General features: G+C 43.9%; 1 protein-coding gene across 1 annotated transcript; it reads right to left on the bottom strand.

The window, feature by feature from the left end:
- Positions 1-86,002: 86,002 nt before the first annotated feature.
- On the bottom strand, positions 86,003-280,233 carry LOC126417168 (polypeptide N-acetylgalactosaminyltransferase 2). The gene is made up of 12 exons (XM_050085066.1): positions 280,167-280,233; positions 279,896-280,085; positions 177,244-177,342; positions 136,476-136,543; positions 131,680-131,745; positions 129,871-129,992; positions 116,174-116,349; positions 112,449-112,552; positions 102,012-102,231; positions 96,174-96,384; positions 92,810-92,926; positions 86,003-89,359 (listed from the first exon to the last, which is right to left on the bottom strand). Exons 1-12 carry the CDS (start codon positions 280,231-280,233, stop codon positions 89,204-89,206), a joined length of 1,596 nt encoding a protein of 531 aa, XP_049941023.1. The 3' UTR covers positions 86,003-89,203.
- Positions 280,234-288,358: the final 8,125 nt, after the last annotated feature.

The following is a 288,358-nucleotide window of genomic DNA, read 5'->3' as shown; positions in this document are numbered from 1 at the left end:
TTAATGCTGGGGGACGCCATTCTGAACAAGAACAACTTTTGTAAATATAGCAGCTTGTGAAGGTAAATGTAACTGATTACTGTAGACATAGAATTTCCGGTTTCTTTGACATCAAGTTATTTACGCCTTTACTAGTCTATCAACAGAGAAAATTACTTGAGGGTATTTGGGAGTATTCAGAGGGATTTCTGTATATCATGATCAAGGATGCCAGTCATCCATAAATTGGTAGTGACTCTGCTTGACGTTAACTTATAATAATGTGAGTAGAAAGAAATAATTTATTCATTCCACTTGGCTACCTAAAACTCTCCGAGATTGTGGCTTTGTCATCAACTAATTCAAACTGAGAATAACTGCAGCAGCCGTAACAGCAACGTTTAAACTGCAGCTAACATGATTTTTTCCATAATCAGTTGCCATCATACAACCTAGTGGCTGTGGACTGCCCTAGCAATATTGCTATGCAGGAAAATTAAAGAGTGATTAAAAAGAATGGTTACGCTGTATAGGTTCAGTTTTTTATTTCTAAAACGTGGAAATTTAGAAGCCGGACACTCATAAAAGTCGCAAATTCCGCTAGAATATGCGGGAGAGTTGCCATACCAGATTAGTGGGCGAGGGAAGGTAAAGGGGTGCTGGTGGTAAGTTCCTAAGGGACAAAACTGTTGAGGTCATCGATCCCTAGGCTTACACGCTATTTAATCTAACTTCAACTAACTTACGCGAAGGACAACAGACACACGCTTGCCCTAGGGAGGATTCGAACCTCCGACGGGGCGAGCCACGAGAACCATGGCACGGCGCCTAAGACGGTGCGGCTACCGCGCGCGGCAGGTAAGGGGTAAAATGTGGCGATGTTGCATGATGTCAAAGTGAAGAAAAGGTTACTGAAATCTGTCAAGCACGAAGGTTGTCCTGGCACTGGGAAGAGTATTCTAATGACACAGATGAAGTATTTCGTCTCACTTTCGAATCTATACATCAAAGAAGCAATGACAGAAATAAAAGGAAGTTTCGAGAGTGGAATTTAAATTCAGAGTGAAAGGATATCAATGATAAGATTCGTTGTTAACGTTATTATTCTCAGTAAAAGTGAGGAAGAACTGCAGGCTCCTCTGAACAGAATAAACATTCTGCTGAACACAATATACGGATTGAAATAAATGAAAGAACGTCGATAGTATTAAGAAGTAAATTGGGTGTAACGTACAAGACGAAGTGATTTAATCACGGTATCTTGGAACGAAACAGCACATGACGGTCGAACTAAAGGGGATATAAGAATTAGACTAAAACAGGTAAAGATTTCATTTCCCGCCGAAAGAAGTCTCCTAATATAAAACATAGACCTTATTTGGAGACACATCTATGAATTTGCCACTCGACCGCAGGACTGTTCAGAAGTTTATAATGGACTTCAGGAACTGGAGTACGAAAAAGCGTAATGGATTGACTGTGGAGAGGGGAGAGGGAGCAAGGCAAGTAACGTGGGTTAATGGAGATAAGGGGAGAATGAAAAAGTGAGAGGGTGAGGCGAAAAGGTGAATTGGGTAGGGTGGTGAGAGAAAAATTCGGAAAACAGGAAATTCTAAAATATTAAGCTACAGTGTCCCTTGAGTAAGACCCAAATTATTGACATTGTCAACAGGATATATAATGAAAAATGGCTCTGAGCACTATGGGACTCAACTGTTGTGGTCATAAGTCCCCTAGAACTTAGAATTACTTAAACCTAACTAACCTAAGGACATCACACACATCCATGCCCGAGGCAGGATTCGAACCTGCGACCGTAGCGGTCGTGCGGTTCCAGACTGAAGCGCCTCTAACCGCTCGGCCATTCCGGCCGGCCGGATATATAATGGAAAAACTATGTATAAGTATTTACCAAGGATTGCAGAAAGTTTCTTTGCGATTGTTTTCAAAGAGATTCGACTTTTGTAAAAGCAATAAATAAGTCTCTCTCAGTATCTGAATAATTTGTATCCGTTTAGCGTGTTTCTGTGTTTTTCGTTTTAACCAGCAATCTCAATCTTTGGTTGTACCTAAACAGCTAGCTGTTGTGTTCGTGCGATAATCTGTTTACAAAAATAAAGATTATAAAAATTTAGGACCTGTTAATACGTGCAGCGCAATCATTCCTGCACAAAATTGCACGGGAAAGACATGTAACCACCTGCTCAACTGTAATTTCCTTATTTTACCGAATCAAGTAGCTTGATCCGACTTTTCCCCCAGAGTGACAGAAATTATGACAGCAAGCGAATGAATCAGAGAGTGGTATCGTCCTCTTACTTTCAATTCCGCCCGATCAGGCTCGCGATTAAGGAAAGGCGAAGTTGAAGTTAATGGAGGGCGGAGGAAACGCAGCGGGAAGGAAGATCGCAGAGCTGACGGAAGGGCTGCGGCGTCGCACCGCGAGGCCAATAACGATCGGCCCTTTCAATCCGCCGCCATAAAAGTTAAACAGAGCTGATGGGCAGGGAAGGTGGCGGGGGCGGAGAGCCGAGGAGAGCTCGGCAAACACAATAAGGGCCGAGAAGGGCCGCGCCGCGCCAGGCCGCCACGGCCCTAGGGACCTCGCACTGGAGCTGAGGCTGGGACGCTGAGCGGTCCAACAAGGGCCAGCGCAGACTGCGGCTGCCCGGGGCCTCGCAATGGACCACAGGCCGTGCTGTCGTCGGAGGGCTGGGTAGTGTCCATGTGGCGAGCGATACTGAAACTCTGTTCCGTTGATGAGATCTGAGAGGGCATGAGGAATTGCGCTATTAAGCGCAGAGGAGAGGTAGATTGGTGGAAAGAGTACATTAAACGTCCCTATGATTGGAAGTAACTGTCTGTTGACATGACTGTAGAGGAAAGGGGAGCCAATACGAAAGACATACGGGATCCGGTAGTAGAGTTCTACAGAGCACTGGTACATGTAACGCCGGAAATGCATGTTACCTGAAGAAATGACATTTCTGTGTCTTTATATATTGCAATTGTTTTACAATTTGTATATATAGTGTTACAAAAGGGTACGGCCAAACTTTCAGGAAACATTCCTACACACAAATATAGAAAAGATCTTATGTGGACATGTGTCCGCAAACGCTTAATTTCCATGTTAGAGCTCATTTTAGTTTCATCATTATGTACTGTACTTCCTCGATTCACCGCCAGTTAGCCCAATTAAGGAAGGTAATGTTGACTTCGGTGCTCGGGTTGACATGCGACTTATTGCTCAAGCACTTCAGTACGTAGCATCAACAGGTTAGTGTTCATCACGATCGTGGTTTTGCAGTCAGCGCAATGTTTACAAATGCGGAGTTGGCAGATGCCCATTTGATGTATGGATTAGCACGGGGCAATAGCCGTGGCGCGATACGTTTGTATCGAGACAGATTTCCAGAACGAAGGTGTCCCGACAGGAAGACGTTCGAAGCAATTGATCGGCGTCTTAGGGAGCACGGAACATTCCAGCCTATGACTCGCGACCGGGGAATACCTAGAAAGACGAGGACATCTGCAATGGACATGGCAATTCTTCGTGCAGTTGACGATAACCCTAATGTCAGCGTCAGAGAAGTTGCTGCTGTACAAGGTAACGTTGACCACGTCACTGTATGGAGAGTGCTACGGGAGAACCAGTTGTTTCCGTACCATGTACAGCGTGTGCAGGCACTATCAGCAGCTCATTGGCCTCCACGGGTACACTTCTGCGAATGGTTCATCCAACAATGTGTCAATCCTCATTTCAGTTCAAATGTTCTCTTTACGGATGAGGCTTCATTCCAACGTGATCAAATTGTAAATTTTCACAATCAACATGTGTGGGCTGACGAGAATCCGCACGCAATTGTGCAATCACGTCATCAACGCAGATTTTCTGTGAACGTTTGGGCAGGCATTGTTGGTGATGTCTTGATTGGGCCCCATGTTCTTCCACCTACGCTCAATGGAGCACGTTATCATGATTTCATACGGGATAATCTACCTGCGCTGCTAGAACATGTGCCTTTACATGTACGACACAACATGTGGTTCACGCACGATGGAGCTCCTGCACATTTCAGTCGAAGTGTTCGTACGCTTCTCAACAACAGATTCGGTGACCGATGGATTGGTAGAGGCGGACCAATTCCATGGCCTCCACGCTCTCCTGACCTCAACCCTCTTGACTTTCATTTATGCGGGCATTTGAAAGCTCTTGTCTACGCAACCCCGGTACCAAACGTAGAGACTCTTCGTGCTCGTATTGTGGATGGCTGTGATACAATACACAATTCTCCAGGGCTGCATCAGTGTGTTTCCATTCCATGATTAATGTGATTTGAAGAGAAGTAATAAAATGAGCTCTAAAATGGAAAGTAAGCGTTTCCGGATACATGTCCACATAACATATTTTCTTTCTTTGTGTGTGAGGAATGTTTCCTGAACGTTTGGCCGTACCTTTTTGTAGCACCCTGTATATATATAATTGGTTTGTTTTGTAAATATTATTTGTATTTTTTACATTGGGACTTACCTAGGGAAGACTATGCTATCGAACGATTACATCGATAGGTCGTGTGGAGAACCAAAAGTGTTTAGGATCTTGGGTAGTGTTAACTCTGCAGCGTGGAGCGCGGGCAGAGCGGAGTGTGGCTGGAGTAGGGCGGTGGAGAAGGTGTGTTGAGTGACGCTCCCGCGAGTTGCCGCGCTTTAGGGGTTTGGCAGCATGTAATGGCGCTCGACTTGCTATGATAGTTTCTGGCACGGTGTCGCGGACGGGTAACATTAGCTGGCACACATGAAGAGCCCGTTTCGCCTGGTGACCGTGTCGAGAACAAGGTGCGCCAACATCCAGCTTCTGCAACATCGACGGCCGACAATAAGTGATTGTCGCCACCTCCTCGATCGACGACTTCAAACCTTCAGTCAACCAACAAGAAAGACTGAAAGCACGTAAAGTTTTAGAACTGTATGGCAGACCTCAGCTTTTCAAACTGTTCCATTTGCATCGCTAAAATACAGCAACTTGGCAGAAACCTTTGTTGCTCATTGTCCCAATTGCATTACCAAGCAGGGTCCCTTCCTTTTCCGAAATGAACCCTAGTGTCGTTGAAATTCAAACGCCAGCTTTAAAGTAATATCATTCCATTTCACTGCTTTAAATTTCAAAGTTCAGTTAAAGTATTCACAGCTGGCTATAATAATCAAACAGAAGTATATTTAGATTACACAAGCACAAATTCAGAGTGCGAGTTTTGTTACCATATTTTAGCTTACTGTGACTGCAGCTCAGCTTGGTACGTACTAAATTTTACTAGTGTTAATTGTTCAGAATCATTTAATTCAAGTTCAAAGTTAAATCTCTTATTTCTAAACTACGTTGATTCTAGTTGCTTTTGAGATTATTGTTGCGGTAGCCCAAGACTAACCTCATTTTATTTAATTTCGTAGTGCCTCAGAAACAAAGTTCAGCCACTAAATTAACTTTCAATTTTCCGGTTTTATTAATTTTTTTGCTAAACATACAGTTCTCACACAACACATGTCAACCTTCAGTTACCACGCTTTTAGTGCTAATTATATGTGCATTAACTTTTTTTTCAGTTATTGTAGTAGTTTTCCATAGGACTGGCGACCGTAATTTTCCCCAAATCTCAAATATCTAATTAACGCAAGTTAATTGTTAACGTAATGACCACACATTTACTTTCTTTATTACCTTTACCCTTTTTCAAAAGCAATTTCCACCAGTTTCATTTGCAGTTTTCCTTTCATTTAGATGTAACCCTTCCTCCTTCTTTACCGACAGATTAGCTTCGGTGACAATTGCTTTTCACAAATTTCCATTGGGTACACGCGGTTTAATTTTTCACTCTCATTAAGGTCGATAAGTGAGGGGGAGGTTACAAACATTTGAGATCAAATTAGGCCGAAGGGATAGATGGCATTCCTTCCAATTTTCTAAAGTGATTACGGAGAGGCCAAACCAAACGATTATTCAATGTGTTGTGTAGAATCTAAGAGAGTGGCGACATGCCATGAGACTTTCGGAAAATATCAGCCACACAGTCATGGAGATAAATGTAGGTAAGTGCGAAAACCATGGCACAATCAGCTTAACAGCTCACGTATCCAAATTGCTAATAAAAAAAATATACAGAAGATTGAAAATAAACTGAGTACCTGTTAGCTGATTATCATATAACAAGAAAAGTCACTAAACAGGCAGTTCTGACCTTTCGACTGATAATAACAGCAAGAGAAATGAGTTCCTCGTCCAGGTCTAGAACGCCTACTAACCGCTGCTTATTCAAGAAGCTTCCAGTTGGCATCACGATGCTGCGTGCACCCCGTAGCAGTCATTCCAACGTCCCAACAAGGACCAACAATTGGCAGTACTGGGAATCAAACGCGAATCGTTCACATGACAGCCATCTACGCTGACAACTCAGCGAGGGAGGTGGATCGCTGAAGAAAAGTTAGACCTAAGAAAGATGTATAGTAATTGCTCGAGACAAACGGACAAACAGAATGGAGCCTTGCATCTCAAAACGATTAGAGAAGTAAAAAAGGACATATGCAAAGGAAAACTGAAATCTTGGTGGATAAATGCTAAGACGTCGATTGATGCATGGTACGCGCTGAAGTGGCTGCAGCACGGAATATAGTTGCAGAGCTGAGGGAAGAGTAAAAGAAAGAGGAAAGCTGCCAGTTGTCCATACGATAAAGTAGTGTGACAAGCATCTTAAAAGCCTGATAACAGAATAAGGGACAGAGTACAAGGAAATAAAGTGGGGAATGTGAGATAACCAGGATGGTGAAATGGTAGAGAAAATAACTACCAAAGAGCTACAGAACGCACCTACACGAGTGAGAATGGGTAAATCAGCAAGGTCTGGAAATTTACCAATAGTTAGCTATGGGCTGTATATCTAAGAACGTTATTTAGTAAATGTGCATAGTATGGGGAGAAAATTCCAGCCGGAAGAAATTTTCCATATCTAAGCTCCATACACAGAAAAGGAACAAAGAAAGCCTGTATAAATTATCGTGGTATGTCATCTGTCCAATTAGTAGGCTGTACGCGAGGATTTTAAAATCAAGAATGGAGAAGATTATAACTGGTTTGGAAGAACAAAGTGGCATTCTAAGACTTAAGAACAACTAAGAATCTTTTATAGGAGTTGTCGACCTGGGAAAAGGGTTCGGCAATGTAAAACGGTGTAAGATGTTCGATATTGGGAGAAAAATAGGAGGGAGCACAAGAACCAGGAGGGAGCAGTGACAATGGACTAACAAGGAGCAAGTGATTGGTATGAAAAGGGTGTTACACAGGGATGCATTCTCTTTCTTCTGCTGCTCCATCCGTATATCGAAGAAGCAACGATGAAAATAGAAGGTACGTTCAGAAGTGGAATTAAAATTGAGGGTGAGAAGATGTCATAGAGAATATTCGCTGATAACATTACTGAGCTCCATGACAGTGCGGAATAACTGCAGAATCTGTGTGTGGATCGAACAGCCTAATAGTCATAGAATATGGACGGAAAGTAAACCGCAGAAAGAGGAGAGTAATGAGGAGTAGCTGAAGTGATATTTAGAACTTACTATCAAAATTAGGGATGATGAAGTAGACGAATTTATGAAATACTGTTACCTTGCAAGCAAAATAAAACATGACGGACTAAGCAACTAGGATATGAAAGCAAATTAGCAAAGGGAAAGAGGTCGTTCTTGGCTAAAATAATTCTCATCGGATTTCTTCATTTGAGGAAGAAGTTTCTGAAAATGTGCGAGCGAGCGCAACTTTGTACGGAAGCGGAGCATGAAATTTGGAAAAACCATAACAGATGACAATCGAAGTGTTTGAGAAACGCTGCTGTAGAAGGATGCTGAAAATTACGTGTAACGATATCTTTCTGCAGAGCTGGCGAGAGGAAGAACATGTGGAAAATATTGGCGGGAAGATGGGACAATATAATGAGACATTTGTTAAGAGTTCAAGGCATAATTCCCACTGTTCGGAAGGAGCCAGAAGAGAGTAAAACCAAGTAGGGAAAGATAGAAACTGGAAAATATCCAACGAATAGTTGACGTTGGTTGTAAGTGCCATCGTAAGACGAAGAGACTGGAGCAGGAGAGGGGTTCTTGGTAAGCCGCAGCAGACCTATCAGAAAGATGATGACCCAAAATAAACTCTGCTGTTACTATTAATACCATCAATACTTTTAAAACTATTATTATTATTAGCAGAAGTAGTAGCAGTAGTACGAGTAGTATCACTATCCTCATTATCATTTGTTCTCAGTACTGTTCTTCAAACTCGCTTTAATTGTATTCAAATCGTTTTTTCACTGTTCTTAACACCGTTATTATAACTGTGTACAATACTGTAATTATCACTATTTACGTAAACCGTTCCGGGTGGGAAGGAGCTCCGGTCCCCGGCACGAATCCGCCTGGCGGATTAGTGTCGACGTCCGGTGAGCCAGCCAGTCCGTGGAAGGTTTTTAGGCGGTTTTCCATCTGCCTCGGCAAATGCGGGCTGGTTCCCCTTATTCCGCCTCAGCTACACAATGTTGGCGATTGCTGCACAAACAAGTTTTCCACGTACTCGTACACCACCATTACTCTACCACGCAAACGTAGGGGTTACACTCGTCTGGTGTGACGTTCCCTGGGGGTCCACCAGGGGCCGAACCGCACAATAACCCTGGGTTCGGTGTGGGGCGGCGGAGGGGTGAAATGGACTGCGATAGTTGTCGTGGGATTGCGGACCACTGCGGCTGCGGCGGGGACAGAGCCTCCCCGTCGTTTCTAGGTCCCCGGTTAACATAACATAACATACGTAAACCGTGGTGTAAAAATTAGTTGTATGCATAAAACTCTTTGATGGGCTGTGGAGCGTAATCAGAGCGGTTTAAATCCAATGCTGGGAAAAGAAATTAGTGCAGCTGGAAAGACGATGCCGATTTTAATCGGATGACGGCATATGCCAGCTGGGGACAGAAGATGCACTGTTAATGGTTTCAACGTCGTCCGCCGACCGATAACGTACTGGCATAGCTATCAGAGTGCCATCTGTGCTTAGGCTTTAAGAGAGAATCCTCAGTCAGAAGGCTCTGTGTGGTGCAAACGTGTGCAAAAAGCAGGCAACCATATCACAGATATGCACCCGTGATTCCTACAACCAACTGAGCGAATTTGAAAGGAGTAAAATTGTGGCCATTTGGAAAATTGGCAAACAAGGTAGTATCAGTGATCACATGAACATTCTCACACCTGTAGACGAAATTCTGGACGTTCACACAGCACAGATGCCCACCAGGATCGTCAAATTGTATGGGCAGCAGAGACAAATCGTAGAGCTACTACTGCACAGTCAATATGTGTCAATACGAACTGCTGCAAACCTGTTATTAGCAGTGAGGTAAGGACACCTCTAACCAGCCTTTCACTCATACCACATCATCGACGTGTACGGGGCGACTGGTGTCGTCAGAGGACCACTTGGAACATTGAATGGCGCGCCGTGGTCTTCAGCGACAAAAGCAGATTCTGCCTGTACGCAAGTGATGGTCGTTTACACGTACGACCGTAGGCCTTGTGAGTACTGTCTCATAGAGTACATTCATCCAAGACACACTGGCCTTACGGTCTGGGCTGCGAATAAGCTACAGTTCTCATGTACTTGGTGTTTTTGGAGGGAAAATTAAAGAGCGCTTGGTATGTGCAGACTACTGTTAGCCCCTTTCTCTTGCCGTTCCTGCAACAGGAAAGTGATGTGTTGTACCACAAGGATAATGCTCGCCGACACATTGCCCGTGAAACGCAACGTGCTCTGCAGGACGTGTAGAAACTTCCCTGGCCAACACGATCTCCTTGTTTCCAATCGAGCACGTATCAGATATGACGGGACGAGAAATGACTTGTGCAACAGCTTGAGTGATTGATCTGTAAATGTAAATCATTTCATGTACTGCAACTGCACTGTTGCAACAACAAACCTTGACTGAGCGAAAATCTTTAGAAGGGTGTACTAATTTTTTTTTTCGACTGCGTAAATATCAATTTTTTTCCAGCACTAATGGACGCAACCTATTACTACTGTAGGATTCAGAGCACACTGGATGGCCGGTGATTTGTGGATGCATTGGGTGAAACGTATGTAGCACTGATATCACACGTCCACAACAACTACGTGTAAATTGAATCGGACACTAGAGTATGCTGCTGTCATCACATCTGTAGAGGAGATGTCACGCGCCCCGTAGTTGGACCAATGTGATCGTAACAGTCAGGGTTATTTCGTCTCCCTCATATTGAGCCAGTTTTTACAAATTATGCGTCACATACTAGAGTACTGCTCAGATCGAACTTCAAAGGGGCAGGTAGCTGATACGAGGATAGCTTTAAAATTTTAATTATCGCATACAAATAATTAAGATGAGATAATGACATGCTGATAACGTTAGGCCGTCTATACACTTTCACTCTGCATTGTGACATATTTTTTCTCGATACATGATGTGGCTGAGACGTTGGGTACACAACACACATCTTGTCTGTTTAGGATAAGTCGAATTTCGAAGATCACCTCGTCGTCATTCTGGGAACGCCAGTTACTCAAAGATTTCCTCATCCGATGTAAAGGAAACAGGGTTTTGGCTGCCGTGTTAGGATGTTACTGGGGTTCGCAGCAAAATTAGGCCGTCTATAAATTTTCACCCTGCGTTGCAACATATTTTTCTCGATAGATGATGTGGCGGAGACCTCGGATGCACAACACACATTTTGTCTGTTTAGGACAAGTTGAATTTCGAAGATTACATAGTCGTCATTCTGGGAACGCCAGTCACGCAGCGATTTCCATCCGAGGTAAAGGAAATAGGGTAATGGGTAACATGTCAGGATGTTACTGGGGTTTGAAGCAAAATTTCACAGCCCAAAGACGCAGCAGCTGTGACTACCTCCCGGGCAGAATCAGCTGGGTCATTGTCGTGGTACAATACCAGCCCGTCATACAGCCACACACGACGGAGTGGTGAAGCTGGGGCAACTGTAGCGCAAGGCGGCCTACATTCAGGCGTTCGTTGATACGCGGTTACTCCGCATCCTCGTAATGGACCATCGAACATACGGCCTGACAATTGCGACATTGGCAAATCATATTCAATACCTCCGTCGCATGCAACATTATCCTGTCACACGTCGCTCACACGGCTAATAATTTCACTATGCTTGCTGCATCCTTCTCCTGCATTGGAAACATCCGAACCAGGATTCCACTCGAAACTACACCACTCGATAGCCGTTCGTAGCATGGAAATATCCTCTCTCTCTCTCTTTCTATTGCATGTCCACACCACTCAAAATTACAGTTGCGGAAAAAAATTTCGGCTCTTTCTAACTTTCCAGTGGAAATCGTACGTATCTTACCCCTCAATTTGCTAGAATTGTTTCACTGTTTGTTGAAGGACATTTTTTCTTCTAATGAGGGGTCACAATCATTCACAGTTGTACTATAAAGATAGACACCTTGTATTTTCTAAATTATGATACCTGTAGGTCTACAACAAAGACCATTCGGTGCTTTGACAAGCACTAAAATAACTGTTCTGTATTAGGTTTGTAAGTAGGCTGTTTAGGTTTTTTTATTGGTAACGCCACGTAGCGCTCTGTATGAAAATCACTGGCTGTGCTGTGTGCAGTCGGTGGCTAGTTTGCATTGTTGTCTGCCATTGTAGTGTTGGGCAGCTGGATGTTAACAGCGCGTAGCGTGGCACAGTTGGAGGTGAGCCGCCAGCAGTGGTGGATGTGGCGGAGTTTTGAAATTTGTAAGACTGGATGTCATGAACTGCTATGTATATTATGATTTTTCAACACTATTAAGGTAAATACATTGTTTGTTCTCTATTAAAATCTTTCATTTGCTAACTATGCCTATCTGTAGTTAGTGCCTTCCGTAGTTTGAATCTTTTATTTAGCTGGCAGTAGTGGCGCTCGCTGTATTGCAGTAGTTTGAGTAACGAAGATTTTTGTGAGGTAAGTGATTCATGAAAGGATTCTTTTGTAGGGACTATTGAAAGTCAGACTGCGTTGCGCTACAAATATTGTGTGTCAGTTTAAGCACAGTCATGTATAAATTGTTCAAAGGGGATGTTTCATATGTCGACCCTTAGCCGAGGATACCTCACTGGAATCTTCTGATTTTTTCTTGTAGTTTGTGTAATTAGTGTAGCTTGTGTTTATTGCTAGCGCGTAATTGTAGAGAGAATCTCCTTTGCAGTTGCAGTCTTTCGCTGTTGTACAGTAAAACAGTTGTGGCATGCATGTAGATTTGCACCAAGTATTTCGCAGCTGCACTTGCAATTAACTAGATATTATTTTCAGCGCTATGTTATTGTGTTCTCTTATTTTTGCTCTTCAAATTGTGCTTTTCTGTGTTATCGTGTCAAATATTGTGACAATAATGGCGTGTGAAAAACGTAACACTAGGCTCCAAAGTATACTGAGAAATAATAGTGACGACGAGCGTAGCTTACCAGCACCACTGTGTAATGAATTAACAGACATTCAAAGTAGTAATTTGGTAATTGTGCATAGGAAAATGGAGCGGGCGGCAAATAATGGTGTAGACAGTGAAACAATTAGTGAACAGGGAAGCATTATCGATCGATCGGTCGGCAACAGCTCGCCTCAGGAATCGGGAATGACAGAACACAATATTGCAAATACTATTGACTGAGGTTTTGGGTTCTCACCGTTTTCTCAAATGAGTCAAGACACATTTTCCGCTTGTTAAAATGTGAATGTTGCCGGTGCAAATTCACTGCCGAAAAGCACTCAGGAACACGTTTCAGACACCAGTGCATTGTTATTACAATTAATGCAACAAATGGGACAAAAGCTTCAAAAGTTAGACACAATGGAACAAAATCAGAGACAAACACAGCAAAAGCTTCAAAAGTTAGACACAATGGAACAAAATCTTCGGAAGTTAGACACCACGCTTGAACAAACACGTGAAGATTTAACTACTGAGTTACATAACATTGAATCGAAATGTCAAAAAGTCTGTAATGACGTAAAAACACAAATTTTTGAGCATTTTCAACCTATTTTTTCGTGGCATGAAAATGCATTACAGAATCGCGAAGCAACCATAAAAGAACTGCAAACTATTGTTCATAAAATCATGAGACCTTGCAAGCTAAAACTGACTAAGTTGCATCTAACGATTCAGTTACGCAACTTGTAAAAACTCATGAAAACTTAAAGGACACAGTAGATAGTCTGAAAATTGGTTCAGAAAGACACATGGAGGAAATTAGTTCATTATTAGAGAAAGTAGTCGAACTTTCGGATCAGCTAAATAATTTATCTACAAAGATAGATGATGAGCTGAATGACACAAGACCAGTAGCCTTCACTGACACTGAAGAGTATGAACAAATTAGAAAAATTAAAATTAAATCAATACACAGTACAAAAGAGAAATCCGGGAAGTACAAGATCAGTTGGCACAATTAATACAAGAATTACATATTTCAGAGGACACTCGCGCTCCAGTACGGGAAGAGGGACTTAGAAATACGGAAAAAGCCACAAAATAATAACACTGGGCGTTTCGAAAATTATGAAAGAAATTGGCAATGTGCACCGAATTTTGAGATGCAACCGCCGACACGACGTAACAATGACCGATATGTGACTCGCCGACACGATGATTTTGACTATAAGCTGTTCTTTACTACACGTAAATTCAAAATATTTAAGAATTCTGGCAACGGCATTCATCCACAAGCGTGGCTCCATCAATTCTCTCATTGTTTTCCTCCCAACTGGTCATTAGAGCACAGATTAGAATTTATGTGTGGCTACTTAGAGAATGAACCAGCTGTAAGAATGCGATCGGTCATTCACGATTGCCACAGTGAAAGAGAATTTTATCATGCGTTCCTCCCAGCATATTGGTCTCAAGTTACACAAGACCGAGTAGAACATAGGATCATAATGATGAAACATTTCGAACAATCTGAATTCTCCAGTCTTGTCAAATATTTCGAAGACATGTTACATAAGAATCAAGATCTTTCAAACCCATACAGCCCCTCAGAACTCATCCGCATTTGCTTAATCAAATTGCCTGAACATTTACGACATATTATTTTGGCAGGACGTTGCAAAGACGACATTGAAGCTTTTCAGGGACTCTTACAAGAATTAGAAATTGACACTGATAATCGCGGGACGCGAAAACAGGAGCACAATTACAGGTCACATCCGTCACAATTCCGCGATGACAGAAATAATAACTGGACACGACAAGGCTATTCTTACAACGCAAATCGTGACCAAAATAGACACCACCCGTATGACAACCGTTGGCAGAGTAAAAATAATTACAGAGAAAGATTGCATTTGCATAGTAATGACTATCACAGAGACTACTATTGAAACAGACAATATGGGAACCAAAACAATTATTATCACGTGAGACAGAATAACTTCAGACGCAACGGTCAACCGTGCAGTGATAATTCAGGGAGAAATTCTCCACCATTTAACCGACAAGAAAGAAACTACAGGAACTACCGACATGACGACAGACGATATGATCATAACGACAGACCTGAATTTCATCAGAACTGGCGGGATTCAAACAGAGCAGGGCACTCTCGACAAGATGAATTTGTAGCAGTTAGCTCTCCAAATCCCAACAACGACGCGCGCCAACAAAGAGACAGACAATGACTTGCACAGCAGGCAGCCACGTGCGCCGGCTAGCTCAGAGAAAAATAACATAGACGCTAACCTTGAGAAAAATTTTAGCATTCCTTACCGACGTACACCACATGATAATTGCGTTGAAGTTGAAACTCTGCGTACTAGGAAGAGTAAAGGTTTACACCACATTTCACATGTAAAACCGTTTATTGAGAGATAATCTGCTTTTCAAGTTAGCCTTTGTCATAAAATTTTTCACTTCACATTTCTAGTATGCTTTGTCAGACTTAAGAAACTGTTAACATGCAACAATGTTTGAAGTTAAATATCCAGTCAAGAACCAAGAAAACATATTTAAACAGAAATTACGAATGCATTGTTATGGTGAACAGACGACACAGTGTTATTGTGTGTGTACATTCTCGCTTGTTAGTTGCACGATTACGTAATGACTATAACACGTACATAGTTAGAACGTATACTGGTACTGCTAATGAGAATTTAATGCAACATTTTGGTTTACTTGAAAATACATTCTGGATTTAAAGTACTTTCTGAGAGATACCAGATGACACAGTGGTTAGTTTATGTGACAGCTACACGATTTTATCACGACGCTACTAATGAGTGACAATTTACAATGTTGCTTTTGCGGTGTTTCTGTTTTATGTATGCACAGTTTTATGTATTATTCTGAAAAGTAAAACATGTTTTAGTAGTAACTTTTGTGGTATAGCTACAAGGAGACAGCCTTTTCCGTAGCACAACAATACGTTACAGCACAGTACTTTCTTCATCACAACAATAAGCGTAATAACTAAGGTATCTATACGCAAAGCATTTCAATTTCGTTTAGCATGAGGTAAGTACATTGACTTCTGCAGAACTTAGCTTTCGGAGGACGATAACTACGAGACTTCCACAGAGATTATCTTACAACATGACGCACAGTTTAGCGCTACAGTACACGTATTTGAGTGATTAATTTTGTACTTAAAACATTTATTTTTAAAGATATTTGAAGTACAATGATACAAAGGTTTTCCGTGATACATTTCATTCCATTGCTGTAATCTGTAACACCTGAGGGTATAATTACATTAATCCTCAGGGGGGTACATGCTTACTTTGTGTACCGTGTGTTTGGTAAGCACAAGGAGCCCTAGCTAATATGGTATTTGCTTATGCAACTTTACACAATGGTACCATGTTTCTCTAACACATAAATTACACAGCTATCTGATCATTTAACTGAGAGAGACAAACATTTTTTTTTACTGCATCAGTGACAGGTGTTTACGTAATTACACAGTTGGATAACTTCACACATATGAAACTGTATTTTGTCTGTACTTTGTGAACTGTTCATATTTTTTCGGAACCATTGTGATAATATGAGAGCTTAGAATGATGTATTTGGTAAGGGATCATGATTTTTGATGTACGTTTGGGGTAGATGACTTTATTGAAGGTCTTGAAATTATTGAAAGAAGCTGCGACGATTCTGAGATGTGATTGATCTGTTATGATGTTATTATTGCGATGACGTTGTGTATTATGCTGTTGAGATACGTTTATGATCACTAAGCTGAGAATTGTACTTTAAAGAGTTATGAAATGTGTGTACATGCGTGAATGTATCACAATGCCGCCGAAAATTTTTTGACTCTGTTATATTGATACGATTTTGTTTCTACAGATTTGTAACGCAAATTCTTGACCTGTGAAATATTTTTATATGAGACTGTCACTGCTGTCGTAAATATTTCGGTAATGCATCTTGGGCACTCATCTGCGTGACAATCACCTGGAAAGAAGCCATTAGTGTGTGCCTTTCAGAGGCACAGGTGGAGAAAAAAAAAAAGAGGCCATTATCCTCGCTATTGACATTTCTTTGTAGAAAGCATCGCAAATACGACACGCTCAAACTTGAAAACATACACTCCTAGAAATGGAAAAAAGAACACATTGACACCGGTGTGTTAGACCCACCATACTTGCTCCGGACACTGCGAGAGGGCTGTACAAGCAATGATCACACGCACGGCACAGCGGACACACCAGGAACCGCGGTGTTGGCCGTCGAATGGCGCTAGCTGCGCAGCATTTGTGCACCGCCACCGTCAGTGTCAGCCAGTTTGCCGTGGCATACGGAGCTCCATCGCAGTCTTTAACACTGGTAGCATGCTGCGACAGTGTGGACGTGAACCGTATGTGCAGTTGACGGACTTTGAGCGAGGGCGTATAGTGGGCATGCGGGAGGCCGGGTGGACGTACCGCCGAATTGCTCAACACGTGGGGCGTGAGGTCTCCACAGTACATCGATGTTGTCGCCAGTGGTCGGCGGAAGGTGCACGTGCCCGTCGACCTGGGACCGGACCGCAGCGACGCACGGATGCACGCCAAGACCGTAGGATCCTACGCAGTGCCGTAGGGGACTGCACCGCCACTTCCCAGCAAATTAGGGACACTGTTGCTCCTGGGGTATCGGCGAGGACCATTCGCAACCGTCCCCATGAAGCTGGGCAACGGTCCCGCACACTGTTAGGCCGTCTTCCGCTCACGCCCTAACATCGTGCAGCCCGCCTCCAGTGGTGTCGTGACAGGCGTGAATGGAGGGACGAATGGAAACGTGTCGTCTTCAGCAATGAGAGTCGCTTCTGCCTTGGTGCCAATGATGGTCGTATGCGTGTTTGGCGCCGTGCAGGTGAGCGCCACAATCAGGACTGCATACGACCGAGGCACACAGGGCCAACACCCGGCATCATGGTGTGGGGAGCGATCTCCTACACTGGCCGTACACCACTGGTGATCGTCGAGGGGACACTGAATAGTGCACGGTACATCCAAACCGTCATCGAACCCATCGTTCTACCATTCCTAGACCGGCAAGGGAACTTGCTGTTCCAACAGGACAATGCACGTCCGCATGTATCCCGTGCCACCCAACGTGCTCTAGAAGGTGTAAGTCAACTACCCTGGCCAGCAAGATCTCCGGATCTGTCCCCCATTGAGCATGTTTGGGACTGGATGAAGCGTCGTCTCACGCGGTCTGCACGTCCAGCACGAACGCTGGTCCAACTGAGGCGCCAGGTGGAAATGGCATGGCAAGCCGTTCCACAGGACTACATCCAGCATCTCTACGATCGTCTCCATGGGAGAATAGCAGCCTGCATTGCTGCGAAAGGTGGATATACACTGTACTTGTGCCGACATTGTGCATGCTCTGTTGCCTGTGTCTATGTGCCTGTGGTTCTGTCAGTGTGATCATGTGATGTATCTGACCCCAGGAATGTGTCAATAAAGTTTCCCCTTCCTGGGACAATGAATTCACGGTGTTCTTATTTCAATTTCCAGGAGTGTATGATTATAGTGTGGAGCTCTTAATTTATGATATTTACTAAAATGCCTAATGAAATGATGAGAAACATTTTACATCTATTGTCTATCTAGTTGAGAGTTTGCTCATTTTGTTTAATATCAAGTTTCTAGCTGCAGCAGCATTGGTTAAAATAAAATTTAATAGATATACTAATATCACTATTTTCTGTCTACAGACACAGTAAAGAATAATTTTATGATGTCCTTTCGTAGAAAAGAGAGCACAAATAGACATTTCCCTTCACAGGAATTGCAAAAATAATTTTTTAACAGGTTGGTAACTTATCTGCTAGAGTAAATCAAGGTGATGCATCACTCTAGTGTTAAGATGTAACATAGGTATTAAACATGGCCATCTTTACTGTAATATTTTTTCTACTTGAGCTTTGTCATGCTTAGATATAAGTTATTGCATTTGCTGCTGCTCTTTGCCAGGCATAATGTTACTGAATTTGACTTTGTATTACTCTGTTAAGCCAGTTTTACTACTGATTTATTTTTATTGTTTGCTGCACATTGCCTTATATTAGTTGTAATATTGCAATTGCTTTGCTATTTTCTATAATGCTACTTGTTTCGCCAATTTCCATTTTTTTTTTTGTCATTGCTGTTTGTATTAATTGTTTTGAGCTGCTGCATTGCCTCATCCCTTAGTTTATGCATCTGAGCTCAGTAGATTTAAGTTAGCTTAAGAGGGGGTAGAATATATAAGAAACTAACTATGATGAATTGGAAGAAATGCATTGAGAGGCTATAAGAAAATGGTTTGGCCATAAAAGTAGTGCACAGTGCAGAAAAATTATTTTTTAAAGAGGATGTGAACAGAATACAGAAATCATGCTTGGATAGGATTTTTTTTGGCTGGAGCAAATGTTGAAATAAGGGGAAAGATCTACAAAACGAAGTTTTGGGTTGGACTGCAGTACCAAATGTCACACTGAAAACGAACCCTCTCTTTCCTTTTGTATTATTCTGCTATGTGTTTATGTACCCTAGTGTATTTGTCTTTTTCCTGTCTTTAAGTGTTTAGCTAATAGGATTTATGTTGTAGAATTTTTCTGATAATATGTTATTTACCTAGTAAAGATACTTAGACATTATTTATTCTGTTTTGGTTTAATGCTCACGTGTGAAGTTGATGTTTCAAAACTTATTCTGATCTTTTATGTACGTACTTATGTCATAATTCTTGTAACACTGATGTACATGTTTATTTCTATTCTTTTCTAAAGCCTGCATTACCACAAATGTTATCTGTATTGTTATGTTCTTTAATGATGTATTTTGCACCTTTGTTATTGTATTCTTATGTTATAAAATTGTAATTGACACCAGTTCATCAAATTAAGTAACTTGTAAGTTACATTTCACTGCACACGTTTCTGTTGGTCATAGTATATGGACAATATGTGAGAAGTAGGGACTGTTAGTGTTTGCACGTGTGTTGATAATTCAGCAAGGGATTGGATAACAGCATTGCTGGTTCTAAGGACATTCCAAAAAGTTTTGTGAGTACACAAGTGGTGGTTTATGGACTTGCTATATTGTCCGCAAGAATTGTAGAATTTTAGAACATGTTTTTTGCTCGCGTATCATGTCATTTCTGGAAACCCAGAATCTACTATGTAGGAATCAACATGGATTCCGGAAACAGCGATCGTGTGAGACCCAACTCGCCTTATTTGTTCATGAGACCCAGAAAATATTAGATACAGGCTCCCAGGTAGATGCTATTTTTCTTGACTTCCGGAAGGCGTTCGATACAGTTCCGCACTGTCGCCTGATAAACAAAGTAAGAGCCTACGGAATATCAGACCAGCTGTGTGGCTGGATTGAAGAGTTTTTAGCAAACAGAACACAGCATGTTGTTATCAATGGAGAGACGTCTACAACCACTAAAGTAACCTCTGGCGTGCCACAGGGGAGTGTTATGGGACCATTGCTTTTCACAATATATATAAATGACTTAGTAGATAGTGTCGGAAGTTCCATGCGGCTTTTCGCGGATGATGCTGTAGTATACAGAGAAGTTGCAGCATTAGAAAATTGTAGCGAAATGCAGGAAGATCTGCAGCGGATAGGCATTTGGTGCAGGGAGTGGCAACTGACCCTTAACATAGACAAATGTAATGTATTGCGAATACATAGAAAGAAGGATCCTTTATTGTATGATTATATGATAGCGGAACAAACACTGGTAGCAGTTACTTCTGTAAAATATCTGGGAGTATGCGTGCGGAACGATTTGAAGTGGAATGATCATATAAAATTAATTGTTGGTAAGGCGGGTACCAGGTTGAGATTCATTGGGAGAGTGCTTAGAAAATGTAGTCCATCAACAAAGGAGGTGGCTTACAAAACACTCGTTCGACCTATACTTGAGTATTGCTCATCAGTGTGGGATCCGTACCAGATCGGTCTGACGGAGGAGATAGAGAAGATCCAAAGAAGAGCGGTGCGTTTCGTCACAGGGTTATTTGGTAACCGTGATAGCGTTACGGAGATGTTTAATAAACTCAAGTGGCAGACTCTGCAAGAGAGGCGCTCTACATCGCGGTGTAGCTTGCTCGCCAGGTTTCGAGAGGGTGCGTTTCTGGATGAGGTATCGAATATATTGCTTCCCCCTACTTATACCTCCCGAGGAGATCACGAATGTAAAATTAGAGAGCTTAGAGCGCGCACGGAGGCTTTCAGACAGTCGTTCTTCCCGCGAACCATACGCGACTGGAACAGGAAAGGGAGGTAATGACAGTGGCAAGTAAAGTGCCCTCCGCCACACGCCGTTGGGTGGCTTGCGGAGTATCAATGTAGATGTAGATGTAGACTCTTTGATGGTGATTGTGCACCTGCACAGTCGCAACACATGGTCGCTGGCCGTCTCTACAAGGACTACAGTGGGTCTGCATTTTTGATGGCCCACCAATACCATTATCTCTACAAGGACTATAGTGGGTCTGCATCTTTGATGGCCCACCAATACCGTAATCTCCACCAGGACTACAGTGGGTCTACTCTGTGGTGACCTACCTACCAATATTCTTCAAAACTTCGACTGACACTGTGGTGGGTTTGCTCTGTTGTGGCCCATTACCTGTCTGCATGTCGAGAGTCAACACTGTCTTTCCGTTGGAAGGACAACACTACTTCTTCATGACTGCATGGAAATCCACTACTTCTGTGTGCATTTTCTTTTACTGCTCAGACTTTGAGAAAAACACTGCTATTTTACTGTGATGAACGATCAGAATTGTCTTTATGGACCGTGAGAAAATTTTATCTTTTGACCAACATTGTATCAATAAGTGTGTGCATATGATTTCTTTTTTAACAAATATGTATTGGCCAGTGCCCAAAACAATTTGTAAAATTTTTTGTCGGGAGCATCGGGGCTATGTAAGTAGGCTGTTTAGGTTTTTCTATTGGTAACGCCATGTAGCGCTCTGTATGAAAATCACTGGCTGTGATGTGTGCAGTCTGTGGCTAGTTTGCATTGTTGTCTGCTATTGTAGTGTTGGGCAGCTGGATGTTAACAGCGCGTAGCGTTGCGCAGTTGGAGGTGAGCCGCCAGCAGTGGTGGATGTGGGGAGATAAATGGCGGAGTTTTGAAATTTGTAAGACTGGATGTCATGAACTGCTATGTATATTATGATTTTTCAACACTATTAAGGTAAATACATTGTTTGTTCTCTATTAAAATCTTTCATTTGCTAACTATGCCTATCAGTAGTTAGTGCCTTCCATAGTTTGAATCTTTTACTTAGCTGGCAGTACTGGCGCTCGCTGAATTGCAGTAGTTTGAGTAACGAAGATTTTTGTGAGGTAAGTGATTCATGAAAGGTATAGGTTAATGTTAGTCAGGGCCATTCTTTTGTAGGGACTATTGAAAGTCAGACTTCGTTGCGCTAAAAATACTGTGTGTCAGTTTAAGCACAGTCATGTATAAATTGTTCAAAGGGGACGTTTCAGGTTGATCAAATCACGACAGGTCTAAAACAATACCTTCAGCACTTTGAATTACATGGCTGTTATATAACAGTAAATCAACATCTTCCATACGACGCTGGTCTAGTAACAGTAGAGCAAGCTCAATGTTGTCTGGGAAGTATCTCAGTTCTTCCCAGTTTAGAAACAAAACATCCAGAGCCTCGTTCACTGTAAACAATAGGTTTAGGTTGCCAGGGTGCATTAGTATTACGTTCAAAAATGTCAAACAATTTACTTGTAATGCTGAATGTTAATAGCCATAGTACATGTCTCGACTCTTAGGTTCTGTAGCATACTTACATATATGTGAGATAACTCAGTAATTTGATTCCTTACATACAGCAGTGAGTCAGTCACTGAAAACGTGTCATCAGTCCGCAATCTGCAAATATACTGTATGTATTGATTTTTCGTTAACTGTGGTTATTTCTATGTCAGTGGCTCACTCGAACGCACACGTGCGCAAGTGACGAATCCTGGTAGGGTCACGGCCTTACGCCCTCAAACATAGGAACGCTCCGTTCATAATGTAAATTATGGTCTGTCTTCTGCTGATTATGTATCGATCCCCTACATGCCATGGTGAACATAAGCTAATAACTGCAAAGACGCATACAAAAAGTCATTCTTCGCACTCCTCATCCCTCACTGGAATTACATAAAAGCAGCTTAATATGTGTATTTTCACACCATAAAATCCGCAATTCTTTAAGGAATCGAACTATTATGTGTAAAAGAACTTCTAAAGCCTGACTACTAATGAATTTATATCTTAAAAATTAACTGTAGTTATGTAATCAAGAAAAAGTTAAGAAAACATTTTAAATTATGCTTAAAGTTTGTTGGAATTTGCTAAGTGCTCTCATTCTCAAATACTGGATGAAGGAAGTCCGAGCATTTGCGCGCCATCGATTACGTTACGGTTTGTGTTATCTTATTTGTTAAACGTTTAACGTAAGACTATACGTCTTAGGGAGTAGGTCATGACAACATTTTAAATTCCATCAATAATGACCCGAAATATTTAAAATCAGATTTTTGTTACTACATGAAGCCGTTACAAAAAAATGGCTCTGCGCACTATGGGACTTAACATCTGTGGTCGTCAGTCCCCTAGAACTTAGAACTAATTAAACCTAACTAACCTAAGGACATCACACACATCCATGCCCGAGGCAGGATTCGAACCTGCGACCGTAGCAGTCACGCGGTTCCGGACTGCGCGCCTAGAACCGCTAGACCACCGCGGCCGGCGAAGCCGTTACACATGCACTCTAACACTACATATGGGTGCGATGCTCCTGGTTCCAGGATAGCCGTTTAGTAACACGTTTGTTGGAAGTTCATCCAACTTTTTTTTTAAATGCTATTTTAATTTGTTACTTAGCTAGCCTTACACAAATTTAAAAAAGTCATCATATTTATTGAAGGCAAACATTTACTGTCACAAGAACTTATTTTATTAATATTGTCTCTTAACTTTCTTTGCAACATAAAAAACACAGTTGAATAACACACCTCCAGAAAAAAGTTTAACATAATGTAGAATCATAAGGACTTGAAGTACGATTTACTTCGTTTTGAAAACAGGCGAAAATGTATAATCTTCACTAATTTCTAGGGTCTTTTTTCCACTAAATTATTTCATAAATTTGACCACACGTGTCTGTAGAAGGAGAATATTCTCTCAGTGAATGCAATGATGTCAGGGCAAGAAATAGGGCACTAATAAAGTAGTTGTAAAAATGCGTTAGTGTTTTGAATAAATTAATAACAGGAATATAAACTGGGCTGAGAAACATCCCAAAAAACCAACAAAGATCATAAAAACTCAGTTTCATTCAGAGCGTTGGCTTTTTCAATAACTGTTTTTCTCAGCCCTGTTTAGTAATACGGACTCTATCTAGGGTCGCGGAGCAGATGCACATTCACAGCCTGTAAGCAGGCTGAAGGAAGCAAGCTCCCATTAGACTGTTACTTACCGGCCTCCTCTTTCCATCCGTGGCAGAGAACGCAGTAGGGTCGTAGCGTGGAAAGCGCTCCACTGTGCTGACGTCACAGCCCGCCTCGGCCAGCGGCGTCGCGTTGGCCTTTTTGTGGGGTTGCCGCCGCTGGCACTGGCTGCGGAACTCACGGCGCCCACCACCTGCGTGTTTACGTGTGTGTGTGCGTGTGTCTGTGTGTGTGCGTGTGCGTGCCACGACGTCGGCAGAATTGGTGCTGACTGCTGGCCGGTCCCCTGCTGCGGGCACGCTGCTCTATCACGCGCCGTGACTACGCATTCCCAGAGGCTAAACGCTGCTGCACCGCCCGAATCGCACCGTCACGAGTCTTTAATTCACTTACCCTTTCGTTTTTCTGCTACAATTGTTCGTTAGAGCGAGAAAAACGTGAGGCTGGTATCTGACTTTGTCTCCCTTTTCTTTGTATGGCATAGAAAAGGCACACGTACACTGCACATCACAGGTATCGCCCACAGAGAATTGAGTGAGCTGTTCGTCTAAATATTTCGCTAAGATCGAAAATTTAACATACACCTCTTTTTCCTGTTTTTACACACACTAACAACAATGATGTACAAATATGATTTCTAGAAACTTAAACTAAAATACATAAAAGGAGAAAACTTCTTTTCTTAGGTGGGCCTAACTATCACGATGTCACGTGACTATTGGAGAAATGTATGTTGGCGACAAATTCTGTTCTATGCATCTAAATACCCATTCCACATACACTGACAAACCGAAACATTATGTTCTCCTGCTTAATAGTGTGGTGGTAGATGCATACACAGTAAAGACACAAACACAACAGCAAGATCTGACACTGGCTCATAATATAAGAGGTATAACACGTAAAATAGATAAACAAGATAATTAAAGGAAAAGCAGACATATCACGTGATTGTTCCATGTATCTAAACTGCACTTTAAATATGACAATTAAATAAAGTAAAGGAAAACGACTCTTGTAAACAATGACAAGTCGTTAATCAAAGGAATACGCCATATGGGGAGGGGAGACTCGAAGTTCCGAAGCTCCCCTCCCGCCTGTGGCACTGGTTAAGGGAAACAGTGTCATGCACACAAACATACAACATAAGAGCACAAATACCTGTAGAAGATGGTCTAGAGATAGCAAAACAAATAGTGCAATGGGTATGCACTACATAAGTGCTTAAAATATGTATTAAATAGAACTAATTCTTAGACAGCAGAAACGATTAGACACAGAGTCATTCTTAATGTATTTCATTTAGTAATATAAGAAGACTCCCGCCCGGTTAGCCGTGCGGTCTGACGCGCTGCTTTCCGGGCGAGATGGCATGCACGAATCCGGCCAGCAGATTAGCGTCGAGGTCCGATGTGCCGGCCAGTCTGTAGATGGTTTTAACTCGGTTTTCCATCTGCCTCTACAAATGGGGGCTGGTTCCCCTTATTCTGACTCAGTTACACGATATCAGCAATTGCAGCACAAACACTTTCTCCACGTATGCGTACACCATAATTACTCTGCCACGCAAACATTGGGTTACACTCATCTGGTGTGAGACGTTCCGGGGAGAGCGGGGGGGGGGGGGGGGGGGTGTCCACTGGGGCCAAACCGCACGATAAACTTGGGTTCGGTGTGGGAGGCGGCGGTGCGGTGAGTGAACTGCAGCAGCCTGTTGTGAGGTTGTGACCCACTGAGGGATATGGCGGGGACGAAGCCTCTCTTTCGTTTCTAGGTCCCCAGTTCTATACAATACAATACAACATAAGAAGACACAATTTGCCATGTAGTTTCAGGTGGGGTAGGCTCGATATTTCTGCCTCTCACCTGAAACAACAACAACCAAACCATAATTTATATGTTATATTTCGTTTCAATAGTAAAACAAAGTCTGTAGATGACCCTTTCTTATCTTTCTATTACTTTATTCTAAATCATTAACATTTATTATTTTAACATTCCATTTTCCTACAGCTAATTTCATTTTTTTGTAAGTTCAAAATTTACCCTGTGGGGACTATATAAAATGATTGAAAATGTATGCAAAGTTTTTAGTGTTCTAACAACATTTATTTTTCAAAAGAAAAAAAAACAGACATAAATTATACTAAACAAGTTATTGATTGAATACCATAAACAGCTCACAGGTGGTTTAAGACCACAATGGACAAAGATCTTGCGTGGCAGAAGTGAGTCAAGTACTCTGGCTCTAAAAATGTGGACAACGCAATCTGAATTCATCTGATGCAGAGCAACTTTGATTGTTCAAATCTACGGAAGTTTCTCTATATAAGTGCAGCTGAGAGCAAGTGGCGATTGAGATCTGTACGCCCTGACAAGGCCAGAGCGCCAGTATGTTACCCTGTTTGCTTCGTGCAGCGATGTAACTTGCAGCTGGCGAGATGTGTGCGGCGGAGGCGAGACATGAGGCGGCACCTGTAAATCGATTGCAGCCACGAAAAAAATGCAAAATCTCACGTCTATCAATCAGGCAGGCGGGTCGCAATTTACTCTCTACCAGGGCGCTGAAATCACGGTAGATTTCAGGGCGCGACATACCTGTTTGCTGGTGTACCAAGGACCAATTTGGCTCACTTATACGACAGAGACTGCAAGGATACCAAACATCAAGGCTGGTAAACCAAAAACGAATAAGTGTGCCCTCATCAAATAAGTAGTCTGAGATGTTTGAAGTCACAATGTCGGCATAGTAACAACTTCACCACAGGTTCCCCAGTCCAAACTATCCGCAAGCAAAGTCAGTCTTAGGACAGGTACCAAGTACCAACCACACATGCCAGAGCGTTGACCAGAAGTCTTCTTACCAGACCAAAGTCCAGCACCCGAGTGCTTCGCACCTCTTCCGAAAAAAAAAAAAAAAAAACGTTTTCCCACAAAGTTCAAAAACGATACTGTCTTCACGCTATCTTGAGCCAATCATAGGGCTCTACAAGTGCTAAATCTCCCCTCCCACATGACAGAAATAACTTCTGTCGAACCTGGGTCTCTGGAAAAAAAAACAATTATTGGCTTTTTTAAGTTTTCATGGAGGGGAAAGATGTTTTTCTCTGAAGTAGCATCACTTACCATGGCAACAAGCGAACAGATACAGTCTGAAGGATCTTTATCTAAATCGCCTATGCCTTGTAGCTTGTTAGTCCTAGCTATGAGGTGTAATAAAGATTCTATCTGTAAACATTTCTCAGGTGTCTGAGTTTCTTGTACAACCAAGGCGGACTATGGAAGTGGGTCACAGGCCTATCTGCAGTATTGGTGTACATGAAAACTTGTGAATTTTTATTATGCGTGGCTCTGCACACAATGCCCAGTTTATGATTCCACTGTGCAGATGCATCCCTTCAGTCCATCACCCCCAGCCCAGCCTTCAGCTGGAGCCAATGTAGGTATAGTGGCATTGTTCTGATGGAGACCTGTCTTGATGTCGGGCTGCTCTGACTGCCCTGTACAGCTGTGGACCTATCCGGCAAGATTTACTGAAGGATGGATTCGCCACCAGTTGCTTTCAACTCCAAACTTGCCATTTCTATGAGCTAAGGACCATAAAAATACCTCATGCTTTTAGCGCCCTACCAGGCTCCATCAAAGTCTGCTCAGGCCATTAATTTCTAGAGTCTCGCTCAATGTGCATCAGGTTGTAATAAACTCTTTAAAAATTTTCCATATACGAAAAATAGGTGAGAGAGTAACTTTTCCTCTGTCAAAGTCATTTTATTAGTCTTGTTTTTATTGATCAAAACAAATTTTATTGGTAACGTGGAACAATATATTATTACCCTAAAATTTTAAAATGTACTTTTCAAAATATCAGGAGGCAGGTTTTTAAAATATGGAGCAAACAAAATTAAATGAATGATCCACGTTTGGAACGCAGTACTGCAACGATTGTGTTTGGCGTGATTCGACACACATTCATACTTCTCATCTTATCTGCAATATAGAAAGCCTTGTATATCAGGCCGTCGTCCATGACATACAATGATCAGTTAAAACAAAAAAGAGACTGATGAATAAAAGTAAGGAAACAGTTTATTATTTCAAAAGTAATCATCAAAACTATTAACACATTTATCCCATTGTGAGACAAGACGGCCAGTGCCTTGTTGGCGAAATATTTGCCGTTGTCTGTGGAAGCAAAAATTGTACCCAGGCGTGTACCTGTTCATCCGAATATCTTTCAGGGCTCCAAAAATACGAAAATCGCATGAGAAGAGATTGCGGCTTAATAATGTGCAAGGGTTAACTAGCGAAATTCTGGAGCCTACCTGAAACAATCTTGGCAACAAGTGGGTGGGCCCACGTGTAACTAGGCACGATTCAAACAACGAAACCACAACCTGAATTGGAAGACACGCACTCCCCAAAGACACGCACTCCCCAATAGCGGCAGCCCGTTTCTTCGTCAAATTTACATTTCATACTATTACAGCTAGTTTAATAATCAAGTTAGTTTATTCTTCATATTTCTTTTTGCTAAGTATTATTTAAGGAATCAATTTTTGGGAAGATTAGAGAAATAGATCATTTACAGAATTCAAAAGCGTTTTATGAGAACTACAAGTGCATGCTGAAAAGTAACGCTTCAGAATCTTTATTTGAAAATTCTAAAATCTTTTTAAGTATAACAAACGTTATTAACATTTTACATCTTTATTCTTCATGTCTGCATACTTATCTCTCAACATCATGATCTTGACAGCTAACACATTTCTCTCAACGAGAGAAGATTTTCTTGATACCGGCATTATAGAATGTTTCACTTCGTTAACGGAGCCACAACCTCACCTCTGCTTGCATCACTGCATCACTATCAAAGTGAAGTCCTCGAAGAAGTTATGTTTTGGAAACAGATGAAATCGCATGGGGTCAAGTGAGGACAGTATGGAGGATGACTGATGACAGTGAACACGAGGCGTCCGATTGTTGCAGATGTTGCAGCGCTCGTGTGTCGTCTGGCGTTGTCATGCTGAAGAAGAGGGCGCTCCATGTGTGGGCGAACTCTTAGAACTGGAAATTCGATTACGGCGCGTTGTTTCTCACGCACTGACATTTGTTACACTCCGCTATGCTACACGCTACACTTCGCAGCCTTTTACCGGTGAGATCTGAATTCAAGTAGACATGAAGAATAAAGACATAGGATGATAATTACGTAATTTTTATTTAAAAATCACTAACAGTTTCCACGTAAAAAATTCGGAGGTGGTACTTTTCAGCACGCTCTCGTGCACGGAGTGTTAATGCTAGAACACCCAGTAGTGGAATCTGATTCCAATCCCCCCTCTGGCATGGATGTGTGTGACGTCCTTAGGTTAGTTAGGTTTAAGTAGTTCTAAATCTAGGGGACTGATGACCTCAGATGTTAAGTCCCACAGTGCTCAGATCCATTTGAAGGAGTTTCCTGTTAGCCAATTCTTTCTGCTTTATCAAAGAGTATCTTCGTGTAAATCCTTAAAACCAAAATATTAGCTTGAAATACGTATAAAGCACATCAACTCTGTCCTCTGATAATTTTGCACTAATTAAAATAAGATCTTCTCTACTTTTATCCCCTAGAGATTTTTTGTTGTTGTTGTAGAAAACATGGAATCTTTCTTGTAACATAATATAAATGAGCTTTTAGCTCAACACCATCTTTGAAATATTTCATGAAACGTAAGTACGGCAGATATAGGTTTCAACCACGAGCAAGTTCTTGTCACTCAGCTATGTAACCTTGCTGGTAGTAGACAGCGGTAAAAGTGCATCAATAGCAGATATTTGGCGGAAGCTTACCAATAAGGATGTATGGTTCAAATACTATCAATACTGTCAAACCGCAGGCAATGCTGATGACTCCAATACCCGAATTATCAGAAAGAGAGCGATCTCTATATCAGTGTAAATAAGCTTCCAGAATATGCGTTTTTTGGCCCAGATCGAAACATATTCTGATTACTAGTTTCAGCAAAGTTATGTTGCCATCTTCTGATCATCGGATACGTGAATTATAAAACCCCTACGTGCGGCACATTGTCATCTGGCCAGATAACTTTGATGAAACCAGTAATAAGGATATTTTTGAGTTACCGATCTTCTGATTGGTTTGATGTGTCCCGCCACGAATTCCTCTTCATTTATGAGTAGCACTTGCAACCTACGACCTCAATTATTTGCCGAAAGTATTCCAAATGGTTCAAATGGCCCTGAGCACTGTGGGACTTAACATCTGAGCAGTCCCCTAGAACTTAGAACTACTTAAACCTAACTAACCTAAGGACATCACACACATCCATGCCCGAGGCAGGATTCGAGCCTGCGACCGTAGCGGTCGCGCGGTTCCAGACTGAAGCGCCTAGAGCCACTCGACCACTCCGGTCGGCGAAAGTATTCCAATCTCTGTCTTCCTCTACAGGTTGTGTATCGTCTCGATCTGAGCAAAGAGACTCATATTTTGGGAGCTTTTGTTCACAACGCTGATGTCATTTCATTATAAAAACAGAATCAGATGTAATTCTGGAGAACTCATTGTGACGTCCCTGCGCTCTCGTGTAGATCCTGAAAGTAACTTAAAGGAATGTAACAGTATTTGCGTCACAGCCGTGGGACGCTTTGTCGGACTGACCAGAAACAGTATTGCCTTTATTGCTTTGGAAGCGTAAAGCTGGTTCTCTGCTCCGTTGCTCCACGATAGTCACGTGACAGCGCCGCCATCGGTAAACAACAAACAACGCGAGTGGACGCACGCTTTCCGGTTCGATGCATGGCCAATCGTGCACATTTCGGCGCCCCTTCAGATTGCGCTCAATCGACTTCGATGGGATAGTGCGTATTGTGTGTTTACCGCAAACGCCCGCAATAGGAGCCGATCAAACGGCCCCCTGTGAATACGAGTATGTCAGCCCGGCGCGCAATCAGCCCCCCGCTTCATTAGGGGGCCACCGGAATACGGTTCTCCTAACTGCACTCCTGATGAACACAGAGCTCGTTGGTCCGGCCTTTTTGTCCGCCTAAAACAGACTATGGTACTCGCCCCGCTCAGTAAAGCTGACATCTCACTTTCAGTCTCCCTCTCTCTCTCTCTCTCTCTCTCTCTCTCACACACACACACACACACACACACACTAGCCCTTAATTAAGGGACCGGCTCGAAGACAATTGTGTCATCGCGTTTGTCACTCTGGAAAACGAAGTGGTTGCCGAGGCCACAGGAAGGGAACACTTCGCAGCGCTTGTACCACGGACGCATATTCATGACCAAGCATACACGGTTCTTATAGATGCACACACTGAAGCTGGTAATCAAGATGCTTTAAGAGCGTGGTCCGTTTGAAAACTTAACATCAGATATTTAGGCGATTATCTCTCTTTTGTGGAAAGACACTCATTTATCTGTTCAAGAGCGGAAAGTATGAACCACCAATGAGGATGAATCGTATTGTACACTCAGACGTTTTGCAGCACATGTTCAAGTGCACTTACTACGTAACTTGTTAATCAGGTCTGGCATCGTGCCTTTTGCGTAGATTTTTCACGGATGTAAAATGACTTTTCAAATAATTTTCCCATAGGTGTAGATCGCATACATTATTTGACTTCATGACCGGTTTCAGCCTTTGATGGCCATCATCAGAACTAACCACTATTGCATCTGGAAGTACCTGCAGCCAGTTAGTACATACGTATATCTTTAAGAACAAATAAAAAGCATGCATTGTGATATTTGTGGATGTGTTTATTACGGATACATAACACCAGCGGAAAAATGCTCCTGTTGAAAAAGACTCTGTCTGAAAAGTGGTGTTCCCGCTACCTCATTGCACTTTTCCTCAGCACCTTTAAAAATGCTCCAAAAAGTTTTTGCATGTGAACACATGCCTTTTCTTTTTAACATGCAACTCTGTCACTCCCACAAGCTAGTCCATCGCCGTAAGTCACTCCCAGTTGCCCATTCTCACTCACTCATTCAGCATTACTCATTGTCATTATGCCTTAAGCCTGTCTGTCACTGTCTCCTGTTTCCTTCTCACAGCTCCTTCGTTCTGTTCTTCTACTATTGTCGTCTCTCGCTGTCACTGTTCCCCTCTTGTTGCTACTATTTCATTACCTCCCACTGCTGCTGCCTATTCTCACAATTACTATCTCCTCCTCGCTGCCATTGTCATAGAGTCTGTCTCTCAGTATCACTGACTCTCAACCACTTCCGCTTCCTCCGCCACGTAATTCCTCTCCCTCTGGCACTGTCTCCTTCACTCTTTTCGTAGAATTGTTGTGTCACTTAACTAGAGTCCGCTGCCACGACGTCCCTCTTTTTCTCTCACGCTGCCATTCTCTCCTTCACTCTTTCATCACCACAACAACAGTCTACTGTCTTCCATTATTTATTACTTTTCTGTCTCTCTCCCACTGCAGCTGTCTGCTTCTGTCTCAGCCTAAAACAGCGCGAGTATGTTCGCAACTTTCGAAAAAATTTTTAAACGTGCAGAGGAAAGAAGAATTGGGCAGCTGGTAACTCACTATATTAGCCTTTCTTGTGTTCCTATAGCAGCATTTTTCCACTGGTTACCTTCTTTTTCCCGTTGCAGCAGGACATGTCACTTACATTAATTTACTTATGTTAAACTAAAATAACGCAAAACCAATTTCACAGCTCAGCCCGGAGTTTACGCGCACATAAATGTTGCATGTTCGCCAGTGCTGCAATAGAGCCCTTCTAATGATAACGGAAACTTTGCAACAAATTACTCGTGCGTATTTTACGTGTACAGGTAGTGTAACTTTGAAAGTCTGCATCTCTGAAACAGATTGACATGTCAATAAAATTTTCAACGCTGTTCCACATTGGGATTTTACGAGTATATGGTAAAAATTTCAGCCAATCACAGCGCATAGCCTTTTCGCAATCGGCGACTCCGTTTTGCTACTCAAAATCATGTTTTTCAAGTTTTCTGCGGGACAATGGAATGGTGCCTCCAAAAACTCCTTAGAGAGCACCATACAACACGTTTAATGTAAAAAGAACCAGCTTTTGCTCCATTTCCCAAAGCTGGAAGAAGTGTGTAATATTCTTTGATCCTGTTCTCTAGGATAGCTACTGTAAGACGTTCCTTCTGTTGGATATACAAATGGTCCCCAGCACAGGGGCTACTCAAAACATTTGACATAGTACCCGAGATATTAGCCACGGAAGAAACCTGCTTTTATGCGTGGCGTTTTGGAACATATTAGGTAGTGCATGCGTACTGATATGAATTATTATGACGGATACGAAAAGTCCAAACCGTCTTAAGAGAAAAATCTGATGCCATCTGGACTATTAAATAATTACAATGCAGAAATCTTTCCGTGTTACTATCACATTACTTCTAATATACTTCTTATCACAAATATCTTTGTTAGTTCAAACGCTAGTCTCATGATTTTCTTTTTGTGGGGGAGAGGGCGAGAGAAAAAGTATTTTTTGTACGAGAGATCGATAGACGTTCTAGATGAACTGAGTGCCCGTTTGGCTGGCGCTGTAGCCATCGCTCGTGACACCTGATTGTCAGACAATTACTACTGGAATCCCTTTCGGAATCACTATAGGAGTTTCTGAAATTAGCCATCACATATCGACAGATAAAAACGGAGCCTGACTTGAATTCATCATAGTCAGCCGGTTTCACGAAATATTTATAAATTACATGCACAAACCTTCCTCTTGGATCAGTCTGTCAACTAGTGAAAACTGTATCAGAATCCTCAGAGCAGTTCATGAGCTCAATCTGAACTCAGAATCCGTGCCAGGGAATATGTGACGTTTGTAAAGTTAATCCAGTTTTAGTGGTGTGCAAGTACATACTGGTAATTTACTGACTACTGTACAACACTGACGCTTAATATTTTTAAAAAATCAGCAGTTATTTATCGACCTTGTCATGCTGACAGTGAAACAAGTTTAAATTTAAAAAGAATTACATTTGTTGCTTGAAGCTTTCCCGACGGACTAGTTATAAATATGGTTCTCAGGACGAGACGTCGGATGTCGTTGTCAAACATACACAATATTTCGTCGGCGCAACAGACTGACTCCTGAGGTGCGACCAACTCGGTTCTGAGACTGTTTTTTTTTTCTTTATTGTTACTGCTTCCCCTCTCACCCCTTATTGGCGGGAGGGAGCGCGGTGGATTGTCAGCGGTGCAATCAACCCGCCCTTCAGCCAATGAGAAGAAGCTTCAAACGAGATAAAACGGAATACTGAACAGAAAGGTAAGATATTTACGATGAATTAAAAAAAAAACACTTTAAAGTTGAGAATAAAATGGAAGTTTTTACGTAGAAGAAATAGGACTTCCTTCGCCGTTAGTTAAAAGCAAGTGTGATAAAAGTTAAACAACAAAACCACAATAAGATTGCATATAAAAACATTTTAAACAATATTAAAGACGTTGATGCAGACCACTGATGTTCAAAAGAAGCACTTCACTAGCACTAAAGCTAAAAGGACCTTATCTGGGGTAGGCCGTCTGTTCTTGAAGGGGAAAGGTTGGTTGTTAAGGAGGGTAGAAGGGAGGTGGTATATGGATGGAGGACTGGTGCAAATGTGTCGATGGGATAGGAGTGGCTGTTGGTGTATAAGAGGGGCTGGAGTTGAGGCCTATTAGTGAGGCTAAAATTTTATGAGGACAAAGTGCTAGAAAAAGAAGGGTGGAAGAGAAAGAAGTGGGGTAGAGAAAATATGGAGTAGTGAGGGCGATCCCTGACGACGTAGAACGGGTGGGGTGGATTTTAAGTTGGTAGTAGGGGTAAATGTTGGGATAATGTTCATTATCTGGCAGGGGAGACGGTTGAAGTTCCTTTTGGAGAGTGTTTTGAAAGCGTGTATGTGTACGGTTGGTGATTTGTGCGGATGTGCTGGTAGAACAGTGGCAGCATAGTAGAGTCGGAAAGTAAAGAGGAAACTATAGGATTATTCGAGTCGATTTGCTGTTGGTGTAAGTCGTTCGGAGGTGTTCAATGTGAATATGAAGAGGTGGAAATTTGATGAGTTGGTAAAGGATCCATATGGGGGAAGGTAGTCGGACACGGAAGGTGCCGCAGAGTACATGGCGTTCAAGGATCTGATGGGACTTTCAGAGCTCAGGGAGGGTAGGGCAGATATCCATGTACCATTTCCTAGCAAAGCGGACCGTGCAATTTGCGTCCAATAATACGGCAGGAAGCAACAGGGCCATAATTACCACACACACACACACACACACACACACACACACACACAGCTTGTGTTAAACAATGTTTATTAACTTGTACAATTTAAATACAATAAAGTCGATCAGTTTAACAAGCACAACAAAACTTTTTCTTAAGTACCTGCTGAAATCTGCATACCAAATGCATAAAACATTAAGAACCCAGATAACCCTGACGTCCTTCTGGAAGGACGACGTCACTCACTGTTGAAATTATTTATTTCTGCAAATAACTCATTGTTGCAACGGACTGTGACGCATTGTTATATGAAGTAGGCAGAGTCAGTTGCGCGCTGCGAAGGTCAGTTTGACGCTGTCGTTCATAGTGAGTTAGAAACTGTGTCTTGAAAATAGGGCCGATTTTACCATGGACGAACTGACTGCCCTTGTCATCGATGGGTATGTATATTTTCTTTCATACTGCGTCAATAATTCTGAAACTTGTCATATAATATCTTAAAGAATTAACCTATATTATTTATGGGTTCATATTACGATTGAAACTTTTCGTCAGTTGTAATTCAATAATGTTTTCAACCGTCTTTCCAGAAGGGAGTCAGGGTAATATGTTGCCATTTTGCATTCACGGAAAACGATGTACACTGATGGAACTTTTGGACCAAAAAAATGGTTCAAATGGCTCTGAACACTAAACTGCTGAGGTCATCAGTCGCCTAGAACTTATAACTACTTAAACCTGACTAACCTAAGGACATCACACACATCCATGCCTGACCTAGGATTCGAAACTGCGACCGTAGCGGTCCCTCGGTTCCAGACTGTAGAGACTAGAACCGTTTCCAGGGAACAAAAGAAAAGGATTAGCGTGCCTCAACTAACTTACTACACTTCTACAATACTCATATGGGAGGCATAGATCGAGCTGACCAAAATGTATCCCCATATAGATGCTATATAAGAGAGGAAAAAGTGGTATTTCCCGATCATTGCATATTTTATAGATATTGCAGAGCAAAATGCCTGGGATCTTTACAAGCACAACGAAGAACCCATAGATCATCTGACATTTCTTCGTCGAATTGTCACTGCAACTCTTGAAAGTAACGAAAGAGTCACTACCAGCAGAGGACGTCCTAGTAAGAGGGCAAAACTAGATTCTAGATTTGATGGAAGAGAACATTATGTTGCTGAATTAACAACGTACGAGATAACAAAAATGAAGAAGCAGCTGATATGTCTAAATTGCCACAAAAAAACTACTACTATGTGCGTAAAATGTAACGAACCACTTCATGTTTGTCGCTACTTTGTCTTATCATACTAGTGCATAAAATATGTCTATAGGTTATTTTCTTTGTTTTTTGTATATATTATCTGTTTTAGCCCATAATTCAAATTTATTTATGTTTATTTGAAAGTATAAAAACCAAAACAAGTTAATTGTGCAATGTCATATACTTTAAAAACATGTTCCCTTATTGTCCTGACGTCCTTCTGGAAGGACGCCCATTTTTTGGAAATACTAAATAAAAATAAATACTCAAAATTGTCTTTACTTTCTTCATTACAACCTTGTGAATGAATGTAGATAAGATATAAATCAATTTTAAAAAACAAATAATTCAGGACTATCTGGGTTAAGAAATTTTCTGTTGATGTAAATACTTAAAACAAACAAAACTTTATAAAGTGTGAACCCGCAAAACTCTCCTGTACAATGATTTTCCTTTTCAATATAAACTCATACCATGAGATAATGCACACAAGTAACAATAAGACAATTTCTTGAACGCTCGGCACTGAAGACACCGGGCACACGCACTTATGACTAAATAACAGTCCAGCTCATGCCAGTACAGTTGTTGTTGTGGTGGTCTTCAATCCAGAGACTGGTTTGATGCAGCTCTCCATGTTACTCTATCCTGTGCAAGCTTCTTCATCTCCCAGTACCTACTGCAACCTACATCAAAAATGGTTCAAATGGCTTTGAGCGCTATGGGACTTAACTTCTGAGGTCATCAGTCCCCTAGAACTTACAACTACTTAAATATAACTAACCTAAGGCCATCAAACACATCCATGCCCGAGGCAGGATTCGAACCTGCGACTCTAGCGGTGACGCCGTTCCAAACTGTAGCGCAACTTACATCCTTCTGAATCTGTTTAGTGTATTCATTTCTTGATCTCCCTCTACGATTTTTACCCTCCACGCTGCCCTCCAATACTAAGTTGGTGATCCCTTGATGCCTCAGAATATGTCCTAACAACTGATCCCTACTAGTCAAGTTGTGCCACAAATTTCTCCTCTCCCCAATTCTATTCAATACCTCCTCATTAGTTACGTGATCTACCCATCTAACATTCAGCAGTCTTCTGTAGCACCACATTTCGAAAGCTTCTATTTTCTTCTTGTCTAAACTATTTATCGTCCACGTTTCACTTCCATACTTTGCTACACTCCATACAAATACTTTCAGAAACGACTTCCTGACACTTAAATGTATACTCGATGTTAACAAATTTCTCTTCTTCAGAAACGCTTTCCTTGCCATTGCCAGTCTACATTTTATATCCTCTCTACTTCGACCATCATGAGTTAATTTGCTCCCCAAATAGCAAAACTGATTTACTACTTTAAGCGTCTCATTTCCTAATCTAATTCCCTCAGCATCACCCGACTTAATTCGACTACATTCCATTATCCTCGTTTTCCTTTTGTTGATGTTCATCTTATATCCTCCTTTCAAGACACTGTCCATTCCGTTCAGCTGCTCTTCCAGATCCTTTGCTGTCTCTGATAGAATTACAATATCATCGGCGAACCTCAAAGTCTTAATTTCTTCTCCATGGATTTCAATTCCAACTCCGATATTTTCTTTTGTTTCTTTTGCTGCTTGTTCAATATATAGTTTGAATGACATCGTGGATAGGCTTCAACTCTATCTCACTCCCTTCCCAACTACCATTTCCCTTTCATGCCCCTCGACTCTTACAACTGCCATCTGGTTTCTGTACAAATTGTAAATAGCCTTTCGCTCCCTGTATTTTACCCCTGCCACCTTCAGAATTTGAAACAGGGTATTCCAGTGAACATTGTCAAAAGCTTTTTCTACGTCTACAAATGCTAGAAACGTAGGTTTGCCTTTCCTTAATCTATTTTCTAAGCTAAGTCGTAGGGTCAGTATTGCCTCACGTGTTCCAACATATCTACGGAATCCAAACTGATCTTCCACGAGGTCGGCTTCTACCAGTTTTTCTATTCGTCTGTAAGGAATTCGTGTAAGTATTTTGCAGCCGTGGCTTATTAAACTGACAGTTTGGTAATTTTCACATCTGTCAACCCCTACTTTCTTTGGGATTAGAATTATTATATTCTTCTTGATGTCCGAGGGTATTTCGCCTGTCTCATACATCTTGCTCACCAGATGGTAGAGTTTTGTCAGGGCTGGCTCTCCCAAGGCTATCAGTAGTTATAATGGAATGCTGTCTATTCCCGTGGCCTTGTTTCGACTCAGGTCTTTCAGTGCTCTGTCAAACTCTTCGCGCAGTATCATATCTCCTATTTCATCTTCATCTACATCCTCTTCCATTTCCATAATATTGTCCTCAGGGAACATCGCCCTTGTATCGACCCTCTATATACTCTTTCCACCTTTGTGCTTTCCCTTCTTTGCTTAGAACTGGGTTTCCATCTGAGCTCTAGATATTCGTGCAAGTGGTTCTCTTTTCTCCAAAGGTCTCTTTCATTTTCCTGTAGGCAGTATCTATCTTACTCCTAGTGAGATAAGCCTCTACATCCTTACATTTGTCCTCTAGCCATCCCTGCTTAGCCATTTTGTACTACCTGTCTATCTCATTTTTGAGACGCTTGTATTCCTTTCTGCCTGCTTCATTTACTGCATTTTTATATTTCCTCCTATCATCAATTAAATTCAATATTTCTTCTGTTACCCAAGGATTTCTACTAGCCCTCGTCTTTTTACCTACTTGTTCCTCTGCTGCCTTCACTACTTCATCTCTCACAGCTACCCATTCTTCTTCTATTGTATTTCTTTCCCCTGCTCCCTAATGCTCTCCCTGTAACTCTCTACAACCTCTGGCTCTTTCAATTTATCCATATCCCATCTCCTCAAATTCCCACCTTTTTGCAGTTTCTTCAGTTTTAATCTACAGTTCATAACCAATAAATTGTGGTCATAGTCCACATCTGCCCCTGGAAATGTCTTACAGTTTAAAACCTGGTTCCTAAATCTCTGTCTTACCATTATATAATCTATCTGAAACCTGTCAGTATCTCCAGGCTTCTTCCATGTATACAATCTTCTTTTATGATCCTTGAACCGTTATCTACGAGGGTCGGTCAAAAAGTAATGCCTCCCATTTTTTTTCTACTTAAAGAAATTAAGTTAAGTGAAAAATTTGAATTTGGCGCCATTCCTCAAACCTTCTTCTGCAATCCACTGCAGTAGTAACTTTCTGTGTCAACAGGTGGCAGCACAGCAGAAGTTTGTAAGATGGCCGACATCGATGTTCGTTTGAGACAGCGTTGTGTGATTGAATTCTTGAATGCAGAAGGTGAAACGCCCATACGCATTCATGAAAGACTGAAGAAGGTGTATGGTGTTGTGACAGTGGATGTCAGCACTGTTAGACGATGGGTTCGTCGTTGTAAGGAAGCTGAAGGGCAAACACCGTTGACTGACGAAAAGCGGAGCGGCAGGCCGGTGAGTGCAGTGACTCCACACAACATTCAGCAAGTTGATGACATCATTCGTGGTGACCGTCGGGTGACTGCAGATGAAGTGTGTCGCATTATTTCTCTTAGTAAAGGCAGTGTGATCACGATTATTAAACAATTGGGGTACTCAAAAGTTTGTGCACGGTGGGTTCCAAGAATGTTAACCGATCAGAATAAAGAGGCAAGGAAAACAATAGCCTCCCAACACTTGCAGCGCTTCCGTTTGGAGGGAGATGAGTTTCTGAAAAAAATTGTGACCGGGGACGAAACATGGGTGCATTTTTTTGAACCCGAATCAAAGAGGCAGTCAATGGAGTGGCGTCACACAAGCTCGCCGAGGAAGAAAAAATTCAAAACTGTGCGATCGGCAGGGAAAGTTATGGCAACAGTTTTCTGGGATACAGAGGGTGTGATTCTGGTTGATTTTTTGGAGCAGGGATGCACAATAAATTCTGTTCAATACGTCACAACCCTCAACAAACTTAAAGCACGTCTTCAGCGAGTTCGCCCAACAAAATCAATGGCAGATGTTCTTCTTTTGCATGACAATGCAAGACCACACACCAGTCGTCACACCTCTGACGAGATTGTCAAAATTGGATGGGAAGTTTTGCCTCATCCCCCATACAGCCCTGACCTGGCACCATCAGACTTCCATCTGTTCGGGCCACTAAAAGAAGCTCATCGTGGGATTCATTTTGAAGATGAGGAGGCCGTCAAAACATCCGTGCGTCAATGGCTTAGGAAGCAGAGCTGTGATTTTTACCGTGCTGGGATACATGCCCTTGTTCAAAGATGGACCAAAACTGTAGAGATGGGCGGAGATTACATTGAAAAATGACAAAATGATCCTCAATGTTGTGGTTTTCAACCTATGTAATTGCATTTAAATTTCCTGACAACTAAACGTAGAAAAAAAAATAGGAGGCATTACTTTTTGACTGACCCTCGTATGATTAAGTTATGTTCTGTGCAAAAGTCTACCAGGCGGCTTCCTCTTTCATTCCTCACCCCAATTCCATATTCACCAACTACGTTTCCTTCTCTTCCTTTTCCTACTATCGAATTCTACTCACCCATGACTATTAAATTTTCGTCTCCCTCACTATCTGAATAATTTCTTTTATCTCATTATACATTTCATCAATCTCTTCATCATCTGCGGAGCTAGTCGGCATATAAATGTGTACTAGTGTGGTAGGCGTGGGCTTCGTATCTATCTTGGCCACAATAATACGTTCACTATGCTGTTTGTAGTAGCTTACCCGCACTCCTATTTTTTTATTCACTATTAAACCTACTCCTGCATTACCCCTATTTGATTTTGTATTTATAACCCTGTATTCACCTGACCAAAAGTCTTGTTCCTCCTGCCACCGAACTTCACTAATTCCCACTATATCTAACTTTAACCTATCCATTTTCCTTTTTAAATTTTCTTACCTACCTGCCTGATTAAGGGATCTGACATTCCACGCACCGACCTGTAGAACGCCAGCTATCTTTCTGCTGATAACAACGTCCTCCGGAGTAGTCACCGCCCGGAGATCCGAATGGGTATCTATCTTACCTCCAGAATATTTTACCCAAGACGACGCCATCATCATTTAACCATACAGTAAAGCTGCATGCCCTCGAGAAATATTATGGCTGTAGTTTCCCCTTGCTTTCAGCCGTTCGCAGTACCCGCACAGCAAGACCGTTTTGGTTAGTGTTACAAGGCCAGATCAGTCAATCATCCGGACTGTTGCCCCTGCAACTACTGAAAAGGCTGCTGCCCCTCTTCAGGAACCATACGTTTGTCTGTCCTCTCAACAGATACCCCTCCATTGTGGTTGCAGTTGCGGTACGGCTACCTGTATCGTTGAGGCACGCAAGCCTCCCCACCAACGGCAAGGTCCATGGTTCATGGGGGGGGGGGGGGGGGTCAGTACAGATAGTCGTTAATTAAATAACATACAATTAATCAAAAAAACAGCGCCTCGGCATCTAAACATAACCTGAGAAGGTACGCAATGAAAGTCTTCTTTCACAGTCAGTATCAAGATACCAATATGATAAAAAGGGTTCGTAGAGGAATACAGAATTAATAAGGCGAAGCTTCCAGCAACCTGATCGGGCACTAATTACAGAGTGACCCAGTTTTGCAAGTTTAAATTTATATTTAGAGCGAAACGTGCATCCGCCGAAGGCGGTGGAGGAACGAGCTACAGAGCTTAAGAACCTGACAGAGCCAGGAACAAAGAGCACAGCAATACTCAACTTCAGAACGAGATCTAGACAGATGGCCAGCAACGTGGAGCCCGGTCTAACAAATCACAGCTCCACTGGCAACGGCCAAGTCGTCAAGCCCCAGTGCCACGCCCCACCTTACCGGACGAAATACACTGCTCTGCACACAACTGAAACATAAATCAACTACAACAGCACACTTGCGATTGCACATTGAAATTGCATAAAATAATAAAACAATAACATTGAAACAGGAAGGCTCCTCAATTTTTTTAACTCAACCCTTAAAAATTCATTTAAACACTGCAATACATACGTAAATAAGATTGTTCCCTGAAACGTAATAGCAACAGCTGAGTATTACCTTAAACGGGCAAGAGCCCACCAGAACTACACTTTCATGGAATAGTATTTCGTTACTCGTTAATTAAGTGCAAATTTGGGTTCAGAACCACCAATGCTGCCACAATTTTAGATATACCATCACTCAATAACGAGTAGGTCACCGGGTTTCCTTACGTCTGGCTGCAGATCTGTCATCAAGTGGTAGGAAACAAAGATGGGAAGCCCAAGATCCGTTATCACCTCACATGTGACATAACTTTGATATATCGAACACGTCACTGAAGACAACATTAGTTAACCATTAACAACATATATGAGCACACAAGTGCACCCGTTTAAACTGAACACACGACCATATGCCCAGGCGAACGGTTAATGCCAGGCGTCGCTCCGGCAAGCTCTTCTTCTCAACATGCACTGCGTGGCGAGAAAGGTCAAACACCACGCCTCGTGCCGGAACCCAAACCTTTCCGCCGTCTCCGGCCGCAGCACTCCAGTAATACCACGCGCAGTGAGCATGCGCACCAAGTAAGGGCCAGTCTCCCAACCGTGCTGTAACCGCAACCGACAGACCACAGAGTGAGAGCCGCTGCCTCGACGCTGCAGACTTAAGTAGCCGAACCCTCGGTGAACAACCGTCTCGCGACCGACCAAAGCGAAATCGATGGCAAAGGTGACAAGAAATGGGTACAGGCGCCAGCCGCTCGACACATCACAAAAGATGGGGCGGATCAAGGTTTTGTAGATATGGAGGACAGTGTAGGGTGTAAAATCCAAGGTCGCACTGTTAGTATTAATGGTTTCAGTAGTTTTAGTCTATTGTGCCCTTCCATTGGATGTTCAGCAGATTAGGCTTACACGTTAGCCGTTGGTCGATAGTTAATCCAAGAAATTCTAGTGTGTTGGTGAACAGGACAGGACGATCGTAAATGGTGAGGTAAAAGACATGGAGACGGAAGGTCCTATGCCAGCCGGGGTGGCCGAGCGGTTCTAGGCGCCACAGTCTGGAACCGCGCGACCGCTACGGTCGCAGGTTCGAATCCTGCCTCGGGCATGGATGTGTGTGATGTCCTTAGGTTAGTTAGCTTTAAGTAGTTCTAAGTTCTAGGGGACTGATGACCTCAGAAGTTACGTCCCATAGTGCTCATAGGCATTTGAACCATTTGGAAGGTCCTATAATTATTGCTTGAGTTTTGGAAGGATTGATCTTCAGAACCCACTGCTAACATCAGGAGGTAAAGTGGTCAAGTTGGGGTCAAGGTACCTTTGGGATTTCTGGAGTATAAGATAAAAGAAAAGAAATCGGTGTCATCAGCATACTGCAGAAGGTGGACAGGTGGAGGTGGTTTGGATGTATCAGTAGTGCAAAGCAGAGAAAGGAGATAAGAGAGGACGGAGCCCTGGGGCACATCTGCGGTGGGATGGAAGGTACGGGAACTGGTATTGTTAAGCATGGACGATTTGAGAAGAAGGATCAGTAACGCTGACACAATCAACAGGAAGTGCGTAGATCTGGATTTTGAAGAGGAGACCGGTATGCTATACACGGTCGTAGGCGTTCTCCAGGTCGGGGGAGAGGAAGATAGCGGATTACGGCTCTGATGACAGTCAGAGAAGAAAATGTGTAAGCATGAACGCTCCAAATTCTGTGACAAATAGCGCGGATATGATGATCGGTAGCGAGAAAGACAGCTACACCACATCTCGGGCGATAAACCTAAAGCTATGACACACACTCAGGGGCTGTCAATCAACCCGCGTGCTGCCGTCGGCCGTCCCGGCGCCCTCTGTCGGGAGCCAGCGTTGGCCTGTGTGCATCCTCACCATTGCCTTCCATCTATGCCACCATCGCAGCTTCATCCCTTGTACGACCAACAGTTCTTCTTTGTGGTCACTGTGATTTTAAAGTGACCAGCGCTGGATCCTAAGATGTGCTGAGTTCGTATCACCTGTCACTGTTCAGCAGATTAGTCGAGCAACGAATTTCCACTGCTTCTTTAATAAGGCTGTCCCATTTCGAAGACATCCCCCTCAACAACTGACTCCCATGGCAGGTTCTTCCACAATTTAGTGACACAAAAGTGCTCCTTTCAAATGTCACTGTTTCGGAAATATGTTTAAAACGTATTGTTTCGTTTTACCTTTTATCATTACTGTTTTTAACCACCAGAGCAAGAAGTCATCTATCCTATATCTAAAAACTTTCGTTTTATTTTCCACCCTTAAAAAACTTTCAATTCAATGTAAATATCTCCTCGTCTGTTTCTTATCTCTTCGTCTAATTTAATCTTTCATCGTCACTTCGGTGAAGAGCGGGTTACATGTACCGCCTACCGCTGACAGCTACCAGGCGATGGAGGCAGGGGGGTGAGGGAGGGAGAATGAAACACAAAAAACGAGAACGTCGACGACTAAATTTTGGTGTTTTTGTGTTCCAGTTTGTATTTCAATTAGCTTACATCATAATAGGGCAGAGATTCCGAAATAAGACGCTGAGTTGTAAGGAGTATCCAGGAGCAGACACAGATTCAGACCACAATTTATTAATGACGAAGAGTAAGCTGACGTTTAAGAGACTAATCAAGATGAATAAATACGCAAATAATTGGGATACGAAAATATCGAGGAATTAAGAGATACGTTCGAATTTCTCTGAGGCTGTAGATACTGCGATAACGAATAGCTCAGTGAGCTGTGGAGTTGAAGAGTAATGGACAGCTCTAAAAGGGACAATCACAGACGTTGGAAAGAAGAAATAAAGGCACAAAGAATGTAACGGCGAAGAAACCATTGGTAACAGCAGAAACACTTCAGATGATCAATAAAAGAAGTACAAAAACATTCAGTGTAGTCCAGGGATTTTTTTTTCCGGTCATCAGTCACCTGACTGGTTTGATGCTACCCGCCACGAAAACCCCTCCTTTGTAAACCTCTTCGTCTCAGAGTAACAAGTGCATCCTACGACCTCAATTATTTCCTGGATGTATTCCAAGCTCTGTCTTCCTGAACAGTTTTTGCTCTCTAGAGCTCCCTCTAGTATTATGGAAGTCATTCCTCGATGTCTTTACCGATGTTCCATCATCCTGTCCCTTCTTCTGGTCAGTGTTTTCCACGTATTCCTTTCCTCTCCGACACTGCGCAGAACCTCCTCATTCCTTACTTTATCAGTCCACCTAATTTTCAACATTCATCTGCAGCACCACATCTCAAATGCTTCAATTCTCTTCTGTTCCAGTTTTCCCGAAGTCCATAATTTCAGGGATCCAAACGTAAATTCTCAGATATTTCTTCCTCAAGTTAAGGCATATATTTGATACCAGTAGACTTCACTTGGCCAGGAATGCACTTTTTCCTCGTGGTACTCTGCTTCTAATGCTTTCCTTGCTTCGTTGGTCATTCGTTATTTTGCTGTCTAGGTAGTAAAACTCCTTAACTTTATCTATTTCGTCACCATCAATCCCGAAGTTAAGTTTCTCGCTGTTCTCATTTCTGCAACTTCTCATTACTTTGGTATTTCTTCGATTTACTCTCAATCCATAATCTGTACGCATTAGACTGTTCATTCCATTCAGCGGATCACGTAGTACTTCATCACTTTTACTCAGGATAGCAATGTCATCGGCGAATCGTTTCAGTGATATCTTTTCACCTTCCCACTCATGATCCATTCTTTTATTTCCATCATTGCTTCTTCGAAGTATAAATTCACCAGTACGAGTGAAAGACCACATCCCTGTCTTGTTCTTGTTGTGGTCTTCAGTCCTGAGACTGGTTTGATGCAGCTCTCCATGCTACTCTACCCTGTGCAAGCTTCTTCATCTCCCAGTGCCTACTGCAGCCTACATCCTTCTGAATCTGCTTGGTGTATTCATCTCTTAGTCTCCCTCTACGATTTTTACCCTACACGCTGCCCTCCAGTACTAAATTGGTGATCCCTCGATGTCTCAAAACATGTCTTACCAACCGATCCCATCTTCTAGTCAAGTTGTGGCACAAGCTCCTCTTCTACCCAATTCTATTCAATACCTCCTCATTAGTTATGTGATCTGCCCATCTAATCTTCAGCATTCTTCTGTAGTAGCACATTTCGAAAGCTCCTATCCTCTTCCTGTGTAAACTATTTATCGACCACGTTTCACTTCCATACATGGCTACACTCCATACAAATATTTTCAGAAACCACTTCCTGACATTTAAATCTATACTCGATGTTAACAAATTTTTCTTCTTCAGAAACGCTTTCCTTGCCATTGCCAGTCAACATTTTATATCCTCTCTACTTCGACCATCATCAGTTATTTTGCTCCCCAAATAGAAAAACTCTGTTACTACTTTAAGCGTCACATTTCCTAATCTAATTCCCTCAGCATCACCTGACTTAATTCGACTACATTCCATTATCCTCGTTTTGCTTTTGTTGATGTTCATTTTATACCCTCCTTTCAAGACACTGTCCATTCCCTTCAACTGCTCTTCCAAGTCCTTTGCTGTCTCTGACAGAATTACAATGTCATCGGCGAACCTCCAAGTTTTTATTTCTTCTCCATGGACTATAATACCTACTCCAAACTTTTCTTTTGTTTCCTTTATTGCTTGCTCAATATACAGATTGAATAACATTGGGGATAGGCCACAACTCTGTCTCACTCCCTTCCCCACCACTGCTTCCCTTTCGTGCCCCTCGACTCTTATAACTGCCATCTGGTTTCTGTACAAATTGTAAATAGCCTTTCGCTCCCTGTATTTTACCCACGCCATCTTCATAATTTGAAAGAAAGTATTCCAAGCAACATTGTCAAAAGCTTTCTCTAAGCCTACAAATGCAAGAAACGTAGGTTTGCCTTTCCTTAATTTTTCTTCTAAGATAAGTCGTAGCGTCAGCATTGCCTCACGTGTTAAAACATTTCTACGGAATCCAAACTGATCTTCCCCGAGGTCGGCTTCTATCAGTTTTTCCATTCGTCTGTAAAGAATTCGCGTTAGTATTTTGTAGCTGTGACTTATTAAACTGATAGTTCGGTAATTTTCACATCTGTGTGCACCTGCTTTCTTTGGGATTTGAATTATTATATTCTTCTTGAAGTCTGAGGGTATTTCGCCTGTCTCACACATCTTGCTCACCAGATGGTAGAGTTTTGTCAGGACTGGCTCTCCCAACGCTGTCAGTAGTTCTAATGGAATGTCGTCTACTCCGGGGTCTTGTTTCGACTCTGGCCTTTCAGTGCTCTGTCAAACTCTTCACGCAGTACCATATCTCCCATTTCATCTTCATCTACATCTTCTTCCATTTCCATAATATTGTCCTCAAGTACGTCGCCCTTGTATTGACCCTCTATATACTGTTTCCACCTTTCTGCTTTCCCTTCTTTGCTTAGAACTGGGTTTCCATCAAAGCTCTTGATTTCCATGCAAGTGGTTCTCCTTTCACCAAAGGTCTCTTTAATTTTCCTGTAGGCAGTATCTATCTTACCCGTAGTGAGATAAGCATCTACATCCTTACATTTGCCCTCTAGCTATCCTTGCTTAGCCATTTTGCACTTCCTGTCGATTTCATTTTTGAGACGTTTGTATTCCTTTTGCCTGCTTCGTTTACTGCATTTTTATATTTTCTCCTTTCATCAATTAAATTCAATATTTCTTCTGTTACCCAAGGGATTCTACTAGACCTCGTGTTTTTACCTATTTGATCCTATGCTCCCTTCACTATTTCATCCCTCAAAGCTACCCATTCTTCTTCTACTGTATTTCCTTCGCTCATTCCTGTCAATTGTTCCCTTATGCTCTCCCTGAATCTCTGTACAACCTCTGGTTCTTTCAGTTTATCCAGGTCCCATCTCCTTAAATTCCCACCTTTTTGCAGTTTCTTCAGTTTTGATCTACAGTTCATAACCAATAGATTGTGGTCAGAGTCCACATCTGCCCCTGGAAATGTCTTACAATTTAAAACCTGGTTCCTAAATCTCATACCATTATATAATCTATCTGATACCTTTTGGTATCTCAGGGTTCTTTCATGATTCTTAAACCAAGTGTTAGCTATGATTAAGTTGTGCTCTGCGCAAAATTATACCAGGCGGCTTCCTCTTTCATTTCTTAGCCCCAATCCATATTCACCTTCTTTGTTTCCTTCTCTCCCTTTTCCTACTCTTGAATTCCAGTCACCCATGACTATTAAATTTTCGTCTCCCTTCACACCTGAATAATTTCTTTTATCTCATCATAAATTTCATCAATTTCTTCGTCCTCTGCAGAGCTAATTGGCATATAAAATTGTACTACTGTAGCAGGCGTGGGCTTCGTGTCTATCTTTGCCACTATAATGAGTACACCATGCTGTTTGTAGTAGCTTACCCGTACTCCTATTTTTTTATTCATTATTAAACCTACTACTGCATTACCCCCATTTGATTTTGTATTTATAACCCTGTATTCACCTGACCAAAAATCTTGTTCCTCCTGCCACCGAACTTCACTAATTCCCACTATACCTAACTTTAACCTATCCATTTCCCTTTTTAAATTTTCTAACCTACCTGCCCGATTAAGAGATTTGACATTCCACGCTCGGATCCGTAGAACGCCAGTTTTCTTTCTCCTGATAACGACGTCCTCTTGAGTAGTCCCCGCCCGGAGATCCGAACGGGGGTCTATTTTACCTCCGGAATATTTTACCCAAGAGGACGCCATCATCATTTAATCATACAGTAAAGCTGCATGCCCTCGAGAAAAATTACGGCTGTAGTTTCCCCTTGCTTTCAGCCGTTCACACTACCAGAACAGCAAGGCCATTTTGGTTAGTGTTACAAGACCAGATCAGTCTATCATCCAGACTGTTGCCCCTGCAACAACTGAAAAGGCTGCTGCCCCTCTTCAGGAACCACACGTTTGTCTGGCCTCTCAACAGATACCCCTCCATTGTGGTTGCACCTACGGTACGGCTACCTGTATCGTTGAGGCACGCAAGCCTCCCCACCAACGGCAAGGTCCATGGTTCATGGTCCCTGTCTTACACCCTTTTTAATCCGCACCCGATTGGCTCTTGTCATATTGTGTATTAAACATCTCACCCTATAGCTTACTTTCGTTTTTCTCAGAATTTCGAACATCCTGCACTGTTTTACACTGTCGAACGCTTTTCCGATGTCGACAAATACACTACTAGACATTAAAATTGCTACACCAACAAGAAATGCAGATGATAAACGGGTATTCATTAGACAAATATATTATACTAGAACTGACATGTGATTACATTTTCATGCAATTTGGGTGCATAGATCCTGAGAAATCAGTACCCAGAACAACCACCTCTGGCCATAATAACGGCCTTGATACGCCTGGGCATTGAGTCAAACAGAGCTTGGATGGTGTGTACAGGTACAGCTGCCCATGCAGCTTCAACACGATAGAACAGTTAATCAAGAGCAGTGACTGGTGTATTGTGACGAGCAAGTTGTTCGGCCACCATTGACCAGACATTTTCAATTGGTGAGAGATCTGGAGAATGTTCTGGCCAGGGCAGCAGCCGAACATTTTCTGTTTCCAGAAAGGCCCGTACAGGACCTGCAACATGCGGTAGTGCATTATCCTGCTGAAATGTAGAGTTTCGCAAGGATCGAATGAAGGGTAGAGCCACGGGTCGTAACATATCTGAAATGTAACGTCCACTGTTCAAAGTGCCGTCAATGCGAACAAGAGGTGACTGAGACGTGTAACCAATGGCACCACATACCATCACGCCAGGTGATACGCCAGTATGGCGATGACGAATACACGCTTCCAATGTGCGTTCACCGCGATGGCGCCAAACACGGATGCGACCATCATAATGTTGTAAGCAGAACCTGGATTCATCCGAAATAATGACGTTTTGCCATTGATGCACCCAGGTTCGTCTTTGAGTACACCATCATGAGCGCTCCTGTCTCTGATGCAGCGTCAAGGGTAACCGCAGCCATGGTCTCCGAGCTGACAGTCCATGCTGCTGCAAACGTCGTCGAACTGTTCGTGCAGATGGTTGTTGTCTTGCAAACGTCCCCATCTGTTGACTCAAGGATCGAGACGTGGCTGCACGATCCGTTACAGCCATGCGCATAAGATGCCTGTCATCTCGACTGCTAGTGATACGAGGCCTTTGGGATCCAGCACGGCGTTCCGTAGTACCCTCCTGAACCCACCGATTCCATATTCTGCTAACAGTCATTGGATCTCGACCAACGCGAGCAGCACTGTCGCGATACGATAAACCGCAGTCGCGATATGGTACCTTTATCAAAGTCGGAAACAAGATGGTACGCGTTTCTCCTCCTTACACGAGGCATCACAACAACGTTTCACCAGGCAACGCCGGTCAGCTGTGTGTCAGAAATCGGTTGGAAACTTTCCTCATGTCAGCACGTTGTAGGTGTCGCCACCGGCGCCAACCCTGTGCGAATGCTCTGAAAAGCTAATCATGTGCATATCACAGCATCTTCTTCCTGCCGGTTAAATTTCGCATCTGTAGCACGTCATCTTCGTGGCGTAGCAATTTTAATGGTCAGTAGTGTAATATGAAAGTGTCTTCATTATTCTTTATTCCTGCTTCCACTATCACCCGCAACGTCAGAGTTGCCTTTCTAGTGCCTTTACCTTTCCTAAAGCCAAACTGATCGTCATATAACACATCCTCAATTTTCTTTTCCATTTTTCTATATATTATTGTTGTCAGAAACTTTGATAGATGACTGTTAAGCTGATTGTGAGATAATTCTCGCATTTGTCAATGATGTTTTTCCGAAAGTCACTTGGTATGTCGCCAGACTCATACATTCTACACATCAACGTGTACAGCCGAATTGTTGCCACTTCCCTGAATGCTTTTAGAAATTCTTATGGAATTTTATCTGTCCCTTCTGCCTTATTTGGTCTTATGTTCTGCAAAGCTCTTTTAAATTCGGTTCTTATACTTGATCCCCTTCTCTTCTGAATCGACTCCTGTATCTTCTTCTATGACATCAGACAAATCTTCCCCCTCATAGAGGTCTTCAATGTACTTTTTCCACCTATCCGCTCTGTACTTAACAGTGGAATTCCCGCTGCACTCTTTAATGTTACCACTCTCGCATTTAATTTGAGCGAAGGCTGTTTTGTCTTTCCTATACGCTGAGTGAGCCCTCCTGATAAAAAGTTCTTTTTCGATTTCTTCACATTTTTCATGCAGCCATTTCCTCTTAGTTTACCTAACGACTAAATTCCGCCCGTACAGGCCACGAAAACCCAACAGTACCAACCGGCGGCCGCGTCATACGTATGTAACGCGAAATGTCTACATGAAAAATGGGGAGAAATCGAAAGGACTAATTCATCATACAGAAAAGTCAAAACAAGCTTCGATGAAATTAAAAGCTAGGATGGTAACATTAAGAATGCAACAGGAATTCCACTGTTAAACGCAGAGGAGAGAGCGGATGGCTGAAAAGTGTACATTTAAGCCTCAATGAGGGGGAAGATGTGATATCTACATCTACATGGATACTCTGCAAATCACATTTAAGTACCTGGCAGAGGGTTCATCGAACCACCTTCACAATTCTCTATTATTCCAATCTCGTATAGCGCCCGGAAAGAATGTACACCTATATCTTTCCGTACGAGCTCTGATTTCCCTTATTTTATCGTGATGATCGTTCCTCCCTATGTAGGTCGGTGGTAACAAAATAGTTTCGCATTCGGAGGAGAAAGTTGGTGATTGGAATTTCATGAGAAGATTCCGTCGCAACGAAAAAGTCTTTCTTTTAATGATTTCCAGCCTAAATCTTGTATCATTTCTGTGACACTCTCTCCCATATTTCGCGATAATACAAAACGTACTGCCTTTCTTTGAATTTTTTCGATGTACTCCGTCAGTCCTGTCTGGTAAGGATCCCACACCGCGCAGCAGTATTCTAAAAGAGGACGGACAAGCGTAGTGTAGGCAATGTCCTTAGTAGATCTGTTACATTTTATAAGTGTGCTGCCAATAAATCGACAGGAGTCGACACAGAAGAGGTAGGGGATCCAGTATTACAATCAGAATTTAAGAGCGCGTTGGAGGACTTAAAATAAGGCAGAAGAGATACATAAAATTCCACAATTCCACCAGAATTTCTAAAATCATTGGAGGAAGTGGCAACGAAACGATTATTCACGTGGGTGCGTAGAACGTACGAATCTGACGATATACCTTCTGACTTTCGAAAAATGTCATCCCCACAATTCCGAAGGCAGCAAGAGCTAACAAGTGCAAGAATTGTGGCACAGTCTGCTTAACAACTCATTCATCAAAGTTACTTACAAGAAGCATATACCGAAAAATGGAAAAGTAAATTGAGGATTTGTTAGATGACGATCAGTTTGGCCTTAGGAAAGGTAAAGGCACTAGAGAGGCAATGCTGAAGTTGCGGTTGATAACGGAAGGTAGACTGAAGAAAAGTATTTGTTGACCTTGAAAAAGCATTCGACAATGTATAATGGTGCTAGTTGTTCAAAATTCTGAGGAAAACAGAAAAGAGATCCCAGAGCTGGTAATAAGAATGGAAGACCAAGAACGAAATGCTCGGATTAAAAAGGGTGTAAGACAGGGATGTAGTCTTTCACCGCTACTGTTGACCTTATATATCGAAGATCCAGTGAGGGAAATAGAGGAAAGTTTCAAATTGGAATTAAAATTCAAGGTGAAAGGATATCAATGATACGATTCGCTGATAACATTGCTTTACTCAGTGAAAGGGCAGAAGAATTACAGGACCTGCTGAGTAGAATGACCAATCTAATGAGTAAAGAATAATGACTCAGAGTAAATCGAAGAAAGTCGAAAGTAATGGGAAGTAGCAGAAATGATAACAGCGAGAAACGTATCAGGATTGATGGTCACAAAGTAGATGAAGTTAAGAATTCTCCAACGTAGGCACCAAAATAACCTGTGAAGGACGGAGCATGGAGGACATCAAAGGCACAGTATTGCCAGTAAAAATGGCATTCCTCGCCAAGAGAAATCTACTATCATCAAACATAGGCCTTAATTTGAAGAAGTGGTTCCTGAAAATGTTCGATTGGAGCGCAGCAATGTATTGCAGTTCAAAAAATGGTTGAAATGGCTCTGAGCACTATGGGACTTAACTTCTAAGGTCATCAGTCCCCTAGAACTTAGAACTACTTAAACCTAACTAACCTAAGGACATCACACACATCCATGCCGAGGCAGGATTCGAACCAGCGACCGGAGCGGTCGCGCGGTTCCAGACTCTAGCGCCTAGAACGACTCGGGCACCCCCCCCCCCCCTTGGCTGTATTGTAGTAAAACATGGGTTGTGGAAAAAACGGAACAGAGGAGAATCGAAGCATTTGAGCTGTGGTGCTACAGACGAATGTTTGAAAAGTAGGTGGATCTATTAAGGTAAGGAATGAGGAGGTTCTGAACAGAATCAAAGAGGAAATGAATATATGGAAAAAGTGACATGATGAAAGAACAGCATGATAGGACATCTGTTGAGACGTCAGGTAATGGCTTCGATGGTATTAGAGGGGAGAAAGACAGAGACTGGAATAGATCCAGCAAATAACTGAGAACGTGAGGACGTAGGTTGCAAATGCTACTCTGAGATGAAGAGATTGGCACAGGAAAGGAATCAGTGGTGGGCCGTATGCCGTATCAAGTCAGTCAGATGATTGCTGACCAAAACGAAACAAAAAGACACTGTTTTGACGCAGCAGATTTCGCTGCCTGCTGATCCAGACATGTGTGCCGTCGATGTTAACGCATAGACGCATCTCCACGGTGCGAAATGTTTTTCTAATGTACGAAGTCCCGCAGCTACAGGGAATCCTTTAGACAGCATGAGGCTTTCTTAAAACAAGATCATCTTTCTCTGTGCCTAAAGAGTTCTGAGTTTCGTTGGCGGACGAAAGACTAATTCTCCAGTAATCTTCCTGTTTTATAATAAACACCGCCGACGTATGGTATGAAGACTATTCAGCGTTCGGTATTCACCTTGTTCCAGATCCTAACTTTGTCCAACACGCGGCAGACGTAAGGCACAACGGATCTCAAGTTCAGAATATCCATTTTTTTAAAATATGGCACCAAAGTGTTGTAGCTCATCGGATAAGATGTTTGAATCAGAATGGCTCGTGCTCTGTGGACCAACATACTAAGCAGCCACTTCGTTGTGTCGGATGGTGACGGTGGCCTGAAAGTCCTCCCTTCTCTGCATCAACACGGCCAGGAACGATAGCTCACCTTCTCCATCTCTGTCGTAAACTTCAAGTTCGGATGAAAAAAAAAAATAGCGTGTGGGAGGCCTCTTTCCTAGAAACTTTCCATAGAAGGACTCGTCAGAGTGGGTAACAAGGGACTATCCATTGCGACTCCGTCAGCCCGCCCAAAGTAATTCCACTGAATAAAAAGTAAGACGAGGTGGGCACGTGCTTAAACAAAATTAGGGATTCATCGTGCGTTGCCCCCAGCTGGAAGAAAGTGAGGAACAAAGAGGAATGGTCGTCTTGCCATACATCGTCGGTGTTTCTTCGAAATAGGAAGATTGTTGGAGAAACGTAAAGTTAAATGCGTCTTTCGTCCGCCATCGAAACTCAAAGCTCTTTTGGACTCAGTGAAAGATGATCTTGCTTGAAGAACGCCTAGTGCCTATAAGATCCCGTGTAGCTGAGGGACCTCCTCCATTGGACAAACATGTCGCACCGTGGAGGACAGATGCGTCGAACATCTGAACCAGCTAGCGAAACCTTCAGTGGCCGAGCATTTTGATGTTTTTTTACTCCTACAGGACACAGTTTGGAATACAAAATCACCAAAATTCTCTCGTCGACGTCTTCGTCATTAAAGAAGCAGTGTAAATTCGTAGCTCGACTGATCTACTGAACAAGGACACAGGATACAATTCAGCACAGAATGGGATCCAGCACTGGCCGTTGTTAAAATCACAGCGACAGCAAAGAAGAATGACGTTGCGGTGGCGACGTAAATATTTTGATGACAACGACGAGGACGGAAACACGCCAGTGCGGAAACGTATTTCGGCAGGTGGCTCCTGACGAAGCAACCTGCGACCGACGCAGTCGAGTAGACAACTCAGCCACTGAACGAGAGGAGGAAAACAAAAAAGAACTAATGCGAGCTTTTACCGATTTAAATAAACAATTTGATGCGGTAAATGAAAAATTTGAAGTGGTAAATGCAAAATTTGACACAGTAAAAACTGAAATAACTACCGACTTGAAAGCTGATCTGAATTTCCAATTGGGTGAGGTCAAGTCGGAAATAAGTGGGCAAATCGAAGCAGAAAATTCTGAAATCCGTAAACAGATTGAGGCTGAGATCAATCAGGTATCTAGTAAATTTGATGCAGCACTAGGAGCTGCCAAGGGTGAAATTAATGGTTCAAATGGATCTGAGCACTATGGGACTCAACTGCTGAGGTCATTAGTCCCCTAGAACTTAGAACTAGTTAAACCTAACTAACCTAAGAGCATCACAAACATCCATTCCCGAGGCAGGATTCGAACCAGCGACCGTAGCGGTCTTGCGGTTTCAGACTGCAGCGCCTTTAACCGCACGGCCACTTCGGCCGGCGGTGAAATTAATGCCACGGTAGAAGCATACCATAATGAAACTGTAGCATTAAAGGGTAATTGTGATACAATGTCAAAGGAGGTCAGCGCCGTGAAACTGGTTGTCACTAATATGGGAAATGAGATAGATGATTTGACGAATCAAGTAGAATCACTTGACATAGAGGATCAGGTAAAAATTACGTAAAGGCTCACGCCGAAGCGTTATCCGACCACTACACAGAGTGGATAAAACCCAAAGAGCATCTAATAGAAAAAAAAGGTAAAGACAGAACTGAAGGAAGTAGTAAGGGAAGTTACTTATCATCTTTTGGTGGAACCAGGAAAATCGGGAGACACCGTGTTATCTGAGCTAGGACAGATAAGGCGAAATTTGGCACAAGACCTTCTTCAATGGAAGCAGCAGGTGATTGAAGAGGTGCAGACACTAAAGAACAAAGTGGAAAGTCCCTCACATCCGATGGGTAGCGAATGGAATCACTCCCCCATACCGAAATGACAATAGGTAAATTCATTACAGCCCTCCACTTGATCACACGTCGTATCACAGTCCGACAGACACAGTGCATAATCACACTGAAGTGAACAGCCCACCAACACTCATAACCCAAATGCAGAAAGAAAGTGTACTGAAACATAAAACATTTCCAACCTTTCACCCGCAAAAACGTGACATACACCCGATCGTATTTTTGCGAAACGTCTCTGGAGTATTTCCGAACAGTTGGACAGACAAGCAAAGAATACAGTTAGTAACGGGGTATATAACAGGATATGCCGCCTTATGGGGAGTAGGAATGAGAGACAAGTGCAGGACCTATAATGAATTCGAGCGGATGTTTTTGAACAAATTTTGGAGTGATGGTGTTCAGCAGTGCTTAAGAAAAGAAGTGTTCAATGCCGAAATGTTCAATTCGAAACACGGCAGTCTCAGAAGATGTTTCGAAAAATATTTAGCAAAAATTAAATTCTGGGACTCGCCAATTACAAATAAAGACGCGATCATGATTTTGAAAACTAAATTGCCCATCTCTATAAGGGAGAAAGTAGTTAATGTTTCCGAGGACGATACCGAAGCATTTCATTCCATATTGGAATCACTGGATTTGATTCGCGAAGACGCGGTAGCAAATGTTGGTAGCGCTCCGAATGAAGTGAGCAGGCGAAACAGTGGAGGTTACGCGGTCAACAATAGCAGTGAGGGAAGAGCGGGCGGTAGCGACGCCTACTACCAACCGTCCAGCGCTACAAAAATCAACAGGTGTCGTACGGAAATGGACAGTTTCGACCGAAGGATAATAATAAATTACGGTACAATCCAATGGATAGTACACAACGGCCTCAGTACGGAAACTCAACACACAATTATCCACGAAATCAATACGAAAACAAACCACCACAGCAAGGAAATTATTAGAGCGGACCAGCCTTTAACAGGACGCGTGAGTGGAAATCACATAAATGGCGTGGGACAAGTGGAGGACAACAAGATTTTGCTAATAATGACAACACAATACACTACATGGCCCAGAATACATTTCGACCTCCGACAAATACAAATTTTTCCGGTCACTCAAATGATTATGCAGGAAATCCGAAGCCGAAAAAGCAAAGGACTACACAAATCTATTACGTTCAAAGTGGGTCGTACACGGGACAAGATCCTTGTCCACCACCCTTCGTGCCACAGTCACAACACCAACACGAGACAGAGGAGACTTTAATGGCGATATCCGATAGGGAGAACCACCAGAATCAGGCAAACTAGAAACAGTATTTTTTAGCCTCCACAAGAAGCTGACACCAAAATCAGGCAGGCGTTGTTTTCACTCATAACGTATGCAAACCTCTGTAAGAAAGCATTTGACATAAAGGTAAATAAGGTTATTGAATATAGAGAAGGTGAGAGAATCTTATTAAGGACTCATTTTAAACCATTAAAGCTATGAAAGAAAAATCGTAAGTGGCAGCGCGTTTGTGAAGGCCCATATGTTATTGTCAGGAAGCCACACACAGGAATTTACTTGCTAACCGACCTCGTGACTGGAAGGATTAAAGGTCTGTTCCACCATAGTAACTTAAGAAAATTCCACAATGGTAAAACAAGAAATTTACAAGTATTAGTACTACGAGGCAATTACAAAGCATCATCAGAGAACAAGGTAAGTCGTCGACGTCGAATGATAACTCAAGAAAAACGACAAGCCAGCAGTTAATAAGTCTGGTGGTCATCATACAGTGCTGACTGTATGAGGAAAGTTTGTACCGATCTGTTAACTGAATATAGGTAAAGGAAAATGTCAAAGAGAAAATTTTGTACCAGTTTTAAGTTAGTATACAAGTATATGATGCATTCTCGTGTGGTAATCAGCCCCCGAGATGTATAAATCAAAGAGGAAGGAGTGATCAGTGTCCTTCTCTCAGGTCTTACAATGAAGGATTTTTTTTGGAAACTAAAGTTTCTCGGAGGAAAAGTTGTAGTTCTGTGCAAAAAAAGGGTCATAACTTTTCGAGACTAGAATCAAAGAATAACAGAGGATATCGCAATGAGAGCGACATATTACCTAAAAAAGAGTAAATTATAATATGCTAAAGAATATGTGTAAGATCCAATGCTTAGAAGAAGTAATGTATATGGAAAACTTCATTAGGAACAGAGTTTTAAGGTCTATGGCAGATAAGTAACGCTGACGGAAACTCGAAGGTGTAGCAAGTAAAAGAAGGGGTAGAGATAACACTATATTATAAGTTCCATGGAAATGCTGTACTTAAGAAATCCCAGCCGCAAGACTAAATTTTGCGATTAATAACAGGAGTCCGCAATGCTTTAAAGAGTGATGCCGCAAAAAAAAAAAAAAATAATAATAAATAAATTAATAAAATAAAATAAAATGAATGGTTGACAGCTTCTTGTAAAAGACTACAGAGTCAAGTAACCAAGTAAATAATTGGTCAAAGAAGCATAAATGAATCAATTATATTTTCTAAGTGAATGACACGCAAAAAGCAACTGCATCAGCATAAGCGCTCGCATATAAATGTTTCTTGTTTAGTATGATAATTTTTATAATGTCCAGATTATTTAAATGCTGATTTTTGTGTTTCTTTATAAAATATTATACAAAATACCGACCCCTGATAATCCTTCAAACATCCTATTCCAAGGATCACCTCGTAGATGTTTACTTGTACTGTATGGGCGAAGCAACTCATATCAAAAGCGTGTATGTTCGCGACGAGATCAGTTAAATTTTGCTTGCTGAAGCAAGCCACTGGTTTGGCATGCAATTGAATTTGTTGTCTTTGTAACACGTGAGTAGTCCGTCATCGCCGGTATATTTTTAAGAGAATAGTATTTAGCATGGAAAAGGAGACAGTCTCTCTGTCTGGAGGCTCTCCTCACTTTAAATGGTTCAAATGGCTCTGAGCACTATGCGACTTAACTTCCGAGGTCATCAGTCGCCTAGAACTTAGAACTAATTAAACCTAACTAACCTAAAGACATCACACACATCCATCCCCGAGGCAGGATTCGAACCTGCGACCGTAGCGGCCGCTCGGCTCCAGACTGTAGCGCCTAGAACCGCACGGCCACTTCGGCCGGCTCAATTTAAATAACACAGTAAACACAAGTTAATTGACACATAAATGAAAAGGGTAATAAAAAGAGGCGTGTTCTCAAAGAAGAATTCTATTAGTTCGTCTTTGAGACAATAAAAAAATGTAATAAGAATTAGACGGTAAGAATAAATGAAACTCGTAGCTGAGTTTATAAGAGGAGATTGAAAAATAGTCTTAAGTGGAAGACGTAAATTTTAACTGGTAAGCAAGAGAGAGCCATAAAGAAAATGATCGACAGCAGTTCTGGACCGGACGTGAATATTAGATTAAGAATATATATGTATATATAAACAAAATGTGTAAATATTATTAGTGAAGGTATCTTGTTATCCTTCTGTGAAAGTGTTATTTTTGCAAAGAGAAAGTGAGATGAAGGACGACGTTTAGTTCACGAACGCCTATCAAAGTGAAAGTGAAAATTTGTGCGTCGAAAAGCGAGTCTGTGTCACGACTCTTTATACCACACCTTGTGTGGATCAGTTTTATTTTTAACGTGTGCAACGGTCAGTGAAGAAGTATCGTTCGCCATGCAGCCCTCGCAAGCCAGCAGAATAACTTCTTTTCACTTACCTGTGAGTCCTTTACGGACAGTTGACGACTGGTACGACGAGATGACTTCGTGCAGGCTTCCTCGATGGAGCAACAGCAGCAATCTTCAAAGAACGTGCTTTAAAGGCAGCGCGTTATCGGCGGACAACACAACACACGCCCAATCTACGATTGCGCGCGCCATACTGGCCGGTGTTGGTCTGTCAACATTGCCGCGCAGCGGCGTATGACGAAATAATGGATATTTGAAACTTTAATGGCCGGGTCCGCGTGGCTCGCTCCGGCAATGATTAACACTTCATACTACTTTGAAGGACATTGTTCTATATGTACATAGCAAACATCATATTTTAGAGATTGAAAGAGAACGATTTGTATTAAGCAAATAATAATATGGTCACGACTAGAATAAATTTCGGTCACGGTCAGAACGAGGTTTATATTTCACTTAACCGCTGTCATAAACAAAAGCAGAAATCAGTGCGAAATGAAAGAAAGAAAGAAATGATCCTGACCCATCCTGAACCCATTGTAATTAAACCGATAATTTTCAGTAATACTAACGCAGAGTATTCTCTATTTATGTTCCACATTCTATGAGTTGAAGAAGAATGGCAAATTCCATTCAGTGAAGTGGTAGAAAAGGGACTCCCATCGTGAGCGATTCTTGATAAACAATTCGACGGCACAGTGTGATCCACGAACCAACGTACAATGTGTGTAAAATAAGAAAGAATATTACGATGAAATAAACACGAGCCTGTCGAGCTTGTAGAGACATTGAAAATTCGGAAATCGTGTGAAAGAATAATGAAAATGTCATGTTAATTTCATAGTTTGTAGCATTTTAGAATTATATAGGTACTTTTATGTGCACGTATTTTTTTCTCTGCGACGATGCTTGTGATCTCCACTTAATGTATATAGCTCTTTATTGTGAATAGTAATATTTTCCATGTTATTGTAGATGTTAAGAAACCCAGTGACCAAAACACAGATGCAGATGAACTGCACAAAGACAATTTTTACTGATGATCGTAACAATGAATGTTTTCTCTAGTATGGTAACTTTATGAAACGTCAAGTGTATAGTACTATATGACTACTCAATTTCAGCAATAGACATGTATTAAAAGCCACTATTATTACGAGTGACATGAAGACGGAAGTAATACCTCCGGTATTCCTCCCCTCCTCATGGGATGCAGTGTAATATTAGTATCTGTTTCGATAGCTTAAATAAACTTACATTCGATAATCTAAACATGCAGGTTCATAAAACCCATCTGTGTAAAAATATCTTAGATCGTCGCTGAGCAGCGACCACCTGATATTTCAAAGAATATCTTACGCGCCACGGCGCGGAATACGAATTGTTCACAAATTGTATCGAAAGAGATATTTTGTGTTTCATATTTTTTGACAGCTGAAGAATTGTAATCCTCTTCTGTTAACATAGTCGTGATATTTTTTAAAGACGGCGGACGTGTATATGGCATGGTCCGCAATCACTAATTACTTATTATAAAATATTACTATTGTTCAGTGCTATGTAATAATTTATGTGTGCATCTAAGATGAAATATCGAAGATGTTAAAGGACTTTATTTAAGGAAACAGCCAGAAAGATAGAAAATTGAAACTGTACGGAACCTATTGTTAGCAATACTGACTAAGGTAATTAAATAAGTTATTGTGCTCCAAATGCAGTAGTGCCTGCTTATTACTTAAAGTATTTCTATGCAATCCATCTCCTACTAATAACAACAGAAATAACGGTGGTTTTATAGTTTTCATACAGCTACCAGGGACCGACTGCATGTCGGCAAAAGTCGTAGTTAAGGCATAAGGCACATTGCTATTTATATTGTTTGTGATTTAAATCCAATTTCTTTTAATGTGTGGTGTAGTATAGCAAAGAAAATTTCCAGCTCTGTCTGGTCCCTAGGGTTTCTCTGTTCGTAGTTGCTATGTCTCATATTCAGTCGTGATGGTTGGTTGGTTTGGGGGATTAAAGGGACCAGACTGCCATGGTCATCGGTCCCTTCAGTCGTGATCGAACATGATCACGACACAAATAAATTAAGTGGCAATGCGAACTCTGTTCTTGATCTTGAGAAAGATACGCGCTCTGCAAACGATTTCAGGTGACATAAAATATGACATACAGTACTTAAGTTTTTTGAAAAGTCTTTGCTCTTCCCGCCATGAAGTGGTGCAGAAATCACAACAGATTTCTGAATCTTCACAAGAGAATAATAATTTGATCAAAATATAAATATTTTATTTAAAAAAGAAATACACCAGAGCACTACTCACGGTCTCGTCTATAAAAGTCTGCACATGGTGGAGTAGAAAACGACGCAACTCGACAACGATAGCAAAATGGAGTTCACGAGCATTCTCTGCTGTAAACTGAATAAATGAAACTGAAATCATGACGTAGTCTATGTCGAAGGCAGGGCACTTTTTGTAGACCAATATGCCGTAGTAATTGGATTTTCAGGCGCTGATATTTCACCTTGTTAATTTCCAAGTAATTTTTATTGTGTTAAGGTTGTAACTTGTATGTGTAGTCACTTTCGCAATAAGTTGATATTACCTACGTCCTAGACACTCTCGTTTGTAGCCTAATTTGGGCAGATTATCGTTCTCTTCTGACGCGTATTGGCAGGGTAGTTCTGACAGCGGACGACTTGTTCCTGTTTCCTGGGCCTAGAACAGAGACGTGTTTTCTTTCTGCTGCGGCGACACTTCCGTCGTCGCACAACCTCTAGGTTGGCCCGCAGCCAGGCGTTTCTACCAGACCCCTTGTGTTGGCTCAAGCGTTTCATGTCTGCAGTGGTGGACTGTCAACAGTTAATTCCGCAACTCTCAATCTATTCAATATTGTGAACACAAAAAAGCACATAAGCTTTGAAGCGTATTCTGCAAGTCCATAGTTCCTTGTCTTTATATTTTCTCCTTAACTACTTCTTTAAACCTTGCACTCTTTTCGCTAGTTCTGGAGTGTGTTAAGTTTTAAAGCCCTTTACTTATGAGCCTGAGGGTTTCCTTTTTATCCACAGCCATTAGCTAACTCTATTCATTGTGAGACTTGCCTGCTCGTTGCCTGTTTTAAAGGTAGTTTTTTTTGTTGTTGTTAATGAACGGATCGTGCTTGAACCGTGATTTATTTCCAAAGAATATTCTTAAAAATTTATTGTATTTACTAGCGATTCATTAAGAACATTAACACATTTAATCACACTATGTAAGAATGGAAGTAGTTGCCAGGGAGTAACTGATGAAATCATAACCAAATTCCTTTTAACAAATGGGAATTTTATTCTCTTTTATAGTGCCTAAAAGCATTTTTTAAAAGCAACAGATTTAAAATTATAATCAGAAAGCACCCGCTAAATATGAAAGTTACAATTTATTCAGAGGCAGAAAGAAACAAGTTTTGACTGTACGAGCTTTCGGACAGAGAACCTTGCCGCTCCCTTTTGACACGGCCGTAGTTACGACCGCTCACAACAGCCTCTGAAAGACTACACTGGTGCAAATCTGCAACACACCAGATAACTATAAACTAAGAGTTTTAACAATTTACACAAGCACACAAACTAGGCACCCCCCGTAGGAGGGATGGAAATGGTACAAAACACTAACAATTAAAATATTAACCTTGCCACCGAAGGTGCATCTTGATTTTAACTTCTAAGAAAAGTCTTATGGTGAAAGGGTGGCAACTTTATATACTAAAATGATCATTTAAATAAAAGCTCATGAAATGCAATCTTATATAAAATTCTACAAGGTTGTCCAAACAATAGTTAAGATGCTCTACAGTACACAGATACCGCCTCTCCAGATCACAGACAATAATATCAAAGTTTCCAAAGATCAAAAGATATTTAAGGTATAAAGCCGTTACACTGCAAGCAATAAATTCGTTAACACACCAAATCCGACAAACATGACAGAGGCAGCTACTAACGTGCGGTAGATTGTTAGGGAGATTACCGAACAACACGAACCACAGGTTGCTCTATACCGCCCCTACTCCACAAGGGTAAAACGGACCACCCAATTTATAAACATCCACCTTCCCGCGGGTGGGCAAACAGAGAAGAATGGTGGGACGACCAAAAAGCAAAACGGCTGGTGAGCTCACCAAGAAAACAAGTAGAATTTAATAAGAGTAAATCAAACAACATATCACCAATCACTTTACTTCTAATAAACTGCAATTTCTCGAGAAGACCTGGCGCAGCACCCCCAAATCGCTCTCCCGAACCGTCCGCTGCCAGCCGCTTCAACGGACGCAGGAAGGCGCGCCGATCTCCCGTCTCACGGCGTCGCAGCTCGCACCGGCCAGACTGATGTCGTGGGTTGACTCCTGCTGCTCTCGTGTCGACCGCGAAGTCACTACCCCTCGCTATACGCCGCGGCCCACTGGACTCACATGGCGATCTCACATGCGCCGACGCTCAAGACGGACAAGTCATCTTGTGTCTCAGTGCGCGACCGACCAACGGATCGATCCAACCGCCAACGACCATTGCCTGAGCAAACTCGAGCAGACTGGCGGCCTAACGCACAGACTCAGATGCAGGAACTAAGCCCCGACCAGGCGACAACTCGCTAATTTCTCTTACTGACGGAGTGGAAAGACTCTCATTTTGCCGGCTTTAAAGGTTGATCCGAGCGACAGGTATACTAGCACTTCGAACGACAGACAGACACTAACTGCCTAACAAATGCGGACGAGAGACAGACTAGTAAGCTGGGGACGAGAGACTGACCCAGACTGACCGACTGAAGAGCTCATAGCGCCCCTTAAATGCACGTGAACAGGCGACCTTTCCCCTTTCCCACCAGAGGGAGACACCAAAGCTGCGATTGCCACAGCGGCGCCACCGCCAGAAACGGAGGGCGACTGCTTCACACTACGCGCTGCGGCGCGCTCTTCAAAACAGCAATTTTTACCACGGTCAGTGCTCAAGTTCTTTAAATTACTTTGAGCATTGTTATTCAATTTATGACAAGGTTTTAACTTGTAATCATAATAATTGTTGCTAAATAATTAAGTGTATTCCATGAAATGACAAATGATGAAATATGTGGGTCCAACTTCCATGTGTTTTTCCTTAAAATTATCCCAACGTTTGTTGTGAGGAATCAGTATCAACAGTTCCGCGAAGCCCAGTACAAGAGGCACCAGAACGAGTGCAGAAGAACTACACTACTGTCTCAAACGACGCGTTGATGAGATAGACGATGAACAGATACCAAGCGACTGCGCCACCAGAAGCGTCGCGCAGAAACTTCAAAAAAACAGAAGGAGCAGCAGCGACTGAAAGATAAGAAACTAACCACCTAAAACCATCTTTGGTACCACCGGTGACCATTTATCAAAGACAGGATTACCTTGACCTCAACAAGGTGCTCAGCTTGCTCAGCCACAGCGGCCTGAAGGCCATTTATCAGCAGGACAGAATGAAATATCATTTCGAAACATTCGCAGGCCAGCAACAAGCCATGTCCTTTTTCGCAGGTCACGACATCCATTTTTTCACTCACCAATCTCGGGAAGACAAAGAGCTCAAAGTTTTCATTAATCGACTATCACAACAGATTCCTCAGACAGAAGTGCTCAAAGCTCTACGTAAAAAAGGCTTAGCGTCATCGATGTACATCGGTACTATAATGAAGACCAGGAAACAATGAAACTCGTCCCGGAATCAGTTTAGTGCATTCGAGTACCGAAGGGAAAGGACAAACCTAAGATCTGAAGTGTCTCCTCTACACGAGAGTCCGTGTAGAAACCTACGACTCGAAGGACGGTCCAGCCCAGTGCAAACGGTGTGAACAAACGGCCAGTTACTGCTACCTCCTACGGAGATGTGTCCCTGTGGTGGCCATTATAAATCAGAGGACTGACAAGTACCAAAAAATAGAGAAACCTAAATGCTCCAGTTGCGGAAAGGACCATCTCGCGACCTTCCACGGCTGCGAAACATACCAAACGCTTCTGAGAAAGTATAAAGTGAAGAACAGATATCAGCTACCATGACAGAAGACCTATGTCATCAAAAATACCAGGTAGGAAGAGCAACACGACAACGTATAGCGACAAGCCTCGAAAGTGGCCGAAACGGTATCATCTGACCTGCCTACACAAGTGACAACAGCAGCTCTGCCCGACTCGCGCCCACGTCTTCTACCACTCTCCAGAGAACTAGCGAACTTCACCGAGGAACCCATCACACCGGCCATCACGGATGTGCCTCACTGCATCAAAAGCCGAAAAAATGGCTCTGAGCCTATGCGACTTAATTTCGGAGGTCATCAGTCGCCTAGAACTTAGAACTAATTAAACCTAACTAACCTAAGGGCAGAACACACATCCATGCCCGAGGCAGGATTCGAACCTGCGACCGTAGCGGTCGCTCGGCTCCAGACTGTAGCGCCTAGAACCGCACGGCCACCACGGCTGGCCTCAAAAGCCGACCGTCATTCTCTGACTGGTAGTGAATCTTATCAAAGCATTCGTTTGGCTGTAGAATGGACAATGGGCGCCCTTGAACGGCTCTCAAGTTACACATATGGAACGAAAATTGTGTCAAAACGAAGAAGATAGAACTAATTGACTTCCTGACGTGTCACGGCATTAATTTCCAGCTCATTTCGGAGACGTGTCTCAAAGAGTCGACACGGTTCCGCATATGGAACATGCACGTGTACCGTAAGACCGGGTCGGTCATAGAAGGACTGGGATTGTCATTCTAGTCAAAAAAATAATTCATCACGAGGAACATCTTCCACGGCTACGGCAACTGGAAGCTACGGCGGTCACCATCTCCACCGCCCAGGAAGCATCACGTTCGTTACTGTATACCTCAGTCCAGACAAGCACTTCTTACCTGAAGACAGTTTCGACAGGGTCCTGCTGGGAGGCTACCTCAACAGCAAGCACACTGTTTGCTTGAAACGCGAGGAAAACGAATACAAAATGTAAAAAATTATTTGGTCTAGATGAGAAACTGTACATTACTGTGGTCAGTCCGTGGGGCCCTACGAGAATGCCACATTTTGTCCACCAGCAAGCAGACATTGATATACCGGTTCTCAAGAATATCAACGTCAACTTCCAACTCCAGGGGATCAATGACTTATCATTAGATCGCAAGACGGTAACAGTAATACTGGATGGGGGCACACGTCCCACTGCCGCCACATAACAAAAGGCAGACCGAGTGGCTACAGTTTCAGCATTTTCTGTACGAAAATGTTCGGCCTAAGTGAGATTTCCGATCGAGGGCCGCCATCGACGCAGCGGTGCAGATGTCAACAGCCCAAATACAAACCCTGAAACGCCGGTCAAAAACACGAATTTTTCAACCAGCTGCCAACTTTGAGGCATTCCTCCCACGTCTTTAAACCATCAAAACACAATGGATCTGCTTCCAGAGACGATGGATCCAATTTATGGATCATGAGGATAGAAGACAGATGTACCAACTGAAGAGGGAAATTTACAAATGTCGTAGAACGGCGTCAGGAAGTCTGGGAAACCAAGATGTCAGACTTCTTGCTATGAACGCGTGACAAGTGGTAAGTGGTGACGAAACTGCGTCTCCAAAAGACACCAAAACAAGCAGGACGTGGCGCAGATGGTTTGATATACGACCCACTGGCACAAGCGGAATTATATGCCGATGCATGTCAGCAGTAGATGACAACTCCACCTCCACCGGAACAAGATGACGAAGTGCTTCGCTACTAGGAGCAGAACCAGACAGCATGATCTTCCAGATTGTACCAACGTAATTCCAGCCACAGTTTGCCACTCCGGCGTAAATTAAACAACTTACCCGTAAAACGGCCAACATCTCGCCGGGACACGACTTCGTCACCAAGACTTGAAACATCTTCTCAGGAAGCCGCTGACCCTAATCAGAAGAACTGTCAACAGTTGTCTTCACCATAGATAGTTCCCAGAGGCGTGGAAGACGGCGAGGGTGCCGCTGCCGAAAACTGGGGAGTATCTCTTGCTTCCGAACGGTTAGCACCCAATCAGTCTCCTACCAACGCTGACGCGGCTCCTCGAACGGGTATTATGCAAGAGACTACAAGACAATTTGGTACGGGATAATGTACTCCGACTGGAACATTTCACATTCCAAAGTAAACTCTCCGTCGAACGTCAACTCATGTGGATTACCAAAGCTGTACAAGACAACTTTAATAAACGATATTCGACAGTTAAAGTGATCTTGGACCTATCGAAAGCCTCCGATAAGGTATGACGTGAGATTTAATTGTCAAGCTGCTCCAAACCACCACCATAAAAGACTGCTACGTGAAACTACTTGACAGCTGCCAAGAAACCAGTCCACGCCGGTATCCACAGGGATCTGTAGTCTCGCCAGCACTTTTCATCGCCTACATCAACGGCATACTCGCAGTATCACATGTGTCAGTTAGCCTCTACGCTGACGATAGAGCGTTTTTAACAAGAGACGGATAATTAGATCAAGAGATTGTGAGACTTTAGCGACAGCTGGATCTTATGGAGCGATGGGCACAACTACACAAGAGTACCATCAACCCGGATAAAACAGTGGCCATTATTTTCACAAGACGCAGACCGGTTATCCGTACGAGGCTCCAAATCGGAAACGAACCTATGCCTTGGTCCCGGTGGGAAAATACCTGGGCGTTTACCTGGGCACGAAACAAATCTTCACCCATGAAGTCGCAGATAAGAAGAGAGCCAAACTAAGACTGTTGACACCTCTCATCACCTTCAAGAGGAAGGACCTGAATGTTTCCACGATGATGAAACAATAACGGGCCACAGTGGAGCCCACACTGCTCTACAGGGCGACTTCCTGGGACGCAACTTGCGAAACCAATTTCAGATAGCTCCAAGTCTTACAAAACAGATGTTTCCGACGGAGCACACTGGAGGATGAGCACAACGGAACTCCACGATGCACTGCACGAGAAGTACCTGCGCCAAAAACTGCGAAAAAAGTCCCGAAAGCTGTTTGACGAGATCAGCTCCCTACGTCACACCGCTCATCAGTTAGTGACAGGGGGCACAATTCTTCCCCGACGACAGCATAAATGTGAACTTCGACTATCGATCCTAGCAGACGATGGCCGTTCGCCGGCAGGACACAAAATAACCTCAATTCAAGTACGACTCACAGTAAAAGAAAGCCCACCTATGTCTACCAAACGCCAGTAAATACAGAGCAATAAATGAAATCTGAGACCTCTCTCCTACCTAAAACACACGTAGCAAAATCGCCAAAGATGGAACTTCACAAACTGAGTAAGTCTATAACACGTTGGCCCACCTCTCGTCCTTATGCAAGAAGTTATTCGGTATGGCGTCGATTGATGTTGGATGTCCTCCTGAGGGATTTCATGCCAAATTCTGTCCAGTTAGTTAAATTGTCAATATCCGAAATGGTTACTTGGCCCTGCCCGTAATGTTTCAAATGTTCTAAATTAGGGAGAGATACGGCGCCCTTAATGGCCATCGTAGGGATTGACCGGCAGGAAGACATGGCGTAGAAACTCTCACTGTATGCTGGGGGGCATTATCTTGCTCAAATGAAAGCCCAGGATGGCTTGCCAAGAAGGACAACAAAACTTGCCGTACAATATCGTTCATGCACCGCTGTGGTGTAAGGGTGATGCAGATGACAACCAGCAGGGCCCTCCTTGAAATGAAATGGTACCCCAAACCACCAATCCCAATTTTGGGGTCGTATGGCGGGCGACAGTTAGGTTGGTATCCCAACGCTGTTGGGGCGTCTCCAGACACGTCTTCGCTGGTCATCATGGTTCATTTCTAAGCGGTACTCATCACTGAATTCCAGTCAATGCCCGACTCCCCTGCAAACGGGCTTGTAGGCGCGGAGAGGTCAATAGCAATCAGCGGAAGGGGCACCGTGAGCTCAGCAGCTGCCAACTGTGGAACCTCTATTAAAGGTCCTTTTGGTCACTGAAGCACCGGTTGCACGTCGGATTGATGATGATGATGATGAATCCGGGACTCTGAGTGTCTCTCTGATGATTGCTTGGTCCTCACGTTCTGCCGTCTCTCTAGATCCAACAGCCTTCTTCTTGACGCTGTTCGACCAATGTTCATTCATTCCGGCCTACATTCTTGACTAGTGACATAGGTCGCATCCAAATGTCTAGCGATTCGCCGATTATTCCCATCGGTTTCTTTGAACCCAACTACACGTCCCCTCTCGAATGCTTGCATCTGCTTATATTGTTCACGCTCTAGTCTGCAAGGCGTAGTTACTGTCGAACTGAGTACACGGAATGAAATTCGCAAAAATTTTATTCCCTGTTACTGATACGTTCCCTGTTGACTATCCTTGTCAGCTGCTCGGTGAATCTGCGTTGCAGCATCACAAGTACCAGGTGATCAAAAAGTCAGTATGAATTTGAAAAATGAATACATCACGGAATAAAGTAGATAAAGAGGTACAAATTGACACACATCCTTGGAATGACATGGGATTTTATTAGAACCAAAAAAATACAAACGTTCAAAATATGTCCGACAGATGGCGCTTCATCTGATCAGAATAGCAATAATTAGCAAAACAATGAAACTTCCTGGCAAATTAAAACTGTGTGCCGGACCGAGACTCGAACTCGGGACCTTGCCTTTCGCGGGCAAGTGCTCTACCACCTGAGCTACCGAAGCACGACTCACAGCCCGTCCTCACAGCTTTACTTCGGCCAGTACCTCGTCTCCTACCTTCCACGGGACGTGGTCGGGGCGTGAGTCGTTTTTGGGTAGCTCAGGAAGTTTCATATCAGCGCACACTCCGCTGCTGAGTGAAAATCTCATTCTGGAAACATCCCACAGGCTGTGGCTAAGCCATGTCTCCGCAGTATCCTTTCTTTCAGGAGTGCTAGTTCTGCAAGTTTCGCAGGAGAGCTTCTGTAAAGTTTGCAAGGTAGGAGACAAGGTACTGGCAGAAGTAAAACTGTGAGGACGGGGACTGAGTCGTGCTTGGGTAGCTCAGGTGGTAGAGCACTTGCCCGCCAAAGGCAAAGGTCCCGAGTTCGAGTCTCGGTCCGGCACACAGTTTTAATCTGCCAGAAAGTTTCATATCAACGCACACTCCGCTGCAGAGTGAAAATCTCATTCTGAATCTCATTCTGGTAGCATAACAATGTAAGACAAAGCAAAGATGATGTTCTTTACAGGAAATGCTCAATATGTCCACCATCATTCCTCACCAATAGCTGTCGTCGAGGAATAATGTTGTGAACAGCACTGTAAAGAAGATTCTGAGTTATGGTGAGGCATTGACGTCGGATGTTGTCTTTCAGCAACCCTAGAGATGTCGGTCGATCACGATACACTTGCGACTTCAGGATCCTAAAGGCAATCATCGCACGGACTGAGGTCTGGGGATCTGGGAGGCCAAGCATGACGAAAGTGGCGGCTGAGCACACGATCATCACCAAACGACGCGCGCAAGAGATCTTTCACGCGTCTAACAATATGGGGTGTTTTTTTTTTGTTCTAATAAAACCCCATGTCATTCCAAGCATCTGTGTCAATTTTTACCTCTCTATCTACATTATTTCGTGGTTTATTAAGTTTTCAAATTTATACTGACTTTTTGATCACCCGGTAGATCCAATGGCCGCCAATGTTTACAGTTTTGCAGTTTCCGTCGATACCTGTATGAATTTCAATTTGCATTACTTCTTCGTGGTGAGACAAAAAATGTACATTACCTTGTTTTGGTTCAAATGGTTCAAATGGCTCTGAGCACTATGGGACTCAACTGCTGAGGTCATAAGTCCCCTAGAACTTAGAACTACTTAAACCTAACTAACCTAAGGACAACACACACATCCATGCCCGATGCAGGATTCGAACCTGGGACCGTAGCGGTAGCGCGGTTCCAGACTGTAGCGCCAGAAACGCTCGGCCACCAGCGGCCGGCTACCTTGTTTTGAAGAAACGGTTAATTTAACAATTAGTTTCCTAGTCATCAGTATGCTGATATTTTAGTTTGTATCCTCTAGTTTTTATGTTTGACGAGTTGTTCTTCTGGACTTCACTTCCCCTTATGACTTTCGTTCAAAAATGGTTCAAATGGCTCTGAGCACTATGGGACTTAACATCTATGGTCATCAGTCCCCTAGAACTTAGAACTACTTAAACCTAACTAACCTAAGGACATCACACAATACCCAGCTATCACGAGGCAGAAAAAATCCCTGACCCCGCCGGGAATCGAACCTGGGTATGACTTTCGTTCCTGATTCGAAGAAAAACTACACGATCTCTCACAGATGTTTTTACACAGCCTGAGTGTTTCATGTGACATCAACGGATTACACTCGGAAAGTTACAAGAAATACGACATGCATCGTGAAGGGCCTTGCTGGCAAAACTCAGAAAACCTTTCAGAATCATTCACAAAAACACACTATTTTTTTCAGTACACACCTCCCGTAATGTAACCATGCGAAACTTGTGTGCATAGAGAAGAGTATCGAAGTCTTCCTTCCTGCATACCACCGGCGAATGCAATAGGAATGTTGGAATTGGTTAGAGCAGAATTTAGCGTGCCCTTGGCGAAGAGCTGACTAGAGCGGAGAATAATGCCGGTACGTCACAAAGGAAATCTGAAAAGGGAAATGCAAAAGCTCAATCTAGACATAGTAGCGGTCAGTGAAGTAGAAAGAAAAGAGGACAAAGTTTCCTGGCCAGATGAATGTCAGGTTATGTCAACAGCAGCGTAAAGTGATATAATGGGAGTAGCATTCGTTATGAACAGAAAAGAAGGGTAGAGAGCTTGTTACTGTAAACAGTTCAGTGATAGGATTGTTCACATCAGAATCGAACGCCGATGCCGCAAGCAGGAGCTAAAAGGATAGAAAAAGAATATGAGGATATTTAACGGGTAATTCAGTGCGTAAAGACAGATGAAAATCTAATTGTGATGGGGGACTAGAATACGGTTGTAGGGGAAGCAGCAGAAGAAATGGTTGTTGGAGAATATGGGCTTGGTACTAGAAATGAGAGAGGAGGAAACTAATTATATTACGAAATAAATTTCCGTTAGTAATAGAGAGTACTCTATACAAGAATGATAAGAGGAGGAAGTACACCTGGAAAAATCGGGAGATACGTGAAGACGTCAGTTAGATTAAATCATGGTCAGACAGGGATTCCGAAATCATATATGGGTTGTCACGCGTACCCAAGAGCAAATATAGATTCAGATCACAATTTAGTGATGATGAAGAGTAGGCTGAAGTTTGAGAGCTTAGGCAGGAAGGGTCAATACGTAAAGAAGTGGGATATGGAATGAGGAGATACGCTTGAAGTTCTCTAATGATAATGATAATCCGATAAGGAACAGCTCAGTTGCAGAGGAATGGACGATCGATCAAGAAAGGAAGTACAAAAATGCTAAGGAGCATTCAGAAATACAGAAATACGAGTACCTTAGGTGTGGAATAAACAGGAGGTGCGGGGAAGCTAAGGTGAAATGGCTGCATGAAAAATGCGAAGAAACAGATAAACAAATGATTGTCGGAAGGACTAATTCAGCATACAGAAAAGTCAAAACAGCCTTCGATTAAATTAAAACCAAGGGTGGTAACATTAAGAGTGCAATGGGAATTCCACTGTTCAATGCAGAGCAGAGACCGGATAGGCGGAAATAGTGCACTGAAGGCATCTTGTGAGGGGCAAGACTTGTCTGATGTGGTAGAAAAAGAAACAAGAGTCGATACAGAAGAGATAGGGGATCCAGTATTAGAATCAGAATTTAAAAGAGCTTTGAAAGACTTAAGATAAAATAAGGCAGAAAGGATAGCTAAAGTTCCATCAGAATTTCGAAACTCATGGGGGCAAGAGGGAACATAAGAAAAATTCACGTTGATGTGTATAATGTAGATTTCGCAAAAATATCATCCACACAATCCCGAGATTGCAAAAGCTAACAAGTGTGAGAATTATAGCACAATTAGCTTAACAGTTCACACATTCATGTTGTTGACAAGAATAATGTACAGAAGAATGTAAAGAAAACTGAGGATGTGTTACATGACAATCAATTTGGCTTTAGGAAAGGTAAAGGCACCAGAGAGGCAGTTCTGACGTTGCGTTTTATAATGGGGGCAAGACTAAAAAAAATAAAGGCATGTGTGTAAGATTTGTCAGTCTCGAAAAAGCGTTCGATAAAGTCAAATGGTCCAAGATCTTCGAAAGTCTGAGGAAGAGATGTGTGATATACAACATGCGCACGGGCCAAGAGGGAATAACAGGAGGGGAAGACCAAGAACGAAGTGCTCGGATTAAAAAGGGGAAAACATCTAAGGAACACTGACGGAAATGAGAAAAAAAGGTTGATGAGTGAAATTTAAATTCGAGGGGAAAGGATATCAATGATAAGATTCGCTTATGACATTGCTATCCTCAGTGGGAGTGAAGAAGAATTACAGGATCTGTTGAACGGAATGAAGAATCTAATGAGTACAGAATACGGATTGAGAGTAAATCGAAGAAAGACGAAAGTAATGAAAAGTATCAGAAATGAGAACACCAAGAAAATTAACATCGGTATTGATGATCACAAAGCAGATGAAGTGAAGGAATTCTAACACCCTGGCAGCAAAATAACTCATAACGGACGGAGCAAGAAGGACGTCAAAAGCAGACTAGCATTTCCAAAAAGGGCATTCTCGGCCAAGAGAACTCTACTAGTATCAGACATAAATCTTGAGTAAGAAATTTCTGAGAATGTACGTTTGGAGCGACGAGTATATGAATAGTATCTTTTCTGTGTATATAAGATGCAACGAAGTTCATCAGTTTGTTGAAAAGTTTCTCGTTAAACTCAGTTAGTATTTTAGTATGGCCGTGTGTACAACGCCTTCCAAGTCACTTTTTCGCCCACCACCGCTTCCTGTTACTTTTCTGCTTTGTAGCGCGTAGTGGTTGCAATTGCAATGCTACGAGTTCTAAATCATCGGGCGCCGACATGTTTGCTAAGAAGGCAGAGTTCTAATTAACGCGTTACAGGCACAAAGATCCGCAGTAGTACTGTACTGTTTTCGGTCCCCCATTTTCGTGCAACATATTGACACAATGTTAGAGCCCAATAACTACGGGAAGTCTGAGGGCCCATTTAGAACACTCGAAACGCTCGAGTTGTGAGTTCTATACATAATTGCTGTACAGCAATTTCAGAAGGTCTTATATAAAACACGATGCAGTTATTTAATACCCACACGGAAGAGAAAGCGCAAAAATAGAAGTCGGTAAACTTACGAAGTACAAAAACAGCTCGCTCTCCGAAATCCGGTTCATAATGTCGCACGCAGATATTCATAAGATCCAGATCATCTGAACGGATGGGTTGCTGAGATTAAATCTTCTCGCCTTTATGAGCTTCGAGTGCAGGACTGTTGCCAGCGTATCTGCGAGTTAACGCTAGAACGAGTTTGTACTGGCTCCGCCGTGTCCGGGCGGAACTCCCCGCAATCTTGCCGAATTGGCGGCAGTCGGCCTCTTAACCCCTGCGAGCCGGCTCTCCCTTCCGGCAATTACGCCAACTGGGCGAAGGGGTGGAGGCGAAAGGGAGGAGGGTAGCTACTCTCTCTCCCTCTCTCTCTCTCTCTCTCCATCTCCACAAGTGTCCACTGGCTGCTGCTGGTGTAGCAGCTGAGGTTTAAGTCTCCGTTGCCGAGACGTTGTTATCTCTCGCAAGAAGCAGCCATGGGGAGCTGCAACAGTACCACGTTCCATTCCAGTGCTGAAACCCCTGCTTATGTAGATGTGTTCACCGCTTGTGCCACATATATAGATCGTAATATGCATCACATAAAACATAGCACACATTACACACATGCTCTGAATGTGTCAATAATTTTCCATTTTAGTGTTCTGTACCTCACGCGGTAGAAACGAAATCCTTGTGGGATCACTTTGTTGTCCGTCTGTTAAGACCCCTTTTCTCTCATGAACGAGAGGAAGTATCGAGTTGAAATTTAGGTCACAAACCGAGGTCTACAGCTCCTTGGCGGTGAGCAAAATTTAAGCTTGTAAGTCAGTGCTATCAATTAGATACTCCCAAACTCTCTCATCAAAACCTATAGAGTACTTCCCACTGACGTATCATCACAAAATTTGTCAAGAAGCAAGGTTTTCCGAAAATTGTTGATTTATAATTATATCAGACATTATTTTACCATTTATTGTCCGTCTGCTCGTCTGTTAAGGACCCTTTTTCTCAGAAATGGATAGAGGTATGAAACTGAAATTTATGTCAAATACTGTCTGCGGGCCATTGGCAGCGTAAGTAATTTAAGGCTCCAAGTCAACGCATCAAAAGATACGCTCATTTACGCTACATATTCTGATACTCGCAAAATCAGTAGTCATCAAAACCTATAGACGAACTTCGAGTGGTATTCGGAAAATAAGGTCCGATCGAGCGCGAAATAGAAACCGTAGTGGAAATCTGATGAAGCCTTGTACATTTGAATTAGGCAGTGTCTCTAGTATGCCCCTCGATGGCCAACGTGTTCGGTGTGGAGGCGACGTAACGCATATTCCATAAATTGTTTGTTTGAACACACTGACATTAAACTACATTTTGAGCGCAACATGAAGGATGGAAACACAGACCATCTGCTGCTAATGTTTTGGATGGGCAACCGAATGTCATTGTTAGGAGAGCGGCTTGCTGTTCTCCGCTCGATTATTGGTTTCAAAAATGTTCAAAAAATGTTCAAATGTGTGTGAAATCTTATGGGACTTAACTGCGAAGGTCATCAGTCCCTAAGCTTACACACTACTTAACCTAAATTATCCTAGGGACAAACACACACACCCATGCCCGAGGGAGGACTCGAACCTCCGCCGGGACCAGCCGCACAGTCCATGAGATTATTGGTTTATGGATGGATACCAGATGGTGTGGCACGAAAGTGTGCTCTAATAATTGTGGCAGATAGCATTTGAGGTCGAGCAGTATTTAGGGATTCATTTGTTATGACAGCTGTGTTGGAAATGTGATGTGTGCAATGAACATTCAGTCAATGGAGAAATATACTTTTCTTTTTCCGAGTGAAACACACCAAGAATAATGCTCCACTTCCTGGATTCACTGTATTCCATGCCAGCGTCTCTTCAGAAACTTGCTGAGACAATGCGTCAGAGGCTTATGTGTATTACTAGAGCTGCATATTTGAATGATGCAATGCTTCAGCTTGTGTCAAAGAAGGGAGTCTTTCTTTACGGATACCTGTATTCAAAGGAGAGACTCTACGAAACCATAATGCCTGACATAATCACATTCTTCAGTAAACTCACAGGCACTGCCATAACGGATATGGAGTATGGATAGGAAGTGAACATGAGTCATGAGTTCTACATTTCTTATTTTAGGGAAATTTGCTATATTGTACATGGACATCGATGTACGGCTGCTCGCAGACATTTTTTAGAAGTTCTGGAGTGTGTGCAAGGACACATACGTTCTGGACCCTGAGTTCTGTTGTACCACGCCAGGTCTCTTGTGGGACTCAGTGTTAACAAAGACCTGTCGATATCGAACTGTTGAGCGATGTTGACATGTTCCTCTTTTCCGGATGCAGGGTTCACACGGGCTTTGTCAGCAAGTGCACAGGTAAACAAGGCAAATAACACATAAATGAATGGACTACAGGCCGACTTACGATTCAAGTTATATCCTTTACTCGGAATTAAATACCGTCCGCTCTGACGGAATGTTACGTGATACCACGTACTTATACGGTTGTGACTATTACAGTGCCATTTATCACAAAGCGAAAAAAGTGATCCAACTAAAACATTCATATTTCTTTACGTACTACACGAATGTGTAATAAAAAATGGGGGTTCCTATTTTAAAAAAAACGCAGTTGACATCCGCTTGATCTATGGCAGCGCCACCTAGCGGGCCAACCATTGCGCCATCAGGTTTCCCCCTTCGAGCTAGACAAGTTTCGTTCTTTGTAGTTTTTTCGTTTGACGCTTATTTCGTGAGATATTTGGCCCGGTCACTATCAATGGACCACCCTGTGTACTGGGTTCCATTACTCAGGAAGTCACTCACATGCCTGGGAACCTATTCCACATGCTCGTATCTTCGCTAACAGTCTCCACTGTGACACCGTGTCAAATGCTTTCCGGAAATCTCTTCTCCGTTCATCATAGCAACATACCTGATTTTTACGCTCTTGGAAGTAGGTCCTATTTATGTATTAGCTATCTTATTGCCAAGTTACGTTAAATGAAACTGTAAGGTATTTTATATATTAACAGCCATCAACGTTTTTCTTATCACGCCTTAGCTATGTAGTTTTTATTGCACAAATCGTCTATAGTCACAGGTCACTGCACTGCTGACTGCCACGCTGTTAACACACATTATGAAAATGGTTGAGGCTGCTTCCTGCTCCGTAGCGAAACACACGTGTTGAACGCGGTTGAAAAGTGCCGAGAAACAGGTTGTTCTTAAAGTTTTTAATAGATTCACAGAAAAAACAGCTTTGAAGTTTTTTGACTATTTGATACAGTTAAAAAGCACGTTCACATGAGGTGTACAGCGGAATCGGTAGCGTCGTACATTGGCGACCTGCTATAGTTCGTGGAGCGATGGGTCGGAACTCGCCTTCATCATCCTTTTTTTTCGTTCAATTTGAAATACCTGCATCTCATAACTGTAAAATTCATCATCATTTCTATGAATAATTCCCGTCTTCTTGTATCTAATTACGTATTGCACGTGAAGTTCCTGTTTTCATTTCGAATATCAATTCTTAATTACCGATATCTTATGAAAGATTGTTAATAAAGGTTGCTTAAATTAAGAAAACAGAGCAGTTTAACTTTTGGGAGAGAAAAAATGCTCCGAGCAAGGTGGTATAGTAGTTAGCACACGGGAATCGCATTCGGGAGGACGACGGTTCAAACCCGTCTTCGGGCATCCTGATTCAGGTTTTCCGTGATTTCCCTAAATCGCTTCAGGCAAATGCCGGGATGGTTCCCTTGAAAGGGCACGGGTGACTTCATTCCCTAAATCCAATGGGACCGATGTCCTCGCTGTTTCGTCACCTTCCCCAAATCAACCAACCAACAAAAATGAAAAAAAAAAACAGATACTTTTTATTTGGAATATTTCCATTGTAGTCTCACACGAACCAGAGTGATAAGTCTTTTAGAAACATGAGAAACAATCATTTTCACAGCATCGAGTACACCATACAAATGCTACAGTTTTACTTTTGCCACTGTACGGTTACAATATGAACCCTACAGATCTGATCTGGAGCCAAGTTAAGGGACTTGTCGCGAGAAGTAACGAGACTGTTAAGCTGATAGACGTACTGCAACTAATGCACACAGCTTTTTCACGTATCACTGCCTAACGCAGGCGGGATATAGAACGGAAAGTCATAAAAGAAGAGTAGAAAATGCGCCGCCTGCGTGGCTTGGTGAACTCTGTCGTTGATCGACTCGTATAAACGTGGCAGATGACAGTCCTAGAACTGAAATATATTTCTCGGATTCGGATAAGGAAGGAGCTAAGAGATTCCAAGACGACTGACTGTAATTAATACCTTCAGTGGCTTCAGTAGCATGAAACGGAAAGTTGCTACTCACCATACAGAGGAGATGCTGAGTCGCAGATAGGCACACCAAAAAGACTGTGGCAAATAAAGCTTTCAACCAGTAAGGACTTTTCCTGACAGATTAAAACTGCGTGCCAGACCGAGACTCGACCTCGGGACCTTTGCCTATTGCGGGCAAGTGCTCTACCATCTGAGCTACCCAAGCACGACTCACGCCCCGTCCTCACAGCTTTAGTTCCGCCTGTACCTCGTCTCCTACCTTCCAAACTTTACAGAAGCTCTCCTGCGAACCATGCAGGACTAGCACTCCTGAAAGAAAGGATATTGCGGGGACATGGCTTAGCCACAGCCTAGGGGATCTTTCCAGAATGAGATTTTCCCTCTGCAGCGGAGTGTGCGCTGATATGAAACTTCCTGGCAGATTAAAACTGTGTGCCGGACCGAGACTCGAACTCGGGACCTCTGCCTATCGCGGGCAAGTGTTCTACCAACTGAGCTACCCAAGCACGACTCACGCCCCGTCCTCACAGCCTTACTTCCGCCAGTACCTCGTCTCCTACCTTCCAAAGACTTCTTCAAAAGTAGACCTTCATTTACTAAGGCTGCAGTAGGTGGCATGAATTATCCTTCGCTTCCTGCCTGTTATCGCTGGCGCCGAGTCCTGATAACACGCCTGAGTGTGTGGAGTTGGGAGTGTCTGGGTACGCCCCACGAGGGAAACATGGACAGTTGTTGACTCATCGGCTGTATGGGCCATTGGCTCTATTTGTGTGGAGACTAAGCCATGGTGCTTTCATTTCACCTTTTCTTCCTTCATCATTTCTTAGCGCCACTTTAGGTGGCATGAATTAGCTTCCTGCGTGTTATCGTTGGCGCCAGTTCTTGAAAACACACCGGAGTCTGTGGAGTTGGGAGTTTCTGGGTATGTGGCGAGAGTTCAACATGGACAGTGGTTGACCCGTTCGCTGTATGTGCCGTTGGCTCTATTTGTGAGGAGACTAAGCCGTGGTGCTTTCATTTCACCTTTTCTTCCTCCATCATTTGCTAGCGCCGTGCTAGGTGGCATCAGTTATCCTTAGCTTCCTGCGCGCTATCGCTGGCGCCAAGTCTGGAGAACACACCGGAGTGTGTGGAGTTGGGAGTGTCTAGGTAAGTGGCGAGAGGATAGTGGTTGATCCGTCTGCTGTTTCGGCCTTTGGCTCTATCTGTGTGGAGACTAAGCCTTGGCACGTTCATTTCATCTTTTCTACCCCTTAATTTGCTAGTGTCGCACTAGGTGGCATGAATTATCCTTAGCTTCCTGCGCCTTATCGCTGGCGCCGAATCTCGAAAACACTTTAGAGTGTGTGGGAATATCCCAGGACCCCATGCTCAGGAAGCGAGGATGCGACTCCGAGACCACAAGCTGCAGACTGGCGTGTGTGGAGTTGGGAGTGTCTGGATACATCGTGAGAAGGAAACACGGACAATGGTTGACCCATCAGCTGTATGGGCCATTGGCTCCATTTGTGTGGGGACTAAGCCGTGGTGCTTTCATTTCATCTCTTCTTCCCCCTTCATTTGGTAGCGCCACAGTAGGTGGCATGAATTATCCTTGGCTTCCAGCGTGTTATCGCTGGTGCCAAGTCATGAAAACACACTGTGGAGTTGGGAGTGTTCTCGGTACGTCGTGAGGGGGCAACACAAACAGTGATTGACCCATTGGCTGTATGGGTTTTTGGCTCCATTTGTGTGGAGACTAATGAGTTATGATTGTACTGTTAGTGGTTGCATCGAAGCTTTCACCGCGCCCTTCAGTGTGCTTCAGCTGAATTGTTTTCCTTTATGTCAGTGTTGTGCGCTTTTGGATGCTGGTGTTTTGCATTGAGCAGAAATTACGGAATAACGACTTCTTGATGTAGCACTGGTTGGTATCGCTCAAACTGTGGTATACCCGCCACTGTGACTCTCACTTTATGGATCTCAAAAAAAAAATTTTTTATCTGTTACAATTATTGTTAAACACAAGTGGTCTGTTTGAGTTTCATCCACTTGATTGTTGTGCTTGTTCCACATGTGTAATGGTGGCTGCATGCCATTAAAGGTGCTACTTGATCTCCTGCTTTACTTGTTCATGACACAAGCCATCTGGTACTTCAAATCTGATGGCTTTCAAAGCAGTGTTATTTTCTGTGAACCATCAGGCCATTCTTTCTAGCCCTAGTGTTTAATGAAATTGGGTATGACGTGCTCTTAAATTTCTTATAAGCTCTGCGGTAAATCTAGTTTATTAAGTGGTGGTTTTTAACACATTGGGATATTTTCTTGGGTTTATTATTTAGTCTTTCAATTATTTCAAATAAATTCGTCAAACTAATGCATGCTGTTCAAATTATGTTTCAGATAATTCTGAAATTTTTAAGTGGTGTAGAAGAGAGTTTTACTTGTAAATGATTTCAGTTTAGTAGAATCAAGTCTCTGGCTGTGTAGCCTATGCAACCTATTGACTGTTTTTCTGTTTGAAGTAACTTTCTGAGGTTAATTATTTATCCCTATTCAGTCGATTTATTTTGGGGGAGTCATTTATTATGTCATCATTTTAACATTTTATGCTGTTAAGCGGATTTTCTCTGTGCAATTTTGAGAAACATTACTGTTTGATTATTACTGCAGATTTGGTTTTATGCCATTAAGCTATAAAGCCTTGGACGAATTATACTTTCTTAACTTGTATTTTTTAGCTCATGTTTCACCTTAGTGATATTTGCTAACAGCTGATAGTTCTTCAAGTTGTGGATCTGCTGTTTGGGGTGGCACTTGGTCATGGGAACCAGTTGCTTAGTGAGTTGTTCACACTAGGCAGTGCATTTGTCAAATTTGTTTAGCCTACACTATTACTTACAAGATCTTATGTTTATATTTTTGGCCAAATATCTAACATTTCTCCTGTAATGGGTAATATTATACAGTTTGATAAACCTTCAGATTTTCTAAATCACATTATTCTATCCCGCACTTATTGTGCTAATATTTGAAAACTCTGAGCTTAGTTTCTCTAGTCATCAATGTTTGAGATGTTTTTCTAATTATTTTGCCATCACTTCCGTATTGTATTCATTCCAACCATGTACTAGGAAATCTTGCTAGATCGTAATTGCTGGCCCTTAACATTCATGGTTGGTCTGTTCTGAAAATTAAAGGCATGGACTTGTGATTTGGTACTTAATAATCTCAGCTGCAGGTGTTCCTTTTATAGGTTAGTTTGATTAATACTGAAGTCAAGGCAATTTTTTTAAAATTATTTTAAAAGCTGTAATGGCAATTTGTTCTTAAAACTTTGGGAGAGTAATTCCTTTGATTATTCCAATGCCAAATTGCATTAATTAAGAAATATCTTACCTCAGTATACAGCAATATGATATTTATTGCTGATTTCTTGCCTGTGGCTTGGGACCCTTGATCAGTGCTTTAAACTGGTTATTAGTAAAAAGTGTGTGTGTGTGTGTGTGTGTGTGTGTTTGTTTGTTTGTTTGTTTGTCTGTCTGTGTGTGTGTGTGTTTGTTCGGGTTTCTCATTCTTTGTCATGGTTAATATTTTATTCAGTTTGTTAGTGTAATGTATTCTGTAAATAAACATGAACTTTCAAAAGAAAAATGTTGCAATCATTGTGGGTCCATCTTTCCATTTGTCCTTTCCCTTTCCCATCTTATGTAAGTGATTTCACCCATGTGTATCTGAAGTTTTAAAAAAGTATCATTTAATAAGTTGTAGTAAATTAGTCAAATACTTCTTGTCATTTTTAGAAACGTTTCCTCTCATTTCCCATTTTCATATTACTACAGAACTAATGTTTATTAAATAAGGAAGGATATGAACAGTTTGAATAATTTGACATAAGTCAGATTGTCATCGACAATGCACCAATGTAGAGATGTGTGTTTGTAGTTAATCGTCAGTTCCCTTGCCTTCTGGGTGGCAGTGAGGCTGTGTATTGGCATGAGTTTGTGAGCAACTCAGACCAACTACAGATTTGCACATCACACACTTAAAGCATTTGTTTGATAATTGAGGACTTTTTTGGACATAGATTGTACATCATTGACTGTTTTGGTTTTGTTATTTTCACCAATGGCAGAGTCATGAAGAAAATAACTGGTATCTTTTGTGAAATTTCAACTATATCACCCAGTAGCCTACCCAAGCCCAAATATCCAAGCACTGTATGCTAGCATCCATTTCATCCATAAGTACTGTATCAAGATGAGATACCTTGATTATCACTGTGCTGAAACTAACTTCTCTGGACAGAGACGCTAGAACAGTGCAAGTTACATAATCTTAGAATGTTTTCCAATGCATTAAGATCCAGTTGCATCCTCCTCATGGACTACAGTCCCAGTAGAAACATCACCAGTGTAATGGATATAGTAGTATCATTTATATGGAAAAGTTTGCTTGTAATCACAGCCAAAAGATATATGAGAAGCTATGGCAACACATTGTATGCTGATAATTGAATTGCTTTCAGCAGGTTGCAGAATGTTGTTGCTTCTACTGAATCTTGATCTCTTTTCATCTGCCCTGTTTCATCAATGTGATAATGTATAGCAGCAAAGCCCAAAGCTTGGATTACTCTGCTGTCTTCCTCATGGAAGTAAGTCTTCATCCAGCTGTGGAACAGAGCATCCATTATCATTCATGAGGCTGCACATAAAAAAATTATATCAGCTATGAAACAGTCAAGCATTCTAATGTCAAATGCACATTTGTCATACTTAACCATGTCATTATACCAACATATCGCCACCAAGGATAAAATGGGTTGATCATCAGGTTATCTTTTGATAATATTGCTCCATTATCTAACAAAATTCATTCTTACTGTGACCTACGAGCTTCAGCTTCTCCGTAGAAAAATTTGATTAGTAATTCAAAAAGTAATTATTATTCAACTAAGTTATTGTATTATCTGATTTCGTTGTTTTCGTGCAAACAATCTGACCTTGACAGACTGTAAAAGTATTTCAGTTGCACCCTGTGCTCTGGTTCTTTAGTACACTGTGCTCACATTGGTTGCCTGAAGCTGTAACATTTAATTTTCAAGATGGTGTAGATATATTTTTGCCAAATCAGTATGAGATCCACAAGGAAAGTAGTGGTAATTTCACTTTAACACACAAAACACCTGATTCATTCACAAATGGAACACTTAGAGTAACTCTTTATATGCCTGGTTCATTAATCATTCATAACAAGTTGATCCTGAGGTTTTTACAGATACCGTCTCTCTCCAAACATGTCTGTGCTCAAAAATTCCACCAATTCTGAGAAGCTTTCCAACAAGTAAGTAATTGCTCTGTCTTTGTAGTAAATTTTTTATGTTTTCTATTTAACCAAGTTGTAACATATTTCATACAACCTAGAAATAGCCTAGTATACATGTGTTTCATACATTCCAGCTAGTTTATCAGTGAAACATGGCACCTGCCACAAATTTTATTCATGACAGATTGTGTGCATGTGATCAGTTTCATGGCTGATGTAATTATTCAATGGATTTGGTATGAAATGACACCAGTTGGACTTATTGAAGCTAGCTTCAAAGGTTTTTGTGCCTTGTGATGAAAACACCAGTCACATGTTTCTGCACCAGATTTATCCCTGTTAGACCAAGATATTCTTGCAGCTCTGTAAACAAGCTAAGGTACTTCTCATTTTCACCAGTACTGCACCAGTAAGACAGTACTTGGCAGAGTTAAGACACTGGAAAGCATTTTATCTGTACACCTCTACTCATTGTTGTTGTCATTTTTTTATGGGATCTGTGATCCTGACAAGTGTTCAGTAAGATCTGAGAGAGATTTATGTGAGAATACTCCATCTCTTACCACTGTGTTTTCCTTCTGCCATACAAATCATGCCAAAAAATACTTAAAATGGAGTACAAAAAAAAATATTTCAAAATATTATGTTCAGGAAATATGCAAGTACTTCATTCTTACAGTAATTTGGTGCTCATCTTGAAACACAATATTATTTCAACGTATTTATTCCAGTATTCACAGGTTCACAGGACTTTATGCCTGACACTACGTTTCTATATTTTAAAATATTCCATTTTTGACATAAAATTACTTGATATCAAGGCTTCCTGGAAAGGAAATCAAATTCAACAACTGCTGCTCATTCATTCTTGTTATAGGAAGATTTATCACACAACCTTATTAAATTTCAACATTATTAATCTTCATTCTTAGCTTAAACAAGAATATAAAGGCATTTTAACACAATCATTTAAAAATAGGACATCTTATGTTTGCAACAATGCTGATTGTTGTCAAGTTGATTACCATATCAATGAAATATTAAAATTATCTATGATACACTTAGTTTCAAACATCATTGGATTACAATTTAAATGAACTTCTTAGGTCGAAACATTACTAAAGACAAACCACTCAATTATTGAGTATTTACATTAAAAATTAAGAGTAAGTCTAATAGTCAAATGTTGACCAATAGCAATGTATATTACAAAAATCTCCTGTGAGGATTAACTCTAACTATAAAGATTTACATCACTGTTATCAAATTTTGCAATGAGTACAAATGTGAAGATCTGAAGAAAGCCACAAAAAAGACCAGTAGGGATAACATGAGTATTATGAAATCGATACTTCCAAATTTTGTTTAATATACTGAAGAAGATCTTGATTTTCCATTTTGTTTTATATATATACAGATGCTGATGCAGATATCAGGCATACCAAGGGAAGATTGAGGATGTACTTTTTTCAAATGTGAATTATTTTTCTAAATTCTACAAAGTATTATGTCATCTATTTTGTTGTAACTTATTTCATATCATTTGTTTACAATTTTCGCATTGCACTCCACAAATTCTTGGATAAACAAAGTTATGTAGTCGCTCTCTGGCATCAGTTATGTCAATAAAGCATAACTTACACCAGTATATTTTTAGACTAATGGTAGCACAACTGATAAAACTTTCCATTGAACTGCTTTCAATCTGAATATATAATAAAAAAGTGTGTTAGTCTTGTCACTGGAACTTATGAATTTTAGTATAAGGTTAACTCTCACAACACATACCAAATATTGTCCTAGAACAGCTTCAATAATTATTGAAATTAAAATGAACAACTTTACTATGCTCTCTCTCTCTCTCTCTCTCTCTCTCTCTCACACACACACACACACACACACACACACACGTGTATGTGCATGTGACTCAAACCATATGACTCAAACCATACCTATAATACTGCCACAAAAGTCTAATACAGCTCACTGTACCACATCTCTAATTCCTTTGTGCCATTACAGTACAACTTGATACAATCATACAATAAACTAATAACATGAAGTGGTCAATACGAAATTCATTCCATAAGTAATATGTAGGCTGCAAATAATGATCCTTTACAAAATAAATTTCGGTTTTCAACCATTTTCATAACTGCACTATGGACTTATGAAAATTTCTGCATGCTGTTGTGTTTTAGTCATGCATCATAAAGAATATATCTGTTGACTATTGTATGTGTCTATTGACTGGAATAAAGTTGGCAATATTGATGAAAATGGTTAGTTGATTACATGACTGTGGTTTAATACTATGACTTTTGATATATCCAAAACATATGTTCTGAAATTAATGCATCAATTTATATAGCAAAATAAGGAAGTTTTTAATTACTACTTGGAAAAAAAACTTCATGTGACAGTACCAAAAGAGATTTCTCCCCTGAGTAAGGAAATGCAAGGTGAACTGCATTGAAAAAAATGTGTAAAAGAATTACAACAGTTTAATCTTTCTTGGTAGATGCAGAGTTCTATTAAATACAGCACAGTATGAACAAACATGACACCATAGCAGAAACATTTAAAACAATTTATTAACTGTGAAAATTGTAACTATCAAAACTAGGCCACTGAAAGATAAAAAAAAATTATCACAGCTTTCCCCTCACACAAGATCGTTTGAAAGGCACTACAAGTAAATCTAATTTTTTCAGCAAGGAAGGCTCTCAAAATTTAGCATATTTTGAAGTGTTTATTGATCTGTGCTAGATGCACTGATGGATGAAAATATAAAGGTGTTAAAATTTTGTTACAATATCTTAAAAGTGCTTTACATTTTACAGTCACTTAGGTGAAACTCCTGTGCACAAATATGGCACTCCATAGTGCACTGAAGTCACTGTTAATCCATCACAAGGCCAGTACCAGTAAAAGGATCAGGTCACTTCCTTAACAGACTCACATAAATGAGAGATTCAGAACATAGTGTGTGCATGCACTGGGGTAAAGTTGTAGTGTACATGTACAGAGAGCACTGCAGCCACTAGAAAATTTCTGGTGTATTCAATCTGGAAGACAAGACTGTAGTGGACACAATATAAAAAGCATGCGCCCTCACTGAAAGTACAGGACTAGTCCAGTGTAGTGGGTAGTAAACTACAAGTATGAAGTAACATGCTTATTTAAAAATGGAGGAGCAATTCCTTAAAAAACATTCCAGCATCGAATGCCACTGCTAGCTTTTCCACCATGACCCTGTACATCTTCAGAGACTGACAGTTCAAAACTCCTACGTGTTCTGGGCAGGTGCAACCCCACTGCTTCGACAACAGGGCCCACCTTTATTGCGTTCATTTTGCTGCTGAAGCAGGTATGGAGCAAATGCAAAACACCCTTCATGCTTTCTGTGTTCCATACACAAATACATTTCTGCGGCACTGCCACGCACATTTTCCCCTCATTCACATACACATTATGTCATAAAAAGCCCAACTGTCTTTCCACTAAAGCGTCCAGTGGCAGTGTTCCTCCTGCAACCTCATAAAACGTGAGTTGCAACCGAGATCGTTGTCAGAGTCACTGAACACCAGACCCATCACTGGTAACTGGAGACACGGAGCTTATTTTGCAGCAATGAAAAGTGCTGTGTGCCGGTCCGTGAGCAACGGGAAGAGTCACGCACACATGACACGTGTCCCCACTGACGCGAGAGCATCACGGGCCTGCAGTGGACGAGTTCCCGCCAGTGGTGGTGTCTGCACGGTAGGAGGACGACGACAGGTTGGAACTGCCAGTCACAGAGGCAGTGGAGGCGATGGAGGCAGCGGCGGCGTCCTCCTGGTAGTCGGCGAGTCGCAGTGGGCCCCTGGCGACCCCCGGGGGTGGCCGTCATCACAGCCTCTTGACGGAGAGCCGCCACTGCTGCGAGGGTGCACGGGAGTCGCAGCGTTCGACGGTGAGGCCGCGGGACGTGTGGTCCCTCGAGTCCAGGCACAGGCTGAGCCGCGCGTGCTTGATCAGGCCCGGGTTGTCCACTTGGTGCCAACGCTGCAACAACAACACCGCAAGGTCAGCATCGCGCTGTATCCAACACTCGCCGGATCGATGCACCAGTATTAAGGGGCTGGACCTCATTGAAAACTTCTAAGAAACTTCGTAAAGCCAAGATCGCATAAATAAGGGGTGTTGCAAAAAGAATGTCCTGATTATTGACAGTAATAATTACGAAGTATGGGACGTGCCGGGAAGGAAATGGGTGTCCTTTGAATTGGCGTGGCCTAGAGTTTCAGCTAATTACCGTTAGATGTTGTCTGCCAGAAGTAAGATGGGGTCCGCTCGAGAGAAGGCGTTCTGTGTGCTGCAGTTTGCTAAGAATGAGTCAGTGATTTCGGTGATGCGTGATTTTCGTCGGCGTTCTGGCACTGATCCGCTTGCACCCAGTACATCTGTCAATGGCATCGGCAATCTGACGACACAGGATGCTTGTGCAAAGGTAACAGTCCAGGTTGACCTCGCACTTCTGATAACACAGTGGAAAGAATTCGGCGAACGTTTGAGTGGAGTCCACGAGAGCCTACTCGCCGTGCAAGCAGAGAACTGACAATGCCTCATACGACTATCAGTGTTAAGACATCGTTTGGTCTATGAACCATACAAAATGCAATTAGTGCAAGTTCTTTGGGCTGGTGATAAAAGGAAACGGTTTGACTTCAACAATGACATGGAAGACGATACGTTATTATCACTGTTAATTTTCAAATGGTTCAAATGGCTCTGAGCACTATGGGACTCAACTGCTGTGGTCATAAGTCCCCTAGAACTTAGAACTACTTAAACCTAACTAACCTAAGGACAGCACACAACACCCAGCCATCACGAGGCAGAGAAAATCCCTGACCCCGCCGGGAATCGAACCCGGGAACCCGGGCGTGGGAAGCGAGAACGCTACCGCACGACCACGAGATGCGGGCTGTTAATTTTCAGTTATGAAGCAATATTTCATGTTAGCGGTAAAATAAACTGATATAGCGTGTACCTGTGGTGACTTCAGAACCGTCATGGTGTTACTGAGTACGAAAGAGACTCATCTTCATTGAACGCGTCTTGTGCCATTTCTCGAGAAAAGTGTATGGTCCCTTCTGTTGTGAAGACTACACAGTGAGTGGAATGAGCTATCTGCAAATGGTGGACAATTAGCTTTTCCACAACTTCAGGAGGACTCCAGTGAATTAATTTTCCAACAGGATGGAGCTCCACCACACTGGCGCAGCACGTACGTCAGTTTTTCAGCGATACTCTGCCTCAGCGCTGAATAGGGCACAGCCCTGCATTCTTGGCCACCAAGATCGCCTGGTATTATGCGATTCTTCTTGTGAGGATATGTGAAGGAAAAGTGTTCGTCTCTCCTTTACCTCGAGACACAGAAGACGTGAAGAACACAATAACAGCCGCCATAACACCTCTAGAAGCAGATATATTGTGTAAAGCTTATGACAAATTTAGCTACTGTCTAGATGTTGTTCGTGTTGCTGCTAGCGGACACATCAAGCATTTGTAATAGCATATCTATATTTATGGCTATTTTGTGGTGCATGTAGTATGTTTTGACCAATAAATACGGAGTTTTGAAATCAGGTCATTCTTTTTGAAACGCCTTGTATTTCTTTATTTTCAACGACCGGTTTCAACATACTTTGCTGTCATCTACAGGTCTTCAAAAATTTTGTTGCAACATGTATTCTTTGTGATTAGGAACGTCATGTCAACTTGTTATGTCGGTGGATAAAATGTAGCACATTATACAAAGATTTGTCACATACAAAACTTTTACAATCAAAACTCACCCTGTACACACGGCCATATGTAGCGCTCATAGAGATTCTTACGTCATAAAAATCACAGTATACAATAAAACGCACAGTGTCACATCTTTTTACGTTAGCCTGACATGTTCCATCCATTTATGATTCACATTGGACAGCATATTTGGTACTTTTTTCTTCTCTGACAAATCTTTGCATAATGTGCTACATTTTTGCAGACCTAAAGGTAACAGCAAAGTCTATCGAAACCAATAGTTGAAAATAAGGAACTATATATTCGCTCTTGGCTTTACGAAGTATTTTACCAAGTAAGACAGATCGCTCCTTCACATTTCTTCTTTTTTTCCCTTAAAATGTTTTCTGGGATGTCTACTTTATGTTGTGTTCATCTGAACTTCGCCAGAAATTGCGTTATCAAGTTACCAGCCATGAAGAAGGAAGTTTTCGATACCGTACGTCCAGCGTATGAAGAGTTGAGCCACAGAGGCTTGCTAGAACTGTGACCGAGAACCAACATTCAAAATGCTAACGGATGTTTTGACGCTTGCCTCTGGTCGATGTATCTGAAAACCATTCCCGAGTGCGGAAAAAATAGCTGGCACCGCGGCTAATGTGGCAGCATGTAGTTTCAATGACAGCCTACAGGGATAGTGGAAATTAAGAAAGTGCTCGAACGTGACAATCGGCCAGCCTGTTACAACGTCTGCAGAAAATCTGACAAAAAGCGTATCGAGCGAGCTGAACAGCAGATTACAGAGCTGCCAAGCTACCCGCAGGTCACCCACGGCCACGAATAAGATGGAGGAGGACCACCTCCTGGATCTGGAAGGATCGCTGTATGGGACAGGGATATTACTGAGCCTTTCTGGTCTGCTTCGGAAAGAAAGGTGTGTGATCGCTGTCTATTTCCATTACCGTTAACTGAACGTGTCACTATTTTGCAGGAAGAATTATATAAGATTTCATACTAACCATTCCGAGACGACTGGAAGCTCTTTTGAGTGCCTAAACCGTATTCGGTGTGGCGACGTATTCTTGGTGTTCCCATATTTCTGTTCTACCACTTATGAAGACTAGATCCAAAGTTAGATATCTGGTAAGGGCTGATGTGTCACCTGAGAAACGGGCTATGTTACTTTTCAGTGACGATCCCCACAGCATCAGTGAAGATGTGCTGTCCTCATACGCCATACACATCTTCATCTGGCTAATTGATTTCAGCAGCATGTTCCCCTACCACAAGGGCACTGCAAGTAGAGTGCGCACTTAATGTTCCAGGCCAGCGGATGGGAAGAGTCAGGCCCTTACATGTGCAGCACATTCCCCACGCATCATGCATGTAATTCTTCTAATGTATTGCCATCAAGGTTTGCGTTTTCCCACCAACGTTCTCCATTGCCAAGAACTCAGCGATTGAATAATGACGTCATCAACATCATCAATTCAGAGATCCTGTAGCGGATTTCGTTGAAATGCGTACATATTGAATATTCCTCACGAAATCTAAGTAACTGAAGATGTTAGTGGTTAAAGAAATTTATAAGGCTACAAATAGTGCTCACGATGGCTGGAAAAGTGATTTGACATGCATCATACTTCGCGGGATACGCCGACGGAAACGTGTGACAACCATCTTTTTGGCGTGCTGTGTTGCGCTGAGCGTCAGAGGACTCACCTGCGTGTCCAGGTCGTCGCACACCTTCATGAGCAGCGGCGCGCCCCGCTTGTAGTCCGACAGCGTGAGGCACACGTCGTAGTGTTTGAGGTAGCCCTCGTTCGTCAACGACCACTCCTGTAACAAATAGTAGTAACGCTTAGGAAGTTTTCGGTACGCTTTAAATACACAGTTAATAGTGTAAGGTGGTTGGAAAATATTCACACGACGTTCCATTCTTCACGAGCAATGGATCCTTATGTAATACAGCTGCTTCTCTTCTGCTGAAATTTTTATAATTGGTCCTATGGCATGCCTTATTCGCTAGTTCCCGCGCAATAAGGTTGACAGCTTTTGCTCCGTAAGACCATACCTGATTTTTTGGTCTCTCCTATATGATAAATGATTATACGATAAATGCAAACAGCAAAATTTACGAAAAAGGTAAGTGCAGTACGCTAAAGAGTGTTACCCTCCCAAGCGGCTACGTCAGTTGATATCTCAAATGGTTTCTGTGACGATCGTCAAATGGCAACGAGAAAAAAATCACTGGCTCACAAATGAAGAAGATGCGACATCCAAGGTTTGTTTTCCCGTGTTAGAAGAAAATGAAGTCCACGTTCTAAATTCTCTTCTCTTCCTGAAAAGTGTGTGTGTGTGTTTTATTATTTAATTAGCGGAGTACCCGGTGTTGCCGGGATATGTATTCATTGGAATCTATTAGTCCATCTCTTTCTCTTCCCTCCCTCCGTCCATTTCCTCCTGCCCCAATGGCCTCACATTCAGGAGGACGACGGTTCAAACCCGCGTCCGGCCATCCTCGTTAAGGTTTTCCGTGATTTCGCTAAATAACTTAAGGCAAATGTCGAGATGTTTCATTTTGACAGGCACGGCCAACTTACATCCCTAATCCGATGGGACCGATGATGCCGCTGTTCAGTCCCTCCCCCAAATCAACCCACCAACCTCCTTCCCCTCCACCTTTATCTGTCCCCTCTGCCTTTCTCTCTACAATTTCTTTTTTTCTCTCCACCTCCTCTTCTTCCCTCTCCATTTCCTGCTTCCCCTCTCTCTGTCCAATTCGTCCTCTCGTATATGGGTCTCTTCCGTCCTCCTCTCAATATCTTCATCTCCTCCTCCCCCACACTTCTATGTCCACCACCCACACTCCAATAGAAGGTTGGTGGTTCTTACCCCCACAGTATTCCATACCAGACAAAGCAACATGCATATAAAAATCGATTTAGATCGATCCAGTGTTTAGGAGGAGATTCGCGCTCACAGGTTCACTCGTGTAGGCACACGTCACATATATTTAACATATTTCACCTATAGCGAATTTCGGCCCAGCAATTTCGTTTGCACGCAGCTCGGTGTTTATGACGTCTTATCTCCTGAACAACACGTCGTAGAATGATATAATTTTCAGGTGCACTGAATGGCGTATATCGTGGATACTGTCTCCAAAATGCATCGTGAATAGAGTTAGAAGTAAAAAATTAATGAGTTAAAACGTCTTGCCTGATGCGGCAGTTTTGTTTGAAGCAGTAGGCGACAAACTTTGTTTCCTGTCATTATTTTATGGCGGAGGGGTAGGGAGGGGGGATGTCAGAGAGGAAAAGTTTTAAAGATTTGAAATCATATGTAAAGTGACTAAATGCTCTCCATCTGAAATAATGGATGAATAATGTTGAGGTATTTCCGCATTGTGTGCAACTCTCTTCGTCACCTGCACCCCTTTGAGACGTGAGTGATTCTCACCTGCCCAGAGTTTCTTTCCGGTCTGTACGGGATACGTGTGCCAAGTCTTCGTAACATTGATCCTGTAGTTTAGGACAAGATTTGAACGAACATAGGTACATATCTACGTTTATTTTTGCAATGTGGATGGACTGAACTTCAGCTGTTTTCTGTGCCAACCTCATTATCTCAGTTATACCCGAGGTCCTCAGTTATTTCTTGCATAAATTCCAAACTCTGTCTACCACTAAAATTTTTGCTGTGCACGACATACTCTGTCCCATATAGGCCATTCCCTATTTATCAACACGTCCCGGTTTCCTGTCCCTTCTTATAGTCTTATCCACAGATTCATTTCCTTGTCGGTTCTGTAGACAGTATTCTCGGTACTTATCCATTTAATTTACAACAGACTTCTCTCCCTGTTTCCACTTCCATACATACTCAAAAATTTCTTCCCCACAGTAGGGCCTATCTTTCATGCCAGCGAACTTCTTTTCCCGAGGAGTACCCTCCTTCCCTGTGTTGCTATGCTTCTTATACCCTTCTTGATTCGTCATTCGTGAGTCATTTTGCTTCATAGGTAACAGAATTCCTTCACCTCGTCTATTACGTGATCCTCAGTATTGATGTTAAGTTTATAGACCAATTCCTTTCCTTCGGGCAGCAGTGCCTGTGGTTGGAAACGCTCCCCATGCACTTGAAAAAACGCTGCTAGCCATACCAAACTCCTGGGCTACACTCGTCGCATTTCCTGCTTCTTCCATTACCCGATGATTCTTCCCCGTGTGAAGTCACCCATGTGTTATCTCCGGACCATTTTGTAACAAAGAACACCATCAAAGTGCATCGTAACTGCTCGCTGGTTGAGACACGCCGTATTTTCTGCCTCGCATTGTGAGGCCACCCCAATTTGAGGCTATAGTCGCGTTGACCTCACGTAATGCCCAGATTTCTGGGAGACCACTGGCAAATTACTCCTCCAATTTCATTCGTTTCCACCGACTAGTTAATTTATTATGTTACTTTATCTCTCTCATTATCAAGATTGCAGGGCAGTGTACGTGCCATATCCACAGCCCCTGGTAAAATAAAGTCTTCCGCTATGGTGTGAGATTTCTTGTTCTTTGCTACACGGTAGGCAACTTCGTAAGAGTGAAGAAAAGCCCATATAGAAATCGCGCTTGTTAAATGAAAGTATTTCTTTTTAACTTGCGAGAAAAGTAATCACGCGTTTTGTTTATCAAACTACCGCGACTTTACTCAAAATGTCGTTTCAATTCATTGCGTAATCAACCTCACTCCATTTCCCATTCCCCCTTCACTCATCCCTACATCCAATATTGACCGCACTTCCAGAACATTTCGGATCAGACTGCAGCAATTCCAGCAGTCCAGCTTCAATCCGCCTCCAGCAACTTGCTGACCAGGGTCCAAAAGTGCCAGGAGATGAATGGTGGTCACTTTCCACATCTGCTACGTTAGTACTGTATTGCCTTTCCTCTGCTGGAACTCTCCGGGCCACTTTTATTTGCCCCGCCCTGTATAAGGCTGAGAAGCTCCTGGGAGTAGTGAGGAGCTATCTGAAAACCCCAGGTCTAGGTTCGCCTGCAGTTAGGCTTTCCCGCCACGCGGCAGCGCTCACCTGGTTGCCGCCCGAGTTGTGGCAGGCGTAGAGGCCGGCGCCGTCGTCGAGCACGTGTCCCAGCGTGTCGAGGCAGAGGGCGCCCTGCTGCAGGCTGCTGCGCGAAGCGGGCGAGGAGCCGGGCAGGCGCAGCTGCGGGTACACGTGCTGCAGGTACCACTTGAAGGGCCGGCACTGCAGGCGCTGCCGCAGCTCCAGCCGGTCGTCCACGCTGCAACACCGACACCCCACCCCTCAGCGAGGCTCAAACAGCGCTGTTGGCTCTAATTAAAGTGCAGCTACTCACTGTGGTCCAGTGTAGGCTGCAATTATCGCATGACAGCGAAATCTGATAGGTATTCTAAAGCATTAATGCAGATCCCGTTTATCCTGGAAACAAATTCGTTCGGGTTTTGGCCACCAGCTATCAATGCAAGAAAGATAGAGGTGTTTCAATACGTAATGGATTAGGAAAGAGGTGTGGGCAGAAAAGATCAAGCAAGTGAAAAAGACATAACGTTTATTTTATTATTGGAAATGAGCGTTTGGCGTCATTGGCCGGGAGGCCCCTCGCGGGGCAGGTCCGGCCGCCATATCGCAGGTCTTATTACAGTCGGCGCCACATTGGGCGACCTGCACGCCGGATGGGGATGAAATGATGATGAACACAACACAACACCCAGTCCCTGAGCGGAGAAAATCTCCGACCCAGCCGGGAATCGAACCCGGGCCCAGAGGACGGCAATCCGTCACGCTGACCACTCAGCTACTGGGGCGGACATTTTATTATTAACCGTCACTTACACAATTCGTGCCATACGAGCACTGGAGATGTCGACGACACGCTGTACAGCGCCAGCATATTATCTTCAAATCCATGTTGGCAAAAGGAAAGAAAGAGGAGATAAAATAAAAATTACGTAAGTGTAACATTACAGATAATATCATCGAATGTACCACAAATAATATCAAAACATCACGAACTCACCATACCTGGCGCCACAACGCGCAATTTGTCAACAGGAGAAAAATTGTATTGTGGATCATGTGATATATGCACAAGTCATAAGCCAGTACGTTGATACAATATAGGACATTCTTGCATAGCAAAATAAAAATAGTTAATTAAATTTTAAAAAATTCCGTTACAGTAATAAATTTCAGAATGTAAGACGTATTATAAAGTAAAAGATAAAATATTAGATACAGGAAACAATGTCACGGGAAGTTGTATATTATATATTTTTGTTATTTACTCTGAAAGTGTTTCCTGCACTTGTATTTTATCTTTTACCCTATATAACGTCTTACATACTGAAACGTATTACCTCAACGCATTTTTTTAAATTTTTAATCTCTAAATTATTTTTATTTTATTATGGAATAACCTCCATTGTACTGTATCAGTGTACCGACTTACGACTTGCGGACATATCATGTGTCTCGTCGTACATTCCTTTCTGTACTGCATGCTCTCTACTTTTTGGTTTATTTTACGTCATTGCCGGACGGAGTGGCCAAGCGATTCTAGGCGCTTCAGTCTGGAACCGCGCGACCGCTACGATCGCAGGTTCGAATCCTGCCTCGGGCATGGATGTGTGTGATGTCCTTAGGTTAGTTAGGTTTAAGTAGTTCTAAGTTCTAGGGGACTGATGACCTCCGATGTTAAGTCCCATAGCGCTCAGAGCCATCTGAACCATTTTTTTACGTCATTCGCAACACTGTTGGCAAACTGCACCTTGTGGCGCCAGGTATGTGTTGCTTCATGAAATTTTGATGTCATTTGTGGTATCTATGATGGTATAGTTTGCAATGTTACAGTTATATAGTTTTTATATTGTCGCCTCACTTTTCCTTTTCCCGACTTAGATTTGATGACGATCTGCTGAGCGATCGAAACCGGTAATCATTAGTAACGGAGACAGTGATCCAGACAGTGTTCAATCATTCATACACTATAGTAATTGAGATCACGGTTTTGAGACTTGGTATCAATTATTATCTACTTCGGTATGCTTCTTCGTATTGGTTATCCGTAGCAACTGAAAATTAATACATTTTTCCTGATAACAGAGATTTGCAGCAGCGCTATATTTACTCCTAAGAACAGATATAACAACAGCATAAGCTAGTGCTTTCTTGCAAGCTCAGTGAGACTTTCTCCCGTTATCTATTGCTGAGCTCCCATTCTCCCGTAACTGTGTCTTCTATTACGGTTGCTTTAACCGCCTGGCCATCCGGACGCGCTTCACGGTCGACCCAAATTCTCGACATGTCACGCGCAATTACTGCCCGCGTCCATTAGCGAGGACGGGTCCAGGTACGTCCGACCCCTGCTAAGAGTATTGGGGCTATAAGCAAAAGCAAATCGTACAAGCAAAACGAGGATAATGGAATGTAGTTGAATTAAATCAGGCGATGGTTAGGGAATTAGATAAGGAAATAAGAAGCTTAAAGTAGCAGAAGAGTTTTGCTATTTGGGCGGAAAAATAACTGCTGATGGTCTAAGTAGAGGAGGTATAAAACGTAGACTGGTGGTGGCAAGGAAAGCGTTTCTGAAGAAGAGAAATTTATTAATATCGAGTATAGACTTGACGGTCAGAAAGTCTTTTCTGAAAGTATTTATATGGAGTGTAGCATGTATGGAAGTGAAACATGGACGATAAACAGTTGCAGACAAGAAGGAAATAGAAACTTTTGAAATGTGGTGTTACAGAAGAATGCTGAAGATTAAACTGGTAGACCACATAACTAATGATGAGGTACTGAACAGAATTGCAGAGAAGAGGAATTTATGGGAAAACTTGACTAGAAAAAGGGATAGGTTGGTAGGACACGTTCTGAGGCATCAATCGATCACCAGTTTAGTATTGGTGGGAAGCGTGGAGGATAAAAAACGTAGAGGGAGACCAAGAGAGGAATACACTAACCAGATTCAGAAGGTTGTAGGTTGCAGTAGTTACTCGGAGATGAAGAAGCTTGCACAGGATAGAGTAGCATGGAGAGCTGCATCAAATCAGTCTTTGGACTGAAGACCATAGCAGCTAATGGATGGGGCGCTACGTGCCCGTTACAGGTTGGGAATTCGGAACGGTAGTGCAGCGTGTCCGGATTGCCCAGGTCTTCAAGACAACCGTTCTAGAGAAGCGGAGTATCCGTATTCGAGTCCCAGTCCGGCACAAATTTTCAACCTTTACCATCTATTTGTTTCATTGCCTTTAGGCACCTTGAGTCCTGTTTCTCGTAATACTATTTTAGATTTCCATCTCCACTTGCTTGCTGCATATTGCGTTACCCGTTCAGTGTCCACATACATTCATCTATGTTTTCCTCGCCTGCTTGTGGTAAGATTTCAGTCGAAGGGACTGTAAAATATTTACATGGGTGTACATTATGACCCATTCCTAAAGCTTAAAGAGCAATACAACACCAGCCAGCGAAATACGGAGACGAGCGACATCCAGATCGAATCTGCGTACAGGACTAATGCCCATTGGTCTGGTATATTGGCCGGTTGGAGTGTGGTTTTAAGCGGTTTTCCACACTGTTTACACAAATGCTGGGCTGGTCAGCGTCAGAAACTACATAAAAAATCAAACTGCCGTAACACACAGAGTGTACTTCATACGATTCACAGACATATACAGCACATGACTTACTTGCCTTAGATAAAAAATGGAAATTTTTGCCTTAGGTTAACTGACGACAGTGGTAGCTGGGAGCGTATCCAGCAACAAAATTAAGGAATACAGGGTGGTCCATTGATAGTGACCGGGCCAAATAACTCACGAAATAAGCATCAAACGAAAAAACTACAAAGTCCGAAACTTGTCTAGCTTGAAGGGGGAAACCAGATGGCGCTATGGTTGGCCCGCTAGATGGCGCTGCCATAGGTAAAAAGGATATCAACTGCGTTTTTTAAAGTAGGAACCCCCATTTTTATTACATATTCGTCTAGTATGTAAATAAATATGAATGTCATGGTTGGACCACTTTTTTCGCTTTGTGATAGATGGCGCTGTAATAATCACAAACGCATAATTACGTGGTATCACGTAACATCCCCCCAGTGCCGACGGTATTTGCTTCGTGATACATTACCCGTGTTAAAATGGACCGTTTACAAATTGAGGAAAAGGTCGATATCGTGTTGATGTATGGCTATTGTGATCAAAATGCCCAACGGGCGTGTGCTATGTATGCTGCTAGGTATCCTGGACGACATGATCCAAGTTTCAGGACCGTTCCCCGGATAGTTACGTTATTTAAGGATACAGGAAGTGTTCAGCCACACGTGAAACGTCAACCACGACCTGCAACAAATGATGATCCCCAAGTAGGTGTTTCAGCTGCTGTCGCGGCTAATCCGCACATCAGTAGCAGACAAACTGCGCGAGAATCGGGAATCTCAAAAACGTCGGTGTTGAGAATGCTACAGCAACACCACGATTGGACGCGTACCATATTTCTATGCACCAGGAATTGCATGGCAACGACTTTGAACGTCGTGTACAGTTCGCCACTGGGAACAAGAGAAATTACGTGACGATGACAGATATTTTGCACGCGTTATATTTAGCAACGAAGCGTCATTCACCAACAGCGGTAACGTAAACCGGCATAATACGCACTATTGGGCAACGGAAAATCCACGATGGCTGCGACTAATGGAACATCAGCGATCTTGGCTGGTTAATGCATGGTGCGGCATTATGGGAGGATGGCTAATTGGCCACCATTTCATCGATGGCAATCTAAATGGTGCAATGTATGCTGATTTCCTACGTAGTGTTCTACAGACGTTACTACAAGATGTTTCAATGCATGACAGAATGGCGATGTACTTCCAACATGATGGATGTCCGCACATAGCTCGCGTGCGGTTGAAGCGGTATTGAACAGTATATTTAATGACAGGTGGATTCGTCGTCGAAGCACCATACCATGGTCCGCACGTTCACCGGATTTGACGTCCCCGGATTTCATTCTGTGGGGAAGGTTGAAGGATATTTGCCATCGTGATCCGTCGACAACCCCTTAACACAAGCGTTAGCGCATTGTCAATGCATGTGCGAACATTACGGAAGGCGAACTACTCGCTGTTGAAAGGAATATCGTTACACTTATTGCCAAATGCAGTGAGGTTGACGGACATCATTCTGAGCATTTATTGCATTAATGTGGTATTTGCAGGTAATCACGCTGTAACAGCATGCGTTCTCAGAAATGATAAGTTCACAAAGGTACATGTATCACATTGGAACAACCGAAATAAAATGTACCTACGTTACGTATTTTAATTTAAAAAACCTACCTGTTACCAATCGTTCGTCCAAAATTGTGAGCCATATGTTTGTGACTATTACAGCGCCATCTATCACAAAGCGAAAAAAGTGGTCCAACTAAAACATTCATATTTCTTTACGTACTACACGAATATGAAATAAAAAATGGGGGTTCCTATTTAAAAAAAAACGCAGTTGATATACGTTTGACCTATGGCAGCGGCATCTAGCAGGCCAACCATAGCGCCATCTTGTTTCCCCCTTCAAGCTAGACAAGTTTCGTTCTTTGTAGCTTTTTCGTTTGACGTTTATTTCGTGAGATATGTGGCCCGGTCACGACAATGGACCACGATGTATTTCCCGATGGCTGAGTGGACTCCGCTACGGTGGGATACACGCCAGGGAAGAGAGACAAGGACGGACGGCATAGCTTCGGTAATGTGCAACCTATTCCTTTCATATCCCTTCCTCGCCCTACTACGATCAAATAGTTTCCATAACGATGTGAACGCTACAGCAGTAGCCAGTGGGCACGAGGCAGCCTCTCGGCCGGCGCCGGCGCCGCGCTACTCACTTTCCGTAGGGGATGTTCTTGGCGAGCGGCACGGCGCTGTAGTAGTACTCCTTGAACTCGTCCATCCAGACCTCGGCGGCGCGACGCGTGTTCCTGGCGAAGACGTTGCCGCTGCCGCCGGGGAAGCTGTAGGGGTGGCGCTTGCGGAACACGTGGCCCACGCGGCTGCACGGGATGATCTCCAGGCTGCCGCCGCACTGCCACACGCGGAACGAGATCTCTGCAACACGGCACACACGCGGCGCTTCACACACACACCCTCTGCACCCCACAACTGTTAGTGGCTGGAGCATGATAAGTCACCCGATGGAACACCAGTAGGGCCGGCCGCTGTGGCCGAGCGGTTCTAGCCGCTTCTGTCCGGAACCGCACTGCTGCTACGGTCGCAGGTTCGAATCCTGCTTCGGGCATGGATGTGTGTGATGTCCTTAGGTTAGTTAGGTTTAAGTAATTCTACGTCTAGAGGACTAATGACCTCAGATGTTAAGTCCCATAGTGCTTAGAGCCATTTGAACCATTTTGAACACCACTACAGGCTCCAATCACATTTTGAGCCAAGTGGTATTCTATATTAGTGTTACTATGCAGGAGAACGCGATGGTAGTAGTTGCAGTAGTCGTATGCCAGTGGTTACAGGCAGATGGTTAAAGTGTAGGTAGAATTCTGGTGCACAGCAGAAAGAACCAGCAATCCTACAAAGTGAGATGGAACAAGTCTGACGCTATTACGGGATCGCCAAAAGACTCTGGGCGAATTACAACTTACTTTTTCAGCCGTTTTCCGGATGTCATTCCGTGACTTGGGCACCTAATCCTAATTTGTCCCTCAAGAGAGTAAAATACGAACAGATACTGGTAAATAGCTGGCACCAGAATGAGAGACAGACCAGGGAGTAAGGCAACACTGTACTCGTCACCAATACTGTTCAACATCTACATCGGTTACGTAGCTCTAGATATAAGAATGGGGCATGTGAACTTCTAACTACGATGCTTTTTACGACGATTAATTAATTACACACGTCAGGGAAGACAATTTACAAATAGCGGTACATAGATTAAACACTATAATCCTAAATTATAATCTCAGAACAAAAACAAAAACAATGGGCTCTTTAGAAAAATACCACATAAGATCTACGATAATTATCAATAACACAATAAAAGAACAAGTGTCCACTTCCAGTATCTAGCACATGACATAACTTTTGTAGAAGATACGGATACAAATAAGAATAATAGCGTATATCAACACTTACGTGGCACGATAAGAAAAACATGAAAGGGTAAGTCCAGATGAGAAACCCAAATGAAATATTATATAATTATGCTGTACCATCATTACTATAAGTATCCGAGAGTTGGACATGAAGATCAAAAGACGTAAGATAGCTCGAAACGTCTGTAATCTGTAGTTCTTCAGATCAGTCGAAGGCTCATAAAATAGGAAATGAAAATATATGAAAATAATTTGGAGTAAAGCTATTTTCTCGTAAATCTTTTATTGAACTCAATTAAGAATAACAAGATTTCACAAATGTCGATGCATGTGCAAAACATATTGTTTCGTTATCCTTCACTTAGTATAGTAATTAACTGTAAAGTAATCCAACAAATGCGAGATTTGAACGAGCATGTATTGCGAACGCCCCATCAGAGAATTCGACGACAAGCGGCAGGCTACTAAACTACTGGAAGAAGGGTTGTGGGAAGACCGAAGGCGAAATGGTGAGCCCAGAACAGACCATAAGGCGTAATGCCAAATTATCACAACAACAAGAAGACACCCTCGTACAGTTCTTCGAAATTTATCGGTATCGTTTTGTTTCATCTTTTATACCGGTAAAGCAACTAAAATATGCACTCCTTTTACCTCGTGAAAGGCTCAAGATATCTAAAAGAGGTTTTCCCTAAATTATAATAGGCAGTGAGGGGCATATAATTATTTTTTTTGTGTGTTGGTAATACTGCTGTCTGTTCTAAAACGGAAACACTAAACAGGAGGTTTTTTCTAATACAATGCGATACTCTTTTTAGCGGCATTCTAACAATGTTGGGCGTTAATATTGAGATGACAGCCCCGCCTGGAGTAGTTTGCACCGCAACAGCAGGTGTCTGATGCCTTGCCTCTTGCCTTTTAACACCAGCACATTTTCCGGATACCTTTGTGCAAGGGAGACCCCTAATGCCCTTACACAAGGACAGCATCATTTACCAAAAACCTCGATATCATGAATCGTTAGCAAACAAATGGGGTAAAAATCCCACGTGCGTATGTCACTATCAAGGTATATGCATAGGCGCACATTATGTGAATGAATCATTCACATCGCTGAAAGTGTCAGTCCTCGAATGCTACAAAATGTGTAGCTTCTTGATGAATAACAGCCTCGTATTCTATTAGAAATGATTACCGGTTTCGGCTTTACAGCCATCATCAGGTCTAAAATATTTATCAGTCTTACGTAGACGCATAATCATTACATGTGCTACACTTTTAGATTTGATAATTACTGTGAAACCAAAACCGGTATTCAGCTGTAGTAGAATACGTCTATTACGTGATCAGTCTAAGTAATTTTGTAATCAAATCCGACGGATCCTTGCTAGGTGCAAAAGGCCTCATTTCGTGAGACAGAGTACCTTTCGGCCGACCTGAGTGGCCGAGCGGTTCTAGGCGCTACATTTTGGAACCGCGCGACCTCTGCGGTCGCAGGTTCGAATCCTGCCTCGGGCATGGATGTGTGTGATGTCCTTAGGTTAGTTAGGTTTAAGAAGTTCTAAGTTCTAGGGGACTGATGACCAAAGAAGTTAAGTCCCATAGTGCCCAGAGCATTTGAACCGTTTTTGAAGAGTACCGTTCGCAGAGTTTCCGTATCGCCAGCTGTAACGGTCACGCTCTAAGAGAAGATTAAACAGAGTACTTGTTGTCCAGGAAGAAATTTCTACGTGTTGAAAATTTTTTAAGGTGCCCACCCAGCAACGGATTTTCTTCGAGACAGAGAAAGTCAATCTAGGTAAATGATATAACTGGCATCATCTACACGACAGGAATAATGAAACGAGCGAGTATCGAAAATTTTACGGAAATGGCCGAGTATATTAACTGTTTAACGAAGCCAGCTGTTTACATACCAGTTATATTGTACAAAATTAGAGCAGTCGAGGTTTGTCAGGGAAATTAAGACATATAGGGAACATATTCCTGGACGTGAGCCAGATGTTGAGCTATTGTAATCTTATTAGTAATATAATGATGAATATAATAATGCTGTTTCAAATGACTACTGCTGTCACCCGCATCCTAAAACGAACAGTTTCCGATAAAGGCTATGGCAATGGTCGAATAACTGTCGAGCGTGTGCTAGGTACTTGTGAGATATCAGACTGCTTCACTCGCTTTTGTCAACAAATTTTTGTGGCAGTACAAGCGCAAACCGCGAAGTATGACACAGGGTCTCAAGAGAAGTTAATTGCCCGCTGATCGATATATAGAAGCCGATACGGATAAAAGAGCTTACATTCTGGCCGTAGAGACACACACCGAGAAAAATCACGTGCCGTCGAACACACTTAAGCAGACGTATCTGCTATCGGCAGAGGACCGCAGTGAGTGCCAAGGATCTTATTAGAACGCAATACGAAAAGGCGTAAAGACCAAGCCTTATTACACTCCACAATGCAACAGCAAAGGGGACCTACGCGATGTCGGTAGTACTGTAAGGAACAGGAAAACTGTTGGTATTGTACCAAGTTTTAATAACGAACGTAACGTAAAGCCAAGCCCCGTTCACAAGCTGTGGCGGGCCCTTCCTCACCAACCGATCGCAGTGTCACCCTCCGTCAGTGGCGCCAGTGGATGCTTTAACAGGGGGTGTGGGGTCAGCAAACCGCTCTCTTGGCTGTTGTCAGTTTTCATGATCAAGAGCCGTTAATATTCGGTCGAGTAGCTCCTCAATTGGTATCAGGAAACTCAGTGCACCCAGTTCCAATCCTCCTACAGGGAAATATCCCTGGCAGTACCAGGAATGAAACAACGGTCCTTAGGATGGCAGTGAGACGCGCTGACCACTCAGCTACAGAGGCGGACATTAACGAACCCATCGACATTGAAGATCGATCACGCGTGACAGATGCTGGAACAAAATGCGCCACTTGTTTATGGCCTGATATCGGAGAAATTGGATTTTCACATGGACAGTATTGTCCCTGTTACTCGCATAGATTTATCAGAAGATTCTTTCCCCATCTGTCCCGCATAAACAGACCGACAAAGACATCACATTGTAAGTACTGCAGATCCACGTCGTCACAGGTGATCCACAGTAAGTGCAGGCTACAAATACACTTGCAGAGCGCAGACGTCTTTATCACAGTACGACGAACATCCAAAGATGTAAGTTTTCGATGGGCCGATCAGTTCCATAAGAACCTATTCGCTAATAGTTTCCAGAAGATCTATAATCTCTGCTAAACGTATACTGTGGACAATGGAGATTGCTTCGAAGACGAATAAGGTATTTCCCTTGATGAACACATTTACAGAAACTTCAGACGTATTACCCGGCAAGTCGACCGTATCGGGTAATGAGGCCGTATCAGGAACTAAGGGCGGCGCGCGACTACGCGCAACCACACTCCAGTTCAAGTTTTGCGCCTTGTTACGTCGCACTGAAAGCGTGGAAGGTGACACGGAAAAATTCTTCAAGGGCACGCGCAACGGCTTGCTGTTAACGTCATGAAACTTGTTGGCGGTGGGGGAGAAGGAATTTCTCGTGCCGGCGGAGAAGGCGACGGAACGTGCAGCCAAAATGTTAAAGCAGAGCAACAGGATGGTTTGCAAATTACGGAGAAAAGCACACGAACCCAGGCAGAGTGAAATTCAGGTTTCTACGCCAAGAATTAGAATCAAGGTGCTGACGACAGATGTTCCACACACGACATGAGTAAATGTTTTATCAATTACGAACTTTATAAAAAATACTAACTTTGCGAAAAGTACTCAGCTTCCGCCGCAAGTAGCTGAACTTCAAGGCTAGCAGGACATGTATTATAAAAATTGTGTTATCTGTGAGATTCAGTTTTAAAATTTGACAAGATAAGCGTTTTCCGCAAAAGCGGGGACAGTTGCAATAACGGCACGCCACGTTTGGTTTTTATGGAAGAAAGAAGCATCAGAACCGAATCGGCCAGTGATTTACTTAGATGGAACCTAGATTCACGCATATTACACAGTAAATACATATCGGCAAATTGATAGTGTGCGAGGAGTATTGTCGAATGAAAGTGCCGGTCAGTGTTTAATTGTTGTGCATGTAGGCGGTGTGACTGGTTTCATTTTTGGTTCACTTCTCATATATGACTCAAAAAGCAAAATGCTTGCAATGAGACAATTACGAGGTTTCTGCTTTCCTTTTAAACTGTCGATTCTTTGGCTGGACTGATCTGGCCTTGGAGCGAAGGAAAAAAGTATTGTGCAGGACACGAAGTCTCTATTTATTTGCCGGCCGGTGTGGCCGTGCGGTTCTAGTCACTTCAGTCTGGAACCGCGTGACCGCTACGGTCGCAGGTTCAAATCCTTCCTCGGGCATGGATGTGTGTGATGTTCTTAGGTTAGTTGGGTTTAAGTAGTTCTAAGTTCTAGGGGACTGATGACCACAGATGTCAAGTCCCATAGTGCTCAGAGCCATTGGACCATTTTCTATTTATTTGAAGAGAATCAATTTTATCTTCTTTGACGAAACAAGACGCACATATGCTGAAATATCTTCTGAATTAACAAAACTAATTGGTGATAAACGTAATAAACTTTGCAGCAGGCTAATTTGTAAATTATTCAACCCACTTTCTCTTATTGGCAAACGCTCTCGTCCACAGTCATTTGCTGGTGACAGAACATTCTATTTTTTGCAACGGGATGTAAGGGGTCGATGATCTGAAACCATCTGCAACGTTGTGGGCAAATAAAAAAGTTAATACGATGATCACGTGACACTGGACTACAGATAAATGCAATGAATTGAGTAAAATAATGCCTCAAATGGCTCTGAGCACTATGGGACTTAACTTCGGAGGTCATCAGTCCTCTAGAACTTAGAACTACTTAAACCTAACTAACCTAAGGACATCACACACATCCATGCCCGAGGCAGGATTCGAACCTGCGACTGTAGCGGTCGCGCGGTTCCAGACTGAAGTGCCTGGAGTAAAACAATAAATCAAGTCTTTTTGATAAATATTCAAAAATAAAACTCTCAAAACACCTGAAAGGATTCGAACTTCACGTCACGAGTATATTTTAACCCCTACTCCATGCCACTGCTTTGTGCAACAGCATCATGACTAATACTTTTTGTTGATTACTCGCAATGTCTTTATCCGATCGGCATATTTTTAGCCATTATAAGCGTCAAAAATATCTGACTACAACAATGTTCAACCTGTGATCAGCCCGCAGTCATTTTCCATTATGCGCTGGCCGGTGTGGCCTTGCGGTTCTAGGCGCTTCAGTCTGGAACCGCGTGACCGCTACGGTCGCAGGTTCGAATCCTGCCTGGGGCACGGATGTGTGTGATGTCCTTAGGTTAGCTAGGTTTAAGTAGTTCTAAGTTCTCGGGGACTGATGACCTCAGATGTTAAGTCCCATTGTGCTCAGAGCTATCTCCATTATGCGCGTGATCTGGTGAGTACTGCGTGGATAAAATTTCTAAACATCTCTTCTTGAACAGTCTCCTCCCTCTGTTTACAAAAAAAACGCACAGTGTTCACTAAATCGGTACATCAGATTTGCGTAATCCATTCAGTTGGACTTGTGACACTTTGAAACCGACATTTGATCCGGTTAGGGAAGCAGATTCCGGCCTAACACGACAGCGAACGACGCATTCGAATCTCGAAATTATACTTTCGTCTTCAGCAAACAGTGCGGCGTGTATACGTGGTGATAAACGGGCGGCGTGTTACACCACTCTACTTGTAGGAGTTCTGGAGTGTACGCCACTGTGCTGCCCCCCCCCCCCCCCCCTCCCTCAGCCACGGCCACCATGTTTCTAGAGCGCAGAAACAAGGGTGCTGCCACCTGGCGGGATTACCACTTCACTTTTTCGAGTAAAATATGTCAGTTTGTTATACAAATACTTTCGTCGCTCGCTAATACAATAATGTACTAAACGCACCCTATCATGGAAGTCGTATTTTATGAAGTATAAACTTATTTGTTCAGCTATTCTACTACAGCTACATGCATTCTCCGTGAACTATTGCACAGCGTATGGCGGTAGGCAGAGGAGAGTAGCGCAGTATCGGCCGGCTTAAGTTTATTGAGTTTAATGTGTAACTGTGTTGGTTAATCGGAACATTAACATGCTATTCTCTTACCTGAAGAACATGTCCTATGTTTTTTTCTTTATTTATAGTACTTAATTATATCGAAAGTAGAACAGCTACTATTACAAGGCCTGCAGTATCGGCCGTTGTCTTTGCTGTGATAATATCGGTTGTTAATGATACTCAGCATTCATACTTATTCAATACTTCCAGAACACAAAAATATGAGAAATTAGAGTTACTGTCTCTGCTCAGTTGACCAATGCTTGCTTCACTGTTTAAGAGAGATAGCAAATAAAATACAAAATATTCTCCCGATCCACACGTCCAAAATGTGCCCAACCTCTAAATTTGGTACACATCACGCAGACTTCTTCAAATGACGCCGAACACATACTGCAATTTTCAGTCTCTTCTCTTGACCCATTATTTCCAGGAAATTCCAGTTTCCTTCGTCGCTTTGTAATTGGCTTTCCATGGTCACGTTTTGCGTTTTTGTATTATTTTGGAATGCCCGACTTAAGCTCAGCTTTCTTCAATTTCCTTTAAGACAACATTTTTTCTGCTTTTAACTTATCTTCAGTGGCGATCTTTTTTTTTTCTAATAGCTGAAAACGTTTCAGCTATCTCCCCCGCGAACATCCTGTTACTCATAAACTTGCTCACAGCTAGTTTCATCTAATCCTCTTACTTTTTTCTCCTTTTCTGCCGTTTCAACCTGAAAAATAGTGAGAGGAAGAAGAAAATATAATTTAAAACTAGAAATTACTTGTGGCCGATATTGAAAGACAACCGGGTGGTTGGTACTGCACAACAGACAGGCAGTAGGACCTAGTCATATTGTACTTTCTTTTAAAGAAATTATCATGAAACGTTTGTTAAATGCCATTCCCCACATAAGACATAAAACCGAAATACAGCAACGAAATTAATCACTTATATCAAAAACTGGTACTACAGATGTCAAAACACCTCTGTGCGCTAAGAGCTACAGCAACACCATCAAGTACTCTGAGCAGACAAAGTACTGAAGAGAAGACTTTAGTGCACATTCTTGCTTCTGCTTACTAACACTTCTCCCACTTGGAGACTGAAAGAGAAATCACCGTAGTGGTCGGTACTGTAAGTCAGCTAGTATGCACAATTCTCTATACTTCTAGCCAATGTTAGACACAGCTATCATATTCAATTCCCGTAGGAACGACGGAAAAATGGCTACGTCAGAGTGCGCTCCTCAATCTCTCACGTAATTTCTTTGATGTCTGCTCTCGTATCTACGTGATAGGAAATTTAAACAATGGACCATTATTCCCTATTAGTTCGCTCTACATCTTTGTGTGAGATTGCTTTGACAGATGCACCACATTTGCCCTGGATACGTTATTCATTAGTTGAAGAGTTGTGTTCGTAAAAAGCGCTTTGTCAGAATCGTGTATGTGCTAATTGTGAGATAAGCGAAGTGTTACACTACATAATTTCAAATGAACGAAGCAAATATTTTCAACAGAGTCTGCGTTTAGAATTTATTATTGAATCATATCATAGGCATAATAGTTGAGTCGCGTTGAAGACACGCTTAGCAACATAATCGGTCACTGAGTAGATTTTCAGACAACTCAGAATCGCAATGGGCCAATCCAGCCGCATTGCGAATACATAATTTGGCTCTTTTGTGCAAGAGTCACACTAATTCGTGAACAGCACATCTCATATGTTTTCTACAAGTTGCCTCATTTGTGCAAGAGGCCGATTAGTTCGTGAATAGCAAATATCTGTTTTCTTAGTTTTACATCAATGAATGGTATTACGCTCAATAAATGGCAAAGCATCGTTAAAAAACTTCGTTAAGAAGTAACAGAATCTGTAACCCAAATAGCAAGGTACCCCTCAAGTAAGCTTTCTGTCGGTATAAGCGCTCGACACCACACAATAGTATAAACTTTCGGCTGCCTAGAACCCTCTCCAGTGGCCAAGCACAGCGCTTCTGAAACCATAGGCCACGAGGTTGTGCTAACTCGCCCTTGCGCAGCTCGCGCTGTTTCACACGTCCGCCTTCGTTCGCCCACGGCTCTCCTTAATAAACCCCCTCATGACAAGAACTGCCCGCTCTAACAACATCCTCAGTGCAGAACAAGAGAAAGCTCTCGGCTAGGGAGCTACAAGCGGCTGCATTCTGGTCATAACACTGCGGAAACGGGCCAAGAGCAGCAACTATAGGGAAACAGTAATTTCCGTGAAAATATTACCGTCCCATCGCCTTTCCCGTCCGAAAATTCTATCCGGAAATAGGATTGTGTTTTAAGGGAGCACCACATGCATTGTAGTCTTCATCTCCTAGCAACCAAAATTTTGCACTAGCGGGAGAAAATTCATGACCCATCTACTGTGACCATCTTATATATTATCGGCTTTCCCCATCGGCCTAGCGGCTGTATCGACAAAGGAAGATGCAAAACGATGCCCTTTTTTCTACTCGTAGAATCAAGAGAGTCACTAGTTATCTACATAGCAGAAATGTATTATCTTAAGATACACTGTGCGATACACTAGTAACAAAAAAACTTGGGTAGCAGCACCATGAGATTCTCGCGAAGAAGCACAGACATGTAACTTTTTTCTTTCTTTCTTTTTTTAAGAAAAACTTTTTTTTCTTGAAACGGCTACGTTTTCACAGACGAGGCGTGTAACTGTTCTCCGAGTTGTTCTTAACGTTCGCAGAGCTGAATTGTGGACTGGGGAAGTTGGAGCATAATTCGCAGTCCTTGTTACGCTTTTTATGAACAGATGAAATGGAATATGCATTTAAATAGATGTCTGTGTAAACACAATTTTCGATTGTTACGTGTCATTGCCGATTACTAAAATCTCGCCGTTAAGGAAGAAAAACGAGAGTATTATTGTCAAAATAATTCCACGTCTGTCTGCACAAATGAACTCCAGTTCCGATCTTCACATTATCTACAGCCTTTGTATCACCAGATAATTGTTCAATAATGATTCATAATGGTTTAGAAAAGGGATTATTTGAGTTCTTCTTTGTCGGCTTCTTGAAGAAACGAAGATCGGACATTCTATTTATTCTGTTTTTTTGTAAGCAACAAAAGGTACTCACCGAGGTTTTCGCCGCCCCACACGTCCATCATCATGTCGTACTTGCCCAGCTTCTCAAAGTAGGCTTTGTCGATGACGAACAGACCTCCGGCAATCATTGGAGTCCTGCAGAACAAAGACAGCGTCAATCAGCCGCTACAAACACACACACACACACACACACACACACACATACACACACACACACACACGAGCGCGCACACGCACAGCAAGTACTAATAACACGGAATTGAGGAAGTGACTAGTGGCAGCAGATTAACAACCGGCTGCAGATCCTGGCGTCTCAGTCTCCGTGTTTCCACAGTATGATACTACCGTCCATGCACCACCAAGTAACACGAGCAAAAACAACAGACTGCAGAGACGAAGCAGTTTTTCAGATAGGTCAGAAATACTCCCCGCTCTCTGCCGTCTCCAAGCGTTTTGGAACAAGTAACAAACATCTGGTGGTCTATATTTCTTAATAACCACGCTGCGCATAGTGTTGTTAACACTTCAGACTTCATCCAGAGACCGGTGAATCATTAATATCAATTGCTTCGAGAAGTAATGCAATACATTTTTTTTTTCTCGGCCACACTTTCGGTTGAAAAAATGCAGAATTTGTTGTGGGACATGATGGAATATTCCCGCTTCGGCCTCTGCAGTATCACGAAGTTCCGAGATGTGACGGTACTATAAGTACGCTTCAAAATGACGTCTGTAACGGGGGTGCGGTCCAATCAGAGGACTGTCATTGATTTTCTTTTGAGGGTAAACCAGAGCATCGCAGATATTCATAGGCACTTGCAAAATGTCTATGGAGACCTGGTAGTCAACAAAAGCACAGCGAGTGGTAGGGCGAGGCATTTTTCATAATCCCAACAAGGTCGTGCGAACTTGTCCGATCTCCCGCATGCCGGCCGGCCGCGCACAGCTGTGACTTCAACCAAGATGGAACTTGCGGACACTCTCAATCGAGATGATCGACAGACCACAATCAAACAACTCGCTCCTTCAACTAAACAACTTTGTTTGTAGTGCTGACACACTCGTCCACCAGTTGCTGTACTCAAAGGTGTATGTGCGCGCGCTGTGTTCCTCGCCATCCAACAGAAGACCATAAAGAGCAACAAAGGACCATCTGCGCGGACTGCTTGCGCGTTACGAGGTTGATCGTGAGAAGTTTTTGTCAAGCATCGTCACAGCCGCTGAAACATAGGTTCATCACTTCGAAGTGGTAACAAAACGGCGATCCATCCAGTGGCAATACACCACCTCTCGTCCGGAGAGTATGTTCAAAGCCTGGCCCTCAGCCGGAGAAGTCTTGGCGACGGTCTCCTGGAATTCTGAAGGGGTTAGTCTGTTTGATTTCCTCTCGCATGGTGCAGCGATCAACTCTGAAATGTATTTTGCTACGCTCAGGAAACTGAAGAAACGAATTTAGGGTGAGCGTCGTTACAAAAATGCAAACGAACTTGTTTCTCCGTATCAGCGCAAGGTCTCACTGTAGCTCACAAGAGTTCATTGGACTATTCTTCATCATCCACCCTACAGCCTGCATTTCGCCCCTTCCGACTTCCATCTGTTTGGCGCAATGAAGAATGCACTCTGCCGGAAGCAGTTTGTGGATGATGAGGACATTATTGGTCCAGCAAGACGGTGGCTCCGACGTCGACCAGTAGAGTGGTACCAAGTGGGTGTACAAGCCCTCCTAGTAACAAGGCGTATGACCGTTACGTTGAAAGGAGATTATGTTGAAAAATAAGGTTTATAGGCAAAAGAGTGGGGAATAATATGCTGTTTTTGTGTTCAGAATAAAACTAACCTGCTTTGAGGAAAAAAAGTGTTGCATTAGTTACTGACCGCCCTTCGTATTATGATTTACCACATGGCCCACCAATCCAAGCTTTCTACTTCTGAGGATCTTTCCTCCCCGAGCCGTGTATCCACTTGTTCCACTTATTTTCCAAATAATATTTGACATCCTCCTGCAGCACAATTTTTAAACGCATCTTTGTGCTTTCTCAAGGCCTCGATTTCACTTTAATACAAGATTATACTCCAGAGCACAGTTACAAACATATATATTCCAAAATTCAGTGTCTTTATATCAAAAGGAGCCCTTCGTCATCTGCACCGCTCTCCTGTTTGACTTGTAATAAAATCTTACCTAAAAAATAACAGAACTAAACTACTTCTTGTTTTCTTCAAATCTGATATTTAATCTATGCTTCTTTTAGCTATAACCAAAACAATATACTTAGTAACCTGTCGAATGAATTCAACAGTTGACAGAGGATATGTTCCCTTCTCCGACAATAAGGAATCACGACGTACTGTTAAGAGGAATCAACAGCACCTTGCTCTAAATACAGTGAAAGCAAGGGCGTGAGAAATGAAAAGCAGCTAAACAGAGAATAGTGGCTTGTGAAACATCAACACCGTAAAAGACACGATAGGCTAAGTGAAAGGAAACTGCTACCTAAGATGCAAGTTTACGCAGTATGGCCAAAGCAAGGGGGACACCGTAAGAAGACGGGTCTAGTGAGACGCAAATAGAAATCAGATCTGTTGACACGAAATAGAGGAAAATGTTTATGAAACTGGGAGCTTGCAGTTAGTATTTTCTGCAAATGAAACGAGGACAGCAGGACAAAGTGAGAAAATAACTGAATTTTAAATGTGGTGCTACGGAAGGGCGTTAGGCAGAAAAAAGTGCAAATTAAAAGATAAGGAAAATCACTTATTAGGATACGTGATACGGTAAAGGCTGACCAGAAGAAGGCTGAGATTCGTGGACATTTTATACAGCATCCGAGAATAGAACTGGCACTGGAAGGAAGTGAAGCACTATACAGGACGATAAATATGGAAATATGCAAAAAGAGATTGGGATCATGTTATGCATGACAAAAATTTGTGTCTCTAGCATGCTGGTGTTGAAACAGGACAGCTACATTTATGAACTGTTAGAGGACCCATCTTAAGTTGCGTACGAAGTTTTATATATTTTCTGATGATTAATTTCATACGGGTTGGCCATTATCGAATCATCCATGAGCACAAGTCTTGCATTACAGCTGGACGTACATGTAAATAATTGGCCATGAAACATATAAACGAGGCCAGTAACTTACAAGTACGTCTGATTTTAACACAAGACAGATGTACATGGATGATTCGATAATGGACAAGCCGTCCGAAAGTAGTCATCAACAAATAAAATTTTCTACGCAGTTTGAGGCGGTTCCCTTAACACCTGTTATAATCACAAAAAAAAAAACTGTGGACGAATCAGTTAGCATACGAGATTAAAAGGTTAAGAGCGACTACCAAACACTCGTAAGGCTTGGTGAAGGAAATATTTTTTCGTACTTATTACGACGTCAGTTTGAGTTATAACTCATATTTTCAACATTTCGGTGTCGTACAGAAGGCAAGAGACTTTCATCATCTCGATGGGTCTGCACTAGAGGTGTGCTGCCATCGTCAAAAAAATCTCGATATTCAACAAGGCTATTACGTTACCCGTTTGAAAGTCGGATCCTGATTGTCACAGCGAAGGAATCCGCCGAAAGACTCATCTCTCACTCAGACATGCGAGGAAATAAATAGTAAACGTGTCTGGTGACTTACAACCAAAAGAAAGAAACTGCAATTTCAGAATGGTGACACATTAAAATGGCTGGTATTAGCAATGAGTCGTGCACCACGGCAGGCAGGCAGGGAGAGGCGGAGGCTTACCGTATGGGGGCTGTGGGGTCCTTCTTGCGCGCAGCTCGCTCCTCGGCGCTGAGGTACTCCCACTTGAAGACCAGGTTCCAGTCGAAGCCGCCGCGTAGATCGGCGGACGCGCCGATGTACTCGAAAGTGTCCATACTGATCACGTCGATCACTGGGCACACCACTCGAGTCTTGTCCTGAAACACGAGGCCAGACTCCTTGCAGTCACAGTCTAGTGAGTTTTCAGTGAGCGCTCCACTCTACACTGATGAGCCGAAACATTACGACCACCTGATTACTGGCGCGCCAGTCCACCTCCGGAACACACCAAAGCAACGATTTTGCGCCACATGGATTTGATAGGCCCTTGGCAGTTCTCCGGAGATATTTGGCACCATACGTCCATGCTCATGACACACAAATCCCCTAATTACTGGCAAATCTTTTGTAGGCACGGAGCTGGCGAATTTGGCGACGAAGACTGCAACGCGGGTTCACTGCCATTTTCCTAAAACCACTGTAGCAGATTCTGTCTTTCTACCATTGACAGTTCTGCCACTGTGCGGCACCATCTTCGTCGAGCAGGACATCAAGTATGAATGGACGCAAATGGTCCGCAGTCACGTACATGCACTCCATAGCTGTCACTGTACCTTCGATTCCTACCACAAGTCTTCTGGGAGCCCAGGTGAACTTCCCGCACACCGCTAGAGTGCACCATCTACGTGCGTCCTTGACGAGGTCAGCGTTTCGACAGCCGTTCGCCTGCATAACGGCGTATCCGGGCACGACCACCGACCTGCTATAGATGAAATCTGGTTCATTCGACCAAGGGAAATGTTTCCATAGACCCCGAGTCCAAAATAGTCGCAGTTGCCGTGGTCGTAGTGTCATCATAGGAACACGTAGAGGTCGTTTCGTGCGGAGTCCCATCTTCAACAATGTGGGCCGAACGCTGTTCTCCGAAATATTTTTGCCTGCCCCATCACTGAACACTGTCGTTATATATGCCCCAGCTCGTAGCATATCCTGCTTTGCAGATCGAGAAAGCCTTCGTGAGCCGTGGTAAATATGCTGTTTTGAAGAGCGCGCCGCAGCGCGTAGTGTGAAGCAGTTGCCCTCCGTTTCTGGCGGTGGCGCCGCTGTGGCAATCGCAGCTTTGGTGTCTCCCTCTGGTGGGAAAGGGGAAAGGTAGCCTGTTCACGTGCATTTAAGGGGCGATATGACCTCCCTAGGCGGCGAGTTTGGTCAGTTGGTCAGCCGGGTCAGTGTGGGGCAGTCAGTGTCTGTCTGTCGTCCGGAGTGCTAGTATGTGTTACGCCGCCAGTCTGCTCGAGTTTGTTCAGGCAACGGTCATTGGCGGTTGGATCGATCGGTTGGTCGGTCGCGCACTGAGGCACAAGATGACTTGCCCGTCTTGAGAGTCGGCGCACGGGAGGTCCCCACGTCAGTCCAGTGGGCCGCGCCGTATAGCGAGGGGTAGTGGCTTCGCGGCCGACACGAGATCAACAGGAGTCAACCCACGACATCGGTCTGGCCGGCGCGAGGTGGGACGCCGTGAGACGGGAGATCGGCGCGCCTTCCTGCGTCCGTTGAAGCGGTTGCCAGCGGACGGTTCGGGAGAGCGTTTTGGGGGTGCTGGGTCAAGTCTTCGCCAGACATCGCAGTTTGTTAGACGTTAAGTGATTCGTGATATGCTGTTTCATTTACTTGTTAAATTCTACTTGTTTTCTTGGTCAGTCTCTCGTCCCCAGCTTGCTCGTCTGTCTCCCGTCCGCATTTGTTAGGCAGTTAGTGTCTGTCTGTCTGTCTGTCTGTCGATCTGCCACACGTTAATAGATGCCTCTGTCATGTTTGTCGGATTCGGTCGTAACGAATTTATTACTTAAGGTGTAAAGGCCGAATTCCTGAAATATGTTTTTATCTTGCCTATCATCTTGAGAGGCGATATATGTGTAATGTAGAGCATGTTTGTACATTTTATATAAGACTGCATTTCATGGGTTTTTATTTAAATGGTCATTTTAGTATATAAAGTTGCCACCCTTCCACCCTAAGAGTTTTCTTTTAAAAACAAGTTCCACTTTCGGTGGTGCACAGTTTATGTGTTTGTGTGAGTTGTTAAAATTTTTAGTTTAAAGTAATCTGGTGTGTTGCAGATTTGCACCAGTGTAGTCTTTCAGAGGTTGTTGTGAGCGGTCGTGACTACGGCCGTGTTAAAATGGAGCGGCAAGGTCCTCAGCCCGAAAGCTCATACTGTCAAAATACTTGTTATTTCTGCCTCTGAATAAATTGTAACTTGATATTTAGAAGGTGCTTTCTGATTATAATTTTTAAATCTGTTTAAAAAAAAGGAAAGGATTTTTAGGAATAAAATTTCCATTTGTTGAAAGAAATTTGTTTTCATCAGTTACCCACTGGCAACTACTTCCACGCTCACATAGTGTGATTAAATGTGTTAATGTTCTTGATGAATCGTTAGTAAATAAAGTAAATTCTTTAAGAAAAGATTTTGAAAGTAAAACCACGGTTCACTTCGTCTTCCACTTTCTGTGATGAGGTGTCGACACACACCACCTTGTTGCCTGATCGAAGTTTCACTGTTTTTCAGCCACTTTTCACAGTTGCTCACGACAAACAGCAAGCGAACAATAGACCAGCTTCGCCACTTACGAGACGCTCATTACCAAGCAGCGGACCATAAGAAAGCGCCCTTTCTCAGAGTCCCTTACAGAAGTTTGATAAAAATAAAGAAACATCGCGAGAAATGCATGCTTGAACATAACATATAGTTGCTAGCCAAGAACTGCAGGCTGCACGGTTGTACTCATATGTAACCACGAATGACACCTGTGCAATGTCCTCCTTACACTGCACAATGGTTCAAATGGCTCTGAGCACTATGGGACTTAACTTCTGAGGTCATCAGTCCCCTAGAACTTAGAACTACTTAAACCTAACTAACCTAAGGACATCACACACATCCATGCCCGAGGCAGGATTCGAACCTGCGACCGTAGCGGTCGCGCGGTTCCAGATTGTAGCGCCTAGAACCGCTCGGCCACTCCGGCCGGCCATTACACTGCAAGTTGCTGTCGTTGCCAGAACATTGTTCCGTGTGGTTGTGAGTTAATTATGTCGGAACTAAGTGAATTCGAACATCGGGTGCTCGTATAGCAGGAACTTCCATAACAAACGTAGCCGAAGTGGTTGGTGGTTCAAGAGAAACATTTTGGAGATTTATACTGCATAAAGGAAAAGTGGGAAAAGGAAAAGCTGAAAAACATTATCCGCGATGCCACAACGTGGACGGAATTGTGCTAAGTGATCGTGACAGACGGCGTTTGAAGAGGATTTTCACGGAAAATAAGAGGATGATAGCTGCAAAAGTCGCTGCAAAACTGAATGACACACTCGCGAACCATTACAGCACCAAAACAATAAGAAGGCAGATTTATTAATCAGGAATTACAGGTAGAGCTGGAGTACCGAAACCACACATCAGCGATGCAAATGCCCTTAATAAATAAACGTGGTGCCAAAACCATAAAACCTCGATTATGGAGCAATGGAAGAAGGTCACTTGGTGGGATGAGTCTTGTTTTACATGGTTTACAACTTCTGTCAGGTCTATGTCCCAAGAGCGAAACATGGTGAAGGTTCGATGATGATTTTGGCAGCCAGTGTCGTGGTATTCCACGGGCTCCCTGGGTATTCTGCAAGACAACGTTACTGCCAAGAATTATGTGACCATTTTGCCTCATTAGGTCCATCCCATCCAAGACGACATGGCCCGTATTCACGTAACTCGCATCGTCCAGAACTTGTTTTGTGAGCACGAGGATTAATTGTCCCATCTCCCCTGGCTGCCATGGTCACTAGATCTCAATATTACTGAGCCTTTGTGGTCTACTTTGGAGTGAAGCGTGGGTGATCCCTATCCACCTCTGTCATCTTCACCTGAACTTGCCACTATTTTGCAGGAAGAACAGTATAATATTTATACCATACAGGATTTGTATTTATTTATTCCGTGACGACTGGAAGCATTTTTAATCTCAAGCAGTTTCCTACATTGTTTTAGGCATTGTAATGCGTAGTGTTTTTGGTGTTGCCATATTTTTGTCCACCACAGTGAGTCTGTGGATTTCCTCATCTGCGACCGTATAATCCCTATAACGATTCGCCATTCGTCTCTGCTCCGATTACAGACTCTGCTTATCACATCACGTGCGTGCAACATGGCCAGGTGGCACGCGTTCTCTCGGTGGATATTGGTCATAAAGCTTTAGCTCATCGGTGTACATTAAAAGAGTTACGTAATGCTACTTTGGACCAAGTTATACTCAGTTACTCTTTGTCGCAGGACTTTGCCAAACTCTACTGGTACCGGAAGAAATGATACGGCTTAATGGAATGAAGAGATACCGGTGCGTGCGTTGTATCATGTGACAATCGTATGCCTTAATTGTAAAAGTACTGCCGTCGAAGCCTTGTGTCCTGGTTCCTCTTCTGTGCTGTGCTATAATTCTAATTGGTTAGAAACTGTTCATTCCTTATAGTATTAGTAAAATGTTTCATTTTGAATTTTCTATCAAAATGTCCTCTCGAGTAGTACAGCACCATTGAAAAAGTTTTGTTAGCGAAACAGGAAAGGAAATGGATAGGTCAAAATTAGATATATTGGGAATTAGTGAAGTTCGGTGGCAGGAGGAACAAGACTTTTGGTCAGGTGAATACAGGGCTATAAATACAAAATCAAATAGGGGTAGTGCAGGAGTAGGTTTAGTAATGAATAAAAAAAATAGGAGCGCAGGGACTGGAAACTTCGAGATAATACATTTTAATCAGTTCTGTACAACAGAATCGTACCAACAATTAGTATGCTCCAAATTTTAAGGTTTACTTATTGATGAAAACTTGAAGAAGCATATTACAGAGCTTCTCACACAGATAAGTTCAGCTAATTTTGCTCTTCGTTAACTGCTAGTTTTCGAAAAATGAATCAACCTCCTGACAAATTTTGCACATTTCTAACCAATAATGTTTGGTGAAATAATTTTCTGTGCTAATTCATCATTTAGAAGGAAAGTACTGATTGCGCGGGGGCGAGCAGTAAAAATAATCTGTCGAGTTCACCCGTGGTCGTCATACAGGCACCTCTTGAATGAGACAGGCATTATAATTGAACCATCAAAACACATATACTCGCTAGTGAAATTCGTCAGAAATGAACCATCACAGTCTGGGAAGAATAGTGATGTCCATACTCACAACACTAGAGGGAAAAATGGCCTTTATTTCCTATTATTAAAGGTGTCAGTGGCTCCGAAAGGAGTTCAATATGCAGCAAGAAAAATATTTTCATCAATGGCTAACAACATAATATGTCTGACAGGTAGTGAAGTATTAAATCCACCCTAAAATCATTTCTCCTGGACAACTTCTTCTATTCCATGAACGAATTTCTATTCCAAAACGGATATCCTGTAAAAAAAACTGATTTTAAGTGCAGTTACATGAGTAGGACTAAAAACACAATGTGTTCATTGATGTTAACAATAATCATAGACACATCCTGTGAAATGACGCGTTCCACATCATCTCGACAGAAAAATCGTTCGAATGACCTATGGAACATGCAACTAACTACCCACCTAACTAACTGGAAACGATATTCTGGATGAACAGCCCCATATAAATGTTTGGCTGCCATGAGAAGTGGTGTGTGAGTAAGAAGCGGATTTCAGCGCTATGTTTTGAGGAAAAGCGTCGTAGGGCAAGAACTGCGAGAGGTCGTGCTGTCTTTGTTTTGGGGATTGAACGCATTAGGCCGAGATAAGTTAATAGCTGCACTGAAGCGAGTGTAGACAAAGGTATACAATCTGAAAATCAGCGTTGCGAGTATGTGGGGGAGATATTTGAATGGAAGTACGAATCGGGCGACAACTGAGATGAACGAATCGATAGAGAGAGGATTCACTCCACCTAAATAATCTCCACCTCTAGCTACTATTACCTTCAGTATTGTTGAAAACTCAAAGAGAACCTTTTGCAAAAAAAATGGTTCAAATGGCTCTGAGCACTATGGGACTCAACTGCTGAGGTCATTAGTCCCCTAGAACTTAGAACTAGTTAAACCTAACTAACCTAAGGACATCACAAACATCCATGCCCGAGGCAGGATTCGAACCTGCGACCGTAGCGATCTTGCGGTTCCAGACTGCAGCGCCTTTAACCGCACGGCCACTTCGGCCAGCAGAACCTTTTGCAGCATATTCGTTTACGTATAATTTTATTGTTTTTACCTATATAGTTAAAACAGCTTTATGAATTGTATAGTTACGCTTTCTTTCCTCTTCTGATGGTCTGAGGATTATCACCTACTAATGGTCTGAAGATTATCACTCGCAGGTCGCAAACGGTTACAGCATTGTCAAACACTTAAGCGAATACGTCGTAAAGGTATAAAAATAAAAGAACATAATTATAATGTATTAAGAGATACAATGGAGACCAAAGAAATGGCTGTTTTAAGTTACAGAGAACAATGTAGGCGTTGTCGCTGAGGGATGATGGGATAGGCAAGGAAAGCTGTTCAGCTAAAATTGGAGCGAGACACTGCCTTTCGCTTCTGTCTGGAACCGCGCGACAGCTACGGTCGCAGGTTCGAATCCTGCCTCGGGCATGGATGTGTGTGATGTCCTTAGCTTAGTTAGGTTTAAGTAGTTCGAAGTTCTAGGGGACTGATGACCTCAGAAGTCACATAGTGCTGTAAAAAAAACTGCCTTTCAATTACAGGTATATGTGAGGTGGAGTGGAATGCATTACAGACCGGTAGGTTGATTGGTTGTTTCGGGGGAGGGGACCAAACAAGAAAGCCATCGGTCGCAGACCGGTAGTGATTCCTGCTTGAGCGACGTAGCGTGAGTCTCAGATACCTGCCGCAAAGGCAGTGGCTGCCAGAAACGCAGAGCGCTTCATACCTGTGGCGCATCTCTCACACAAGCGTAGTAGACTAACTATGTAAGGATTTGCAGTAGCTACAGCCATCATATTCTAGGTGGTCGCAGGAGCATTTTTATATGCGTGACTGCTGCCGATCACCGCAACAGATCTCCTGTAATTGTCCCTTACGAGAATAGTTACCGCACTTTTTGTGCACGTGTTCGTTACAATTCACAATGGTCTCCGTCCAAATGCTTGCTTTCTGTGTATTGGAAACTATTTGTCATTCAGGGCATTACGTTGGACGTTAGAGAGAGGGAGGGTGCGTGATAAGAGGCGTGTTGTGATTGGACTATCTGCAGCCTCCCCGCCCCCTTTCCCCTCAGGCCGCGTACTACCCAGCAGCACATTGCTGAAAACGTGCAGCCTGCGTCAGCATTTGCATGCGGCGCGTGACCTGGGATTTTGCGACATCGTTATCGTCGCGTGTTCGCTACGGGTGCGCAGCGATGACAGAGGGGCCCCAGGGCTTCCGATAAAAAAAAATGCGTGTGCTGTGTTACACGTAAAACGCGGCATTTCCACCTGCCTGACGCACAGGCGTATTAGTCGACGTGAGTCTCATTTTTAAATCGGGACAGAAAAGCATGAATTTGCATTCTTGTAGATGGTTCTTTATTTGTATCTACGAATATTCGGGATACGGATGTGGACAGCAAAGGGCGACAAACCATAACGACATACATTGGGTGGTGTATAATCTAGTATCTCTCCGACCAATAGTCAGGTCGTCTTCCCTCTAACCACCTACGGGAGAGTTTGTGTGAGAAATCTCACTCTTGCAAACCCCTCCCGGGCACCGAGTGTTCTCACGGCGTCCTTGATTGTCTTGTTGGGCAGCAGCGTTTTGCGGCGCCGGCGGGCACTGGCTGACTCGTCATGGGAGATCGGGATTCTGGACTGATAAAGGTAAGCCCGTGAGAGCGTAAGTGAGGAGAGTAAGAACCCTACCGTGCACGTGTAGGCTCCTCGGACACAGGTGTACATACAGTAATGATGATTAGACGCCTGAATAAACGTCTTGGTCTAACGGACCCCAGGATGTTATGGGGGCTTGGCACAGTTGCTCCACTGTTTGCCTTTACTTGCTCGATTGAGCGAGTGTTTTTTTTGTGAGGGGGAAGGGGGGGAGAGGTATAGTGTCATCAGTCGTTTGGATGATCTGACGCAGCCTTCCACGAATTCCTCCCTTGTGCCAAACTCCATCCCAGAGTAGCACTTACACCCTACGTCCCCAGTTATTTGTTGGACGTGTTCCAGTCTCAATCTTCCTCTACAGCTCACACTAGCTTAGTATCATGCAACTCATTTCCTGATGTCTTAAAACACGGTCTATCATGTTTTCCCTTCTTCTTTTCAATGTTCACCACAAATTTCTATCCTCAGAGATTCAGAGGAGAAGTTCATCATTCTTTATCTTACCAGTCCACCTAATTTCCAACATATTTCTGTAGCACCGCATCTAAAATACTTCCGATACTTTTTTGTTCCGGTGTTCTTGCAATCCACGTTTCACTCCAATACAATTATGTATTCCAAACGTACATCCTCAGAAATTTCTTCCTCAGATCCAGGGCTGTGTTTGTGACTAGTGGACTTTTTCTGGCCAGGAATACCTTCTTTGTTTGCGCTAGGCTGCTTTTTGTGTTCTCCTTACTTCAACCGTCATGTTTTATTTTGGTTCGGAGGTATAAGAATTCCACCATCTCGTCTATTTTGTGGTCCCCAATTTTCATGCTAAGTTTCGCATATCTGCTGCGCCCATTACGTTCGTCTTCCTTCGGTTTACATTCTGTGCTCGGTAGACTATTCATTAAATTCAACAGGTTCTGTACTTCTTCCACGATTTACTGAAGATAGCAATGACATCAGCAGATATTGTCGTTGCCACTCAGAATTATGATCCCAACCTTTCACCTGATTAGTCTTTTACCAATTTTAGTCCTGTTCTCCAGGATGCTTAGAATTTGGGGAATCTAGCATTACTGTATTGTCAAGCGATCACAGACGATTAGGGTGCGACGATTAGTGGGTATTGCCAACCTCGTGGCAGCTCGGCTGGCGCCTGAACGACTGTACGGATGTGACTTTCGCTTGAGCTCTTGCAGCACCGCCTCCACGTAGGAACCCCCCAGCCACTGGGCGTCAGCATGCTGGGTGCTGGCTAAACATGCTCTCATCCGGAGGATCCGTCACTCGCAACAGAGTAGTTTTCCTGAGCCTTGACCTTGAGCCGATGCTTAGAATTAGGTAGTGGAGCCTCTTCCCTCTCTCAACCCAGCTCCCAGATGTACCTGTAGTCATAAAGTATAAGACTGTCGTTTTATTCAAATACACAATTGTGTGGGAAGCTAACAAAAAAATGTTCAAATGTATGTGAAATCGTATGGGACTGAACTGCTAAGGTCATCAGTCCCTAAGCTTACACACTACTTACACTAAATTATCCTAAGGACAAACACACACACCCATGCCCGAGGGAGGACTCGAACCTCCGCCGGAACCAGCCGCACAGTCCATGACTGCCCGATTCACACACTGGCTCGTTACTGACTGCAGCAAACTTCCGTTTACGTGTGCTTCCGCGCAATGGGGCGACGTCGCATGTTTTGAACACCCGAGCGCAATTGGCTGTTGTCGATTGCCATCGTCCGCTTTGCTATCACCCCGTGGTGTAAGACTGGTAGACATCTCCTTCAGCACCGTGATCCAAACGTCATTCAATTACCGCCGTCCTTCTTCCTATTGAAATTCCTGGGGTGTTCGAAGAATCTCTATGGCCTCTGTGTATAGCCTTTCATGGTATCCGCTTGTGGCTGGCAGTACTTGAGCTCTATGAAAATGGGTGTGGTGGTCCCTGGCTGCAATGCACATTTCCTTTCGCAATTGGCCTTGCGCTCTTCTAGTCTTTTTTTTTTAACCCTTCGTTTGTAGTACCCGCGTGCACCTCCCGAAAACTACACAAAGTCCTGCTTTTAGCAGCTGTTTGCAATCATTCTTGACCAATTTTATATGAACTTTTATCTTTCCGGCTGGATTAGTAGATTACCACCGTGTTCCGTTTTTTCAAGACTTTTGCTTTGCAGTAGGTAACGTCCTTAATGAAAGGCACGAAACTTTCGATTTCATCAGCGCTTGTGCATCGCTATGATTTCTGTCCAGTGGCCTTAACGCTCTTTTTACCTCAACGGACGGATGATCCTTCGTGAGCAATGCGTTGTGAGATGTTTCAATTCCACGTCAAGCACCTGTGGGTCGCATATGTTCCTTGCTCTATCCGCCAACGTTTCTAAGGTGTGGGTGGGAGTTCACATCCCGCTGTACGTAACGGCCTGTGTGCGTGGGTTTTCGGTAAACCGTGTGACGTAAGTCCAGTGCTGAAGAAGATGTGTACCGATCGTCCACCTCGAGGTGATAGCAGCAGCGGGGTGCACTCAGTAACGAGCCATACTGTGAACCGAAAACTCAAACAAGTTACAACCCCTTGAAAATGTCCTCTGCAGAGGGGGGTGAAATGATGTTGGGTTTAAATGTGAAATCCATTCGACCGCGTCGTAACAGGCGGGAACATTTTATTAATTGTGACTTGCACAGCGTTATCTGGCCGCAAACCTGGGAAGTGTATTTCCATCTTACAAAGGAATTTTTTTAAAGTTTAAAAAATCGCTATACGTTCGGATTTCAATAAGCTGTTTAGTACGAGGGGTATTCGGGAAGTAAGGTCCGATTAGGCACGAAATGGAAACCACTGTGAAAATCTGATGGAGCTCTGAACAGATGAGTCGAGCAGTGTCTCTAGTATGCGTAGAGATCGCGTCACATCGCTCTTTTCAATTAAAACCGCAAAGTGATCACGCAGAAATGCCTAAACAACTGTGTCCCGCCTTGTAGTGGATCCGGTGAGAGATTTCGCCTGAAGCTATGCAGCGCACATTACATAAATGTCATACGTTTCTTTCTTCAAGACAGTTCTCAGCCGCATTCTGCAGGGGCAATGAAGTGTTTGGTCACCCACAATACAGCCCTTAATTGGCTCTCTCCGTTGCTCATCTCTGCTCACACGAACCGCTGGCTACGTAGACAACATTTTGGCACAAACAACGAATGGCAGACCAGCGTAGAGAATTGGCGGTAAGAACAAGCGGCTGCTTTCTGTGACGAGAGTAGCGGAAACTTTGTAAAAACACCACGTCAAATGTCTAAGTCTGAGCGGTGACTATTTAGAGAGGCAGCTGGAAGGTGTGGCTAACTGTCTCGAACGAAAAAATTTTGATTTTCATTGTGGTTTCCATTTCGCGAGCGATCTGATCTCGGCAACCCTTCGGGCATCTCGGGCGCGCGGGCTGCCTACGTGGCCCCTGCTTACCTCCGCGTTGCGGTCTCACCCTGTCGCAGCAATGGTCAGACACAGGCGGCGGTACCGGCGCTAGCGGAGGCCGCCACTTCCAAGGGATCTATTCGCCTCCGCCACACTCGTGTGCAGAAAACAGTACCGCGAGTATTCCGCCGCTTGCCGCCAGTGCGCCAAGAGCTAGGCAAGTCAGTTCTTCCGGCTTGTTGCTTTTCACCCCGTCGTCCCATCTAGGGACCAACGCCGCTCTATTCAGCCTTCATCTCTGCTCTTCTGGTGCGATCAGACTGTATCTTGGATGGACTTTCTGCTCATCTGCTGGTCTCATTTACGACAGCTTATTTGGACTTGGAATATTTTCCGTACAAGTGCATTTGTCAACGAAGATACTAATTACATTACTTTGTCAGACTCTGTAATTGCCATACTGTTAAGTCTTCATGTTCCTATGAGACACTGTAATTGTGGTTTTGTTATTATTGTCGAAGTAGATATTTCTTTCTTTGGCCAATAAACTTTTGTAACATTTCATCACTGTTTTGTCTGTGTCGGTATGAGCGACGCGTCACCTTCAGAGCCCGAAAAACTACGTGAAGATAAGAAACTAGTGGTAGCCAAGAACATCCATTTGAGAGGTACACTACTGGCCATTAAAATTGCTACACCACGAAGATGACGTGCTACAGACGCGAAATTTAACCGACTGGAAGAAGATGCTGTGATATGCAAATGATTAGCTTTTCAGAGCATTCACACAAGGTAGGCGCCGGTGGCGACACCTACAACGTGATGACATGAGGGAATTTTCCAACCGATTTCTCATACACAAACAGCATTTAACCGGCGTTGCCTGGTGAAACGGTGTTGTGGTGCCTCGTGTCAGGAGGACAAATGCGTACCACCACGTTCCGAATTTGATAAAGGTCGGATTGTAGCCTATCGCGATTGCGGTTTATCGTATCGCGACGCGACATTGGTGCTCGCGTTGGTCGAGATCCAATGACTGTTAGCAGAATATAGATTCGTTGGGCTCAGGAGGGTAATACGGAACGCCGTGCTGGATCCCAACGGCCTCGTATCACTAGCAGTCGAGATGACAGGCATCTTATCCGCATGGTTGTAACGGATCGAGCAGCCACGTCTCGATCCCTGAGTCAACAGATGGTGACATTTGCAAGACAATAACCATCTGCACGAACAGTTCGACGACGTTTGCAGCAGCATGGACTATTAGTTCGGAGACCATGGCTGAGGTTACCCACGACGCTGCATCACAGACAGGAGCGCCTGAGATGGTGTACTCAACGACGAACCTGCGTGCACAAATCGCAAACCGTCATTTTTTCGCATGAATCCACGTTCTGTTTACAGCATCATGATGATCGCATCCGTGTTTGGCGACATCGCGGTGAACGCATATTGGAAGCGTGTACTCGTCATCGCCATACTGACGTTATCACCCGGCGTGATAGTATGGGGTGCCATTGGTTACACGTCTCGGTCACCTCTTGTTCGCACTGACGACACTTTGAACAGTGGACGTTACATTTCAGATGTGTTACGACCCGTGGCTCTACCCTTCATTCGATCCCTGCGAAACCCTACATTTCAGCAGGATAATGCACGACCGCATGTTGCAGGTCTTGTACGGGCCTTTCTGGATACAGAAAATGTTCGACTGCTTCCCTGGCCAGCACATTCTCCAGATCTCTCACCAATTGAAAACGTCTGGTCAATGGTGGCCGAGCAACTGGCTCGTCACAATACGCCAATCACTACTCTTGATGAAATGTGGTATCGTGTTAAAGCTGCATGAGCAGTTGTACCTGTACACGCCATCCAAGCTCTGTTTGACTCAATGCCGAGGCGTATCAAGGCTGTTATTACGGCCAGAGGTGGTTGTTCTGGGTACTGATTTCTCAGGATCACCCAAATTGCGTGAAAATTCAATCACATGTCAGTTCTAGTATAATATATTTGTCCAATGAATACCCGTTTATCATTTGCATTTCTTCTTGGTGTAGCAATTTTAATGGTCAGTAGTGTATGATCTCCAATCGAGATACATTGGCTCTCCTCTCACCGCTAGATAATCTGTGTAAAAAATCACACTGTCCCAAGTACGGTAGACACGTAGCCCCTAGAGCAACATACAGTGGTATGAAATGTGGTGAGGGGTGGGGGGGGGGGTGGCGCCGAAGGGGAGGGAGAAGGGACGAGGGAGGGAGCGGGAGGGGCGGGAGAGAGGAAGGGAGGGAGAGGGAGAGAGAGGGGGAGAGGGAGACAGAGGGGGAGAGAGAGGGAGAGAGAGAGAGAGAGAGAGAGGGAGAGAGAGAGAGAGGGAGAGAGAGAGACTGACCTCTGCGACCCTCTCCAGCAGCGGCTGCAGCCAGTCGACGTTGCACTCGCAGTGGCTGTCCAGGAAGGTGAGCACCGGCGCCGTGGCCGCGTCTGCACCGCGCACCCGCGACCGCATCAGGCCTGCCACACGACGATGCGTCACTCTCCTCCTCCACACACTTTCTTCTCACATCGTAACACATTACAGCTGTATTACGCAAACAAAATCATTCTTTACATTTATACAGAATGCTTCCAAACAATTGAAACACAGTCGGGGTAGAAACCTCGCATCATTCGCTGCATGTATTCACACGTCTTGGACCATTAAAACAAATACTACAAGCCGACATTTCACGTAAGTTACATCCAATGAAAATCTGTAACGCAACCATCTATGTGGCGTGCTTATAATTATGTATTATTTATATTTTACGACAATTAATCTGTAAAAAAAAACGCACCACATGTGATGAAAGCATGAAAACCGTCTGAAGATCAATCGTAATGATTTGAAACCGGTAACGGTACCTTTAGCATAAAGGAACTGAAAATAAAATTGTGGCTGGTTGCTGTCTCAACACCATCAACATTTAATTTCATGATATCTATGTCATTAGTAGCGTATGTTCGACAATAATGGAAGCATCACTTTTCTCTTGGCATTTTGACACATGTAAATAATCTAACAGGGTAAATTAACATTTACATCTGTTGTTCGTAGAATACGAGAACACACACACACACACACACACACACACACACACACACACACACACACGCGCGCGTCAGAGCGTTTACAAAAATGTATTTTTCAGTTATCTCAGGTAACAGTCGCAACTGATATTATTCTACATCTACATACATACTCCGCAATCCGCCATACGGTGCGTTGCGGAGGGTACCTCGTACCACAACTAGCATCTTCTCTCCCTGTTCCACTCCCAAACAGAACGAGGGAGAAATGACTGCCTATATGCCTCTGTACGAGCCCTAATCGCTCTTATCTTATATTTGTGGTCTTTGTGCGAAATATAAGTTGGCGGCAGTAAAATTGTACTGCAGTCAGCCTCAAATGCTGGTTCTCTAAATTTCCTCAGTAGCTATTCACGAAAAGTACGCCTCCTTTCCTCTAGAGACTCCCACCAGAGTTCCTGAAGCATTTCCGTAACACTCGCGTGATGATCAAACCTACCAGTAACAAATCTAGCAGCCCGCCTCTGAATTGCTTCTATGTACTCCCTCAATCCGACCTGATAGGGATCCCAAACGCTCGAGCAGTACTCAAGAATAGGGCGTATTAGTGTTTTATAAGCGGTCTCCTTTACAGATGAACCACATCTTCCCAAAATTCTACCAATGAACCGAAGACGACTATCCGCCTTCCCCACAACTGCCATTACATGCTTGTCCCACTTCATATTGCTCTGCAAAGTTACACCGAAATACTTAATCGACGTGACTGTGTCGAGCGCTACACTACTAATGGAGTATTCAAACATTACGGGATTCTTTTTCCTATTCATCTGCATTAATTTACATTTATCTATATTTAGAGTTAGCTGCCATTCTTTACACCAATCACAAATCCTGTCCAAGTCACCTTGTATCCTCCTACAGTCACTCAACGACGACACCTTCCCGTACACCACAGCATCATCATCACCAGCAAAGATCATTTATGTAGATAGAAAACAACAGCGGACCTACCACACTTCCCTGGGGCAATCCAGATGATACCCTCATTTCCAATGAATACTCACCATCGAGGACTACGTACTGGGTTATTGTTATCAATTATTTTGCTTTTATGAGCAACAACTCTTACCTTCGCGTTTTTCATTCCTGAGTACGCGCACCTTCTGTATTTTAGCCAGCTCCTCTCCATCGGCGGCTGAAACGAGAAACATCATCACAGTTAGACACGTTTGTATATTTCATGGGAAGAAAATCAACTACTTCAACGCTATTTACGTTGGTTACATCAAAATTATTAACAAATTAACTGTACAAAAACACCACAAGATGTGAATACTTGAACATAAATGCAGATTCTAGCCTAGTCTGCAAATCACGCTTTTGTAGTTGAACACGAACAGCAGCTGTGCAGTGTCCTCAGCACGTTGCAAGTGTTACGTCGAGATCAGATCAGCGTCGGAGATAAGTGAATTCGAAAGTGGGCAAATTGACGGTGCTCGTGTTGTGGGTGTTTCCATTACCAACGATGCCAAAATGTATGGTGTTTGGTATTTCATGAGGCACCATGTCTAAGATCTCTGTGGCATACAAGGAAAGTCGGAAAACACCATCCGCTGAGTCACAACGTGGATAGAAGTGTGTGTTGAGTACAGTTGTAAAACTGCTGTAGGCTACTGTAGTCTATCGTAAGTAACCTTAAAACTACGGTAGTTTTCCTAGTAGCCTTGGCCAGTTACAATCGTACCCTCGTTACCTTTATGTTGGGTGTGTTGCATACCTATTACGCGTTATCTCATGTCGATAGCTATGTCTGCATATGCCACCATTGTCTTACTAAATTCCCCTTCAAACAGAAGGCCGTGAATCATCTATAAACTGAGTGAGGATATATTAAGGGCTGGGTAACCTACAGAACGGTTTTGTTCTACATAATTGTCCTCCCGTCTGTTACTTAAAAACAACCAGTGTTTATGCAAAATTCAAATTGACAGTGTCTCATTCGTGTTTTATTCGAAACTTTTTGATTTACAACGTGAAACAGAGGGAAGAGTTTATCATATAGCGCTAGAAAACTCTATTTCCTCAAAAAAGTTTAAAAAGCGCAAAACAAAAACATAACGAACAGCACTTTAATATTTCGTCCTGTTTACATCAAACATGTTTCTGTTATTCATAAACAACTTTGCACGTGTCAGTAAAAACAGGAAATTCTTTCCTTTGATTATGGTGAAGAACGTTCCGTTGACAAAAACTTACAATAATAATTATATAGATTTTTTTATATTTCTGCATGTGATCTGTACTTGCCTTTAAAGTAACTGTTTGGTTATATAAAAGGGCAGAAGTTACGCGATCAACTAGTTTTTATTCCTTATAAAATGCAACGTACCAATATTACCGTTTATCCTATCATTTACTACGTCATTTATGTAATGTATCAAAACTACCGAACAATAGTTTTGGCAGAGCGCAAACCTAAAGCTAAGTGAATGTGACAGTCGCTCACTGAAGAGGAGAGAAGGGTTTCTGATCGCTATCCACCTACATCACCGTTACCTGAAATTTTCATTATTTTGCAGGAAAGACGGGGTAGAATCCCTTAAAAAACATCACCATAAATGGTGTGGCTATTCACGATACATTCAATGCGAACGCACACTACGTCCAAACCCTTGTGGGCATCGGGTAAAGCCGCGAGCAATGACGATAATGAACAACGGACGCTAAATATGTAGCGTACGAGAAGTTGATAATTTGAGCTGGATGGTAAGTACCTTCGGATATCTGAAATGGTTAAAACGACCGCTCACATAAAGCAGGAAATCAGGGTTAGATTTCCGCTCCAGCACAAGTTTTCACTTGTCGCCACCAAATTTATTTCAATGATAAAGTCCAGCTGATATCTGTGTTTCACTTATGCCGTACGATTCATCGATATTAAACAATCATCTGAGACTATATTTCGTAGAAAACCTTACAGTCCAACATATGATTTCGAAAACTCTCCCTGATCGTGATATAATCCAGGTAGAATTTTCCTGCATCTTCTGGCCTTGCCAAGTACGTCTCCTCCTCTTTTGATTTATGAACAGTGTATTCATTATCACTAGCTGAAATATATTGCGGAAATCAATTACTCTTCTCTTTCATTCCTGCTACGAAGCCCATATTCTCCCTTAGCTCTTTCTTCTATCCTTTCCCTTACGACCACGTTTCAGTACCCCATGATTACTAGATTGTCATCACCCTTAACAGAATGAATAATCTGTTCAATATCCTCGTATACATCCTCTACCTCTTCATCTTCTGCTTGCGACGTCAGTATGTATACCTGAACTATTGTTGTCAGTGATTTGGTTTGCTGATGATTCTGATGATAACAACCCTATCCCTGAACTGTTCACAGTAACTACTCTCTGGCCTACCTTCCTATTCATAATGAGTTCTACTCCCTCAGTACTATTTTCTGTTGATATTAACCTACATTTTTCTGACTACACAGTGTGTCGCAGAAACGCTGTACAAACTCCGAGAGGTTGTAGAGGATGTCTTGAGGATCAAATCGAGGATCGGAACCTGCATCCGGAAACGTCATCCAACGACGCTACAGAGCGCCGAAGTTATAGGTGCCAGTGCCAGTGCCAGTAAGTAAGCCACCCCTTCAGCAGCAAACAGGGCCCACAGGCGGAAGCCTCACAATGTTTTTTGTTAGTCAGTGACCACGACTCTGTTGCTTTAACGGATGACGGTTTCTGTCACGGGTTTCAATCCACAGTTTATTTGTCTCCTGGCATCCTCGAAAATCTTCATTCTTTCTCGGTACACACGAGAAAAATAAACCTGGATGGTAACCCCTGCATGCAGCCATCATCTACCAAGACAACACAGTACCGCATTCATAGGAGACAAGGCCTGTCTACGCAGCAGCTAGCTCCATCTTCTCCACTGACGATCGTGGCAGTCAGTCACGATCACTTAATAACCGTACAAAGTCACGTTTTCTGCCTAGGAAGTGGCCGGCGCCTTCAACTTCGATACTCTGTGGCGTCGTTGAATCTGAACGAAACGGATTCCTACGCCACAGTTATTCCTCAAGACACCCTTCACAATCCCCCGAAGTTCGTCGCAACATTTCTGGAACACCCTGTATTTTTATCTTACTTCCACTTCACTGATCTCTCCCCTCCCCCCCCCCCCCCCCCAACCCAATATTGAGGGTGAGCCTTTACATTTCCCTTTTCAAATTTCCTTGCTTCCCTACCACGTTCCAACTTCTGATATTCTATGCTCAACACGTAGAGTGTTACCCCTGGGTCGGTTATTCTATCTTGTTCCCATGGTCAAGTCTCGCTTGCAGTCCTCTCTGGGAAATTCGAACGTGGGCCTAAATTGGAGCCTCTTGCCAACAGGGAGATCATCAAGAGTTTTTTTATAATAGCTCACATGTCCTGTGGCTACACCTTATATGTCTAACAGTGCAGTTGTTTCTGTTGTCTTCTGTATCCTTATGCCGTTTATCATTGCGGATTTCCCGCCTTTTGAGTGTAATTTCCCAAACTAAGTGAATGACAGTGCCCTGAACTTATTGTGTGCTCCTCCGCACTATTTTATAATGCCATGGGCAGAACGAGGACGACTTTTGTATAAAATTAAGGTTACTGGAAAGCTTGTTCCACGGGCGAATGACGGAAATGGGAAAGGAGACAAAGAGACATTTAAAGTTGTGTTCAAGCACAGAAAAAATAATGGACTTAAAAGGCCTTTTGCTGCACCGTAATTGAATCATGGTAGGTGATAGACGAGTAGAGGTATCGAGTGGTCCAGTCACTAACATATCGATGAAGAAAACAGGTGAAGAACACAAACCACTGAACCGATGACATCCTCGCTAATGGAGCACAAGCAGTACTAACGTGACCAAATACCCAAACGTTATATACCGGTCTCACACAAGCATCCACAGCTATCTCGAGTCGTCTGGAGTTTACACTACTTGTGTCATGTTGTACTAGACTACTGTAGTAGAAATTCGGGTGGAAATATTTTTCTACATTTTTAATAGCATTCAGAAAAGACAGTTTCTCTGCGTACTGTGACAGTTTGTTCTGCTCAGTTTTTACGGTCATCTAGCACAATGCTGATGTTATGTACAGTGTGCTGATATTTTGTAGGGTACCATCAAGTAACTACGTTCACTTATGGGATATGAGGGCCACTCACGACTTCTTGGGGTTTAATCCGAGATCACCTTTAGTTCCCATCTTCATACTAAAGAATGATCATCAGTTATCCCTGTTACGGCAGAAGTGATGCTGTAAGGGGTCACTTTTAGATTCAGCTCGACGTGTCTGTTACAGGAAGCTTGATGTTCAACGAGAGTTGCAACGGTCTGATAACTGACCCCACAGGCAATCCTGAAAACACATTTTCCAATGTCATCTCTCTGGCCCATAGACAACGCATTTACATCGACACCTAGTAGCTTTCAAGTCATTTGAGTGCACTGACTGAGAAAGTCAACAGTTCCATTTTCATATGCTGCATACCGAAACCAAACGACGTGAAAGGCTTTACGAGTTTACACATGTTATCATAGTCACATTGACTAATGTAGTTTTAGTTTTAAAGTGGATTCCAAATCTGAATTATTTTCAGAAATGTTATCACTCTCAAATGTTCATGAAAAATTTACTACAGCACTTTGGTACGCTAGGTAATACAATCGTCAGTCGGTACTCGCATGCTGATTTTGGATTAACAGTCTTGTTTCTACGTCGAATTAAGCTATTGGTACAATATACATATCCAAGTTAAAACAACAGGGCCACATTGCCACGTTATTGAGGTAACCGACACATTTTTGCCTAGTAAGCGGCAATTCCAAGTATACTACCACTACGAAATCTGGGAGTGTGCTCCACTTACGGTTGTCGCTGAAGTCGTCGACAAGGATGATTTCCTTGATAAGGTGCTCTGGACTCCGATTCAGGACACTGTGAAAATAGAAACAGCACCATTAGAAAATTTATAGGTGCATTTTTCTAGCCTGGCTAGATTAGGGCCATAAGACCTTCTTAATTTCTTATCATATACTGTTCATAATTTTCTCACACACGAAATAGCAGCAGATCCTTGAACACACGCTGTATAAATCAACGAGTGAAATCAAAACTTCACGTGAAGCTTAAATTATTTTCAGGAAAGTAATTACTAATAGCAATTGTGCTAGTAATAACAATAATAATAATAATAATAACTATCAAATAATACCATCATTTGTGTTATGAAACTTCGTAGACTTGGCAAATTGGGGTACTCTTGGACTTGGCGACATTAACAGAATCAGAAGACGAAATGATACTAGAATAAACCGATGGGAAAATACATCGAAACAAGTTTTGCGTCACCCCGGTTCCCAGAACTCCTGAAGATGGACGATGACTGTGGATATTGTATCACAGACACAGTCCCTTTGACTGTTCAGAGATGTCACTAAACCCGCCGAAAGATGTTAACAACCATACATTTGCAACGCCTATTAGACGGAGGGGGCCAGAGAGCCGATCAGTTCCAACCATTCCACCAGGAAGGAGGTACACTGTTCGTCCAACCATGCCTAGACGGTCAATACCGAGGTTCGATCGCGTCCGTATTATTACTTTGTGCAAAGAAGGGCTCTCAACAAGGGCAGTGTCCAGGCGTCTTGGAGTGAACCAAAGCGATGTTAAACCTCCTGGCAGATTAAAACTGTGTGCCGGACCGAGACTCAAACTCGGGACCTTTGCCTTTAGCGGGCAAGTGCTCTACCAACTGAGCTACCCAAGCACGACTCACGCCCCGTTCTCACTGCTTTACTTCTGCCAGTACCTCGTCTCTTACTTTCCAAACTTTACAGAAGCTCTCCTGCGAACCTTGCAGAACTAGCACTCCTGAAAGAAAGGATGTTGCAGAGACATGGCTTAGCCACAGCCTGGGGGATGTTTCTAGAGTGAAATTTTCACTCTACAGCGGAGTGTGCGCTGATATGAAACCTCCTGGCACATTAAAACTGTGTGCCGGACCGAGACTCGAACTCGGGACCTTTGCCTTCGCGGGCAAGTGCTCTACCAGCTGAGGTCCCGAGTCTCGGTCCGGCACACAGATTTAATCTGCCAGGAGGTTTCATATCAGCGCACACTCCGCTATAGAATTTCATTCCAGAAAGCGATGTTGTTCGGACATGGAGGAGATACAGAGAGACAGGAACTGTCAATGACATGCCACGCTCAGGCCGCACAAGGACTTCTACTGCAGTGGATGACCGCTACCTACGGATTGTGGCTAGGGTAACCCTGACAGCAACGCCACCATGTTGAATAATGCTTTTCGTGCTGATACAGGATGTCGTGTTACGAATCAAACTGTGCACAATAGGCTGCATGATGCGCAACTTCACTCCCGACGTCCATGGCGAGGTCCATCATCGCAACCACGACACCATGCAGCGCGGTGCAGATGGGCCCAACAACATGCCGAATGGATTGCTCACGACTGGCATCACGTTCTCTTCACCGATGAGTGTGGCGACCCGGTCAGGCTGAACGCCTTAGACACACTGTCCAGCGCGTGCAGCAAGGTGGAGGTTCCCTGCTGTTTTGGGGTGGCAATATGGCAATATGTGGGGTCGCCGTACCGGCTGTACGATACGTGAATACCATCTTCCGACCGATAGTGCAACCAAATCAGCAGGATATTGGCGAGCCATTCAGACGCCCCTCCCCTCCCCCCCCCCTCCCCCACCATCGTGCACGTCTTGTAAATGACTTCCTTCAGGTTAACGACATCGCTCGACTACAGTCACCAGCATGTTCCCCAGACACGAACCCTATCCAACATGCCTGGGATAGATTGAAATGTGCTGTTTAAGGACGACGTGACCCACGAACCATTCTGAGGGATCCACGCCGAATCGCCGTTGAGGAGAGGGACAATTTGGACAAACGATCCTTGATGAACTTGTGGATAGGGTGCCACGACGAATATAGGCATGCATCAGTGCAAGAGGACGTGCTACTGGGTATTAGAGGTACCGGTGTGTACAGCAATCTGGACCACCACCTCTGAAGGTCTCACTGTATGATGGTACAACATGCATGTGTGGTTTTCATGAGCTTATAAAGGGCGGAAATGGTGTTTATGTTGATCTCTATTCCAATTTTCTCTACAAGTTCCGGAACTCTCGGAAACGAGGTGATGCAAAACATTTTTTGATATGTGTATGACTTTCTACGTATTGAAAATACGAAAGAACAAAAAAAAGGAGGAATGGCACGGTCTTGCTGTTGGACAGCAAGAAAAATGGGTTATTTGACACCATGTAGGGGCAATCAGAGAAGTGTTAGGGAACATTAATATTTTATGGTCAGCGGCAGCCAGTTTTTTCTGATTTATAGCTGTTGTGTGGTTGTTGAAGATCAATTTTGCTAACAAATAATATGATGGTGGGGCTCAAAATCCGAGCTGGACAGTCAAGATTAAAAATTGCCCAGTGCGAGTTTTTATATGAAACTAGCGGAGAAAGTACGTTTTTACTAGTGGTGTGCGACACTTTGTTCCCACTCCTGATGTCATACGCTTCTACTTTTGCAAAGATAGGCTCTTGTTCTTTAAGACTGGTCAGAAACTTCTGCTGACTGTCACTCCAGAGTTTAGTAACGAGTGTAAACGATAACCATCAGAGTCGTAGCTGACAGATGCCTTGTAAAGACTACACGTATCACACCGCCAACTACCAACTCACACAAGCTATATGAAAGTCACAGTATTAATGCTTCGATCGCCACCTCGAAGATGAGGTGCTAATACATCTGCGTAAGCATCAACATTCCACAGTCACGACGTTTTCGTACTAACGCAGACATCTGGGATTATTAAAAATATTTTTAAAGTGCTTTACTGGCCGGCACATTCACATAAAAACAGGAAATTATCGGTTTGAACCGTCACCAGCTATCGTCATACCGTAAGAGGAGGCAGCATTTCAAACATAAACACGTTGAGAAATCTATATTGCCATGTAAAATTTATTATACCAAAATATTCTATATGTCTCAAAGTCTTGATTATATATAACCAGGAAAGTTACTAAGATACATTGCTTTTAAAATATATTATTGCTTTTCTTTCTTATTATATGATGAAAAGGTATCAGCTTTTGTTGAAACAGTTCAAAGAAGTGCATTAATAAGCACTTTAAACCATAACTCAAACAAACTTATCTACGGTCCAAAAAAAGAAAAAAGAAAAGATTATTCTTGTATAAGAAACAGTTATAATTTACCGTCACTCCTGAAAAAGTCGGCCCATTCAGTCTTTTATAGTATTGACCGCAAATGTCACACCCAAGGGCAATACCTTACTTCATACAGTTTGCGAAGTAAACGTGTATTAATTCTAACAATCACTAGTAATTAATACCCAAAATAGAAATGACCTCCCAGTCCCCCAGACAAGCGGCTTCCTCAGTGTGTGGCTTCACGAAACGTACAGTCCAGTGTTGCTACCATATATTGTGATTAATACCGATCAAAAGGCAGTAACTGATTGCATCCTACAAATGCTGTCCTTTAACAAAACAAAAATGTAATCACAAACGGTGTTTTATGTAGTACCGACAAAGTTTCATTGATTAAAATTTGTCATTGAAGATAGTTGATTCGCGCAATATTCCTACAATGTCAAGTTGCAACATTCCTCTCAAGCGGGTCACGAATTACAAAACTGATTTTAGCTGCTGTCTAAATATAATTTAAAAAGTTTCCAGCGTTTCTCTTACAATACGTATTTCCATACACCGCATTCTCTTGTCAGGATTTACAATCGTAACCTTGGGGGAATATACAGCTTCCAGTGCAGTATAACGAGGGCAGGAAACACTGCGACTGACCTTACCACAGAACACAAGTTCCGCCGTTCGCTGTTTTATGTGCCGTTTCGGTCCCAAGTGATGCCACGCCTCACAGAACTTCTTTGTGTTCCCCCGATGGTAGTTCTCCCAACTTTTCCCGTTACGGCGAAAGGTCTCACCGTGAATTTCTTTCCCGTAGCATCGGAGATGGTCTAGAACCGATGCGCAGTCGTGTCTTCAAGACGTGTGTGTGTTATTTCTTTACAATAAGCAGAGCAGCTGTAAATGATCCGTCGCAGATGGATTCTGATTCGTCTACTACGACATTTTGGTGCATTTTCATGTCCAGATGCTGAGATGTTCGCAACACGTTACAATATTCGTATCAAAATTTAACGGTACACGGAATTCACAAAATGCAGAACGTGAAAAGGGATCCACAGGAATCAACATGTCAGTGACGCATTTGGACTTAGTTTAAAATTAAGCATTGCCAGCTTGTCAAAACACTTTCCCTACGCCCAAAGGTAAATTATACATACAACTATATTTAACTACCTCTTATTCAGTACTTGAAGGGAAAGTAATCAGCAAAATTCACACTTTAAAATTCTAGGATTTAAGGTACATATTCAGCCAGTATTATCCTGCGTAAGGCAAGTGTTCCTACCACTATCATATACAGTGTGCACCGCTTGTGTGTGTTCTTTTTCCCTAGAATTTTACACCCATTCGTCGGTTATTTTAAAAAACATTAAGAAAATTTGGCGACAGTGGTTAACAGCTCTCGTGACTCTCCTCTTCCCATTATAGCTGCAGTGGAAATATAATTTTAAAAGGTGGAGTTTACTCCCCCTGCGATTCCAGCAAAGGATGGTTGTAGTATGATTTTCCCTAAAGACATGCTTCACAGTAACGTTCGCCGCACACCATACTCTGATCTACAGCCATGTAGCTGTGCTTTGGCGATGGACGCAAAGAAAACAACTTCAATTTCGTTTTTGAAGCAATCTATAATCATCCACATTTTCCAGGTAAATGACATAAGATTAACGGCTGCCGATCACCAGAACGAGGGTCCCATATGCTATGTTGAGTGGCAAAACTACTTGTCTTATGGTCAATCTAGCGAGGAAAATACGACTCTTTATATGACTCCGTAAGAGCCGGAATTTCTCGTATCTTTGTAATCTTTACGCGAAATGTACGTTGGCAGCAACAGAATCGTTCTGCAGTCAACTTAAAATGACGGTCCTCTAAATTTTCTCAGTACTTATTTAACTTACAAAGCCTGTTTCTTCAGACATTCACATCTGAAGGAACAGACATTGTAAGTTAATTAATTATTGTATGCTTCCACTGGTTCAAATGGCTCTGAGTACTATGGGACTTAACATCTGAGGTCACCAGTCCCCTAGAACTTAGAACTACTTAAACCTAACTAACCTAAAGACACCACACACACCCATGCCCGAGGCAGGAATCGAACCTGCGACCGTAGCAGCAGCGCGGTTCCGGACTGAAGCGCCTAGAACCGCTCCGCCACAACGGCCGGTGCTTCTACTGGCAAAACGACAATTTTGTTTCATTGCAGTGTCATCTCCCTGTCGCGAGAATTACGTAAAGTGCGAGCACAAGGCGGTTGTAGACAGTGCGGGTGTGTGGATCGGTCTTGGAAGGTGCATGGGCAGCCGAAATGGTTAAGGCAAACGATGGCAATAAGCGGGAAAACCGGGTTCGAGTCCAGGTCTGGCACAACTTTTCATGTCACAAATAGATATTATATCTACACCTAATACAGCCGATGTCAAAGAATTCCCCTTTAGCGAATAATTTTGTAATGTTTCTCAATAGAGTTTCGTCCAAAGAACGTCGGCTGCCCTCCAGGGAGCTCCATTTGAGTTCACGACGAATCTCTGTGAGACTCGCTTGCTGATTGAAATTACCAGCAACAAATCTAGCAGCCCGACTCTGAATTTCTTCCATGACTTCCTTTAATCCAACCTGGTGCGGGTCCCAAACACTCAAGCAGTACTAAAGAACTGTCGCACTCGTGTTTTATAGGTGGTTTCCTTTATACACAAGCCGCATTACGGGATTATTTTTCCTACTCCTCTGCATTAACAAAAATTTTTCTACATTTAGAGTTAGTTGCCGTTCATCACACCGACTAGAAATTTTGCCCAGGTCATCATGTATACTCCTAAAGATACTCAACTTCGACCTCTTACCATAAACCACGACATTATTAACAAACAGTCGCAGTTTGCTGCTCACCCAGTCAGTCAGATCATTTACGTATGTGGAAAATAAGAGCAGTCCTATCACCCGCCCCCCCCTCCCAATGCTCTTGTCTCTCAGGAACATTCGCGTCGATGGCAACGTACTGGGTTCTACTACTTAAGAAGTCTTCGAATCACTCACATACCTGGAAACGTGTTTCGCATGCTCGTACCTTCGTTAACAGTTTGCAGTGGGGGCGCGATGTCAAACGCCATCCTGATACCTATTACCATGGACTCTGCCTGTTTCCCTTCATCCATGATTCGCAGCATATCATGCGAGAAAAGGACAACCCGAATTTTGCACGAGCGATGCTTTCTAGATCCGGGCTGATTTGTGGACAAAAGCTTCTCCGCCGGAAGCAAATTTTTTATATTCGAACCTAGAATATGTTCAAGAATTCTGCAGCAAACCGATGTTAAGGATAGAATTCGGCATGAAATAAATTTGGAGAGGTCACTTTTAATTAATTTTCTTGATCACAAGGTTTTTTGAAATGAATTACTCGTGTCGGCTGTGAAACAGCCATGTTCAGAAGCTCTCACTCTAATGCACTGCAACAAGCCATAACTTGTAAAAATAAAACGTGCATTTTTACGGGGGGGTCACCTGCGTTTCTTTACAGTCACTTTCGATTGCTTGTTGTCCGTTTCGCCATAAGAAGACATTAAAGTTAACTGGCAATTGACGCTATTCGATAAGTTTTAACCAGCTGTACCTGTCCTGTCACCAACAGTATTACAAACTTTACACTACTTTCTGCACGCATTCATTTCAATAATCAAGACTGAAACAATTGGAGTGGCCGAGCGGTTCTAGGCGCTGCAGTCTGGAACCGTGTGACCGCTACGGTCACAGGTTCGAATCCTGCCTCGGGCATGGATGTGTGTGACGTCCTTAGGTTAGTTAGGTTTAAGTAGTTCTACGTTCTAGGGGACTGATGACCTCAGAAGTTAAGTCCCATAGTGCTCAGAGCCACTTGAACAATTTATTGAAACAATTTCCCTTAGACAAAATTGGTAATTCGCCATGAAAAGTACCCGATGCGAGAAAATGGAGAATTCGCAGACAGAGTCGACACTGACGATGATGATATGTGTGTGATCGCCGAAATACTGTACCCACTGGACACTATGAACCAGCAGCACACCCTCTGAACTCTTCAATCGACAAATAACCTGGGAGAAATACACGGTCCAGCCACATTAATGTGACCACTGTCTACGATAGATGCCAAGGTGCAGTAACCACTCACAGTGGAGGGTATATAGGTATATAGAAGGTGTCGAAGGGGATATGGGGGGGGGGGGGGGGAGGTGGAAAACAGCGCAGTCATTGACGTTATGTGAAAACGGAGCGATGTATCTGACGTTCAAGAGGGCATGACCACTGTCTTTCGTGCCAAGGAAGGAAGAAGTTATGAAATTACTGTTTTTAAACTAATCGCAGGCCGCCTTGGTCAAAGTATACCATGTATGGCAAAATGACGCTGTCCAAAAATGCCGCCGAGGCAACTGCTGTGCTCAACGAAGACGACAAAGATGGACAATGGTTGAGTAAATGTAAACGGGCGAACAGAATTGCAACTATTGAGCAACTATTCGCCTAAATAAGCCGAGGGCTCTCCTTAACGACCACTCAGCGAACGTCGCTGCGTGTGGACCTGCGCAGCACGCGCCTGGTTCACGCGCCCACGCTGACTGCTGCTCGTCGGCGACGAAGGATGGAATTTGCACGCTGGTACCACAACTGGACGTCCATTGATTGGCGACAGGTCGCCTTTTGAGATGAATCACGTTTTGTGCTCCATCTGACAGACGGCCTTGGGAGTATACGGCGTGAAAAGTCTGAAAGGAAAGGATGCAGGCCGGAAGACGGGGGATAATTTCGTGACATTCCCTGGGTGACCTCGTCATTCTATCGCTTGCGCCTTTGTCCCGCATTTTGAGCGGGGTTGGCGTGGTTAAAGCGGATTTGGCATGTTAATTTGAAGGGGTGGCCGGATGCCCTTTCTGCCACCACACCGTACCACCTGGGACGGAATCAGAGTACCCCATCTGTCTGCGCCTAGTGGAAATCATGGAAAAGTGCGGATGTGTTTCAGATGTCTGTGAGTCGTGTAACTGAGGCGGGACGTGGGGACCAACCCGGTATTCACCTAGAGAGATGTGGAAAACCGCCTAAAAACCACATCCAGGATGGCTGGCACGCCGGCCCTCGTCGTTAATCCGGCGGGCGGATTCGATCCGGGGCCGGCGCGCCTGCCCGACTCCAGGAAGCAGCGCATTTGCGCTCTTTTTTTTTCTTAATGTGGTTTTACTTTATACCACAACAAAAATAAATGTATCTAGCGCCGCATCGTGCTCTGAGAAAAAGAAAACAATATCTCGGCACGTTCCTACATCGAGGTAAAGTATATGGGGAAAACGAAAAAAAAGTGCTTCATACAGGGTGCAGAAGGGTGTGTCGCTACTCTCCTTACGCTTCATCATCCAGGTACGTCTTCACGTATATCATGTTATTCCACCGAAAATCGAACTTAGTCTTGTCAGCTCACTCAATGGGTATCTTCCCCTACCTGTTGATGATCCAGCTGCGTGGAGGGTCGCGTAGGGCACTCCCTAAGTAATTAAAATAGTACTGTCTGTATTTTGGGTTCCGTACGATCTTGCAATGATGTTCTTGTAGGTAGTTCCAAAAGTCGAATACATCTTTAGGTCCATCGTGAAATAAGTGGTGTACCGCATGCGCACGGATCCACGTGACAGCGTTGGTCTTGGCGCGCGGGAAATACTGTTGATCCGGAAATAGTAGAAACCGAGGTGTAATGTGTTCCGGAGTGACTCGTAGAAAATACGACAAAATTTGTCGCACCAAGCGCCATACGTCTTCTGCCGCGCCGCATGTGAGACGGTGTTCGTCCGTGTCTGGTATCCCGCAGTCTACGCAGAGAGGCGATTCCGGCATGTTTATCTCGTGGAGGCGTGATCGGGTGATCTGTTTACCATTGACTGTGATGTACCATGTGGATCGGACGTCTGTGTCCAGTGTAACCGCGTGAATCGTCTTCCACACCACCTTCCAATTAACCTGAGGGCTTTTGGTCTGCACGATGTTCGGTGGGCGCCTGTTTCGTCGGTGGTACTGCGATACAGACATAGCTGTGTTCAATGTAAAAGTTCCCGAAGTAGTAGAAGGGTGGGGGTATGTCTTGCGTCGTCAGTGGGCGCATAAGGGAGGGCGGAGCTAAGGACTCCAACAGCAAACTTGTCAAACTTTCCGGGTGGTGGCGCCACAGCTTGAAGTGTGAGCTGACATACAGGGCCACAGCTCTGTCGTGGACATGGACTAGACCAAGACCTCCCCTTTCTGGGGGAAGGGTCAGTGACTCATAACTGACTTCGAAGAGCATGCCTGTACTGACGTAGGCTCGGAATGCCGCTAATAGACGTCGAGCCATCAGTAACGGTATTGGAAGAACACGTGCTATGTGTGGAAGGCGCGATGCGAGGTAAACATTGACGAAGTGTGTCCTTTGAAGAATGCCGAGGGTCCGCATACGAAGGTTGAAGATTTGGACCCGAATTTGTTGTAATAAGCGGCGGTAGTTAAGAGCCGCAGTGCGCCGTATGTCGTCGTGAAACTCTATTCCGAGACATTTGATAGTGCCACGAAGCTGTAGGGGTTCGACACACGCTGGGGTCAACCCGTCTCCTATGGCCATGGCGACCGATTTGGCGACGTTGAGACAGCTGCCGGAAGCCACACCGTACGTGGTAATCCATTCTAGTGCTCTGTTGACATCGTCGCGATTGCGGAACACGAGAACCAGGTCGTCTGCATATGCTGTACAGCGAAATGTGACGTCACGTAGGGTAAGACCGGTGAGGCGTTGACGGAGGCCACTGAGGAGCGGTTCCAGTGCCAGAGCATATAGTAACGTCGACAAGGGGCAGCCTTGACGCACGGAGCGGAAAATCGGGAGGGACTGTGAGAGACGCCCGTTAACGAGCACTTTGGAAGTCGCCCCTCCGAGGAGGCGCATCACGACGTCTGTGAATTGCTGTGGGTACTGCATGTGCTGGAGAACGGACGTTACGTACGTGTGATCCACTCGATCAAAAGCTTGGCTAAAATCTAGTGATGCCAGCGCTCCCGGGATGGGGCGTGCCCTGGCTAGGGCTATGAAGTCACGGTATCGACACAGTGCTGTGTGGATGTTGTTGATACCCCCTAGGGAAGTCTGATCTGGCGAGATGACGTAAGGTAGGGTCGGTCACAGACGGTTTGCTAATAGCCTGGTGAATATCTTCATGTCGCAGTTGACGAGTGTTAGCGGGCGGTAATCTTGTATTCGAGCCCCACCTTTAGGTTTGTGAACCAGTATAATTATTCCTTCTACGAAGGTCGCAGGGAGCGGCACCGCGGGGGACATAAGCCCCCGACAGATGTCTGTTAACTTGGGAGCCAGTAAATACTGGAAAGTTCTATAAAACTCCACAGGGAGCCCGTCGGGGCCAGGAGACTTATTCGCGCTCCTTTACCGATGGCGTCGATAACTTCGTCTTCCGTAATCTCGTTCAATAACTCAGTTTGTAAATCTTGTGGGACAATGCCGTAAACCAGTTGTGAGACTGCCGTCACCGTCGTCGGGTCGGAACATTGAGCAGAATAAAGTCGTGCGTAATGGTCGAAGAAGGCTGCAGCAATATCGCGTTGTGTGGTGTGATGACGGCCGTCCTCAGTGGTGATGGCATGTATCAGCGCCCGTCTTCGCAGTGTACGTTCTCGGATGACGTGGTACATGGTGGGTCGTTCCGCGCTCTCGGCTAACCTGGCGGGTTGGGTGATCTCGTCTTTCCCAAGGACAAAATGGATGAACAGAAGTACGCCTCTATCCTTGGGGGCCATTTCCACTCCTAAATGCAGTATCTGTTTCCGCGGGAGTGTGGCATCTATCAGCAGGACAACGAAACGTGTCACGCAGCTCGCAGTGTATGTACATGGTTTCATCAACACAAGGATGAGTTTACCGTACTCATGGCCACCAAAGTCACCGTATTTAAGCCCAATCGAGAATAAGTGGTGTGCCATTTCTCTGGCGCGTTGCGTATCCGCCACTATCGATAGCGACTTGTATTTCTGTTTCCGTCTGGTTCGGCCTGCGCAGGCGCTGAGGCGGCTGCCGCCCTCTGGAGCGTTTTTCGCGGGGGGCCGCGCGCGCTCGGCTCGGCAGTTGGATTCGCACCGAGCTGGTGGTATTTTGCCTTCCGCCCCCGCACGGAGGTGTGGTCTCGTTGTTGGCGGGCCTCGTTGATTTGGCCATTGGGCGGTGTGGCGTGTCGGTGACGTGCTGCAGTGGACAACTGATGGATCACTGCACGCGATCGCTCGAGGTTCTCCGCCTCTGAAACGGGGGCCACGATATCGCTTGGGTTTCCGCACCCAGGAGTTGCAAGGACTGCAGGACAGGATTTCCGTGCGTTTGCTCAGTACGGTCTCCGTGGCGGGGTTCGTTTCAACCCAGAATCAGGGCGCGTGAGCACACCGGGTCCACGCAAAACACACACTGCCAAATAATTCCCACCAACAGATACGGCTGCCCCCCGGGCGGGAAAACGGGGGCGACGACCGGGTACACACCAGCAGAAAACTCGATCCCTAGAGTCCGGCCAAAACGATATCACGCAGAAAATATAAACAATAGCTGAAGTAAGGTGAAACGCCCTGCAGTCCTTGCAACTCCTGGGTGCGGAAACCCAAGCGATATCGTGGCACCCAATTCGGAGGCGAAGAACCTCGAGCGATCGCGTGCAGGGATCCATCAGTTGTCCACTGCAGCACGTCACCAACACGCCACACCGCCCAACGGCCAAATCAACGAGGCCCGCCAACGACGAGACCACACCTCCGTGCCGGGGCGGAAGGCAAAATACCGCCAGCTCGGTGCGAATCCAACTGCCGAGCCGAGCGCGCGCGGCCCCCCGCGAAAAACGCTCCAGAGGGCAGCAGCCGCCTCAGCGCCTGCGCAGGCGGAACCAGACGGAAACAGAAATACAAGTCGCTATCGATAGTGCCGGATACGCAACGCGCCAGAGAAATGGCACGAGTGGGACCATCTCGATCGAGCTGTTCGCGCCTGGACGCTCACCCGAGAAATCTGCTAGCCCTAGCACTGGAGTTGACATGGCTCCACATCCCTTCCAGAAATTCATTGCTTATCTTCCTGCACGCTTCGCAACAGTTCGCGCTGCGGAAGGTGGTTATTCAGTCTTTTGAAAGGCTGTTACGTTAATGTGTCTGGACAGTGTAGACGAATCACAACAGGTGTCGCGTTTTTAACGTGGTAAGTGGGCAAATGTTGCCAGTTTCCAGTTTTGACAGTAGCGTCCTCGCCAGGCGACACGCGCGCAAGCTGCTAAGTAAGGCGCGGGCGCGGAGTGCCCTCCCGCCAGGGTACTAGGGCTGGCTAGCACTGTCGCTTCCCTCCCGTAGGAGCGGCGTCTGAGGAAGGCGGAGAGCGCTCGGCGGCTAAACTTGCTGCCCCCGAGGCGCGCCACGGAGTGGAGGCAAACCGCCCGTCCGTGTGCGAGAGTGAGTGTATGCGTCCGTGGGGCGTTCTGTTGCAGAGCGCCTGGCCTCCCGCAGCTGTCGTAATTAAAAGGAGCCAGGGCGGCGGGCGCAGGCAGCGCTCACTGCACGGACCGCTGCCACGAGGCCCCCTATCCTTACCCTTTTCCCGCCCCAGGCCTGTTTGTCCTCGCCTCGCTCTCACGGATAGCGTTACTCGCACACAGGGCACGGCTACACCCTTTCACAACGGCGCCACCCTCCCCTCCCTCCTCCCCCCCCCCCCCTCACCTCGCCCTTTTCCAAATTTGCTCCGGGTCGCTGGTACCGTTGTTCCTTTTGTCGGGTCGAGCCACCGCTGGTATTTCTGCTTTCCTTGTTGTCCACCGCCTCCCCTTCCGCCCCTCCCCTTCTCTTTCTTTTTGTTGCCTTTTTTTCGCTCATTCCTTTCTCGTGCTGTTTGCGTCTGCGAGCTTGCTTTTTAATACCGCTCTGCCTCGTGGCACCGGGGATGAAAGGCGTTCGCTGTACGAGCAAGCGCGCCGGTAGTGCTGGTGTAAGTAACCGCAGCTGCAGGAAACTTTAATCATGCCGTCTGCCGTCAGATCATCTACCTCTCTTCACCCCCCCCCCCACCCCAACTCATCCTCCATTAGACCACCCCCAATTTTGTGATTGTTACAAACTCGTTACGTTTCAATTCGTAATGTCACTCTCCCTTGACGTCTAGGAACGCCACAATTTTTTTTATTCTTTCTGTGGTTTCGAGGAGGGGAGAATAGTGCAGGGCAAGAAACTGCTCTTGAATTTTTAATTAGAATACCGCCTTGGAAAAAGAACGGACGTTAGAGGGGAAAAAGGTAAAGAGAAAAAGAAATTACAGACTTCTTGGCGTTTATTGCAGTTTGGTTTACGACATTCGCAGCCTACATTTTTTTTCCTTTTTTTATTTTTGCTCCTCCCTCGCCAATTTTCTGCAGTTAGCGTCGCCCTCTAACGACGCCTTGAGTGGTTTAATTAAAGCGGCGGGCGCGCGCACACACACACACACACACAAACACACACAACATCGTCAGCTCGTATAGAACCAGCACAAAAGACGGCGACCGCTGAGGCGCGAAGTACTCCAGGCCGGGTGGAGTAGAGAACAGGGGGATGGGGATTTGAGATGAGGGAAGAGACCTCGTGTTTTGCTCCGTAGCAGCGGCGGCGGGTTTTGTAGCGCGCAAGCTGCGCGAAGAAACTGCCAGATTGCTCCCAAGTACGTCGATCCGTGGTAGTAACAAGAACTTCAAAGATTTTGCTGTGTATTCGCTGCGTATGACGGTTATGACACTGAGAACCTCGGATGTCCAACGCAAGAACGTTTTGTACGACGAGCAACTGGCAGCACTTAGTTTTAAATTTTTGAGTGGGAACGTGTTTGACAAAATCCAAGCTGCCATCATTCTCATGGCTCCGTCTCACGGCGACACTTCGTCTACGAAATCCGACTTACAGAATCTTGACAGACTTGATTTTACATCCTGTAGTCTCTGAAGAAACCAAACAAATGGTCTGGAAATATTAATCGACAAAGCGAACCACAGTGCTTGGCCATGACGGGAACTAAGTTGATCAGTGCCTATGTACAGTCACATTCCAGTAGCAGTAAGCATCGTTATTTCTGAATCCAAGCATGGAAAGTGACTGCAAAGCTACCTTTATGTGCATGAGAAGAGGTCATGCAACACTCAAGCAAAATGTTAAAAGTTGAGTAGGTCGACGAGTGCAAATTTTAGCAGAAGATAACGATGCTGATCGCATTGCCGCTCAAGTATGTAGGGGAAAAAATGTAAATATCAAAAATATTCCGCTGAAATGAGTACACGTGCTACTAGACAGCAATATCTACCTTATTATGAACAGTATAAAATAATACTAACTTTACAAAGCCTTTCACCGTTTGGATCTACAGCTCTTTTCTTTCTTTCCGTGTTTTCAGTTGAATTATAGGAAATATGTTTCTCCTTTTTGGAAACACACTGTTTTTTCACCCAGACATGTTTCTTCAGCTCCGTGCCATCGTCAGCGGGTTTTTCTTACTGAAAACATAATTTAGGTTGTAAATGATCTAACAAAGTGAAGCCCAAAAAAGCTTTGGTTCGTTTTGCTTCTTACCGTGATTTTACATTATATGGTTTTGCAGAACGAACTGTATGGTGCCCTGCACTGACAGCTTGTCATCTGCAAACCAAATTATGTAAATGCGAATTTCATCAACACGGTTTGTCGAGACTGATCCTTAATAATAAATATATATGCAAAACATTTTCACACGCCGAAGTCACTTTTCTTAACAACCAAGGCATGTGTTAACTCGCCATGAAATTCAATTTTACATCATTTGGTTAGCAGATGACATGCTATTAGTGCGGGAAACCACACAGGTGGTCCTGCAATACCATAGAATGTAAAATCACGGTAAGAAGTAAAAGGAACAAAAACTTTCTTTAGGCCTCACTCTGTTACATCAGCTACAACCTAAAATATGTTCACTTTTTACAGTGTTCAGTAAACAAAACCCACAGATGATAGCACAGAACTGCTGAAACATATTTAGGTAAAAAGAAAAAAATAGTGCGGTTGTAAAAAGACAGAATCTGTATCCTATAGTTTACCAAACCTTTTATTACACAGAAACGGACTTCAAGACCAGCGAGGAAATTCTGAGAAAAGTTATTGTGTCAGTAACATTTTGTTTCAAAAGGTGCGCGAGTAAACGAGTAGCCATGAGTTCGTACGAGATTGTACATTTTCAAAATCAACATACTACATTAAATTTTAAACTGAAAATGTAGCCTCTGAATTAAGGCTCCGAGTGGTTTTATTCAAACGAATCATGGATTCATATACATTACACTTTCGTGTGTAACTTATCAAAGTGTGCGAAGGGTATTGTTAAATTGTGAACTCTGCAGGGCATTGGTGTGTACACGTGTAGCGTGTGACGGTGCTTTACTCGTAAGGATGCTGGAGGATACGCAGTTGTTACATCGGCTCCCTGTTTCGAGAGCGTAAACACGACGGTGCTGCCACCCTGCTCGGTCCCTCAGTTCGGTGTCCTGGGTACCAGTAATATTTCAATAACTCTTGCAAATGTCAAAGCTATACATGTTTTCCCTTCTGTGAGCGGTTTGAACGTATCAGTTCTTTATACGTTTATGTATTCTCAAAATAAGACAGAAAGTGTATGTACGAGGGTCGTTCAATAAGTAATGCAACACTTTTTTTCTGAAAACAGGTTGGTTTTATCGAGGATTCCAATACACCACATTATTCCCCAATCATTTGACTGCAAAACTCTATTTTTCAACATTCTCTCCGTTCAATCCAACGGTCTTACTCTAGTTTACCCGGAGCTTATTTGCCCGCATGGTACCATTCCACTGGTCTGTGGCGGAGCCAACGTCTTGCTGCATCAATAACCTCCGCATCATCCAAGTACTGATTCCCACGGAGTGTATCCTTCATTGGTCCAAACAAATGGAAGTCGGGAGTTGCGAGATCGGCGCTGTAGGAAGGATGAGGAATATAAGTCTAATGAAGTTTTCTGAGCTCGCCCTGGGTGGCAGACTTATGTGACGCCTTGCGTTCTGATGGAGAAGGAGAAGATCGTCGGTCTTTTTATGGCGTCTAAGAAGCTGAAGTCGTTTCTTCAAATTTCCCGAGGGTGGCTCAGTGTCTTCAGACTTTATGTCTTCAACTGACAGTCACTTCAGCGTTGATCGTTGCACCACGAGGAAGGACATCAAACAGATTAACCCCCTTCAGAGACCCAGGAGACTTGTCTTCAACTGACAGTCACTTCAGGGTTGATCATTGCACCACGAGGAAGGACATCAAACAGATTAACCCCCTTCAAAGACCCAGGAGACTTGTCTTCAACTGACAGTCACTTCAGGGTTGATCGTTGCACCACGAGGAAGGACATCAAACAGATTAACCCCCTTCAAAGACCCAGGAGACTTGTCTTCAACTGACAGTCACTTCAGGGTTGATCGTTGCACCACGAGGAAGGACATCAAACAGATTAACCCCCTTCAAAGACCCAGGAGACTGTCGCCACAACTTTACCTGCTGAGGGTGCGACTTTGCAATTTTTCTTCAGAGGAGAAGTGGTGTGGCGCCGCTCCATGGATCGCGTTTTGTTTCTGCTTCGAAGTGATGAGCGCATGATGCATCGCCTGTGACGATGTTCGACAGAAAAACTGTTACGATCAGCCCCGTAACGCGCAAGCAACTCCGCACCGATAGTCCTCCGTCTTCTGTTCGGCGCGAGGAACGCAGCATGTACACAGCTTCGGATACCCCAACTTTGGACGAGTGTGTCAACATTACCAACAGAGACGTACAATTCTGCAGCGAGGCGATATGTTTGACTGTGATCCGTCGGTCACCTCGAATGAGAGGGTCAGTACGTTCATACGTTGCAGGAGTCGCAGCTGTGAGCGCCGACAAGCACGCGAAAGATCGGATAGCAACGACTCACCATGCTTTCCTTCAGTACCAGATCTCCGTTGATATTCTGCGAGCGACTGTGGTTTGCCGCGAAAAGAAACTCAGTGACAGCTCTATACTTGAAACGCACCTGCGTTACAGACGCCATTTTGAAGGCTACGTATAGCGCCGCCACCAGTCCGAACTGCATGAAACTATGGGGGCTGAAGCGGAAACATTCCATGTTGTCTCGCAACAAGTTCCGTATATTTCGGCCGAGAAAAAAAAAACGTATCGCATTACATATTGAACGCCCCTCGTAAGAGCCACCGAACACCATCTGTGGTAAGTCCGCTCTATATCGTAAATAAGCTGCTACCAAGAGACAATTGAGGCGTGACATCTACATCTACATCTACATTTATACTCCGCAAGCCACCCAACGGTGTGTGGCGGACGGCACTTCACGTGCCACTGTCATTACCTCCCTTTTCTGTTCCAGTCGCATTTGGTTCGCGGGAAGAACGACTGTCTGAAAGCCTCCGTGCGCGCTCGAATCTCTCTACTTTTACATTTGTGATCTCCTCGGGAGGTATAAGTAGGGGGAAGAAATATATTCGATACCTCATCCAGAAACGCACCCTCTCGAAACCTGGCGAGCAAGCTACACCGCGATGCAGAGCGCCTCTCTTGCAGAGTCTGCCACTTGAGTTTGCTAAACATCTCCGCAACGCTATCACGGTTACCAAATAACTCTGTGACGAAACGCGCCGCTCTTCTTTGGATCTTCTCTATCTCCTCCGTCAACCCGATCTGGTACGGATCCCACGCTGATGAGCAATACTCAAGTATAGGTCGAACGAGTGTTTTGTAAGCCACCTCCTTTGTTGATGGACTATATTGTCTAAGGACTCTCCCAATGAATCTCAACCTGGTACCCGCCTTACCAACAATTAATTTTATATGATCATTCCACTTCAAATCGTTCCGCACGCATACTCCCAGATATTTTACAGAAGTAACTACTACCAGTGTTTGTTCCGCTATCATATAATCATACAATAAAGGATCCTTCTTTCTATGTATTCGCAATACATTACATTTGTCTATGTTAAGGGTCAGTTGCCACTCCCTGCACCAAGTGCCTATCCGCTGCAGATCTTCCTGCATTTCGCTACAATTTTCTAATGCTGCAACTTCTCTGTATACTACAGCATCATCCGCGAAAAGCCGCATGGAACTTCCGACACTATCTACTAGGTCATTTACATATATTGTGAAAATCAATGGTCCCATAACACTCCCCTGTGGCACGCCAGAGGTTACTTTAACGTCTGTAGACGTCTCTCCATTGATAACAACATGCTGTGTTCTGTTTGCTAAAAACTCTTCAATCCAGCCACACAGCTGATCTGATATTCCGTAGGCTCTTACTTCGTCTATCATGCGACAGTGCGGAACTGTATCGAACGCCTTCCGGAAGTCGAGGAAAGTAGCATCTACCTGGTAGCCTGCAACTAATATTTTCTGGGTCTCATGAACAAATAAAGCGAGTTGGGTCTCACACGATCGCTGTTTCCGGAATCCATGTTGATTCCTACAGAGTAGATTCTGGGTTTCCAAAAACGACATGATACGCGAGCAAAAAACATGTTATAAAATTCCACAACAGATCGACGTCAGAGATATAGGTCTACAGTTTCGCGCATCTGATCGACGACCCTTCTTGAAGACTGGGACTACCTGTGCTCCTTTTCCAATCATTTGGAACCTTCCGATCCTATAGAGACCTGCGGTACACGGCTGTTAGAAGGGGGGCAAGTTCTTTCGCGTACTCTGTGTAGAATCGAATTGGTATCCCGTCAGGTTCAGTGGACTTTCCTCTGTTGAGTGATTCCAGTTGCTTTTCTATTCCTTGGACACTTATTTCGAAGTTAGCCATTTTTTCGTTTGTCCAAGGATTTTGAGAAGGAACTGCAGAGCGGTCTTCCTCTGTGAAACAGCTTTGGAAAAAGGTGTTTAGTATTTCAGCTTTACTCGTGTCATCCTCTGTTTCAATGCCATCATCATCCCGGAGTGTCTGGATATGCTGTTTCGAGCCACTTACTGATTTAACGTAAGACCAGAACTTCCTAAGATTTTCTGTCAAGTCGGTACATAGAATTTTACTTTCGAATTCGCTGAACGCTTCACGCATAGCCCTCCTTACGCTAACTTTGACATCGTTTAGCTTCTGTTTGTCTGAGAGGTTTTGGCTGTATTTAAATTTGCAGTGAAGCTCTCTTTGCTTTCGCAGTAGTTTCCTAACTTTGTTGTTGAACCACGGTGGGTTTTTCCCGTCCCTCACAGTATTACTCGGCACGTACCTGTCTAAAACGCATTTTACGATTGCCTTGAACTTTTTCCATAAACATTCAACATTGTCAGTATCGGAACAGAAATTTTCGTTTTGATCTGTTAGGTAGTCTGAAATCTGCCTCCTATTACTCTTGCTAAACAGATAAACCTTCTTCCCTTTTTTCATATTCCTATTTACTTCCATATTCAGGGATGCTGCAACGGCCGTATGATCACTGATTCCCTGTTCTGCGCTTACGGAGTTGAAAAGTTCGGGTCTGTTTGTTATCTCCAAGAGTCGGTTCTCTGTTTAATTGCTCGAGATAATTTTCTGATAGTGCACTCACTATAATGTCACTCGATGCTCTGTCCCTACCACCCGTCCTAAACATTTGAGTGTCCCACTCTATATCTGGTAAATTGAAATCTCCACCTAAGACTATAACATGCTGAGGAAATTTATGTGAAATGTATTCCAGATTTTCTCTCAGTTGTTCTGCCGCTAATGCTGCTGACTCAGGAGGTCGGTAAAAAGGAGCCAATTATTAACCTCGCTCGGTTGTTGAGTATAACTTCCACCCATAATAATTCACAGGAACTATCCACTTCTATTTCACTACAGGATAAAATACCACTAACAGCGACAAACACGCCACCACCGGTTGCATGCGTTCTATCCTTTCTAAACACCACCTGTGCCTTTGTAAAAATTTCGGTAGACTTTATCTCTGGCTTCAGCCAGCTTTCCGTACCTATAACGATTTCAGCTTCGGTGCTTTCTATCAGCGCTTGAAGTTCCGGTACTTTACCAATGCAGCTTCGTCAGTTTACAATTACAATACCGATTGCTGCTTGGCCCCCGCATGTCCTGACTTTGCCCCGCACCCTTTGAGGCTGTTGCCCTTTCTGTAATTGCCCTAGGCCATCTAACCTAAAAAAACCGCCCAGTCCACGCCACACAACCCCTGCTCATGCGTCTCCTTATGGTACTGCGTCTGGGTTGGTCTTCAGCAATGAAATCCACCCCTGTAGGTAAGAAAGGCACCCGCACATGAGTGGCGCCACCATTACGTTTTGGGTGTGACTGCAGAAACTTGCAGCTCATCCGAGGAGTGGTTGTAGCCATAAGCAGCTGACAGGTGCAAAGGTGTTGGCACTCCGCTTGCAGCAACAGGGCTTCTCATGCATTTCCGAGGCGAGCCAGGCCCAGGACAGCAGCCTTGCCAACGCGGATGTGGGGCACTCGCACGACAGGCTAAGCCGTTTCTACATCTCCAGGACATCCATTTGAATTTCTGGACGTGGCTGGAAGGAGCGCTCACAAGTGAGCTCCTAACCCGTATAAACAGCCGCCAATTTTAGCAGCCTGGCAGCACTGGCTACGACTAACAGGGCTACGCCAGGCGTCAGAGCGATATTAACGTCCATCTCTACGTCATGTTCTAGCACCGAGTCCTCTTTCCTGGACCTATTGCCTCTCCACCAGTGAGCTGCCTCCAGGGTCACTCCAGCGGCACTATCCTGGAGGGCTGCGGATCTAGATCGGAACAGCACATCTTCTGCGCTGGTATGGGTGCCCTGGGATCATACGCCGTTATTCCTAGGAGAGAGATCCTGCACTAGAGACTGACATCCCCTGCAAGTATCCTGACGGTCTCCTGTGCCACTGGAGGCTTTCGCAAGCAGCCGTGCAGCATCTAACTGGAACACGCCGCTGAGCGATCTCTACACGTCAATGCTCCTGGACCAGCATTCTTGGGCGCACCACAAGCTGTGCTCACCGCGATGCCACATATACTCTCGTGAGTTTTCATAAAATATTTGATTTTTGATGCTTATCTGAGGTGCCACCGGTCTGTACCAGCGCCACAACCCAACACTGCACAGAAGTGGCCCTTCACGCTACGTCCACTTCAGATTTCTCCTGAGTATTCCTAGCATGATTACACTGCCTGTCACGTACATAATGCGCTCCATATTTAGCAATTACACTCCTGGAAATTGAAATAAGAACACCGTGAATTCATTGTCCCAGGAAGGGGAAACTTTATTGACACATTCCTGGGGTCAGATACATCACATGATCACACTGACAGAACCACAGGCACATAGACACAGGCAACAGAGCATGCACAATGTCGGCACTAGTACAGTGTATATCCACCTTTCGCAGCAATGCAGGCTGCTATTCTCCCATGGAGACGATCGTAGAGATGCTGGATGTAGTCCTGTGGAACGGCTTGCCATGCCATTTCCACCTGGCGCCTCAGTCGGACCAGCGTTCGTGCTGGACGTGCAGACCGCGTGAGACGACGCTTCATCCAGTCCCAAACATGCTCAATGGAGGACAGATCCGGAGATCTTGCTGGCCAGGGTAGTTGACTTACACCTTCTAGAGCACGTTGGGTGGCACGGGATACATGCGGACGTGCATTGTCCTGTTGGAACAGCAAGTTCCCTTGCCGGTCTAGGAATGGTAGAACGATGGGTTCGATGACGGTTTGGATGTACCGTGCACTATTCAGTGTCCCCTCGACGATCACCAGTGGTGTACGGCCAGTGTAGGAGATCGCTCCCCACACCATGATGCCGGGTGTTGGCCCTGTGTGCCTCGGTCGTATGCAGTCCTGATTGTGGCGCTCACCTGCACGGCGCCAAACACGCATACGACCATCATTGGCACCAAGGCAGAAGCGACTCTCATCGCTGAAGACGACACGTCTCCATTCGTCCCTCCATTCACGCCTGTCGCGACACCACTGGAGGCGGGCTGCACGATGTTGGGGCGTGAGCGGAAGACGGCCTAACGGTGTGCGGGACCGTAGCCCAGCTTCATGGAGACGGTTGCGAATGGTCCTCGCCGATACCCCAGGAGCAACAGAGTCCCTAATTTACTGGGAAGTGGCGGTGCGGTCCCCTACGGCACTGCGTAGGATCCTACGGTCTTGGCGTGCATCCGTGCGTCGCTGCGGTCCGGTCCCAGGTCGACGGGCACGTGCACCTTCCGCCGACCACTGGCGACAACATCGATGTACTGTGGAGACCTCACGCCCCACGTGTTAAGCAATTCGGCGGTACGTCCACCCGGCTTCCCGCATGCCCACTATACGCCCTCGCTCAAAGTCCGTCAACTGCACATACGGTTCACGTCCACGCTGTCGCGGCATGCTACCAGTGTTAAAGACTGCGATGGAGCTCCGTATGCCACGGCAAACTGGCTGACACTGACGGCGGCGGTGCACCAATGCTGCGCAGCTAGCGCCATTCGACGGCCAACACCGCGGTTCCTGGTGTGTCCGCTGTGCCGTGCGTGTGATCATTGCTTGTACAGCCCTCTCGCAGTGTCCGGAGCAAGTATGGTGGGTCTGACACACCGGTGTCAATGTGTTCTTTTTTCCATTTCCAGGAGTGTATATACAACCGCTCGCTCACAGGAAGTTCCGTACCTAAGGCCTGGAAAGTTGCTCAAGTCACACCAATACCCAAAAAGGGAAGTAGGAGTAGTCCGCTGAATTACAGGCCCATATCGCCAACGTCGATTTGCAGTAGGGTTTTGGAACATATACTGTATTCAAAGATTATGATGTACCTCGAAGAAAACGATTTACTGACACATAGTACGGATTCAGATAATATCGTTCTTGCGGAACACAACTAGCTCTTTATACTCATGAAGTAATGCTATCAATAGGGGAAGTCAAACTGACTCCATATTTTCAGATTTTCAGAAGGCTTTCGACATCGTTCCTCACAAGCGTCTTCTAACCAAACTGTGTGCCTATGGAATATCGCCTCAGTTCTGGATTCGTGATTTCCTGTCAGAAAGGTCACAGTTCGTAGTAATAGACGGACAGTCATCGAGTAAAACAGAAGTAATATCCGGCGTTCCCCAAGGAAGTGTTACAGGCTCTCTATTGCTCGTGATATATATTAACGACATAGGAGACAATCTGAGTAGCCGTCCTAGATTGTTTGCAGATGATGATGTCATTTACCGTCTTCTAAAGTCATCAGATGACCAAAATGAATTGCAAAATGATTTAGATAAGACGTCTGTGTGGTGTGAAAAGTGGTAATTCACCCTGAATAAAGAAAAGTGTGAAGTTATTCACATCAGTACTAAAAGAAATCTGCTAAATTTCGATTACACGACAAGTCACACAAATATGAAGGCTGTAAATTCAACTAAATACTTAGGGATTACAATTACAAATAACCTAAGTTGGAACGATCACATAGATAATGTTGTGGGTAGAGCAAACCAAAGACTGCGATTCATTGGCAGAACACTTAGAAGGCGCAACAGATCTACTAAAGAGACTGCTTGTCCACCCTATTCTGGAGTATTGCTGTGCGGTGTGGGATCCGTATCAGGTTGCACTGACAGATGATATTGAAAAGGTTCAAAGAAGGGTGGCTCTTTCTGTATTATCGCGAAATAGGGGAGGTAGTGCCACAGCCATGATACGTAAATTGGGGTGGCAATCATTAAAACAAAGGGGTTTTTCGTTGAGACGGGATATTCTCATGAAATTTCAATCACCAGTTTTCTCCTGCGATTGCGAAAACTTTCTGTTGGCACCCACCTACATACGGAGAAATGATCATCACTATAAAATAAGAGAAATCAGGGCTCGCACAGAAAAATTTAAGAGCTCGTTTTTCCCGCGCGCCGTTCGAGAGTGGAAACTGTAAAGACACAGCTTTAAGGTGGTTCATTGAACGCCAGGTACTTAATTGTGAATAGCAGAGTAATCACGTAGATGTAGATGTATTTCATGCCTGGGTCTGGCGTTCTTGGTGTCACTCTCCTTGAAATTTTGTCCGATTATTCGCGGTAAATTTTGTAGAGTTAATTGCACTTTTCTCCCAAACACAGAAGATTTCAACATTTTCTAAAAATTTTGCAAAGTGTTTCAAATTTCTAGTGTGATTCTCATTTTGATATTTTTAGTACACACTTGGATACCAGGCTACATTTTAATCTATTGGATCCCATATTTGTTCTCTTGAAATGTGATTCCGTTTATGAAAACGTGAGTGATTCGTAAAGTCGACAACAGAGGTCTCACTTGCAGCCACCGCGAATGTCATAGTGTAACTAGTATAATTGAAACTAAGACAGTATCACTATATCTTTTTTTAGACAAGTAATAAAAGTTTGAAATTATGAAATTACTATGACATTATACAAGATTGTTTGGCGGAAACCGACATGAACTAAAAGTTTGCCGCAGTCTCGTTTGACAAGATCATCCCTGATGCGTCTTTCAATGGTTCCTCTAACGATGCATTCGGACGCTTGTTAATTGGTTGGTTGGTTTGTTTCGGGGAGGGGACCAAACAGCTAGGTCATCGGTTCCATCAGATTAGGGAAGAACAGCGAAGGAAATCGGCCGTGCCCTATCAAAGCAGCCATCCCGGCGTTCGCCTGAAGCGATTTCGGGAAATCACGGAAAACCTAAAACAGGATAGCCAGACGCGGGTTTGAACAGTTATCCTCACGAATGGCGAGACTAGTCTCTAACCACTGCGCCACCTCGCTCGCTGGGACATTTGTACTAGGGCCTTAGGGCTTCCGTATTTCATGGCATGAGTCCCGGATTAACAGTTCTCTGCGACCGCCAACTTGTTAGCATACGTAGTCTAGTGTACCGCTGGCGCTCTTCTCATCGATCTTCGATGATGGACACAGTTTGTCCAATATATGTCTCGCCACGTTCGCACTGGCCGAGTAACCGTGTTTTGAGCGGCCCACTCCTCTGCGCAAGGTGGTGGCAACTGTCTGCGTGCAGGTACGGGTCAGTGTGTGCTTCCTTCCTATACACATTGCGGTTCAGGTGCCATTATAATAATAATAATAATAATAATAATAATAATAACATACACTCCTGGAAATGGAAAAAAGAACACATTGACACCGGTGTGTCAGACCCACCATACTTGCTCCGGACACTGCGAGAGGGCTGTACAAGCAATGATCACACGCACGGCACAGCGGACACACCAGGAACCGCGGTGTTGGCCGTCGAATGGCGCTAGCTGCGCAGCATTTGTGCACCGCCGCCTTCAGTGTCAGCCAGTTTGCCGTGGCATACGGAGCTCCATCGCAGTCTTTAACACTGGTAGCATGCCGCGACAGCGTGGACGTGAACCATATGTGCAGTTGACGGACTTTGAGCGAGGGCGTATAGTGGGCATGCGGGAGGCCGGGTGGACGTACCGCCGAATTGCTCAACACGTGGGGCGTGAGGTCTCCACAGTACATCGATGTTGTCGCCAGTGGTCGGCGGAAGGTGCACGTGCCCGTCGACCTGGGACGGGACCGCAGCGACGCACGGATGCACGCCAAGACCGTAGGATCCTACGCAGTGCCGTAGGGGACCGCACCGCCACTTCCCAGCAAATTAGGGACACTGTTGCTCCTGGGGTATCGGCGAGGACCATTCGCAACCGTCTCCATGAAGCTGGGCTACGGTCCCGCACACCGTTAGGCCGTCTTCCGCTCACGCTCCAACATCGTGCAGCCCGCCTCCAGTGGTGTCGCGACAGGCGTGAATGGAGGGACGAATGGAGACGTGTCGTCTTCAGCGATGAGAGTCGCTTCTGCCTTGGTGCCAATGATGGTCGTATGCGTGTTTGGCGCCGTGCAGGTGAGCGCCACAATCAGGACTGCATACGACCGAGGCACACAGGGCCAACACCCGGCATCATGGTGTGGGGAGCGATCTCCTACACTGGCCGTACACCACTGGTGATCGTCGAGGGGACACTGAATAGTGCACGGTACATCCAAACCGTCATCGAACCCATCGTTCTACCATTCCTAGACCGGCAAGGGAACTTGCTGTCCCACCAGGACAATGCACGTCCGCATGTATCCCGTGCCACCCAACGTGCTCTAGAAGGTGTAAGTCAACTACCCTGGCCAGCAAGATCTCCGGATCTGTCCCCCATTGAGCATGTTTGGGACTGGATGAAGCGTCGTCTCACGCGGTCTGCACGTCCAGCACGAACGCTGGTCCAACTGAGGCGCCAGGTGGAAATGGCATGGCAAGCCGTTCCACAGGACTACATCCAGCATCTCTACGATCGTCTCCATGGGAGAATAGCAGCCTGCATTGCTGCGAAAGGTGGATATACACTGTACTAGTGCCGACATTGTGCATGCTCTGTTGCCTGTGTCTATGTGCCTGTGGTTCTGTCAGTGTGATCATGTGATGTATCTGACCCCAGAAATGTGTCAATAAAGTTTCCCGTTCCTGGGACAATGAATTCACGGTGTTCTTATTTCAATTTCCAGGAGTGTATATATAATTAATAAGTTAGTTATTTTTTGGAATGTGTAATCAGTAATTGATTAGTCATGAGGAAAGCTAATAAATGAAAAGTAAAATGAATTTAAATATCTCATTCGCATACACAAATCACTTTCTTAACCTTTTTTACCTTTTTTGTAGTTTGAAGTGAAGATCAGTAGACTCTTAACGTGCTGGAAAAACGTTTAGTTTGCGATCTTAAAATCTCAGGGGAATGGAAAATTGTCTTCTCGCCTTGCGAGAAAATTCAGATCAGTTCTAAATTAATTTCGTGGGTATCGCGTTGACAACGTAAGAAAAAAAGGTAGTAAAGCAAAATCTGTAACATTTTATAAATTGGGGATTGATAACCGTTACTATGAAATGAAAGCGGAAGTGCCAAATTATCAACTATTATTTCACAAAGTAAGTTTTTTATACAGACATCTGACATCTCGAACACTAATCTCACAGTTTTGAACAAAATAAAGAATTGTGCCGTATTTCGGCGAAACACGTAGAAATTACAGTAATCTTAGCTCGATTCTGGAGCGAAAGAAAAATTTTCATAGTACAGTCATTTTGGTAATCGCAATTGCCGATAATAATGACAACTAAACAAATTCGTAACAGGAATGCAATTTCAGTTCATTTGAAACAAAATGGAAGAATATACGAGTCTGATAGTGTAAGATGCTGTCCGAAGGCGCGCGACTAAAGAGAGAGAGAGAAAAGGCGATCGCGCATTCCTATATAGGACAAAATACAGATGATAATGCTACGCCGTTCTCATTATCCTGGGCGTACATATTCTCTGACTTGCAGCGCAGTTAATTGGCAGTTAACTTTTGATATTTCGATAGAAAAAGAAAATAGTACATTATTACGTCGCGGGCAGGACACAATATTACACCATCCGCTCTTCTCTTGACTTTAACGACAAGGAACGATGGTCTTCCCTCTGTATCTGTCTCCGCAGTCAAAAAAATGGTTGAAATGACTCTGAGCACTATGCGACTGAACTTCTGAGGTCATCAGTCACCTAGAACTTAGAGCTAATTAAACCTAACTAACCTAAGGACGTCACACACATCCATGCCCGAGGAAGGATTCGAACCTGCGACCGTAGCGGTCGCTCGGTTCCAGACTGTAGCGCCTAGAACCGCTCGACGACCCCGGCCGGCTCTCCGCAGTCAATCTGATGTTGAGAGGTATCGAGTTCAGATGTGCGAGGTAGTCATGGCGTTAGTCTCTTCCATGGAGCCAGATCACGAATGCGTCGTGCACACGACGGCAAAAGCAAGTAGCTGTCCTTGGTTTCCGTCTAGAAGTACTCCACACGAAGATTGGCAGGCAACAACAGGAGTGAGAGCTGCCTATTTTGACTCCATCCTGCATAAAAAACAAAATGTGCGGAAATCAGGGCAGCTCGCAATTGTCCCAGGACCCGCTGCTAGCGCTGCGCAAGTACGCAGACCAGTTTCGTCCTTCCATGCCCTTCACCCTTGTGACACCGCCCAACTAGTGGCGCGACCACATTATAGGCCTGTTACCCCGTGTGCTTTGCGGCGCGCCCTCCAGCCGGACTACCCCGCCGGAGCTGTTGTGCAAGTTGTTTCAAAAATAATTTCACAACCTTTGGTGAGATTTTCCTTAAGGCAAAACAAGAGAATACTTGTTTTTCGAATTATTAATGAAAGTTGACGTTGAACGGCTTTCCAGGTAGAATCCAACAACTTCAGTTATCTATGCACCTGTTTGACTCGTATCCTATGAAATGAAATGTCGTGTGGCTAGGGCCTCCCGTCGGATAGACCGGTGGCCTGGTGCATATCTTTTGAGCTGACGCCACTTCGGCGACTTGCGCATCGACGGGGATGAGATGATAATGATGAGGAAAACACAACACCCAGTCCCTGAGCGGAGAAAATCTCCGACCCAACCGGGAATCGAACCCGGGATCCTTTGCACGGCATTCAGTTACGCTGACCGCTCAGCTATCGGGGCGGACATAGTATCTTTTGTGGCGTTCGGTTGCCAGGGAAACTTAATTACATTTGCCATCCGTCTGTCTTAAATGTGTCCACTGCCTAAGTTACATATACTACGGGTAGCAAGTTAACTGAATGTGCTCTGTTCAAACATGGCTAGACATTCATTTCGTGAGCGGGCACACATGATTGTTATGTAAGGTCGCGCGAGTGATAATGGACACGTGGCTGTACGGCTGTTTCAAGACGGCGTTTCCAGACCGAAGACAGCCGAGTCGTCCAACCTTTGGTGCTGTCTATCGTCACGTCGCCGAGACAGGATAGTGATAGACTACGGAGGACACGTCCCCCTTTCTTTTTTGAGTCATCAGTCTCCCGACTGGCACCTGATTTTATTGCAGCCCGCTACGGATTCCTCACCTGTGTTAACCTTTTCATCTCACAGTAGCAGTTGCACCCTATGTCCTCAGTTATTTTCCAGGTAGATTCCAATCTTTGCCTTCCTCTACAAGTTTTTACCCTCTGCAGTATACTATACTACCATGGAAGTTATCCCCTAATGCCTTAACACATGTCCTACCATTCGGTCTCTCCTTATAGTCAGTGTTTTTCATACATTTCTTTCCTCGACGATTCTGCAGAGAACCCCCTCATTCCGTCCATCTAATTTTCAACATTATTCTGCAGCACCACATCTCAAAGCTTCGATTCTCTTCAGTTCTGGTTTTCGTTCAGTACATATCTCAACTCCCCATAACGCTGTGCTTCAAACGAACATTCTCAGAAATTTCTTCCTGAGGTTAAGGCCTACGTTTGATACTACCAAACTTCTCTTAGCCACGAATGCTAGACTGCTTTTTATGTCCTCGTTGCTCCGTCCGTCATGGGTTATTTTGGTGCCTAGGTAGCAGAATTCCTTAACTTTAGTCTATTTCGTGGTCACCAATTGTAATGTTAAGTTCCTCGCTGTTCTCATTTCTGCCACTCCTCACTACTTTGGTCTTTCTTCGATTTACTCTGTCCAAGTTCTGTACTCATTTGGCTGTTCATCCCATTCAGCACATCCTGCAGTTCTACAAAGCACAGCAATGTTATCAGTGAATCTTATCATTTATATCCTTTCACCGTGAATCCTAATCCCATTCTTGAACCTTTCTTTTATTTCTCTCATTGCTTCTTTGATGTATAGATTGAACAGTAGGGACGGCAGACTACACCCCTGTCTTACACCCTTCTTAAACCGAGCGCATTGTTCTTGGTCTTCCAGGCTTATTGTTCCTTATTGGTTCTCGCATATATCTTGTATTACTCACCTTCCTCTAAATTTTGCCACTAGTTTTGTCAGAATTTAGAACATTTTTCACAATTTTACACTGTCAAACGCTTTCTCCAGGTCGACGAACCCTATGAACGTGTCACGATTTTTCTTCAGTCTTGCTTTCTTTATCAATCGCAACGTCAGAACTGCCTCTCTGGTTCGTTCTCTGCGCTGCCAAAGTTCAGCATGGAGGATACTTCATGTGCAACTCATGTACCACTTAATCTTCAATGTGTGCAGGGCCTTAACATTGCTAATCAGCCACAACGGTAGAACTTCCGTCGATGGTTTGTTGGACAAACTGCCAATCTGTTGTTTGTCTCTTCAGTTTTATTTACGGATGTGACAACGTTCGGAATAGATGGAATAACAAATTTCCACAACGAACACATACGTATCGATAGCAGTCTTCACGTTACAGCACAGGCTAGACGTCGGCATCAGTTTAAGATTAATTTGTGGGCTGGATTTTGTAGGTGGCTGTCCAGCAGGGCTATACGTTCCTGCAGTACGTCTTACAGGTGCTGTCTACGGGGACTTCATTCAGAACATCCCCCAAGACCTACTAGAAGATTTGCCCCTGCACATGAGAAGAAACATGTAGTTCATGCATGACGGAGCTCCAGCACATTTCATTCTGTATGTTCGACATACACTGGCTGGTGCCTATCATGACAGATATGTAGGTAGAGGAGAATCAGTTCCATGGTCTGCACGTTCCTCTGACCTCAGTCCTGTAGATTATTAACTCTGGGGGGCATCTTAAACAACTGGTCCACGCAGCACACCACCCAGATGCAGAAAACCTTCATCGAAGTGTCATGGAAGCCTGTGAACCCATTCGAAACATTCGGGGAGTATTTGAAGGGGTACGACAGTCCACGATTCGACAGGCCACGATTCGACGAGTGCATGCGTGTTTAGAAGCAAGAGGCGGACATTTCGAGCATTCATTACGAATTTATATGTTGATGAGCTCCCATCACCTAAACTGTAAAAACTGTAAACATTCATTAATAGCTAGAAAGCGCGGTATTTTTGGACATACGTTATATGGGTTTTTTGTGTAATAAACCTGTCCCCAAAGTTTGTAAAGGCACTTCTGAAACACCCTGTAATGTAAGGCAACTGGGTAATGCGCTCTGAGCATACAGAGGCGGAGAAAGCGATGTCTGCATGCGCTCTGTCTTTCCTAGGCCAGACACTGCGGCCATTACCCATCATGACTGAGTTCATGCAGTGCAAAATAGCACCAGTGCAAAAACGCATTCTCGCCAGGAGCGCTGGTCGATTTCACACCGTCATTCCGAAATGGTGCCCACCTCAGCTGACTCTTCCTGATGACCTGCACATCTCGACCGTTCTCATAGCATTACTACACCGCATAGTTCCGCACTCTCAGTACGCCGTAGGTGCAGAGAAGCTCCTTAATAACCTGGCACGTGTGGTTACACTACATTTTTGTCGAAAGAGGCAAACTAGAAAGTAAAAATCTCCTTCAAAACTGAGCCTGAGGGTTGCTGGAATCTGTAACTATTTCAATCGCTCAATAATGGGAATAAGGAAGGAGTGGGTAACTTGGCCACACGTACTTGCAAAGGCTTCAGTACCATGGAAATATGCAGAAAAAAATTTATTTTTAGGAGATATTGTCTAACAGGATATCAGGAATTCACATATAATTTCAACGCGACACATTTCGTTTAATTTACAGTACTAGCATGCAGTAAGCAAAGCTGTCCGCTACACAATATTTTTCACTCCTTTTTGGTTTTATGATATTTCCTTCCGGCAGCGAGTGGTCGATGTTCTTTTGCTTCAACTGATCGTTCGTTTATGAAACTATTATTTTTTCGGTACTCTAGCAAAAAACTACTGACTCTGAACGTCTATATTCGTCGAATTATTGGTCGTACTGACAAAGCCTCTTAGTGTGATCGTTTACAGAATCACTAGCAGGGTGGACGACAAGTCCTCCCAGTACTTTCTATTATGGAATGCTAATTGATTTGATTTGTTTTAGCACAAGTGTCCAGTATATCGATGCGTTCGCCATCAAGCTGTAAGCATATTTCCACATGTCTCCACGTTCTTACTGACATATTTTTGAGCATGTCCGGTATCAAAGTGGGAAATGCATCCTCACCTACACTGCACAGTTCTTCTCTGAGGTGAGGACTTCTTAATGGCCGTTTCAAGGGAGCTCGAGTTGCTGATGAAAAACGACCTATCCACCGTCCTGGAAAGTGTTCATTTAGGAACTCGTGCATTGTAAGAGCGTAATGAGGAGGCGCTTAATCTCGCTGAGACCATTTGGGTTCTGTGAGGCCCCTTTCCTCAATCTGAGGCATTAACCATGTTTGTAACGTGTGTACATAATCTGTGCCATTCACAGCCCCTTCTAAAAACAACAGTCCAAGTCGATGTGATATCATCGCTGCCGTGTCATTACGTGAGGCGGGTTGCTTTCTAACTCGAATGTGGAATTATGATTCTCTTTGGCCCAAACAACAATAAATCTAGCACATGAGCTGCGGTAGATGGCACATTGATCTGAAAACATAATCATGGTACGTTTCACTGCATTTGGAAATTGAGTTAACAAAGCACGTAAAGTTAACATGCGATTCCGATCTGTATCCGATAACTCGTTTACAAAATTCGCCCGAAAATGTCTGACCTTAAGTTCTTTTTTCATGTGTTTACACACTATTGTTCTCGAAATATCGAGTTCCGAAATACGTATACGGGTCGACACCATAGGAGATTGTACAATCCAAGCAAAGACTATAGCACATATTTCTTCTCGTGTCTTCTTTCTTCTACCCCGCGGCGTCTCTTTAACACTGCCAAAAGAAAGCGTTTCGTGGTGGGGCTTTATTAAATATTTCCCGGAATGCTCGAAAAACTGTCTCATTGTCTGCCCTGTGTGTTGTCGTTCGTGCAGCCACATACTTGTCACTAAGCGATCCTCGGTAGTGCTATTATGAGAGCTCACATCTGCCATGGTTACAAATTAAAACTCGACCGAGACTGCGAAAACATGTAAACATGAATTCCAACATGCTCTTGACATAACAGCAGTGCGCCAGAGACAGGGCTAACAGGTTTTCGCTTGGTGGAAACTGCCGAATACGACCCATACTACATGAGCGATGTTTATGACCACGCGCATCTCGCTTGCTTGCTCCTGCGTTGGAATGCCACGCAGTGTGCACTCCAGTTATAATACGAAAAACATTTGAACGTCAATATGATGTTACAACAACCATGTGTATTCATAGAACTCAATGTGCTGATGTTTTGAAATAGTAGACAGTCATAGCTCATTAGTTACAAAAACGAATAGAAAAAGCTTCAGGCGCAATAAACATAATTCAATATGGCATCTCCAGAATTAATTTTCACTGTGGAGGAATGTGCACTGATTTGAAACTTCCTGGTAAATTGAAATTTTGTGCCCGATCGGGACCCCTTTCGTGATAGAGTTCTCCATCTACTGAACTATCCAGGCACGACTGGTGACCCGACCTTACAGTTTTACTTCCGCCGGTTCCTCTTCTCCTGGTATATGATTCTTGTTTATACAACTTACGAGGATGATTTATCCATACATATTATTCACTTACGAAAGAAAAAAGCTCTTCACTAGCTAGTAATGTTTAAAAACGCACTATTTTACAATAGCAGTTTGGTGGAAACGATGGCATTCCTTAAATTTATCGAGAATGTCGTGCCTACCCAGAAAAAAATCGATATATCTATAACAGATTCGTCTCGTATTTGTATCCAATAGGACTGATAAGATAAGAAATGGGGACGTTCTCCGTAGCATCCGCGAGTATAAAAACACACACATGCAAAACTTAAGGACGGAAGTAACTTTCGCAGCCCAAGTAACAGTTCTCGATGAAACTTGGACCACACGTAGAGAGAACTGCTACAGTATAGTAACGAAGATAAACGAAACAATTACACAATGATGCGAACAGAAAAGACCATTTTATTATATATCCATTCAAGATCTGTTATTTGGCCTGCGAAAGTTACTTCTGTCCTTAAGTTTTGCGTATGTGTGTTTCTATCCTCGACGATGCTACAGAAGAAGTCCCCATTTCTTATCTTATCAGTCCTATTGGACACAAAATAATTACAATGAAGTCGTCACTTTATTTATAGTCCCCTGGACGTTACAAAAGATGGGAAATACTTCTTAATTTGGTGTGTGACCATCATAATGTAAACTCTGCAACATGTTCCTATGCTGGTCATAAGGTTGGTAAGGAGTCCTTGTGGTAAGGCGTGCCTTTCCTCACCGGCTCAGTCAACAACTGCTGGACGATCGTTAATGCTTGTAAACGTTCTGCTGTAGGTCTCCTCGACGCATCCCACACATGGTGGACAGGGGTATTTACGTAGGGGAAACTGGCAGGCCAGTCCATTCCCCGAATATCCTCTCGTTCCAGCAGCTTCTCGGTGAATTACGTGTCCCTCTCGCCATATGGGGGTACTTTCAGCATTGCCGAACATGAAAGTTTTGGTGGTCCACCTTCTGTTTTAAACTGTAGCAATTCTTCCTATGCATGGCTCAAGCTTCATCGAGATGCGTTACTTGGAAGTGAAACATCATGCACAAGTTACTTTGGTCATTATGTTTTGCACACCAATATTTGTGGAAAACATTAGCAAAATGGAGGGAGCGGATGATACAACATGTGTTCATATATCAAGGAATAACTTAAATGGTACTATAGCGAACTGGAGAGGGTAAGGGGAAGACATTGAAATGCAAACAACAAATAACTGAGGACGTAGGGCGCAAGTGCAACTCTTAAGATGAAGAGTTTGACACTGGAGAGGAAGTCGTGGTGAGGCACACCAAACAAATCTGATGAGAGATTTTAAAAATAATAATAAAATAAAAAATCACCATCAGGCATTTGTCATCTGCTGGTGAATACAGACATGTTTCGCGCTTTTCCCAGCTTTTCACATCCAAGTTTTTCCTGGTTACTTACGCCGTCAGTTTCTCTTCCATTACGTCACCTTCCACATTTCTTCTTGCCATAAGGAACCTCCGCCGGCCGCTGTGGTCGAGCGGTTCTAGCGCTTCAGTCCGGAACCACGCGGCTGCTAAGTTCGAAGGTTCGAATCCTGCCTCGGGCATGGATATGTACGATGTCTTTAGGTTAGTTAGATTTAAATACTTCTACGTCTAGGGGACTGATGACTTCAGATGGTAAGTGCGTAGAGCCATTTGAACCATTGTTTGAAGGAACCTCCTTCGTCTATCTCGCATCATACGCCCAACCTACTCCCATTTAGGTCGTTATCATTTCCGCAACTAGCTATTCATAAATATAGGTGCCAATGAATCTTGCAACTGTTCCTAATAGATTTTACGTAAACATCACCAAGTTGACAGTCGCACGTAACATAACCGCCCATCGAACCGTTAGTATAATTGCAGCGCCTGTGACACAGGACACCACCATCGGCCCCACATTTTCCCACATGGATTAGCTTATTGTTGTGTCAGTTCTTGTATTCCCAAGATGCATATCTGCATGGTTCATTGGGAACACTTCGATTTTTTATTTTTTTGGCAAAGTCGATATAGGTTGTTCGGAAATTCCAGTTACAAGGTTCCAGAACATGTAGAAGGGAGTGAGCACACAATATTCTAAACAGAAACCCATGTACGGAAACGTCATCCAACGACCCTACAGAGCGTCAAGGTTATAAGCGCCAGTACCTCTAAATGCATGTATATACAGAGTGATTCCGTGATGGTGTTACAGGCAATCTGAGGTATGCGTCCCAGTACCAAAAACGAACGAGTCGAAAGTTATAAGCGAAAACTGTTCTGATACCTTTGACAGTGGAATACATGTACTATCAATGTTGCTGCTACGCTTGTAGAGTAGGCAACTTTCAGAGGTGGAAGTATGGACAAAAACAAGGAAAAAATGTCTGGTATACATTGGCTTTAAAATGCGTACCTGAGAAACTATGAGCACTCCATTTTCACGACTGTAAAACACATTTCCTCTATTAAATAAGTGCTCATGACACTTAAGGTATATGTATTACAGTCCACGTTTACTAGAAATGTTTTCTTATTTTGGTACATACTAATACCTCTGAAAACTTCTACCCTAAATGTTAGCAACAAAAGTACCAGTACATTCCATTGTCATAGGTATCAGAACGGTTTTCGCTTAAAACTTTCGACATGTTTGTTTCCGGTACAGGGACCCTTACCTCAAATTCACACATTTTTCTTCGCCGTCATTCAAGAAAGTTTTTAACGTCATCATGGAACACCCTTGTATACAGGTTGGCCCACTTAAACGTTTCAGCGCAAATATTTCTTGAACTACAGTAGATACTGAGAAACAGCTCTGGGGAGTATGAATGTAAGGCAGGGGCTCATAAAATAAATACTATGAGACATTCTAAAACGTAAGAAAATATTAGTTTCAATACAAGCGTTTTTAAATGGGCACCCCGTATTATTTCTTAAGCACTCAACGACACGAAAAATCACAGAAAGAGTGGCGTTTATTGCATGCAGTACGTTAATTACATCCAGAGAAATTGCAAAAGCAAAGTTGAAGCTTGCAGTAAGCGAAACACGTCGCCATCGCACATCTCGAGGTGCAGGCGTGAACCCTATGTTGCTAATAACAGCGATGTGTGTGACGTACGTGATCTTACTTTCACTGTTGTCACGAGAATCTAATTGATATGTGGGGATCACGCCTGAATCTCGGGATGTGCAATAGCGGCGCGTTTCGTTTATTTCATGCGTCAACTTCGCTTCTGCAATTTCTCGGGATGTAATTGACGTATTGCGATACAACCAATGGCATTTTTTGTAGTTTTTCATGTTATTAATTGCGTAAGAAATAATACAGTGTCCATTTAAAAAAAATAAGTTTGGGTTGAAACTAATGTTTGCTTGCGGTTTTGAAAGTCTGATATTATTTATTTTTATGAGGGCTTGCCTTACACTCACACTCGTGAGAGCCGGGTATGATTTCCAGATATATATCGCTGATACGTTTAAGTGGGCCACTCTGCGTACTACACGTTTACAGGCCCCGGCGCCTTTAACTTTGACGATCTTTCTGGACATTATTTCCTATGTAAAACTTGTTATACTAAGTCCCCTATTACAACGTCTAGAAGTGCGTAACATGAATTGTTAAACACCCTGTATATGTGAACACACACAATAATTACAGAGACGTGTTTCCCGAAGTTGAATTTGCTGTGTTTTGTGTTCTTTCTCTATCCGGCATCGATGTGCAAATCTGATATTTCAATCTGGTGATTAACAATTGCGAAATGGAACAGTATTCTTTCTTGATAAGGGCAGTACGTGTGTAGCCTAGATGATTTTTGATGATCCGCACTGCGAAGTTCAGTATCAAAAGCCACAATAATGACAATATGAAGATCTTTCCCACACGCTGTTCCACTCCAATGTATTCGAATGATTTTACTGAAAGGCCACATTTTCACTTCGGAGGCCGATGATAGAATAATGTAAGACGATACAGCAACTTGTAGATTTGGAAAATACGATTCTGTTATTACTGCGTACGTTGAACGCCAATGTTTAGCTTTCTAGGGACCACCAAAAATTTTCAGTTTGAGGGCGTTGCTGCTGTGTATATGCAACGAAGCGCGAATCGGACGCGAGTATATTGGCATTTGAAGTCGATGTGTAGCCCACTGCGAATAAGAGTAGGTTTGTAACAGTTTCCTGGCACATTTATAAAAAATAAATGTCAGTTTTAATTTCGCATTCCAATTGAATTGGACAGGAGCACGCCTATGGGTCGCTGGCCACGGAATGGTAAATACGGAGGGAGTAGAGTGGCCTTTACTTTGGCCTCGCCCGCGCCGCGGTACGCGGAAAGCTGGACGCCTGCGGGTTATGCAGCCAGGTAGGGCGCTGCGCCTGGTGGGCTGCCGTGTTTGCTCTCGCTCTGTGGTAGCGCACCCTGCTCGCCATACCGCAGATCGTCAATATTTGCGGCGGCGGGATGGCCACGGAGCGCACGCACGCACGCACGCACGCCTCTCCCTGGAGGACTGTCCACAATGCGCATCATGTCGGCCGCGCTCTACAGATACCGATTCTCAGACGCGGAAAGTTAACCCAAAAGTCTGGCGCAGAGAAAAGACGATCCTGGTCAGCGCTCCATATGTCACATTCCACCAACCAGACGACGGATACAAGAATTGTTACTGGTGATGTTGCTATAGCAACGCAATGTGGTGTGTTACGCGTGACCGTCAATTTCTTCAGTGTTCCACAACTGGTGTGCCGCCATAAAGTGAAGGATGTTACGCGTACATTTAGGTGTTATTGTAAGAAATTAAGGGAGTTCGATTTTAGACATACCGCTAATTTTTTTGAGTACTTTTGAAAACATTTCACGTGGAAAAACAGCGGTGTGGCTAAAAGTACTTTATAAAAGGATTACAAACAGTCTCGGCCGTAATAAAACATCTATTTCAATGGTTACCGGTTTCGGTCAGCGCGTAACCTTTCTCATACCTTTTATACCACGATGAAAGGCAGTGGCGGTGAAGGAGCAGATGTTATGACTCTACGAACGTCAAGCGCTTAAAGTTCTACATATTTTTAGCTATATCTGCTTTGACTCCAATGCGCGATCTCCCGTTTGCTACTTTTTTAAGGCAAAAAGACACAGCTAAACGATCCTATTTACAGCAGATCAACCAGAGAGTCAGTCGTATAGAGACATACGTCACTTAGCAACATACTAGTTTAACGAGACGACGATAGTGCGTCAAAGGCCGTTTGTCCACCATGCTGACTCTGGTGGGACGGCGCTTACGGAGCAATGGCATTCCAGAGGCCGAACACATGCCACTGGAGCGATGCATAGCTGCCCGTACGTCACTGTGGACAGGTATCTGGGACACAGTTGCAGTCCGCTGTGGCAGGGCCAGCAATTATCCCCGCGGCTGCATATCGCAGCCGATTCCCTATTCAAGTCGAGCGATGCAGAGCAGGGTACGTATGCGCCTCTTCTGTGGTCACATTACCCATAGTCGCCCTTATTTACCATACCGTAGAGCTGAACAAAAAATAATGGCTCTGAGCACTATGGGACATATCTTCTGAGGTCATCAGTCCCCTAGAACGTCATCAGTCCCCTAGAACTTAGAACTACTTAAACCTTACTAACCTAAGGATATCACACACACCCATGTCCAGGGCGGGATTCGAACCTGCGACCGTAGCGGTCGCGCGCTTCCAGACTGTAGCGCCTAGAACCGCTCGGCCACCCCGGACGGCTAGAGCTGAACAGTCAACATGTTAAGGTCACCGTCAATGTAGACGTGGACGTTGAAACGTCGCTTCTGCTTCGGAATGCCTCGTCCCATGACTCTAAAGTTGGTCGCACATTAAAGCGATTCTCTGGCTTCCTCGTTACTGTACAATCATACCTGAGCCGCCAAGGCGACAGTTTTGTTATCACGGTGTGGTAATATCTTTGCGATCCCGGCAGTCGCGCTGTGGATTCGAATACGTAGCGTGACGCAGGAAAGAAGGGACTCGTTAAGAAAGATTCCAGCGAAGTAGGTCGCAGATTTTGGTGAGATCCCTCCATGTCTTAGCACGTAAAATGCTATTATAATGCTGAGTATTCTGACTGTTTACAACCAACAAGTTGTGCTTCGCATTTATTGAGATTTTGTGTATGGTAATGGTATTACAGTTTTATAGTTTTGTCTTGAGTAGGTCTTGCACACGGGTGATCGCATTCGAGCAATTCTTTCCGTGTTGTGATGTTAGCTTCCTTAAATAATCCGTAAAAATAAAGGTGAAGTAACAAAAATCCTCAAAGACAAGTTTTCCAGGACACAATTTAACTTTTCACTTGGTAGCATTCGTAGACGCATACAATGGTTTTGTCTAAACTGTGGCCGCGTGTTTTCCGTCCAAAATTCCCACAAAAATAAACACCGTCCGAACAGGCCTTCAAGGTCCAAAGGTACCGACCGACCCCCGTGTCATCCTTAGGCCTTAGGCGTCGCCGGACGCGGTTACGGAGGGGCATGTGATCAGCATACTGCTCTTCCGGCGGTTGTGAGTTTTCGTGACATGTGTCGCAGCTGCTGAATCAAGTAGCTCCTCAACTGGCTTCACAATCGCTGAAAGCACCCCGCTTGCCAACAGCTCTCGGCAGACCCAGACGGTGACCCATCCAAGTGCTGGCCAATCGACGGCGCTAAGTTAGGTGACCTGAGGGTAATCGGTATCACCACTGTGGCAAGGCCGTTCAAAATCCCCACTGAACATTTTTTTTTTTTTTGTCGTTCTATTTTCTTGGTGTCTATTTGGAATTCCCTGACATTATGTCTTGTTTTCGCATAATCGCCCTATTAATTTTTATTGTACATCGTACAACTCCTGTATCACTGTGAGATGAGCCTAGAGTGAACTAAGTGAACAAATAAAGAAATAAACACGAGGACTCACCTGACGACGGTACGCAGCAGCGTGGAGCGAGCTTCGTTGTGGTAGGTAATTATGACGCTCGTGGGCGGCAGGTCTTCCCGCCACTTGCGCATCCGGCACCTGCAACACGAGCAGATGAGGCGGGCTGGTTACTCGCTGTCGGGAAGAAACTACTGGTTCAAAAAAAACTGATTTGAAATTGAAATAGCTAAGCCAGCCTGCAAAAAATATTGAGTATACGAGTTTCAGCGTCATTATAAGTCGTCAGAACACAGGTTATATGGGCTCCTAAGCCATGTTACTCATTGGTGTGCGCCGATGAGAGCCATCAAGCACCTGGCGAACCACAAAAGGCAATGCACCCCGGTAAACCGCAGGGCAGTATTCAGCCAGGTGCTAAAGGTGTTTGTCTGTTTCTTTCTTTTCGCGGCGAACTGTACAGGAAGGTGCTGTCCAATCATTCGCCATGCCTGTAAGAATTTGAGGGCGGTTTGTAAATTCAGCAAGACAATGAACCACTCAAAATGGCCCAAGGAACGGTCCACATACACGAGAGTCTTTCGGTTAACATCCAAACCACCTGAAATCAATCGCAAAGGACGGTGGACTGCGTTTCTGGAACGCAATCGAGCGAGAAGTACGAGACTACTATCCAGCTTCAGGGTGACCGTTGTGAGGTCGTGAAGCAGGATGTTTCCTCAGCACTGCTTATGTCTCTTCATTGAATGCCACGACTCTTCACCGCCGCCATCTGGGCGAAACGGAGTACTAGAAATTAAGATGTAGGGTGCTCTAATTCTGCTGTTCAGGAGTGGAGGCTGCCGTGCCTCGTCCTTGATCCTGTGTAGTGACATGGGAAATCTATTCACGAAGACATGGCCGCTGCACGAAACACTGTTTGTTTGTTTTCGTCCTTTAACTTTAATCGTTTCTTTGAATTTCAGCCCACTGCAACCAACAGCGATGCTTTATTTAGTATAACTGCTATTTTCATAATCAGTGAAGCACGCACCACGTAACAAGTGCTCACTATGAAGCACCTGCTCTCTGTACATATTTGTAACGCGATTGCTTGAAGCTATCCAGCGTTTCATGTTTATGTCGCGTTTCGAATCCGGCTAACATTATTTTCATTAATTAATTGTCCCCGATGCCTCTGGCTGCAAATTAGAGGACCTGTCAAGTTATAATTGCCCGTAACAAAACGCAAATGCATGAGCAGCTATTGAAATTATTCTGTAATGTGTAGACGCTCAAGTGACAGACTGGTTTTAAAAAAAAGTCAGAAAAATGGAAAACGTGCGCACAATCCAATTACAAAATTTTCTTTCTTCCAATGGACAGGGTCAACCAATAACAGCAATACTACAAAAGCATTCTTCAAAAGAAAATCTATGCCAACAGATACCGATTTGCACTCCACTTCGTCATCAATTTGAGCCGCATGGTTCGTATGCGGTATAGGGGCAGTACGAAAGTGTTACCGACATATTTATAAATACTTACCATACACCACGCACGTAATCGAACGCTTGTACTCTTGTAATGTCAACTGGCTCCGATAGAGCGGCGTATTCAAGTTTTTAGTCATAACCAACAAGACAGTTTCGAAGTTGTATCTTCATATTCAGTTGACCTTTACACCATATACTGTATCTATTCTACTAATTTAAAATATAATAATATGACAAAACCTCTCAAGCAGCTGCGTAGAAAAAAAACGCTTTTAATCAGCCACACAGTAATAATACTCATACTTTGATATTATCACTAATACATCTCTGACATGTACGAGTGGCAGCCTCATCCCTGCAGTGTTGGAGATGGTAGGTGGTTCCCGACATACATGAAAAAACTGGCCAGGTGCGATCAGGACTCGCGCACTGAGTGTTCTGCACAAACTTAATTACGTACTTAGACAGTTCATCCATTCCAGGAATCGAGAATATTGACAACCGTTGCGTGTTATCGACACTGATACCGGCAACATATCGGTGCTAGGGATTCCAAGACTTTCGAGAATACCTTAATTTCTCGTTTGGAGTCGTATAACAAACGACGAAAGAAATATATTTTTCGTGTGAAAAGTTTACGAGTTTTTCCTTTGCTTTTACTGCGAAACCTTGCTTCGTGTCAGATTTCATGATTCTAGGTCAACGGGAAGTACCCCATAATTTTGATGAGTGACTTTTGGAGTATCATACGATGCGACATAATTGGCCGTAACTTTTGACTGAACTGACTCTGAAGTTTATAATTTTCACACCGCCAACGGACTACAGACCTTAACATGTGACAAAAATTTGAACTTTATACGCCTATTCATTCCTCAGAAAAATGGTTCTGAATTGTCAGACAGACAGATGGACCCTATAAGGGTCACTTTGTTCTTACATATTGAGCAACGGAGTCCTGAAAATGTCAGATGTTTCGATTTCTCAAATGTTAGGAACCGGCTTTGAATTTCAACCTCTTGCTGGAAACTCTCATTGTCAATACATCGGAATTACACTTCGCAGACATCGTTAGTACAGGCACGTGTGAGCAGAAAATGGTCCGTCGTTGGTTATATTTTCAGTGCTTTCGACAAAACATCCTGATTGACCTTACTCGACGTTACGTCCATCTACACTCCTGGAAATTGAAATAAGAACACCGTGAATTCATTGTCCCAGGAAGGGGAAACTTTATTGACATATTCCTGGGGTCAGATACATCACATGATCACACTGACAGAACCACAGGCACATAGACACAGGCAACAGAGCATGCACAATGTCGGCACTAATACAGTGTATATCCACCTTTCGCAGCAATGCAGGCTGCTATTCTCCCATGGAGACGATCGTAGAGATGCTGGATGTAGTCCTGTGGAACGGCTTGCCATGCCATTTCCACCTGGCGCCTCAGTTGGACCAGCGTTCCTGCTGGACGTGCAGACCGCGTGAGACGACGCTTCATCCAGTCCCAAACATGCTCAATGGGGGACAGATCCGGAGATCTTGCTGGCCAGGGTAGTTGACTTACACCTTCTAGAGCACGTTGGGTGGCACGGGATACATGCGGACGTGCATTGTCCTGTTGGAACAGCAAGTTCCCTTGCCGGTCTAGGAATGGTAGAACGATGGGTTCGATGACGGTTTGGATGTACCGTGCACTATTCAGTGTCCCCTCGACGATCTCCAGTGGTGTACGGCCAGTGTAGGAGATCGCTCCCCACACCATGATGCCGGGTGTTGGCCCTGTGTGCCTCGGTCGTATGCAGTCCTGATTGTGGCGCTCACCTGCACGGCGCCAAACACGCATACGACCATCATTGGCACCAAGGCAGAAGCGACTCTCATCGCTGAAGACGACACGTCTCCATTCGTCTCTCCATTCACGCCTGTCGCGACACCACTGGAGGCGGGCTGCACGATGTTGGGGCGTGAGCGGAAGACGGCCTAACGGTGTGCGGGACCGTAGCCCAGTTTCATGGAGACGGTTGCGAATGGTCCTCGCCGATACCCCAGGAGCAACAGTGTCCCTAATTTGCTGGGAAGTGGCGGTGCGGTCCCCTACGGCACTGCGTAGGATCCTACAGTCTTGGCGTGCATCCGTGCGTCGCTGCGGTCCGGTCCCAGGTCGACGGGCACGTGCACCTTCCGCCGACCACTGGCGACAACATCGATGTACTGTGGAGACCTCACGCCCCACGTGTTGAGCAATTCGGCGGTACGTCCACCCGGCCTCCCGCATGCCCACTATACGCCCTCGCTCAAAGTCCGTCAACTGCACATACGGTTCACGTCCACGCTGTCGCAGCATGCTACCAGTGTGAAAGACTGCGATGGAGCTCCGTATGCCACGGCAAACTGGCTGACACTGACGGCGGAGGTGCACAAATGCTGCGCAGCTAGCGCCATTCGACGGCCAACACCGCGGTTCCTGGTGTGTCCGCTGTGCCGTGCGTGTGATCATTGCTTGTACAACCCTCTCGCAGTGTCCGGAGCAAGTATGGTGGGTCTGACACACCGGTGTCAATGTGTTCTTTTTTCCATTTCCAGGAGTGTATCTCCATTCCCTGAAAGCCTCTACCTGACCACGTATTTGCTGCACCAAACTTCCACGATAAACTGTTCTTCAAAGCCCCACTTTCGCACCGATTGCAGTTTCCGCAATAATGTACTCCCTGACGTAATTTACGCAGCGCTCTTTGTCTTATCGTCTATCACTCCAAGCGGTAAAAGTTACCTACCCATTGCTTTCTTTCTGTATTCTCATCATCGGCTTATTGAATATGTAAAGTGTCCATTAGGTCGATAACTTAACTCTCTGATATAATGGCTCTTGCATTTACAATTTCTTCTTTTACATATAACGCATTTCGTACTCATTAGCTTCACACTGCTCGTGATTTAAACAGAAAGTTTCAGGGATTTCATCCCGAGTTAATGCCCGCTCCTATCATTCGCGTAGATTTTGCCCCTATCCTTCAAAGGCTTCCCATCTTTTGCGAGATATTTCACATGGCTTTTATGGCTCCTCTACACCGTACAGTCTTGTGTCTGCAGTAACATTACTGCTTAAACTCTTCTCTTATATATTCTCTTTCGACTTCGATTTTTGTCGTTACTTGTTTCTCACTTATTTTCTCGTTTATTCCTTAGCAGAACTGTGCACTAAGCAGTCCATCCACTCCATTCAATAGATATATCTACCACTTTTCGATCGGAACGGTAACAGCTGCTAAGAGCTTATGAGATTTTTCTCTTTTTCATGGAGCGCTTATTAACGAATTTGTCAACAAGTGCAGTACATATGTTTCGCGGCTAGTTTCGAACCAACTGGTTGATTTTCCGACCTGTTCTATTGAGGCAATGAAACAAAAAACAGTACATGGTTGACAGTGAATAGTGTATACAAAAGTGGAATAATAATAAACAGTGCAAACATAACAGAAATAAACAATGGACTGACTCCTCTGGTTCAACTGAACCTGTCATTGACTGGAAATGGTTAGGTTCGCCTTCTTGGAGACCATTTGCAGCCATTCATGGACTTCATGTACCTAAACAACATGCACCATGTTACCGGCCCACAATTGTTCCTGACTGGTTTGAAGAGCGTTCTGTGCAGTTCGAGCGAATGATTTGGCCGTCCAGATCGCCCGTCATGAATCGAAATGACCACTTGTGGGGATAATCGAGAAGTCAGTTCGTGGGTAAAATCCTGCATCGGCAGCACTTCCGCAATGATGGACGGATACTGCCGCAACATGGCACAGTATTTTTGCCGTGGACTTGCAACGACTTGTTGTATCCGTGCCGCGTAGAATTGCTGCACTACGCCGGGAAAAACAAGGTCCGACACGATATTAGGAGATATCCCATGACTTTCGTCACCTGAGTCTACAACATTTCTGATTTTCACTATGGCTTGCATTTCGTGGACCAATCAGACCTTAATAAACGAATAGCTCTCCTGTATCTCAGTTACGAAGTCCACATTGGACTCTTCCCACCGGTATGACTGCGACACTTCTGTTCCTGTTCACCTACGACCCTGGATTAGCTTGGATTAATCCATATTCAAAATGACTGCTTGATTAGGACCTGCAGTTAGCCTCGAGTGAGCTAAGAAGCCACGCCGTATGGCAGCGCCTCCGTTGGGTGCCATTTGGTAGCAGAAGTTGCGGGCAGATGAGATGTAACACCACAAGTTGACATAGCTATCTATCTTACTCGTCGAACAAGGACATTATCAAGGGTAGAGGCGTTGAGACACGGTATTAGGGGCCAGGGGAGAGGGGGTAGACATTTTTCTAGTGTGTTCACATGCCCTCCTAACATTCCGCAAGCATCCAAAAGAGAGGGCAGGAAATTGTTAATAAGATATGAAGACACAGTGCACTTCAGTGCACAGGCGCTATCGCGTCGGAGAGCGATATGCTCATATACACACGGCGGTTGTATCGCGTACACAAGTTATAAAAGAGCAGTGCATTGGCAGAGTTATCATTTGAACTCAGGTAATTCACGCGAAAAGGTTTACATTGTGATTATGGCCGTACGACGGGAATTAACCGACTTTGAACGCAGAATGGTAGTTTGAGCTACACGCAGGGAACATTCTATTTCGGAACGGAATTCGATATTCCGAGATCCACAGTGTCAAGTGTGCGCCGAGAATAGCAAAACTGAGACATTACCTGACGCCACGGGCAACGAAGTGGCCGACGGCCTTCACTTAACGACGAAGAGCAGCATATTTTGCGTGGAGTTGTCGGTGCTAATAGACAAGCAACAATGCGTGACATAACCGCAGAAATCAATGTGGGACGTACAACGAACGTATCCGTCGAAATTTGGCATTAATGGGCTATGGCAGCAGACGATTGACGCGAGTGCCTTTGCTGAAGCAACACACCCCTTGCAGCGCTTGTCCTGGACTCGTCACCATATCGGTTGGACCCTAGACAACTGTAAAACCGTGGTCCTGAACTTAGTTGTTAAAAGCTGATGCAGACCCCAAGAAGCCATGGAATCAAGTTGTCAATAAGGCGCTGTGTAAACTGGTGATGGCTCCACAACAGTGTGGGTTATGTTTAAGTGGAACGGACCGAGTGCTCTGGTCCTACTGAACCGATCATTGACTGTAATTGGTTATGTTGTGCTACTTTGAGACTATCTGAAGCCATTCGTGGACTTCATGTTCCTATACAACGATGGAATTGTTATGGATGACGATGTGCCATGTCACCGGGCCACAACTGTTCGCGGTTGGATTGAAGAACATTCTGGACGACTCGAGCGAATGATTTGCTAACCCAGATCACCCGACACGAATCCCATCGATCATTTATCGGACATAATCACAGTAATCAGGTCGTGCACAAATTTTTGCACCGGCAACACTTTCGCAATTACGTACGGATACAGAGGCCGCATGGCTCAACATTTCTTCATTGGACTTCCAACGACTTGCTGTGATCATGCCACGTCGCGCTGCTGCACTGCGCCGGGCAAAATGGTCTCCGACACAGCATTAGGAGCTATCCCACGACTTTTGTTGTCTTTGTGCGTTATGGACCGTTTTCACGCCGTGGGACGCGTGCAGAATAGAGATTAGTGACTGCGAAATCAATCCCAAAGCCTTTCGCGTTGCCATAGATCCGTTTGTTCTCGGAGCCCCCCTCCCCTTCACCAAGCATTCATTGCGGCGCATGCAGTTCTGAGTTGTGGCATCCAGAGGTAGCGCGCCTGGCCGACCACTGCTTGCTGCTTTCCGTCGACCTAATCGGTCTGATTTTCAGAGTCGAGGGCGCCGGTCGGACGCCGCAGATGGACCCGCCTGTGGCCTGCCAGCTCTAACGTAATGGAATGCCTAATGAGCTTCGCGAGAGCCAGGCGCGTGCAATTACTCTGCTCTAAAGGTTGGCAGGCTGGCCGCACTGGAGGACGCGATTGCGTATTTGCGGCGCTGGCCTCTGCCGTGTCGACGCTTTCGGCCTGGAATTGGACGCCACGGCATTGCACTGCACGTCCATTAGTGTGTAGAAAGGGCTCATCATGGAGTGCTAAATGACTTTCAAGTAAATTGCGCGGCCTCATTTCACTTAAAATTTTAATCTGACACTCCTATTTTTCGAGGAATATTTACTATCGTCCGCCCCTTGACTTTCTGTCCTCTGAGTTTGACGGGAACCAGGGTATCTGGAAAAAGTCATATTGCAGAAATGTCAGCAACTGATGACGAAATAAGACCTTATTAATTACTAATTTACATCGACCCATCCTCCTCCTCATCATATCACCACCACCATCATCATCAACATCCATCAATTATTTACTCCAGTCGCTCATGACAACGTTCTTACTTATGGTGTCAAATAAAATAAACACAGCGCGTCATTGAAACTGCTGTCAATACCACAATATCTCTGTGTCAGAAACTCAGTAGAACGGGTGTCCCTGCAAACAGTTAGCAACCACGTTTTCTTTACTATGTCCGCAGATATTTGTAATTTTGTTTCTGCAATGTGTAACTTGAGGCACTCCACAAAATACTGCTTCTCGCATTTTTCAGGCGTTTCCCAGTGTTCACGAAAATCGTCGAATTGTTTACAGTTAATAATTGATTATGAAGCAGAATTTTACGTGGCTATTCGACAGAGTAGTCCCAAACAGTCTATTCTGATATTCGTTCTATCGCTGTGTGTTAACAGGTACAGTACTGCAGCAGCGGCTGCACCGCCCTGGCCCGAGATGCCGACTGATGCCGACTACCGCCATGCAGCTGCGCTGCTCAGTCGCTCCTGCAGTACTGGTTATTCTTCGAGTTTTATTGTCCATGTTAATACATATCGATGAAACAAAACATCAAAATAGACTAATCTGGTACCGCTCAATCGAATGGTCGTGTAAAATTCCCCTTTAATAATAATTTTGTATGTATATGGAAACAGACCGACGCTTTCCGTCGACACTGCGCATCGAATGAAGGAGCTGACGAGCCGTCTTTGTTTGAGCCGACTCCAGCTATACAATGCAAAAATGAAATAGTAAGTATCTGCCGAAACTCCAGGCAAAATGTGCCTGATGGCCGTTAGGAGCGACATCCTGTACAATGTGCCATTGTGGGCCGATAGGGGGAAGACACATGTTTATATACCTTTGACCGTTTTCCATCGGCAACTGAGAATGTTCTATCGTAAGTACAGTTAAATACACTCCTGGAAATGGAAAAAAGAACACATTGACACCGGTGTGTCAGGCCCACCATACTTGCTGCGGACACTGCGAGAGGGCTGTACAAGCAATGATCACACGCACGGCACAGCGGACACACCAGGAACCGCGGTGTTGGCCGTCGAATGGCGCTAGCTGCGCAGCATTTGTGCACCGTCCCCGTCAGTGTCAGCCAGTTTGCCGTGGCATACGGAGCTCCATCGCAGTCTTTAACACTGGTAGCATGCCACGACAGCGTGGACGTGAACCGTATGTGCAGTTGACGGACTTTGAGCGAGGGCGTATAGTGGGCATGCGGGAGGCCGGGTGGACGTACCGCCGAATTGCTCAACACGTGGGGCGTGAGGTCTCCACAGTACATCGATGTTGTCGCCAGTGGTCGGCGGAAGGTGCACGTGCCCGTCGACCTGGGACCGGACCGCAGCGACGCACGGATGCACGCCAAGACCGTAGGATCCTACGCAGTGCCGTAGGGGACCGCACCGCCATTTCCCAGCAAATTAGGGACACTGTTGCTCCTGCGGTATCGGCGAGGAGGACCATTCGCAACCGTCTCCATGAAGCTGGGCTACGGTCCCGCACACCGTTAGGCCGTCTTCCGCTCACGCCCCAACATCGTGCAGCCCGCCTCCAGTGGTGTCGCGACAGGCGTGAATGGAGAGACGAATGGAGACGTGTCGTCTTCAGCGATGAGAGTCGCTTCTGCCTTGGTGCCAATGATGGTCGTATGCGTGTTTGGCGCCGTGCAGGTGAGCGCCACAATCAGGACTGCATACGACCGAGGCACACAGGGCCAACACCCGGCATCATGGTGTGGGGAGCGATCTCCTACACTGGCCGTACACCACTGGTGATCGTCGAGGGGACGCTGAATAGTGCACGGTACATCCAAACCGTCATCGAACCCATCGTTCTACCATTCCTAGACCGGCAAGGGAACTTGCTGTTCCAACAGGACAATGCACGTCCGCATGTATCCCGTGCCACCCAACGTGCTCTAGAAGGTGTAAGTCAACTACCCTGGCCAGCAAGATCTCCGGATCTGTCCCCCATTGAGCATGTTTGGGACTGGATGAAGCGTCGTCTCACGTGGTCTGCACGTCCAGCAGGAACGCTGGTCCAACTGAGGCGCCAGGTGGAAATGGCATGGCAAGCCGTTCCACAGGACTACATCCAGCATCTCTACGATCGTCTCCATGGGAGAATAGCAGCCTGCATTGCTGCGAAAGGTGGATACACACTGTACTAGTGCCGACATTGTGCATGCTCTGTTGCCTGTGTCTATGTGCCTGTGGTTCTGTCAGTGTGATCATGTGATGTATCTGACCCCAGGAATGTGTCAGTAAAGTTTCCCCTTCCTGGGACAATGAATTCACGGTGTTCTTATTTCAATTTCCAGGAGTGTATAACTGTGACGTAGAGTGTAATGCTGTTTATGAAGCGATATGGTACAAAGCCATAAAACGAGGGAGGCGTCTGAGCTCAACGTAGCTATCGGAAAGAGAAGGGAAGTTGTTTTCAACAATACATGTACGTTCTCACTCCTTGAAACATTGCGACTAAAATTCGAGGGGAAAGGATGTCAGTGACAAGATTCTCTGAAGAGACAACCTCTGTATAAATAAGGGAGAGTAACATGCCTTGTTGAACGGAATGAACTATCTACTGATCAGAGAATATGGATTGACAGTAAAACAAAGAGAGATGAAACGATTGACATATAGCAGAAGTGGAATTAGCAACAGACTTAATATGAAAACTGGGGACTAGATGGTAGACAAAATGATGCAGTAGTGCTACTCGGGAAGTGAAGTAAGCAGATCAGTATTGGCAAAGAGACCATGCCTTGTCAAAGAAATACTAGTAGCAATCAGAGGTCTTAATTTGAGAAAGAAATTTCTAAGAATGTTTAAGGGACAGTCTGAGAACGAAACCAATTCAAAAAGGTAATGAAACTGTTTATTACTTCAAAAGTAATCGCCATAACAACACATACATCCCATTGTGGCACAAGACGGTCAGTGCTAAGGAATGTTGGCAGACGTCATGATTCTGTTGTGGGATAATGCCTGCCCAAATGTTGCTAACGTTGCTTCGACTACACTGTACAAGCTTCGCTGGGAAGCACATACGCATCCTCCATACAATCCCGATCTCTTCCCATGCGATTTCCATGTTTATGGAACCAGAAGAAAGACATTCGTGGCCGTCCACTTGCTTTGCACGAGGAGGTGCACGATTGGGTTCCGCGAGGTGATTCTGTAGGTAACAACAAACATTTTTCCATGATCCTCTTGTGTCACAGTGGGGTAATTTTATTAACAGTTACGACCACTACTTTTGAAATGATAAACGGTTTACTTACTTTTTTCCATCTGTCTCATTTTCATTACACTGCCCCTTATACACTACTGGCCATTAAAATTGCTACACCAAGAAGAAATGCGGATGATAAACCGGTATTCATTGGACAAATATATTACACTAGAACTGACATGTGATTACATTTTCACACAATTTGGGTGCATAGATCCTGAGAAATCAGTACCCAGAACAACCACCTCTGGCCGTAATAACGGCCTTGTTACGCCTGGGCATTGAGTCAAATAGAGCTTGGATGGCTTGATCAGGTACAGCTGTCCATGCAGCTTCAACACGATACCACAGTTCATCAAGAGTAGTGACTGGCGTATTGTGACGAGCCAGTTGCTCGACCACCATTGACCTGACGTTTTCAATCGGTGAGAGATCTGGAGAATGCGCTGGCCAGGGCAGCAGTTGAACATTTTCTGTATCCAGAAAGGCCCGTACAGGACCTGCAACATGCGGTCGTGCATTAGCCTGCTGAAATGTAAGGTTTCGCAGGGATCGAATGACGGGTAGAGCCACGGGTCGTAACACATCTGAAATGTAACGTCCACTGTTCAAAGTGCCGTCAATGCGAACAAGAGGTGACAGAGACGTGAAACCAATGGCACCCCATACCATCACGCCGGGTGATAACGCCAGTATGGCGGTGACGAATACACCCTTCCAATGTGTGTTCACCACGATGTCGCCAAACACGGATGCGACCATCATGATGCTGTAAACAGAACCTGGAATCATCCGAAAAAATAACGTTTTGCCATTCATGCACCCAGGTTCGTCGTTGATTACACCATCGCAGGCGCTCCTGTCTGTGATGCAGCGTCAAGTGTAACCGGAGCGATGGTCTCCGAGCTGATAGTCCATGCTGCTGCAAACGTTGTCGAACTGTTCGTGCAGATGGTTGTTGTCTTGCAAACGTCCCCATCTGTTGACTCAGGGATCGAGACGTGGCTGCACGATCCGTTACAGCCATGCGGATAAGATGCCTGTCATCTCGACTGCTAGTGATACGAGGCCGTTGGGATCCAGCATTCCGTATTACCCTCCTGAACCCACCGATTCCATATTCTGCTAACAGTCATTGGATCTCGACCAACGCGAGCAGCAATGTCGCGATACGATAAATCGCAATCGTGATAGGCTACAATCCGATCTTTATCAAAGTCGGAAACGTGATGGTACGCATTTCTCCTCCTCACACGAGGCATCACAACAACGTTTCACCAGGCAAGGCCGGTCAACTACTGTTTGTGTTTGAGAAATCGGTTGGAAACTTTCCGCATGTCGGCACGTTGTAGGTGTCGCTACCAGCGTCAACCTTGTGTGAATGCTCTGAAAAGCTAATCATTTGCATATCACAGCACCTTCTTCCTGTCGGTTAAATTTCGCGTCTGTAGGACGTTATCTTCGTGATGTAGCAATTTTAATGGCCAGTAGTGTATTCTCATAAAATGACCAATAAGTTGCTCGGAGCAGCAGCGGTCGTTTAACATGTAGACACGACAAACTTTTAAACGTAAAACAGGATTAATTACACAATTAGTCTTGATCACACTATAAAATGAGAACGGAGTTAACCTTTTACTACAGTTTTAAATATGGCTGTCTCTCAGCAGCCGCATAAAAGTTTCAGCATAGGAATCACACAGCCAAGGGGTTGCAAGTAACTGTGTGGTGCATTGGCCTAGGTTTCGAATGTCTTCATCACAATGAAATTTTAAGAAACCGTTAAGTTACGTTGCTAGAAAGCAAGTGTCAACCTTTCGAGCAGATATGCTCAAGTCAAAAATTAAAATTAACCACGTGCCAGTCTTTGGCACGTATGCCTTGCAACGAACAACTTTACGGTTTCTTAAAATTTCATTTTGATGAAGACATCCTTAGAGATGTCGAAACCTAGATCAATGTACCAAACAGTTATTTGCAACTGGTTGTCTATGTGGTTTCTGTGCAGTAACCTTTTATTTTTATTTTACTATCGTAACTCGAGGCTTCAGTTTAAATGAGTTTCAAAGCTCAGTTACCGTGTCATCATTCCAAAATAGGATGATCTCGTAAGTAAGAAATTAGCAACCAGAACTCGTATCTAGATCACCCATACGTCTGATAACTGAATAATGAATTTAAAACTGCCCGGAGAGTGAATTAGCACCAGAGATACATCATCGCTCTCGCCACGAGTCGCGATTTTAATTAACAGATATAATTTCGCGATGAAAATAATTTCGTAATAAAATTTCAATAAATAAAATCAACAGCAGTGAAACAGATACAACAACGAGGGAAAAGAACTTATGACCAAAATAAGAAGACGTAGTCTCTTGACCGAACTGTACGCAACCATCCTTCAGTTTCTTGCGGATTGTAAATTTTTCGTCACCAGGATTCGAGGCGGCTGCAGCCAAGAATTACGCCTGAAGTTCGTTAGTGAGCGAGAGAGATCATATCACGAAATTAAGAGAAGTAAACAGAATTTGACAGACTGTAAGAGCATAGGTTTTACAAAAACACAAGTCTCTCTCTCTCTCTCTCTCTCTCTCTCTCTCTCTCTCTCTCTCTCGTTCAGTGGTATGACTCTCGTGTAATCCAACCTTCATAAATTCGGCTTCGCCATTGTAAAAAATCTCAAAAATCCGTCACGGTACTCGCTTTTAATGGACGTCGGCCCCGCTAATTCCGTTTGTCCTTTTTGCGTTTAAAATTACATTAGCTTTTGCGAGAGTGAACGTCGAACGGCGACATTATAACTGCGGCTGCGTGGCGCCCGTTCGTTCCGGTACGGTGCGGCACCATTAGCCGGCGGCCTTCCCTCCTGAGGAGTCTGCAACCAGCCAGCCAGCGTGGAGCCGCCAACTATGCGCACGTCCGCCCCGGGCATCCAAATTAAGCGGCCGCCCGCTGGCTGCGAGAAATATCGGCGGTTCTCGCCCTGGGCTTTAATTAGAGCAGCCCGCCCCGCGCACGTGTATGCTTTTAATATTCCCGAATTATAATGCGCGCTGCAGAAACTGCGTAAAGTACCCTTTGAAGTCCATACTGGGGCCAGCACGCGTGCGCGCGAACATACGCACCCCGCAGTTTCCCTCTCCTATGTTCCTTCACAGAGTGTTCAGCGATAAAACCGAGTTGCGCGCCTGCTAAATGTAGGTGAGAATTCCTAGACGACATCGAATGCGTTTTGCAATTGTAATACGTGTAGCCCAACACATAGATGAAAATTAAGGCCTGTCCGGCCTTTTATAGAGCCCATACCACTGTCATTTTATGCAAGCCGCAATGTTACATCTCAACCTCAAAAGTCACGTGCAAAATTTTCATATTCTCTCTCTCGCTACGCGCAATGTATTAATCCTACATAAATAATGAACAACACCTTTTTTGTAGAAAATTTAATGTGTTTAAATTTTGTACCGCGACACTAGGAAACGTAGCTTTCGACTTATTCAAGGAAAACGTACGGAAGTTACCTCCAAATGTATCTCCAATCCCGCACTCAGCCCCCATCGGACAGGATTTCTAGTATGTTGTTTACGGCACTCCCTCCAACTACCGTACAAAAATTTGCGACTGCGCGAATTAGACTCCACATTCGACCTTTTGTGGTCTTCACTGATCGATCTTGTTACGCTACCGGCTTAGTCGAGAACTTACAAACTGTAAAACTGACGTTTGTGTAAATTTTACCGAAGAATTTTCTAAATTTTAAGAGCGTATAATAAACAATTGCATCGTTGTATTCATCAATCAATCCACGAAACTACTGTGCTTCTAAAGGTAAGTTTCACCGAATTGTGAACGTAATTAGTTTTAGCATGGCGTTTACGAAAGTTGTTTTTCTTTCGTTACCTTCACGGGCACATTTAAATTAATAACGTTAGCCGACTATATTGGTGGCGTAATAGCCCAGTCAATAGATAAAAAACGACCGAATATCGGGAATAGTTCGTGTAGTCGGAAATTTTTGTACAGTAGCATGAGTGAGCGTCGCGGTGTGCGTACTAGAAATTCTGAGTGGTGAAGGATGAGTGTGTGTGTGGGGGGTGGGGGTGGGGGGGGGGGGGGTGGGAGGTGGTGGTAGCTCGTCAGAAAGTCACTTTTTACTTTTTTCTCGAATAATTTGAAAACTGCGGCCTCCGGCGAAAATGTGGCACAGTACAAAACTTCACTGCAGTGAATTTCCTAAGAAAAATACCTTGTTCATTTTTTTTCTGTGGCATTAGTAGAGTGCGCGTAGCAAGCGAGAGAGTATGATTATCTCGCGCGTGGAATTTGAATGCCAGGTATAACATAGCAGGTTGCATAAAACGACAGCGGTAGGGGCAACTGAATCATCCTGTATAGCACTTTTTTTATCAGACCGTGTCATAATCAGAGCTACAGTCAAGTCTTCCCTCGGATTTCGAACCTTTCCTCCAGCTCTGGCTCAGACGCGGAGTCAAAGAGGGGAGTCGCGGGAGGAGGGGAATCGCAGGAGGTCATGATACCCTGGAAAAACCATTTTCGTACACTATCAAATCAAATGTGGACACTGCTATCTCGAAGCAGGGCACTGCAACCCTTCTGATCTGTCCAAGTCGACTGTTGGAAACTTGATTGTAAAATGGAAAGCAACAACCTCAGCTAAAGCCAGAACAGGCAGACCTCGTGTACAGATAGACAGGGACCACTGCGGAGGTTGGTTGTAAAAAAATCACATGAAATAAGCCCAAGGAATCCCTCGTGAGTTCAAAAGAACGGAACAATGATGGAGGAGCTCCTCAAAGCCACATATGCTAAGCGACGTTTAAGTAGGTGTAAATAACAACGCCACTGGACAATACATACCTGAAAGCGATTGATTTTTAGTGGAGATTCACGCCGTATCCAGTGCCACTCCAGTGGAAGGGTTTGTGTTTAGTTAACTGTAAAACGTTATATAAGTCCCAACATTAAAGTACAGAGGAGATAGTGTCACAGTATGGGGGCGTTTTATGTGGCAGGGATGTGATCCTCTTATTGCACTTAAGAAAACGCTGAATTCATGTTTTACAGCATTGTGTGCTGTGTACGATATAGGAATAATTTGCAGGTGATGACTTTTGTGTCAAGATGACAATCCGCACTGTTATAAAGTAGCATCTGTGAGACAATAGTTTGTGGACAGTAACACTCCTGAGATGTACTAGCCTGCCCACAGCCCCAGTGCAAAACACTCGGCTCGACTTCGGTCCAGATGTCAGCGTCGCTTATCATTCGCTTCTACGTTTTATTTCTTTTTATATATATAGGAATAATGGCCTCAGACATTCAGACACTGCACTGAAAGTGTCCCAGCAGAGAGCAGAGTAAAAGCCGTTTTAAAGGCGAAAGGCGGACGCGTCCTATCTTAATGCCCCCTAATATTTGTCCGGATACTTTTGATCGACTTGTATGTAAGTACATTTTTATATGTATCGGTCTCCAAATTTCTGAGCTAACTTCTGGCAAATAAATTAACATGGAAACTAAGCATCTCAAAAACGCCAAGGTAATTTAGAAATTACTACATTTGATATAGGGTAATTTGCCTGTTTCTATCCAACGTATATGACCTTGGCTGCTGCCCTCCTGTGTAACATGACAGTCAGGGAAAATACCCATTCACAAGCTGACTGTAGCTGCTGCCAACCACGAATGCGTTGGAGGTGCAGACCATCATCCCCCCCACGTACGCGATTAAGAAAAATTGAGAGAAAGACTGACCACCCAAATGTAGTTTTTCCCCGTGATGAATCATGGGTCCGCGCCTGCTTCTTTAATTCGTGGTTTAAGCTTCGAGTCTTTTCAGCACTTACAAATGATGGCCTCATCCTATTGTGGACACTTTTATTGCTCCCCTGCTTGCCGCTTCATAAGATGATGCCAGTTCGTCAAGATGTATGTTACCCACTTCCAGTATGTTATCGTACCGAATGCTGCAGCATTTCTTTACTTTGCATACTGGATCTGCTATACTTCCTGCTCTTGTACTTGAATAAGCTCTACATTCCCTGAAATTCTCCTTCTGTAAATTCTGTTCTGCCTAAAGCTATATGCAAGAACTGAACATTTACTTTCATAAACAAGTACAGTTATTTTGCTCTTATTTTTTTATGTGCTCTTGTATGTTACCCGTGATGTCGTACATATCTACATATAAGCAGGCTTGATTTATGCGAGCGGGATAATCATAAATTATTAATTATCGCCTCGAAAAATTGAAGTAGAAATGGACTGCAATATATTGTTTTGGCCCTACTACCGCGTGATACTGTACTGTGGAGCGGGGATTTCAGTGTGTACCAGACCTGCACGTATGTACCTGCAAACATACGAGAAGTCATTTCTGTAGCTTTATTTTTTCGAAGTAATAGTTAAAAGTTTACGATTAACCATGGAACTGTGTCCAGACCACTTCGAGAGCTCAAATAGCTCAAGGATGACACTTGCTCCAGAATAATGACGTCCACAGTGGCTTTAGTTCGGGTAGGATCTATACGCCAGAAATCCATCACTTAAGTTGGAAATACTGCAGTCAACGAGGCAGTGCTTACATTGGTGATGCAACTGGTGAATTTCAGATTATTTTAAGATGCAAGTACGTAATACATTCTAGGGTGAGTAGATCGTCTTTCGGACAGACACCACAGACTCTTTCGTGGGCAACATCACAGGATCTCACGAAATTTGGAAATTTGTGGTAAGGTCGTATGGGACCAAACTGCTGAGGACATCGGTCCCTACTACTTAATCTAACTTAAACTAATTTACGCTATGGACAACACACACACACCCATACCCGAGACAGGACTCGAACCTAAGACGGAGAGAGCCGCATGGACCGTGAAAAGGCGCCTCAGACCGAGCGGCTACCCCGCGCAGCAGGATCTTACAAGAGAGAGGCAACTGTGTATCACTGATTTCCGTTAACACATCCATGTCAGCGGTGAGAATTGTGTTTCTCGCAGCGGAGCAGTGGTCGTAATCAAATGAGCTAGGTTACCATTTTAATATAAAAATCTTTTATTTTGAAAGTGACGCAAGTTAATTCTTTTAAAACAACTATGGATCACGTAAAATAATTTAGATATTACATGTTATATGATATCTCATTTGTTCAGAAAGCTCTCTCCGGGAAGGATCTCACAAAATTGTATTCACTGTCGTCCATTGCGCCTGACAGATAGGTTTTATATCATACGTTACTATATCACTCGTAGCCTACTTGGTAGTCGAGCGTGACTCACCGGTGGTACAGGCCGGCATGAAAGGGTTACATAGCGCACACATGGATACATATGTTATAAAATGACCTCAATATTACAAACAGCCTGTGGCGGAATTCCGATAGTTGATTTTAAATTGAACATGGCGCGGAATCGGCTCCTTACCTCGCTGATATTGATAGATAATCTCCTGTGTAGTGAACAGCACTGTCGGACTGGAAAGGAGTGCTGATCACTCTTGTGTACAAAAAAGGCAAAACATGAGCAGAATTACAGACAGATGTCGGAAACGTCCACCTGTTGCAGGGTTGTAAAGCGTACTCTGAACCAAACGTTATTACGTTCCCGGAGAGAAAGAAGCTTCTCTCAAGGCGCACAAGACAGCTTGCAAAAGATGCGGTTGAGGAGGCAGGTTCAGTCTTTCTGGATTTCCGAAAGGCGTTCGACACAGTATCACAGAGATGACCACTATTCAAAATACGCGAAGTACTTCTGGAAGTACGTCATTGGCTCGAGGAATGTTTGACTAACAGAACCCAGTACGTCATAATGGATGGCGGATGTTCCACAGAATCGAATACCGGCTGTGCCTCAAGGCAGCGTAATACGGCATCTGATGGTCGCGTTACACACAACCGATTCAACAGATAAGATCAGCGTAACCGTAAGTTCGTGCGCTGACGATGCTGTTGTGTACACGGAAGTATCGTCGTCGGATGGTCACAAGGGAATTGTGGAAAGACTTGTGAAAAATTTCCACTTACTGCAATGAATGGCAGATATTGCCTATAAGTCTATAACAAAGAAAAAGCATGAATGTTATCTCGATTACAACATTAGAAGCAAACATGTTGTGCACATCAATTGTATTATGCAAGTCCTGTCAATCTTATGTTTTGTATATATCAGGCCCCTTGCGCCTCTTATAGTATTTCAGCGTAATCCAGGATTTAACTTCGTGTCGGTCCGTACTGGCACTACTACCGAGCATTTAAATAGTTTTATTCATGGACTCATTCCTACTTTGTGTGCCCTCCCATGTACAATTCTAATTATACTTCGTATCCACTCCTTTGCTATTTTGATATAAAAAGTATCTACGAGATAAATGTCCCTAGGCTACAATTTCATTAATATTATATAGCAGTTCGGTTTTAGATAACTTTATTGGGGATTTTAATTTATGCGCCCTTGCATCGGCGCTATCATTTGACCTACGCAACAGTGTCTACCTTATGTGACTATTTGCACCTAGTGTTTATCTTCTGTTTTTATCTGTTTTCTGTTTTTTGATTAAAAAAAGCTCCCTACGACTTTACGTCCCCAATTACCATCGCGTAAATTTAACTTATCATATTTCAGCATTCAAATGTGTGAAATCTTATGGGGTATTTCAGCATTCAAATACTTTACTAAGAAAATTCTTTCTTTCAACATTATATGATTAGCTATTTATAAAACAACGCTTCATAATTCACGGTAAACTGACGCCGTGTAATGTGGAAAACGCGTACTTGCCACAGGCCGGATATGCCTTAGCGTTCAGTAATGTGTATGTGACAAATGTTGATCGTGTTAGGACAGCAACCAGCCACAAATTTACTTTGAGTTCCTTTACTCAAAGGAAACCGTTACCGGTTTCGAATCGTTGCGATTCATCATCAGACGGTTTACACGCTTTCTTTCTACATTTGGTGTGTTTTTTTACAGATTAATTGTCCTAAAATATAAATAAAACACAATTACAAACACGCCACACACAGATGGTTGCGTTGCAGATTTTCGTTGCATGTGACTTACGTGAAACGTTGGTTTCGAGTGATTGTTTCTATAACGTTCATCCAATCGATGTAAATGCATTCCCACTGCATCCTCGTTGTTGCACACGAAATAGTTCTCACTGTACACTTTAGATTTGTCACTGAGTTCATTCCAACCACGCACCACATGTTTTGGTAAATACAAAGAGCTTACAAACATATGGGTGTCACAGATGCTATGATACATCGTAACATTTGACGATGATGTTTGGAAAAGATCATATATTCTTTTACAAAACTGTAATGTCTTTTACATTAGTGTAGAGAGATTGAATTATTTTTTTTATATGTATATATATATATAAATCTGTTATTGCTAATTTAATTATAAAGTTTTATATATATATATATCTAGAGCTGTATAGGTAAAATAGTACATTATTTAATTACATTTGGCAGCATGAGAATTATAGTAACATACAAATTTTCTACTTGATCTGCAGATAGGTGTATTAATATTATTTGCTTTGGAGGCTGGAAAGTAATTTTTGGAAATTTTTCAGGAAAGGGGCGTTAGCCAACTCTGTTTGTTCGTTAAGGATATAGTCTGGGGTGCTGTTTTTGTGTGTGTGTATTTCTAATTCTTCTAATATATTCATAGTGGCCCCTTTTTCTGTTAGATGTAAAATCTTTAAGTTGTCCTCAATGTTACCCACTGAATGGTTTTCTTCAGCAATATGGGCTGCAAATGCTGATTTGTTCAAGTTACCAAGTCTTAGGGCGTCAATATGTTCTTTATATCTAATTTCAAAACTTCTGCCTGTCTGTCCAATGTAGAATTTTGGGCATGTATCACACTTGAGTTTGTATATTCCTGATTTACGGTAGGGACTCTTGGAGGTGTTTACATCATGTATCACTTTTTGTTGTAATTTATTTTTTTTGGAAAAGCTGATTCTGATATTTTTCTTCTTTTTAAATAAGTTTGCTATTTGGTATGTAAGTGGGCCTATGTATGGGAGAGTAGTATATTTAGGTTTGGCTTCAGTGGCACACTGATTTGGCTTGAAGTGACTGCTGTGAAGTGGATCTGTGAGTTTTGTCTGCATTTTGTTGTGGAGTTTTTCTATTATTGAGGGTTTATATTCATTATTCTGAGCAACTGTTTTAATTATATTGATCTCATTTTGTTGGTCTGTGTCACTCATTGGTACTTTTTTAATTCGGTGTAGCATCGTTCTGAAATATGCCATTTTTTGTTGGCGGGGGTGGCAAGATGAGTTGCTAATACTGACATCTGTGGTGGTAGGTTTTCTGTAAATACTGAATTGATGTTTATTGTTACTATTGCAAATTTTCAGGTCAAGAAAGTTAATGCTTTTATTAGTTTCATGTTCAACTGTGAATTTAATATTTTTGTGCATTTTGCTAAGATCTGCTGCTAATGTATCTATTTCATTGCTTGTACCATCAAAAAGCAGTATTGTATCATCAACATATCTTCTGTAGTATATTATTTTGTTTGAGATGTGCTGGTTGGCAGAAAAGAATTTTTGTTCTATATGGTTGATGTAAATGTCAGCCAATATCCCAGCTAAGCTACTTCCCATTGCCAAACCATCATGTTGTTGGTACAGTTTGTTGTTGAAGCTAAAGTAATTATGGTCTAGAATAAGTGAAAGTATTTCTATGAGTTCACAGATCTCTGCAACACTAATTTTCTTATATTTAAGCAGATTGTTTCTTATAATGTTAATAGTCTCTTTTACAGGGATGATCGTGTACAGGTTGACTATGTCTAGTGATGCTAATTTAGCTGTTGGTGGGATGTGGATGTCTTTAATTAAGCTTATGAGTTCATGTGTGTTATGTATGGTGTAGTTATTTTCAAATGTATAGTATTTGGTAATGAGGTCTTTTAATTTACGGCTTATGAAGTATGCAGGGCTGTTTCTTGAGTTAACAATCGGGCGAATGGGACAATTTTCTTTATGAACCTTTGGCTGTGCACGCAGTTTTGGTGCCGAGGGATTCATTGTTATGCAGTTACGTATTTCATATTTGTTCAGTAAAAAGTTACAGTTTTGTAGTAGCTTTCGGAGTTTAGTTTGGAAATTTACTGTAGGATCCGTCTTTATTTCAGTAATATTGTTGCTATGGAAAAATTGCAAGGTTTTCTCTACATATTCCCTTTCATGCATTATGATTAAAGAATTTCCTTTGTGAGCTTTTACTATGAGTGCTTTACTTTCAGACAGTTTGCTATTAATATTTTTCAAATCTTTAAGTTCAGTGTTTTTGCGGGTATTATTTGTTTGAAGTTGTTTCATTATCAGTTTATTTGTTTTATATATATATATACATAAAAAAATAATTCAATCTCTCTACACTAATGTAAAAGACATTACAGTTTTGTAAAAGAATATGTGATCCTTTCCAAACATCATCGTCAAATGTTACGATGTATCATAGCATCTGTGACACCCATATGTTTGTAAGCTCTTTGTATTTACCAAAACATGTGGTGCGTGGTTGGAATGAACTCAGTGACAAATCTAAAGTGTACAGTGAGAACTATTTCGTGTGCAACAACGAGGATGCAGTGGGAATGCATTTACATCGATTGGATGAACGTTATAGAAACAATCACTCGAAACCGACGTTTCACGTAAGTCACATGCAACGAAAATCTGCAACGCAACCATCTGTGTGTGGCGTGTTTGTAATTGTGTTTTATTTATATTTTAGGACAATTAATCTGTAAAAAACACACCAAATGTAGAAAGAAAGCGTGTAAACCGTCTGATGATGAATCGCAACGATTCGAAACCGGTAACGGTTTCCTTTGAGTAAAGGAACTCAAAGTAAATTTGTGGCTGGTTGCTGTCCTAACACGATCAACATCTGTCTTCAAAAACAGCCACGGTCTCCAACATGTCATCATATGACAAAATTGCAATGTGTATGTGGTCGCAGGATGTATAACGACGCTTCTCGCATGTCTACCATTTGACGGTCTGTACAGGCCTTGTCCTACCTTGTATTCAGTGGATCGCATTACGAGTCCCGGCAAGGTAATTTCTTCACATCTTTTTTCCGTTTTTCCTCCTTCACTTCGGGGACTATTAATTCCATAAAAATGTCCAGTTGCAGGAATTTTTTTTTCAATTCATTCTGTTTCTTTCGCAGTTATTGGAAGTTATGCTTTCAATACATGATGGGAGCACAAATATACCTCAACTATTTTTCTTGCGTATGAAAAAGGCAATTTATTTTTGCGGATGTGTTATTGTCGATATCCATAACTTGCTTATCAACGTGTACCAGTAAATCTACTTTTTAATTTTCCTAATTTCGTCCAATCCCATGGTAGGGTCAAGCATTTGTAATTCGATTGCATTTTAATGAAGATCAATCGGAAATGCCTCGAATGAAGTGAAACGCGCTTCATTTACGAAAAAATAAGCAGCAATTTCAACATCGGATCCGAGACTGTTTTCTTCTCCTCATTCTACATACTAGTTCCTGTACCACCACGCTATAGAATCAGAAACTGCGTATCATCTCTAACGAAAATCGCGTCTAAAATGCTAGTGTGACCAATTCTAGAAAGTTGTTCCAATGTTTGCAGATCTTATAAAGTAGGCGTAGCAACAGACGTCCAATTGAGAGACTCGCTGCTAGGATCGTAATAGGACGGTATAGTCTCCATTAAAGTGTAACAGAAATGCTGTAGGAACCTCTATGGAAATGGTGCAGTTCTGACGAAATTCTTCTGAGTGAATTTAGAGAATCTATATTGGATGTAGACTATGTGACCATTAAGATGCCACCTCGCTTACCTCGCCATGGATCTGCAACCTTGGACAAACCAACAATACAGATACGAGGGGCGTTCAATAAGTAACCCAACACATATTTTTTCTGGAAGTAGGCTGATTTTATTCAGGATTTCAATACATCAGATTATTCTCCGTCTTTCGGCTACAAAACCCTATTTGTCGACCCAATCTCCGTTCAATGCGACAGCTTTAAACCATCTTAGCAGGAGGGTCTGTATGCGGGCATGGTACCACTCTACTGTTAGATGTCGCAGACAACGTCTTGCTGCATCAGTAACCATCACATCATTCACGTACTGCTTCCTGCGGAGTGGATCCTTCATTGGGCGAAACAGATGTTCCTTTATTGTTCTTTATGGTCTTCTGTTAGGCGGTGAGGAACGCGCGGGCACACACCTTTGAGAACCCTAACTGGTGGATGTGTCAGCGTGGCCAATAGGCACGTCCCGTAGAGCAGCGAGGTGTTCTGATTGTAATCCGTCGATCAGCGCGAATGAAAGGGTCCGCACGTTCCAACACTGCAGGAGTCACAGCTGTACACAACCTGCCGACACGCGGGAGAGCGGACAGGTCTGTGCGACCTGGCTATAGTGATGACAGACGTCTCACCGAACGACTCGCCGTGGTTTTGTTCGCTTCCTGGTCTCTGCAGACTTTCTGCAATCGTTTATGAATACCTCCAATGTTCTGGTTTTGTGCCAGAAGGAACTCAATGAGACCCCTCTGATGGGACGCACCTCCCTTTCAGACGCCATTTTGAAGGCTACTACAGTAGTACAAGTTTATATGCCAACTAGCTCTGCAGATGACGAAGAAATTGAAGAAATGTATGATGAAATAAAAGAAATTATTCAGATAGTGAAGGGTGACGAAAATTTAATAGTCATCGGTGACTGGAATTCGGTAGTAGGAAAAGGGAGAGAAGGAAACGTAGTAGGTGAATATGGATTGGGGCTAAGAAATGAAAGAGGAAGCCGTCTGGTAGAATTTTGCACAGAGCATAACTTAATCATAGCTAACACTTGGTTCAAGAATTATAAAAGAAGGTTGTATACTTGGAAGAATCCTGGAGATACTAAAAGGTATCAGATAGATTATACAATGGTAAGACAGAGATTTAGGAACCAGGTTTTAAATTGTAAGACATATCCAGGGGCAGATGTGGACTCTGACCACAATCTATTGCTTATGACCTGTAGATTAAAACTGAAGAAACTGCAAAAAGGTGGGAATTTAAGGAGATGGGACCTGGATAAACTGACTAAACCAGAGGTTGTACAGAGTTTCAGGGAGAGCGTAAGGGAACAATTGACAGGAATGGGGGAAAGATATAGAGTAGAAGAAGAATGGGTAGCTTTGAGGGATGAAATAGTGAAGGCAGCAGAGGATCAACTAGGTAAAAAGACGAGGGCTAGTAGAAATCCCTGGGTAACAGAAGAAATATTGAATTTAATTGATGAAAGGAGATAATATAAAAATGCAGTAAATGAAGCAGGCAAAAATGAATACAAACGTCTCAAAAATGAGATCGACAGGAAGTGCAAAATGGCTAAGCAGGGATGGCTACAGGACAAATGTAAGGATGTAGAGGCTGATCTCACTAGGGGTAAGATAGATACTGCCTACAGGAAAATTAAAGAGACCTTTGGAGATAAGAGAACGACTTGTATGAATATCAAGAGCTCAGATGGAAACCCAGTTCTAAGCAAAGAAGGGAAAGCAGAAAGGTGGAAGGAGTGTATAGAGGGTCTATACAGGGGCGATGTTCTTGAGGACAATATTATGTAAATGGAAGAGGGGGAAAAAAAGATGAAATGGGAGATACGATACTGCGTGAAGAGTTTGACAGAGCACTGAAAGACCTGAGTCGAAACAAGGCCCCCGGAGTAGACAACATTCCATTGGAACGACTGACGGCCTTGGGAAGGCCGGTCCTGACAAAACTCTACCATCTGGTGAGCAACATGTATGAAACAGGCGAAATACCCTCAAACTTCAAGAAGAATATAATAATTCCAATCCCAAAGAAAGCAGGTGTTGACAGATCGTGCGGTAGCGTTCTCGCTTCCCGCGCCCGGGATCCCGGGTTCGATTCCCGGCGGGGTCAGGGATTTTCTCTACCTCGTGATGACTGGGTGTTGTGAGATGTCCTTAGGTTAGTTAAGTTTAAGTAGTTCTAAGTTCTAGGGGACTGATGACCATAGATGTTAAGTCCCACAGAGCTCAGAGCCATTTGAACCATTTTTTGACAGATGTGAAAATTACCGAACTATCAGTTTAATAAGTCACAGCTGCAAAATACTAACGCGAATTCTTTACAGACGAATGGAAAAACTAGTAGAAGCCAACCTCGGGGAAGATCAGTTTGGATTCCGTAGAAATGTTGGAACACGTGAGGCACTACTGACCCTACCACTTATCTTAGAGGCTAGATTAAGGAAGGGCAAACCTACGTTTCTAGCATTTGTAGACTTAGAGAAAGCTTTTGACAATGTTGACTGGAATACTCTCTTTCAAATTCTGAAGGTGGCAGGGGTAAAATACAGGGAGCGAAAGGCTATTTACAATTTGTACGGAAACCAGATGGCAGTTATAAGAGTCGAGGGACATGAAAGGGAAGCAGTGGTTGGGAAGAGAGAGAGACAGGGTTGTAGCCTCTCCCCGATGTTATTCAATCTGTATATTAAGCAAGCAGTGAACGAAACAAAAGATAAATACGGAGTAGGTATTAAAATCCATGGAGAAGAAATAAAAACTTTCAGGTTCGCTGATGACATCGTAATTCTGTCAAAGACAGCAAAGGACTTGGAAGAGCAGTTGAACGGAATGGATAGTGTCTTGAAAGGAGGATATAAGATGAACATCAACAAAAGCAAAACGAGAATAATGGAATGTAGTCGAATTAAGTCGAGTGATGCTGAGGGAATTAGATTAGGAAATGAGACACTTAAAGTAGTAAAGGAGTTTTGCTATTTGGGGAGCAAAATAACTGATGATAGTCGAAGTAGAGAGGATATAAAATGTAGACTGGCAATGGCAAGGAAAGCGTTTCTGAAGAAGAGAAATTTGTTAACATCGAGTATAGATTTAAGTGTCAGGAAGTCATTTCTGACAGTATTTGTATGGAGTGTGGCCATGTATGGAAGTGAAACATGGACGATAAATAGTTTGGACAAGAAGAGAATAGAAGCTTTCGAAATGTGGTGCTACAGAAGAATGCTAAAGATTAGGTGGGTAGATCACATAACTAATGAGGAAGTATTGAATACGATTGGGGAGAAGAGACGTTTGTGGCACAACTTGACCAGAAGAAGGGATCGGTTGGTAGGACATGTTTTGAGGCATCAAGGGATCTCAAATTTAGCATTGGAGGGCAGCGTGGAGGTTAAAAATCATAGAGGGAGACCAAGAGATGAATACACTAAGCAGATTCAGAAGGATGTAGGTTGCAGTAGGTACTGGGAGATGAAGAAGCTTGCACAGGATAGAGTAGCATGGAGAGCTGCATCAAACCAGTCTCAGGACTGAAGACCACAGCAACAACAACATTTGAAGGCTACGCGTAGCGCCGTCAGTTCATTAAACTGTAGAGGCTGAAGTGGGAATATTCCTCGTAAATCCACCGCAGTTGCTGGCCTGAGAACCACTTTGGAGCTCGACCTTTATAAACTAAACAGGTGGAAGTGAAGCGCACAGCATCAGCGATCTGTGCCGACGCAGGTACGCGACGGCTGTTGTAGCGGGACAGAGCTCCTGAGACGCCTGTGCCAGCCCCCGGTGTCCCTCTGTCTGCCCCCGGGTCTCCGCCACACGAGCGTCCGCCCCCTCGCCGGCGCCGCCGCAGCTGGCCCGTGAAATGGGCGTCGCGACGCCTGACGCCTCCGCCTGCGGTCGGCGATAGCGCGGCGCCCTATTTTTCGCGGCGCCTCGCAGGGCTTAGCGCCTGATCCCCGGGAAGCGGGTGCCGCTAAGTGAAATCCCACGCTACGGCGACCGCGGTCGGCCGAGCACGCGGTGGTGGTGCGCCTGCAGTCACCACCCCCCGTGCGGGTCTCCCGCTCCCGGCTCCCAGGTCCCTCCACAGCGGACACAATACGGACGTCTTGTCTTGTCTTGTTATAGCCTCTACAGCAACAAGAAAAATTGAGACCTTCAACTCGACGTTCACTTCAGTGAACTCACTTCTGCCAAAAAAGACGCACAAACCGCCTCGCCAAGGAATCTAAAATCGTGAATGTCACTAGCCATTTAATGACAATGATCATCATGATGATGAACCGCACACAACACCTACGACTGTAGCACCCTTACGAAAATCTTTGAAAAATGAAAGCGATTAAAAGAACATAAAAATGTAACGTGAATTAAAATATATCAGGTCCCTAAAAATCAGTATTATAGCCTGCCCCCCCCCCCCACCCCCCCCACACACACACACACACGCAAAATGAACATCAATGAAACGGACTAACTGCAGGAAATAGAAGAAAAAACGGTCCTATGAATGCGTGTCCGGAAATGGACGGTGTGCGTGCAACGACAACGAATCGTCCGGAATACAGTACAGAACTGCATCGTATCAATGTCATAACATAACTTCAAAGTGACCCCAGCAGATTGCAGGTGATGGACACAGCAGAAGTTGTAATGCAGGGTACACATAATCGTAATCTGCCTTACACCACGTTGGATGGAGGAAGGGGGCAGGGGGAGGCACTTGCCTGAAGCTTGTACTAGGGTTCGCCTCAATATCGTGTGAAACCCGGTCCTCCAAATCTGGTGTGCCCAACGTCCGCCGGCTCTCTGCACGTTCGTCTGTGTGAAAGGACTCATGATCAGACAAACGCCCAAAATGGTCTCCAAATGTTGTGTCTGTGAGGCTACTTGTTTCGAGCCGGCCGCTGTTGTCGAGCGGTTCTGGGAACCGCTACTACGGTCGCAGGTTCGAATCCTGCCTCGGGCATGGATGTGTGTGATGTCCTTAGGTTAGTTAGGTTTAAATAGTTCTAAGTCTAGGGGACTGAAGATTTTCAAATGTGAGTGAAATCTTATGGGACTTAACTGCTAAGGTCATCAGTCTCTAACCTTACACACTACTTAACCTTAATTATCCTAAGGACAAACACAAACACCCACGCACGAGGGAGGACTAGAACCTCCGCCGTAACCAGCCGCACAGTCCATGACTGCAGCGCCTAGACTGATCGGCTAATCCTGCGTGGCTAAGGACTGAAAACCTCAGATAGTCCCATAGTGCTTAGAGCCATTTAAAACACTTTTTGAACTTGTTTCGGTATAGCCGTACTCCATCTCGACCGTTTCTATCTGCTTGACTTTACACAAACACAGTCTCGGCTTTTTCCTGACATGAATACCAGACTATTCCGCTGCTTACAGTGCGCTGCGTCAACCACACAGCCTGCAACACACAGACAACACACGGCACGTGGTAGGAGGAAATGTCACTTGTCAGCGCCATCTACCGTGGCAACGATACATTTTCGGACACATGTTCATAGGACTTATTTTCCTCCAATTCTAGTAAGGAATCAAGAATCCGTCCTTGCTGTTCATCGGGTAAAGGAGATTTTCTATCGCTAAGGAGATGAAATAGGCGATGAAACTCTTTGTGGGAGTATGTCGCTATTAACGGAACTTTGACTCATTGATAGGGAGAGCAGCAATCCCCGACTGTTTGCTGATGACGCGGAAGTGTATGGGACAGTGTCCTCTTTAAGTGAGTGTAGATGGTTCAAATGGCTCTGAGCACTATGGGACTTAACTTCTGAGATCATCAGTCCCCTAGAACTTAGAACTACTTAAACCTAACTAACTTAATGACATCACACACACCCATGCCCGAGGCAGAATTCGAACCTGCGACCGTAGTGGTCGCGCGGTTCCAGACTGTAGCGCCTAGAACCACTCGGCCACCCCGGCCGGCAGTGAGTGCAGAAAGACGTAAGAGAACTTCTGTTTCCTGTGATGAATGGCAGTTTGCCACAAATGTGGAAAACATGTAAATTGATGCAGATGAGTAGAGAAAACAATCCCGTGATGTTGGATTACAGTATCAGTAGTGTGCTGCTAGGCACAGGTCGATTAAATTTCTAGGTGTAAAACTGCAAAGCGACATGAAATGAAACGAGGATGTAAGGTTCATTTCTTACTGTATGGAAGCGCAGGGCATACGGGAGACAGCGTACAGAACATTTCTGCGATCCATTCTTGAGTGCTGCTCCAGTGTTTGGGATACTTATAAGGTCGCATTGAAGTCAGTCATCGAAGAAATTCCGAGGCTCGCTGCTAGATTTGTTAGCGATAAGGTCGATCAATAAGCTAGTATTACCGGGATGCTACGTGAACTCAAATGGGAATCTCTGCAAGATATTCAAAAAAATGGTTCAAATGGCTCTGAGCACTATAGGACTTAACTTCTGAGGTCATCAGTCCCCTAGAACTTAGAACTACTTAAACCTAACTAACCTAATGACATCACACACACCCATGCCCGAGGCAGAATTCGAACCTGCGACCGTAGCGGTCGCGTGGTTCCAGATTGAAGCGTCTAGAACCGCTCGGCCACACCGGCCGGCTGCAAGATGTTCTTTTTGAGAAACACTGCTAAGGAGATTTTAGAGAATCGCCATTTGCGACAGACTGCAGAAAGATCCTTTTGCAACTCAAACACATCTCATCTGAGGACCGCGAAGACAAGATAGGAGAAATCAGGGATCGTACGGAAGCAGGAAGGTAGTTGTCTTTCCGTCCCTCGATTACGAGTGGAGCAGGACACGGAATGACGAGCAGTAATACAAAGTACTTCCCGCCATTTACCGTATGGTGGCTTCCGAATTATGCATGTAGGTGTAGATGTAGATACCCTGAATGTTTGTCAGCGGTAGATAAACGTATCCACCGGTCTACAGAGAAGAAGCAGGACAGCTTGGGTGAGAAAGGTAGTGCAGAAGGAACAGGCGCGAGAGCGAACGCCACTGGCCCAGATTCAGCGCCAGCCGACTGCTACTTCTACTGCTGCTGCTGCCGCTGCTGCTGTGTACACAATGCCCCGAAAACGGCAGTCGGGGCCAGCCGCTCGCTTTTCTCGCCGCGAGAGAAAGTGAAGGGCGTGAATTCGCAGGCCGGGCTGGGCTGCGCTCTCAGCGGTAACTGGACAGTAACTAGCTGGCTGCACCACTTTCTCCACCCCCGCGGACCGCTCTCGGTGCACACACTCTCCGCCGTGCACCACTTTCGCAGTCTCCGGTCCTCTCACCTTCTACTTCCGAGGTCTCAAGCTCTCTCCCCACTACAACCCCCGCCCTGCCTCTGGACCTCCCAGATTTCATTGACATGCAATGCAGAATCGGTGTTCTATTTATCTTGACCACCCCAAATATCTTTTTGTCTAGAAGCACAGTAAAAATATGTATCATGCAAATGTTGTTCAGCTGCCACTGGAGCACCATCCAGCATGACTGTCACTCTTGTAACTTTGGTCGTTACGGAGATAAGAACATTCACGTAAATGTGACGTTGCTGAAAAATTTAACGTAAAACTGACTTTGTCTCTCCTGCACAAGCACAGAGTGCTATTTATTGGATTCGTGAGAACACAAAATTATGGGTATGGGGCAAATATTTATGATGTAAACGTTTTCGGAAATTCGCGTTACAAATTTCTACGACTTGTAGCGGGTAGTGAGCACACAATGTTTTTGAACAAGAGCCCATGTTCGGGAACGTGATTCAACGAGGCTAGAGAGCGTCAGCGTTATAGTCGCCAGCGCCTGTAAATGTATGTACCGGGTGATCAAAAAGTCAGTATAAATTTGAAAACTTAATAAACCACGGCATAATGTAGATAGAGAGGTAAAAATTGACACACATGCTTGGAATGACGTGGGGTTATATTAGAACAAAAAAAAGTTCACAAAATGTCCGACAGATGACGCTGGACAGCAAAACGTCAGTGACTGCGCATGACAATCGTGTATTAGAGGAGCTGTAATGAGAGAAGGAATCAGATGCGCCAGCAGTCGCAGTATGTTGACGTTACGTAAAAAGGCGCTTTTAGTGAAGCTGTATTATCAGAATGGGGAATGTGCTAGTTCAGCGTTACGATCATATCGCCATAGGAAGGGGATTCGAACGGGTAAAGGTCCATTGACAAATGCAGCTGTGGCGAGAATCATTTCGAAGTTCGAAGCCACGGGTTGTTTAGAAGATAGACCCAGTAGTGGCCGACCGAGCACAAGGCGTAATGCTGCTGAGACAGTTCAGGACGAAATGGAGACGGTAGCGGGTTCGTCTATGCACGGGGAAGTCAGCGCTCGTGCAGTCGCACTTTGCACCGGCATTCCATACACTACTGTTTGGTTGGCACTTAGGCGTACCCTCCGATGCTACCCGTACAAAATCCATCGGCATTATGAACTGTTACCTGCAGATTTAGTGAAGCGCAGGGCATTTGCAGTGTGGGCGTTTCAAAAGATGACGGAAGATGACGATTGATTGAGTAATGTGTTGTGGACCGACGAAGCTCATTTCACGCTACGAGGGTCTGTCAAAACGCCCTAAACTGCAGAATTTGGGCTACCGAAAATCCTAGAACTGTTGTGGAAACTCCATTGCACGACGAGAAAGTCACAGTATGGGTTGAATTTACCACATCTACCGTTACCGGCCCATTTTTCTTCGAGGAAATGCGTGATTCTGGTTTTGTAACTGCTACCGTGACGGGTGAGAGGTAAGCCGATATGTTACAGAATCGCATCATCCCCAGCCTGCCTGATAAACACTTGCTGGAACGTACGATGTTCATGCAGGATGACGCTCCACCCCATATTGCTAGACGCGTGAAAGATCTCTTGCGCGCGGCGTTTGGTGATGATCGTGTGCTCAGCCGCCACTTTCGTCATGCTTGGCCTCCCAGGTCCCCAGACCCCAGTCCGTAGGATTATTGGCTTTAGGGTTACCTGAAGTCGCAAGTATATCGTGATCGACCGACATCTCTAGGGATGCTGAAAGACAACATCCGACGCCATTGCCTCACCATAACTCCGGACATGCTTTACAGTGCCGTTTACAACATTATTCCTCGACTACAGCTATTGTTGAGAAATGATGGTGGACATATTTGGCATTTCCTGTAAACATCATCATCTTTGCTTTGTCTTACTTTGTTGTGCTAATTATTGCTATTCTGATCAGATGAAGCGCCATCTGTCGGACATTTTTTTTAACTTTTGTATTTTTTTCGTTCTAATAAAACCCCATGTCATTCCAAGCATGTGTGTAAATTTGTACCTCTCTATCTACATTATTCCATGATTTATTCAGTTTTCAAATTTATACTGACTTTTTGATCAACCGGTATATGCAAGGTGATTGCATGATAATGATACAAAGTTTCAAATATAATGGACAATTGTATCAATTTGAGGTAATCGTCCTTGTTCCGGAAAAGAACGAATCGAAAGTTATAAGCGAAAACCATTACGATACCTCTGACAGTGGAATACATGCGCCGGCAGTGTTGTTGCCAAGTGTAGGGTGTGCAAATTCAGAAATACTAGTACGGACCAAGCCAAGAAAAAATGTCCAGTAAACATGGGCTGTAAAATGCATGGCTTAAGACCTATCGGCACATGTTCGATAGAGTAGTGCCGCGTGGAGTGGCCATGCGGTATGAGGCACCTTGTCACGGACTGCGCGGCCCATCCCGCCGGAGGTTCGAGTCCTCCCTCGGGCATGTGTGTGTGTGTGTGTGTGTGTGTGTGTGTGTGTGTGTGTGTGTGTGTGTGTGTGTGTGTGTGTGTGTTGTTCTTAGCGTAAGTTAGTTTAAGTAGTGTGTAAATCTAGGGACCGATGAACTCAGCAGTTTGGTCCCTTAGGAATTCACACACATTTGAACATTTTTGACAGAGTAGTGTTTCAAACTAGCGAAGATGAACACGTGCTCACAGCTCCTCAGGTAAGTATTTCAGAGTCCATGCTTACTGGCATTTTTTGTTTTGATCCACAGTATCACGTCTGAAAGTTGCATACCCTACGTTTTTAGAAACAACAGCACAGGTACATGTACGCCGCTTCCAGAGGTATCAGAATGATTTTGCCGCGCAGGGTAGCCGAGCGGTCGCGGGCGTCTTGCCACGGTTCGTGCGGCTCCCCCCGACGGAGGTTCGAGTCCTCCCTCGGGCATGGGTGTGTGTGGTGTTTAGATTAAGTTAGATTAAGTAGTGCGTAAGGCTAGGGACCGATGACTTCAGCAGTTTGGTCCCACAGTCCTTACCACAAATTTCCAATTTCAGAATGATTTTCGCTTCTAACTTTCAACTCGTTAGTTTCCGAACCAGTAACTCTTACCTCAAATTGATATTTTTATCCGTCTCCATGATCCTATAAAGTTTGCATCATCACGAATCACTCTGTATATACATACATTTACAGGTGCCGGCGCCTATAGCTTTGACGCTCTATAGCGTCGTTGGATGACATTTCCGGACATGGCTTCTAATTCAAAAGACTGTGCACTCACTACCCTCGTAAGTCTTGGAAGTTTGTAATGCGAATTTCCGAACACCCTGTATTGCACTCTAGTGAACCGTAAATGAAAGAGGAATCATGTCACCGTCTGATAGGTACGTTTAATCTATGCTCATTTGCAATATAGGGTAATTTTAATGGCATTAATAACCTGTTGCACATTTGACATCTGTATATTAACGTCCGTAAAAGCGGCCTTTATAATTTCAATATGCAATTTTACTAAATCATTTTAATTTCAATGAACTTTAACCTTCTGTGTATCAACGCCGATAAAAGCGGCGGTTATGTGCCATAGTTTAATGATGATTTTTTTAAATTACGAGGGTTATTCCAAAAGTAAGGTCCGATTGATTGCCAAATTGAAACCACAGTGAACATCAGAAATGTTTTACTTGTAACAATTAGCTACACCTTTCAGCTACTTCTCTACGTAGTCGCCGTTCTGACTTAGACTTTTGTCATAGCGTTGTACCAACTTTTCAATACCCTCATCATAGAAGGCAGCCGCCAGTGCTTTCCGCCAATTCTCCACGCTGGCCTACACCTCGTTGTCTGTGTCAAAATGTTGTCTTCAAAGACAGCGGTTCATGTGACCAGAGATGAAACTCAGGGGGAGACAATTGCGGACTGTATTGTGGGTAATCTCACACTTCCATTTGAAAACGATGCAGGAGCATCTTCATTGCCCCTGCAGAATGCGGCTGAGAATTGTCGTGAAGACGAAACAGCACGACAGTTATGTAATGTTGGCTGCATAGCTTCAGGCGAAATTTCTCACCAGGCCCTCGTACTTGGCGGCAGACACTATTTTCTAGACATCTTTACGCACTCACTGCGAGCTCAGAAATGAGAAGAGCGACGTGATGCTAACTGGGGTTATACTAGAGACACTACCCAACACATCTGTGCAAAGCTTTATCGGATTTTCATAGTCGTTTCCATTTCGCGACCGATCGGACCTTACTTTTGGAATAACCCTCGTACATCAGGCTTAATGACGCAGTCTCCGCAAAAGCGTATACCGTCTGGGCCACAACCTTACAGGGAGGGAGGGCCTGTATGCACGCACGGTACCGCTCTACTGGTCGAGGTTGGAGCAGGCGTCTTGCTACATCACTAACGTCCCCACAATCCACGTACTGCTTCCCGTGCAGTGCAGCCTTCTTTGGGCCAGACAGATGGTAGTCGGAAGGTGCGAGATCTTGGCTGTAAGGTGGATGAGGAAGAACAGTCCAGTGAAGTTTTGTGAGTTCTCCAAATGGGTGGACGAGTACGTCAGCACTACCAACAAGACGTCCAGCTGAGCAGCGAGGTGTTCGATTGTGATCCATCGATCAGCTCGAATGAGAGTATTCGCACGTTCCAACGTTGCAGAAGTCCCAGCTGCGTGTGGCCGCCAGGCACGCAGGAGATTGGAAATTTTTGCACGGCCTTAATGTGATGATGACATACGTCTCGCCCAACGACTCACCGTGCTTTTGCTCACTGCCAGGCTTCCGTAAACATTCTGCAAGATCCTATGAATATGTGAGATTCTCCGGTTTTTCGCCAAAAGAAACGCAATGACATTTCTCAGCTTGGAAAGCATCTCCGTTACAGACGCCATTTTGAAGTCGCGTCCACCCATCGGAACTTCATGAAATTATAGGGGCTGAAACGGAAATATTCCACGATGTCCCACAACACACTCTGCAGTTTTTTAAACCGGAATTGGACGAGAAAAGGTGTGCTGCATCACTTACTTGAAGTCCCTCGCACCAATCCGAGCGTATGCACCGTCTCTGATGATCTCGATGTTGACGGGACGTTAGGCCCGACTCTTGCTTCCTTCTTTCTTTGGACTGTTTAGGTTTTTGCGTTTCTTTCGACGTCAGCTTTCCTCTGACTTCTGTAATTCCTAGCATATTTACGAGTCATATGAGACGACATCTTTCATTAATTTGTAATTTTCCATTTAATACCGATTTTCACTTACATGCCGGCGAATATTTTTATTGTATGCAAGCTCTTCACAACGGTATGCGAACAATGTCCTAGCTAAATGCGTTTCCACGCTACACTAATTTATAACTTTGCACAAAGCTAATTTGAAACATTCACCCGCATGCGCCTATACTGGTGCGATGACGTCACAGGTAGAACAAATATTGTGTGGCGAAAACATTTGGACATGATCTGTCTATTGCGGGCTTAGCCATTATTTATGCGTTATTAGTCTCGTAGTTAGTACCGTTTGAAATCTGACGGTATTGCGTAAAACAAGAAAGTTCGATCCACTACCAGAGTAAAGAGCGAACTGGCAATTTCACGGTGGAAATATCCAGCACGGCCCATACCTTGGCTCAGACAGCGCCACATTTACGTTCAGGTTGCCTAAGTTTCGTCCGCGTCCATAGCTGAGTGGTCAGCGTGGATAGATGCCATGTGCGGACCCGTGTTTAGTTCCCTGTAGTGCTGGGAATTTTTTCTTTGTGCGAAGACAGGAAAGATGTCCACTCAGGCGCGTGACTCGACTGAGGAAGTACTTGAGAAGTAGCACCTCCAAGGTCTTCAAAGAGTGGTGCGTTGACCCGATGCCCCTCCCCACCGCACCCAAATGACGCCATTTACTTAGGATGACATGGCGGTCGGACGGTCCCGACCGGCCCGCCTGCAGACAAAGCGGCGGAGCTATCTAGGGGAACACACCACAAAGGGGAAGAGCACACCGCTGAGTATATCAGTAGACAGGTGGTACATCAGCATTCACCTTTCAAAGCCTACGGCGTCAAATTCCAAGCGCCGTCCGCCCATACGCACGGCACTTCAGCTGTCAAAATCGCTAAGGCTTTTGAAAGAACGGTTAAGCAATTTCGACAGTTTGAAGTGAATTCCGTTTCACGGAAACCCTATTTCTTCCACACCTAATTTCAGGACTTGCAAAATATTTGAGCTATTGCCCCCACAAGCGGATTCATGATCTGTTGAAGCTATAATGGAAGGTTTTCCGTCCGGCAGATAGCTTACTAATTGGTGACGTCAGTAAATTCACCTGACGACCGTGAGAATTTTACCGAAAATTCAAAAGTTAGTAAACAAATTCGTTTTTTTAAAAATATGGTTGCACTTTTATAAAAAAAATATTTATTGTTGTGATAGAAATATTGCTAGCAATTGCATACAAATATATATTCATAGCAATGTTAATAAATCGTGTTGAATATTATTGCTAATATTTCCAGCCATTTTTCTTAAGTTCAATCTTCAAAAATTACTCTAAAATGCTACTTTTGCAACTTACTATTTCACGAAGTATCCACTGGTAGGGGCTGCACCACAGGTTCAGCCAAGGAATATCTGACTAAGGCTCTGGGCTTATGATCACGAACCACTTAGTACAGAAGAAAGTTTCATCCCGCGAGACTGCAAGTAAGCCTCGCCGCTTAATGGCGATGCTCTATCAAGTGAGCACAGCAACCGTGGCCACAATAAAAATCAAACCCCGTCAATATTCCATGTTGCGTCCGCTTTCTAACGGCGGCCGTTAGTCGCGGTCCGAGCACTAAGCCACCAGTCGCCCACTCGGAACTTAATTGCGTTTATTGGGCCAATAGCGGCAATCTCCGCGTCACGACCGGGAGAGCTGAACAGGCGTCGCAGTAACAGGGGACCGGCGTGCCCGGACCACCTCCAATGGCCATCTCTCTCTCTCTCTCTCTCTCTCTCTCTCTCTCTCTCTCTCGCAGTGGACCGCGACTCGGCCGTACGAACCGGAACAGCAGCGCAGACTCCCAGGAGGATGTATTTCGCTTGGCGGATGCGCCAAGTTTCCGCGTCGTTGGGCCAAAGTACTTTTTGAAGAGTTGCCTGCACGTGCTCTCGCGGATGTCCACTGCCTGCAAACGGCGGGCTACAGAGATCTCTTGGAAAGAAAAGACGTGTCTTTGCAAACTAAACTCCTTGCGGAACAGTTGCTGCTTGACTTTCCTTCCATACTCCAGCCGTGTTTCTCTCTCCCCACCCGCAACGCCAACCCCCTCTTTCCCATCCCCTACTTTTGTAGCACTTGCCCCGCGTCCTTGGCACGAAAGACTCACCCCTTGTTCCCTCAATTAAAGAACATTTGGGTTGAACTCAGTTACGGCTTGGTGTGTCAGCTAATTTTCCAATCAGTGCTCGTAAAAGTTAAGTGTACGATTCCTAATGTGCCCTCCACCCTTCCCTCGCTTTTAAGATCACTTTCAGCTGCGTTGCAAGTTTTGTATGTGTTAAATAATCTGGACCGCTCACTGCATACTTGTTACAGCATGCAGGAGACACTTTCGGTAAATTGTTAATAAATTAAGCGAAAAATTAAATTGACTATGAAGCACAACAAAAGCTTTTTTATTGGAAAGTATAGCGTGATTTAACAGAGAGCCACATCAGCCTGCACTAATGATACTCGTCATCCAACCACCACTCTCTTGTTGCTGGTTGAATGAGCAAAATCACGAGTCAGAAAAGAAAAAAAAATGCTGCAGTTGATAGCGGCTTATAGAGTACAGCATTTGCTTAAAGCAAAAGAGGAGGAAGAATCAACGGCGACCAGCAACGAAAAGCATTGCACATTCCAATCATCCCCCACACCTATGACATTCTTCTTTTTCCTTATCTCTCTTCTGATATGAGTGATAATGAAGTACGATCATTTCAACTACTTCCTCGTATTATCAAACTTCGCCTTTCATTCTCCTTATTATTTCATAGTTCACTTCACTTATCAGTACTTTTATTCAACTACTCGTTCTGGGACACACTGCAAACCTTCCTTCGGGGTACACGTTAGAGCATACCCTTCATTACCATTTCTTCAAGTCCCTTTCTGTGTATTACTAGTGCTCTGTTTTCCTAAACAGCAGAAAGATCTTACAAGAATTCATGTTTCAAAGTTACCAACAAAATGCAAATCTTTCATTCCTTACTTGCACGACAAATTTCCTGAGTAAACATTTTTTTTGTAACTTTCAAACCTTTTACTAGAATTGTCAAACAATTCAACAAACTGAGTATCCTTTTTTTTACTTTTTTGTATTTTGCATTATTCTTTGCTGTATTTATGAATCGGGCATGGCTTTTTGCAAGCTTACGGGTAAAAGAATTGATAAACTGTGGAAGTGTGACTGACTTAATGCTCCGTACTTTCGTCTGTTTTCTGTGGTACCCTGTTACTGAAAGAAAGAAGAAGTGTAAACACTAATGGCGTGCTTTAGTATGTACTACTAACGACACACTGTTTGCCTTAAACTTCATGCAATTTCACTATCTGATATGATTGACAATTCTGTACGTACGGAGTTCTGCAACTGGAACGTTCTACGGTGTATTTCTATTCTCGTAACTTACCATACGGTTCATCCACGAGGCCGCCTCCGAATTTTTATGTGTAAACTCTTAAAGCTTTTGAAATAAAACAAATGTTGTTAATATTCTACATTTTTATTGTTCATCTCTACATATTTATTTCTCAACTTAGTCACTCTAGGGGCGAACACATTTCTCCCAGCGAGAGATCAGTTCTTGATACAGTCACTGTAGAATGTTTCACTTTTAACGGATTCACACCTTCTCCACCGCTTCAAACTATCAATGTGCACTCCTCGAGCATATTCATTAAGCTTTGGAAACAAATGAACATCGGATGGGGCCAAGTCGGGACGGTACGGAGGATGATGGACGACGGTGACGCCAAGGCGTCTGGTAGCTGCGGATGTCGCAGCGCTCGTGTGTGTTCCGGCATTATCATGCTGAAGGGAGAGGTGCTCCTTGAGTGGACGAACCCTTCAAATTCGAAACTCGATCACATCCCGATGTTTCTCACGCACCGACATGGTTACGTTAATACCGCTAAGTTACACGCTACAATTCGAAGCTCTCTTGCAACCGATTACATATTTACAGCTGTAACTGTTTCTAGTGATTGCTCAAAAATTGTGTGATCAAATAGTAAAAGGTCCTTCCGCCTGCTTGTTGACGTCTACCACGCACGGTCTTCAGAATGTATGGCTCTGGGCACTATGGGACTTAACTTCTGAGGTCATCAGTCCCCTAGAACTTAGAACTACTTAAACATAACCAACCTAAGGACACCACACACATCCATGACCGAGGCAAGATTCGAACCTGCGACTGTAGCGGTCGCGCGGTTCCAGACTGTAGCACCTAGAACCGCTCGGCCACTTCGGCCGGCTTCAGAATGTAAGTTGCACATATCGTTCCATGCTAAGGCAACGAAAGTGGCGCATTATCACAAGAGAGCATCTTGTCTGAATGTACGGTAGAGACAGAAATGGTTCAAATGGCTCTGAGCACTATGGGACTTGACTTCTGAGGTCGTCAGTCCCTTAGAACTACTTAAACCTAACTAACCTAAGGACATCACACACATCTCCATGCCCGAGGCAGGATTCGAACCTGCGACCGTAGCAGCAGCGCGGTTCGAGGCTGTAGAGCCTAGAACCACTCGGCCACCCCGGCCGCCGGTAGAGACAGTTTTGTTGCGGTGCAAATGACAGATGGCTTCAGAGTGAACAAGTGAACCTGCGTGGCAACTTTAACGTACTGCAAGCTGAAGACATTCACAAGGCTGTTCTCGCATGGCTCCGTGACCAAGGAGCGGATTGCTGTCCACGAGTTACTGAACCGTTGGTAGAACGTTCTGACCGTTGTTTAATGAGGCTTAATGACTATGTTTAAAAACAGTCTCGTGTATCTGTATCTCTTAGAAGTTAGTGAAGTATTTCATAGAAGTTACATGGCCTGCCATAACAATGCTTAACATATACTGAGGTGACGAAAGTCATGGGAAAGCGATGTGCACATATACAGATGGCGGTACTATTGGGTAAGCAAAGTGTAAAAGGGCAGGACATTGGCGGAGCTGTCATTCGTACTCAGGAGATTCGTGGGAAAAGGCATCCAACGTGATTATGGCCGTACGACGGAAATTAACACGAACGCGGTTTGCTAGTTGGAGCTAGACGCTAGGGACCTTTCATTTCGGAAACCGTTAGGAGATTCGATATTCCGAAATCCACAATATCAAGAATCTACCGAAAATACGAAATTTGAGGCGTTATACGTATTTTACCACCGACAGTGCAGTGGCTGACGGCCTTCACTTAACAACGACAGTAGCGGCGTTTGCGTAGAGTTGTCAGTGCTAACAGACAAGCAACTCTGCATGAAATAACCGCAGAAATCAGTACGGGACATACGCCGGACGTATCCGTTAGGACAGAGTGGCGAATTTGACGTAAATAGGCTGTGACAGCAGACGTCCGACGCGAGTGCTTTCGGTAATAGCACGACATCACCTGCAACACCTCTCCTGGCCTTGTGACCACATCGGTTCGATGCTACACGACTGGAAAACCGTGGCTCGGTCAGACGAGTCAGGATTTCTATTGATAAGAGCTGATGGTGCGATTCCAATACGGCGCAGATCCCACGAAGCCATGGACTTAAGATGTCAACAATACACTTAGCAAGCTCGCGGTGGCTCGATAATTGTGTGGGTTGTTTACTTTGAATAGTTCAAATGGCTCTGAGCACTATGGGACTTAACATCTCAGGTCATCAGTCCCCTAGAACTTAGAACTAGTTAAACCTAACTAACCTAAGGACACCACACACATCCATGCCCGAGGCAGGATTCGAACCTGCGACCGTAGCAGTCCCGCGGTTCTGGACTGTAGCGCCTAGAACCGCACGGCCACCGCGGCCGGCACTTTGAACGGATTGGATTCTCTGGTCCAACTAAACCGATCATCCACTCGAAATAATTATTTTAGGCTACTTGGAGACTTTTTACAGCCATTCATGGACTTCATATTCCCAAACTAGGATCGAAGTTTTATGGATGACAATGTGCCGCGTCAGAGCACTACTGGAAATTCGAGCGAATGATTTTGCAGCAGATATCACATGACACGAATCCTATAGAACATTTATGGAATACCATGAGAGATGAATTCGTACCCAAAATCTTGCACCGGCAAGACTTTCGCAATTATGGACGGCTATAGAGGAAGCGTGGCCCAACATTTCTGCAGGGGACTTCCAGCGGTTTGTTGAGTCCGTGCCATGTCCAGCTGCTGCAGTACGCCGGGCAAAAGGAGGTCCGACACGCTATTAGGAGGTACCCATGACTTCTGTCGTCACAGTGTACTTTTCGAAGTCCCCTCGTACCACTCACACCCCCTAGCAACAATAATCTGCTGTTGCGACTTACCTATGTGTAATATTAGTGAACAACCCAATAAAGCTCCCTACATAACCAAACTAGACCTCTGAAATATATCGTCGGAAAAGCTGCCCGTTAGTCAATAATCTTCTCTGTCGTCAGAAAGCAAAACAGGGTATTACTGAAAAATCTAAATCAGACTGATCAGAAAGAGAAGAAAATACAACCAATGCTGCGGATTAATGAGGTCCATAATCATCACCAATTCGCTTGATTTGTTTGTGTTATCGCTCCCTTCCTTACGCATCGTTATGGCAGCAATGGTCCCAGGAGCAGACAAAGTGATTACTATTAGTGTCTCACAAACAATGAAGTCTGTATGGTGCCTTCCGCAATTACAGATTAATGTACTCACATATGCAGTATAGTTTAATTACAGATCGTTTAGTCGACTGTTATTGCTAAAATAGTTCATTGGGAGCCAATGTGACGTATGTAGGCCCTGGATAGGGTTAGCATGTAATCGCGTCGCTGCGGGCGAATGCCATGAAATATTCCTAACCGTAATAACGGCTCCCAACAACACGCCCGGGTATAGAACGCCCGTTAATCACGAGCAGCCAGCAACACGCGGCTGTTGTCTGCCATTTGGCGGGCGTGTTATTTCATTCTGCGAACCTGCGAAGCATCAACATACGGACAACCCGTGACCTTTCGTCGATATTGTTTCATTCGCTTATTATTCGCTAAGTTCTGGCGTCAGTTCAGGTGACCAATTATTATTAATGGGATAGTGCGCTTCTGCTGCGGCGACAGGGATCTGGTACTGTCCGTTGTGGTTACTATGTCGAACTGGTGGAAATCAAACATTGACTCCGAAAGAAGTAAAGTTGTAAATCCTCAGAGATCTAGAGGAAAGAGGTAATAAGAGTATTCGGTGGCGAACTGTCGTAATCGCAAAAACCATTCTTTACTAAAACTACAATTACACAAACAACTACAGCAAAAAACTATCATAAGGAACTGTCTGAGAGGATAAAGATAATGTTTATTTTGGCTGATGATAAATGAATAGGCAAAATGAGTACTGGAAAAACAATAAGCAGACAGATAGAAACCAAGGAAGAAGAAACAAGAAGCAGAGTAGTACCAACAAACCATTAAGGTTAAGTACAGTAGTCAGTCTCCATTATCTAACGTCATTGACCAAACCATTGCTGCCCTTGTTACGCAAGACATAACCAGAGACGCTCAGACTGATGACGTGTTCCTTGACTTCCGGAAAGCATTAGACACAGTTTCGCACTGTCATTCAGAGAACAAAATACGAGGTTAACGAGTACAGATTTGCGACGGAGTTCAGGACTTCCTAAAAGACAGACATCAATAAGTTTACTCACAGCGGCATGAAACCAACAGATGCAATGATAATTTCTGAAGTATTCCAGGGGGTGTTACAGGACCAGCAGGTGAGAGTCGTGCCTACAAATGACAGTAGCGTACAGTAAACATAAGCAAGCTTGTGTATTCGTGTGCACTGGAGTCGGATGTTTTCTTCCTCTGCCGGCCGCGGTGGAAGAGCGGTTCTAGGCGCTCCAGTCCGGAACCGCGCTGCTGCTACGTCGCAGGTTCGAATCCTGCCTCGGGCATGGCTGTGTGTGATGTCCTTAGGTTTAAGTAGTTCTAAGTCTAGGAGACTGATGACCTCAGAAGTTGAGTCCCATAGTGCTCAGAGCCATTTTTTTTTTTTCTTCCTCTCTTCGGTGCTTTTGTCTGCTCTGATTGCCCGACGGTCGTTGCTGTAGCTTTTAGAGCACGGAAGATAATTTGAGGCCTGTGGTATCCGTTTTTAAGCTAAGTGACTAATTTCGTTGCTATATTTCAGTTATCTACATTATGTAAGGAAAGACACCTACAATCTTTTCATGATCATTTCCATAACAGAACGTAAAATATGACTAGATAATACGACATGTTTGTCGTGCTGTACCTGCCACCCGATTGTCTTTCAGTGTCGGCCAGAAATAATTTCAATTTTTAAATTATATTTTCTCCTTGCCTCTTTTCAGATTGACATGGCTGAGAATTAGAAAAAAGTACGACAAAGGCCTCTGAAGTGAAGATAAAGAATGGGAAACCAAGAACTCAGAACAGTGAGAGTCTTATATCATCGCCTTTTAAACGACAATTGGACGAGAAGAAGATCGCCGGGGAAAGATCGCTACCGAAGTGAAGGGATTAGAAGCGGAAAAAATAAAATTAGAAATAGATCTGAAGAAAGCTGAACTTTAGTCGAGTGTTCCAAATAACAAAAATGAACGCGCGGAGGATGGCCATGAAAAGCCAATTAGAAAGCGTCGACAGAATGGAGTTTACCGAAAATAATGGGTCAACAGAAGAGACTGGAAAGTTCGTTATGTGATTGGAGCCATTTGAAGAAGACTGTGTGCATTGAACCGAATGTAGAGGCTGGGTGCATGTTGGATGTGTGGACCAGAAGCATATTTTGTGTTCTATTTGCAGATCTCTGTAAAACAGTGAGCAAAATATTTTTGGACCGAGTAGGTGAAATAGTAAGTTCCTCTGCTTACTTGTTCTGTTATATTCAATATGTATCAGTAAAGCGTATCATTACCGATATCATCGAAGAAAAGACAATGGCCGATACTGCGAGCTACTTTCTTCAAGCCTTGTAAGTGTACCTCTTCAATTTTGATGTACCTAAGCACTACAAACAAAAAATACAAATCATTACACTGTGCAATTCATAGAACATGTCCTCAGATAAGACAATACACTCATGAGCCGAAACATTATGACCACCTGTGTAATAGCTTGTTAGTCCGCCTTTGGGACGAAGTATACCACTGATTCTGCGTCTCAGAAATTCTACAGTTTTTTGGCAGGTTTGTGGACGTATGTGGCATTAGATGTCTACGCACAGGTTATTTAATTCGCGTAAATCACGGACCGCTGATCTGTGTACGCCCGATTGCGACCCAGATGGGTTCCGTAGGATTTACATCAGGCGAATTTGGTCGCCCATACATCAACGTAACGCTCCTCAAACCAGTGTAGCACGGTTCTGACTACAGACACGGACAATTATACTGTTGAAAGATGACAACGCCGTTGGGGAAGACGTCAAGCATGAAGTGATGCAGGTTGTTCGCAGCTGTTAGCGTGTCTTCGATTACTACCGCAGGTCCCATGCAAGCGCAGGAGAATGTCTCCCATAGCATAACAGTGCTCCCACCAGTCTGTGTCTGTGCCGTGCTGCAAGTTTCGAGCCGTCGTTCACTTCGATGACGCCGGCCGCTGTGGTCGAGCGGTTCTAGACGCTTCAATCCGGCGCCGCGCGGCTGCTACGGTCGCAGGTTCGAATCCTGCTTCGGGCATGGATGTGTGTGATGTCCTTACGTTAGTTAAGTTTAAGTAGTTCTAAGTCTAGGGGGACCTTTGACCTCAGATGTTAAGTCCCATAGTGCTTAGAGCCATTTAAACCATTTGAACTTCGATGACGGCGTTTTGTGGAGACGACCATCGCCCTAGTGTAACAACAATGCGAATCAAGGGAAGAGCTGACATATTTCCATTGATCGACGGTCGAATCGCAATGGCTCGGTATGTAAGCACGTAGGGATAATCTGCCGCGGAGCTCAATGTTCATCAATATACGAAGAATGGTGTGCTCCGAAACACCTGAGCGTGCACCGGCATTGTGCTCTTTCGGCAGAGGTGCTACAGATCACCATTTCCCTTATCTTACAGAGCAGACAAACCTCCGAACCCCACGTTCTGTGAAGAGTCGTGGGTGTCCAACTATTTAGTGCCTAGTAGTAGTTTTACTGTCCTCCTTCCATTTTCTGTAGATGCGCACAACAGTAGCGCGTGAGCATTCGACCAGTTTCGCCGTTTTCGGGATTCTCGTCCACAGGCTATGCGTAATAATAATCTGTCCTTTGTCAAAGTTGCTTAGCCCAATGTATTTCCCCATTTCAAGCCCATATCTTTGTTAGGGTGATCCCCCGTCCGTGTTTGTTCCGCTTACACATACTTTTGTTACCGCGTCACGTGCCTGCAACGACACCAGGTGGCATCCAACGTTGCGGTGGGCAATGATCACTATGTTTTGGCTTATCAGTGTAGTATACTAATATTCTGAGTAACTGCCGCAGCTACACAGAAAAGCAAAAAAACTTAAGCCGGCTAATACTGCACGACTCTCCCCAACTGCTTACAACATGCAAGATTTTCCTCGTACGAGTGGTCAGGCGCATTTTCTGTGGTGTTTCGGCAGATACTTGCAATTTAGTTCTTGCAGTACGTAACAGGAGACGGCCCAAATAAATACTATTGATCACGTCTTCCATGCGACGCCCAGTGTGCACACAAATCGTCAAGCCTTTTTCCCCATTACGAACAATATAATTTTAAATCGGAATTTTACCTGAAAATTTGATAGAGCGGTCCCAAATTAGTCTAGTGCGATGTTTATTTTATCGATATGTATTAACACAGAAAGAAAAACACGAAGATTAAAAAGTACTCTTGTGGTGACTGACTAGCTCTGCTGCAGGGTGGTACCAGCGCGAGATGCTGGAGTACCGAATATTCTGTGTGTTTTAATGTCCCTATTAACACGCACTGATAAACTGAATGCAGCACTAGACTAATTTGGGTTTCCTCTACAGAATTCCGCTTTGAAAATCATTCTGGTCGTAATGCGGAACAAAAACAAATGTTCAAATGTGTGTGAATTCCTAAGGGTCCAAACTGTTGAGGTCATCGGTCCCTAGAGTTACACACTACTTAAACTAACTTAACTACCTTATGTTAAATCAGTGACATGGCGCCTCTAACCGCGCGGTCACTCTGCGCGGCCGCGGAACAAACCGACGGTTTCCGCCCACAACGGGCGTTCATAAAAGACATGATGAGCAAAATTTGTTCGGGCTGACTCGAGCTGCATATCGCAAAAACGAAATTGCAAATATCTGCAGAAATACCAGAGAAAATGCGCTTGGCAACGAGGAACACCGTGTATATGATATAGCGGATTACGTGGGAACCTCTACGAGGTTCTTTCCAGGCGAAGCTGTTGTCTAGAGGAACATACTAATAGCAAAATGCAGGAAGACCTGCAGGGATCGATAGCTGGTCCAGAGACTGGCAGATGAACCTGAAGGTACATAAATTTAACATACTGCCCATAAACAGGCTAACAGATCCATTACTGTTCGAGTACGTTATTGGTGAACAATTTTGGAGCCAGTAAAAACAACGTAATTTGGAATGAGGATATAAAAAAATTATTAAAAAAATAGATGCCAGGCTGAAATTAATTGTACGAATTTTAAGGGTATTTAATTCATCCACGAAAACAGGGGCTTGATTTTTAAGTATCGTTCGTCACTCTGGAACCCTCACAAAGTAGGATTAAAAGAAGAGACAGAGCAGATCCAACGAAGAGCGACACTTTTCGTCGCGAGGTGGCTTAGCAAGCGCGAAAACATTACGGAGATACACAGCGAAGTCCAGTGACAGTTGCTGTAAAAGAGGCGTTGTATATCATGGGAAAGGTTACTGTTGAACTTCCTAAAGTAGACGCTGGAAGAAGAGTTGAGCAACATATTACTTCTTTCCACACACGCATCGCGAATTGACCAGGAGAAAAAAATCATAGAAATCAGAGCTCATACGGAAGTTTATGTACAGCCGTTCTTCCCACGTACCATTTGCCTTGCCAGTGGAGCAGAGATGGTGTGAAATGTCATTGGTGCCAGATGTAACCTCCGCCACAGACCGTAAGGTGGCTTGCGTAGAGTAGATGTTATTGTAAAAGACAGTATGTCGGTGTGGCCGTGCGGTTAAAGGCGCTTCAGTCTGGAACCGCGTGACCGCTACGGTCGCAGGTTCGAATCCTGCCTCGGGCATGGATGTGTGTGATGTCCTTAGGTTAGTTAGGTTTAATTAGTTCTAAGTTCTAGGCGACTGATGACCTCAGCAGTTACGTCGCATAGTGCTCAGAGCCATTTGAACCATTTTTTGACAGTATGTCGCGTGCCACACAATATAATAATACAAACTACACTCCACATTACAGTGTTGCATGATATTAGTATTGCCTTCTTCTCAGTATTTTCCATATATGACTTTCTTTGCGGATTCTGCGCAGAACCTCCCCACTGCTTACCTTATCAGACCATCCGACTTTCAACATTCTTATGTAGCACCGTATCTCAAACGGTTCGATTCTCCTCTGTTTTGGTTTTCCCACGTCCATATTTCACTACCATGCGCTCCAAACATACATTCTCAGAAATTTGTTCCTCAAATTACGTCCTATGTTTGATACTAGTAACATAAAATGGCTGGACAAATCATCACCGAACTTCCACCGTGTTTCAGTCTTGGGATGTAAACTCTGCCATGTCGGAATCTGTGTGAATCAAGACGTATCCTACCAAATGACTTTCTTCCATTGCTTCATACTCTGAAGACCCAAAGAAACTGGTACACCTGCCTAATATCGAGGAGGGCCCCCGCGCGCACGGAGAAGTGCCGCAACACATGACATGACATGGTCTCAACTAATGTTTGAAGCAGTGCTGGAGGGAACCGATACCATGAATTCTGCAGGGCTGGCCATAAATTCATAAGAGTACGACGGATGGAGATCTCTTCTGAACAGCACGTCGCAAGACATCCCAGATATGCTGAATAATGTTCATGTCTGGGGAGTTTGGTAGCGAGCGGAACTGTTTTAAACTCAGAAGAGTGTTCCTGGAGACACTCTGTAGCAATTCTGGACGTGTGGGGTATCGCATTGTCCCGATGGAATTGCCCAAGTCCATCGGAATGCACAATGGACACGATTGATACAGGTGATCAAACAGGATGCTTACGTACGTGTCACCTGTCAAAGTGGTATTTAGACGTATCAGGGGTCCCTTATCACTCCAATTGCACGCGCCCCGCGCCATTATAGGGCCTCTACCTGCTTGAACAGTCCCTTGCTGACACGCAGGGGCCATGGATTCCCGTGGTCGTCTTCATACTCTTACACGTCCATCCGCTCGATACAATTTGAAACCGACCGGGCAACATGTTTCTAGTCATCAACAGTCCATTGTCCGTGTTGGCGGGATCAGGCGAGGCGTAAAGCTTTGTTTTTTTGTTTTTTTTTGTGGTTTTAGGGCGCAAAACTTCTATGGTCATTAGCGCCCAGCCCGTGACTTAGGAAACAGGAAAAAACCGAAATTTAAAACCAGCAGCAATGGGAACAAAGTCATAAAATTTGAAAACTAAAAGCAGAAGGAATGCTTAAAAATCCACTACAGAAATGTCATCTGCTAAAATCGACGATAGATCAGGCGATAGCTGTAGACGGGAGCGTAACGGATTAAAATAGGGGCATTCAATTAAAAGGTGTCTGACCGTCCACAGCGGAGAGCAGTGGGGACAGAGTGGGGGAGGATCGCCGCTTAAAAGATGTCGATGGCTAAAAAGACAGTGCCCTATCCGGAGTCTAGCTAAAATTACCTCCTCCCGACGACGCGTTCGGGAGGAAGAGGTCCAAGCGCAAGGAAGGGCTTTCACTTCCCGCAATTTATTTTGGGGAAGTGTTGACCAATGCGCATGCTATAATTGAGCAACTTGGCGACATAAACCGCTCTGTAGATCGGTGAAGGGAAGCGACTGAATAGCTGGCCGAGGAAGAGAGACTGCAGCCTTGGCCGCTATATCGGCCGCCTCATTTCCACAGATACCAACGTGTCCCGGGAGCCAGAGGAACGCCACCGAGACGCCCCCCAGGTGGAGCAAGCGCAGACAGTCCTGAATCCGGTGGACCAGAGGGTGGACAGGGTAAAGAGCTTGGAGACTGACGAGAGAGCTGAGAGAATCTGAGCAGATTACGTACTGTATCCGCTGATGGCGGCGGATGTAGTGGACAGCCTGGAGAACAGCGCAAAGCTCCGCAGTATAAACCGAACACTGGTCGGGAAGCCGAAAGTGATTTGGGGTGTCGCCATACAATATAGGCACTCCCTACACCTAACGATGTTTTCGAGCCGTCGGTATAAATAAATGTGGCGTCCGTCATTTGTGCACGTAGAGCAGCAAATGCCCGACGGTAAACAACTGTAGGGGTACCATCCTTGGGAAATTGACATAGGTCACGGAGCAAGTAAATCCGGGGACGGAGCCAAGGCGGTGCTGTACCCCAAGTTGTCAAGAAGGTTTTTGGGAATGCGGAAGGAAAGAGAATGGAGCAGTTGACGGAAGCGGACTCCCGGGGGTAGTAGGGAGGAGGAGCGGCCTGCATACCCTACATCAAAGGAGGCGTCGAAAAGAAGGTCATGGGCTGGGTTAGCAGGCATGGAAGACAGATGGCTAGCATAACGACTCAGAAGGACTGCCCGCCGATTTTGGACAGCGGAGGCTCAGCAGTTTCAGCATAAAGGGCTTTCCACAGGGCTGGTGTAAAAAGCTCCAGACACTAAACGTAATCCACGGTGGTGGATAGAGTCGAGACGCCGAAGAATAGACGGCCGAGCAGAGGAGTAGACTATGCTTCCATAATCCAATTTCGAGCGCACTAAGGCGCGATAGAGGCGGAGAAGGACCACTCGGTCCGCTCCCCAGGAGGTACCATTCAGGACACGGAGGGTGTTAAGGGAACGCAGACAGCAAGCCGGAAGATAAGAAACGTGGGAGGACCAGCACAGTTTTCTGTCAAACATAAGACCCAAGTAAAGCTTTGTGTCGTCCAGTCGTCAAGAGTACACGAGTGGACCTTCGGCTCCGAAAGCCCATATCGATGATGTTCCGTTGAACTGCTCGCTTGCTGACACTTGTTGATGGGCCAGCACTGAAATCTGCAGCAATTTGCGGAAGAGTTGCACTTCTGTCACATTGAATGATTGTCCTCAGTCGTCGTTGGTCCCTTTCTAGCAGTATCTTCTTCTGTCCGCAGCGATGTCGGAGATTTGATGTTTTACCGGATTCCTGATACACTCCTGAAATTGTCGTACGGGAAAATCCCCACTTCTTCGCTACCTCGGAGATGCTGTGTCCCACCGCTCGTGCGCCGACTTCAAACTCACTTAAATCGTGATAACCTGCCATTGTAGCAGCAGTAAGCGATCAAACCACTGCACCACATACCAGTTGTCTTATATAGACATTCCCGACCGCAGCGCCGTATTCTGCCTGTGTACATATCTCTGTATCTGATTACGCATACCTACACCCGTTTCTTTGCGGCTTCAGTGTAGTTCGAGTCTTATGGCTTCGGTATCACATTTTCCTACTACGAGCATTTCCATTGCTGACGAACGGTTTTGGATTTCGTGCGCGCCCTGCAAACCCCTGCTTACGGAGCTCCCTTCGTGTTGTTTTGGTGCCGACAGGATTCGCGGTGTCACACTCATTCCTGAAACGACTTCAACAGCTGTCGTCCCCTTATTTTTCGTCAGAATCATCTTCACTGACCGTGTATCACTATCACTCAACACACACTTCCGTCCGCCTTGTGACAGCGGACTTTTTCTCCGCTGTTCTTGCGTGCGCCGGCCGGAGTGGCCGAGCGGTTCTAAGCGCTTCAGTCTGGAACCGCGCGACCGCTACGGTCGCAGGTTCGAATCCTGCCTCGGGCATGGATGTGTGTGATGTTCTTAGGTTAGTTAGGTTTAAGTAGCTCTAAGTTGTAGGGGACTGATGACCTCAGATGTTAAGTCCTATAGTGCTCAGAGCCATTTGTCCCTGCGTGCAGAATAAATCACAGCTCTTAAAACACCGAACGATTCGTCTAACTTGGTTACAGAAGCACTAAAAATCCTCCCACGTTCCAATTCCTTAGTTCCGACATAGTGCACTCACAAACAAACAGAACACTGTTCTGACCGCGACTGAAACTTGCAGAGGTGCGTTGGTGGTCGAAAACAACGGCAGGCTTGGCTAGCATCTACCGGGTGATGAAAAAGTCAGTATAAATTTGAAAACTTAGTAAACCACGGAATAATGTAGATAGAGAGGTAAAAATTGACACACATGCTTGGAATGACATGGGGTTTTATTAGAACCAACAAAAAAAAAAAAAAAAAAAAAAAAAAAAAAAAAAAAAAAAAAAAAAAAAAAAAAAAAGTTCACAAAATGTCCGACAGGCGCTGGACAGCAAAACGTCAGTGACTCTGCATGACAATCGTGTATAAAAGGAGCTGTAATGAGAGAGAGAATCAGATGCGCCAGCAGTCGCAGCATGTTGACGTTACCTGAAAAGGCGCTTTTAGTGAAGCTGTATTATCAGAATGGGCAATGTGCTAGTTCAGCGTTACGGTCCTATCGCCATAGCCGGCCGGTTTGGTCGAGCGGTTCTAAGCGCTTCAGTTTGGAACCGCGTGACCGCTACGGTCGCAGGTTCGAATCCTGCCTCGGGCATGGATGTGTGTGATGTTCTTAGGTTAGTTAGGTTTAAGTAGTTCTAAGTTCTAGGGGACTGATGACCTCAGAAGTTAAGTCCCATAGTGCTCAGAGCCATTTGAACCTATCGCCATAGGAAGGGGATTCGAACGGGTAAAGGTCCGTTGACAAATGCAGCTGTAGAAGTCAATTTACTTACCTCGTAATAAACAAAAGTGAAATGCTATGCGTATAGATATCGTAGTTATTACGTACCTTACCGTGATCAAGAAAGTATTATAATGTAACGTATTGTTGTGCTACGGAAAAGGCTGTCTCATTGTAGCTATACCACAAAAGTTACTACTAAAACATGTTTTACTTTCCAGAAGAGTTCAGAAAAACTGTGCAGATATAAAACAGATACACCGCAAAAGCAACAATGTAAATTGTGTCACACATTAGTAGCGTCGTGATATAATCGTGTAGCTGTCAAATAAACGAACAACTGTGTCATCTGGTACCTCTCAGATAGCACATTAAATCCATAATGTATTTTCAAGTAAACCAAAATGTCGCATTACAATGTCATTAGCAGTACTGGTAAATGTTCTAAGTATGTGAGCCTTATAGCCGTTACGTAATCGTGCCACTAACAAGCAAGAATGTACACACACAATAACACTGTGTCGCCTGTTCACTATAACAATGCATTAGTAATTACTGTCTAAATAAGTTCCCTAGGTTCTAGACTGGATAGTTAACTTCAAAACATTGTTGCATGTTAACAGTTTCTAAGTGTGACAAAGCGTACTAGTAGCGTGAAGTGAAAAATTTTATAGCAAAGACCAAGTTAAAAAGCAGATTATCTTTCAATAAACGGTTTTACATGCGAAATATGGTGTAAACCTTTACTCTTCCTGGTACGCAGAGTTTCAACTTCAACGCAATTATCATGTGGTATACGTCGGATTCTGTAAGGTCCATTGTAAATCAGAAAGAATTTGTGACTCAAGTGCTTCTTCTTATGTGACAATGAATGAGCTTTAGTGAGAACTTTCTGCAGTCGCACGACGCACCGGCATTCCGTACACTACTGTTTGGTTGGCACTGAGGCGTACCCTCCGATGCTATCCGTACAAAATCCATCGGCATCATGAACTGTTACCTGGCGATTCAGTGAAGCGGAGGGCATTTGCGGTGTGGGCGTTTCAAAAGATGGCGGAAGATGACGATTGGTTGAGTAACGTGTCGTGGACCGACGAAGCTCATTTCACGCTATGAGGGTCTGTCAACGCCCACAACTGCAGAATTTGGGCTACCGAAAATCCTAGAACTGTCGTCGAAACTCCATTGCACGCCGAGAAAGTCACGGTATGGGTTGGATTTACCACAGCTACCGTTATCGAGCCTTTTTTCTTCGAGGAAATGCGTGATTCTGGTTTTGTAACTGCTACCGTGACGGGTGAGAGGTACGCCGATATGTTACAGAATCGCATCATCCCCAGCCTGGCTGATAAACACCTGCTGGAACGTACGATGTTTATGCAGTATGGCGCTCCACCCCAATTGCTAGACGCGTGAAAGATCTCTTGCGCGCGTCGTTTGGTGATAATCGTGTGCTCAGCCGCCACTTTCGTCATGCTGGGCCTTCCAGGTCCCCAGACCTCAGTCCGTGCGATTATTGGCTTTGGGGTTACCTGAAGTCGCAAGTGTATCGTGTTCGACCGACATCTCTAGGGATGCTGAAAGACAACATCCGACGCCAATGCCTCACCATAACTCCGGACATGCTTTACAGTGCTGTTCACAACATTATTCCTCAACTACAGCTATTGTTGAGGAATGATGGTGGACGTATTGAGCATTTCCTGTAAAGAACATCATCTTTGCTTTGCTTACTTTGATAGGCTGATTATTGCTCTTCTGATCATATGAAGCACCATCTGTCGGACATTTTTTGAACTTTTGTATTTTTTTGGTTCTAATAAAGCCCCATGTCATTCCAAGCATGTGTGTCAATTTGTACCTCTCTATCTACATTATTCCGTGATTTATTCAGTTTTCAATTTTATACTGACTCTTTGATAACCCGGTATATTTATGCTAGGGCATGTATTTCTCGTGGTGTTTCCGTATTTTAGTCCAGTCCCAGAGGATAAATTCAACTTAATGACCGCAAATAAAATTCATTAATTAAAAAATCCCGATAGTATCCGAATACAGGATCAGTGGCAAAACTCCACTCTCCAAGCACTACGATTGGTGAACTCTGGCACAGAGTTTAAACAGCGTCATCGAAGCTTTGTTCAACTCGTTGTTGCTGCCAGAGCGTACTAAACTTCGAAACCTGTATATCGCGGAACCACCTACAGATTTAATCATGTGTTCTTCTTACTGTCGTGTATAGCCATGTACAGAATGTGTTGCAATTGGAATGGCCGGTACTATAGATGTAGACTGCGTATCAGAAGTTTTCGGTCACCTATCACAACACTGGATTTGTGGTTAAAACAGGGATTTCGTTTTGGCTATTCTGTCATAACCCCATTCAGATAATACAACAAGTATAAACATATAAAGACTAAACGCTTCTGTATTTGACTGGTTGTTCCCAAAGAGGGGCTCTGATGACTATCCAAAACAACACTGACGTGCCTTTTAAGAAGATCTATTAGAATAAGCCTCAGTCCTTCAGCTGTCTGTGTAGCAATCAATTCGTATAGGTTTACAGTATATTGTGGGGATCTACCAGTGTCTTTGTAAACTGATCTTACCACATTACCGCCCAAGAAGGCGGAAGCAGAGGTTGGACCTGAAAAACGCGCTGTAATTGAAGTTCAGCATCAGGGAGGCTAATCCAGTAGGACAATAGCAACAAATGTTGGCGAAGCCCAATCTACAGTGAAGTATAGACCGCAGCAGTTCAAGCAAACTTGTGTTAATGCAAGTGTTTCGCGATCTGGAAGAAGCCAGCTAACCTCATACAGGGAAGATAACTTTATACGAGACAAGAGCTGACGTCAGAGGAGTCGCAGTGCACCTGAAATTCGCGAGTAAGCAAATAATATGCAAGCAGGTGCGTTCTCTGTGACAACAGTGTAGCGCTGTCTTTGTGAACAAGGTTGAAAGTGGTGGATAGCGGCTAATAAAACTTCATTACGCAAACGGAATAAGGTGAAAAGAGTCCAGTGGGCACAGATACATAAAAACTAAACAATGCAGCAATGGTGCAAAATGTTATTCAACGACGAATATAAGTCTGAAGTATTCGAAAGCCTTTGTTGAATGTTTCTTCGACGACTTAGTGGAGAACGTATGAAGAGTCAGCGTGTGTGACGGCAACGGTGAAGCGGTGTAGAGGGTCGGTCATGGTGTGGGGGTGATTTGCGGGCTATAATGTCGGTGACCTGGTGAGAATTGATGGAACGTTGAAGAAGTAAATTTATCACAGGATATTGATTAACAATGCAGTTCCGTCTGGCAAGAGACTTACTCGTTGTGAGTTTGTTCTACAGCAGGACAATTATTTCAAACATAGCTTTAAACTGCGCAGAAGGCATGTAAATAGAAAAGAGAAATGTGGGGAACTTAAGAATGTAAGAGTACGATGTGGCCAAGTCAGCCACCTAACTTATATTCCATTTAACTCCTATAGAATGAACTTGACAGGGAGGTCAGAAAACTGAGGTCATCTAATGTCGAAGGTCTATGGAATAATTTGCAGACGTGTAGGACAGCAATATCTGCAGAAACACTGCGAAATCTTACCTCCAGGATGCCTAGAGTTTGTGCAGCTGTTCTGAGGGCAAAGAGTGGATATTTTGAAGAAGTTAAAATATAAACCATATTATACATTACTTAATGCAAGAGTGTGAAAATATTTATTTTTGGTCTATTCAGTTTGTACGATGTGTTTGTGCGTTGAAATAATGTACATAGTTTTTGTCACGGCTGATCAAAAAGTATCAAAAATTTTGAACGGTAGTGTACATGCAGATGTTACGCAGTGCAGGAACTTTCAGGGCAAGAGATTTTTACGTTCTCACCGATTTCACTACGGTTTACTGAATAAATATTTCGTTTAGAAAAATGTTTGCTATTCATTTATTACTAAAGCGGTTACGCCATTGTTCTTCATAAACTGAAATTTTAAATAGATATGGCCGAGCATTGGTGGCTGGGAGCCTGGTGCACGTTTGAGAGTAAATGTAAAGCGGCCTCAGTAGAAGAGTCGTACTCCCTCTCCTAAGTGACAACTTCTCGTCGTTTTGTCGTAACTTGCCGCCGGGGAATGCGCCAGCAGCAGAGAAGTATTTATCTCGACACTAGCTTCTTTTCGTTATTACTCAGCAATATCGAAGACAGTACCGCTCCTAGAAAACTGTCTCCGTTTAACGCCTCCCACAACAGTCACAGGAAAAGAAGGTGTACTGGTTAGCATTACAACGCAAATCACCATAAAGAAAGCATTTTATGTCTCCATGATACTTTCTCTCTGCAGACCCACACGTGACATTCCGATGTACGGTGTTAGGACAACATTCCGAGTGAAATGCCGTCCATAAAATGAGGCATCTGTCCTTCCTCGAATCTGTTTCCCTTGGCGATAGTCAAGAAAAGCAGTAAGGTGGAAGCAACTGCAATGTGTAACGGGAAAATGTTACAACATAAATAAACGGAAAAAGTGTGAAATGAAGACATACCAATAATAGTACGCAAACATAAATGGGAAATACTTATCTGTAGAAGGGACATTAGAAAAACATCTTATAAGAAGGCGAGGCAAACGGGAAATAACAGTGGATGGCACTAATTTTAATGGTAAAGTAGACAATATATGAGAAACATTTTCTCGAACATAAATGGTTCAAATGGCTCTAAGCACTATGGGACTTAACATCTGAGGTCATCAGTCCTCTAGACTTAGAACTACTTAAACCTAATTAACCTAAGGACATCACACACATCTATACCCGAGGCAGGATTCGAACCTGCGACCGTAGCAGCAGCGCGGTTCCAGACTGAAGCGCTTAGAACCGCTCGGGCACAGTGGCCGGCTCTCGAAGATAGTTTTGGGCTTGGTAGAAATAAAGAAATGAAAAGTACTGGGCGCAAGACAGGATGGGATGCACGAATACATCAAATTAATCACATGGCTATGACTACAAAACGAATCAAACAGAAACTATAGTAGCTACACTGTGTTATTCAAAATCTATTACTTCGTAATTGTTCCACAGTTTACTGCACAAGCGTAAGGTCGGTCTAATCTTCGCGAAGGAGTTTAAACTATTCTGTAGCTAGTAGAATTGTCTTTTAACAGCGAAAAACTGTGAAAGTGACCCGGAAGACAAAGTCACAGTGGCCTGAAAGTCTGTAAAACGGTGTTAACAGGACAGATGTCACGGAATTATTTAAATATTAGAAGAGGCTCTGCATTGGTGAATATCAGATTTCATCTGCGGAAAGCCTTCAGCATCCGCAATGCACTCATCTAGTAACCAGGCAGAGCATATTGATATGAACTGGAACAGATACCATGCATCCATGTAATTGATTTGCCTCGATGGACAATGAATCCACAACCTTCAGTGAGGATGCGCATTTACGTTCGACCTCTAGTGGGAATCGCCGGCCGGTGTGGCCGAGCGCTTCTAGGCGTTTCAGTCTGGAACCGCGCGACCGCTACGGTCGCAGGTTCGAATCCTGCCTCGGGCATGGATGTGTGTGATGTCCTTAGGTTAGTTAGGTTTAAGTAGTTCTAAGTTCTAGGGGACTGATGACCTCAGATGTTAAGTCCCATAGTGCTCAGAGCCATTTGAACCAATCTAGTGGGAATCTAGCGAGCACGGAGGAATAGACGGGGACTGAGGATAGGTGGCACTAGCTGTCGAGACAGTCTGCGCTTTTGCGATTAACACTGTGTCCGGGTGGCGCACTGGTTAACGCAACTGCTTAGGAATTAGGAGGTCCCGGATTCAAGTCCCGTTGGCACACATTTTCACGCGGCGCCACTGATTTCGCATAAAGTCCCGATGCAGCTGATACCATTAGATCCCTCCCTTTCCTTTCGTTACTCCCAACTCCACTTTAAATTTACGGAGTACGTAGGTACAGCGGATAGCTCTCTGTTCTACAAAATTAAAAGACACAAAACGCAGAAGCAACATGCTGACAAAATTATGCTGTGGCTAACAGAATGGAGAGCGGCCAGTACGCATCTCTGCAGCCTCGACTCGAGGCGGCAGATGTATGCAAAACAACAGCAGCAGTAATGCGAGTAACGCAATGAGCGACACAGAATGGCCAGTGGGAGGCGCAGATGGGTCGCTATGGAATGTTAGAGACAGAATAAAATGCAAATTATATTTGCTGCTCTAGTCTCTATCTCTTGGGTAAAATTTAAACACAAATAGGGTTCATTCACTAAATATGCTCACAGTTTTTATAAATAAATATGTGGTTCATATGGTTAACTCTACAAAGAACACACACTGTTCTCCGGCTTCTGACCCTCTTAAAAGTGCACATACGTGGCGAGACTGGGTACTAGAGTGGAACTATGTTCGAATTCCTGTCCCAATATCTCGTTTTTCAGTTTTCTGCATTTTCCTAAATCAGGCTCATTCGTGGTGGTTTCTTCAGTAAGGCAAAGAACCCTTCCACAATACTATATAACTATTCTGCTGCTCCATCTCTAATGCTCTCGACATCGACTAGGAGCTATATTTTTTTCATCCTTTCCTCTAAAGGTACACCCCTGGTCTGTTGCACTGCTTTTCTGTAGCAACCCGACTTCTTTCGACAAGATTTTACACACTTAGCTTTTTTTTCCATTCTCTACCCCAAGGGGTTGAAGGCAGAACAGGCTAATTGAGACAGAGCTCGTTATGGAGCAGGGACAGCTAAGGAGTCGGCATGTGAGCGCTGCACTTGCATGTGTGCTTAACTGTCTGACATGGAGGTTCTAGGCGCCTCAGTCTGGAACCGCGCGACCGCTACGGTCGCAGGTTCGAATCCTGCCTCGGGCATGGATGTGTGTGATGTCCTTAGGTTAGTTAGGTTTAAGTAGTTCTACGTTCTAGGGGACTGATGACCTTAGATGTCAAGTCCCATAGTGCTCAGAGCCATTTAAACCATCTGACATGGCTGCACACTTCCTCCAGTGCCACACAACGCTGTCTGAGGAGAGGGAAGAGGAAGAAACTGTGAAAACGCACGCACATTTAGAAGCAGTCGCACTGCATATGACTTGGTTTCATATTTCCTAACGATACAGGTAACAAAACAAATTTTCAGTATTATTTAATTATTTCTCGCGCACTAAAGACACAATACACTGTAATTTTTATCTGGCACGGTCGGCATAGGGACAGATGCAGACAGTTTTGCAGATTTTCACACTCAGGTTGACACGTAATTATGACGTATTTAGTTTCATAATAGAAAAAAAACTTTCACACATATGTTGGTCGAAATATTTTATAAGTTTACAACCTCATTTTGGAGATGTGAGAATTCTTCCCAGGTATAACAACATACACCGCCGAGAGAAACGGGAATTACACCTGCTGATCAGTCAGTTCCATCTGCGAAGGCGCAGAGGTTTTGTCAAGTGAAGCGGTGAATTCTCTCGAAAATTGGCAGTGTCCTCAAAACGTTTAGAAAACTATTCTTGCAATTTTTTCAACGCCACAATGGATTTTCCAAATCTCTGATTTTCTTCAAAGCCAGTGATCTTAAGAAAATGTATATTTTTAAAGAAATTCTCCTTTCTACAATGCGATTTTCTTTTTATATGCAACCCCGTAAATTCAGAAATAAGTTGCTCCACGAGACAGACTGCTACCGACTCGGCATCCTTCAATTCTCTCTGCACCTGCCAATACGTCTCCCCCTCCCACTGCTAACATGGCGCAAGAACTCTTCGTAAGCAGCCAACAATGAGAATGCGCCGGAAAAAACTCTCAATTTTCTACAGCTTTCTTAGATTGCTAAGACTATCAGAGATGCATGTCTCCGTGATATATAATTACACAATTCATAGTTGTTGTGCAACAAAATGAGTGAACCAACAAAGAACTAAGTGGTTCCTAACGAATAACGTCACCAGACTTTTTTTAGTAAAAGTCTCCTACAACATTCATGGAATACTGCTTGGCGTTCAAAGTCATCCAAAGTGTTTTAGCATTAACGGTGAGTAAACTTTCCGTTAGAATATGAAACAGGTTTTCGATCTGACAATCATCTACGCAATTGTGGGATTCAAAAATTTTGGAAGAGAGACTGGGTTCGAGTGTATAAAAGAGTTCATAATATTTCAGCATATTTGAATATTGAGAGAGTGTCAACAGACGATTGCAAGACTTTTTCACCATCCTACACCAACTGCAGTTATTGGAGCAAAGTCTTACCCACAATCTAAAAACAAGTACTTCATCTCAACTGCTTTCCATGACCAAGGGAGACTTGCAACAAACTTGAGAAGACGTATAACAGCCAAATAGATGTCAAAGAAATCAGATCACAAGCTTCGAATGACAGGACGGCTTAAAATGAAGATTTTATTTGGAATGTGATTTGAGAATCGAAGTTAAAGTGTAATAACAACGAATTATTTGCCAAAAACTATAACAGGATCGATGATTTCTCAATTTTTGCTGAGTAAGTTTGTGAGCTGAAAGTACATTGCATGTGTAGATCATATTTTCTTTAATGATACAATGGTTAATCACTGTGAATCAACAGAACTTTCTGATGAGTCGTTTCAAAAAAAGAGTTGCTCTGAGAACTAATTTAAAGCGAAAAATAAAAGACAAAGAACTGGAGCAATAAATGTAATTGTATTTCACTTTTATCTGTTATTCTTAACACTTTTTATGCACAGAAGACAAATAAGTGCTTTTATTCATATAAATGGAAATGTCGTGCGGCTAGGGCCCCCCGTCGGGTAGACCGTTCGCCTGGTGCAGGTCTTTCGATTTGACGCCACTTCGGCGACCTGCGTGACGATGGGGATGAAATGATAATGATTACGACAACACAACACCCAGTCCCTGAGCGAAGAAAATTTCCGACCCAGCCGGAAATCGAACCCGGGCCCTTAGGATTGACAGTCTGTCACGCTGACCACTCAGCTACCGGGGCGGACTTTATTCATATAAGTGAATACTATCTCAAATAATGTTTCTTATTCATGAATAAAGAATAGTAATTTACAACGGCTTTCGTTATTTGTCATTCGCATATAGTTCGCCCAAGTCTGGTGCTAAGCGAAACACATCGCGCATGCACACACAGCAAATTCGCAACCTATGTGCAAGAGAGTGCATGTACGTGAAACCCGCGTGGCTGCGAACAAGCCCACACGCGGCTGCGCCAGCCACGTGGCCGGTGTTCATGCGCTCAAGCGGCTGTAATTAGCATCGGCAATCTTCGGCAACTTCCGCCAACGTTCGCGGAGCGTATTTGCGCTCTAAAAAGCACAGCGCAGGCGCGTGACGGACACGCGGATGGAACACGCGGTTGCAGGGCTCTAGGCCTTCCACATCCTCCATTCAGTCCTGATCTCTCCGCATGCAGCTTCCATATTTTTCGAGCCGTGCAGTGAGACATACGCGGCCGCCGATTGGCTTCGCAAGAAGAGGTGCACGCCTGAGTACTATCATGCTTCTGTAGGCAATCTTAGACATTTTTTCAGGAAGGCATTGACCGTCTTATCTCAAAATGGCTCTGAGCACTATGGGGCTCAATGGTTGTAACTAGATTCTGAAAGCTCACAAAGAGATTGTTAACTTAAATAGTATCATGTGTGAGTGAGTTCAGGTTAGTTTCATGATTCAAATTGTTGTAAAATCTTGGGCATTTAATTGCGGAGCACTCCAACTCTGATTGTAAAGAATAAACTGATCCATATTTGGCTCACATGCCCGGGCCATATTTAGAGCGTGAATGTCTGTGTGAATCGGTGTTTGGAAGGGGCTCCCTGGGTATGGATGTGTGATGTGAGTGTTAGTGTTCCATATTAAGAAGGTGAAGTTGGCTACATCATAAATAATCCTCCCTCTATGAGCTGCATTTTTCGGCTGCAGTGATTCTTTTATAGAGTGCGGCATGTGGAGTCAGTTCGCGAGATTGTTCTTGGGCGATTGACTCACTACCTTGCTCCTAAGTGAGCCAACCGCTCACCAATTACAATCTAAAATGGCGTAGGGGCAATGAGAGGTGGCATGAGCACCCTCTCATATTTCTATCTTACGATTCTCCTCTCTAATTGCATGCGGTGGAAAGTTGCTATTCCTTCACACGCGGACTTCCCACGCAGCGTCTCTCGTCACCCAGGTGGTCCGGTGACAGGCGGGCGCCACTGATCTCGAGAGGGTTAAGCCGACGGGTGGGAGGCAGCCGAGTGAATGCTTTCCAGACGCCGACATTGTCAAGAGACACGCCCGCCGGGGCCTGAAGTAGCGGCTGGGCTAGAGGTTCCGTTACTTCGCAGAAACTTAGCGAAAACACTTTCTGGCGGGCTACCAGCGAGGCGTGGGAATGACTTGTGTACCCAGGCAGTTGTGGCGGGAAAATTCCCGCGCTTTCTGCAAAATAGTAACTGTGATTGGCTTGCTCAGGGCATAGCTCCGTGACGTAGCAAAAATCAGCGCAGAAATTGGCGCCAAGAATCTCCACTGGTGGCATCGTAGTGCTCCGGCAATGGAGTGGAATTTTCCGCCGGTTTTCGAGTTGCTGATTGGAACGTTTAACCACGGCCACTGTCGTGGGGGCGGGAATGTTGTGTGTTCGGCCTGTACGGGTGCTCTAGGTAGTCGGCTCTCGCTTTTCGGTCGAGGACGTCGAAGCAACCAGCCATCGCCTCCGGTACGCCAGATCGTGTTCTGGCAGTTAAGAAGACAGTTTGGTAATGTATGTCCGCAGCACCAGCAGATAGGGATTTTCCTAGGTGATAATCAGAGCTCAGCAGAGCGCGCCTGTTCGTCTTTTTCTAACTTTGTTCTGTCTTGAGTAGCAGCAATTAATGTTGGGTTAGCTGTGTGTCTCTCTTAAGATTTGAGTGGCAAGGAATTGGCTCCACATACCACTTCGTCTTAAACCTCACAATCTAGTTTAGGGACAACTTCACCTTTACAGTGTTTGTATGAGTATCCAATTTGAGCCAATTTGATGTATTGTAAATGTTTCATGTGTTTTTGTTCATTATTTTGTGTTTAGTCTTAATAAATCATATTGTTATTTTGGACAGAACTTTCATTCTGTTAATCAGTAGAGCAACCCTATCATTCCTCACTATGTTAATGAAACCTTCGTTTATTTAACTTATTTATCAAATTAAATTATTTCAGGTGCCAAACTCTCTTCTACTCCACTGGCAGGGTTGATTAGAGTCAGTTCACGTTTTTTTTTTTAAATCCTTGTGCAACAGCAAAAGTCGGAGTTAGAATAGGGGGGGCTTAGAGCATCATTTACATATGTAGATTCTAGAAGAATTTAGTGTTAAATACACTGCTAGCCCCGGCACCTCGCACGCTAAAACTTATTCCGTTCACACTTCGTTCCAAATTTAACCCTTACAAACACAGTAGTTACTTAGTCAGAAGTCCTGACGAATACAACGAGGTAATTGTTTGTTTTATGCTGTTAAAATTCACAAAATTGTCACGTAAGATTTACAAAAACGTCACTTTTAGAATCTGTAAGTTCTCGACTAAGCCTGTGGGGTAATAAGTCCAGTCAATGAAGACCAAAAAAGATCGAAACTGGCAAATAGTTTCTACAATTCGAATCTTTTGTACAATGTTACGAGACAGTGCTATGAGCAACATACTAAAATCCTGACCGGTATGGGCTGAGGTGGGAGTGGGGGGTACGTTTGAAAGTCATTTTTATACGTATTTGTTGAACAGCTCGTAAACTACATCCTCTAACTAAAACGTATCCCAGTACAAAATTTAACCACATTAAATTTCCTGAAAAAGGGTTCTGTTCTTTTTTTTTTGTAGGATTAACAGACTGCACGTAACAAGCGAGAGAATATGAAACCCTCGTGCGTGGTGCTACAAGAACAGATATAGAATTTCGGGTTGCATAAGACGACATTGGTAGGAGCAGCTGAATCACCGTGTACAAGGAAAGATTATGCAGCACATTTCGCAGTCAGGAATCACATTTCAGGGATGTTTGTAAGAGTATTGTATTACGCCCCATGTAAGAAGGAGAAACAAAGATGTGTCTGTATTCGACATTGGCGGGATCATGGCTTATAGAGTCTGTGGTTTACCGGACCATGATATTAGAGCTCGCGTTGGTTGACATCCCACGACTGTCACCTGAACATTAAATCGATGGGTTGAGGTGGGCCATACTCAACAGCATATTAAATCTCAATGGTCTTACGCTAGTCTTCCGTACAGCATTATGGTGGATATCTTCGTGTGTGGGGGCTCTGAGGTCAACGAATCTTGTCAGACTGATTCTTTCATCGTCTTACTGAGCCACAACCTGGCGACACACTGGAGTGGCATTGGATACATACCACAATCACATACCTTCTCATCGCTGGAATCTGGATTGCAGGCATTAAGGTTGGTGCCTTGCTCTATCGTCGAGGTCTCCATGACGATATCTTTCAAGAAGATAACGCAAGACCGCATATTGTACTTAATGCCCTGACGTACCTCGATTAAAAGGGTGTTAGATTGTTGCCCTGTCCAGATACTGTCTAGATCTCTCACCAACTGGAAACATTTGGGCATGGGTTTCCAAGAGCCATACAACTGGCGGAACAGCATGGAAGGACGTATCTGTCATCAAATCTCAGTTCGATTTGATGCCAGGCCGGTGTAGAAAGTTTGTTGCTGCCAGAGCTTACACTCTGTTTACTATATTTCATACCCTGTGTAGCCCAAAATCACCTACATATTTATTCATTCTTCCTCCCCTAATACACGACGAGTGTCTATAAAATAAAGAAACTATTGTTGTGAAACATTTTTTATAAGAAACATGTGTATTTAGTTCTTGTCACCCTCCATATGTTCCCCATCTCTCTCCCTACAATTCTCCATGCCAATTTTTCAATGACAGAAACACTTCTGGAAGTCTTCATTTGTGAGCTCTTTGACGACCCGTACCGCTGTTCCTTTCACAGCTTCAACGGACTGAAATCTTATTCCTCTTAATGCACATTTCACTTTAGGGAGTAGATAAGAGTCAAATGGTGGTAGGTCAGGCGGTTAAGGTGGATAGGCTAACACTGGGACGCTGTACTTCGCTAGAAACCTCTCTACAGGCAATGCTCTATGAGCCGAAGCGTTGTCATGATGTAGAACCCATCACTCTTTCTTCCACAATTCGGATCGCTTTTTTGTTATTTTTGCATGTAGTTGAGCAATACCCTGAAGGTAGTAGAGTTGATTAATAGTCCCTTCAGGAACCCAGTGAAGATACACAATTCCATGGATATCGAAAAAAAAAAATCATCATCGCTTTTGATCTTGATTTGCTCATTCGAGGTTTTTCGCTCTCGGTGAAGTTGGTCCCATCCAATGCATGGACTGGCGCTTAGTTTCTGGATCATAAGTCAAAAACCAAGATTCGTCACGTTATCACTCTTTCAAAGAAATTAGCATCATTTTCAGTGGCACTGAAAGTGTCAATATAAACATGTACTCGTACAAGAGCTTCTTTTGTTCGATCGTAAGAATTTTCGGCATCTGTTTCGCATACACTTTTCTCACAGTAAATTGCTTTTGCAAAACTTGCCTTGCGTATTCTTTGTCAATTTCTACAATTTCAGCACCCGATCAAATACTCCACCGACGGTCAGATCGAATCAGTTTATCTATTTTATCGATATTATCATCCATTTTTGATACTTAGAAGCGACCCGGGCGTGAGTCATCTTACACGTCTTCCCAGCCATCTTGGTAACACTTGAAGCACTCAAAAAAAAACTCGCGTACATGATAAGAAGTCTTCACCATAAACTTCCTTTAGTAAGATATAGACTTCAGTAGTAGTTCCTCCAAGTTTCAAGCGAAACTTTACGACAGTTACACTTACATTTTTCCAGCAAAATAAAATAACAGCTCTTACACAAATAAACGCCACGGCTCTCTACAGACACCAGAAATGCCGCTTTCCATTGACAAGGGAACCTCGCCACCGCACCTCCCTCACATTTAGTTATAAGATGGCACAGTGGATAGGCCTTGAAAAACTGAACACAGATCAATCGAGAAAACAGGAAGAAGTTGTGTGGAACTATGAAAAAATAAGCAAAATCTACAAACTGAATAGCCCATGCGCAAGATAGGCAACATCAAGGAGAGTGTGAACTCCGGAGCGCCGTGGTCTCGTGGGTAGCGTGAGCAGCTGCGAAATGAAAGGTCCTGGGTTCAAGTCTAGTCTCCAGTGAAAATTTTACTTTCTTTACTTTCGCAAAGTTATGATCTGTCCGTTCGTTCATTGACGTCTCTGTTCACTGTAATAAGTTTAGTGTCTGTGTTTTGCGACCGCACCGCAGTACTGTGCGATTAGTAGACGAAAGGACGTGCCTCTCCAATGGGAACCGAAAACATTTTATCGCAAGGTCATGGGTCAACCGATTCCTCCACAGGAAAACACGTCTGATATATTCTATACGACACTGGTGACGGCATGTGCGTCACACGACAGGAATATGTTGTCGACCCACCTAACTTATGCACTTCGCGAATGGGTAAAAAGATTCTTCTACCTTGCCCGATTTAGGTTTTCTTGTGGATGTGATAGTCACTCCCAAAAAAGTGATGAAAACATAACAGTTTTTCATGTAAACCGAAAATAAAAAACTAAAATTTTCACTCGAGGGAAGGCTTAAACCAAGGACCTTTCGTTCCACAACTGCTCACGCAAACCACGGGACCACGGCGCTCCGCTGTTCACATTTGCCTACATATTGCCTATCTTGCGCATGGGCTACTCGGTTCCTATATTTTGCTTATTTTTTCATAGTTCCACACAACTTCTTCCTGTATTCTCGATCGATCTGTGTTCAGTTTTTCAAGGCCTATCCACTGTGCCAACTTATAACTAAATCTGAGGGGGGTGCGATGGGGAGGTTCCCTTGTGAGAATGGTTCACACTTCACAGCTATCGGTCATTCATCTCTCGCACGTGCGTACTTACTCCGTGACAACAACAGCTCCGTTATTTTATAGCTGCACTTCGCATATGCAGAATAAATAAAATGGCGTTCTATCCTTCCTGATGTTGCAATTTTAATGACCAGCAGTTTATATGGGATGGGAGCTGACGCTGTTTCTGTATCCTGAAGGCTCTAAATTCCAGAGAAACCACATTCCAAAGGATCCACATTCCTGTGAGAGAAAACGTGGCCTGCGTTCGTCCGCGGGCCGGAACGGTGACCCGTGACCCCACGATGCGTTCTTCACGCTAATGCATGTCGCTCGAGTTTCTCCGCGGGCGTCTTGCGCGGAGAAAGCGAAGCGCTCCGCGATGCGGCAGAGAGGCGGGATGACAGACACAGTGTGATGACGCAACAGCCGCCGCGCTCTGCGCTGACAGGTTGGCGTCGCGGGACGTGGCAGCGGGCGAAAGTGCACGAGGATGGCCGCGTCGCCGCCGGTGTAACTCGAGAGCCTGGGCCGACCCAGCTACCGGGCGTAACGCTGTCTCCTTCCACGTGCAGTGTACCAATTGGACAACTCGTTATTTCCCGGCACACCTTATAACCACTCTCCACTATTGTCCTTGGCAGTACAAGATTCTTTCAGGATATAGGTCCACTTAACTCACAAAGAACTTGAAGTTCGGTGGAGCTATGGGAGTTGAATAACGCATTCGAGGATTCCGCAGAGAGAATTTCAATTAATTAAGGAGAGTTTCTAAATTTCAGTGCACCTCACAGCCGCATGCTATCCTCTACTGTTCTTACTGGTTGTGGCAGCTTCAGTGGTTCAGAATAGGATTTTAAGCTCCATTGCAGGTGGTGCAGAAAGTAATATGTCGTGCGACACGGTGCTTGAAAGTACGAAATTTGAATTTTTTCTGGTAGGTCTGAAAACATTTTAAATGAAACAAACTTTATTAACAGTCTATACTTTTATTCTTCACGTCTACATATGTGCTTCACGCGGCTGCCCCAATCGGAGGTTCGAGTCCTCCCTCGGCCACGTGTGTGTGTGTGTGTGTGTGTGTGTGTGTGTGTGTTGTCCTTAGCTTAAGTTAGTTAAAGTTAGATTAAGTAATGTGTAAGCCTAGGGACCGATGAATTCAGCAGTTTGGTCCCATAGGAACTTATCACCACCAAATTTTCCACATACAGGGCTATTACAAATGATTTAAGCGATTTCATAAATTCACTGTAGCTCCATTCATTGACATATGGTCACGACACACTACAGATACGTAGAAAAACTCATAAAGTTTTGTTCGGCTGAAGCCGCACTTCAGGTTTCTGCCGCCAGAGCGGTCGAGAGCGCAGTCAGACAAAATGGCGCCAGGAGCCGAGAAAGCGTATGTCGTGCTTGAAATGCACTCACATCAGTCAGTCATAACAGTGCAACGACACTTCAGGACGAAGTTCAACAAAGATCCACCAACTGCTAACTCCATTCGGCGATGGTATGCGCAGTTTAAAGCTTCTGGATGCCTCTGTAAGGGGAAATCAACGGGTCGACCTGCAGTGAGTGAAGAAACGGTTGAACGCGTGCGGGCAAGTTTCACGCGTAGCCCGCGGAAGTCGACGAATAAAGCAAGCAGGGAGCTAAACGCACCACAGCCGACGGTTTGGAAAATCTTACGGAAAAGGCTAAAGCAGAAGCCTTACCGTTTACAATTGCTACAAGACCTGACACCCGATGACAAAGTCAAACGCTTTGAATTTTCGGCGCAGTTGCAACAGCTGATGGAAGAGGATGCGTTCAGTGCGAAACTTGTTTTCAGTGATGAAGCAACATTTTTTTCTTAATGGTGAAGTGAACAGACACAATGTGCGAATCTGGGCGGTAGAGAATCCTCACGCATTCGTGCAGCAAATTCGCAATTCACCAAAAGTTAACGTGTTTTGTGCAATCTCACGGTTTAAAGTTTACGGCCCCTTTTTCTTCTGCGAAAAAAGCGTTACAGGTCACGTGTATCTGGACATGCTACAAAATTGGCTCATGCCACAACTGGAGACCGACAGCGCCAACTTCATCTTTCAACAGGATGGTGCTCCACCGTACTTCCATCATGATGTTCGGCATTTCTTAAACAGGAGATTGGAAAACCGATGGATCGGCCGTGGTGGAGATCATGATCAGCAATTCATGTCATGGGCTCCACGCTCTCCCGACTTAACCCCATGCGATTTCTTTCTGTGGGGTTATGTGAAAGATTCAGTGTTTAAACCTCCTCTACCAAGAAACGTGCCAGAACTGCGAGTTCGCATCAACGATGCTTTCGAACTCATTGATGGGGACATGCTGCGCCGAGTGTGGGAGGAACTTGATTATCGGCTTGATGTCTGCCGAATCACTAAAGGGGCACATATCGAACATTTGTGAATGCCTAAAAAAACTTTTTGAGTTTTTGTATGTGTGTGCAAGGTATTGTGAAAATATCTCAAACAATAAAGTTATTGTAGAGCTGTGAAATCGCTTCAATCATTTGTAATAACCCTGTATTTGCAGTCCTCTGCCACTGGAGGTCCCGAATTACAGCTTGTAACAAGACAGTGTGTAAGGTAGTTACGTCGGAGCTTGAGAAACAGTTTGTTGTAATTGAATTTCGAGTTCGAGGAGCTCGTCCACAAGTGGAGAACCCTCTTCTTCCGGACGTCAATGTCGGACCACACTCGACCGCTGAGATAGCTGTAATAATTAGACGCCTCGGGCCTACAGTCATAGATCATCCACCGTACAGTACCAACTTGGCTCCATGCGATTTTTATCTGTTTCCGAAACTTAAAGAACACTTTGATAGTGACGAAGCGGTGCATGCGGACGTGGGGTTGTGACTGCGTCAGCAAACTCAATCATTCTATAGTGGCAGTAGCAGCAAACTGGTCTCTCGCACGGAGAAAGGTGTTCGTCGCCAGTGTGACTATGTTGGGAAATAAATATGTATGTCGCACCAACAACAATACCACATACACTCACTTCAAGAGATCACCACCAGTTCCCCACCTTTACGTACTGATGATCGAGATATATACCATCGACAGGATTAAACTCCCTCCGAGTGTAGCATCACTGCGTATGTGAGCGATAGGGACTCTAGTGATAGTGGCTGGATGGCGTAAATGACGAAATTATGCGTAATTTTTTTTAGGCACGGACCAGCTTCATCATCGTCGATCGGGTGCAATACTGCTTGAAACAAAAAGTAGTACGAGGCGAGAGTGACAAAGAAGATGGCAACCAATTCAAAGGAGAGGGACTTCACATTTAACGTCTTGTCGGCAACATCATCAGAGACTGCACAAAAACTCGAATGTGTTGGAAATAAAAATAGAGTACTCTGGCATTTGACTATGTCATCTATGGACCACCCAAGATATAAGTCAAGATAGAGCGACAGCCCTGATTCAGGTTTTCAGCAAGATACCCTACAAGGCTTGAAACGAATGCCGCTGTGCTTTTTTGTTTTTCAATTAAGGCAATTCCCTACACCATTTTGTCCAGCCCGAGCAAGTGTTCTGTTCGCAATGACCGTACCATCGACGAGTCGGATCTCCATTAATCCTGAGCAGATACAGATGGAGATTTGAAACTGTAAGAAACACCACAAAAGATGCAAGTGTTAAATTGTTTCCGCACATCAAAAGCTGGATGGAAAAGGGTACTGCAACAGGCGTTTGGAAGGCGGACCGCCGTGACGTACACTCAGACGATTCAACCGGGAACTCCATGTTCGGCAAAAGGCAAGACTTCAGAGGCAGACTGTCGGGCATCCAGAGTCCCAACAAAGTAAAAATCCCAACCCGTATAGCTAAAACCCAATAAAAATTATTTTAAAATGCAAAGACATACCTATTTATCACTCGTTCTGGATGTTTCCTGTAAAACGCTGCACTTTCGTACAATCGTTCTTAGGAATTGAATGAAACTAAAGGCATTAAGAACCACTGTACTCTGCACGAACAATGCCGTCTAAGAGACAATCACGACCAGCAGATTCACAAGAGTCATGACTGAGATATTCTTTAGCGAAACCGAAAACATTTGCTTGACACTATATATGCAAACACACGCAGTGTTTACAGGGTCATCAATATTCTGATCAAAAAAATGTGGACAGCTATCAGTGGACATTAATGTGTGGCATGTGCACCATTCGCCATTATGGCGGCTTGAACTCTGCTGGGAGACTTTCAATGAGGCGTCTGAATGTTTGGGGAGGAATGGCGGCACACTCCTCCTCAAGAGCAGAAACCGAGGAGATAGTGGTGACAGACGCTGGGGTCTCCAGCAAAGTCGACGTTCTGACTCATCCCAAAAGCGTTCCACTGGGTTCAGGTCGGGACTGTGGGAAGGTCACCGCATTTCAGGAATGTTGCTGTCTACAAATCATTGGCGTAGAGATGCTGCTTTATGACAGGTTCGATTGTCATTCTGATACAAACAACCAGCGTGTCCAAACTTTACCTCTAATCTACACAGTACACAATGTCATAAAATGTGTTCATATCCCTATGCATTAGCATTTTCTTAAGCGCAATAAGGGCACCAATCCCACGATAAAACACCCCATAACATAACACTACCTCTGTCCTTCACGGGCGGCACTATACAGTATGAAAGGTAAAGTCTTCCAGGCATTCGCCAAATAAAAGACCCTTCCACAGGACCGCCATAGAATACAGTGCGATTCTTCGTTCCAAACCATTAATTTCCATCCATCTACTGTCCAATGGCGTTGCTTCTTTCATCACTTGAAGGGTTGCTTAACATTGACTTCAGAAATGGAGAGCATATGAGGAGCTGATCGGCTCATGTGTCACACTATTTTTAACTCCTTACGCACACTCATTGTGCTAGCTGGAGTGGTGGCAGGATTCTGGAACACACGAGTGATTTCTTCAGATGATTCATGCGATTTTTTACAACGACCGTCCGTGATGCTCAACAGTTCCTCTCTGTCATTACATGATATCTGCCTTGTATTGGTTCAGCTGTACTTCTTCCTTCGCGTTTCCACTTGACAGTCACTTCACCAACCGTGAACTTGGCCAGATTCAGAAGAAGCTGGAATGTCGGAGATAGGTTTGATACTTAGAGGCATTCGAAGTCACTGACCTCTTTTGATCGACCCACTCTGCTGTTACTGCTTTTCAGCTGACAACACAGTGCTTTAGGCATCCTTTTATATTGTCGGGGCCGCGTCCCGTGACACCTACTGGTCAATTCCGCATTACATAGGCATGTCCGGATACTTGTGATGACAAAGTGTGCTTCCCAAAATACACCTAAGGCAAAAAAACGACGCAACACGATGGATTTGTGCGAAAGGGACGGAAATCGTATACATGTGATGTACATGTACAGACAAACAAATGATTATAATTTTAGAAAACTTAGATAATTTATACAACATAATAGTTTCACCAACTCAGAGAATCAATAATGCGTTTGTCCATCTGTAGCCCTTATGCAAGCAGTTACTCGGTTTGACATTGATTGATAGAGTCACAAGCTGCGACATAGTCGCGAATACAGGCAGTGGTGGTTGTTGGGAAGTTTAAGGGGGACTAAACAGCTACAGGCAGTGATCCACGTGCTGTCAAATGTTTTTTTCATTCCAGTCCTTGATCACAATATAAAGTCCTTCGACGATGACCGGTTTCAGCCAGTAATGACCATCTTCAGATCTGTTCTACACCATGTCCTAATGTGATAAAGTTGTAATGGCGTCGTCAAAACATATAAAACACTCAGCAAAGCATCGTCACGTAGGACTTTATATTGTGATCAAAGACTGGAATAAAGACATTTGACTGACAGAGTTGTTTGATACCCTCGTGAGAGATATCGTGCCAAATTCTGTCCAACTGGAGAGTTAGATCGTCATAATCCCGAGATGCTTGGAGGACCAAGCCCTCAATCCTCCAACTGTTTTTAATTGATGAGCCAAGGAGGATTTGACAAGCACGAAGGAAAGCAGTAGAAGTCGCCGTGTGAGATTGGGCGTTATCTTGGTGAAATGTAAGCCCAGGCTAGTTTGCTGTGAAGGACTACAAAACGGAGTGTATAATATCGTCAACGTACCGGCGTGCTGTAAGAGTGCCGCGGATGGTAACCAAAGTGGTCCTACTATGAAACGAAATGGCACCCCAGACAATCACACCTGGTTGTCAGGCCGTATAGTGGAAAATACTTAGGTCGGTTTCCCATTGGTGTACAGGGCATCTCTTAGACACCTCTTCGGCCTGGAATCTCAGTGACTGGAGAAGAATTGTTTTCAGTGATGAGTCCCGCTTTGAACTGAGCCCCGATGGTGAGCGAAGACGTGCCTGGAGGCGCCACAGAGAGCGTTGGATTAGAAACCTGACTGTCGCCCGACAACCACGAGGGATGGTCTGGGGTGCCACTTGTTTTCATAGCAAGACCCCTTTAGATGTCACCCATATCATCTTTAAGCACGCCGGGACGTCGACGATATTCTTCACTCAATTTTGTTACCCTTCATGGCAAGCCATCCTAGGCTTACATTTCAACAAGATAGTGCCCGACCACACCCGGCGAGAGTTTCCACTGCTGGTATTCGTGCGTGCCAGACCCTACCTTGGCCAGAAAGGTCGCCGGATCTCCCCCGTGTTGAGAGCGTTTGGGGCATTATGGGTATGGCACTCTAACCAGCTCGGTATTACGACGATCTATCGTGCCAGTTGGACAGAATCTGGCAAGATATCCTTCAGACGGACATCCAACAACTCTATCAATCACCGCCAAACCGAATAACGGCTCGTATAAGGGCTACAGATGGACAAACGCATTATTGATGTGCTGAGTTGGTGAAACTCATTATGTTGTATAAATCATATAAGTTTTCTGAAATTGTAATCATTTGTTTGTCTGTACATATACATGACATCTAACGAAATGGTACAAATGGCTCTGAGCACTATGGGACTTAACTTCTGAGGTCATCAGTCCCCTAGAACTTAGAACTACTTAAACCTAACTAACCTAAGAACATCACACATATCCATGCCCGAGGTAGGATTCGAACCTGCGACCGTAGCCGTCGCGCAGTTCCAGACTGTAGCGCCTAGAACCGCTCCGCCACTCCGGCCAGCTCACATCTAACGATTTTAGTTCAATTCAGATAATTCGTGGTGCGTCTTAAATTCAGCAGTATTCAGCATGTAAATACAAATGAGTAATTCCACAGTGAATAGAACAGTTCGTTGGAAGTATCTGAATAATGTAGGTTTTGACACTCAACTGCTACAGTTCTGATACACGGAAAATGATGTATCGTGTACAAATGTGCACACTGTCACATTCCGTAGCTGTTGTTGTTGTTGTGGTCTTCAGTCCTGAGACTGGTTTGATGCAGCTCTCCATGCTACTCTATCCTGTGCAAGCTTCTTCATCTCCCAGTACCTACTGCAACCTACATCCTTCTGAATCTGCTTAGTGTATTCATCTCTTGGCCTCCCTCTACGATTTTTACCCTCCATGCTGCCCTCCAATGCTAAATTTGTGATCCCTTGATGCCTCAAAACATGTCCTACCAATCGATCCCATCTTCTAGTCAAGTTGTGCCACAAACTTCTCTTCTCCCCAGTCCTATTCAATACCTCCTCATTAGTTACGTGATCTATCCACCTTATCTTCAGCATTCTTCTGTAGCACCACATTTCGAAAGCTTCTATTCTCTTCTTGTACAAACTAGTTATCGTCCATGTTTCACTTCCATACGTGGCTACACTCCATACAAATACTTTCAGAAACGACTTCCTGACACTCAAATCTATACTCGATGTTAACAAATTTCTCTTCTTCAGAAACGCTTTCCTTGCCATTGCCAGTCTACATTTTATATCCTCTCTACTTCGACATTCATCAGTTATTTTGCTCCCCAAATATCAAAACTCCTTTACTACTTTAAGTGTCTCATTTCCTAATCTAATTCCCTCAGCATCACCCGATTTAATTTGACTACATTCCATTATCCTCGTTTTGCTTTTGTTGATGTTCATCTTATATCGTCCCTTCAAGACATTGTCCATTCCGTTCAACTGCTCTTCCAAGTCCTTTGCTGTCTCTGACAGAATTACAATGTCATCGGCGAACCTCAAAGTTTTTACTTCTTCTCCATGGATTTTAATACCTACTCCGAATTTTTCTTTTGTTTCCTTTACTGCTTGCTCAATATACAGATTGAATAACATCGGGGAGAGGCTACAGCCCTGTCTCACTCCTTTCCCAACCACTACTTCCCTTTAATGCCCCTCCACTCTTATAACTGCCATCTGATTTCTGTACAAATTGTAAATAGCCTTTCGCTCCCTGTATTTTATACCTGCCACCTTCAGAATTTGAAAGTGAGTATTCCAGTTAACATTCCGTAGCTATTAGTAGTTAAACTTCTAAAAGAGTTTGTGGAGAAAAGTAGTCTTTACATATAAATGATAATGATAGGTGTGACAGAAAAAGTTGTTCATAATTTGAAATAAAACTGAAGAAACCTCATCAGTTCGATATCTGATGCTTTCCTTGCATCAGTCATTTTTTCAGCTTCGTGGCGACTGCAAATACTGCTTCGTCAACAGTTTGTACCCTGTGGTCAGAACATTACGCACGTCGATCAAGACTTTTATATTGATTTCAAGCGTGCAATCAGGATGGAACATTAGGGTTTTGAGATATTGCAGCGCCCGCGTTACTCTGAATTATGACGAAATGTTGCTTTACTATTGCATCATAATTCAGAATAACGCAGGCACTGCAATATCGTAGTTTTCCGCCGACACCAGACAAGCGACTTCCAAGTAAAATGTCTCACCTGTACGGCAATATTCATAATGAATGTATGAGTACAGGCTGTAGGGGCATGGTTGACGACATATGGAAGTTTGGGTCTGGCCGTGAGTCGTGCACGGATATCCGCGACCGTTCGCGCTAAGCGGGATATCTGGGTTCGAGTTGCGGTGCGGCACAAATTTTCATCGTCGTCATTCCATTCTACAGCTGATGGTTGCCCGTAATCGGAATTGCGAATAGAGTTAATGTATTAAGGTTTTACTTCCGTTAGAGTCGAGCTACAAGTGCGGACTGCACGAGGATGGGAGCGGAACTAGACCATCCTAGGGAAGCAGCCTACTCACGCCGTAGTAAATTCACATCAGTCTTTCCATTGTGTGCCAGCCAGTCCGCTGTAACTAGCTCTGACGTCATAAATGTTGCGCAATACTTTAAAAATCAACTAATTACCTGAAACGTTTCTAGCATGTCAGGAGTAATACTAAATCAACATGTGTTGGATATCAGTTCAATAACTTTAACCATTTTCAAAATTTGGATGTTTTCCTGTAAAAATCATTGGCGCAACAGAAAAGAGCTAGAAACTTAAAAATTTATATCTAGATACCTTTTTCATAATAATTTTATAGAAACAGTACTTTGGATCTCACAAATTAAGATTTTAGTTGAAATTCATGATTTTCTGGTTTTTGTCTTAAAAATTAAGGAAGCAAGATAGATTAAGTAGGCTAATAAATAAGGCTAGGATGTTTAAATTTAAGTAGAAGGGAGATTCGCTATAATCATAAAGATGTGAGAAGTTTCAGTAGAATAACTATAAAACTATAGCGATAGCGCATCTGCGAACGGCAAGTTCAGAGCTCGTCTACTGCGTGTAGTGTAATTAAATTAATTCTCACACCCAAAATAATTGACTTAGCCATGTCAGATTTTTATTATGATTACTTACCTGTGTGCTGAATGCACATTTAAATTGAGAGCTTCATCGGCCATCAGCAAAGGAAGCTATGATTTATTCGGTAACTTAATGTGGTGCATTACTAGCCCAGCGGCTAGTCGGGAGGGCCGATTTGATCTGGCGTTCCCTTAGCCGTCCGCACCGCGGCTTTATATACACTCCTGGAAATGGAAAAAAGAACACATTGACACCGGTGTGTCAGACCCACCATACTTGCTCCTGACACTGCGAGAGGGCTGTACAAGCAATGATCACACGCAGGGCACAGCGGACACACTAGGAACCGCGGTGTTGGCCGTCGAATGGCGCTAGCTGCGCAGCATTTGTGCACCGCCGCCGTCAGTGTCAGCCAGTTTGCCGTGGCATACGCAGCTCCATCGCAGTCTTTAACACTGGTAGCATGCCGCGACAGCGTGGACGTGAACCGTATGTGCAGTTGACGGACTTTGAGCGAGGGCGTATAGTGGGCATGCGGGAGGCCGGGTGGACGTACCGCCGAATTGCTCAACACGTGGGGCGTGAGGTCTCCACAGTACATCGATGTTGTCGCCAGTGGTCGGCGGAAGGTGCACATGCCCGTCGACCTGGGACCGGACCGCAGCGACGCACGGATGCACGCCAAGACCGTAGGATCCTACGCAGTGCCGTAGGGGACCGCACCGCCACTTCCCAGCAAATTAGGGACACTGTTGCTCCTGGGGTATCGGCGAGGACCATTCGCAACCGTCTCCATGAAGCTGGGCTACGGTCCCGCACACCGTTAGGCCGTCTTCCGCTCACGCCCCAACATCGTGCAGCCCGCCTCCAGTGGTGTCGCGACAGGCGTGAATGGAGGGACGAATGGAGACGTGTCGTCTTCAGCGATGAGAGTCGCTTCTGCCTTGGTGCCAATGATGGTCGTATGCGTGTTTGGCGCCGTGCAGGTGAGCGCCACAATCAGGACTGCATACGACCGAGGCACACAGGGCCAACACCCGGCATCATGGTGTGGGGAGCGATCTCCTACACTGGCCGTACACCACTGGTGATCGTCGAGGGGACACTGAATAGTGCACGGTACATCCAAACCGTCATCGAACCCATCGTTCTACCATTCCTAGACCGGCAAGGGAACTTGCTGTTCCAACAGGACAATGCACGTCCGCATGTATCCCGTGCCACCCAACGTGCTCTAGAAGGTGTAAGTCAACTACCCTGGCCAGGAAGATCTCCGGATCTGTCCCCCATTGAGCATGTTTGGGACTGGATCAAGCGTCGTCTCACGCGGTCTGCACGTCCAGCACGAACGCTGGTCCAACTGAGGCGCCAGGTGGAAATGGCATGGCAAGCCGTTCCACAGGACTACATCCAGCATCTCTACGATCGTCTCCATGGGAGAATAGCAGCCTGCATTGCTGCGAAAGGTGGATATACACTGTACTAGTGCCGACATTGTGCATGCTCTGTTGCCTGTGGTTCTGTCAGTGTGATCATGTGATGTATGTGACCCCAGAAATGTGTCAATAAAGCTTCCCCTTCCTGGGACAATGAATTCACGGTGTTCTTATTTCAATTTCCAGGAGTGTATAAGAACGCTGTGCGAGGAAGGAAGGCCCCAGTTCTCTCCAGACGCTGAATAGCACACCATCTGTGTCGGGAGTCGCGTCGCATCGGTATCATTGCTATAAACAGCCTCGGATGCCGTATTAAGTTACTCGGGATACGCGTAACCATGAAATCATTTTCGAGTGAAGTGTTAATTCTGGGATGACTTTAATTATCTATCTTCAGTTTCCGTATGTCGTATTTTCACGTGCCATCGCGGGACAGACATTCTACCATTATTTAGCGTGGCGTTTAATGAACCTAATCACCAAATTATGGCGAGCATTCACTTAAACATTTAATTTGGGCAGTTATAGTTGCATCAGCGCATTAGACTCTGAACTGCTCTGTTAGTCAGATTGTGTGGTTTCTTTTTTTTCATCTGTGATTTTCAGAATATAGAGAACGTTTTTTCCACGATCGTTTTTGATTATGAACCCAAGACAATATCCTAATTCCTCAGAGCTATAAGCTGTAGCTATAAGTGTATTTCTCAGATGAAGTGGGCACTAGGCATTCTAATTACAGGCTTCACGTTTTGCTAATCACTTTCTGGTTGCCAAAATTGTAGTTAGGGAGCCAGTGTTGAGAACGGCAAAACAACAGCATAAATAATACGAACATTTTAAACAACAATTATTCCACCCGCCGCCCCACATATGGTTAAAACGGCCGGGAAATGCATCTTTTCTACATTCCACATTATTAAATAGCATTAATAATTTCCACCAGCCGCCCCACACCATGTCAGTCTCAAAATACCACGTCTGAATTCACCATAAGTGATTTAAGAAAATAATGGAACTTAGTCTTGATGGGTTAGCGATTCAGAGCGCGCTCCTCCTGAAACCGATTATAGTTTGCTAACCAATGTACCACGTCATTCGATGACATCAGGTGGTTCATTAGATCAAACATTTTCTGGTTTATCACCTGTGGCTCCGAGGTTCAGTATTTGAGTGCAGGCCAACGGGTCTAAAGGCAGTTCAGCCCTTATCATCCCGAGGATTTTGATCTTCTACTTATCACTTCTTTCACTGCGGATAAGATTTGCTAATGAGAAAAATACCACGTTGCACTCTGGTTCAGAGTCTGGGTAAGTCACTTCACAGATCGGAAACCAGGTGAAACCGTGCGGCGTTATTACAAATCTTCGAACTGATGACACCTTTTCTGTACTGTACTTACTTACGAAATGGGACGAATATCACCCCATCATCACTCTTATCGACAAGAGGTCTAGTATCAAACCAAACCCTTTATTTACCGGAAAATCTGGAAAACAACGTTTCTTCTGAACTTTAGATGGCAAGACGCCTACAGAATAGTACAGCTCGAAGTGAGATGTTTCGTCTTACAAGCCCTGCTAAATCAGACATAGTTTACGTACAAATCAGGAACACCGAAAAAAAATTATTTGTATGCTCCGTAGAACACTTTACAGTATGGGCAGGTGTCACGTTTCTGCATGTCCTAGGGGTTGTGTTGTTCGAGAAAAATGGACCTCTATTAGTCTACAAAATAAATATTTGCAGTTGAACAACGACTACACTGCTACTAGCAAGAAATTCAAAATATGGACTAACGTCGCACATGGCTAGCAAAATGGACTGCGACAGAACCTTTCGCATACAAGTGGGAAATTTGCAGACGCACTGAGCACAACGACATTCGCTTTTCCACGTGGTTGGAGAGTGTGTGTGTGTGTGTGTGTGTGTGTGTGTGTGTACTGAATCTCATTAGATCATGCAAAGAATGGGTATCATAACGCCAAATATGCTACTCGAATGGAAGTGAAATCAAATGACCGTTAATTCGACTGCAAATAAAACACGAAGACTCATTTAAAATGAAACTTTTCGTAAATGAAACAAATGTAAATAAAAACAGAAAGGACTAAAGGACTGCCAAAGCGGACGATTTAATATTTATTTTCGACCTAACAAAATCAAACAAGATTATGAAATTGAGCGCGCTCCATAACAACACGGGGAAATAAAGCGAGGTTACATTTGCGGTGAAAATAATGACGTCCCGCTAATACAATGGCATCTAGCGCTGATTGGCGGCATGATGCAGAGCTTCGTCAGAGCGTGTGTGTGTGTGTGTGTGTGTGTGTGTGAGAGAGAGAGAGAGAGAGAGAGAGTTTTCTTTCATTTTGCCCACAAATTAGTCGCCAGGAAACTGCGCCTATACTTATTTCACAAAAAACCACACATTAATAAAGTGTAATGTGATCCAGCCTTACTTTGGCCAACGCAGGTTGGATCCCCGCACCCCCAAAAGTTTAGCTGTACTTACAAGTTCTAAAACACCATGCACTTCGCTCTGTCTTGTGTATTCCTCTTTCATACACGCGCTCTCTTTCAGCCCAACTTTGACACTTTCTAGTGCAATATCCTTACCTCCCCCACCCCATCCACTACTAGCAGACACAGTGTTCCACCCATATTGCCAAACATTTCTCTATTCCACTTCTACGACACGTAATGGGAGTTTATATGCAAAGATTATGCATATTTAGCTTTATAATCTGCAGCACAGCACCAGCTAAACCACCGCCGCCGTATTTTTATACCAATACTATCAAAAGGAATCATTTTTATTATAATCCTCTTATTTTATTCGTCTTAACAGGACAAAAATATGTTGACCTTTAACATCTAAGTCTAAAGAGTCCTCCCCCGGCCCCCTCCTATTATAGGGAGGGTTATCAAAGTGACCAATGCCGGCCGAAGTGGCCGTGCGGTTAAAGGCGCTGCAGTCTGGAACCGCAAGACCGCTACGGTCGCAGGTTCGAATCCTGCCTCGGGCTTGGATGTTTGTGATGTCCTTAGGTTAGTTAGGTTTAACTAAGTTCTAGGGGACTAATGACCTCAGCAGTTGAGTCCCATAGTGCTCAGAGCCATTTGAACCATTTCTGAAGTGACCAATAACGAAAAAATTATTACTTGTGATACGTTACACACTGACTCTAAGAAAACATTAGAATGAAGGCGTTAGTTTGTAATGAAGTCTTTATCTTTATGAGAAGTAGAGGAAGTGAATATAATATCAAACAAAATTTCTCAAGCGTTAACTTGAAATAATAACCACGCATATTTGAAAATGTATGTACAAATATGATTATGCGAAGTGTTGTTATGGTAGCCAGTCTTGTCTTGACTTACACATTTCTGAAGGCTTTTATTTCCTATCATTTCCTTCATTACTTCAAAGCTTTTACGCAGAACTTATTATATTCAAAAAAATTTCAAATACACGCACGAGAAAAGCCACCAAGCGTAATCAGCTTCATTCGCCACAGTAACAGAAATTTTTTTTTACTTAGTGAACGTTTAATTCCCCTTTTCTAACGAAAACATTCTCGTTATAATATTCGTTACGAATAGGAAGAGCAGTTTTTGTTCAGGCAGTTACATTAACCTCATTTTTATAATTTAATGCAGTTGACGTAAGCGTATCAAACAATACATTTAAAATTTAATTTGTTCCGATGTATAATGAGTGGAATCGTTAATTGCACGAGGACCAAAACAGTTTTCAGTTGTTTACTCTCTTTATCATCGTTGTTTCCCCGTACACGCTGCGTTTAGTCCCTTTTAGCTGAACCACTGTTTGTACAATCTCGCGTCGTCTCAAACATCTATACTCGTATCTTTGGTCTTGGAAACATGACCAGACCATGTTGTTCTTCGTTTGCAACAGAAAATAGATAATAGCGGTGTGATATCTCAAAATAGCAACCTTGAATGGAAAGTCAAAAGCTTCTCATACCACTTTTCAGTTCCGTTTTCTTCCAGATACACTTATGCCCGCTCTCCTTTTTCTCTCTCCAGGGTGTACCAATCCTAATAGCTGTAATTAATAGTCTGCAAATAAATTAAATACTGACGTAATGTTGTTTATTACGTTCTCCTCAGTCAACAGTAAAAATATATGTACTTATACCCATTCCACATTTATATATTAAAAAACAACAGCGTTGTTCTACTAATATTGGTTCATACCGTGCCAATTTTGGGCTTATTCGACCTTTGTTAGGAAAGAACAGACTAGCCTCCACAAGAGAGACAAGTGCGTAGGCACTCAAACATTATAAATAGATACCGCAAATATGTGCAGAATCTTTGATCACAATATGAAGTGAAGATGAAGCTTAAGAGTGGGGCTGTGCAGAGCTATAATTGATCGTTTAGAACAATGTGGGATTTTGAACTAAATGCTTATTTACTTCGAGTGCTTCTGTGAGTCATTTTTTTTCCTTTGCTGGCTATATGTAGCTCTTTTGTGTGGACTTTTTATCTATGACCTTCCTCCAGCACATGTTGAGCAGAAGTGGACTCTGATACACGTAACGTGCAGTTATGTATATGTTTAGGCGGAGAGACTTACCATGAACATGGTTGAAGCGTAGATACAAAGTCCACACACGAAAATATCCTTAGAGCCAAAATCCTTAGAGAACTTCAAAACGGATCTCACCTTTCCTCAATATTTCAGAGTCCCACTTCTTTCCACACTGATTCTTATGGACGATTCTCTTAAACCTCAGTCTAGTTTTCATCATAACTAAATTGTGATCAGAGTCTACATTTGTTCCTGGGTACGTCATACAGTTTAATATCTGATTTTGGAATCTCTGTTCAGGGTTTAACCCAGCTGGAATAGTTGTGGGTCTCTGGGCTTTATCGAAGTATACCTACTTCTCTTGTGATTTCTGAAAAGGTATTCGCTGTTAACAGCTGAAATTTATTGCAGAACTGAATTTGTCTTTTTCCTTTCTCATTCCTACTACAGATCTCATCTACATCAGTATTCCGCAAGTCATCTGAAGGAGTTTGGCGGAGGGTACTTATGGTACTGCTAACTCAGGGGCGTGTATTGTGTGTTGAAAGCGGGGACCTAGAAACGACGGAGAGGCTTCGTACCGCCGCAGCCCTCAGTGGTTCACAACCCCACCACAGGCTACAGCAGTCCACTCACCCCACCGCCGCCCACACCGAACCCAGGGTTATTGAGAGGTTTGGCCCCCAGTGGACCCCACCGGGAACGTCTCATACCAGACGAGTGTACCCCAAATGTTGGCGTGGTAATTATGGTGTATGCGTACGTGGAGACAGTCTCTGCGCAGCAATCGCCGACACAGAACTCAGGAGTAGTCAACCTTCTTTACTTACCATTCACTTTTCTATCTCACTTTCTAGCCGCCCACCAATTCCACAGTAATGGTGATTTATAATGCAGGAAAGTAAAACTTATAAATCAGAGTTGCAGCAAGTTTTAAAGCATAAAATAATAATTACCTATAAAACACTTTTTCAAAATTTTATGAAAACCATCCGCCTACAGCTCACTAGTGGGCGGTAGGGACCAAGTTAACTACGACTGTACTAACTTGTCTTCCGTTCACTGCTCCATTCGCGAATAGCGCGTGAAAGAATGACTGTCGGTAGGCCTCTGTGTTAGCTCTAATTTCTCGAATTTAAGGTGTGCAAAGTTATAAAGATATATTCAGTTATTAATTTTTTCTGTCGGCCGGCTGACCACAGCAGTTGAGTCCCATAGTGCTCAGAGCCATTTGAACCATTTTTGTACAAAAGCGGATTTCTTTTCCTCCGTATGAGCAATATTAACGTTCAGGGGAGACAGTCAGTCCCTGCACCATCCATCAGTTCTTTGTAGGTCACTGTGTATATCATTGCTGCCCTCTGGCGCCTTGTACCTTCTGGACGTTCTTGTAGACAACCACACCACCTGCGAATAGCCTTGAAGAGATTCCGACGCATAGATCATTTAAGTACACTGTAATCAGTAATGGTCCTATCACACTTCCTTACAGCACTCCCGAAACTATTTTTGTCTCTGTCTATGTTGTTCCATTAAGAACGACTAATTAAGTTCTATCTGCATGGAAGTCTTGAATCCAGTCTCAAATATGGTCTGATACCGGACATTTTCATTTATTTATTTTCACTGTTCGGCACTGCGGGACAGTATCGAACGCCTTCCTGGTGTCCAGGAACACATCAGCTTGAGCGCTGATTTTTACAGCGCTGTTGTGGATCTCATGGAGTTAGTTGAGTTTCGCAAGATCTATGTTTGCGGACAGCCTGTTATTTCTACAGGGGAGATTTTCGTTCTCCAAAAACCTCATAATACCGATAAATGAACGTAAAACATGTTCTGCAGAGACCGTCTGCCATTTTTTCCCCCTACTATCGTGTTCCAACCCCGCAACAAGATTATCATTACCCTTTACATACAATGGCCTAATAAATCAAAAACAATTTCGATATAAACAAATATTAATAGAACAAAAATGAATTTTGATTCTCAAACATTAAATAATGTTTACACATTTGCTATTAAATTTAACCGGTGTCTCCACATAGCGCTATTCTCGAATGTGAGCCATCAGACGGCAGCCGCAACGGTACAGTCGGTGTCAAGCAAAGGTCAGCAGGCGGCCTCACGCCGGCCTGTCCTCCCGTTTGGGTAAACCTCTGAATGTGAAGGCCGCCGTCAAAGCGCTCTGGTTCCTTCACCGCAGGTGCGAAGACAAGGGGCCAGCAGATCAAGACGCCACCAGCCACTGGATCAGTGGCGCTCATATTACCGATAGATCTTCCAGATTTTGATATTACCTGGTAACCTAGAGTAGAGGGGATTTTACCAACTTTTCCTTCAGTCGCTTGAGGCGAGTAATAGGACGTCCCTTTCAACAAGGACAAAGCCTTACTTCTTTCATTCTTTCCCATTCTTGTGTCACTCTGTGCCCCGCCTCTAATGAACACTGAATCGAAGGAGAATTGCATCGAGCTTGGACTACTGTGTAACTGAACATAAGTGCACGGAAAACGGTCTCTCATCGTGCTTATGGCTATAGCGTCTTTGCGTTAGTTACTTACCTATTCGAAGCATCACATTCACGGTAAATGTTATAATTTATAACGTGATGTACGTAAAAATATGATGAGTGAATTACCTAAAACTTGCACTGTATACGCTGCGCAAATGAAAACTGCTACTGATGTACAGTTTTCACAGAATAGATTGGCAGTCAGGGGCTCGTATTGTTAGCCAATCAACTGACTGTAATAATACTCAGAAAGTGAATTTTTTGTGCAAACATACACTTTTTAAAAGGAACAATGCCTCCAGACGTTAACTTACTAAGCGTAGGCTAAATTGGAATGTCAGTGGTGTTTGGTGTAGGATTCTAGTGAGAGTCGCTTACAAGACACCGTATTCTGAAAAGTTCTCACACTAACACTTGTACAATGCCTGTAGCAGCACACACTAAAGAACAACAGATGCGGATAACTAAAGTGTACGTCAATTATGACGGCGGCCGAGTTTAGGTTCGTTCTGCGCATGTGACGTCACAAAACACAGTCAGCCAATGATCAGAGAACGACGTTGCCAGAGCTCGACTGCAGTGCAGAGCACGGACGAGTGTCTTCAGTTTTCGAAACGTTCAGTCATAAATAAAGGAATTGAACAAAAGCAATATCTTGATAGCAGACTTTCTTTTATAGGAAGTTTGGAAAATGCATTCTTTATACCAATTGCTTCATATTCTATTAATTAATTAAACCAAACAAGCAATAAGCCTCCTAATACAGGCGATAGCAAGGAAAGGTGTTTGTATCCTTCTCACTAACTGCTTTTTCGCAATAAAGAACAACGGTAATTGTTTATTTCCTATTGTACTTCGACGAAACGTGAGTAATTCATAATCATAACAACAGTGTTTGTCGGTATTTTGCGTAATATTTTAAAGTCCTCTGGGAGATGTATTGAATGACAAGTTGTGTTAGTGTAATGGTTACAGGTTGTGGCTGCCAAATGAAAGGTTTTGAGTTCAAACCTTGCTTGTTGCTTAATATTTTCTTTATTTTAAAAACAATATCGAAGTGTCTTACTTCATGAATTTTATTCGTTTGAACGTAATTTTTTGAAATTTCTAGTGGCAACTAAAATCGACCATTCGGAAAGTATACGCTATGGACTTTTATCTTTGCAAACTCTTCAAAATTTCGTGCAATGGTTTACCACATCTAATGCTGCACAATAACTGCCTTGAACATCGAAACAAAATTAATTCATTTATGGGGGGAAGGTATCAGTCAAGAAGATGTGTAAAAATCAAATTTTTCGGCCAAATAGTTTTTGTGAAATCGAATGATAAAGAGTGTCAAAGCAATCGAAACACCATGTGTCTGCACAGGCGAGCAGTGCCATGACAACATCGCGGAATGCGGGGAGCACCTCACTGCGCCCCCCCCCCCCCTCACTGCGCCCCCTCCTCCCCCCGCTAAACGTAAGTTTGCGAACTATACTATGGCGCTGCTTCTCTTGGTGCGTACAACTGGCAACGCAGCAATCTCCCGCGCCTGGGCGGGCATGCGCGAACCGCCAAGATAAATGAATTGAACTATAGTTACGTGCATTCTGACAAGTATCAGGACAATTTTCCATCACAGGTTGTGTCCAAAATGACCACCGGCAGCGGCAATACACGCATCCAGTCTAGAATGGAATGACTGCTGCATACCTGCTAGCATTTCAATGGGGATGTCTGAGCAGGCTGCAGTAATACATCGTTCCATACCATCGGGCACAGTCGGTATGTCGTTGAAGACAGCGTCTTTCAGCTTTCCCCACACAGAAAACTATAAGCGCCAGGCCAAATATCGTGGGATGAGCCGGTCATGGTACAGGTACTCTGTGTACAGTCCAACAATTTGGAAACAATTCGTGAAGACATTCTGTACTACTTCGTACACTCTGGGCTGGACAGCTATCACGTTGGTACCATAGGTACCTTCTAGTCTGCAGAGGAACGTCTTCTGGCATCCGTGGAAGATGGTCTGTTAGAAGACTGCGATACTTGCGCGCGTTCAGTGTTCCGTCTATGAAAAACAGGCCTATGAACTGATTGTTCACGTCCCAAACCGCATTTTTACACTCCACGGACGCTGGCGTTCCACCTGATATATGATTCATCTGGAGTACCCTGTCTTGATCCTTTCAGACCCTCTGGATACAGTTGTGTACATTATCTTTTAATGTGTCTTAGCTACAACAGAAATACTTTCCCCAATGAAAACCTCATATATGTATTTGTGAATGTTCAATCTTTCCATCGTGTACAAGTGCTGCCAACTTTTGGGTGTGACTATAGATATCTATCAACAAATCGATGTACAGCGTGTAGCAGTTTTTGACCGCCAGAATACAAGGAAACGCTTGGTTAGTTACAGTGCACTGCATAATTGAATATTATTGTTGTTATTTTGCGTGACAGTGAATGATGTGTTAATTTATTACAACAGTGAATATTTAAAAATTAATTATTTTTGTCCATAAAAAGAAGTCAAATGTAAAAATTATAATTTTGAAAACGGGTATATATTTTTGTATAAATCTTGCGTCTAAAATAAGTAAAAAATCCCCTAAGAGAGTTACAGCATAATGAAAAAAATTCCTTCGCGGAACAAAAATTTAGGTCTAAAAGGGAAGTTAATACGATTTTCATGATCGTTTCCAAGCAGCTCTTAATGGAGAGAGATGTGACAGGGATAGAAACTACCTCCACGGAGAATGCGTAGGACACTTGTCTGACTCAATCCACTTCCACGTGGGACTGCGCGGGAGCTAACGTGCTGATCAACACTAATTTTCCGCTCTTCTATCGTGACTTGTTTCCTTCTGTAGCGTCGTATAGGCGTTACGTTACTACTGGCTGAAGAGGTTGATAAATAATTGCCGAGATGCTTGACGTCTATTAGAATATATTGTCTCATACATAGTGAAAGAACCAACTCCATTCTTCCTACACTCTCCGTATACCATGAGCAGGTCGGCTTTTTCTGCACTGGTAAATCCCGTCATCCACTCACGATCTACTGCTTGGACTGTCACAGACTAACTGATTAGCAAGTCGCAGAACAAGGAACACGCGCGCGCACACACACACACACACACACACACACACACACACACACACACTGTAAGCAAACACAACAACATCGTACCTAGCAACTACGCAGGTTCAATCGCATATACAAGCGTTAGTGTGGAAACTTTTCGAAATACGATACGTAAAGGACTTACACTAGAATCCTGCAACAAAACCACCAACATTATAACTTATCCTGCTTTTAGCTTCTTAATGTTCCATTTAAAAAACAGTATGTTTGCACCAAAAAACACTTTCTAAGTATTATTGCAATTTGTTTATTAGCTAACAATACGAGCGCCTGACTAGCAGTCCATTCTGTGAAAAACATACATCAATAGGACTTTCCATTTCCGCAAAATTTGCGGTGTTAAGATTTAGATGATTCACCACGTATAACACACAAAAATTAAAAAATATTTAAATGGTTACATTCTCGCCATCCATTTACAGGTTTTTTTCTGTATTAATTATTTCTAGTCAAGAATTCCTTTATGGTATACCAGGTGTTGCCAATAGAAGTACCTTTAAGCTATATTTTCTTTCCATGGATAGTAAGTTGGTGAGTTCAATAGCTTCACATTTTATCCCCTACTGTGTCAAAGTTTGAGTCGTTAAAAGGTAAAAAAGATCATTTTTACTTCCACAGCCTGAATGTCTGTCATTCTCAAACACGGATGGACTGTTAATAACGATTTTCAAGTCGAAGCCTAATCAAAGTTAAAGCTAGGTGAGATATATTTGAAAGTACAAAACTGGATGCTTTGTGTTGTTTCTAAATATGAAGCTAGCAATTTTCTCTAAAACCAGTCAGCAACTTTCATAAGAACATAATTTAGTACTTTCTCTTTTGATGCTTCTTTGCAGGTTGATGCTTCTTCGCTCGGTTTCATAAGAAGTATCACTTGCATACAGGACTGATCTACCTCTTCATTCAAACAAAATGATTAACATAAAGCTAAAACAGCAGTGGGCTAAAAATCTAACCCTGTGCAACTTGCGTTCCAATGTCTTCCCATGTGTCAAATGTGATGTCCCTGCTAGTGTTATTCAAAGAGTCTAGGGTAACTATATCCAGTCCAATTTCGAAATAACAGTTAAACCAGGCATGTGCTGAACTAAGTATTCCATAAAAACTTAACTTATCTAACAAAATATAATGATTGACAAAATCGATGTCTTAGAAGATCGCAACAGGTGATATTTCATAATTTAAAAACTTTATTATGTGCTCAAGAATGTACAAACAGCTGTATCATTTTAATACTGAAACTTTGTCAGGCTTTACTTGATATACTTTATATGGCACGTCATGTTTAATGGAAAAGGCTGCTCTCTTTTATAGCTCCATAATACTGGAAAATCCATTTCATTAAGTTTTTATAATGTAATTTCTTTTAAACCGTATTCTGCTGCAAAAACCAAGTATTCAAGTTTAAAGTGATTGGGAAGGTGTACTCTCATGGAATGTCGGGTAAAGAGCAAATACACTTTCTCCAACTAACTCCCCGTCTCCCTTTCGCCGCTTCCACCTCACACCTCCGCCAGCCAATCAGTGCAGTTAAATGGGTCGGAAATTAATTTGGAAAAACATTTCTAGATAAGAATAGCATTTAACCCTTCGCGATGTTTCAGTCTGATGAAACTGTTACCAGATATCATTGCTGTCGTGACTGTATTTTCAGCTCGTTCGAGCACGTCCTGCATTTCTCTCCTTTTTTGCCCAAGATTATCTTTAACCTGTGAAACACGATTGTAATCTTGACATTCACTGAGCTATCTGCGACGGCATCTTCATGGATATATCTTTCAACTGTCATCACATGTCTAACCGGACGTTTCATAGCTCAAACGGCCATTGAGGTCGCATGCTGACGCTGAACGTATTGAGACTCTGACTCGAAGCAATGGCAATCTGTTATTAAGGCGCGTGACTTCAGTGCAGTTACTCACTACACAACTTGTATAACGAGCTATTATGCATTCACATCAGTGACGATATCTTTATAAACTTCCATTTTAATAGCTTATCCCTTGAATCACTGCATGAAGAAGAATGTCTTGTATATTACATACTTGGGAGCGACCAATTATTTACTCCGCTACATCATCCTGCCGCCTCCGCAACTACTTATTTATTTTTATATCAAATTACAGAACATTACTAAGACAAGACATATAATTTCGACTGTCTCTTACATAAGAAGCAGCTTAAACATTATACAGGATCCTTTGTAATATATTCTTCGCTTTTTATCTAATAGTTGTATATGAACCCCAAATGCTTACTTTGAACTTACTTACTTTGTTGATGACAATGTGTCTTCATCCAACCCTATAATTAGACATTGCACTAATGTTATTAACTGATTTGAACATGGTTCATTGCTCAGTCGAAGGTAGTAATGAAATGTCTCTTAAAATATCTGATCTAGACCATTATATAAAAATGTTTAACATTTATCATTTACTTTAAGTTGCAGTTGTTACTTTAAGCTGAAGCAGAGCATAGTTTTATTCAAAAAGTATGAAGAAGAATTACGACGAATAGGCAAGAAAGACAGAGCGTAATTAAGAAAATTGCTCGAAAACAGGACGTCTCAACCGCTTTAACAGATACCATCATTACGCGTTATTCGGTTCCTAGCTTTGTGTTCTTTAAACAAAAAGCTGCCAGCAAGGATAGTGTTAAATTAAATAGACCTCTACACCTTCCTACATCTACTACCACCCTAACTAGTATTGTTTTCCACGTAAATCAAACAATATTTGTTTCATCTAAAATACCTTGGGTTTTTAAACTACCTGCGACATTTCTAAAAGACAACTGCAGCATAACGATTAAAACTAGTGCACTTTTACATCTTCTAGTCTTCACATTTCATTTCTGCACAATATTCTGTCGTTTCTTGGCCATAATTTAATACACTGAGACACTACTTTTTTCCGCCTTTTTGTGAGAGCGGAACCGCGGGACTGCTACGGTCGCAGGTTCGAATCCTGCCTCGGGCATGGATGTGTGTGATGTCCTTAGGTTAGTTAGGTTTAAGCAGGTCTAGGGGACTGATGACCTAAGATGTTAAGTCCCATAGAGCTCAGAGCCATTTGTGAGAGCTTTCCTCGCTCGTTACGTCTTCCTTCCGTGTGCATCACGCAGAATTACAGCGGCAGGAACGACAAACAGCCTCCGTCGCCAAGCCGGTGAGAGGTCGACGAAGAGGATGCGGCGGTCAAGGCCGCGATTCCTCCTACGCTGACCTCGGCTCCAAGGCCGCAGCGAAAGCGCCGCCTGCCGGAAGGCCCGTGCGGATGGCACACACCCAAAACCGGTCTGTCACGTGCCTTCCGTGTGTTTACACTGCTGCTAAGAACTGATGAGAATCCAGTCTGCTGCACGCAAAGGTAATTGGAAATAATTCCTCAAGGCAATTTAAATAAAGACAAAGATGAAAGGAAGGAAGATTGGAGATCAATGTCCCATGGACAGGGTAGTCATATAGACGGAGCACAAGCTCAGATTACAAAAGGATGTAGAACGAAATCGGCATTTGTCTGGAGCCAGTTCAAGGAAATCACACAAAATCTTCTCTACATGGCCGGCCGAAAATGAGTTAGTACTTCGTCACAGGAGCAGGACACGTCACCCGAAGACTGATTTCAATACGATACAGTTCTAATAGATGTGAACGTATTCGGGGTGGTAAGCCCTCCCTTTTTCCTCTGAGAGATCCAGTTCATTTAATGGGTGACGCAGTTTACCGGAAAAATTCAAACCTCGAAGCCAAATGGAGTTTATCCGGTTGTAGCGTACCTTTTCATGACGATATCAGACAGTTGTCGGAGGTGAAATTATTCAGTATGGATTTCAAAAAAGCAAAGAAAAGAATCGCCGCTGTAGTCGATGCGGCAGGCATGAGTCTCAAATAGATTTTCGTGAGGCGCTCCGAATAGCGGGAGCAGGGAACCGGAAGGGAGAAGGGGGAGATGGGCAAGTTTAGGCAAAGTAGATCAGAGTGTGGAACTTGCGAATGCTTTCAGTAAAGAAGGTATTCAGGTGGACTACCCGTGACGTCAAGCCAGTTTTTCAGATCGTTAGTTCAGCAACTTTGGTGAAGAGTGTTAGATTTTTATACAACAGAATTGTGCCGTGTTGTTCGCAAATATTTCTTTATTGATTCACTCCTCCTTACTCGATTCGTCCACTGACCGTAATAAAAGAACTGTGCAACAACAAGAATAAAGTATCGGAACACCACTATGCACTTAAACCACATTAACATTTGTAATTTAGACCATATCATTAATATATATTATGTCACACCAAAACATTATGCAGAGAAATGGGAGACAGTACGCTGCTTTATAGTTTATTTCAGTATGTAACCTTATTTCGGCTTCATTACCTTCATCAGTACATCTCCAAGCAATGGAATTTATTTATAATTTACATAATACATCATTTATGAAGGTCTTTTATATTTGATGTCGTACTCACGTCCTGACGTTGTAGATGGACATACGTCATCTTTGAGTAAACCATTACCGATTTCTGTAGTTGTTGGCTGTAATATATATTTTTCCAGAAATGTTTTGAAGTTGTTACAGAATTTGCTGTTGCCGTATATATTTTTTTTTTCTTTTTAGTATGTGACAGCTGTAGAAATTCAAGTTTGACAGGTAATTGTTTCCTCACAGATATTTATTTTGTCGTGGATCCTTTACCTATGGAACTGTGATTGATGTGTTTGTAAACTCTGGTGTTTTGGTTATCCGTTATCCCTGTAGAAGTAACCATACCGCCAGAGATTACACACACATCAACGACGTTTCCGTGGATACACGACCCACGACAACAACTCAAAGTAGACATGTTCGTCTGAAATTTCAGAACGTCAGTAAAACATCAAATGTAAGGAACCTTTACAAATTACAAATAAGTACGATTGTTTGCAGATGTACTGACCAAACTAATAAAGACGAAATAAGTTTATATAATGAAATGAAGTATCAAGCAGCGTACCAAATTGATGCATTTCTTTACAGCTAGCGATCCCTAAAGAGTAGGGCTAGCAGTGTCAAAAAAGAAAACAATTTCGTACACCAGATGCGACTAGATCACTCGAACACAGAAATGAAAGTGACATTAAGATAAATTAATCGAGAGACTAGCACGAGACTGAAAGAGACTATCGTAAGAGATTCCAAAGTAGGGGACTTCAAACAGTTACTCCAACGTCATCTTGATGGAGATCGGAGATTCACTTTTATGGTCGAGTATTCTGCCGTGGAAAACTATTTTCTTATTGGACACTGCTTGTACTATTTTTTTCTTTGCATTTATTTTTGGTGCCGGTAACTGTGACAAGGAACTTAGTATCTTTGGGTTCATAGTACGTTTGATCTCGCGAATGTTAATATGGTTTACCTGATACTTTCATTCGTATTTTTCATCGTCCACTAAGGTGGCCAGCAACCAAAAGTCGAATCTACGCAAGAGCTTGACGAAGATGCTCAAGAAACTCAAGTGGAAGACGGTAGAAGAGTCGGATTGAGCGTCACGGAGAGGTTTTCTCTTGAAGTACCAAAAACGGGCGCTTCAAGACGAGTCGGGCGAAATATTACTTCCTCCCACACACGGCTCAGGAAAGGACCACAACGTGAAAATCAGAGAAACTGGAACTCAAACGGACGCGCTATTCACGAGTGGTACAGGGAAAGGCAGAAGAGACACAGGTACAGCAAGTATGCTCCGCCACGCAACGTAAAGTGGCTCGCGGAGTGTAGATCCAGCTGTAGATGTAGGACAGGTCGCTTGCGTTATGTACGTGCAACCGTGACCGCTGACCTCACATCGCTTTTATGCAAATATATGGAAATATACACCGATCAGCCAGAACATTATGAGGACCTACCTAGTAGCCGGTATGTCCATATTTGGCACGAATATCAGCGACAATGCGTTGTGTCATGGAAGCAATAAGGCCTTCTTACGTAGCTGGAGGGAGTGGACACCACATCCGCACACACAAGTCAACTAATTCCCGTAAATTCAGGGGAGGGGGGCATGGGCTCTAATGCCACGTTCAACCACATCCCAGACGTGTTCGATCAGGCTCAGATTTTGCGAGTCTGGGGGCCAGCAGATCGATTGGAACTCGCCACTGTGTTCCTCGTACCACTCCATCACCCTCCTGGCCTTGTGAGATGGTAGATTACATTGTTGAAAAATGCCATCGCCGTCGGGAAACATGATCATCATGAAAGGATGCACGCGGTCTGCAACCAGTGTAAGATTCTGCTTGACCGTCATTGTATTTTGTACAAGCTCCGCTGGACCCCAGACTTCCCGCGTGAAAGTTCCCCGGTGCATAATGGGGCCGCGGCGCCGCGTGCCTTCTTCCCGCAGGACAGGTGTCAAGCAGCTGTTTCACCGGAAGACGACGCATTCGCGCCCTGCCTTCGGCATGATGTAGAAGGTACACTACTGGACATTAAAATTGCAACACCAAGAAGAAATGCAGATGATAAAAGGGTGTTCATTGGACAAATATATTATACTAGAACTGACATGTGATTACATTTTCACGCGATTTGGGTGCATAGATCCTGAGAAATCAGCACCCAGAACAACCTCCTCTGGCGGTAATAACGGCCTTGATACGCCCGGGCATTGAGTCAAACAGAGCTTGGATGGCGTGCACAGGTACAGCTGCCCATGCAGCTTCAACACGATACCACAGTTCATCAAGAGTAGTGACCGGCGTATTGTTACGAGCCAGTTGCTCGGCCACCACTGCCCAGACGCTATCAATTGGTGAGAGATCTGGAGAATTTGCTGGCCAGCGCAGCAGTCTAACATTTTCTGTATCCAGAAAGGCCGGTACAGGACCTGCAACATGCAGTCGTGCATTATCCTGCTGAAATGTAGGGTTCCGAAGGGATCGAATGAAGGGTAGAGCCACGGGTCGTAACACATCTGAAATGTAACGTCCACTGTTCAAAGTGCCGTCAATGCCTACAAGAGGTGACCGTGACGTGTAACCAATGGCGTCCCATACTATCACGCCGGGTGATACGCCAGTATGGAGATGACAATTACACGCTTCCAATCTGCGTTCACCGCGATGTAGCTAAACACGGATGCGACCATCATGATGCTGTAAACAGAACTTGGATTCATCCGAAAAATGACGTTTTGGCATTCGTGCACCCAGGTTCGTCGTCGAGTACACCATCGCAGGCGCTCCTGTCTGTGATGCAGCGTCATGGTGTCTGAGCTGATACTCCCTGCTGCTGCAAACGTCATCGAACTGTTCGTGCAGATGGTTGTTGTCTTGCAAACGTCCCCATCTGTTGACTCAGAGATCGAGACGTGGCTGCACGATCCGTTACAGCCATGCGGATAAGATGCCTGTCATCTCGACTGCTAGTGATACGAAGCCGTTGGGATCTAGCACGGCGTTCCGTATTACTCTCCTGGACCACCGATTCCATATTCTGCTAGCAGTCATCGGATCTCTACCAACGCGAGCAGCAATGTCGCGATACAATAAACCGCAAGCGCGATAGGCTACAATCGGACATTTATCAAAGTCGGAAACGTGATGGTACGCAATTCTCCTCCTTACACGAGGCATCACAACAACGTTTCACCCGGCAACGCTGGTCAACTGCTGTTTGTGTGTCAGAAATCGGTTGGAAACTTTCCTCATGTCAGCACTTTGTAGGTGTCGCCACCGGCGCCAACCTTGTGTGAATGCTCTGATAAGCTAATCATTTGCATATCACAGCATCATCTTCCTGTCGGTTAAATTTCGCGTCTGTAGCACGTCATCTTCGTGGTGTAGCAATGTTAATGGCCAGTAGTGTATCTGTATTCATCAGAGTGTGCAAAGCTCTGTCACTTCACCAATGTCCAGTGTCGATGGTCACGTGCCCATTTCAGTCGTAGTTGCCGATGTCGTGGTGTTAAGGTTGACATCTGCATGGGCCGTTGCCAGCGGGGCCCCATCGTTAGCACTGTTCGGCGCGCTATATTTCCAGACACACATGTACTCTGCCCAGCACTAAAATCTGACGTTAGGTCCGCCACAGTTCGCCGCCTACCCTGTTTTACCAGTCTGCCCAGCCTAAGACGTCAGATATCTGTGATGAAGGGTGGGCGCCCAATCCCACGATGTCCGGATGTGGTTTCATCTTGGTTTTGCCACGTATTCAAGACATTCACCACACTACTTGTCGAACATCCGACAAGTCGTGCTGTTTCCGGAATGCTCGTGCAGAGCCTCCGGGCCATCTCAATCTGCCTTCGCTCAAACTCAGACCGCGCAGCTTCCCCATTACGCACGCGGACAGCACGCTCGTTGATGCTACATGCACCGTGAGTGTGTCTGACTAGCAGGCATTGCCCGCCAGGTGACGCTGCATCGCCTCGACGGATTTATATCGGCAGAAGGTGGTTCTTGTAATGTTGTGGCTGATCAGTGTATCATATTATTATGCGTGGAGGGAACTGAACCAATTTGAACATCAATGGGCGATAAAGAAGCTAGAACTCTCCAGCACCATGGGTACTGATCCGTAGCTGATTAGCTAAGACTAAATGTTCAATTCTGAACTCGCCTTTTGGCGAGTCGCTCGCCACCCCTAGCATAACGAAGAAGATAGATAGGTCCACGCCGACTTGGATGCAGAGTGTCATTTGGCAGTAGTGGACTTTCATCAGTTCACAAATGATGCGCCAGACTATAGCAGTACCTCTGCTGCAACAAAGGTTCTTCAATGGTAGCCCAAACTGATGGTGTTATTCGGCGGCTGTTATTTGTTGGAGCGCGGATACGGTAGCTGGGAAAAGAAACAATTTAATGAAGTCTTTATAAACCGCACTGCTTCCGAGGAACTTGGAGTGATTTATTTTGTTGTGGGCTTTTTGGTCTTCATACGTCTCAATTGTTTATTATCCCAAGATATTTTTTCCTTGCATACATTGCCGAGGTGCTTGCAAGGGCCCCGTCGGAGGTTGTCAACGATGAATGTTTCTAGTGTTATGGACCAATCTAGGAATTATTTAGAATCAAACCAGACTGGTATAGAGAAGCGATCAGTTGAGTCAGATATTAGTATATGAAGACCTCGGCTGTAAACAATGATTAGAAACAGTCGATGGGCAACAGTTATTGCATGCAAAGGAGGGTAAGTGATAAACTTTATTCATATTAGTTGATAGTTCCACGATAAGCCAAGCATTGGCAGGTCTGTTTCTAATCTCACATTCTCAATAATGAAAACTTTGTCAGGATGTGTGCATGTAAACAGTGGTAAGTGAAAAAAACACAACTACCAGTGGTAGCAACGTGTGCAGTGTTCATACCACACAAGTGCTTTTCAGAGACAATTTGTACAAAACCGAGGATGATGTGGATAATTATGACTCAAAGAAAGATCCTGAATATGTTCCTCAACGCAAATGTGCTTCAAAAGTTGTTGCTAATAAGCAAACGTGAATAATTATTTAAGAAAGTAAACAATGTTACGTTACGACCCGTAGCATTGGTTGCGCGCTGTGGTATGGCGACGACAAAATTTTATACTGCGCTGAAGTACAGATTAAGTTTTTGAGGTTGTTTTACTTTATTATTGGAAAAATTGGTAATGCAGATCTTAATATCATAAACTGACACAATTTGGACCCTTCTAATTTGTATTTTTGAGAGGTACAACAAAGGTCCTTCGGTAAATCTCCCAGCAAGTAAACAGGGGCAAGTTAATGCAAACCCATGTTAAGTACCCTCATTTTGTATGTTAACGATTTTTTGACTCGCTGACGCATATTCGAGAGTAAAAATGTGGACAGCATTTACTATTTTAACAATATATCGTCAGTCAATAAATATTTGAAAACAAAGACTTATCTGAGTTAAAAAATCAAAACGAATTTCGTCTGGGGAAAACAAAAGAAAAAATTCGAAGGAACAGAGATGTGGATAACCAGAAGAGTCATAAAACATCCTAGAATGACAGCTTTAAACATGTTTGTTTCTCAGGAACCATATATATTTTTTCAAACATAGGGATTATACAGCCAACCGGTTGCAAATTACTATTTTGTGCATTGGCCTAGGTTTCGACACTTACCAAGGGTGTCTTCATGAGAATAAAATTTTGAAAAACCCTATAAAATAATACATAGAAAATTAAGTATGACAAAAAAAAAACAGATTAACCAAGATGACAACTGTCATGACGTACATACGTTACCTACGTAAAATTACATCGCGAGAAAGATCTTTTAGTGTCAGGTACAAGGAACTTTTATTGGGAAAAAAAGATGCATTAATGCACACCATTCTATTTTGCTGATCATCTGTAAATTTCTAGTGACGAACCGAAAAGCACTGAAGAAATTTCTATTTTACATAAAGAAAGGTCATACCCCCGACGTACTCGAAGAGCTTTAGATTTTCAAGTGTACGGTATTTCTAAGAACGAAGGCCTCATCCTCAATGAACAGTTACAATTACGAAAAAAAAATTTTTTCAATGGTTTTAATCCACTACTCGCACAATTTAAATTACTCTATGTTTGGTTTGTGGGGCGCTCAACTCCGCGCTTATCAGCACCCGTACAAATTCCCAACCTTTGCTCAGTCCAATCTTGCCACATTCATGAATGATGGTGAAATGTTGACGACAGCACAAACACCCAGTCATCTCGAGGCAGGTGAAAATCCCTGACCTCGCCGGGAATCGAATCCGAGACCCCGTGCTCGGGAAGCGAGAACGCGACCGCGAGACCACGAGCTGCCGACAGCCCAACATCGGGCCACTGTCACATCCCAGAGCCCCACATATCTGAACAGTGCACCAGTCGACCAGTCATCAAATGGACACTCAGAATGAGCCACTTATCAAACTCTGCACGTGTTGGTAACACTGTCTCGCATGAGTACGCCGAATCTCCGTCTACTTCACCGTGTTCACACAGCACCTGGCACTGTTAACGCCCCTTATCCACTGAGATGACAAAAATTGGGTGCTCACTACTATCGCGTCTGACCTCTTTTTGCGCTGCGCGGAGTGGCCGCGCGGTTAGAGGCGCCATGTCACTGATCGTACGGCCCCTCTCGCTGGAGGTTCGAGTCCTCCCTCGGGCATGGGTGTGATTGTTGTTCTTACAATAAGTCAGTTTAAGTAGTGTGTAAGTCTAGGGACCGATGACCTCAGCAGGTTGGTCCCTTAGGAATTCACACCCACCCACACACTCTTTTTGCCGGCGTAGTGCCGCAGCTTGACATGGCGTGGACTCAACAAGCTGCTGAAAGTCCCCTCCGGCCATGCTGCCTCTACAACCGTCCATAACTGCGGAAGTGTTGCAGGTGCAGGATTTTGTGCACGAACTGACTTCTCTCTCATGTCCCACAAGCGTTCAATAGAACACATGTCGGGCACTGTGGATGATCAAATCATTCGCCGAATGGTACAGAATGTTTTTGAAAGCAGCCGCGTACAACTGTGCGCTGGTGACTTGGCACACTCTCATCCATAAATATCCCTTCGTTGTTTGGGAACATGAAGTCTATCAAATGGTGCAAATGGTCTCCAAGTAGCCTAACATAATAATTTCGAGTCAATGACCGGCTCGTCTGTACCAAAGGACTCAGTCCATTCCATGTAAACGCAGCCCACACCATTATGGTGCACCACCAGCTGTCAAAGTGCATTGTTAACAACTTCGGTCCACGGCTTCCTGGGGTCTGCGCCACAGTCGAATCCAGCCATTAGCTCCTAGCAGCTGAAATCGGGACTCATCTGACCAGCCCACGATTTTCCAGTCGCGTAGGGTTCAGCCGATATGTCCACGAGCTCTGGAGAAGCGCAGCAGACGATGTCGTGCTGTTAGCAAATTGCACTCGCGTCGGCCGTCTGCTGCCACAGCCTATCAACATAAATTTTCGCCGCACTGCCCCAACGGATACCTTCGTCGTACATATACATCCCACATTCATTTCTGCGGTTATTTCATGCAGTGTTGCTGGTTTGTTAGAACTGACAACTCAACGCAAGCGCCGCGCCTCTCGGTCGTTAAGTGAAGGCCGTCGGCCATTGATTTGTTCGTGGTGAGAGGTAATGCCTGGAATCTGGCGTTCTCGGCACACTCTTGACACTGTGGATTTCAGAATACTGAATTCACTAGTAAATTCCAAAATGGAATGTCCCATGCATCTAGTTCCAAATACCATTCCGCGTTCAGAGTTTAGTAAGTCCCGTCGTGCGGCCATCATCACGTCCGAAAACTTTTGACGTGAAACACGTGAGTACAAATGACAGCCCCGCCAATGCCCTGCCCTTTCATATATTGTGTACATGATACCACCACCATTTGTACATACGCATATCGCTATTTCATGACTTCTGTCATCGCAGTATGTAGTCTAACAGACCTAGTAATCAGTGTCAACACTAACTGTTGTGCACATAGTTCCGCGTAGTCAGTGCGTACACAACTTTCCCACTAGAGCGCGCCCCGCTAAGCACAACAGCGCAGGCGCAGCGCTCGTCCGTCTCCGCACTACGAGATGGCGCTGCCATAGAGACGGACCAAATTCTGCTTCCGCCGATCCGCGTATTAATATGTAACGCAGCCAATGAGATTGCTGCTAACATCGAACCTTTTCTCCTCGCGGATCACACTGCATTTATCTGCACCAGTCTGTACCGGTCTGCATTAGTTGGTCACCGTCAATCTGCTATTCTAAGCGTGCAAGTGGCATTTCTATCGTCTGACCTAACGGCAGAAGATAAACACGCCACGATAAGACCACGAGACACATTGCTGACACTCGCCTACTTCGTTAGAGCGACAAGTCAAATAATCTGATGGTGTGTGTAGTGAAGGTCTTACAGTACGCACACCACACTAGCGCAATTTGGCGACCGTTCTACCTGTCAGAAAGAATTGCATCTCGAATCAGTTACACACCCGCAAATTGAGTGTATGTGTACGAAGTACGCTGACATCCGAACACGTCTATTGGACGCTTCACTATTCCGTCAGACAGTGACAGGTGTACGAAAGAGCCGCACGAGTACTCACTGAGGGCTCCGCTCGTCGGGGATGTCGCGGTTGCTGGGCAGGCGGTCGCTGGCCTGCTGGTTGAACCTGTTGCGGGCGTAGGGGTCCTCTCCGGGCCGCAGGGCGCCCTTCTGGACGTAGGAGCGCTCGTCGAAGTAGCCCCAGGCCAGTCGCGAGTCCGTGGGTGCCGCGCGCGTGCTGGCCGCCGCCGCTGCCGCCGCCGCCGCCGCAGCGGCCGCCGCCGCCGCCACCGCCGCAGCCGCCGCCTGCGGCGCCACCGCCACCGTGCCGCCGTCCTTGAGGCGCAGCGCGCGGTTCTCCTCCGGCAGCTGCTGCTGCAACATCAACCACGCCACCATCAGCTAGCGCTCTGTGTGTGTGTGACTCAAAAGATATCCAATATACAGAGTTGTTCATAAGGACATCAGTCAGGTGTTGGAAGGTTTCTTGGGGAGTGGCAGCCTATTCTTCACGGAGTGCTGCACTTGAGGAGAGGTATCGATGTTGGTCAGTGAGGCCTGGCACGAAGTCGGCGTTCCAAAACATTCCAAAGGTGCTCTATAGGATTGAGGTCAGGACTCTGTGCACGCCAGTCCATTACAGGGATATTATTCTCGTGTAACCACTCCGCCATAGGCCGTGCATTATGAACAGGTGCTCGATCGTGTTGAAAGATGCAATCGCCTTCCCCGAATTGCTCTTCAACAGTGGGAAGCAAAAAGGTGCACAAAACATCAATGTAGGCCTGTGCTGTGATAGTGCCACGCAAAACAACAAGGGGGGTAAGCCCCTGCATGAAGAACACGACCACACCATAACAGCCAGCCGCTGTGGTCGAGCGGTTCTGCGCGCTTCAGTCCGGAACCGCGCTGCTGCTACGGTCGCAGGTTCGAATCCTGCCTCGGGCATCTACGTGTGTGATGTTCTTAGGTTAGCTAGGTTTAAGTAGTTCTAAGTCCAGGGGACTGACGAACCCAGATGTCAAGTCCCTTAGTGCTTAGAGCCATTTGAACCATTTTTGAACACCATAACACCAACACCTCCGAATTTTACTGTTGGCACTACACACACTGCCAAACGACGGTCACCGGGCATTCTCCATACCCACAACCTGCCATCGGATCGCCACATTGCGTACCGTGATTCGTACTCCACACAACGTTTTTCTACTGTTCAATCGTCCATTGTTCACTCTCTTTACACCAAGGGAGACCTCGTTCGGCATTTACCGGCGTGATGTGTGCCTTATGAGCAGCCGCTCGACCGTGAAATCCAGGTTTTCTCACCTCTCGCCCAACTTTCATAGTACTTGCAGTGGATTCTGATGCAGTTTGGAATTCCTGTGTGATGGTCTCATAGATGTCTGCCTATTACACATTACGATCCTCTTCAACTGTCGGCGGTCTCTGTCAGTCAACTGACGAAATCGACCTGTACGCATTTGTGGTGTACGTGTCCCTTCACGTTTCCACTTCACTATCACATTGCAAACAGTGGACATAGGGATATGTAGGAGTGTGGAAATCTCCCGTAGAGGCGTATGACACAAGTGACACCCAATCACCTGCCCACGTTCGAAGTCCGTGAGTTCCGCGGAGCGCCCCATTCTGCTCTCTCACAACGTCTAATGATTACTGAGGTGGCTGATATGGAGTACCTAGCAGTAGGTGGCAGCAAAATGCACCTAATATGAAAAACACATGTTGTGGGGGGTGTCCGCATACTTTTGATCACATAGTGTAGTAGTGCGGACGGAACACAGCCTTCTCTTACTCCTGGAGTTATTTTAATATCTTCTGATGTTTCTCCGTCAGAGCTGATAATGGTAATCTGTTGCCAGGATAAGTTTTTAATTATTGGAAAGTAAGGAAGGAAAATCGGGCTTAACGTCCCGTCGACATCGAGGTCATTAGACATGGGTCACAACCACGGAGACTGTCAAGCATGGGGATGGAAATCGACCGTGCCCTTTCAAAGGAACCGTTGCGGCATTTGCCTGGAACGATTTACGGAAATCACGAATAACCTAAATGTGGATGACCGGACGCGAGTTTGAACCGTCGTCCTCCTGAATGCGAGTCCAGTGTGCTAACTACTGCGGCACCTCGCTCAGTCTGATGGTCTGCTGGAACATAAAAAGAATATAATGCCTCCGTTCCTCAGAGGTTTCCCATCCCGCTTAGGTGCCAACGAGTCACGAATGACATTTTATAAGAAGGCGCCTCTTTCACAAAGAAGGGGCCGTTCAGGTTTCTCAGTGGAATATAACGTTTGTCGCCAGTTTGGAGAAACTGTTCTGTCTCGATCACTGTATCTCGCATCAGGTTCCGGGATACTGTTCTACAGTACATAAGAAAACAGTCACCCTCCCCTCCCCCCCCCCCCTCCCACTTCCCCATTCGCGGAATCGAACCTAGAATCCTCTCTGGAGCTAATACTTAGGACTACATATGTAAAACGAGTTGAGAATGGAGAAAAGAAGTGAAATAGAAATGGAAGGAATTTCTTCTTCACTTTTCACAGATAGGTATATCGAACTGTTCTGGCTGTCCTACGTCCTTCTTTTCTTTAGGTTTCTGTTATAAGGCAATTTTTGCAAGCCTTGTTTCTTCCACTTGTTCAAGATGTTCCTTCGCGTTTGTTTACGTCTTTCTATTTTGTCATTTACTAAAAAAATACTCAGTTGTTGTTTAACGTGTTCATTAGGAATCAACTCCAATTTAGTGCAACCTCTGACACCTCGTAGAAAATTCACTTCAGCCTCCTGATCACGACTACAATCTTTTCTCTTCATAATCCAAGTGTCACTGCTACACAGTAAAACAGATACAGCCATGTATAAAATTTCATTTTTGTTTCTCTTCGTGCATTCTTCAATGATCTGCTTTCAGCGTCACATATACCCTAATATATCAACAGTTCAATATCTACGTCCTTTATCTATGTAATATAGCTCCTTATGTAACTGAAGTGCTGAAATTGTTCCAAACTCTGATCTTCAATTACAGTTTTGTTCCATATCGGATAAAACACACGAAATTTCATTGTCTTAGTTTCATGTACAGTTATATTAACCCTTTCAGACCTGAATTCTTTTCCTGCAGGAAGGAAAATATTTATTTGTGTGCTAATGCTCTTTGGCGAACTTTTTGATTTCAGATGCAAAATTTATACAAAAATATATGCCCACTGACAAAACATAGTTCGTATACATGGCTTCATTTTATGGACTAAAATAACTAATTACGAAATATTCTCTATTGAAATAAATAATAAAACGGTCATTCAATAATTATAATGCAAAATAACAATATTCAGTGACACAGTGGAAAACAGCGAACCAACCACACCCATGTATTCTAGTGGACACGAGCTGCTGTGCAATACTGCATTTTAATAGTGATGCCCAACAGTTGGCAGCACTTGATGAGAAAGTTGAATACTCTCAAATGTGCACCTCGGGTTGCTAATGGGAAAAAATACTTCCGTTTCAGCTAAGACACAGTAATAGTTAATGTACACAATTGTAGCCAGAGTGTCTGAAAGGTTTAAAGTTATAATTGCTTCAAAGTAAATTTAGAAGATGAATTGAGTTTTTTAGTTCGTCTTCAGAATTTGCCATTAATATAACAGTACGTCCAATATATTTATTCTTGTTGATATGGAGCCTTTCTGGCACTTTTTGTGTTCAGTTTCTGATGGCGTCACCTACAAAAATATGAAAAAGAACAGGCGATAAAATACACCTTTGTCTCACACCTTCGTTCATTAAAATCATTTCCCCTGTGTAATTGGGGACTTCACGTATAACGTAAGTTCCAGTTCACAGACTCTAGATGCAGTTTACTTAGGAAATTTAGGTATCCACCTTTTACACCAATTTCCCACAGGGCCTCTCTATTCAATTTCTCAAACGCTTTTTCAAATGTATGAAAGCCAGGTAGGTTGGCAAGTTGTATTACCTTCTTTTCTGAATTACCTGTCGCACATGAAATATATTATCGCTCCATGAACTTGTAACACCGTAATACAGACGTGCAACCTACAATTTTCGCCCATCACATTTATTGTAAATATTATTTAGATGTTTTATTCCACAGATTTTTACACACTACGTGTTAATAAGAAGTGAGAGATGTGCTGTAACCTGTATAAACTATTTTGTATTATGATGTATTTATTCTGGGTCAATGCCTTCAGCAAAGGTTAGGAAAAGCTATATCGCTGGAAGAGAGTAAAAACTTGTGTAGGAGGGCTGCCTCCGGAGGCGTCGTGACATCAGAGCAGAACGCGCAAGATACTTACTTCGTTATGAGACGTAAGAGCGGATACACGCAACAAACACTTCCGCACTGTTTCGTAACTCAAGCTGCTCTGCTTCCTCTCTGCTCGCAATGCGACACATTTCAATAAAGTTCCCTTGGCTGCAGGTGCCTTCCACTGTTGGGGCTATGTGAGGTACAGCTGTTATAAGAGAGGCAACAAGGGCAGGACGGGCGTCGAGAGATGTGGGCATAACTGGTCAACGCGAATCAAGGTGTGCCCACAATATAACATGGAGCAATGGGGACATTGTGGACGCAATGAAGATGACGCCTTGACATCTGAAACGAACTGTACGGTTGTTTTCTTTTAGTTCACGTCCGAAACTTTGTGAGGCATTGCCCACTGATATTCTCAGTAAACTTTATTTCAGTAATAAGTGCTGTACGTAAAAATTGTACGTACCTGATCTTGGCATTATCCTCAGTCATCGTCACCTACCCAGGGTCCCATTCCTTCCAATTTATTGAATACTCGACTGTAATTGCTTAAACAGCTACAAGAAAACTATTAAAAGACTTTCATTACCAAGTTTCTTTGCTAAAATGATAACGGAAAGTTATCAATGTCGCTCAAAAATATTTAGAGACAAAATCACTCTTGATAACAGATTGAAGACAAGGTAAAATAAAGTAACTAAAAGTTAACGAATTCTTTATATCTGTGTCTATTGTAATACTGCTATTGCATACAGGCATGGTTCGTATTTCGGCATTATAAGTCTGCTGCAAGCCAACAGTTGCTTATTTAATCCAGTAAATATTCATAGCAATTACAATCTATTAAAAGTACGTAGCTCGCCAGGTCCGGGAATCTAGTACACGCATCTAAACGTTAGTAAGAGGTTGCGTATATTACTGTTGTAACAAAAGAGCTATCTCTAGTCAATCATTTATTTTCTAACAACGTGTTTAAATATATTTTCCAAATTAACATACCGATATCAGACAATTGCTTTCTTTATTCATTAACATTTCGTAACGTATTGTGTTGTCACAAACGTATGTCAACCTTCTGTTGACACACGTACAGCGAAACGGTTACGTATTCATTGCTGTCTGCATTATTGATCAGATAGTGAACAAACAGTGCCCAATTAGATTGGCGGCCTTATTAACTGATTTGGCTCTGAGCACTATCAGTCTAAACATCTATGGTCATCAGTCCCCTAGAACTTAGAACTACTTAAACCTAACTAACCTAAGGACAGCACACAACACCCAGTCATCACGAGGCAGAGAAAATCCCTGACCCCGCCGGGAATCGAACCCGGGAACCCGGGCGTGGGAAGCGAGAACGCTACCGCACGACCGCGAGCTGCGGACTATTAACTGATTTCTATATTATTTCAAACAGATCTCTTGCAGACTCTCTGAGTCACATGATACTATTTTTTTGTCTTTTATGTGAGCGATGAAATTGTTTTAATTATCAAACAAAAATCCAAATAAATAGAAATTGGGAGAGTAGAATTGGTTGTTCATTACAGCAACTTGTTTTAAACTTCTCTCCAACAACAGACAAAATTTTCTTCGGAGACGATAGCGTTGTCCAAATTAAAATTTATTAGCCATATGCGATTATAGTCATATTATCGCATTAGCCGATGAGTAAAGGGCGAGGTTACTAACCTTTTCTTATTAAGCCTCTTAGTTCTTCCGGAAGTAACGGTCCTATGATAATGTTTAATTTGTTGCTTAATACATATGAATATATGTTGTACTCCGTGTTTAATATACCGATACCTCTATAATTTGAAATATGGCTACGTTCCTCTTTTTTTAAAGAGTGAGAACACTTTTGCTGTAAGACAAATCTTCTGGAATTTTAGTGTTTACCCAATAGGTATAGATTGAATGTAAAATTATAACGGTAACAATAATCCACCAGGTCTAGTCATATCCTGGGCATTTCTTTCATTTTCATTTCTTAGTTACATCTTCTATTTCTTGTACGGTTATTAAATCTGTAACCTGTAATAGCCAGTTATACTTTAATAATGACTACCTGCCTTTGGATAATTTCACAGATTGTTGTAGTGTTCCTGACCTATCACTTTCATTTGTGCTACATTTTTCTTCTATCTATTTAAGGGGAATATCAATGCCCGCCCGGGTAGTGTTAAATTTAACCTATTTATATCGTTTTCTCAGGAATTACGAAAGATAATAAAGCACAACTTTGCCAGTATATAGAGGAAGATCTTATGCATCTACTGATTTACTATCAAGTATCTAACTGTTAGAAATCAACATACCAATGTTTCAATGAAGGTCTTAAAAATTTATCTAATTTTTCTAAAAAATATTTTTATGGTGAAACTATGAGTGCTACTTCCACCATCGAAGATAAACACAATTCCGCTGTCAATAAGAGATAAAAATTTCAATGTCAAACATTCGCAAAGTTTTTCAGAAATAGCACTGGAAAAGTGAAGTAAAGGAAAATTCACTATTGAATGAGGAGACAGTGTAAAATTCGCCAGCTGTGTAATCTTTATCTTCTTGACGATCAACCAGATCCAGTTTCTTTCTCTGTCTGAGGGACATTGCTCCTTCTGTTGTATTTTTAACATAACTTCTGCCTTCGAGGCTCGCCGTCTATCCAATTCGTGTAGGACTGCTTCTTTATTATGACCAGACATAATTTCGAATTGTTTCGGAACCTTCATTCTGCCGGCGTTTCTATCACTGAAGGCGATCGTAGCGTCATTATCCCCAGTCTTCGGCGTTTTCAAGCGCAAAAATGCGTTTCTGGGCACCCTAGTCCATAAACAATTTTCAGAAATTATTGTTTCTCCACGACACAAATCACAGCATGCACTTTTATTAAACTCTGTTTTTTCTACAGTTGAACTTAATATTAAGATGTTATCACTGGCACTGGTTTCACTGTACACTTCATTACTGGTCACACGCTTCTTAAAAGCAGTTGGCAGGGAAGGCCTTTTTTCAGTGTTGCTGGCCCTAATCCTATTCTCTGAATGTAAATTTCCAGCTCTATAGAATGTACCGGGTGATCAAAAAGTCAGTATAAATTTGAAAACTTATGAAACCACGGAATAATGTAGGTAGAGAGGTAAAAATTGACACACATGCTTGGAATGACAGAGGACTTTATTAGAAAAAAGAAAAAAAACGAAGTATTGCTAGACGCGTGAAAGATCTCTTGCGCGCGCCGTTTGGTGATGATCGTGTGCTCAGCCGCCACTTTCGTCATGCTTGGCCTCCCAGGTCCCCAGACCTCAGTCCGTGCGATTACTGGCTTTAGGATCCTGAAGTCGCAACTGTATCGTGATCGACCGACATCTCTAGGGATGCTCAAAGACAACATCCAAAGCCAATGCCTCACCATAACTCCGGACATGCATTACAGTGCTGTTCACAACATTATTCCTCGGCTACAGCTATTGTTGAGGAATGATGGTGGAGATATTGAGCATTTCATGTAAAGATCATCATCTTTGCTTTGTCTTACTTTGTTATGCTAATTATTTCTGTTCAGATCAGATGAAGCGCCATCTGTCGGACATTTTTTGAAATTTTGTATATTTTTTTTTTGTTCTAATAAAACCCCATGTCATTCCAAGCATGTGTGTCAATTTGTACCTCTCTATCTACATTATTCCGTGATTTAGTCAGTTTTCAAATTTATACTGACTTTTTGATCACCCGGTATTTCCCTTATTTCTTCTCTTCTTAAGCTTTCCCTTTGGTGGAGTCATACTAAAGAGAGAAACACATCTGAGTGAGCAATAAGTCTAAATCTACACAACGAAAGGTTTTCAAACAACTAACGGGAATTCAGCCAGGTAATATTTACAGCTGTAAATATTACCCGGCTGAATTCCCGTAAGCTGTTTGAAATTTGTATACGCAAGGAGAAACTCAGGTCTCACAACGAAAGGTATAATGTGTCGTACGAAACGTGGTCGATACTATACATTATATCACAAACAGGAAGTGATATCACAGCAATGAATGTGGACAACCTATACTGCTGAATTTTTTGCTATAAATCAACATAAATCACGTCTTCTACAGCTCACGGCTTCCAAGATATCTAGTGGTAGCTGCTTGTGGGACCTGTAGGCATTACGGTACAGTAAATTATTTCAAAATAAATTAAAAACGAGTCGTCCAGAATCAGTGAAATGCACAT

The sequence above is a fragment of the Schistocerca serialis genome, chromosome 8 (genome assembly GCF_023864345.2).
Source record: "Schistocerca serialis cubense isolate TAMUIC-IGC-003099 chromosome 8, iqSchSeri2.2, whole genome shotgun sequence".
Classification (NCBI taxonomy): Eukaryota; Metazoa; Arthropoda; class Insecta; order Orthoptera; family Acrididae; genus Schistocerca; species Schistocerca serialis.
The sequence above is the reverse complement of the archived record's forward strand: the minus strand, read 5'-3'. Positions and strand labels throughout refer to the sequence as shown.

Bases quoted from the DNA above. Each gene is read 5' to 3' on its own strand.
- LOC126417168 (XM_050085066.1), bottom strand. From the start codon at position 280,233: ATGGTGGCGTGGTTGATGTTGCAGCAGCAGCTGCCGGAGGAGAACCGC. The intron at 129,993-131,679 runs GTAAGAGTTGTT...GTCGTGTGGCAG, and splicing joins CAGGAATGAAAAACGCGAAG to GCCTGATGCGGTCGCGGGTG. The intron at 92,927-96,173 runs GTGAGCGCTGCC...TATTTGTTACAG, and splicing joins ACAACTCGGGCGGCAACCAG to GAGTGGTCGTTGACGAACGA.